This window comes from Somniosus microcephalus, chromosome 1, assembly GCF_052327205.1.
Source record: "Somniosus microcephalus isolate GS21.2 chromosome 1, FLI_Smic_1.0, whole genome shotgun sequence".
Classification (NCBI taxonomy): Eukaryota; Metazoa; Chordata; class Chondrichthyes; order Squaliformes; family Somniosidae; genus Somniosus; species Somniosus microcephalus.
The window spans coordinates 344,661,278-344,949,635 of NC_140987.1; the positions used below are offsets into that span (position 1 = coordinate 344,661,278).

General features: G+C 48.8%; 2 long non-coding RNA genes across 2 annotated transcripts; one reads left to right on the top strand and one right to left on the bottom strand.

Moving 5' to 3' along the window:
- Positions 1-31,658: 31,658 nt before the first annotated feature.
- On the bottom strand, positions 31,659-176,260 carry LOC147124947 (uncharacterized). The gene is made up of 6 exons (XR_015079288.1): positions 176,141-176,260; positions 91,589-91,682; positions 89,913-90,549; positions 38,229-38,322; positions 36,923-37,045; positions 31,659-32,320 (listed from the first exon to the last, which is right to left on the bottom strand). It is a non-coding gene; the product is annotated as an uncharacterized LOC147124947 (long non-coding RNA).
- A 35,733-nt stretch (positions 176,261-211,993) lies between these two features.
- Positions 211,994-216,939, top strand: LOC147124948 (uncharacterized). The gene is made up of 2 exons (XR_015080799.1): positions 211,994-212,234; positions 216,551-216,939. It is a non-coding gene; the product is annotated as an uncharacterized LOC147124948 (long non-coding RNA).
- The last annotated feature ends 71,419 nt before the right edge of the window (positions 216,940-288,358 follow it).

Consider the following 288,358-nt stretch of genomic DNA (forward strand, 5'->3'; position numbering starts at 1 on the left):
GTCCCGTCCTCGCCCCCGGGTCCCTTCCTCGCCCCCGGGTCCCTTCCTCGCCCCCGGGTCCCTTCCTAGCCCCCGGGTCCCTTCCTCGCCCCTTGGGTCCCGTCCTCGACCCTGGGACTCATTCTCGCCCCCGGGTCCCGACCTCACTCCTGGGCCTCGACCTCACTGCTGGGCTGCGTTCTCGCTCCTGAGTCCCGACCTCGCTCCCAGGTCCCGTCCTCGCCCCCGGGTCCCTTCCTCGCCCCCGGGTCCCTTCCTCGCCCCCGGGTCCCGTCCTCGCCCCCGGGTCCCTTCCTCGCCCCCGGGTCCCGTCCTCGCCCCCGGGTCCCGTCCTCGCCCCCGGATCCTGTCCTCGCCCCCGGGTCCCTTCCTCGCCCCCGGGTCCCGTCCTCGCCCCCGGGTCCCGTCCTCGCCCCCGGGTCCCGGCCTCGCCCCCGGGTCCCGTCCTCGCCCCCGGGTCCCGTCCTCGCACCCGGGTCCTGTCCTCGCCCCTGGGCCCCGTCCTCGCCCCCGGGTCCCGTCCTCGCCCCCGGGTCCCGTCCTCGCCCCCGGGTCCCTTCCTCGCCCCCGGGTCCCTTCCTCGCCCCCGAGTCCTCGCCCCCGGGTCCCGTCCTCGCCCCCGGGTCCCGTCCTCGCCCCCGGGTCCCTTCCTCGCCCCCGGGTCCCTTCCTCGCCCCGGGTCCCGTCCTCGCACCCGGTCCCGTCCTCGCCCCCGGGTCCCGTCCTCGCCCCCGGGTCCCTTCCTCGCCCCTGGGTCCTGTCCTCGCCCCTGGGCCCCGTCCTCGCCCCTGGGTCCCTTCCTCGCCCCTTGGGTCCCGTTCTCGCCCCCGGGTCCCGTCCTCGCCCCCGGGTCCAGTCCTCGCCCCCGCGTCCCTTCCTCGCCCCTGGGTCCTGTCCTCGCCCCTGGGCCCCGTCCTCGCCCCTGGGTCCCTTCCTCGCCCCTTGGGTCCCGTCCTCGCCCCCGGGTCCCTTCCTCGCCCCTGGGTCCCTTCCTCGCCCCTTGGGTCCCGTCCTCGCCCCCGGGTCCCGTCCTCGCCCCCGGGTCCCGTCCTCGCCCCCGGGTCCTGTCCTCGCCCCCAGGTCCCGTCCTCGCCCCCGGGTCCCATCCTCGCCCCCGGGTCCCGTCCTCGCCCCCGGGTCCCTTCCTCGCCCCTGGGTCCCGTCCTCGCCCCCGGGTCCCTTCCTCGCCCCTGGGTCCCGTTCTCGCCCCCGGGTCCCTTCCTCGCCCCCGGGTCCCTTCCTCGCCCCCGGGTCCCTTCCTAGCCCCCGGGTCCCTTCCTCGCCCCTTGGGTCCCGTCCTCCCCCCTGGGCCCCGTCCTCGCCCCTGGGTCCCGACCTCCCTCCTGGGCCTCGACCTCACTGCTGAGCTTCGTTCTCGCTCCCGAGTCCCGACCTCGCCCCCGGGTCCCTTCCTCGCCCCCGGGTCCCTTCCTCGCCCCCGGGTCCCTTCCTCGCCCCCGGGTCAGGTCCTCGCCCCCGGGTCCCTTCCTCGCCCCCGGGTCCCTTCCTCGCCCCCGGGTCCCTTCCTCGCCCCTTGGGTCCCGTCCTCGCCCCTTGGGTCCCTTTATCGCCCCTGGGTCCTGTCCTCGCCCCCGGGTCCCTTCCTCGCCCCCGGGTCCCTTCCTCACCCCCGGGTCCCTTCCTCGCCCCTTGGGTCCCGTCCTCGCCCCTTGGGTCCCTTCCTCGCCCCTGGGTTCCGTCCTCGCCCCTGGGCCTCATCCTCGACCCTGGGACTCATTCTCGCCCCTGTGTCCCGACCTCACTCCTGGGCCTCGACCTCACTGCTGGGCTGCGTTCTCGCTCCTGAGTCCCGACCTCGCTCCCAGGTTCCGTCCTCGCCCCCGGGTCCCTTCCTCGCCCCCGGGTCCCTTCCTCGCCCCCGGGTCCCGTCCTCGCCCCCGGGTCCCATCCTCGCCCCCGGATCCTGTCCTCGCCCCCGGGTCCCTTCCTCGCCCCCGGGTCCCGTCCTCGCCCCCGGGTCCCGTCCTCGCCCCCGGGTCCCGTCCTCGCCCCCGGGTCCCGTCCTCGCCCCCGGGTCCCGTCCTCGCCCCCGGGCCCCGTCCTCGCCCCCGGGTCCCGTCCTCGCCCCCGGGTCCCGTCCTCGCCCCCGGGTCCCTTCCTTGCCCCCGGGTCCTCGCCCCTGGGCCCCGTCCTCGCCCCCGGGTCCCGTCCTCGCCCCCGGGTCCCGTCCTCGCCCCCGGGTCCCTTCCTCGCCCCCGGGTCCCTTCCTCGCCCCCGGGTCCCGTCCTCGCCCCCGGGTCCCGTTCTCGCCCCCGGGTCCCGTCCTCGCCCCCGGGTCCCTACCTCGCTCCCAGGTCCCGTCCTCGCCCCCGGGTCCCTTCCTCGCCCCCGGGTCCCTTCCTCGCCCCCGGGTCCCGTCCTCGCCCCCGAGTCCCTTCCTCGCCCCCGGGTCCCGTCCTCGCCCCCGGGTCCCATCCTCGCCCCCGGATCCTGTCCTCGCCCCCGGGTCCCTTCCTCGCCCCCGGGTCCCGTCCTCGCCCCCGGGTCCCGTCCTCGCCCCCGGGTCCCGGCCTCGCCCCCGGGTCCCGTCCTCGCCCCCGGGTCCCATCCTCGCCCCCGGGTCCTGTCCTCGCCCCTGGGCCCCGTCCTCGCCCCCGGGTCCCGTCCTCGCCCCCGGGTCCCGTCCTCGCCCCCGGGTCCCGTCCTCGCCCCCGGGTCCCGTCCTCGCCTCCGGGTCCCGTCCTCCCCCCGGGTCCCTTCCTCGCCCCCGGGTCCCGTCCTCGCCCCCGGGTCCCTTCCTCGCCCCCGGGTCCCTTCCTCGCCCCCGGGTCCCTTCCTAGCCCCCGGGTCCCTTCCTCGCCCCTTGGGTCCCGTCCTCGACCCTGGGACTCATCCTCGCCCCCGGGTCCCGACCTCACTCCTGGGCCTCGACCTCACTGCTGGGCTGCGTTCTCGCTCCTGAGTCCCGACCTCGCTCCCAGGTCCCGTCCTCGCCCCCGGGTCCCTTCCTCGCCCCCGGGTCCCTTCCTCGCCCCCGGGTCCCGTCCTCGCCCCCGGGTCCCTTCCTCGCCCCCGGGTCCCGTCCTCGCCCCCGGGTCCCGTCCTCGCCCCCGGATCCTGTCCTCGCCCCCGGGTCCCTTCCTCGCCCCCGGGTCCCGTCCTCGCCCCCGGGTCCCGTCCTCGCCCCCGGGTCCCGGCCTCGCCCCCGGGTCCCGTCCTCGCCCCCGGGTCCCATCCTCGCCCCCGGGTCCCGTCCTCGCCCCTGGGCCCCGTCCTCGCCCCCGGGTCCCGTCCTCGCCCCCGGGTCCCGTCCTCGCCCCCGGGTCCCTTCCTCGCCCCCGGGTCCCTTCCTCGCCCCCGGGTCCTCGCCCCCGGGTCCCGTCCTCGCCCCCGGGTCCCGTCCTCGCCCCCGGGTCCCTTCCTCGCCCCCGGGTCCCTTCCTCGCCCCGGGTCCCGTCCTCGCACCCGGTCCCGTCCTCGCCCCCGGGTCCCGTCCTCGCCCCCGGGTCCCTTCCTCGCCCCTGGGTCCTGTCCTCGCCCCTGGGCCCCGTCCTCGCCCCTGGGTCCCTTCCTCGCCCCTTGGGTCCCGTTCTCGCCCCCGGGTCCCGTCCTCGCCCCCGGGTCCAGTCCTCGCCCCCGCGTCCCTTCCTCGCCCCTGGGTCCTGTCCTCGCCCCTGGGCCCCGTCCTCGCCCCTGGGTCCCTTCCTCGCCCCTTGGGTCCCGTCCTCGCCCCCGGGTCCCTTCCTCGCCCCTGGGTCCCTTCCTCGCCCCTTGGGTCCCGTCCTCGCCCCCGGGTCCCGTCCTCGCCCCCGGGTCCCGTCCTCGCCCCCGGGTCCTGTCCTCGCCCCCAGGTCCCGTCCTCGCCCCCGGGTCCCATCCTCGCCCCCGGGTCCCGTCCTCGCCCCCGGGTCCCTTCCTCGCCCCTGGGTCCCGTCCTCGCCCCCGGGTCCCTTCCTCGCCCCTGGGTCCCGTCCTCGCCCCCGGGTCCCTTCCTCGCCCCCGGGTCCCTTCCTCGCCCCCGGGTCCCTTCCTAGCCCCCGGGTCCCTTCCTCGCCCCTTGGGTCCCGTCCTCGCCCCTGGGCCCCGTCCTCGCCCCTGGGTCCCGACCTCCCTCCTGGGCCTCGACCTCACTGCTGAGCTTCGTTCTCGCTCCCGAGTCCCGACCTCGCCCCCGGGTCCCTTCCTCGCCCCCGGGTCCCTTCCTCGCCCCCGGGTCCCTTCCTCGCCCCCGGGTCAGGTCCTCGCCCCCGGGTCCCTTCCTCGCCCCCGGGTCCCTTCCTCGCCCCCGGGTCCCTTCCTCGCCCCTTGGGTCCCGTCCTCGCCCCTTGGGTCCCTTTATCGCCCCTGGGTCCTGTCCTCGCCCCCGGGTCCCTTCCTCGCCCCCGGGTCCCGTCCTCGACCCTGGGACTCATTCTCGCCCCTGTGTCCCGACCTCACTCCTGGGCCTCGACCTCACTGCTGGGCTGCGTTCTCGCCCCCGGGTCCCATCCTCGCCCCCGGGTCCCGTCCTCGCCCCCGGGTCCCTTCCTCGCCCCCGGGCCCCGTCCTCGCCCCCGGGTCCCGTCCTCGCCCCCGGGTCCCGTCCTCGCCCCCGGGTCCCTTCCTTGCCCCCGGGTCCTCGCCCCCGGGTCCCTTCCTCGCCCCCGGGTCCCTTCCTCGCCCCCGGGTCCCTTCCTCGCCCCCGGGTCAGGTCCTCGCCCCCGGGTCCCTTCCTCGCCCCCGGGTCCCTTCCTCGCCCCTTGGGTCCCGTCCTCGCCCCTTGGGTCCCTTTATCGCCCCTGGGTCCTGTCCTCGCCCCTGGGTCCTGTCCTCGCCCCCGGGTCCCTTCCTCGCCCCCGGGTCCCTTCCTCACCCCCGGGTCCCTTCCTCGCCCCTTGGGTCCCGTCCTCGCCCCTTGGGTCCCTTCCTCGCCCCTGGGTTCCGTCCTCGCCCCTGGGCCTCATCCTCGACCCTGGGACTCATTCTCGCCCCTGTGTCCCGACCTCACTCCTGGGCCTCGACCTCACTGCTGGGCTGCGTTCTCGCTCCTGAGTCCCGACCTCGCTCCCAGGTTCCGTCCTCGCCCCCGGGTCCCTTCCTCGCCCCCGGGTCCCTTCCTCGCCCCCGGGTCCCGTCCTCGCCCCCGGGTCCCATCCTCGCCCCCGGATCCTGTCCTCGCCCCCGGGTCCCTTCCTCGCCCCCGGGTCCCGTCCTCGCCCCCGGGTCCCGTCCTCGCCCCCGGGTCCCGTCCTCGCCCCCGGGTCCCGTCCTCGCCCCCGGGTCCCGTCCTCGCCCCCGGGCCCCGTCCTCGCCCCCGGGTCCCGTCCTCGCCCCCGGGTCCCGTCCTCGCCCCCGGGTCCCTTCCTTGCCCCCGGGTCCTCGCCCCTGGGCCCCGTCCTCGCCCCCGGGTCCCGTCCTCGCCCCCGGGTCCCGTCCTCGCCCCCGGGTCCCTTCCTCGCCCCCGGGTCCCTTCCTCGCCCCCGGGTCCCGTCCTCGCCCCCGGGTCCCGTTCTCGCCCCCGGGTCCCGTCCTCGCCCCCGGGTCCCTTCCTCGCCCCTGGGTCCCGTCCTTGCCCCTGGGCCCCGTCCTCGCCCCTGGGTCCCTTCCTCGGCCCTTGGGTCCCGTCCTCGCCCCCGGGTCCCGTCCTCGCCCCCGGGTCCCGTCCTCGCCCCCGGGTCCCGTCCTCGCCCCCGGGTCCCGTCCTCGCCCCCGGGTCCCTTCCTCGCCCCTGGGTCCTGTCCTCGCCCCCGGGCCCCGTCCTCGCCCCTGGGTCCCTTCCTGGCCCCTTGGGTCCCGTCCTCGCCCCCGGGTCCCGTTCTCGCCCCCGGGTCCCGTCCTCGCCCCCGGGTCCCGTCCTCGCCCCCGGGTACCGTCCTCGCCCCCGGGTCCCTTCCTCGCCCCTGGGTCCTGTCCTCGCCCCTGGTCCCCGTCCTCGCCCCTGGGTCCCTTCCTCGCCCCTTGGGTCCCGTCCTCGCCCCCGGGTCCCTTCCTCGCCCTGGGTCCCTTCCTCGCCCCCGGGTCCCTTCCTCGCCCCCGGGTCCCTTCCTCGCCCCTTGGGTCCCGTCCTCGCCCCTTGGGTCCCTTCCTCACCCCTGGGTCCTGTCCTCGCCCCCGGGTCCCTTCCTCGCCCCCGGGTCCCTTCCTCACCCCCGGGTCCCTTCCTCGCCCCTTGGGTCCCGTCCTCGCCCCTTGGGTCCCTTCCTCGCCCCTGGGTTCCGTTCTCGCCCCTGGGCCTCATCCTCGACCCTGGGACTCATCCTCGCCCCTGTGTCCCGACCTCACTCCTGGGCCTCGACCTCACTGCTGGGCTGCGTTCTCGCTCCTGAGTCCCGACCTCGCTCCCAGGTCCCGTCCTCGCCCCCGGGTCCCGTCCTCGCCCCCGGGTCCCTTCCTCGCCCCCGGGTCCCTTCCTCGCCCCCGGGTCCCGTCCTCGCCCCCGGGTCCCTTCCTCGCTCCCAGGTCCCGTCCTCGCCCCCGGGTCCCTTCCTCGCCCCCGGGTCCCATCCTCGCCCCCGGATCCTCTCCTCGCCCCCGGGTCCCTTCCTCGCCCCCGGGTCCCGTCCTCGCCCCCGGGTCCCATTCTCGCCCCCGGGTCCCGGACTCGCCCCCGGGTCCCGTCCTCGCCCCCGGGTCCCATCCTCGCCCCCGGGTCCTGTCCTCGCCCCTGGGCCCCGTCCTCGCCCCCGGGTCCCGTCCTCGCCCCCGGGTCCCGTCCTCGCCCCCGGGTCCCGTCCTCGCCCCCGGGTCCCTTCCTCGCCCCCGGGTCCTCGCCCCCGGGTCCCGTCCTCGCCCCCGGGTCCCGTCCTCGCCCCCGGGTCCCTTCCTCGCCCCCGGGTCCCTTCCTCGCCCCCGGGTCCCGTCCTCGCCCCCGGTCCCGTCCTCGCCCCCGGGTCCCGTCCTCGCCCCCGGGTCCCTTCCTCGCCCCTGGGTCCTGTCCTCGCCCCTGGGCCCCGTCCTCGCCCCTGGGTCCCTTCCTCGCCCCTTGGGTCCCGTTCTCGCCCCCGGGTCCCGTCCTCGCCCCCGTGTCCAGTCCTCGCCCCCGGGTCCCTTCCTCGCCCCTGGGTCCTGTCCTCGCCCCTGGGCCACGTCCTCGCCCCTGGGTCCCTTCCTCGCCCCTTGGGTCCCGTCCTCGCCCCCGGGTCCCTTCCTCGCCCCTGGGTCCCTTCCTCGCCCCTTGGGTCCCGTCCTCGCCCCCGGGTCCCGTCCTCGCCCCCGGGTCCCGTCCTCGCCCCCGGGTCCTGTCCTCGCCCCCAGGTCCCGTCCTCGCCCCCGGGTCCCATCCTCGCCCCCGGGTCCCGTCCTCGCCCCCGGGTCCCTTCCTCGCCCCTGGGTCCCGTCCTCGCCCCCGGGTCCCTTCCTCGCCCCCGGGTCCCGTCCTCGCCCCCGGGTCCCTTCCTCGCCCCCGGGTCCCTTCCTAGCCCCCGGGTCCCTTCCTCGCCCCTTGGGTCCCGTCCTCGCCCCTGGGCCCCGTCCTCGCCCCTGGGTCCCGACCTCCCTCCTGGGCCTCGACCTCACTGCTGAGCTTCGTTCTCGCTCCCGAGTCCCGACCTTGCCCCCGGGTCCCTTCCTCGCCCCCGGGTCCCTTCCTCGCCCCCGGGTCCCTTCCTCGCCCCCGGGTCCCGTCCTCGCCCCCGGGTCCCTTCCTCGCCCCCGGGTCCCTTCCTCGCCCCTTGGGTCCCGTCCTCGCCCCTTGGGTCCCTTCCTCGCCCCTGGGTCCTGTCCTCGCCCCCCGGGTCCCTTCCTCGCCCCCGGGTCCCTTCCTCACCCCCGGGTCCCTTCCTCGCCCCTTGGGTCCCGTCCTCGCCCCTTGGGTCCCTTCCTCGCCCCTGGGTTCCGTCCTCGCCCCTGGGCCTCATCCTCGACCCTGGGACTCATCCTCGCCCCTGTGTCCCGACCTCACTCCTGGGCCTCGACCTCACTGCTGGGCTGCGTTCTCGCTCCTGAGTCCCGACCTCGCTCCCAGGTCCCGTCCTCACCCCCCGGGTCCCTTCCTCGCCCCCGGGTCCCGTCCTCGCCCCCGGGTCCCATTCTCGCCCCCGGGTCCCGGACTCGCCCCCGGGTCCCGTCCTCGCCCCCGGGTCCCATCCTCGCCCCCGGGTCCTGTCCTCGCCCCTGGGCCCCGTCCTCGCCCCCGGGTCCCGTCCTCGCCCCCGGGTCCCGTCCTCGCCCCCGGGTCCCGTCCTCGCCCCCGGGTCCCTTCCTCGCCCCCGGGTCCTCGCCCCCGGGTCCCGTCCTCGCCCCCAGGGTCCCGTCCTCGCCCCCGGGTCCCTTCCTCGCCCCCGGGTCCCTTCCTCGCCCCCGGGTCCCGTCCTCGCCCCCGGGTCCCGTCCTCGCCCCCGGGTCCCTTCCTCGCCCCTGGGTCCTGTCCTCGCCCCTGGGCCCCGTCCTCGCCCCTGGGTCCCTTCCTCGCCCCTTGGGTCCCGTTCTCGCCCCCGGGTCCCGTCCTCGCCCCCGTGTCCAGTCCTCGCCCCCGGGTCCCTTCCTCGCCCCTGGGCCACGTCCTCGCCCCTGGGTCCCTTCCTCGCCCCTTGGGTCCCGTCCTCGCCCCCGGGTCCCTTCCTCGCCCCTGGGTCCCTTCCTCGCCCCTTGGGTCCCGTCCTCGCCCCCGGGTCCCGTCCTCGCCCCCGGGTCCCGTCCTCGCCCCCGGGTCCTGTCCTCGCCCCCGGGTCCCGTCCTCGCCCCCGGGTCCCGTCCTCGCCCCCGGGTCCCGTCCTCGCCCCCGGGTCCCTTCCTCGCCCCTGGGTCCCGTCCTCGCCCCCGGGTCCCTTCCTCGCCCCCGGGTCCCGTCCTCGCCCCCGGGTCCCTTCCTCGCCCCCGGGTCCCTTCCTCGCCCCCGGGTCCCTTCCTAGCCCCCGGGTCCCTTCCTCGCCCCTTGGGTCCCGTCCTCGCCCCTGGGCCCCGTCCTCGCCCCTGGGTCCCGACCTCCCTCCTGGGCCTCGACCTCACTGCTGAGCTTCGTTCTCGCTCCCGAGTCCCGACCTCGCCCCCGGGTCCCTTCCTCGCCCCCGGGTCCCTTCCTCGCCCCCGGGTCCCGTCCTCGCCCCCGGGTCCCTTCCTCGCCCCCGGGTCCCTTCCTCGCCCCTTGGGTCCCGTCCTCGCCCCTTGGGTCCCTTCCTCGCCCCTGGGTCCTGTCCTCGCCCCCGGGTCCCTTCCTCGCCCCCGGGTCCCTTCCTCACCCCCGGGTCCCTTCCTCGCCCCTTGGGTCCCGTCCTCGCCCCTTGGGTCCCTTCCTCGCCCCTGGGTTCCGTCCTCGCCCCTGGGCCTCATCCTCGACCCTGGGACTCATCCTCGCCCCTGTGTCCCGACCTCACTCCTGGGCCTCGACCTCACTGCTGGGCTGCGTTCTCGCTCCTGAGTCCCGACCTCGCGCCCAGGTCCCGTCCTCGCCCCCGGGTCCCTTCCTCGCCCCCGGGTCCCTTCCTCGCCCCCGGGTCCCGTCCTCGCCCCCGGGTCCCATCCTCGCCCCCGGATCCCGTCCTCGCCCCCGGGTCCCTTCCTCGCCCCCGGGTCCCGTCCTCGCCCCCGGGTCCCGTCCTCGCCCCCGGGTCCCGTCCTCGCCCCCGGGTCCCGTCCTCGCCCCCGGGCCCCGTCCTCGCGCCCGGGTCCCGTCCTCGCCCCCGGGTCCCTTCCTTGCCCCCGGGTCCTCGCCCCTGGGCCCCGTCCTCGCCCCCGGGTCCCGTCCTCGCCCCCGGGTCCCGTCCTCGCCCCCGGGACCCGTCCTCGCCCCCGGGTCCCTTCCTCGCCCCCGGGTCCCGTCCTCGCCCCCGGGTCCCGTCCTCGCCCCCGGGTCCCTTCCTCGCCCCCGGGTCCCGTCCTCGCCCCCGGGTCCCTTCCTCGCCCCCGGGTCCCTTCCTCGCCCCCGGGTCCCTTCCTAGCCCCCGGGTCCCTTCCTCGCCCCTTGGGTCCCGTCCTCGCCCCTGGGCCCCGTCCTCGCCCCTGGGTCCCGACCTCCCTCCTGGGCCTCGACCTCACTGCTGAGCTTCGTTCTCGCTCCCGAGTCCCGACCTCGCCCCCGGGTCCCTTCCTCGCCCCCGGGTCCCTTCCTCGCCCCCGGGTCCCGTCCTCGCCCCCGGGTCCCTTCCTCGCCCCCGGGTCCCTTCCTCGCCCCTTGGGTCCCGTCCTCGCCCCTTGGGTCCCTTCCTCGCCCCTGGGTCCTGTCCTCGCCCCCGGGTCCCTTCCTCGCCCCCGGGTCCCTTCCTCACCCCCGGGTCCCTTCCTCGCCCCTTGGGTCCCGTCCTCGCCCCTTGGGTCCCTTCCTCGCCCCTGGGTTCCGTCCTCGCCCCTGGGCCTCATCCTCGACCCTGGGACTCATCCTCGCCCCTGTGTCCCGACCTCACTCCTGGGCCTCGACCTCACTGCTGGGCTGCGTTCTCGCTCCTGAGTCCCGACCTCGCGCCCAGGTCCCGTCCTCGCCCCCGGGTCCCTTCCTCGCCCCCGGGTCCCTTCCTCGCCCCCGGGTCCCGTCCTCGCCCCCGGGTCCCATCCTCGCCCCCGGATCCCGTCCTCGCCCCCGGGTCCCTTCCTCGCCCCCGGGTCCCGTCCTCGCCCCCGGGTCCCGTCCTCGCCCCCGGGTCCCGTCCTCGCCCCCGGGCCCCGTCCTCGCGCCCGGGTCCCGTCCTCGCCCCCGGGTCCCTTCCTTGCCCCCGGGTCCTCGCCCCTGGGCCCCGTCCTCGCCCCCGGGTCCCGTCCTCGCCCCCGGGTCCCGTCCTCGCCCCCGGGACCCGTCCTCGCCCCCGGGTCCCTTCCTCGCCCCCGGGTCCCGTCCTCGCCCCCGGGTCCCGTCCTCGCCCCCGGGTCCCTTCCTCGCCCCTGGGTCCTGTCCTCGCCCCTGGGCCCCGTCCTCGCCCCTGGGTCCCTTCCTCGCCCCTTGGGTCCCGTCCTCGCCCCCGGGTCCCGTCCTCGCCCCCGGGTCCCGTCCTCGCCCCCGGGTCCCGTCCTCGCCCCCGGGTCCCTTCCTCGCCCCTGGGTCCTGTCCTCGCCCCTGGGCCCCGTCCTCGCCCCTGGGTCCCTTCCTCGCCCCTTGGGTCCCGTCCTCGCCCCCGGGTCCCGTTCTCGCCCCCGGGTCCCGTCCTCGCCCCCGGGTCCCGTCCTCGCCCCCGGGACCCGTCCTCGCCCCCGGGTCCCTTCCTCGCCCCTGGGTCCTGTCCTCGCCCCTGGTCCCCGTCCTCGCCCCTGGGTCCCTTCCTCGCCCCTTGGGTCCCGTCCTCGCCCCCGGGTCCCTTCCTCGCCCCTGGGTCCCTTCCTCGCCCCTTGGGTCCCGTCCTCGCCCCTTGGGTCCCGTCCTCGCCCCTGGGCCCCATCTTCGCCCCCGGGTCCCGTCCTCGCCCCCGGGTCCCGTCCTCTCCCCCGGGTCCCGTCCTCGCCCCCGGGTCCCGTCCTCGCCCCCGGATCCCGTCCTCGCCCCCGAGTCCCGTCCTCGCCCCCGGGTCCCGTCCTCGCCCCTGGGCCCCGTCCTCGCCCCTGGGTCCCGACCTCACTCCTGGGCCTCGACCTCACTGCTGAGCTTCGTTCTCGCTCCTGAGTCCCGACCTCGTTCCCGGGTCCTGTCCTCACCCCTGGGCCCCATCCTCGCCCCTGGGACCCGTCCTCGCCCCCGGATCCCGTCCTCGCCCCTGGGTCCCGTCCTCGCTCCTTGCCCTCATCCTCGCTCCTAGGCCTCGACCTCACTGCTGGCCTCGTCCTCGCCCCCGGGCTTCGTTCTCGCTCCCGAGTCCCGATCTCGTTCCCGGGCCTCGTCTTCGCCCCTAGGTCCCGACCTCGCCCCTGGGTCCCGACCTCGCCCCTGGGCCTCATCCTCGCCCCTGGGCCTCGTCCTTGCCTCTGGGCCTTGACCTCGCCCCTGGGTCCCGACCTTGCTCCTGGGCCTCGACCTCACTGCTGGGCTCGTTCTCACTCCTGTGTCCCAACCTCGTTCCCGGGCCTCGACGTCACTGCTGGGCTTGTCCTCGCTTCCGGGCCTCATCCTCGCTCCTGAGTCCGGACCTCGCTCCCGGGCCTCATTCTCGCTCCTGAGTCCCAACATTGCTCTGGGCCCCGTCCTCACCCCTGGGCGCCGTCCTCACCCCTGGGCCCCGTCCTCACCCCTGGGCCCCGTCCTCACCGCTGGGCTCGTTCTCGCTCCTGAGTCCTGACCTCGTTCCCGGGCCTTGTCCTCGCTCCCGGGCCCCGACCTCGCTCCCGGGCCCCGACCTCGCTCCCGGGCCCCGACCTCGTTCCCGGGCCCCGACCTCGTTCCCGGGCCCTGACCTCGCTCCCGGATCCCGACCTCGCTCCTGGACCTCGACCTCGCTCCTGGACCTCGTCCTCGCCCCTGGGCCTCAACCTCGCTCCTGGGTCCCGACCTCCTTATAATGTGTCTCCTTCCAGTGAGTGTGTCCCGTGGTGCCTCTTTCCAGTGAGTGTGTCCTGCGGTGTTTCCTTCCAGTGAGTGTGGGGATGCTGCAGAATTCAACAGCATTTACTTAGGCCAATATTTCAACCGTATACTACAGAATATCCCTTACAAAATTTACATTACAGCAAAAATCTGTTCTAATGTCATTTAACTTTTAATTCTTTTTACATTTTGAAGGGAAAATATTTCAAAAAATATGTTGTACACCTGTTTTGCCCTGAATTTAAAACCCCCCACAGTTTTCAGTTAATCAGCACATTGCAATTTGATCAAATTAATAACCTATCCAACAGAACCATTTGCTTAGTGTGAATATTGCGCACTTGTGCTATTACATGTTTATTGTGTGATTGATGTGCACTTGTGCTATTACATGTTTATTGTGTGATTGATGCGCACTTGTGCTATTACATGTTTATTGTGTGATTGATGTGCACTTGTGATATTACACTCTTTATCATGTGGATATTGTGCACTTGTGCTATTACACTGTTGTTTACACAGAATGTTGTTGCAGATATGTTCTAAAAGTGCCATTTAGCAGAAATACTCCCAGTGGTAATGGGACAACAGAAATGGTCCTGTCACAGTATCTGAATTTAACAATGGACAAGGAGTCAATTGTAACTGGTAATTTGTGTTTCTGGTAACAATAGCTGCTGTAAAGTTTGGCGACTACAATGGCCCACATTTTGCTGTAGCAGGGCATCTAACAGCCCGTTAGTTAGACTGGCCCTTGCACATTTAGGTTTTTAAATATTTTGCGTGGCAAGTTGCTGAAAGTGCGAGCTGATAATATCACAGCGAGGGATAATGGGCATCTTGGACCAGAGTGCACAGCGAAAGTAATAGGGTATCTCCATAACCAATTAGATTGAAGGATTGTGAAATAAACAGCGTAAGGACTGAGAAGGAGAGTGAATTAGAGTGGGTGAATTCAATGTCAAATCAGGAACAGAAAGAGAAATAAAGGGAGGGAAAGAAAGATTAGATTAAAAGAAAGAGAAAGAGACAAAGGAAAAGTTTTTTTTAAATATTGATTTAAAATTTTACATTTTTAAAATCTCCAACAATTAAAACCTGAAGGAATGAGACTCTACAGTTGTAATAGTTCATTTTCAGTGCCAGAAGGGTTGATTGGCTGTAATTAACACTTGGCTTAGAGTGGGTGAATTCAATGTCCACAAAGAGAAATAAAGAGAAGGAAAGAACGATTAGATTAAGAGACAAAGAAAACATAAAGATTTAATTTTAAAAACCTCCAACAACAATTGAAAGCTGAAGGAATGAGACTCCACACTTGTAATAGTTCATTTTCAGTGCCAGAGAGGTTGACTGGCAGTAATTAACACTTATCACATTGTTAAAAGGATACTTAGACTGAAATGGACAGGACTTCACTTTCTGTGGTGAGTTTAGTTCATATCTACCATGCAAATACAGCAACTTCACACCGTTCAATACCTGTCACTAGTGAGGCAGACAGTGAGGTACTGTTTTTGCGAAGCTAATGGTGGAGCAGCGCAAATTGGATAGCAACTTTTAGATATTGACATTTAACTGCGCATCTGCTCCTCGTCTGAAGTTGCTGTACAATTTACATATAAATAACGACGAGTGCTATTAGCCTCATCATTACTTTGACATCAAAATCTAGCCCAATATCTTAGTAGACTACTGACAGTCTCCAGCTTGTTTCAGTTACTTCTGGTGGTTGATCAAACGGGTGCATGCCACAGAATCTTAGAAGTTTACGGCACAAAAGGAGGCTTTTCCATCCTTTGTATCGGTGCCGGCTCTTAGCTAAAGCAATTCAAAACTAATCCCACTGTCCTGCTCTCTCCCCATAGGTCTGTACCTTCCTCTGATTCAAATGTTTTATCTACTCTTCCTTTAAAAGATGCCATGGTCTCCGCCTCAACTAGTCTTTGTGACAAAGCATTCCAAGCTCCAACAGCTCTGCATAAAGGCACTTGAAGGCTGGGACATGATTTTGTAATTGTTTAGAACCTATCATGTGTTGATGGTTCTCCTGCTGAGGTTTACCACCCAAGACATCAGCAATGAAGATGAGACCTCCGTAATTACTTGATGCCTTCCATTGGCAGCTGGGCCAAGCAAAGAAACCATTAATGGTGAGCTTCTAGCTAGTGCTCCAGCAAAATTAAAATGCCCACCAATTTGTTTTTTCCACTATCTATTTTAGGGATAATTTGCTGATTGTGATTGAGTAATAAATATTAATTTAGTTAGCTGTATTGATGCCAGGAGACAAAGTTAGCTACTAGTCTAGAAAGCTTTCTTAAATTAATTCAGATGAAGAAGGCCCTTCAACCCATTTGGTTTCATCGATTCTTAATACCGTCTGTTGTCTTATTATAGCTTTAACATCCACACAAACAGACGGATTGGACCACGGTTCAACATCTTATTTAAAGGACAACACCTGTAACAATGCAGCACTCTCTCAGTACTCCACTGCAGTGTCAACCTGGTTTATGTGCTCAGGTCCTAGGGAGAGGGGTTTAATCCCACAACCTTCTGACCCAGAGGCGAGAGTGCTGCCAACTGATCCAAGCTGACATCCGATTTAATAGCTATCCAGTAATTTCACAACGTACAGTCATTGAGGGGAATAATACTGTAGATACTGATGAGATGTAAATATATTCTCAAACTGAAGAACTACTAAAAATATATTTATTTTAAACGGGTTAATGTCTTCGGAGAAATAGCGAAGAGAGGAATTTCCAACAAATGCTTTAAGCGTTCACATGATGGTAACCCACAGTGCAATTTCAAGGTCAAGGAGCCATATTTTCCACTGTTTACTAATTTTAGTGTAAAAATGGATGTAAGAAAACATTGGTGAAATACCAGCAGAAAGCACTAACGGACTATTCATTTATGCTTGCTGCTGCTCTATTCTTGTTCCTTTGCTGTAAATGGGTTCATAAAAATGAACTGGGAGCGAGAGAAATAGCAAAATTTTACTTGTTAAGTCCTTTTAAAGACCAGTCTTGTAAAAAAACTGATGCAGTATTAATCAGAAGGGTGGGACTAAGGCGATAATTAAAAAGGGAGGATTTAATTTCACATCAGAGCTGATGTTCAAGACCAAAATCTCAAAAGATCACAGCAGTGAAAGTTGTGAATAATAGAGAAGGTTTCGGCCTCACATCTTGGATGCAGTAGTCATGCACTGCTGGTATCTCTTCATGTAGCAAGAGGAGAAGACAGCAGCCAAGGAAGACAGGGACATAGGAGATACACCTGACAGCTGGAAGGATTACAGATAGTGGGCTTAAAACAAGAGTTGACTACAGAGATATGATCAAGCAGTAGTGCATGAGTACAATTTAAACACGAGTGGTGCCAATTGAGTCAGGGTGATATTGCCCATGGATATTGCTTCTTGCAATCATGGCATGTATAACTTAATTTGTAAAACCTTACTTGCTAATTCCTTTCAATTGCCCGTATTTTCCGATACCTACGGGTGTGTACGTGCTGTGTACACACCTGTAGGGACATCAGAAATGCCGGTTTCAGGTATGCAAAGCACATGTGATGAAAACCAGCGGACACCTGCCCTGGAGACGGGCCTCTGCGGAGGAAGAGTTCCGCTTTCTGCAGAACCTCCGCCCGCTGAAAACCCTTAGAAATCTTACGCCTTGTAAGGCCTGCTTTTACCAGCATAAGAGTTGAAAAAAGTAAAAACAATTTTTTTTTCCACTCATTTATAATTTTAAAATACTTTTAAAAAAGGTAAGTTTATTTTAGCCCGTAAAAACTTTAATTATTTTTTTCAAAAAAGTAAATTTTTGTTTAAAATTTAATTTATTTTAGTTTTAACTCATTTTAAAAACGTGATTTTTTTAAATGTATTTAATGTTTTACAGTGTTTTTGGGGTGACCTCCATTCATATATTTGGCAGGTCTATCTGTCAAAAGTATGAAGGGAGATTCCCTTCTCCTATTGGCTGGCCTGGCCCCTGGGATACGTGGGCCCTGCGCATTTCAACTGTGGAGAGGCCCAGGAGCGGAGGTGTCCAGACCTCGGGAGCCCTCAGGTAAGTTCGTAGATTTTTTTCCCGATAGGAGGCCTCAGCACGCAGGAAGCCTCCTATCGGAAAATATGGGCCATTATCTCTGTGTCGATACAGTGCTTTTGCATACTTCTAATAGCTACCACTTTCCTCCATCTCCATGTACACCCCATGCTGCTACTTTACAGTAATAGTCTTTGCTTAACTTCAGGCAATTCTATTACGCCTCCTCCTGACAGGCGCTCACAGTAGTGAACGTGCTTAATATTGTCAGCCACATTTTGCCATAATTGTTGCTTCTGCATCATGTTTGAAGATCATACCCCTGTATCTGCTGTTCCTCCACAAAACAGTTCACAAGCACATGCTGGGCTTCAGCGGATTGTTTTTCACAGAATCACAGAATCACAGAAATCACACAGTGCAGATAGAGGCCATTTCGGCCCATCGAGCCTGCACCGACACATATCCCACCCGATCCCCGTAACCCCTACATCAACACATATCCCACCCTATCCCCGTAACCCCACGTATTTAATCCCCCTAACACTAAGGGTCAATTTATCATAGCCAATCAACCTAACCCGCACATCTTTGGACTGTGGGAGGAAACCGGAGCACCCGGAGAAAACCCACGCAAACACGGGGAGAATGTGCAAACTCCACACAGACAGTCACCCGAGGCCGGATTCGAACCCGGGTCCCTGGCGCTGTGAGGCAACAGTGCTAACCACTATGCCACCGTGCTGGCCCTCGGTCATTTTGCACAAATATTGTCCGCTCCACAGCTGATTACCAAACTTTTCATCACTTAAGTGCCTCATTAACTGTTTGAGAAGAGCTAAAGGATGATGAATCAAACTTCTCTCTTTTTCTGTGTCTTATTTGGAATTTTTTTTTTTATCCCGACAGAGTACAAAAGCATCGCAACTAGCATCAATGCTCTCCGCGTGGAATGAAGCTTTTTCTCCCCAAAGATTCCCCTGGGCTTTGCAGCTCTTTTTCCAAACTGGCACAACAGAAAACTTCCAATTACATTCACTACACATGGCAACCAGAGCAATGTTTCCCCCTTCTTGTGTCTTATTTAAGAAAGAAAGAAAGAACTCACATTTATATGGTGCCTTTCGCATCCTCAGAATGTCTCAAAGTGCTTCACAGCCAATGAATTACTTTTGAAGCTTAGTCACTGTTGTAATGTAGGCAAATACGGTAGAAAATTTGCGCACAGCAATATCCCGAGTGTAGCAAGAAAGGCATCAGCAAGTTGAGCCAACTTCTCCACAAAGACCTGTACAGACGCTGCCTAACCTAGCATGCTCCATACCATGACCAAATTAGACAATGCTTCCTGGGCGAAGTAAAAATCACCAGTTGCATTGCAAATGGACCTTCATTCGAACTACCCTCTTTCCACTCCTTGAGCAATCACTGTAAAAATATCTCCACTCCGTACATCTTATCCTCTTCCAAGTCTAAAGACAACAAATAAGTTTGAAGAGGGTCTGGGATTGAGATCTGACCCACCAAATAGTAAAAGAGGATTGGTGAGAGGTTGGAGACTGACCAACTCATGCAGCAAAACATATGAGGGCTGAGCCAGTTAATATCCTACACTGCCAAGCACCACACATCACTCAAATTCTATCCATTCTTGGGGAATGACATTTGGGGCCGTAGTTAGAAAAGCTCGTGACCTCAAATCCAGCAACTTGCCATTAATCCTGAAAGCCACAAAGACTGTTAATGACCTCCAAAGGCTTATGTATCATTGAATGTCTACTGTGTCTTTCCACTAGAAAGCATGACTTCCAATGCAACACACAGATTAGTGTAACCTCACAGTTACCTGCAAGAAGGTATATTCCCTCACGGTGGTGAAGTGAAATACTCCCTATAACATCAATCAGAATGGTTAAGATATGAGCTTCACCTGGCCTTTGGAAGCTATTTGTGGCTGTGCAGTACTTTCTAACAGTCTAGCCACTGGAAGCTCCTCCACAAACACTAAGACCACCCCCCAAAGAGGGGAAAAATAAACCACCGCAGAAAGGGTAGAGCAAATTACAGCAATTCCTCTCCCAAAGTCTACAAAGGGTGACGCAAGCCCACAAGGTGACCACACCACTTCGGCAAAATCCCAGATAACTCCCCCAGCCTCGGGGACCAAGAGCAAATTGTGTCACACCTAAATCAACATACCATCCCTTGCATATGCACACCAGGTTAGCAATGCTGCTGTACCATGAACTCTCCAAGTTTCAGCAAACCAAAGATACACTATAGATGCTTACAATGTTACCACACACAACAATGCTCAAAATATAGGTATGTATTTTTCTAAAGCAAAATGTTAAAAAAAATTTGGAATGATGAGATAATTAGCATATTGAGAATAGGGCCTTCTGATGTTACTTGTTGCAACATCCACAAGGCACATCAGTTTTTGGCCCCTTATCAATGGGAACAATTGGGGGGAAAAGTTAATACTGAGGAAGACATTAGCAAAGTTGCAGAATGGGCGTGTAAATTGAAAATTAATTTAAATATAGACAAGTGTGAGGTATAGCATTTTTGTAGAAGGAATAGGGAGGCCACCTTGGAAAAATTGGGTAGAGGAGCAAAGGAATGTAAGAGTTCAAATTCACAAAGCATTAAAAGTAGAAACACAGGCTAACAAAGTCATAAAAGTGCAACAAGCCACTGAGGTTCATCTCTAGTGGAATAGAATTGAAAAACAGAAGTTTTATTAAACTTGTATAGAACCTTGGTTAGACCACACTTAGAGTATGGTGTGCAGTTATGGGCCCAGAAATTCGGGTCCCAATGCATGAGTACGCACGGGGTACTTACGCGTGGACCCGATGGAAGTGCCGGTTTCTTGCATGCACTGTGCATGCGTGGGAAACCGGCACTTCCGATCCTCTGAACGAAGGGGTTCAGAGGTCGAACGCGTGCACGTGGGAGTCTGTGCGTGCGCTTTGAACTTACGTTTTTTTTACAGGTGGTGGAAAGGGTGGACAGCTTTAAGTTCCTCGGAGTCCACATCACGGAAGACCTCTCCTGGTCCCTCAATACCTCCTCTCTGGTGAAGAAGGCCCAGCAGCACCTATATTTCCTAAGGAGGCTGAAGGGATGTAACCTGTCACCCCTGATCCTCTCTAACTTTTACCGCTGCACAATAGAGAGCATCCTGACAAACTGTATCACAGTATGGTATGGCAGCTGTAGCTACTATGACCGGAAAGCCCTACAGCGGGTAGTCAAAACTGCCCAATGCATTACCGGCACCCGGCTACCGACCATAGAGCACATATACCAGAAACGTTGTTTACGGAGGTCACGGTCCATCATTAAAGACCCTACCCACCCCAGCCACAGTCTGTTCGCCCTCCTGCCATCTGGGAGACGCTACAGATGCATTCGCACCCGTACGACCAGATTTAGGAACAGCTTCTTTCCCAGGGCTGTCATCCTACTGAACTCCACAAATAAACTCTAAAGCCTGCACATCTGCCAATGCACTTTATTATGGTTAGGTTTATGTTAATGTATTACAAGCCAAATGTATGTTGAATGTTTAAATGTCTTAATCTAAATGTACACTCTCGGGAGCCGCAAGCCTACATTTCGTTGTACTGCACTTGTGCACTAACAATGACAATAAAAGTTGATTTGATTTGATTTGATGAGGGTAAGTCTTTAGATTTTAGAAATGTAAAAACCAGGCGTAAGGCTTGCATTTTAAAAGGTAAGTGGTCAATTAATTAAAATTAAAACATTTTTTCCACAGGTTTATTATTTTTAAATACTTTAAAGCAAGGTAAGTTTATTTTTAGCTCCGTTTTTTTATAAAATTATTTTTTTCAAAAATTTAAATTGTTTAAAAATAATTATTTAATGTAATTTATAGTTTATTTAAAAAGTGTGATTTAAAAAAAAAATTATTTGAAGGTTTACTGTTATTTTGGGGCCCGTATATTCATAAGTTTAGACAGGTCTTCCTGTCAATCTTATGAATGGGCTTTTTCCTCCTCTGATTGGCTGCCCATGGCTCACGTGATCCCAGGGGACGCATCGCACTAACTACGCCCCTGGGACACGCAAGCACAGCGCGCCGGGAGTTGGAGCAGGCCCCGGAGCGGAATTCCACGGGAGCCCAGAGCTCAACTGCCGGCGCGCAAGGTAAGTGCAGGTCGGGGGCTTACACCCGCGGGAAGCCCCCAACCCGAATTTCTGGGCCATGGTTTCCATATTTCAAAAAGGCTGCAGAGGCACTGGAGAAGATTCACTGGAGAAGGTTATAACTATCAGGAAAGACTGACCAGGATGGGGCTCCTTCTTCTAGAAAAGAGACGGCTGAGCGGTTACCTGATTGAGATTGTTTTAATTATCGAGGGATTCTATAGGGTAGGCATTGAGAAGATGTTTCCACTTTGGGAGGCGTCTAAAAGTAGGGGCTATAAATATAAGATAGTCACTAATAAATCCAGTAAGGAATGCAAGAGAAACTGCTTTACCCAGAGAGTGGTTAGAATGTGGAACTCACGACCACATTGAGGCGAATAGTATAGATGCATTTAAGGAGAAGTTAAGTACATGAGGGGGAAAGGATAGAAGGATATGTTCGGGTGAGATGAAGTAGGGTGGGAGGAGGCTCCTGCGGAGCATAAACACCAGCATGGGTGTTGAGCCGAATGGCCTGTTTCTGTGCTGTAAATTCTATGTAATTGGATTGAAGGGTCTATTTGCTCAGGGCTAATTTGAGCCAATACATTATTCAGCTGTTGCTTAATAGATACCACTGGATAAAGAGTTTGTTCATATTACAAGGTTTGTAAAACATTCGAGGCTTTAGTTTCACGGTGGACCCACATGGTTTTAAAGTTTACTTTCAGCAAATTACCTGCCTGTGGCACCATTAGGTTGATCTTGTTTCTGAATACCTGATTAGATCTATAACTAAGGCATTCATTTCTTCCCGTAACCGTATCAGGCTCCCGTGACATTGAGCTGCATTGTTCATTAGCTCTCCCACGGTTACTCCAGGGTTGTTGAATCTGTCCCAATATATGAGGGATACAAATTGAAACAGAAAGAACTTGCATTTATGTCACACTTTTCACAACCTGAGGATGTCCCAAAGCACTTTATAGCCAATGAAGTACTTCTGAAATGTAATCGCTCTTGTAATGTGGGAAACAGGATGGTTGATATTTTATGCGGCATATCATTAAAATAAAACGACAGCGCTTCTTTTAAGTTACAAGTGTCTAAATGCCGCTGACTGCTTTTTCATTCTGTCAGTGCTCTAGATTTGGTGAAAATGGTTTGGTGAGTGATGATTTGATAAGCAGCGGATGCCACAGACAACGCAAATCATAAAAGTCTAAGTGGACCCCTCAGATCAATATGGCCTCCTTTGCTTTCTCTCTCTCTCTCTCTCGGAAAACTGTGTCAGTCAGTCCCCATCTTATTATTAATCTGTGCAGTGTTACAAGACAGAAAATCTGTCACCACTTGTCTTTTCAGTGTGTGTGACACTGCGAGCTTGTCAAAACAGACAGCTGTTCAACTGAATTATCGTCTTGTCTGCAGAAATCCAGCCCTTGCCAGATGCAAAGGCCATCTGCAGCACAGAAGTGGTACAGGGTGGTTTTTAAACAGTGTGGGTATTCTGGTAATTGAATAGAATGTCTATGACATGCAACCTGACTCACACAGAGAACAGCCAGCCAGCTTCCAAAACAGCCCGGCCAAGAGTTACAGAGGACTGCCAACCTGGTACCGTGTCTAAGGCCAGCACACATCTGCACACAATTCAGATTTTATGTTTTATATTCCGAGCTTGTTTTCCCTTAGGTTCAAAGCCTGACTTCAATTCTTGCTGGTGTACATTGTCAATATTTGTTGTTTTGCGAAGCTGAATTGATTGCGAACATTTAATATTCGATACTCGCCATAATGAAGATGGTAAGACAGGAAGCATTTTTTACTTGCTGACACTTAGTTTAAAATTAGCTTGATTTTTTAAAATCAAATTTATAAAGGCTGAGCACTCCATTAAAGCGATGTTGGCACGAATCCTTTGAACAATTAAAAAGATGTGGTATTCTGTACAATGGGCAGTTATCACCGCCTAACTGAAGTGAATGGCCTTTACACCGCATTCAAATGGCCCCCAATTACACCTCGGAAGGTCTTGTCAGAATCTCTCAGTAATCACCCTATACCATGGAGACAATCCACGAAAAGTACGTTCAAAGTTTCAATGGCATTTAAATATTCAATACAAATCACATAAACTTCATAATATCTGCAATTAGCTTGCTGTTGGAATGGAATATTAAACGAAGGCGAAGAAGTGACAATGAATGGTGTTTTGAAGCTATCAGAAAGCTGCATTATATGAACGTGAGATCCTGCTGCATGTTTTGTGCCTCCTGATAGTCGTTGAATGCTACCGAAAGGTTCTTTAACATAATTAATCGGCAACTTCCTCAATCTTTTTTGAAAGCATCATCGTAGGCAGCAACATAATTCAGCAGTTGAAGAATAATACATTTATAATATTTTCATAATGCTGTACTTGAAAATGTGGAGGCTGCGGTTATTAGCTTTTGGCATGCTTGCAATTATTATTCCAAGAATTCTTGTAGGCTTGCTTTGAAAGGACAGCTTTCCAGGCAGTGGTGCTTGGACTCTATCAGCAGGCTTTACTTACATGAAGGTGAAATTGTGCTGAAGGTTTTACGATTTGTGCTTAGAGACACTGTTTATTATTAAATACTGCCGGGATCCACTTTTAAGATATCAAGGGTCGCGGTGTAATTCAGGAGTCAAGAACCATAAGTTTTTTCACACTTTTCGTACTTGAAAATGTAGAAGCTTTGATTGTTATTTTTTAAAGTGGATGCAATTACAATTATAGAAATTGCTCTGAAAATGCAATGTTTAAAAACCTCACGTGTCTGGGTTCCGCAGGCCACAAGGTAGAACGAGCTCTCTGTCTGATTCCACTCTACATCTGTCGCACTTTTAGTTAAAGTTACAGTAAATTCTAATGCTACATGTTATTCTATTGTTAGGAATGTATTTGTGTGATGATGTACACAGATGCTGCAGTCCTGCGTCTACATGTCAGGAATGAGTTCAAAGCATGGAGTTAAACACTCGGAGGTTTATCACGGGTTAAATGAACAGGCCTACTCATGGCCAACACCGAGATTGCATAGGATGCTACCACAGAAGAACACACACTACAGCCAGTTTAGCTCATCTCCCTCACTCTCTCATCTCTCTCTCTGTCAACCTCCCTCACTCTCCCACACTCTCCCTCACATCCTCCCTCTCCCTCACATCCTCCCTCTCTCTCACTCTCCCTCACATCCTCCCTCTCTCTCTCTCTCTCTCTCCCTTATCCTCCTGCTCTTCCTCTCACTCTCCTCCCTCGCCCTCTCTCATCCTCCCCTCCCTCTCTCTCTCTCTCATCCTCCCCTCCCTCTCTCTCTCATCCTCCCCTCTCTCTCTCTCTCTCATCCTCCCCTCCCTCTCTCTCATCCTCCCACTCCCTCTCACATCCTTCTCTTTCTCACATCCTCCCTCGCCCTCTCTCTCTCATCCTCCCCTCTCTCTCTCTCTCATCCTCCCCTCCCTCTCTCTCTCATCCTCCCACTCCCTCACATTCTTCTCTTTCTCACATCCTCCCTCCCTCTCCTTCTCGTCCTCCCTCTCCCTCACATCCTCCCTCTCTCTCTCTCTCTCCCTTATCCTCCCGCTCTCCCTCTCGCTCTCTTCCCTCGCCCTCTCTCTCTCATCCTCCCCCTCCCTCTCACATCCTTCTCTTTCTCACATCCTCCCTCCCTCTCCTTCTCGTCCTCCCTCCCTCTTATCATCCTCCCTCTCATCCTCCCTCCCTCTCTCATCCTCCCTCTCTCGCTCATCCTCCCTCTCTCTCTCCATCTCTCTCCTCCCTCCCCCTCTCTCCTCCCTCTCTCCATCTCTCTCCACCCTCCCCCTCTCTCCTCCCTCTCTCTCTCTCTCTCTCTCTCCTCCCTCTCTCATCCTCCCTCCCTCTCTCATCCTCCCTCCCTCTCTCTCCTCCCTCCCTCTCTCCTCCTGCTCTCTCTCTCTCTCTCTCCTCCCTCTCTCATCCTCCCTCTCTCCTCCCTCTCTCTCTCCTCCCTCTCTCTCTCTCTCTCCCCATCTCTCTCCTCCCTCCCTCTCCTCCCTCTCTCTCTCTCTCTCCTCCCTCTCTCCCTCTCCTCCCTCTCTCTCTATCTCTCATCCTCCCTCTCTCTCACCCTCCCTCCCACTCTCTCTCTCTCTCTCTCTCATCCATCCTCTCTCCCTCTCCTCCCTCTCTATCTCTCATCCTCCCTCTCTCTCATCCTCCCTCCCACTCTCTCTCTCTCTCATCCTCCCTCTCTCGCTCCATCTCTCTCCTCCCTCCCTCTCTCTCTCTTTATCCTCCCTCCCTCTCTCCTCCCGCTCTCTCTCCCTTTCTCATCCTCCCTCTCTCGCTCATCCTCCCTCTCCTCCCTCTCTCTCTCCATCTCTCTCCTCCCTCCCTCTCCTCCCTCTCTCTCTCTCCTCCCTCCCTCTCCTCCCTCCCTCTCTCATCCTCCCTCTCTCTCTCATCCTCCCTCTCTCTCTCCATCTCTCTCCTCCCTCCCTCTCTCTCCTCCCTCCCTCTCTCTCTCTCTCCTCCCTCTCTCATCCTCCCTCCCTCTCTCTCATCCTCCCTCCCTCTCATCCTCCCTCTCTCTCTCTCTCGCTCCTCCCTCTCTCACCCTCCCTCCCTCTCTCTCTCATCCTCCCTCTCTCTCATCCACCCTCCCACTCTCTCTCTCTCATCCTCCCTCTCTCATCCTCCCTCCCACTCTCTCTCTCTCTCTCTCTCTCATCCTCCCTCTCTCTCTCATCCTCCCTCTCTCTCATCCTCCCTCTCTCTCATCCTCCCTCTCTCTCTCTCCTCCCTCCCTCTCTCTCCTCCCTCTCTCATCCTCCCTCTCTCTCATCCTCCCTCCCACTCTCTCTCTCTCTCATCCTCCCTCTCTCTCATCCTCCCTCCCTCTCTCTCATCCTCCCTCTCAATTCAATTCAATTCAATTCAAATCGCTTTATTGGCATGACAAGTTACATCTTATGTTGCCAAAGCATCGGAAAACATTCATGTTTGTTCACAAAAATACAGATCTATCCATACAGTGTATAAACAGATATATCCCTGAGTGTATAAATATATTTCATATAATTTATATATACTCTTTTCTTATATTTAGTGGTTGTCCCTCTGTTTATGGCAAGCTGTAACATAGTGTGCCGCTAGTGTTACGCAATTTCTCTCTTCCCCTAGTAGGTATGGGAGTTTTTGGTCGTCATTCAAATTTCTGAATTCCGGGCATATTTTTGGGTAGAAATTCTCCCTTATGCCCTGATATTTTCTACAAGCTGTGAGGAAGTGCATCTCTGTCTCCACCACTCCCTGACTGCAGTGAGAGCATATCCTGTCCTCTCTTGGTAGCTGGGTCTGTCTGTGTCTACCTTTTTTGATCGCTAGGTTATGTTCACTAAGTCTGTACATTGTCAAAGTTTTTCTCAGTTTGCTATCCTTTACCATGGTCAGGTAATCAGCCATGTTGTATTGTCTGTTTAGGGCCAAGTAGCAATTGAGTTTGCTTTGGGTTTTTGTTGTTTCTGCCCAATATGACAGATATTTTTCCTTTTGCTTAGCGACGATTGTGTTGGGTCGAATTCTTTGTGTTACGCTGTCACTGTCCTGGGGCTGATTATTGTTAGTAGTGTTAGTAGTTACTTCACTGAGTCCCAGGACTAGTTGACTGAGGGTATTCTTCTTTATGGTCCTCTCTTGGCATTTCAGGGCTTCGTAATGATAGCATTGGGGGTTGCTCATTTCTAGGTGTTTCCAAAATTTGGTGGCTCTTTTTTGGATAGTGATTATTAATGGATATTGGCCTAGTTCTGCCCTGCATGCATTGTTTACGGTTTTCCTTTGAGTCCGGAGGATACTTTTACAGAATTCTGCATGTAGGATCTCAATTGGGTGTTTGTCCCATTTTGCAAATTCTTGTTGTGTTAGCGGTCCCCACACCTCACTGCCATAGAGTGCAATTGGTTCAATTACTGATTTGAACATTTTGAGCCAAATGCTAATTGGGATTTCTATTTGGATTGATTTTTTAATGGCATAGAAAGCCCTTCTTGCTTTCTCTTTCAGTTCATTCACAGCCAGTTTGAAATTTCCCATAGAACTGATTTTTAAGCCCAAGTAAGTGCAGTTAGTGGTTTGTTCAATTTTGGTTGTTCCTAGTGTGAAATTTATTTTGGGTCCCTGATGTCTGGATCTTTGCTGGAACACAAGGACTTTGGTTTTTTGGGGATTTATTGTCAGGGCCCAAGTCTGGCAGTACGACTCCAGCAGATCCAGGTTCTGCTGTAGACCCTCCTTAGTTGGTGACAGCAGAACCAGGTCATCTGCATAGAGGAGGAATTTAACCTTGGATTCATATAGGGTGAGGCCGGGTGCTGTAGATTGTTCAAGTAGTTTTGCCAATTCATTTATGTAAATATTAAAGAGTGTCGGTGAGATTGGCGAGCCCTGTGTCACCCCCTGCCCCTGTGGGAAGTATTTTGTTTGTTTGTCTCCAATTTTAACTGCACATTTGTTGTTTGTACACATTGATTTAATTACATCATATGTTTTCCCCCTACCCCGCTTTCGATAAGTTTCAGGAATAAACCGTCATGCCAGATGGAGTCGAAAGCCTTCTGGAAATCTATAAAGCATGCGTAGATTTTGCTTTTGTTTTGATGAACGTGTTTGTCAATTAGGGTCTGTAGGGTGAAGATATGATCTGATGTTCTATAGTTTGGCAGGAATCCAATTTGGCTTTTACTCAAGACATTGTGCTCCTCAAGGAAGTTTATAAGTCTTTTGTTTATGATGCTACAGAATACCTTCCCCAGGTTACTGTTTACACAGATGCCTCGATAGTTATTTGGGTCGACTTTGTCCCCACTTTTGTATATGGGCGTTATGAGTCCTTTGAGTCCTCTCTCTCATCCTCCCTCCCACTCTCTCTCTCTCTCTCTCTCTCTCTCTCATCCACCCTCTCTCCCTCTCCTCCCTTTCTCTCATCCTCCCTCTCTCTCATCCACCCTCCCATTCTCTCTCTCTCTCTCTCTCTCTCTCTCTCATCCTCCCTCTCTCACTCCATCTCTCTCCTCCCTCTCTCTCCTCCCTCTCTCGCTCATCCTCCCTCTCTCTCTCTCCATCTCGCTCCTCCCTCCCTCTCCTCCCTCCCTCTCCTCCCTCTCTCTCCATCTCTCTCCTCCCTCTCTCTCTCTCCTCCCTCTCTCTCCTCCCCTCTCTCTCTCTCTCCCCTCCCTCCTCCCTCCCTCTCTCCTCCCTCTCTCTCTCTCCTCCCTCCCTCTCTCCCCTCCCTCTCTCTTCCTCTCTCCTCCCTCTCTCCTCCCTCTCCTTCCTCTCTCTCTCTCTCTCATCTCTCTCTCCTCCCTCCCTCTCTCTCTCTCTCCTCCCTCTCTCTCCTCCCTCCCTCTCTCCTCCCTCTCTCTCCTCCCTCTCTCTCCTCCCTCTCTCTCCTCCCTCTCTCTCCTCCCTCTCTCTCTCTCCTCCCTCTCTCTCTCCCCTCCCTCTCTCTCTCCCCTCCCTCTCTCCCCTCCCTCTCTCTCTCTCCTCCCTCTCCTCCCTCCCTCTCCTCCCTCCCTCTCTCTCTCCTCCCTCCCTCTCTCTCTCCTCCCTCTCTCTCTCTCTCCTCCCTCTCTCATCCTCCCTCCCTCTCTCTCCATCTCTCTCCTCCCTCCCTCTCTCTCCTCCCTCTCTCTCTCTTTCCCTCCCTCCCTCTCATCCTCCCTCCCTCTCTCATCCTACCTCCCTCTCTCTCTCTCATCCACCCTCTCTCATCCCCCTCCCTCTCTCTCTCATCCTCCCTCCCACTCTCTCTCTCTCTCCCTCTCATCCTCCCTCTCTCTCCCACATCCTCCCTCTCTCTATCTCTCATCCTCTCCCTCTCATCCTCTCTCTCGTATCTTGTCTCTCTTTCATTCCACACTCTCTTTCCTCTTCTCTCTCATATCCTGTCTCTCTCTCTTTCCTCTTTCTCTCTTTCCTCTCTCATCCTGTTGCTCATTCCACACTCTCTTTCCTCTCTTTCATATCCTGTGTGTCTCTCTCATTTCTCACTCTCTCTCTTTCCTCTCTCTCTCTCTCTTTCCTCTCGTATCCTCTCTCTCTGTCCTCACTCTCTCTCTCTCCTTCTCTTGTATCCTGTCTTGAGCATGAAAGTGGAAATTCTCCCCTGGCCATTGGGTCCTGGGGGCTTCCTGCATGGTGAACGTGTGTGTGTGTGTGTGTGAATGAGAGCTGCACTCTGGGAGTTGTCATTTTAGCCCAGTCCCTGTGGAACTGTCATACCCAGAGAGCACTGTGATAACCTGGCAGCAAATTCACAACAACTGAAAAATAAAAGCGTGTCAGGAAGGGGCAGAAGGTATGGAGTAAAAAGTAAAGTAATAAAAAGGGCAAAAGCAGGAACGAAGTGTCACAAAACATATTTGAAAGTTCTCTATCTGAATGCACATAACATTCGTAACAAAATAGACGAGTTAATGGCACAGATAACTACATATGGGTATGATCTTGTGGCCATTACAGAGACATGGCTGCAGGGTGACAATGCCTGGGAATTAAACATACCAGGTTATTTAACGATCAGGAAGGACAGTCAGGAAGGAAGGGGAGGTGGGGTGGCGATGTTAATAAAGGAAGGAATCACTGTAATACAGAGAAATGATATTGGGTCAAAAGATCAGGATAATGAAACAGTTTGGGTGGAGGTAAGGAATAATAAAGGGAAAAAAACACTAGTGGGCGTAGTCTATAGGCCCCCAAACAGTTACAACTCTGTTGGACAGAGTATCAATCAGGAAATATTTGAGGCTTGTAATAAGGGAGCATCTATAATTATGGGGGATTTTAACTATCATATTAATTGGACAAATCAAATTGGGCAGGGCTGCCTTGAGGATGAGTTCATTGAGCGTATTAGGGATGGGTTTCTTGAGCAGTATGTAACTGAACCGACCAGGGGGCAAGCAACCTTAGATCTGGTCCTGTGTAATGAGACAGGATTAAATAAAAATGTCCTAGTAAAGGATCCCCTTGGAATGAGTGACCATAACATGGTTGAATTCCATATTCAATTAGAGGGTGAGAAGGTTGGATCTCAAACAAGCATGCTAAGCTTGAATAAAGGAGACTATGAAGGTATAAGAGCGGAATTGAGTAGAGTGGATTGGGAAAATAGATTAAAGGGTAAGATGATACATGATCAGTGGTGTACATTTAAGGAGTTATTTTACAGCTTCCAAAAAAAAATATTCCAGAGAAGAAAAGGGTGTAAAAGAAAAGACAGCCATCCGTGGCTAAGTAAAGAAATTAAGGATAGTATTTGACTAAAAACAAGGGCATATAAGGTAGCCAAATCTAGTGGGAGGATAGAGGATTGGGAAAACTTTAAAAGACAGCAAAAAATAACAAAAAGATTGATTAAGAAAGGGAAGATAGATTATGAAAGTAAATTAGCAAAAAATATAAAAACAGATAGTAAGAGTTTTTATAGTTATATAAAAAGAAAAAGGTTGGCTAAAGTAAATGTTGGTCCCTTAGAGGATGAGACCGGGAAATTAATGGTGGAAAATATGGAGATGGCAAAAACACTAAATGAATATTTTGTATCAGTCTTTACAGTAGAAGACACTAAGAATATCCCAACACTGGAAAAACAGGGGGCTATAGGGGGGGAGGAGCTAAACACGATCAAAATCACTAAGGAAGTGGTACTCGGAAAAATAATGGGACTCAAGGCGGATAAATAACCTGGACTGGATGGCTTACATCCTAGGGTCTTGAGGGAAGTGGCGGTAGGGATTGTGGATGCATTGGTAATAATTTTCCAAAACTCCCTGGACTCAGCAAAGGTCCCGGCAGACTGGAAAACTGCTAATGTAACGCCTTTATTTAAAAAGGGCAGTAGACAGAAGGCTGGAAACTATAGACCGGTTAGCCTAACATCTGTGGTAGGTAAAATATTGGAGTCCATTATTAAGGAGACAGTAACAGGACATTTGGATAATCATAATTTAATAGGACAAAGTCAGCATGGTTTTATGAAGGGGAAGTCATGTTTGACAAATTTGCTGGCGTTCTTTGAGGAAGTAACATATAGGGTGGATAAAGGGGAACCAGTGGACGTAGTGTATTTAGACTTCCAAAAGGCATTTGACAAGGTGCCGCACAAAAGATTATTGCTTAAGATAAAAAATCATGGGATTGGGGGTAATATTCTGGCATGGATAGAGGATTGGCTATCTAACAGAAGGCAGAGAGTTGGGATAAATGGTTCATTCTCAGACTGGCAATCAGTAACTAGTGGTGTTCCACAGGGGTCAGTGCTGGGTCCCCAGCTCTTTACAATCTATATTAACGATTTGGAGGAGGGGACCGAGTGTAACATATCAAAGTTTGCAGATGATACTAAGATGGGAGGGAAAGTAGTGAGTGAGGAGGACATAAAAAACCTGCAAGGGGACATAGACAGGCTAAGTAAGTGGGCAGAGATTTGGCAGATGGAATACAATACTGGAAAGTGTGAGGTTATGCACTTTGGCAGGAAAAATCGTAGAGCAAGTTATTATCTTAATGGCAAGAAACTGGAAAGTACAGAAGTACAAAGGGATCTGGGGGTCCTGGTGCACGAAACTCAAAAGGTTAGTATGCAGGTGCAGCAAGCGATTAAGAAGGCCAATGGAATGTTGGCTTTCATTGCTAGGGGGATAGAATATAAAAATAGAGAGGTATTGCTTCAGTTGTACAAGGTATTGGTGAGACCGCACCTGGAATACTGCATACAGTTTTGGTGTCCATACTTAAGAAAAGACATACTTGCTCTCTAGTCAGTACAAAGAAGGTTCACTCGGTTAATCCCGGGGATGAGGGGATGGACATATGAGGAGAGGTTGAGTAGATTGGGACTCTACTCATTGGAGTTCAGAAGAATGAGAGGCGATCTTATTGAAACATATAAGATTGTGAAAGGGTTGGATCGGGTGGATGCGGGGAGGATGTTCCCGATGATGGGTGAAACTAGAACTAGGGGGCATAGTCTTAGAATAAGGGGCTGCTCTTTCAAAACTGAGATGAGGAGGAACTACTTCACTCAGAGGGTGGTAGGTCCATGGAATATGCTGCCCCAAAAAGCTGTAGAAGCTACATCATTACATAAATTTAAAACAGAAATAGACAGTTTCCTAGAAGTAAAGGGAATAAAGGGTTACGGGGAGCGGGCAGGAATTTGGACATGAGTCTAGTTTCGGATCGGTCATGGCCCTGTGGGTAGCAGAGCGGGCCCAGGGGCCGTGTAGCCTGATCCTGCTCCTAGTTCGTGTGTCTAATTCTGTTAGATTCAGGAGATGGTTCTGTGATAGTAGATTGGCGGTTAGGATCAGATCAGCCATGATCTTATTGAATGGCGGAGCAGGCTCGAGGGGGCCGATTGGCCTACTCCTGCTCCTATTTCTTATGTTCTTATGTTCTTATGTAGTTAAACAATACATTTCTTTCAATGTTTCATATTAGAAGTAGTCAATAAAAATCCGGAGTTAAGTGTTGTTTAGGATGAAGATTGTTGTGCTGTTGTGAGGGGGACTGATTTTGCGGCTGGGACCCGAGAGGAACATATAAGAGGTCCTTTGATGCAGCCCTTGAATATTGTAGCTGGACTCCGTTGGTCAGTCAGCTAAGCCCAGACCCTGGAAAATGATCGTCTCTTCGGGTGCTGGTCATTGAAGACTCGATACTGGTGGGAAAATCATTGCTTCAGCAGGAACTATCAATCTACGGTTGGAGTTAAAGAAGAAGAAAATTAATAAAGTATTTGCAACATTAACAAATCCACCAGGGAAGGTAGAGCAAAGTGTTTACATTTATTAACTGCATGGTAATTTACCACGGTCTGGCCTTGGCTAACTTCTAGCCATAATATCCAAGGTCAGCATCAACACGGTTTTGGCAAGGGAAGAACAAGTCATTTGCCTCTTAAGCAAGTCTTGTGAAATGGTAGATAAGTTACTTTAAGAAAATACTTTATCTCTGAGGCTTGTACCTCTGTGTCAGTAAGGAGTGATTTTTTTTTACCTTGTATCAGCCATGTGATATTTCCCTGCTTTAAATTTGTCATTTTGTAGTGATGGGTGAACCGCTGCCATATTTGAGACACAGTGGAACTGCGGCAAACATCGGAAAGCGCTGTCCAAGTCTTGCACACGAGCAACGCCATGGGAGATTTAGATTTAGTTGGTCTAAGGTTATTAACACTCAAAAGAGCATCAGCCGTTGTGAAAGTGGGTTTAGCAAATCAGGTTCTTGGACCGAATGACTGTACATTTTCCACATCTTTATACGGATCATTTAGAATTGCCGCTGTTAAAAGACCTTTATTTGTTTTACAGTATGGATACTTGCGCAGCTCTAATTGTAGCAGACTTTGAGAATGCATCTTGTTTGTGACCATTAATAGACATGAAATGAGACCATTTTGCAAATGGAATGCAAGACTCAATAGGTAATGGGCTGCATGCCATTTTTAAGTTATATTTGCAGTCATTGTTAATTTTATTTTAGTTGGATTATTTGTTCAGTTGGCTGAGAACAACTTGGTCAACACAACAGCAACCATGTCAAGCAAGCATACAGGATAGATACAGAGTTAAACTCCCTTAGATTAGACAAATTATGTCCTTGAAAACACACTGTGGGATACCAGGGGACAGAAGCTTGCTGCGTTTCTGCAAAATGTCTTTCTTGATAATTTTAGCGAAGGTGGTAGAGAGGCATTCAGATGAACGTGTTAAGCACACATACACTGGTATCCCATGGCTTAATTTCAGTGCCCATGCACCTCAACCCCAATCTTAGAAGAACATTTTCTATTACTCCAGTCTGACCTTACCATGTCTTACATCAGTCAGTCTTGTGGTGTCTCAGAGTTGGATGCTCAGTTTCTGTCGAATTTTGAGTGGTAATGTCCTGCGGCTTCAAGTGGATACCACACAAACTTGTTTCACTTACAAACCTTAATAGACTTGCTTTTCACTGTCTTGGCTGATTGTAATCTTAGGTCTCAGAACTCAAAAAAACTCATTGCACTACCTTGTCCCCTTAACCTTACCCCACATCTTAACCTGTTCCCACAAAAACAAAAATGGCCCTCTTTTCAGTGACTGTACAGTGAGATGTTGAAAGTTTCTATTTCACTGACCCCAAAACTCACAAGCAAGTTACACATCAGCTTCATGACTGGAATATAAAATTTTATCCAACATCTCTTCGTACTGCATTTATTTATCAACACATATTTCCACTTTAAGGTAGAAGTATAAGTTGGTTTTAATTTTTTTAATTGTTTTGTCTTGTTTTTATTCGTTCATGGGATGTGGGCATCACTGGCAAGGCCAGCATTTATTGCCAATCCATAGGTGCCCTCGAGAAGGTGGTGGTGAGCTGTGTTCTTGAACCTCTACAGTCCGCGTGTTGAAGGTACTCCCACAGTGCTGTTAGGTAGGGAATTGCAGGATTTTGACCCAGCGACAATGAATGAACGGCGATATGCTTCCAAGTCAGGATGGTGTGTAACTTGGAGGGGAACTTGGAGGTGGTGGTGTTCCCATGTGCCTGCTGCCCTTGTCCTTCTAGGTGGTAGAGGTCGTGGGTTTGGGAGGTGCTGCCAAAGAAGCCTTGGAGAGTTGCTGCAGTGCATCTTGTAGATGGTACACACTGCAGCCACGGTACGCCAGTGGTGGAGGGAGTGAATGTTTAAGGTGGTGGATGGGGTGCCAAAAGCAAGCTGCTTTGTCCTGGATGGTGTCGAGCTTCTTGAGTGTTGTTGGAGCTGCACTCATTCAGGCAAGTGGAGAGTATTCCATCACACTCCTTACTTGTGCCTTGTAGATGGTGGAAAGGCTTTGGGGAGTCAGGAGGTGAGACCCTCGCCGCAGAATACCTAGCCTCTGACCTGCTCTTGTTGCCACATTATTTATGTGGCTGGTCCAGTTAAGTTTCTGGTCAATTGTTGATAGTGGGGGATTCGGTGATGGTAATGCTGTTGAATGTCAAGTGAAGGTGGTTTGACTCTCGCTTGTTGAAGATAGCCATTGCCTGGTACTTTTGTGGCGCAAATGTTACCTGCCACTTATCAGCCCAAGCCTGAACATCATCCAGGTCTTGTTGCATGCGGGCATTATTTGAGGAGTTGTGAATGGCACTGAACAGCCATAGTTTAATTTAAAGTGATACTCCAGTTAAACTTTAGTTAAATATTAAGCATTAATATTAAATTTCTCTACAGATAACCTCACAGCCACGTCCTTTCCAAGCTGAAAAGCCAGTCTCTGCAGTCTTTCATCAGAACGCGGATCATGTTCACTGGGTTCAGCACTGTGACTCTTGTCTGCACTGCTTCCGCATTAGAATGCCTCGCTTATTTCTTGACGACTAAAACGGGACACAGTACTCAAAAATGATCTGATTAGAGCACCATAATGTTTGATCATCACACCTCTGAATTATAGAATCATGCAGCACAGAAGGCGGCCATTCTGCCCATCATGCCTGTGCCGGGTCTTTGAAAGAGCTGTCCAATAAGTCACACTCCCCTGCTCTTTCCTCATAGCTGTGCACAGTGTTTCCTTTTCATGTATTTATCCACTTCACTTTTGAAAGTTATTACTGAATCTGCTTCCAACACCCTTTCAGGTATTCCAGATCACAACAACATGCTGCATTAAAAAAATCTCCTCGTCTCCCCTCTGGTTCTTTTCCCAATTACCTTAAATCTGTGTACTCTGGTTACTGACCCTCTTGCCAATGGAAGCAATTTCTATCAAATCCCCTCATAATTTTGAACACCTGTTAAATCTCCCCATACCCTTTTCTGCTCTAAAGAGAACAAACCCAGCTTCTTCAGTCTCTCCACATAACTGAAGTCTCTCATCCCTGGTACCATTCTGGTAAATCTCCTCTCCACCCTCTCCAGAGTATCTTCTACGTTTTTTGCTGTGTTGTTCAACATCTTAGTGGCTTTGTTGATTGTTGCTCTGCATTGGTTGGGCATGTTTAGCAAGTATTACATTTTATTGGTTTTCCACAGTGGCTGTTGGTTCTCGTATGTATTGTAAGGAGGATTTATATATATGGAGTTTGTGTTTGTGGGTTTGCTCGTGAAGAATATCAAAGGCAATCAAGGACCTATGTTTAGGTCTTTTTAAAAATATACAGCTTGTAGTGGTTCAGTGAGGGAATGAGACCGAGTGATGGTGGTTAGAGGAGGACCTATATATACATAGAATTATTGCAGTAAAAGATAAACGTTTAATTTATTTTGTTGAAGAATTTAGACTTGGTTTTTGATTCCTATTTCTTGTGCTTGTTGTGCTGCGGTTATATTTTTGAAATCAGTAATCCAACACTGAGCGCATGAATTTCCAGAGGGGGAGGGTTTCCCATGCTGTAATTTCAGTGCAATAGCTGAGGAAACTGGCATAAATTCCCTTTTTCAGATTTTCCTCAGCTGTTCTGGAGAAGTTACAGTGGGAGAACCCCAAGGGAAATTAACTGCGAAGTCCAGGTCTAAGATTAGACCTGAGGAGAGCATGGCGAGCAGAACTAACCCAATTAGCGAATAGGTAATATATACCGGGAATTAACCCCAAAATCGTTCAAACTAAAGAAACAGCTTGCATTTATATAGCACCTTTCATGACCTCAGGATACCCCAAACCGCTTTACAGCCAACTAATACTTTTTGAAGTTTAGTCACGGTTATAATTTGTTCACAGCAAACTCCCACAAACAGTAATGTAAGAATAACCAGATCATCTGTTTTATGCATTGATTGAGGGATAAATGTTGGCCAGGCCATCGGAAGAACTCCCCTGCACTTTTTCCAATAGTGCCATAAGATCTTTTTACATCTTTAACAACACATCGGAAAGATGGCACCCCTGACAATGCTACCTTCCCTCAGTACTGCACTGGAGTGGCAGCCTAGATTTTGTGCTGAGGTCTCTAGCGTGGGACTTGAACCCACAGAATTCTGTCTCAGAGGTCACAGCTGCTACCTAAACTGATCTGAATGTTGGTATCTAGTGCAGGAAGTGGGTGTTAATTGATATTTAGCCATAGCTAAATAGTAAGCACCAGTCAGTTGACCACTTTCAAAAGAGTGGGGATGCCGACCTGGTTTAATTCTTTCTGCTCTTAAAAAAAAACCTTGCATGGTTTAACAACGCACAATGACGATATACCACCCCTCCCCCCACACCCTGCTGCCCCCAATCAATGATGGCCAAGCACTCTTTGCAAGGATTAAATTCCTGTTCCTTTTGTTTTGGAAGAAAGGCAATTTCCCATTTTTAAAGGAACATTCAAAATTACATCTACCTGAGAGGGCAGGCAGGGCCTCGGTTTAACATCTCATCCGAAAGACGGCACCTTCGACAGTGCAGCACTCTCTCAGTGCTCAAGTCTCTGGAGTGGGCCTTGAACCCACAAGTACAAAGTCAACTATTATAGAAATTTCAAAAATAAATAATTAGTCAAAATCCAGCAGTGCCATTCTTACTGAGGGAGCCACTTCAAGTCTGATGTTAATTGGTCCAGATATCCCATAGGTACCATGCTGAAGCACTTCTGGTTTGTATATTCATGCAAATTACAAAGGCCCATTATTTAGTAATACATTAGACTGTTTCAAACTCTAGTGCCTTTGGTACAGATTTGTAAAATATGTTAGGAATGTATCGTTAGCGAAGTCCAGTTGACGTGTCCCTTGCATACATTTATAATAATGTGGGACCTAATGCTAATAAGGAGAGGTAAATCATGCTTTCAACTGTAAAACCAGTTTATTTCTGGCCCAATACGCAAGGCTTTGCTCTTGCAGATGTCCTGAGGTAAAAAGGTGGCAATTTATGAGTTGGAATGCAAGTTTTATTGACGGAGTCTGCAAAGTATCAACAAATGTTAACCATTTCAGTGAGCCTCTGAGCGAAACCTTCCCCTGATTAGCATAACTGCACATTAAATATTTGGCCCTGGTAAAATATTAGTGAGTTTTTACCAAGTAAGGGAAGTCCAACGGGAACATAGTTTATAGATCCAAAATGGTGGTGCGATTATCAGTGACTACAAGGAGAGAAAAAACTGAACGTAGATTGGGTTAATTGGCAATCATTGAACACTGCATCATACACTAATTAAGTACAGAAAGTCATTTCTGTCATAAATATGTTTTATCCTCTGTAATTTTGGTTTTATTTCTAGCCAGTAATGGAAACTGGCACCTTTGACTTTTTGTAATATGACAAGTTAAATGATTTAAATGAGCAATTATCTGAGAGTCTGTCCTAATGTCTGCTGTGATACATCCACAGTGTTAATGTGACCTGCCACTGTTAAAGGAATAAAAGGACTTTTTGCAGAATGTTGTCTCCTTAACATGCTTTTTTCAAGGACACCAACAGAGATCAAACGCTGATATAATTAAATAAATCATTAAGATTACAACAGGGCATCTATTAAACACAAAAAGTTGCAAATGGTTACAGTTATAAGAAATTAAGCTATTTATTCAATGATACTTATGGTTAACCCACAAGTATCAGTGAATGCATTAATTGCACTTAAAGCTTACAGGAACCAAGTGAGTTACCGCACTTAAATTCACTTGGGGGTCACTGCTGTTTACCTTGAGAGCTTTTAGTCCAAAATGACGGATGATTATTCTTTGGGTGGTGAAAGGCGAAAGCTTGTTTTTACTGCATACAATTCAAAACAGCCATCTACAAAAGGGGATAAAACGTTCCGTTAAACTGGTCCGTAATCTCTCTGATAAAGCAGCTACCTGAATGAATCCATAATGGCCACACCTTGCTGTTCATGTTGGCTCAGCTGAGCAGCTTTATAGCAATGCCACAAGTGGCTGCATTCTTCCCAATCCTGTATGAGCATGCTGATGGTTGATGTACTTAGATATGTTCTCCCATTACAACACCAAAAACTTGCATTTATATAAAGCCTTTAATGTAGTAAAAATGTCCCAAGGTGCTTCACAGGAGTGTTATTAGACAAAATTTGACACAGAGCCACACAGCGATATTGGGACAGATGGTCAAAGTGGTAGGTTTTAAAGAGCGTCTTAAAGGAGGAAAGAGAGGTAGAGAGGCGGAGAGGTTTAGGGAGGGAATTCCAGAGCTTAGGGCCTCGGCAGCTGAAGCCACAGCTGCCAATGGTGGAGGAGTGACATTGAAACCAGTGACACAAATAGACAAAGAGAGCACCACTGGAAATAAAGCAGCAAAGAGCTGGTAAAACACAGTTGACTCCCGTAGGGAGGAGACAGTTGACATTTTAGGCTTTAACCCCTCATTTTAGGCTTATATAACCTCATATTTACCAACTACCCGCATTTTGCATGAACGTAACATGTTATTGGCTTCTTTCCACGTGGCTCGTGCCAAGCCTCGAAGGTTCGTCGTCACCGAAAGCGGTGCCCCTCTCAATGCCGTATGGACTCCTCATTCCAAAGCTGCTTGAAACATGCAGGGGTGCCTGGAGTCCACATGCCAGGTGGCAGATGAGAAGCATCCCAATCTCATGTCGTTTGAACAGCTGCAGAAATGTCTGGGGCAGCAGCCACAGCTTCGACAGGCTGAGATGGGGAGGGTTAGGGGAGGGGACATGGTTAATACCGCCGGGAAACATCTATACAACAAATGGCCAGGCAGACTGAAGTGGGCCATGCCACAGAAGGCAAATGGAACTAGGAGGCCAAATGAGTGTCTACCAAACTGTAGAGAAACTGGTAGTGAAGAGAGCTTTGGAGAAGCTAGCCTTGCTTGCTACAAGTCTGTTTCTCAAGCAGGGCAGACCCACTTAAATGGGGGATGACCACAAAAGACCCTGTTAAATGAGAAAATCACACCACAAAAGGATCCTGCACAATGATGAAGTTGCACAAGAGGGGAACATCTTAAATGGTGAAGGCACACTACAAGGGACCCTATTAAATTGGGCACCAGTACAGGGGACCATTTTAACTGGGGCAACGTTTTAAGGACCTTTGTAAATGGGGAATTGCTCCAAAAGGGGTCTTCTTAAGTGGAAATCAAACCATAAGAAACTCTTAAACAGAGAAACCTTGCCAAAAGAGATGCTCTTTAATGGGGAATCCCTCCATCAACTCTCTCAAAATGGGGAATTGCACAGATTATTGAAGACTCCCTTGTACACAATATAAAGCACCTTCTGCAGTTCTGGTCACTTAATCACAAGGAGGTTACTGCTCCCTAGAGTGGACCAGAAAGAGAAGTCCAGTCTAAGGAATATCAGTTCTGAGGAAAGGTTCAGGAAGTCAGCCATGCTCTCTTTCTTAGTTAAGAGAATTCGAGTTGACCTAATTGAAGTTTTCTAGATTATCAAGGAGATTGATATAGATCGCCCAGGCAAGTTGTTCGCTGCAGTGAAAGGTTTGAATTCTAGGGACACAAGTTAAAATTAAGGAGCTGGGGATAAGAGGGGAAATCAGTCTCAGCCGTGCCTCAGTTGGTAGCACTCTCGCCTCTGAGTCAGGAGGTTGTGGGTTCAAACTCCACTCCAGAGACTTGAGCACAAAAATCTAGGCGGACACTCCCAGTGCAATATTGAGGAGAGTGCTGCACTGTCGGAGAGTGCTGCACTGTCAGAGGTGCCGTCTTTTGGATGAGATGTTAAACCAATGCCAAGTCTGTTCTCTCAGAGTGACGTAAAAGATCCTATGATACTCTTTTGAAGAAGAGCAGGGGAGTTATGCCCAGTGTACTGGCTCATTTTTATCCCTCAATCAAGGGGAAAGGGGGAGTGGGCATTGGCTCGACAGGCCGAATGGCCTCCTTCTGTGCTGTAACCATTCTATGATTCTATAATTCTAGCAACATCCCAATAAAACAGATTATCACGTTGCAGTTTATGGGAGCTTACTGTGCACAAATTGGTTGCCGCATTTCCTACATTACAACAGTGACTACACTTAAAAAGTACTTCATTGGCTGTAAAGCGCTTTGGGACATCCTGAGGTTGTGAAACATAGAAACATAGAAGATAGGAGCAAGAGTAGGCCATTCAGCCCCTCGAGTCTGCTCCGCCATTTAATAAGATCATGGCTGATCATCCAAATTCAGTACACTGTCCCTGCCTTCTCCCCATATACCTTGATCCCTTTAGCCTTAAGAAATGTATCTAACTCCTTCTTGAATATATTTAATGAATTGGCCTCAACTGCCCTTTGTGGTAGAGAATTCCACAGGTTCACTACTCTCTGGGTGATGAAATTCCTCCTCATCTCTGTCCTAAATAGATTACCCCTTTTCTTTAGATTGTGACCCCTGGTTCTGGACTCCCCCGTCATCGGGAACATCCTTCCTGCATCTAGTCCTTTTAGAATTTTATAAGTTTCAATATCCCCTCTCATTCTTCTAAATTCCAGCGAATATAAGCCAATCGACCCAATCTCTCCTCATACGTCATTCCTGCCATCCCAGCGAATCTTCGCTGCACTCCCTCCATGGCAAGAACATCCTTCCTCAGATAAGGCGACCAAAACTGCACACAATACTCAAGGTGTGGTCTCACCAAGGCCCTGTACAACTGCAGCAAGACATCCTTGCTCCTGTACTCGAATCCTCTTGCTATGAAGGCCAACATTTGCCTTAACCGCCTGCTGCACCTGCATGCTTACCTTCAGCGACAGGTGCACAAGGACACCCAGGTCTCATTGCACTTCCCCTTCTCTCAATCTATTGCTGTTCAGATAATAAGCTGCCTTCCTGTTTTTGCCACCAAAGTGGATAACCTCACATTTATCCACATTATACTGCATCTGCCATGCATCTGCCGAATCACCCAACCTGTCCAAATCATACTGGAGTTTGTCGGCATCCTCCTCACAGCACACATGGCCACCCAGCTTTGTGTCGTCTGCAAACTTGGAGATATTACATCTAGTTCCCTCGTCTAGATCATTAATATATATTGTGAATAGCTGGGGTCCTAGCACCGATCCCTGCGGTACCCCACTAGTCACTGCCTGCCACTCGGAAAAAGACCCGTTTATTCCAACTCTTTGCTTCCTGTCTGCCAACCAGTTCTCTATCCAAGACAGTACCTTACCCCCAATCCCATGGGCTTTAACTTTACACGCTAATCTCTTATGCGGGAACTTATCAAAAGCCTTCTGAAAGTCCAAATACACCACATCCACTGTTTCTCCCTTATCAATTCTACCAGTTAAATCCTCAAAAATTCCAGTAGATTAGTCAAGCATGATTTACCTTTTGTAAATCCATGTTGACTTTGTCCAATCCTGTCATTGTTTTCCAAGTGCTCTGCTATTACATCTTTTAAAATGGACTCTAGCATTTTCCCCACTACCGATGTCAGGCTTACTGGTCTATAATTCCCTGTTTTTTCTCTACCACCTTTTTTAAATAGTGGGGTTACATTAGCTACCTTCCAATCAATGGGAACTGTGCCAGACTCTATAGAATTTTGGAAGATGACCAGCAATGCATCTACTATTTCTAGGGCCACTTCCTTAAGTACCCTAGGATGTAGATTATCAGGCCCTGGGGATTTATTGGCCTTCAATCCCGTCAATTTCCCTAACACCATTTCCCTACAAATACTGATTTCATTCAGTTCCTCCCGCTCATTAGACCCTATGTTCCCCGACATCTCTGGGAGGTTATTTTTGTCCTCCTTTGTGAAGACAGAACCAAAGTATATTTAATTGGCAGCCATTTCTTTGTTCCCCATTATAAGTTCCCCTGATTCTGACTGCAAGGGACCTATGCTTGACTTCCCCAATCTTTTTCTCTTCGCATATCTATAGAAGCTTTTACAGTCAGTTTTTATGTTCCCTGCAAGCGTACTCTTATACTCTATTTTCCCCTCTTAATTAGTCCTTTTGTCCTCCTTTGCTGAATCCTAAACTGCTCCCAATCCTCAGGTTTGCTGCTTTTTCTGAAAATTTATATGTCCTCTCCTTGGATCTTGTGCTATCCCTAACCTCCCTTGTTAGCCACGGTTGCGCCAACTTTTTTGTTTTATTTTTATGCCAGGCAGGGATGAACAAATTCTGTAGTTCATCCATGCGATCTTTAAATGTTTGCCATTGCCTATCCACCGTCATCACTTTAAGTAACATTCCCCAATCCATCCTAGCCAACTCGCACCTCATACCTTCGTAGTTTCCTCTATTTAAATTCAGGACCCTAGTCTCTGAGCCAACTACTTCACTTTCCATCTTAATGAACAATTCTATCATATTATGATCGCTCCTCCCCAAGGAGCCTCGCACAACAATATTGCTAATCAATCCTTTCTCATTACATAATACCCAGTCTAAGATGGCCTGATCTCTAGTTGGTTCCTCAATATATTGGTCAAGGAAACCATCCTGTATACACTCCAGGAATTCCTCCTCCACAGTATTGTTACTAATTTGGTTAGCCCAATCTATATGTAGATTAAAGTCACCCATGATAACTGCTGTGCTCTTATTGCTCGCGTCTCTAATTTCCTGTTTAATGCCATCCCCAACCTTAGCATTACTGTTTGGGGGTCTGTATACAACTCCCACTAATGTTTTCTGCCCCTTGGTATTTCTCAGCTCTACCCATACAGATTCTACATTATCAGAGCTAATATCCATCCTTACTATTGTGTTAATCTCCTCTTTAACCAGCAATGCTACCCCACCTCCTTTTCCTTTTTGCGTGTCCTTCCTGAATATTGAATAGCCCTGGATGTTGAATTCCCAGCCTTGGTCACCCTGAAGCCATGTCTCCGTATTCCCAATTATATAATATCCGTTTACATCTATTTGCGCAGCTAATTCATCCACCTTATTATGAATGCTCCTCACATTAAGACACAAAGCCTTCAGGCTTGTTTTTTTAACACTCTTAGTCCTTTTAGAATTATTAGTTACTGTGGCCCTGTTTCATTTACACACTTGATTTCTCTGCCTTCCACTTTTGCTTTTCTCCTTCCTGTCTTTTGCTTCTATCCTTGCCTCCCTCTCCTCTGTCTCCCTGCACAGGTTCCCAACCCCCTGCCATTTTAGTTTAAACCCTCCCCAACAGCACTAGCAAACACTCCCCCTAGGACATCGGTCCCGGTCCTGCCCAGGTGCAAACCATCCAGTTTGTACTAGTCCCACCTCCCCCAGAACCGGTTCTAATATCCCAGGAATTTAAATTCCTCCCCCTTGCACCTTTCCTCTAGCCACGTATTCATCTGAAATATCCTTCTATTTCTACTCTGACTAGCACGTGGCACTGGTAGCAATCCTGAGATTACTACGTTTTGAGGTCCTATTTTTAAATTTACCTCCTAACTCCCTATATTCAGCTTTTAGGACCTCTTCCCCTTTTTTACCTATATCGTTGGTACCTATATGCACCACGACAGCTGGCTGTTCACACTCCTGCTCCAGAATGCCCTGCAGCCACTCTGAGACATCCTTGACCCTTGCACCAAAAGGCAACATACCATCCTGGAGTCTCATTTGTGGCCGCAGAAACGCCTATCTATTCCTCTTACAATAGAATCCCCTTTTACTATAGATCTCCTGCTCTTTATCCTCCCGTCCTGTGCAGCAGAACCACCCATGGTGCCAGGAAGTTGGCTACGGCTGCCTTCCCCGATAAGCCATCTCCCCCAACAATATCCAAAGTGGTATATCTGTTTGAGAGGGGGATGGCCACAGGGGACCCCTGCAAACCTGCCTGCACTTTGTACTCTGCCTGGCGATCACCCATTCCCTTCCTGCCTGTGCAGCCTTTACCTGCGGTGTGACCAACTCCCTAAACGTGCTATCCACGATGTCCTCCGCATCGCGAATGCTCCAGTATGTATCCATTCGCAGCTCCAGCGGCGCTATGCTGTCTGCCAGTAGCTGCAGCTGAATACACTTCCCACACACATGGTCGTCAGGGACACTGGAAGTGTCCCTGATTTCCCACATAGTGCAGGAGGAGCTTAAAAACATCAAAACATAGAAGATAGGAGCAGGAGTAGGCCATTCAGCCCTTTGAGCCTGCTCCGCCATTCAATGAGATCATGGCTGATCATCCAAATTCAGTACCCTGTCCCTGCCTTCTCCCCATATCCCTTGATCCCTTTAGCCTTAAGAAATATATCCAACTCTTTTTTGAATATATTTAATGAACTGGCCTCCACTGCCCTCTGTGGCAGAGAATTCCACAGGTTCACCACTCTCTGGGTGAAGAAATTCCTCCACATTTCAGTCCTAAATGGCTTACCCCTTATCCTTAGACTATGACCCCTGGTTCTGGACTCCCCGGCCATCATAAACATCCTTCCTGCATCTAGTCTGTCCAGGCCTGACAGAATTTTATAAGTTTCAATGAGATTCCCTCTCAATCTTCTAAACTCCAGTGAGTATAAGCCCAATCGACACAATCTCTCCTCATACGTCATTCCTGCCATCCCAGGTATCAGCCTGGTGAATCTTCGCTGCACTCCTTCCATGGCAAGTACGTCCTTCCTCAGGTAAGGTGACCAAAACTGCACACAATACTCAAGGTGCGGTCTCACCAAGGCCCTGTACAACTGTAGCAAGACATCCTTGTTCCTTTACTCGAACCCTCTTGCTATGAAGGCCAACATACCATTTGCCTTCTTAACCACCTGCTGCACCTGCATGCTTACCTTCAGCGACTGGTGCACAAGAACACCCAGGTCTCTTTGCACTTCCCCTTCTCCCAATCTATTGCCATTCAAATAATAATCTGCCTTCCTGTTTTTGCCACCAAAGTGGATAACCTCACATTTATCCACATTATAGTGCATTTGCCATGTTTCTGCCCAATCACCCAATCTGTCCAAATTACCCTCCATGGAACATTTGTCTGAGATTCTGTTACAAAATAATGGAATTGGAAGGGGATCAAGGTAGAATTCTATTTAAAGTCAAATTCCTTGCCACGGGGCCGAGCTGTGCTGCCATGACTACCCTTTAATTAATTCAAATTAAATTAAATCAAATCAATACTACTAATTACACTACAATTAAATGATATATTCAAGGGCACTTGTTTACTAGCACTCCCTGCTACACACCAGAGACCCTAGAAGCTATAAACCACAAAAATTATGTTTGGAAAAAAGCGAGAGAGAGAGAAATACTCACCAACCAATCACTTACCTGCTTTCTGGTGCCGTCACACTTCGATTACTTTTTACTTCTCTCTCCCCCAGCTCCTTAAAGCCTCGGTCTCTGCGCTCAGTCTCCACCCAGGGCCACTCTCGCTGCTGCCGCCGGTGAGTCTGGGCCGCTCTCTCTCCCCGCTCTTTAAATCCTCGGTCTCTGTGCTCAGTCTCCACCCAGGGCCGCTCTCGCTGGTGCTGCCAGTGAGTCTCAATGCAAGGCTTTTTCTTTTTCTTTCAATGCGGATGTCGTTTTTCCATACGGAAATCACTGGAAATTACCCTCCATGGAACATTTGTCTGAGATTCTGTTACAAAATAATGGAATTGGAAGGGGATCAAGGTAGAATTCTATTTAAAGTCAAAATTCCTATGTCTTGGTTTAGTTTTCATTACCTGACCAAACTACATTAATATTGAAACAAATTGCTACTTCCCCTGTGTAAAAGTCTTAACACAGTTAGGTGGGAAAGGGGACTGAGAGTAAAGTGCCCTATAATTTGTCTGGATCACAGCTCCTGTTACTAAGTGGGCAAACTCAAGCATGCACTAAAGCTGATCTTGAGTTGGATACCAGGAGACACCTGGCTTTGACGCTCTAGCTTTCCCTCTCACTCCCAGAGAAATCAGGATCCCAAGAGAATGGGGTCCGATTATCCATGGAATCTTAATGCTGTCTGAGGGTGATGCGCTTATCTGGATATGCATCTAAAACATTGCAGAAGCCTTTTGCTGCTCATGGATCAATGAAGTGAACATTAAGCACTTTGGCCTAGAAATTCAGTATAGCCACTTTTGGGGCGGTAAAGTCGGGCAGCCGCTAAAGTTTGCGCCCGGCGCAAAGTGGAGGCCACTTCGCCGATATTCAGTAGCTTTGGCCAAGGAGTTTGCTCGAGCGCTAAAACTGGCGATGCACGGCTATCTTTAGGCGCTAAGCCGGCGGTGCAGAGTGATACCGCCGAGGCCGGGCGCAGCGCAGGTGCGGTCATTTCTTGATTGACAGCAGACACCCTGGCGCCGGCCAGCTCTTAAAGGGGGAAGGGTCGACTTGGTCTGCTGCCACGCCCTGGATACTGCAGCCCTCCAGCTAGGCCTAAACACTGCTGCTGGAGAGAAATAGCGCCAGGAAGGATGCAGAGGGCCCGTGAGCGAGCGCAGCGCTTCTCTGCCCATGATTTAAAGGTGCTGGTTAGGGCTTTGGAGAGGAGACGCCATATCTTGTTCCCGGACAGTGGCAAGAAGCCTGCCACCAGGGTGTACAGGAAAGCCTGGAGGGATGTCGCCCAGAGGGTCACAGCCACCTGCGATGTCCCCAGGACTGGTGTCCAATGCCGGAAAAAGTTTAACGACCTCACTCGGATTGTCAGGGTGAGTACCCTTTCCAGTGTCCTCCTCATCCTTGCATGTGCACCTCACATTATGGGCAAAGGGACCTCAAAGCCCTAATGGCCAGCCCTCATCCAGCAGCTATGGCACTGGCATGAACATCAATTGCACTTTCTGCACTTTCCACACTGGCCAAGCTATTTTACCATGGGAGGCAGTGCATACAGCAACAGGGCACCACACTGGCCAAGCTATTCGACCATGGGAGGCAGTACACACAACAACAGGGCACCACACTGTACTTAGAGGCCGTCCTTTCTCTTGCAGGCCAAGCTGGCCCAGAATCTGAGGAGCCGGACTGACACCGGGGGAGGCCGTCCCCAGTTCCAGCAGCTCAGTGACCTGGAGGAGCGCGTGGGTCGACTCATGGGTGGCCGGCTGATTGGCCCCGTTGCATGTGGAGATGCCGACCCTGTGCTGGGCCCCAATGGTAAGGACATCACCTTTTGGACCTCTCTCGTTCCCCTTGCGCTTCAGATCTACATCCTTTGCCACTGTCCGACCAATGCGCTGAATGCCACCACTCATGCCTCCCTCGCTGACGCCCTGTCCTCACTCTAAAGCTACTCTTGTGCCTTCCTGCTTTCAGCTGGTGAGGAGGAGGTCCCTGAAGCTGCCAGTGACAGTCCCTCGGAAGAGGAGGACGAGGAGGAGCAAGAGGAAGGCGGCCCATCGGGGGAACCCTCATCCGCGCCAGGGGATGGCAATGGAGGGGACACGTCTTCCCTGGAGGAGAGCCAGGGGGAAGTGTTGCAGGGGAGTGTAGTTGCTGGGCCCAGTGGCGTCCAGCCACGCGGGAAGGGTCGGGCAGCTCGGCGGCCTTCTCCCCAGAGGGAGAGTCCGGCCTCCAGTCCGGAGACGGTCCTCGCCCAGGAGGTGCACCTCCTCGATCAAATGTCCGCGGACTCGGATCGCCGGCACACCGAGTTCATGGGGGTTGTGGCACGGTTGCCTGAGGCCATCGAGTCCCTGGCTCATAGTGTGTACAATTTCGGGGCCTCACAGGCCAGGGGTTTCGAGCAACTCGGGGCAGCACAGGCCAGGGGTTTCGAGCAATTCGGGGCAGCACAGGACGCGAGTCGGGCCGAATTCAGGGCAGCACAGGACGCGAGTCGGGATGACTTCAGGGCAGCACAGGCAGCGAGTGGCCAGTTGATCAGTGGTGCCGTGCAGTCACTGGCTGGTCTGATGCGGGCACAGACCAGGGCAGTATGGGCACTCACTGCTGCCACTCTCGCTGTGTCAGCCAGGCATCGCCAGGGCACCCACCGCGCTGCAGCAGCACAGCGGTCTGGCCTTCACCAGATTGCTGCGCTTGCTGCAGTGCCAGCCCGGCCGAGTGCCAGTGTCTCAGGCGAGCAGCGAGCGCCTGGCATCAGCCAGCTTGCCCCCATTGCTGCAGCCGCCACTGCCACTCCCCCAGTGAAGCTGCCACGAGCTGCTGGAGAGACTGATGCTGCCCAGCCACAGCTGCAGCAGTCAGCAGCCGGCCCCTAGAGGGCCAGAGCTCGTCTAGGCCGACCCCCAAGGGCATCTGCCGTCACGCCATGTGCCCCTCAGGAGCCTTCCCCCAGCCTTGCAGCACCCACAGGGCCCAGGTTGAGGCGGAGCAGCAGGTCGGCCAGGGGCCGGAAAAGGCTGGACAAGGACTCGCCCTCTCGGCACACAAAGTAGAGGGTGTTGCCAAATGTTTTTTTATATGGGGGTGGTTGTGTTGTCTATGGGGGTGGTTGTTTTGGTAAGGCCGAGGATGAAGGCCATTTGGATGGAAAAGTTTTGTTATTCCTCCCCAGGTTGTGGGAGTGAGTCATGTGTTTGACTGTTTTTTGGGGGTGTTGTCTGTTTTTGGGTTTCATGTGGGAAGGGCCCTGAGTTTGTTCAATAAAGCTTTTTCTTTATTCAGCTTGTCCATGTTTGATGTTTGAAGTGGTTGTTGCGTTAACCGGCTGAGGGCTTGCGGAGCAGCTGCATTCATGTCCCTTCATTGCCACAAGCCATTCCCTGACAGGGGGCCTAGAAGTGTCATTCAATAAGCCGCCGACGGACGGCCCTTGGACCTTGTGGCTCCCTCCTGGGCTGGTACTCCTCCTCCTCCTCCTCCTCATGGTCCTCCTGCTCATCCTCCTGAGGTGGTGGTCCAACGTGAGGTGGCAGTGCCTGAGTCCTGCGGATAGCCAGGTTGTGCAGCATGCAGCAAACGACGATGAACTGGGAGACTCTATCCGGCGAATACTGCAGAGATCCGCCGGAGCGATCCAGGCAGCAGAACCGTTGCTTGAGGACGCCAATCGTTTGCTCTATGATGTTCCTTGTGGCTTGATGGCTTTCGTTGTATGCCTCCTCAGCAGGGGTCCTGGGCGCACGGAGTGGGGTCATGAGCCATGTACACAAAGGATAGCCTTTGTCCCCGATAAGCCATCCTCTTGGGGGAGGCTGTGCCTGGAACATGTCAGCCACAGTAGTCTGGCGCAGGATAAATGCATCGTGGCTGCTGCCTGGAAAGCGGGCATTGACAGCTAGGATGCACTGCCTGTTGTCACACACCAGCTGTACATTGAGGGAATGGTAGCCCTTCCGGTTGCGGTAATCCTCGGCATTGTCGATAGGTGCCCGCAAAGCCACATGCGTGCAGTCAATGGCGCCCTGCACCGTGGGGAAGTCCGCGATCCTCGCAAATCCGACTGCACGCTGCTCCTGCCTCTCCAGGGTCATGGGGAAGGAGATGAATTGGTGTCTCCTTGTGAAAAGGGCATCGGTGACCTGCCGGATGCAGCGATGCACGGCGAAGTGGGATATGTTAGCTATGTCCCCAGCAGCGGCTTGGAAGGAGCCGCTTGCATAAAAGTTCAGAGCCACCGTGACCTTCACTTCCACCGACAGAGACGTCCTGCACATCAGCTGTGGACGCAGATCTCGGTGAAGCAGCTGGCAGATCTCTGCAACCACCTCCCTTCTGAAGCGCAGCCTCTTAACACACTGCGCGGCAGTCATGGCGAGATAGGACACCTGCTGGCGGTATTCCCTGAGTGGGTAAGGCCTACGTTGCCGACGCCTGATGCCCCCTCTGCGTCTAGGCATGGCTGCCCCTCTCACACAGCGTCTGCGAGCCCTTCGCACATAATGCTGGAACTGAGGGTTGGCACCCCATGCAGCCCCCATAATATACTGGCAAACAATGAAATCACAATGAGGCAAATTTCCAAGCTCTGGCCAGAAGCCAAAAATACCTCTCCTATGTTGGGCCAAATCAGTAAGGTCTCTTCCTTGGTCTCTGTCCAGAAATCCGTTGCACAAAAGTCATTGCAGCAAAATGGCTGGCCTTTATAGTTCAGTGTAAGTGCCCTTTAATTAGCGCTCCCCGAGGCCCGCAGGGCCTCTGCTGCGTTCCACTTCACAGTTCTTAGCACCGCCACGCCCACATTGGGTGGGCGCGACTGAAGTTCCGGTTTGGGGCGCACAAAGGGCGTTGCACGACGAAATGACATCATAAGCTGCGCACGCAGCTGAACGCGCGCAAACACTTTGCGCCGGCGCTAAATGTCTACTGAAGTTGGGCGTAGGCGCAGATCGCGCTGCGCCCGGCCGCTAAGTGCCTAGCGCTCGAAGTCTACTCCTCTTAAGGTGCTAACGGCTGGCGCACGCAACTGAATTTCTAGGCCTTTGAGTGGAATCATCCTGTCCGCAGTTGTTCTCGTTATTTGGGTGAAAGATATTGGGTAATTGCCCACAATCACCAACCGAGCACCAATGTGAAAACAATTGCTTTTTTCACATAATCAGCAGTAAGTTAAACCATTTAATAATTGGTTTTTACAAACATTAAACATTGAACCAGTCACAAATGATCTACTTAACCTTTAGAAAATTGTGCATTTTGATACCAGCTTTGTACAAAGTGGCAACCCAGCCAAGACCACGAGGAAGCCATACTTCTCTGTGAGACACAATGTGGTCCACCAGTTGGGGAGGTATTGAGGAGCTTCAGGCATAAGTCACACACCAACCAGTAGAGTGGCCAGTTGTGCGGTACCTCTCAAAACAAGAACACCTAACAAAAAAGAGCTGAGGAAAGAATCGCTTTTAACCATAAGGCAATTGTGAAGGGAAAGTGTTCAAATTTCTGAGTGCTTAGCATGCGGTTGAACTGTTTACCATGGAGGAAGTTAGGGGACCAACCAGATTGGTGATAAAACCATGGCCCAGAATTTGCTGTAACCGGTCAACGAACAGTGCCCGCCTGTAATTAGATTTGCCCTTGCCTGTTTAATCGCCATGATATTTTGGCATGGCAAGTTGCTGGAAGTGGGAAATGGAAATGGTGCAGCACCCTCTACAGGACATCTGGGATCTGGTTGTACAGGGCAAGCAACTGTGTATCTCCTTAACCAATCACATTGAAGGATTGTGAAATTACCAGCGCAAGGACTGAGAAGGAAGTGTAAATTAGAGTGGGTGAATTCAATGTCAAATCAGGTACAGAAAGAGAAATAAAGAGAGGGAAAGAAAAATTGGATTAAGAGAGAGGGAGAAAAACGAGACAAAGAAAAAGTAAAAAAAAAGTTAATTTTAAAAATCTCCAACAACAATTAAAACCTGAAGAAATGAGACTCCACACTTGTAATAGTTAATTTTCAGTGCCAGAGAGGTTGACTGGCAGCACTTAACATTCATCACATAGTTAAAAGGATATTTTGACTGAAATGGACAAGATGTGAATTACTGTGGTGAGTTCAGTTCATATCTACCACGCAAATACAGCAACTTCACACCATTCAATCCATTTCAATGGTGAGGCAGACAGCGAGATGCTGTTTTCACGAAGCTAACAGTGCAGCAGCACAACTCAGACAGCAACTTTTCGATTTCTACGTTTAATTTCACATCTGCCCTTGCCTGAATTGCTGCGGCATTTGTGCATAAATAACGGCAAGTACAACATCAGCTTCACTGTTAGTGTGACAGCAAATTTTGGGCCCATGTATTCCACTCGCATCACAAAAGGAATATTTAAGACAGGCAATGAAATTGACAGGAAAAACCGGGAGAGAAATTGAAACGTTCAATGTTCCTCCCTTTTCTGTACTACTTCCACAATGGGAGAATGGGATTGGTGACATTTTGTATGGAAAAATGTTTTGTTGCTCGTTAAGGCCTTTTGATACATTACAGAAAAAGACACAGCAGTTTTCCACTGAGGGAAACTAGAATGACCAGGTAGGAGTGAGCTTATATACTGAGTTGGTGTTAATTTTGGCGATGTAGCTGCTAAAGGCTTTGGCACAGTCCATAGTCGTCATGGGTTTTGCTGCAGCTGGGGCAGTTCTGGGCACCGCATCTCAGACAGGATATATTGGCCTTGGAGTGGGTGCAGCGCAGATTCACCAGAGTGATACCAGGGCTTAGAGGGTTAAATGATGATGACAGTTGCACAAGGCTTGTATTCCCTTGTGCATAGGAGATTGAGGGGTGATCTGATCAAGGAGTTTAAAATTATAAAAAGATTTGATAGGGTAGATACAGAGATACTATTTCCTCTGGTGGGGGAATCCAGAATAAAGGGGAAATAATCGTAAAATTAGAGCAAAGCCATTTAGGAGCAAAATCAGTGAGCACTTCGCACAAAAGATAGTAGTGTGGCAAAGCCACCAAGGGACTCCTGTATAACTGCCTTTAACAGAGTGCTACAGCACCTAGGTTGGTTTACTGTATGTAAATAGCCCGTTCTGGGTAAGTCCCAGAACCGGCGCGATGACGTCATCACGTTGGACCCGTGATGTCCCGAATGACGGGAAACGTCATGACGTCAGACTGGGAGGTTCCCAGTTCAGAGCTCGTGAAGCCAGCATTAAGAAAAGACCTGTTGATTGTTTCTCCTGCATGTCATTGTTTGTTCTCTAGTTTACATTAAACTTTGTTTTATTATCGGACTGACTCGACCTCAGTACTTCAGTTAGGGATCTGTCGATTCCTACATTGGTGACCCCGAAGCTTCGCGGACGATATTCGCGGAGGACGCGCAGAACAAAACAATGTATGTTAACGCAGCGACCTTGAAGCTCCCTCACTTTTGGGAACAACAGGCGGCCTCCTGGTTCGTCCAAGCGGAGGCTCAGTTCCAGCTTCAGAACATCGTGCTGGATCAGACCCGTTATCTTTACGTGGTCTCCGCACTGGACAGCTCGACGGCTTCGAGGATCATCAGTCTGCTGGAGACCCCGCCCGTAGATAACAAATATGATATGCTTAAGGCGCGACTAATGCAGGTTTTTGGCCTCACGAAAGTGGAGCGCGCGCGACGTTTACTCACACTGCCCGGGTTAGGTGACGCCAAGCCGTCTGAGCTGATGAGCCAGATGCTCACGCTCCTCAGTTCCGAGCCGCAGTGTTTTCTGTTTCGGCAACTGTTCCTGAGCCAGCTCCCCGAGCAGGTGCAAACAGCCCTCGCCAGGTTGGAGGCTACGGACGGTGTAGCGCTCGTGGCCGAAGCCGACACCATTTATGTGGTGATGCAGCAGTATTGCGCCACCTCGAAGCGTCGTGCCCCGAAGAACCCCGCCTTGGCGCCTCCACCTCTCTGTTACTATCATGCCCGTTTCGGCCCAAAAGCCAGATGCTGCCGTCCTCCCTGTAGTTTCGTGTCTAATGCAACGAGAAAGCAACAGCACCGACTGCGTGAGCGGAAGGACGACCCCGAGGTCGGTTTCGCAACTATGATGGCGGTTGGAGATTCCGGGAAGTTACTTTATATCACCGACTCCATTTCGGGCCGGCGGTTTTTGTGTGACACAGGCGCCCAGTGCATCATCCTTCCCGCTTCGTTCCTCGACGTCAGGGCCGGGAGGTGCGGTTCTCCACTCTGGGCCGCCAACGGCAGTGCTATTTGTACGTTCGGGACGCGGTGGATCCAGGTGTGTTTCGGCGGGCAACGTTTCCTATGGGAGTTTATCACCGCCCAAATCGAACAGGCAATCCTCGGCGCTGACTTCTTCTCTTTCAATGACCTATTCGTTGATTTATGAAATCGCCGTCTGATTCACGCCGCCACGTTTGCCTCCATCCTGTGCTTTCGGGGTTTCGGCACGACTCACACGGTTTCCTGCACCGCGCCGCCGCCCGCCTTCTCGGGGAATTTCCGGATTTAACTCGGCCCATCTTCTCGGCACCGACCACTAAACATGGTGTGGAGCACCACATCGCGACGACCGGCCCTCCGGTCTTTGCCCGGGCTCGGCGGCTGGGACCCAGTAAACTCGAGGCCGCGAAGGCGGAATTCGCCACCATGGAGTGGCTGGGGATTGTTCGCTGGTCGGATAGGCCCTGGTCTTCACCACTTCATATCGTCCCTAAGCCCGGCGGTGGTTGGCAGCCCTGTGGCGATTATCGGTGCCTCAATGAGGTCACGACGCCCGACCGGTACCCAATACCGTACATCCAAGATTTCTCCGCACACTTGGTGGGCAATTTGTTTTTTTCCAAAATCGACCTCGTCCGGGGGTACCATCAAGTGCCCATCCACCCCCAGGACATCCAGAAGACGGCGGTCATTACCCCGTTCGGACTGTTTGAATTCTTCCAAATGCCGTTCGGGCTCAAGAATGCGGCGCAGGCGTTCCAGCGCCTTATGGATTCAGTGCTGCAGGACCTTAAGTTCCTGTTTGTGTATCTCGATGACATCCTGGTCACCAGTACTTCGAAAGAGGAACATCTCAGCCACCTGCGCCTCCTTTTTCGCCGCCTCCATCAGCATGGCCTCATAGTTAACCCGGCCAAATGCCAATTCGGGCTGCGACAGATCCACTTTTTGGGCCACCGCAGTGCAGTGCCACTTCGGTCGAAGGTGGAGGCGATTGCTGCTTTTCCACGCCCGCAATCTGTTAAAGCGCTCCAGGAGTTCCTCGGTATGGTGAATTTTTACCATCAGTTTGTTCCATGGGCCGCGCAGCTTATGCGGCCACTCTACGAGGCACTCAGAGGGAAACCGGGGAAAGAACTTGTGGTATGGACACCAGAGATGGATTGCGCTTTTGTGGACACGAAAGATGCTCTCGCAAACGCAACGATGTTGCGCACCCGCTGCCTGGCGCCACCATCGCGCTTACGACTGACGCTTCGGACTACGCTGTAGGTGGCGTGCAGGAGCAATGGGTCGACGGGACGTGGCAACCGCTGGCGTTTTTTAGTCGCCAATTGTGTTGTAACGAACGCAGCTACAGCACGTTCGACAGGGAGTTGTTGGCGTTGTTTCTGGCCATCTGCCATTTTCATTTTCTGTTGGAGGGACGCCAATTCACCGCGTTTGTGGATCACAAACCCCTGACGTTTGCCATGGCCAAGACGGCTGAGCCGTGGTCAGCTCGACAGCAATGACAGCTCACCTTTATTTCCGAGTTCACCACCGACATCCAGCACGTGGCCGGCAAGGACAACGTGGTCACCGATTGCCTCTCGTGTGCGACTGTCCAGACCGTCCAGCTGGGACTCGATTATTCACTCATGGCTGCTGACCAAGCAGCCGATCCGGAAACGCAAGCTTTCTGCACTGACTCCTCCTGCTTTCAGCCATAAAAGATGTAATAGCAGAGCATTTGGAAGGCACTGACAGGATCGGACAAAGTCAACATGGATTTACAAAAGGTAAATCACGCTTGACTAATCTACTGGAATTTTTTGAGGATGTAACTGGTAAAATAGATAAGGGAGAACCAGTGGATGTGGTGTATTTGGACTTTCAGAAGGCTTTCGATAAGGTCCCGCATAAGAGATTAGCGTGCCAAATTAAGGCACATGGGATTGGGGGCAAGGTATTGACTTGGATAGAGAACTGGTTGGCGGACAGAAAGCAAAGAGTTGGAATAAACGGATCGTTTTCCGAGTGGCAGGCAGTGACTAGTGGGGTACCGCAAGGATCGGTCCTAGGACCCCAGCTGTTCACAATATATACTAATGATCTGGACAAGGAAATTGGATGTAATATCTCCAAATTTGCAGACGACACAAAGCTGGGTGGGAGGGTATGCTGTGAGGAGGATGTCGTGAAACTCCAGTACGATTTTGGCAGGTTAGGTGATTGGGCAGAAACATGGCAAATGCACTATAATGTGGATAAATGTGAGGTTATCCACTTTGGTGGCAAAAACAGGAAGGCAGATTATTATTTGAATGGCAATAGATTGGGAGAAGGGGAAGTGCAAAGAGACCTGGGTGTTCTTGTGCACCAGTCGCTGAAGGTAAGCATGCAGGTGCAGCAGGCGGTTAAGAAGGCAAATGGTATGTTGGCCTTCGTAGCAAGAGGGTTCGAGTACAGGAACAAGGATGTCTTGCTACAGTTGTACAGGGCCTTGGTGAGACTGCACCTTGAGTATTGTGTGCAGCTTTGGTCGCCTTATCTGAGGAAGGACGTACTTGCCATGGAAGGGGTGCAACGAAGATTCACCAGGCTGATACCTGGGATGGCAGGAATGACGTATGAGGAGAGATTGTGTCGATTGGGTTTATACTCACTGGGAGTTTAGAAGATTGAGAGGGGATCTCATCGAAGCCTATAAAATTCTGTCAGGCCTGGACAGACTAGATGCAGGAAGGATGTTCCCGATGGTCAGGGAGTCCAGACCCAGGGGTCATAGTCTAAAGATAAGGGGTAGGACATTTAGGACTGAAATGAGGAGGAATTTCTTCGCCCAGAGAGTGGTGAACCTGTGGAATTCTCTGCCACAGAGGGCGGTAGAGGCCAGTTCATTAAATATATTCAAGAAAGAGTTGGATATATTTCTTAAGGCTAAAGGGATCAGGGGATATGGTGAGAAGGCAGGGACAGGGTACTGAATTTGGATGATCAGCCATGATCTCATTGAATGGCGGAGCAGGATCGAAGGGCCAAATGGCCTACTCCTGCTCCTATCTTCTATGTTTCTATGTGCTTTTCCACTCGGCTGGCACCTCCCTGCTCTGCGACGTCTCCTTGGGGGACCCCCGCCCGATCGTTCCACTGTCCTGGCGTAGGAACGTTTTCGATGCCATTCACAGGCTTGCGCACACTGGCGTGAGGGCTTCACAAAAATAACTGGCGTCCAGGTTCGTCTGGAGAGGAATGCGAAAAGATGTCCGTGAGTGGGCCAACACCTGCGTCGTGTGCCAGCGGACTAAGGTACAGCGACACGTCAAAGCTCCCGTCGCCGTTTTCGAAGTACCGGAGCGGCGTTTCGATCACGTCCATGTCAACCTCATTAGCCCACTACTGCCGTCACAAGGTTTCACACATCTTTTGACTATAGTCGACCGTACCACCAGATGGCCGGAGGCCATTCCTTTGACGTCCACCACCTCCGCGGATGTCACCCGGGCTTTTCTCTCATCCTGGGTTGCACGTTTCGGCGTTCCGTCTGAATTTTTGTCGGATTGCGGGCCGCAGTTCTCGTCTGCTTTGTGGAACGCCATCGCCTTGGGTTTGGGCACCAAGCTCCATCAGACCACGGCTTACCATCCGCAGGCCAATGGATTATGTGAGCGTTTTCATCGGTCCTTGAAGGCGTCGCTGCGGGCCAGCCTCCAGGGGACCGCATGGATGGACAAGCTGCCTTGGGTGATGCTCAGGTTACGCACAGCGCCTAAAGAGGACCTGCAGGCATCAGCAGCCGAACTGGTTTATGGCCAACCGCTCTGGGTGCCCGGCGAGTTTCTTCCGTCACCAACGCGTCCTTGGTCGGCGGCTGAACAACTGCAGGATCACCGGGACGCAGCTCAATCTTTTCGGCCCATTCCGACGTCACATCACGGGTTGCCGCGTCACACGTTCCGCCGGAGCTTATGCGGGCTAAATTCATTTTTGTCAGGCATGACGCCCACCGTAGTCCTCTCACACCTCCATATACAGGCCCGTTCCAGGTACTGCTGGCGGGCGCCAAGAGTTTTTTTAGTGGACGTCGGGGGCAAGCCTGACCACATTTCCGTGGACCGCCTCAAGGCCGCACACCTGGACCTCGAGCGACCGGTCGAGGCAGCGCAGCCACCGCATCGTGGGCAGCCGCCCGTGGCCGCCACGCCTGACCAGACTGTTCCGCAGACCAGCTCATCGTCTACCCAACCCATTCCTCTCCGGGAATATCGGAGTCGTTCGAACAGGCTCGTCCGACCTCCTCTGCGATTGACTTTTGAGGTTAAAGACACTTCTGGGGGGGCGCATGTGGCAAAGCCACCAAGGGACTCCTGTATAACTGCCTTTAACAGAGTGCTACAGCACCTAGGTTGGTTTACTGTATGCAAATAGCCAGTTCTGGGTAAGTCCCAGAACCGGCGCGATGATGTCATCACGTTGGTCATGTGACGTCCCGAACGGCGGGAAACGTAATGATGTCATGACGTCAGACTGGGAGGTTCCCAGTTCAGAGCTCGTGAAGCCAGCATTAAGAAAGGACCTGTTGATTGTTTCTCCTGCATGCCATTGTTTGTTCTCTAGTTTACATTAAACTTCGTTTTATTATCGGACTGACTCGACCTCAGTACATCAGTTAGGGATCTGTCGATTCCTACAGTAGAAATTTGGAACGCTCGGCCCCAAAAGGCTGTGAATGCTGGGGGATAATTGGAGCTTTCAGGGTTAAGATCGATAGATTTTTGTGAGGTTAGGGTATTAATAAGGTGGGACATTGGAGCGGAGGTGCAGGTGAGCCATGATTTAATTGAATGGCAGAACAGGCTCAAGGGGTGAATGGCCTACTCCTGTTCCTAATGTTAATATGTTGAATGAATGTAAATGGTGCTGTACTGGAGACTATGCACCTTCACAACTTACTACCACTTGGCTCTTAAACAGTTCATTGCACTTGCACTCGTCATCTCTTCAACCAGCTGAGCAGCAGTCAGCTCAGGGAATCATAAACAGATGAGTTGAAAACAGTTTAAAAACAAATGCCGATGCACCGCTTAGCCATATATTTCATTCTCCCTCATGGGAAATCAAAATCAAAGAGGCTTTGGATGGTTAACTAAATCACTCCAAATACAAAGATACCAAAATTGATCAAGAAATGTGTTACTTTCAATTAAAATTACACATGCAGCTGATGAACTCAGTTTTAAAGCGGAGTTGTAGGTTATACTTTGTTTTAGATTGCAAATATCCCAGCTTGATCACATGTATAAAACCAAACACTTCAACTCTATAATTCAACCTTTCAAAATCTGGAAGTGGCCGTGTTAGTGAATCAGACTTTCCCACTCTCCAAAGCTGGAGTAGCATCCCTGGCCACGATTCGACTAGTTAAGTGGCTGTTAAACCACTTGAGAGGCACAGAAATTAGTATCACTGCAGGTGAATCCTGATTGACCAGGTTTCTGCCAGTTTGGCTAATGACATCCTATAGAAGAAACTCTGGGGAACACAGAAGTAATCTACATTACTATTGGTTGCCATTAAGAAAAAAAAATGGTGGTTATTATTCCAGTATCTGAAAGGAGAAAATATCAACTTAAATATATCTATTTATACATGAATTATAAAGAACTTTGTTCAAGTAATAGGTTATAACATACAATGTTCAACATAAGCTGACAATTTTTAATGTTGAGACTGTGCACACACACAAACACCTCTGAAGTCATATATGTTTACAAAAATGACATGCATGCAGAAACTTATTGAATTCTTATTGGCTTCACTTTCTGCCCCTACTATAAACACCTGCAATTGCAGAACACAGTGCAGCTGCAGGAACTGCATGATTTAACACCAACGCAAGGGAATACAGACCACCATCAATACAATATAATCCTAAACACCTTCATCACTGGAGCATTTACCAGTGCCTGAGGTGTGGGAGTCCAGTGGGGAAATTGGATGCATACCCACTCTTACATCTGAAGGCAACAAGGAATGTTGGCACAGATATATGAAGCATCACCAGAGTGCCACTTGTTCCAGCTCTTGTGGGACAGAGTTCTATAATGTAAGCATAAGGCTAGAGCAACGTATGGAGACCTACGACCAGTGCTGTAGGACAGCATGAGCAGTCTGCTGTCCATCTTGCATAGGGACATGGTCATGGTTTTTTTATTCGTTCCTGGGATGTGGGCGTCACTGGCAAGGCCAGCATTTATTGCCCATCCCTAGTTGACCTTGAGAAGGTGATGGTGAGTCATCTTCTTGAACCGCTGCAGTCCGTGTGGTGAAGGTACTCCCACAGTCCTGTTAGGGAGGGAGTTCCAAGATTTTGACCCAGCAACGATGAAGGATCGGCGATATATTTTTTCTAAGTCAGGATGATGTGTGACTTGGAGGGGAACTTGGAGGTGGTGGTGTTCCCATGTGCCTGCTGCCCTTGTCCTTCTAGGTGGAAGAGGTCGCGGGTTTGGGAGATGCTGCCGAAGAAGCTTTGGCAAGTTATGGTGCAACGTATGGTGTAGTCAGGTAAGTGATTCAAGATAGCACAGCTGTGTTTTATTCTTTTTTGGAATCCTTACTTTGCATGGCTTCAGCTTGTTCTGCACATTGGCTTGTTTGACACGGGGGGTGGGGGGGAGTGCGGCTGTAGTCTGTCCTATGTGATAGATTAGCAGGCATTTCGATGTTATCCATACTGTTGTCAGACAGACAGCTAGTCGGTAGGAGATTGTTCAAAGACCAACACAGGTAGGAGCAACTTCAGCAAGAGGTACACTCTACATGACTGAGTTCATGTCTGCTCAAAGTAAAGCATGGATTGAACCAGGGCAGAACGCAGTGAGCTTTCTGCAAGATAATAGAAAGTAAAAGAAAGGAGAAAGAACTTGTATTTATACAGCACCTTTCATGTCCTTGGGACATTTGGAAGCAATTTAAGCCAATTAAATACTTTGGAAATGTAGTCACTGTTGTTTTGTAGGCAAATGTGACTCAGTTGGTAGCACTCTCACCTTTGAGTCAGATGGCTGTGGGTTCAAGACTTGCACACATAATCTAGGCTGACCCTTCAGTGCAGTACTGAGGGAGTGCTGCACTGTCTGAGGTTCCGTCTTTCAGATGAGATGTTTATCCAAAGCCCTCTCTGCCTCTTGGGAATGTAAAAGATCCCATGGCTCTATTCAAAGAAAAGCAGAGAAGTTCTCCATGTTGTTCTGGCCAATATTTATCCCTCAATCAACATCACTAAAAAAAAAGATTGTCTGGTCATTATCACATTGTTGTTTGTGGGACCTTGCTGTGCACAAATTGGCTGCCACATTTCCTACATTACAACAGTGACAACCCTTCAAAAGGTACTTCATTGGCTGTAAAGTGCTTTGGGACATTCAGTTATTGGCAATATTCGTGAGTCTGCTTCCTCCGCTAATTGTGCCAACACTGGTAATGGGTGATATAAGCAGGGGAGCACAGCCACCAGAAGGGTAAGAACATCAAATACAGAATATAGGCTGCATTTGCACCAAAGCAGAGCATCCATCTTTCCTTGTTGAATAAAACTACATAACGTTTACCTTGTCTTTTGTTTGTCTTCATTGCTGCACCATATGTGTAGCACCAGAACTTGGGACCTCTTGATTACCTGTTATTCACCAAGAGGTCACCTTAATTGTGGCAGAAAATGATCCTTCCGCTAGATGTAATTTTAGGAAAAGTGGAGCTGATTAAGGTTCACCCTTCTCTTCCCGAGCACTCCCCTCGATGCTGAAGCTTTGTATTTTCCAAGAAAAGAGTGAACAATTTCCTCTCAGGTAGACCCATACCGGTACTGTACCATACACTAGAATTTGGAGCAAACAGCACCTGACAACAATTTGACTCACCTTTTGTCTACCGTGCTGAAGAATATCCTCAGAGCCCATCTGGAGAATGGAACCATAGTGTCAATGTTCAAAAAGACATTCAACAAAGAACTGTGGTTTTGTGCGTCTCATTATAGCTAATGTTTGACAAATTGGGGATTGTCCTATGAGGAGAGATTGAGCAGACTAGGCCTATATTCTCCAGCGTTTAGAAGAATGAGAGGTGATCTCATTGAAACATACAAAATTCTTACAGGGCTTGACAGGGTAGATGCAGAGAGGATGCTTCCCCTAGCTGGGAAGTCTAGAACCAGGGGTCACAGTCTCAGAATAAGGGGTCGGCCATTTAGGACTGAGATGAGGAGAAATTCTTCACTCAGAGGGTGGTGAATCTTTGGAATTCTCTACCCCAGAGGGCTGTGGAGGCTCAGTCGTTGAGTATATTCAAGACAGAGATAGATAGATTTTTGAATATTAAGGGAATCATGGGATATGGGGATAGTGCAGGAAAGTGGAGATGAGGTAGAAGATCGGCCATGATCTTATTAATGGAGGAGCAGGCTTGAAGGGCCGAATGGGCTACTCCTGCTCCTATTTCTTAGGTTTACTTATGTAAATATTTTTGAATTAGGAAATGTAATCATCAACTATTACCTAATATAAATTATTTTGTAATAACTTACACTTGGTATCTGTAAATCAATTAACAGCAATAAACATTCAGTGTTCATTCCAGATCAGCTTCAGGTTTTGACCAAGTGAATAGGGAAAAACTATTTACTTTGCTTGAGGAGTCAGTGGAGTCATTAATTTAAAAATTGTTACTAAGACGGTTGGGAGAAACTTTCTTTATGGAGAAGTTTGTAGGAGCATGGAATGCATTGCCACAGGGAATGGTTGAGGTAGTGAGTACTGCACCTTTTCAGAGAAAATTGGATAAATATTTGAAGAAGATAATAGACTGTGGGGAGAAAGTGAAGTTATGGATTGGCCACCCATTATTGAAACCATCCAAAAGGCTTCTATAACATGCGGCCACTTCACAATGCTAGTTTTACTTCCGGGCAGCAAGTTGAAAATCTACCCCAATGGGCCGAAACGCCTCATTCTGTGTTGTAAACTTCTATGGCCCTATAGGAAACAGCCAATCTCAGGACTATAACCTTTCAAGTTAGTATTTTGCACAATTTCATGTCAAAATTCATGATCACTTATAACCTTAAATACTTGATCCATATGGTTTCAGTCTGTGAGCCGCACTCCCCCCACCCCCCACAAGGATCTCTAACAGTAAAATATTGATGCCGTACCATCTCAGGGTCCGACTGATCTCTAACACGGCAATGTTACTGAAATTTGTGGTGCTGAGCTTGACTGTCTACTGTAACTGAACTTGTTTTTCTCGTTTCATCAATCTGTTAGTCTGTAATACTTAATCCATTATCGTCTGATACAAAGAAGTGTTGTCATTATAAAAGAATTCCATTGATGAATGATTTTTGCTTTGTTTAAAAAAAAGCACAGCCTTGTTGCTTGTTATGCTGAAATGAGAGCTTTGAGCGACCGGGATTGGAAAGAGTTAAGCTATCTTTGCACATCCTAGAACATTATAACCGCTTGACCAGTAAGTATCTACATAATCCCTGTGTTTTTTTGCAAACAAAGAGAGATACGTGACAGGAGTGACAATATCAGCCAACATTTATTTGACATGTACAAACAATGGTTGTGGTTTATAAATTTTACCACAATTACACTCTTCCTATTAACATTTCAGCCGTTTTGAATATGAATTCTGAAATAAAATGCTGATGAAACAGTCTATACTTAACATGGAATATTTTAGCATAGCAAAGAGGAGCACAGCTTGACTTGTGCCTAGAACGTATATTTAGAAACTGGAAAATGCGGAAGGGCATGTCTGATGGCGAATTCCTCCACTTGTTTACTGCTGCGATACTGCAACACTTCTTTTCATAAGGCTGTAACGCTATGGCCAATTTCACCAGTGTCCCACAATTAAAATTAAATGCCTGTTATCATCGGACTGATCAGTCCTAGCATTACATCATCTTTGGATTTTGCCAGTAGGAAGCCTCTTTTCAAATGTGTTTAGTGATACCCTGACCTTCCATTAAAAGTTTATCTAAGTTCTACAGATTTCACATAATCTCTTCCACTCTGTTACCTTAACACTAAAACCATAAAACTGGATGACTCAAAGGAACTGTACCAGGACGGCTTAATTGCTGCTGAAATTGAAATATATAAATTTTGCTTGACTATCACATACTGTTACAGTTTAAGAGCTCAGTAAATGTTGATGTTCCATTCCTGGAGCAGTTCGTGAGATAATACACCTTCTGTGTTTTACTGCTAGAGTCTTTAGAAGTAGAGGATAAATGCTGCGGCGGAATAAAGCTTTGGATGAATTAATACATGGTCTTAAGCCAAGGCCTTTGACTTGGTCACTGTTCCCCCAGGAGATATTTAGGCAATCTCTGAAGAAGAACACATTAATGAAGATCAGCTGGGTCCTGTACAGCTATGCTGTGGTGTTGGTGTACTGAAATGCTGCACAAATAACGATGTGGTAATAGCAGAAAGAAAAAGATGCAATTTGTATACAGTGCCCAAATTGAGGAATTCGCTTCCATTATCAGCCTTGGCTCAGTGGTAGCGTTCTTGCCTCTGAATCAGAAGGTCATGGGTTCACGTCCCACTCCAGAAACATTTGAGTATAAAATCTAGGCTGACACTTCAATCCAGTCCTTTTGGAAGTGTCCAATTTTGGGTGAGATGTTAAACTGAGACAGCACCTGCTCTCTCAGGGTATGCACAAGATCCCATGGCACTAATCAAAGAAGAGCTGGAGAGTTCTCATGTTGTCCTGGCCAATATTTATCCCTCAACCAATACCACTAAAAAACAAATTATCTGGTCATTATCTCATTTGTGGGATCTTGCTGTGTGCAAATTGGCTGCTCCGTTTCCTACATTATTACAGTGATTTCATTTCAAAAGTAATTTATTGGCTGTAAAGCACTTTGGAATGTCCGGAGGTCATGAAAGGTGCTATATAAATGGGAGTTCTTTCTTTCTATTGTGCCATTGGATACTAAACAAATGATTATGGCACAATAGAAGAGAATTCTTTAAGATGCATTTATTCATACCTTTGAGGTAAATTCCCAAGGTGTTTCACAGAGGCAGAAGAAAAAACGGCAAGGAGGAAAGGTTTGGTCGAAGAGTTAAGTTGTGTGGAGGGTCTTGAAGGATGAGATGAAAGTAGAGGGGCTTAGAGAGGGAATTTCAGAGTATGCGGCCTGGATGGCGGAAGGCATGGCTATCTATGGTGGGGCAAAAATAGGCAGCATGCAGAAGAGGCCAAGGCCAAAGGAATGAGAGTTCAGGGAGGAGGTTGTAGGGTTGGAGGAAGTAACAGAGCTAGCGAGGGGTGAGGTCCTGGAGGGATTTAAACACAGGAATGAGAATTTTACATTTGAACTGTGGTATGACTGGGAGCAAATCTAGGTCACCAAGGATGGGGGTGATAGACAAATGCAACTTGGTATGGAATAGGATACATGCAGTAGAGCTTCGGATGAGCTGAAGTTTGTGCAGGATTGAAAGGCAGCTAGGAAATCATAGTTGAGTCTGGAGGTGACAAAGACATGAATGAGAGTTTCAGGCTGAGGTACAGGTGGAGGCAGGCAATGTTATGGAGGTGGAAGATCTTTGTTGTAGAGAGGATGTGGGGTTGGAAACTCATCTCCGGGTTGAACAGGAAACTGAGGTTGCAAACAGTCTCGTTTAGCCGATGGAAGGGAATGGAGTCGGTGGTAATGGTATGGACTTTGTAGTGGGGGACTGAAGACCTTGGCCAGAATTTTCTGGAGTCCATGCAGGTGCGAGTGGAGGCTGGTCAGGTGGGAAATTTGAAAAATTTTGCAGCGGGTCGGGAAGCCACCGTCATCCTGCCCCCACGTGCCTTTCCCTCGGGTGCATTTGTTGGCGCAGCAACAACCTGAACAGCGGAAGCGGGCAAGCGAGCTAATTTCAATCATTATTAGGTACTTGTCAGACCCTTAAGAGTCTTGTTAACCCTACCTTTCAAATTTCACTGGATGACCACAGCAATCACGCAGCACCGGAACCAAGTCTGTCAACCTGAGGCAGAAGTTGAGTGACCATTGATCCAGCTGATTAGTGCAAAGCATGGAAAGCACAATAAAAACTCTGAGCTCCCAGCTGATCGCTTTCCTCAGGTAGAAGCTGTTGCTGACTGCATTCCCAGCACAGATCTAGCTTTCTACAGGCTGCAAGTGTTTCCACAAAAGTCACCGCCAGTGTCATCTCATTGTTAGAATCTATCACATCACTGACAGATTGCTTTTGTCACCTCTACTTGACCTGCCATCTACTCCAGCAGCATGGGTGCCATCTATACTGTCTCACTTTGGTCCTCAGAATCGGAGCACGATGAGCCCCAACACCAGCAGCACCAGCAGACCCAAACAACAACACCACCAACCTTCTCCTCAACTATCTGATGCTGCACAGGACAGAGGGCATCAGCACAGGGCTGCACCCCGCCAGAGGCAATACCCCTAACATAGGGTATACAGGCAGAGGATGAGCTTCCTTAACTTGACTGAGCAGCAGTGCTTTAGGCTCAGGCTATCACGCCAGATCGTCGCAGACATTTGCACATTGCTGGAGCAAGACTTGCAGCCCAGAGGAGCTGGCGGACACACCTTACCAGTGGCTGTCAAAGTCACCATCGCCCTCAAATTCTTTGCCTCAGGCTCCTTCCAGGGATCTGCAGCAGACATTTGCGGTATCTCGCAGTTGGCCGCCCACAGATGCGTCACACAGGTCACCAATGCCCTCTTTGACAAGCCAGCCAATTATATCAACTTTGCCACTTATTAAACCAGTGTTACTGAGCATGCACTCGGCTTTGCTGCTCTGGCTGGCTTCCCACAGGTGCAGGGCATCATCGACTGCACACATGTGGCCATCAGGGCATCCCATCATCACCCAGGAGTCTTTGTCAACCACAAGGGCTTTCATTTCCACAATGTGCAGCTTGTCTGCAACCATAGGAAGATCATCATGCATATGTGTGCCAAATTCCCTGGCAGCTGCCATGGCTCTTTTCATACTGCACCAGTCTAGTCTCCCTCTGCTCTTCGTTCCTCCAAACTTACTTTCTGGCTGGCTGCTTGGAGACAAGGGCTATCCACTGAAGACGTAGCTCATGACACACTCGAGGAGGCCAAGTACTGAGGCCCAGGAGAGATACAATGAAAGCCACATCTCCACCAGATGTGTCATAGAGCAGACAAGAGGCATGCTGAAAATGCACTTCAGACACCTTGACAGATCTGGAGGAGCCCTTCAGTACACTCCAGCCAGGGTCTCCAGAATCATTGTGGTCTGCTGTGCCCTGCATAACATAGTGCAGCTGTGAGGATTAGCACTACATGAGGAGCAAGGCAAGAGCGCACAGCTGCGGTCCAGATCCCACCAGCACCCGAGCACATTGTTGCCCGGGAGGCCAGGGGTGGCCTCATCATTGCCAGATTTACTTAACTTTACGCATTACACCCATATAGCTGCCACATGCTGCGCCAGGTTGGCACCAACCCACAGCAACACCATACAAAGCATCCTTACAATGACCAAGCCATTTCTTGCACACTGACCATCTTTGCTGGAGGTAATGTTATGTCTCACCATTCACTCCAACTCACTAAGCCACTTCTAAAGGTGCACACAAATTTGTCCAGGACCGGAAATTGATGAAAATAATGAGTTTTTATGTCTGACATTACAGTAACGGAAACTTTACAGAATCATTTAACAAAATACCCAAGTGGCTACCCTTGTGAATCTACTTGTGTGTCATCTTTCTCTTACGCATGCTTCTATGATGTGCTACCCCTATGGCTTCAGCAGCGGTAGAGGCAGCCTCCTCACTTACCTGCTGTGACTGCTTAGACACTTTTGGTGGACGTCCTCTGCGTTTTGGAGCCTCTGATGTCCCTGCCAAAGTCTGCTCCTCCTGTGATTGTGCAGGGGCAGAATCAGCCATCGCAATCAGAGGAGGCATCTGGGGCTCTGACTGGGGGTGACAATGGGGGAGAAGTGTGAGCACTTTGAGAGGAGCCCCCACTTCCATGTCCCCTCTCAACATCATCCCTTCCATGGGCCACCCGAACTTCCCTGCTAGCAAGGAGCTGGAGAGCACCTTGCTGCACATCAGTGGGGCCATGAGGATCCACGTCTACGTTGGCATCCCTCCTAGAGAGGAGGCCTATGAGCCTCTGCCATCTATTCTCCATAGATACCATGTGCTCCTGTGAGTGGCGCATTAGCTGCTTCATACAGCTGGCCAGCCGATCCATGGAAGAGCACATTATTGCCATCGCCTGCGACACGGTGGTGCTCATGTTGGACATGGACTCCTCCATTCTCTGGACATTTGCAAATCGCTCACAAAACCTGTCAAAGCCTCCTGCACCTCCAGAATCACCCTCTTTCTGGATCACTCCCGAGGCTCAGCATCTGCATGCAGCTGAGCAGAGCTGGGAGCAACCTGCGCCCTCCGGCGATGAGTCTCCACTGCTGTCCCTGTCTCCACCATCTCCTCTTGCTCACTTGTGTGTTGTGAGACACCAGGTGACAACAATACTCTATCTCATGTGGGACCCACTTAGGTGTGTGTCTCTGAGCTGGTGCTGGGTGCGCTTATGTCTGGTGATGCTGCACCCTCAGAGGCTGGAGGTTCCTCTGAGGAGTCATCTTCCTCTTCCTCCTGGACAGTGGTGCGGGGGGGGGCTCTTGATGGACCTGTGGGAGAGTAAAGAGATGAGTTAGATATGTCATATGAAGAATTATGCACATGATGCCCATTATGCACATGATGACCATTCACTGGCTGCTGACATCAGTCCCCATATGAGTGACTGCTGTACACTATGTGGCTGTATGATATGTAATTCTTTCGCCAGGTTGCTGAGATGTCCCCCTTGCTCCGTCTTCCACCTGCAGCTGCTCAGTGATGCCAGAAACTTCCAAGACAGCCTCCTCTGCTGATGTTAGGGTGGCAAATGATGGTGTTCTACCTCCGGTTCTCTCCCTCTCACTCTTATTGTGGGCTCTCTTTTCCTGCAAGGAGGGAAAGAAGAGAATGTTGAGTGAGAGTGATGGAATGAGTGTGAGGAATGGATAGGTTACATCTTTTAAGGGAGACTATGATGGAGTGGGGTGCCAAAGCCAAGTGGCCTCCTTGTGCATTGTTGGTATGATTGCATTAGGATGAGGGTGAGTGTGAGGGGTGGCTAGTGAGATGGGGATGTGATAATGTAGATAGAGAGAGAGGGATGGGTGGAGGTGCAAGGTATGTTGGTGTGAGTAAGGATGTGCCGGAGTAGGGTTGGGAAGGCAGAGTGATGGGGATGTGATGAGAAGCACAGCAGGATGAAGCTGAGTGTGGCTTTGTACTCCCCTTTCCTGATCTAATGAGATCATTGAAATGTTTGTGGCACTGCACCCAGGTCCTTTTGACCACATCCCTGCTGTTCACCTCCGCTGCTATTTGGAGCCAGGCTCCTTTGGTCCACTGGGGAGGCCTCTTCCACCCATTAGAAGGGAAGAGGACCTCACTGCATGCTCTGACTCCCTCCACAAGCATATGAAGGGAGTCATCGAAGAATCTGTCTCCGTGCAGTCATCTTTGGCACACTTTCCAGCAGTTCAATTATGCAGTGTGCTGCCTGCCCCCTCCTAGATGAACCTTCAAATGCAATGTGGCCTTGGCTCCTTTAAATATCCAGGCTTTAAACACGTCATTGGTGACATCATCAGACCTGCACCATTTAATAGGGCCGGGTAAAACTCAGGTCGGCCTTAATTGGCCCCATTAACTCAAAGTCGATCTGAGGAGTGGCATGGAATCGGGAACAGGGTCGTGACCCGCCACAGCGACCGCCCACACCCGACCCGCCCAGGTATGGAAAATTCTGGCCAATGGGTTTGGTCTTCCCAATGTTCAGCTGGAATAACGTCCAGAGGCAACAGAGCGGTCAAGAAAGGTGGTGAGGTAGCTGGGTGTCATCAGCATACAAGTGAAAGTTGACTCCATGTCTGCAGGATGTTGTTACTAAGAGGAAGCATGTAGATGAGGAAGGTGTCAAGGATGGATGCTTGAGGGACTCTTGAGGAGATGATGTAGGGGTGGGAAGAGAAGCTATTGCTAGAGATGCTCTGGTGGCGACTGAATTGGTAAGGGTGGAACCAAGTGATGCAGTCCTACCGAGCTCGACAATGGAAGAGAGACATTGGAGGAGGACAGTGCGATAGGCAATGTCAGTGCAGGGAGATTGAAGAGGACTGATGCACCATGGTCAGGTCATGGGAATGTCATTCATGACCTTTTGTAGGCCATATTTGGTGCTGTGGGAGCAATGGAAACCTCACTGGATTCAAAAACGGAGTTGCGGGAGAGATGGACACACATCTGGAAGACACGGACACATTCAAGGGCCTTGGAGAGGAAAAGGAGGTTGGAGATGGGGTAGTTGTTAGCAAAGATTTTTTGAGGAATGGAGTGATGATGACTATTTTGAAAGGGAGAGGAATAGCGCCTCATGAGAAGGAACCATTATCCACTTGGCTGGTAAAAATTCTACTGCTATGAACAATGATGTGCTTTGTCAAGGAAGCCACAGTGATACTGAAGCACCATCATCTGAATTTGTTACGAAAGTAGAATCGGTGCTGAGTCCAGAGAATGGTGTTACAAAGGAGGCTGTATAAGATTCAAAAGCATAGGAGAAGCCTAGAGAATTATTGTTACTTATTAACTATCACTGTAGATCAACTACTTCATGGCACACAGTGGTGCTCGGAGCCAGGGAGAAGGGAATGTTGTTTTTGGACGGTAGCCAGACAAGATTGAATAGTCGAGCTGTGAGGATGAATGAATTCATGTCCAGGCATTTTGCTTCATCACCTTTGGGCGTCAAGAGTTTTTTTTCGATAGAATTATCCCTCAGGAGCTGATATTGGTGAGGCGGTGGGATGGATTGTAAATGGACTGTGGATGGAGCAGTTTGATGAGCTGATTGGCTTTTTTTTTTTTAAGGCTGAACCTTCCTTTTATTGGGAAGATGATTGTGCCATGTTTCTCAGCGGTTTGCCATGGACATTTCATACTTCTGAAATCATTATTGCTTCGTCAGGAGTGATCTAATGATATAAATACCCCAAAACGCAACAATATTACATCAGTGGAGAGAGAGACAGAGTTGACGTTTCATGTCGATGACCTTTCGTCATCGACATGAAATGCCATAAAATTTTACAATTGCTGAGGAGAGTTTTGGCTGTTTGACAGTATTGGTTTGAAACCATTTCCTTTACTATAGATCACCTGAAGGGTGGGCCCCATTTTGAACATTTATCTGTGAACAAACAGTTGACAGTGTTGAGGCTGAACTTTCCCTTTATTTACAAGGCGATTCTGACACGTCTCGGTGCATGAGACGGACAGCTTACACCACTAAAAGCAGGAGTTTGGAATCACCTAATGGCTCAAAACACCTCAAAAAAGAAACAAAATTGCAACATTCTTTACTTTAAGTTAAAAGTGGTGCATTTATAGTTGATTGTAAACCGTCAATCTAAAAAATAAATTGCAGAAAAAAAGTGATTTTTGGGTTTATTCATATTCAACATATCTACCAAACCATCACTTCCCCAGAATCAACCTCAACAATCACTCGCCCCTTCACAGAGGCACTCCATATCCCTTCAGAAAGACACTGGCTGTCTAACCTCCTCTCCTGAATCAGAGAAACTCTGCCTCTCCACCTCTCCTGCAATTTACACAGGCATTCTCTCCCTCTAACCCCCCTCTTAGCTCAGGGAGGCACTCATCCCCTTCTGATCCCCCTACTGCCAGTTCACAGAATCACTTTCCTGTAATGTATGTACCTTTAAGAGAGGAACTATCTTTTACAGCCCCTGTATACTGCAGTACCAGTAGTGACCACACCTGTATATAACACCGTGTAGTAATTTGTACAGTTAGTTCCAGCATACCCTCTGTTCAGTAAACACCTGTTATTACCGTTCTCCTGCAGTCCGTGTGTTATTTATACGCGGACACTACAGTGGCGATGAGCAGGTTCGAACTCACCTGCAGTACTGCATCACCTCACGGGGATCCATCCCTGAAAAGAAGCTTCTTGGAGGTCGAAGCCAGAGCAACGGGCGTCAACAGCGGGCAACCGCCCAGTGATCCATCAGAGTTCAGAGAATCACAGGGGAGGCTGTGGAGATCTGGGCTTGGTTCTCCAGTCAAGGTGTTCCAGCAAATCAGGCTGGTAGCAGGTAGTGCGCTGACCCTTCCTGGACTGCGGCGGGCTAGAGCTCGATCGAGCAGCTCTGCAAGCGGGCCGAGCAGCGTCGTCGGGAAGAAAAAGAGAGAGAGGGTGGAGCGCACGGGGTGTGGCCGGTGCTCAAGAGCCGGGCAGCGTTAAAGAAAATTAAAAAGGGGGAAGGAAAAGAGACGCGCAGTGGACAGCGTCGAAGAAGAATAAAACTAAGAAAATTAATTAACAAAAGAGAGACACGCAGAAAGCCGCCGCCATTACTATTTAGAACGCTAGGAGCAGCGTTGGCAGCAACGGGGAATGAAGGAAAAGCGTGGGAGGCACCATTTTAATCCATTGGGGAAGAAGGAAAAGCGCGGGTGGCGCCATTTTAAACCACCCAAGATGCCGAAGAGTGGCAGCATCACTGCTTTCGACAATGAAATAGAAGACTGGACCACGTAGAAGACTGGACCACATATGTGGAAAGAATTGAAGTGTACTGCAAGGCAAATGAGGTGGCCGATGAAAAGAAGGTGTCGGTATTATTGAATTTGATGGGCGCAAGAACATACGGCCTATTGCGGAATTTAATTACCCCAGCTAAACCAATGGAGAAAAGCTTTGAAGAGATTGTCAATATCTTACAGGAACATCTAAACCCTACACCGTTGCTGGTAGCAGAAAGATTCAAGTTCCATAAAAGAAACCAGCACAAAGACGAAAGTAATGCTGACTATCTTACGGAACTACGCAAGTTATCGAAACGCTGCCAGTTCGGAGCAGGACTGGCAGATACCTTAAGGGATAAGTTTGTCTGCGGGCTCCAGAGTGAAGGAACCCAGAAACGGCTACTTTCGGAAAAGGACCTTACGCTAGAAAAGGCTTTCAGCGTTGCAGTATCCTACGAAGCAGTAGCACGAGGAACTGCGGAAATACAACAGAAACCGCAAGAATATAGCACCAATGAAATGGCATATGGAGCAGAAAAGTGCTATCGCTGCAGCAGAACAACCCATGACCAGAAGGATTGCTGGTTTAAGGACAAAGTATGCAGGCAATGTGGAAATGTGGGACACATAGCACAAGTCTGCAGGTCGGGAAAGAAAACCAACACTAAAAGAACTAAGGAAAAGTACAAGAAAGTACAAAAGATGACGGACAGTAGTTCAGAAGAGCAGAAGAGTGATAATGACTCTGGGAGCAGGAGACTAAGTTGTCTAAAGTTACACAACATGATCGCAAAGGAGGATCACCGAACCATTTGGATCACCCTCATGATAGCAGGGTCCCAAGTAAAGATGGATTTGGACACAGGATCAGCCCTAGCAGTCATGAATCGACGCGACTACGAGCGGCTATTCTCACACATACCCTTGAAGGACACGTCCATTGTCTTGAAGACATATACGGGGCAAAAAGTCTACCCCAGAGGAAAAATAAGGGTGCCAGTTAAATACAACGGCAAGGAAACACTGAAACTGTATCTATATATACACAAGATGGAGGACCACCATTATTGGGACGTGAATGGATCCGAAAAATACAACTGGATTGGCATTCCATTCAGGCGCTAACTGTGGCTGACAAAAAGGATGACGACGTCACACCTGGTCGACTGTCAAAAATTCAAACTGATGCTGTAAAGTCCGCGCCTCAATAATACACAGACTTTGGGAGAACAGTTTAACAGGTACTTTACTGAACAAGAGGCAGCTTGAAACTGAAATTACAGAAGCCTGCTAGGGCCTTTTATACAGGGGTGGTCACTGCTGGTACTGCAGTCTAAGACCAGTTATTCCCTTAAAAAGGTACATGCACAACAATTCCTCCCCTTTTAGATAAACAGTATGTAACATTCATTTAACAACTAAATAATAACTAATTATAATTACAATTTTCTCAGTAATATATACATCAACTGAAATGGTCATTTATAAGTTCAGTCTTTGAGGAGGCTTCCTGATCCGGACTGGATAGCGCCTTTCTTGAGTATCCTGTTCTGGCGATGGAGTCAATTCTGGCTCATTGTCATTGGTTGGTTCGTCAGCTTCCAATACCCCTGCTTCTGAGGTAGATGCAATCTGTACTTCGGGCTCATTACCAGGTGCACATGTTTGTGGTACAGGTTTGGCTTGTTCCTGTGACTCTAGAATCTGGTCAGGATGGCGTCTCACGATGCTCTCTCCAACGTCCAGTGTGTACATTAGTGGTCCCTGCTGTGTGCATATCGTGCCTGGCTGCCATTTTTCTGTTTGGTAGTCGCGGGCCAAGACTGGTTGCCCTATCTTGAAACTCCTGGTTGGCTTCTCATTTATGTGCTGGAACTGCTTATCCTCAACATCTCGTCTTATGTTTGGTTTGAGCAAATCCAAGCGACATCTTAGTCTCCGGTTGAAAAACAGTACGGCTGGAGTTTGGTTGGTTACTGCATGTGTCGCATTCCGGTAAGCAAACAGGAAGTTATCCACCTTGTGTTGCAGTGGTATGTCGTCATTATACATTGCCTTTATGGCCTTTTTAAAGGTCTGAACAAACCTCTCAGCCAATCCATTTGTGGCTGGATGATATGGGGCAGATGTGTAATGTTTCACCCCATTATTCTTCAGGAACCTCCGGAAATCCTCAGACACAAACTGTGGGCCACTGTCAGAACAGATCTGTTCTGGCAACCCATTCCTGGCGAAGATGGTCCTTAGGACTGCAATAGTTTTCTCCATGGTGCTGGAGGACATTTCAATGACCTCTGGCCATTTCGAATGGGCGTCCACAGCGATTAGAAACATTGAGTCCATAAATGGACCAGCGAAATCAATGTGTACCCGTTGCCATGGAGATGAGGGCCACTCCATGGATGTAGCGGGGCCTGTGGTGGAGCGTTTTGGACCTTCTGGCATCCTGTGCATCTCTTGGTCATATCCTCGATTTCTTTATCGATTCCCGGCCACCACACAAACGCCCAGGCTAGGCTCTTCATTTTTACCCCTCCCAGATGACCTTCGTGAAGCTCATTGAGCACTCTATCTCTCAACTTGGGTGGAATTACCACTCGGGATCCACACATCAAGGTTCCCCGGCACACTGACAGCTGTTCCCTCCTTGGCGAGAATGCTGGCAACAGTGAGTCACCATATGCTGGCCATCCCTTCACCGTCAAATCATAGACCCGAGAGTGTGTCGGGTCATTTCGGGTTTCCTTCTCAATACTTGCATTTGTAACAGGCAAACATTCGACTATGGTCGGATGGAATATCTCCACAGGGTCCACTGCAGGTGCTTCTTCCGCCGTAGGCAACGGTAGGCACGACAGCCCATCAGCGTTTCCATGTTGTTTCATACCTTTGTACTCTATGTCATACTGATGTGCCCCAAGAAACAGTGACCATCTTTGCAGCCGTTGCGCCATCACCGGAACGCCCTTCTTTGGGTTAAAAATTGAGACCAGGGGTTGATGATCAGTCAGTAGGGTGAATTTCTGCCCGTGCAGATAGTGATTGAACTTCTTCACCCCCCACACCAGGCTGAGGGCCTCCCTGTCAATCTGGGCGTAGTTACGCTCGGCTGAGGTTAGCGAGCACGATGCAAAGGCTATTGGCCTCTCTGAACCGTCACGGAATTTGTGTGACAGCACCGCTCCAATGCTGTAAGGTGACGCATCACATGCCAACCGAATCGGTAGTGTTGGGTTGTAGTGGGCCAATACTTCTTTTGAAGTGATTTGGCATTTACATTCCTGAAAGGCACGCTTACACTCATCACTCCATTTCCATGTTACACCAATTTGAAGGAGGGCGTTCAGTGGGTGCAGAATTGTAGATAAATTCGGCAAGAACTTATGGTAGTAGTTCACCAACCCGAGGAACGACCTCAGTTGCGACACATTTTCTGGTGCTGGAGCCTTGACTACAGCCTCAATCTTGTCCGGCGACTTATGCAACCCTTCCTCATCAATCATGTGGCCACAATACGAGATTTGTCTCCTGAAGAACACGCATTTGGGATGGTTGGCTCGTAGCCCATATTCCTGCAATTTCATGAGCACCTGTTCCAGGTTGGCAAGGTGTTCATTGTCATTTTTGCCCGTAACCAGGATGTCGTCCAAATAACACTGGGTCCCCGGGATCCCTTGCAGGTCTTGTTCCATTGCCCTCTGCCACATAGCCGGGGCCGATGCTACCCCAAATACCAGTCGATTGTACTGGTAAAGGCCTTTGTGAGTGTTTATCGTGAGGTATTTCCTAGATGCTTCGTCCACCTCCATTTGTAGATACGCTTGAGCCAGGTCAATCTTTGTAAAACGTTTCCCTCCAGATAGTGAGGCAAAAATATCTTCTATCCGCAGAAGCAGATACTGTACTGTGTGCAGGACTGGGTTCACAGTCACCTTGAAGTCCCCACAGATGTGAACCTTCCTTGGCTCCCCAGGCGTGCTGCTCAATGCTTTTTTCATTACAGGAACGATGGGTGTGGCCCACTCGCTCCAGTCCATCTTAGACAGCATCCCCGAATGCTCCAGACTCTCCAGTTCAGCTTCCACAGCTGGGTGGATCGCGTATGGCACCGGTCTGGCCTTGAAAAATTTTGGGTTTGCGTTATCCTCAATCTTTATGGTTGCCTTTACTCCTTTTAGAGTCCCAAGTCTTTGTTGGAACACCTCTTCCGCGTCAGATAGAATTTGTGACAGACGTCCAGGTGCGACGTCATCATCTTTTTTGTCAGTCACAGTTAGTGCCAGAATGGAATGCCAATCCAATGTAGTCTTCGGATCCATTCACGTCCCAATAATGGTGGTCCTCCATCTCGTAGTATATACATGTATAGTTTCTGTGTTTCCTTTCCGTTATATTCAACTGGCACCCTTATTTTTCCTCTGGGGTAGACCTTTTGCCCCATATATGTCTTCAATACAATGGACGTGTCCTTTAAGGGTATGTGTAAGAATAGCCGCTCATAGTCTCGTCGATTCATGACAGTTAGGGCTGATCCTGTGTCCAATTCCATCTTCACTGGGGACCCTGCTATCATGAGGGTGACCCAAATGGTTCAGTGATCTTCTTTTGCGATAACGTTGTATAACTTTAAACAACTTAGTCGCCTGCTCCCGGAGTCCTTATCACTCCCCTGATCTTCTGAACTACTATCTGTCAGTTTCTTTACTTTCCTATACTGTTCCTTAGTAGTTCTTGTTGTGTTGGTCTTCCTTCCCGACCTGCAGACTCTTGCTATATGTCCCATTTTCCCGCATTGCCTGCATATTTTGTCTTTAAACCAGCGGTCCTTCTGCTCATGGGTTTTTCTGCCGCAGCGATAGCACTTTTCGGCTCCATATGCCATTTCGTTAGCACTGTATTCTTGTGGTTTCTGTTGTATTTCCGCAGCTCCCCGTGCTGCTGCTTCGTAGGATACTGCCACGCTGAAAGCCTGTTCTAACGTCAGGTCCTTTTTTGAAAGTAGTCGTTTCTGGGTTCCTTCACTCTGGAGCCTGCAGACAAACTTATCCCTTAAGGTATCTGCCAGTCCTGCTCCGAGCTGGCAGTGCTTCGATAACTTGCGTAGTTCGGTAAGATAGTCAGCATTGCTCTCATCTTTGTGCTGGTTTCTTTTATGCAACTTGAATCTTTCTGCTTTCAGCAGTGGTGTAGGGCTTAGGTGTTCCTGTAAGATATGAACAATCTCCTCACAACTTTTCTCCATTGGTTTAGCTGGGGTAATTAAATTCCGCAATAGGCCGTACGTACTCGCACCCATCAGATTTAATAATACCGACGCCCTCTTTCCATCAGCCACCTCATTTGCCTTGCAGTACACTTCAATTCTTTCCACATACGTAGTCCAGTCTTCTACCTCGTTGTCGAAAGCAGTGATACTGCCACTTTTCGGCATCTTGGGCGATTTAAAATGGCGCCTCCCGTGCATTTGCTTCTTCCCCAATGGGATAAAATGGTGCCTCCCGCGCTTTTGCTTCTTCCCCTTACTGCCACGCTGCTCCTAGCATTCTACGGGGTAATGGCAGCGACCTGCAGCTTCAGCGTGTCTCGCTTTCCTCCCCCCCATTTAGTTTCTCTCCGCTGTCCTGTTCTCGAGCACCGACCGCGCCCTGTGCGCTCCACCCTCTCTCTCGTTTTCTTTTCCCGGCAACGCTGCACGGCCCGATTTGTAGAGCCGCTCGATCGAGCTTGAGCCTGCTGCAGTCCGGAAGGGTCAGCGCGCTACCTGCTACCAGCACGATTCGCTGGAACCACAGTCTCTCCCGCAATTCTCCAAACACCGATGGATTCCTTGGGCGGTTGCCCTCGGTCGACGCCCGTTGCTCAGACTACGACCTTCCAGGACCTTCCTTTCAGGCAAGATCCCCGTGAGATGATGCCACACTGCAGGCGAGTTCGAACTTACTCGTTGCCACTGTAATGTCCGCGCCTCAATAATACATGGACTTCGGGAGAACAGCTTAACAGGTACTTTACTGAACAAGAGGCAGCTTGAAACTGAAACTACAGAAGCCTGCTAGGGTCTTTTATACAGGGGTGGTCACTGCCGGTACTGCAGTCTAAGACCAGTTATTCCCTTAAAGGTACATACACAACGGACGCGAAAGAGGTGTTCCAGCAAGGAATTGGGACTCTAAAAGGTGTAACAGCAACGATAAAAATTGAAGATAACGCAAACCCAAAATTTTTTAAGGCCAGACCGGTACCGTATGCGATCCGCCCAGCCGTCGAAGCAGAGCTGAAGAGTCTGGAGCGTTCGGGTGTTCTGTCCAAGGTGGACTGGAGCGAGTGGGTCACACCCATCATTCCTGTAATGAAGAAATCATTGAGCAGCACGCCTGGGGAGCCGAAGAAGGTTCGCCTCTGTGGGGACTTTAAGGTAACTGTGAACCCAGTCCTTCACACAGTACAATATCCACTTCCGCGGATAGAAGATATTTTCACCTCACTATCTGGAGGGAAACGCTTTACGAAGATTGATCTGGCCCAAGCGTATCTACAAATGGAGGTAGAAGAAGCATCTAGAAAATATCTCACAATAAACACTCACAAAGGTCTTTACCAGTACAACCGACTGGTATTCGGGGTAGCATCAGCTCCGGCTATTTGGCAGAGGGCGATGGAACAAGTCCTGCAAGGGATCCCGGGGACCCAGTGTTATTTGGACGACATCCTGGTTACGGGCGAAAATGACAGTGAACACCTTGCCAACCTGGAGCAGGTGCTTACTAGATTACAAGAATATGGGCTACGAGCCAACTGCGAGTTTTTCAGGAAACAAATCTCATATTGTGGCCACGTGATTGATGAAGAGGGGTTACATAAGTCCCCAGACAAGATTGAGGCAGTAGTCAAGGCTCCAGCACCGGAAAATGTGTTGCAACTGAGGTCGTTCCTCGGGTTGGTGAACTACTACTATAAGTTCTTGCCAAATTTGTCTACAATTCTGCACCCACTGAACGCCCTGATGCAAACTGGAGTAGCATGGAAATGGAGTGATGAATGTAAGCGTGCCTTTCAGAAATGTAAATGCCTAATCACTTCTAAAGAAGTATTAGCCCACTACAATCCAACACTACCGATTCGGTTGGCATGTGATGCATCTCCCTACGGCATTGGAGTGGTGCTGTCGCACAAATTCCTTGACGGTTCAGAGAGGCCAATAGCCTTTGCGTCACGCTCGCTAACCTCAGCCGAGCGTAACTATACCCAGATTGACAGGGAGGCCCTCAGCCTGGTGTGGGGGGTGAAGAAGTTCAATCACTATCTGTACTGGCAGAAATTCACCTTACTGACTGATCACCAGCCTCTTGTCTCCATTTTTAACCCAAAGAAGGGCGTTCTGGTGATGACGGCGCAACGGCTGCAAAAATGGTCCCTTTTTCTAGGGGCACATCAATACGAAAGAGTATAAGGGCACGAAACAGCATGGAAACGCTGATGGGCTGTCGCGCCTGCCGCTGCCTACGGTGGAGGAAGCACCTGCAGTGGAACCTGTTGAGATATTCCATTCGACCATAGTCGAACGTCTACCTGTTACAAACTCAAGCATAGAGAAGGAAACCCGAAATGACCCGACACTCTCTCTGGTCTATGATTTGACGGTGAAGGGATGGCCAGCACATGGTGACTCACTGTTGCCAGCATTCTCACCAAGGAGAGAACAGCTGTCAGTGTGCCGGGGGACCTTGATGTGTGGATCCCGAGTGGTAATTCCACCCAAGTTGAGAGATAGAGTGCTCAATGAGCTTCATGAGGGTCATCTGGGAGGGGTAAAAATGAAGAGCCTAGCCAGGGCGTTTGTGTGGTGGCCGGGAATCGATAAAGAAATCGAGGAAATGACCAAGAGCTACACAGGATGCCAGAAAGTCCAAAACGCTCCACCACAGGCCCCGCTACACCCATGGGAGTGGCCCTCATCTCCATGGCAACGGGTACACATTCATTTTGCTGGTCCATTTATGGACTCAATGTTTTTAATCGCCGTGGATGCACATTCAAAATGGCCAGAGGTCATCAAAATGTCCTCCACCACCACGGAGAAAACTATTGCAGTCCTACGGACCATCTTTGCCAGGAATGGCTTGCCAGAGCAGATTTGCTCCGACAATGGACCACAGTTTGTGTCCGAGGATTTCCGGAGGTTTTTGAGGAATAATGGGGTAAAGCATTACACATCCGCCCCATATCATCCAGCCACAAATAGATTGGCTGAGAGGTTTGTTCAAACCTTTAAAAAAGCAATAAAGGCGATGTATAACGACAACATACCACTGCAACACAAGGTGGATAATTTCTTGTTTGCTTACTGGAATGCGAAACATGCAGTCACCAACCAAGCTCCAGCCATGATGTTCTTTAACCGAAGGTTAAGATGTCGCCTGGATTTGCTCAAACCAAACATAAGACGAGATGTTGAGAATAAGCAATTCCAGCACATCAATGAGAAGCCAACCAGAAGCTTCAAGATAGGGCAACCAGTCTTGGCCCGCGACTACCGAACAGAAAAATGGCAGCCAGGAACGATATGCACACGGCAGGGACCACTAATGTACACAGTGGACGTTGGAGAGAGCATCGTGAGACGACATGCTGACCAGATTCTAGAGTCACAGGAACAAGTCAAACCCATGCCACGATCATACGCACCTGGTGATGAACCTGAAGTACAGATTGCGTCTACCTCAGAATCAGTGGTATTGGAAGCTGACGAACCAACCAATGACAATGAGGCAGAATCGACTCCGCCGCAAGAACAGGATACTCGAGAAAGGCACTATCCAGACAGGATCAGGAAGCCTCCTCAAAGACTGAATTTATAAATGTAAGAAGTCACACAACACCAGGTTATAGTCCAACAGCTTTATTTGAAATCACAAGCTTTCGGAGCGCTGCTCCTTCATCAGGTGATGAAGGAGCAGCGCTCCGAAAGCTTGTGACTTCAAATAAAGCTGTTGGACTATAACCTGGTGTTGTGTGATTTCTTACATTTGTCCACCCCAGTCCAACTCCGGCATCTCCACACCATGGAATTTATAAATGATTACTTTCAGCTGATGTATATAGTACAAAGATAATTGTAATTGTAATTAGTTATTATTTAATTGTTAAATGAATGTTATGTACTGTTTATCTAAAAGGGGAGGAATTGTAATGTATGTACCTTTAAGAGAGGAACTATCTTTTACAGCCCCTGTATACTGCAGTACCAGTAGTGACCACACCTGTATATAACACCATGTAGTAATTTGTAGTTAGTTCCAGCATACCCTCTGTTCAGTTAAACACCTGTTATTACCATTCTCCTGCAGTCCGTGTGTTATTTATACGCGGACGCTACATCTCCCACACCTTCTCCCTCTCTCAGTTCACAGAGACGCTCTCCCTTTTCATCTCTCCTATAGTCCTCAAAGGCATTCTCTCCCTCCAACCCAATCTTTTTCCTGTTCACAGAGACCCTCTCCTCCTCCAACTCAGAAACCTTTTGTCTAATGAAGATACACTGACATTTCATAAATTTAGCTTGAAGTTTCAGATGTCGCCTTGGCTCAGTGGAGCCACTCTTGCATCTGAGTCAGGAGGTCATGGGTTTAAGCCTCACTCCAGAAATTTGAACATATAATCTAGACTGACACTTCAGTAAGGAGGGCTGCACTATTGGAGATACTGTATTTCAGATGAGACGTTAAACGAGGCCTTGGCTGCCCTTTCAGGTAGACGTAAAAGATCCCATAGCACTATTTCGAAGAGGAGCAGGGGAGTTCTCCATGGTGTACTGGCCAATATTTATCCCTTAACCAACATTACTAAAACAGATTATCTGGTCATTATCTCCTTGTTGTTTGTTGGTCAACTTGTCTGCCACATGACAACAGTGACTACACTTTAAAAGAGCCCTCAACCGTGTCCATCCAATTTCCTCAAACCTCCCCCTCCCTCCTAGAACCACGATAGGATTCTCCTTGTCCTCACCTTCCACCCCACCAGCCTCCACATTCAACAGATCATCCTCTGTCATTTCCGCCACCTCCAACGCGATGCTACCACCAAATACATCTTCCCCTGCCCTTTCAGCTTTCTGAAGGGGCTGTTCCCTTTGCGACACCCTGGTCCTCTCTTCAATCACCTCCAATAGCTGCTCCCATTCCCAAGACACCTTCCCGTGCAAGTGGAGGAGATGCAACACCTGTCCTTTTACCTCCTCCCTTCTCACCCCCCAGAGCCCCAAACACTCTTTCCAGGTGAAACAGCGATTTACTTTTACTTCTTGCGATTTAGTATACTGTATTCGCTGCTCATGAGGTTGTCTCCTCTACATTGGGGAAACCAAACGTAGATTGGGTGATCACTTTGCTGAACATCTCCATTCAGTCCACATGCATGACCATGAGCTTCCAGCCACTTGCCATTTTAATTTTCCATCCCACTCCGACTCTGACCCTGGCCTGCTACACTGTTCTAATGAAACTCAATAAAAACTTGAGGAACAGCAATTCATCCTTCGATTAGGCACTTTAAAATCTTAGTGTAGGAACGGAGGTTCCTATCGAAAAGACTGAGTTCGGCTCAGGCAATTAAAACAATGAACTTTAATGGAACAAAACAGGTTTTAACTAGAAACTGCTGGAATACATCAACTACAGGTCTGCTCTCCTTGAGGGCTCCACGAGGACTGATCCCCTGGGCAGAAGACGGACGTCATGACGTCATCACATTCTTCCCGCCATTGGGGAATCACGTGACTAACGGTATGACGTCATCATGTTGAAACCGCGCTGTAAAGGTAACTAGACATTGCAGTCAAACAGTGTAATTAAAGGTACAGGCACAGACAGTAACTACATTGCTGTTAAAGGAATTATGTACAACCGCTCTGAGTCCTTTGGTGGCTCCGCCACACCAGACTCAATATCTAGTTCAACAATTTAAGATCATAACCACCGCTCCCACTTTTTCGGACAGCGGGTGCTGGCAATGGTTCTGCTGTTGCCATTTACAGCTCCTCTAAACCCAACTTTTGCTTCTTTACTTGTCCCATTACCCTCCCCTTTTCTGCCTCGCACCATCATCCCTTTTGCCATTTAATCACTCCTGCCTTCCACCCTATCACAGACCTTCCCTTTTATTCTTTCACCCCCCCTCTCCTTTCCCTGCCACTGCATTTGGTTAAAACCTATTACAACTCTAGCTTCTTCCAGTTCTGATGAAAGGCCATCGACCTGAAGCGTCAACTCTGTTTCTCTCTCTCTCTCAACAGATGCTCCCTGACCTGCTGAGTATTTCCAGCAATTTCTGTTTTCAGTTCAAAAGTACTTTCTTGGCTGTGAAGTATTTTGGGATGTCCTGAGGTTGTGAAAGGCTCTATATAAATACTAGTTCTTTCTTTCCGTCTGACTATTGCATTAATTAGTCCAAAGTGTGCTCTGCCACTGAGTTACAGTACTCTGCTTTTATAACTGGAGTTCTAATGTTACTTCATTAGTTAAGGGCTTTGCACTGGGGCCATGGATGTCTGATTTATTGAAAAAAAACAGGAATTGCCACATGCAGCAGAGTCCAGTCTCAGAACAAAGCAGCAATGGGCTGCAGCCAAGAGTCAATGAATGAGGTGGCATGACTTCTTTGCCAGGGTTCTTGGGGCACTGGCTACCCTAATTCATAAAAGTTGAAAGTACTTGCCCACGCTTGGCTATGCCATTGTCTACTGGCATCTGCCGCCTTGCCCTATGTTGAAAAGGTCCAACCTAACTTGTCCAGGATTTGTATCATTTCTCTGCTCTTGTGGGCCACCACTTACGATCTCGATGAACTGAAAGCAAGCATTGGGGAAATATTGCCCAGCTCTTTGCTGGTTCTTTGGGTGCTGTACATGCCATTCAGCCAGTGAGATTTCTTGCTTCAGGCTTGTTTTCCAGCACACGGAGTGGAAGGAGGAGGAGAGAGAAAGGGTTCGTTGAAAATAGCCGCCTTTCTAGCCAGTAATTCTTCCACAAAGAAGGACAGTGCAGTCAGTCAAATGCACCTTTTCTTTTGGTTTGTTTTCTGAGCCATTGTTCTCCCATTTATGACCAGCACAGTTAGATTATCAGACGGTATCTTTCTTGAGACATTTTTCAATTGGTCTTTTAAGTTGGATTCTGGTAGGCTAGTGTCTGAGCTAGTACCGCCACTTATAGCACCCTAGGTTCTGTAGTTTAGCAGCAGACTCCTAGATTCAGGTAAAGTGGGATCTGCAAGATAGCCACTCATCTATATAAACCAGATTTAACAGCAGCAGCTTGTTCTCAAACACTAGGCTCCTGAAATGCCGACTTAAAAGACGAGTATAAAAAGTCTGATCACAGTGCACAGTCTACATTTCAATAACAGCTTGCAATTTTATAGCACCTTTAACCGAGTAAAAACATCCCAAGGTGCTTCACAGGAGCGTTATCAGAAAACATTTGAAACCAAGTCACCGAGATATTAGGACAGGTGACCTAAAGCTTGGTCAAAGAGAGGTTTGAAGGAGTGATTTGAAGGGGGGGAAAGAGGAAGAGACGCAGAGAGGTTTAGGGAGGGCCTCGGCAGCTGAAGGCACGACTGCCAATGGCGGAGTGATAAAAATTGGGGACGCGCAAGAGGCCAGCATTGGAGGAGCGCAGAGATCTCGGTAGGTGGACATGGGTGGGGGGTTGTAGGAAGTTACAGACATACGGAAGGGCGATTTCCTGATTGCCAAGGTGCTAAAGTGTCACAAACACAATTGAACTCTGTGTGGTTTAAGTTCAAAAACAATAGTTACTAAAGGGCCAATGACACATAAATTGAGAGGCTTCAACAAAGAATTCCTCCATTATGCGCCTTAATGAACAATACTGAGAAACTTGACTGGTTGGTAAATAAGTTAATGGCATATTTAGATACATTAACCACAATTCAAATCACATTACTTCTATAATAATTATTACTTGTTTTACAATTACAGGATGCTGACATCACATTAAAAAGGCCCTGGCTCATTCTCATTCAGATTGCATTTCCCAGCTAATACCCATGTCAGGTTCAGCTACTAACCGTGCATTTCACTGTTATGTTATTGAAATCATGTAATTGGTTTTCTTAAAGTCCAAATGAGGTATAAGCAGTATTGCATCCCCCAAACTGTTAACAAGCTGATTAGTCAATTGTTTAATTTTTTTGTCGATTACAATTTGCAAGCAGGGGCATCATATTTAATGAAATAGCACAACTCCTGTAAACATGTCTCCAGAATTGTGTGTAAGTATTCAGCCTCTCTAGTAATTTGTGACCATTAAATGCTACTACCTTAAAGATAAGACCATGCATTAATGATCCAAGCACCTGAATATAATTGTGAAGTCAAACTTTAATTAGGGGGAAAAATTCAGTACCAGCCATTTTGGGGCGTTAATATCGGCTGGGCGCAAAGCTTAGCTAATTATCGCCTCCAACTGCAAAATTCACCTCTATTGCCCCTAGAGGTGATTCGAGCGTTAAATCAGGCGCTACATATCTCTCTTAAGGTGCAAATGTCAGGGAGCGAGGCACAACCTCGGAATGCTACCGAAGCTCAGGCGATGCCAATTACCATGGAAGCGAGACAGACTGGCGCCGTCCAGTTCTTAAAAGGAGGGGCCATCTTGCTGGCCAGCCACACCCTGCTCTTTGCAGTCTTGAATCTCGGCCTGGAGAGACCTCAAAAGCAATTGTGTTAGAAGCACTAATCGATAGGCCCAGGGAAAGAGCACGGCGCTTAGGAACTTCAAAAGTGGCGCTGAGGGCCAAAACTCCTTAGGAGAGCGTTAAAACCAAAAATTTTGCTGACAAGAAAAGGCAGGAAGCGACGCCTTTAAATAGTGCTCCCCCAGCCCCTTCCCGACTTGAAAACGTTCCCCTCTACCTGTCGTTCCTAGCTGCAGGCGCTAAGGCAGGAGGCGCGACTCAATATCCGGTCTGGGGTGCTGCACGCTTGACTGATGTCACGATCTGCGGGCGCAGGAGAGCGTGGCAGTAGTGTTCAGTGCTGCTGCAAAACGACTGGTCAATTTCACGAGCGGCGCTAAAATCGCCGTGCTCGGGCGCTAAGTTCCTAGCGTCCCGGCGAGGTGCTAACCAACCGAATTTTTCCCCCTAAGAGTTATACCCCAAAACCTAGTCATGTTCCTTTTCATAAGAATATCGGGGTAGACTTTACATCATGGAGCTTTGTGCAATGAAAGAACATATCGGGAATTCATGAGAGACTTCACTTATGTACGGAGACCAGGGAAACTGGGATTGTTCTCCTTGGAGCAAAGAAGGTTAAGGGGAGATTTAATAGAGGCATTTAAAGTTATGAAGAGTTTTGATCGAGATTTACTCTTCTTTTGCCAATTATCTTAAATCTGTGTCCTGTGGTTACCGACTCTCCTGACAGTTTTCTCCTTATTTAGTTTCCACTGGCAGGAGGGGTGGTAACCAGAGGACACAGATTTAAGATAATTGGCAAAAGAACCCACAAGGGAGATGAGAAGAAATTTTTTTACGCAGCGAGTTGTTATGATCTGAAATGTGCTGCCTGAAAAGATGGTGGAATCAGATTCAATAGTAACTTTCAAAAGGGAATTGGAGAGCTCTGGGGAAAGAACAGGGGAGTGGGACTAATTGGATAGCTCTTTCAAAGAGCTGGTACAGATATGATGGGCAGAATGGCCTCCTTCTCTACTGTAAGATTCTATGAATTCCGTTGTCAAGCTTGGCGCACGATTAATGGACAGAAATCAGGCAGGGTGTGCTGACCTCCATGTTTGAATTCCAAATACGCATCCCTGTCACATGAAGCTCTACAATGGCAGCACTAATTTGTCAAATCTGCCCCATTGTACCCAAACTATCAGAAATGGAGGCTAAACTATAATAAAAGTGCAATATATAGCTAATATATATATAATTTATAATTGTGTCAATTCCACATTTCTCTTATCTGGAAGGAGGAGAGCATGCCAGGGGATCTCAGAGATGCCGTAATTGTGAACATCTTCAAGAAAGGTGACAAGTCCAATTGCAGTAATTACAGAGGAGTTTCCCTGCCACAGGGAAAGTCATCGCAAAAATCCTCCTCAATCGCCTTCTCCCAGTGGCCGAAGAGCACCTCCCAGAGTCGCAATGTGGATTCTGCCCACTAAGGGGCACAATGGACATGGTCTTCACTGCACGTCAATTACAAGAGAAATGCAGGGAACAGCACCAACCACTGTACAGGGCCTTCTTTGATCTCACAAAGGTCTTCGACACTGTCAACCATAAGGGATTATGGAGTGTCCTCCTCAAATTCGGCTGCCCTCAAAAGTTTGTCACCATCCTCCGCCTGCTTCATGACGACATGCAAGCCGTGATCCTGACAAACGGTTCCACCACAGACCCAATTTATGTACGAACCGGGGTCAAGCAAGGCTGTATCATCGCACCAACGCTCTTCTCTATCTTCCTTGCTGCAATGCTCCATCTCACCCTCAGTAAGCTCCCCGCTGGAGTGGAGCTAATTTACAGAACAAACATGAAACTGTTCAACCTCCGTCGCCTCCAGTCCATATCCAAGGTCGTCCCGTCCTCTGTCATCGAATTACAGTATGCAGACGATGCTTGCATCTGCGCTCACTCGGAGGTCAAACTCCAAACATCGTCAACACCTTCACCGAAGCGTATGAGAGCATGGGCCTTACACTAAACATCCGTAAGACAAAGGTCATCTACCAACCTGCCCCCGCCACACAGTACTGCCCCCCCGATTATCAAAATCCATGACAAGGCCTTGGACAATGTGGACCACTTTCCATACCTCGGGAACCTACTGTCAACAAGAGCAGACATCGACGACGAAGTCCAATACCGCCTTCAGTGTGCCAATGCAGCCTTCGGTCACCTGAGGAAGAGAGTGTTTGTAGACCAGGACCTCAAACCCGGCACTAAGCTCATGGTCTACAGAGCAGCAGTGATACCCACCCTGCTGTATGCCTCAGAGACATGGACCATACACAGCAGGCACCTCAAAGCACTGGAGAAGTACCACCAATGCTGCCTCCGCAAGATCCTGCAAATCCATTGGCAGGATAGGCGCACCAACGTCAGTGTTCTTGCTCAGGCCAACGTCCCCAGCATCAAAGCTTTGACCACGCTCAATCAGCTCTGATGGACGGGTCACATTATCCGCATGCCCGATACGAGACTCCCAAAACAAGCGCTCTACTCGGAGCTCCGGCATGGCAAGAGAGCCCCAGGTGGGCAGAGGAACTGCTTCAAGGACACCCTCAAAGCCTCCTTGAAAAAGTGTAACATCCCCACCGACACCTGGGAATCCCTGGCCCAAAACCGCACAAAGTGAAGGAGAAGCATCTGGGAAGGCGCCGAACACCTCGAGTCTCTTCACCGGGAGCAAGCAGAAGCCAAGCGCAGGCAGCGCACGTCAACCCAAGCACCCCACCCACCCACCCGCCCCTTCAACCACCGTCTGCCCCACCTGTGACAGAGACTGTAGGTCCCGCATTGGACTCAGTCACCTGAGAACTCATTTTTAATGTGGAAGCAAGTCATCCTCAGTTCCGAGGGACTGCCTAAGAAGTGATAATCTCATTTATAATTGTGTCGATTCCACATTGTTAAACAAATTAAAATGCTTGTTTCCCATTCCAAATAACAGTCCAATCTTAAAATACATGAAACAGGAAACTTTGTACAAATTGAAATTAAACAGCACAAGAACTAAGTGCACTGATTTGTTCATTTCCATTCATCACAAATAGTGAGTTCTTTTAGTGGCCTTTGATGCCCTGTCACCTCTAAATAGTTTCTTTCTCTTGTTCTGCATAGTTCAGCTTTCATTCCACACAGTTTATGGATCATTTGAGCCGGACAATGATTCTGCAACAGTTTCCAGCCACACACAGCCTCTCACAGTGGTCGGGAACATGAGACTGGCGTGCTGTTTGGGTCAGTGTCGGTGTCATTTTTACTGACTCCAATGGGCAAGGGTGGGAGCTGGAATAGAAGATCGGGCACTTTCCCATGCTCTGACATCAGAGCTCTGAAAGGGAAGCCACTGACAAAATTTGTTGTACTTTGGGAAACGTAAAGATTCTGCATAAATCAAAAAAGTACTGCAATAAAGTAACAAAAAAAACACCTCACCCGTTAATTGCCTTCATAGCTCAGCAGTTAAAGTGCCTGCTTCATGCGACTGAGTTTGAGCACAAGTACTGACTGGCTCTCTTTAAACCGCTCGTGATTCATCGGCTTGAAATTGTTATGCAAAAGACTAAATCGTCCATCCTGGGGCCACTAACTGTGACTCTCCAGAAAGTGTACTTGTGCTTTCCGTTGTTCCTGGAATGAATAGCATTGCTGTCCGAAGTTACAAATGGAGTCTGCGATCTGACTGGGACCTGCTTCTCTATTTCCCATTGGTTACAAATGGAGAGGTACAAATAGAAAAAAATAAAGCTGCCAGCTCTCTCAAAGATCTGTGAAAGCAAAATCAGCGTTGGAAATAAATTGTTAGACTAATCCTTTGGAATTGCTTGCAATAGGAATTCACCATTAAACAATGCCGCATTTATTAAAATATACTTCCAAGAATTGTAAAAGAGGTGTGACTAATTATAGTTTTAATTACAGCTTAGTAAATTGAATTTGGAATGCATTGACATCGAGCTAGGTCTTCGATTTTCAATTGTCGGCAGCTGAATTCCCTCAAGTACAGGTTAATGCCACTGTGTGTTTCCACATAGTCATCCAGGTGGAGGCAGTTAAACTTCCAATTCATCTTCTGTGGAAGAGGAGAATTCTGGATTATGATACTTTATTAATGACATAGAATTTACAGCACAGAAACTAGCCGTTCGGCCCAACTGTTTTATGCTCCACACGAGCCACATAAGGACCGCATCCACCTGTGGTTTGGCTTCAGTCTGAATTTTGAATTAAACAAGAGTTCTGAATCCTGGTTGCTAGATGCGAGTTTCTCTCGACCTCTGGGCGCGGGGGGTCCATAAACAGGCGGGAGAGGGTCGGCTGCCCGTTATACACCCTGCCTGAATTTCCTTTCTATTGACTTCAATGGAAAGGAGGATCAGGCGGGTATGTATAACGTGCGCTCGATTCACTACTGCCTGCTTTTCACCCCTGCCCAAGTTGCATTTCATCCCCTGACGTCCAAATTCATGTGTTTTTGCCAGTGATCTATATAAAAGGCATTAAGGAAATATAATATCTTGGCATCAGTATACTGCTGTAATTAGATTTCCTTTTGGCCAATTACTTACTGTTATAGTTTTATTCTTGCTAACTACTTCTTCCCTCTCCTAAAAGGTATTGACTCTTTGCTTATACCCTACCCAAGTGGCCATTGCTCATGTACGAGACTTTACAGCTAGTGTCGGCAGGCTATTTGACCGCAGAAGGGCTCGCACCCTATCCTAATCTCTACACATAGGATAGTGATCAGCTAAGACCCCGACTGATTTCCACCTGCTCCTAATCCAGAGAGGCCGAGTCCAATTGTAGCTGCCCCCACACAAGCACCCTACCTGAGATCAGCTAATGCAGCAGCGACCGAGATTGAATTGGGAACTCCCTGGTTTCTATGGCTCAGCCACTGATTGAATAAACCTGCCAAGCCATTGGGGAAGACCATAAATAAATAAATGTGTATAGAAATTACTGTTTGTGATACTAATATGAACCCATAGGAACAGGAGGAGGCCATTCAGCCCCTCGCGCCTGTTCCACCATTCAATTAGATCACGGCTGCTCTGTACCTCAACCCCATTTACTCACCTTAGCTCCATATCCCCTGATACCCTTACCTAACAAAAATCTGTTGGTCTCTGTCTGGAAAGCTCCAATTGTCCCCCAGTATCCATAGCCTTTTGGGGGAGAGTTTTCCAGATTTCCACTAACCTGTGTGTGAAAAAGACAAATAAAATCCCAACATAGTTGTGTGACCTTCTTATTTTAACAGATGCTAAACTGCTGAAAACTAATTGGTTAACAGCTGTATTCAAATAGCAGACTATAAGACTACTATATGAACGCATTAAGCATCTGTATGCTAATATCACTGTCATTTCAATGCTTAACGCTCACATTACAACAACCACTACTTGCATTTATATAGCGCCTTTAACGCAGTATCACATCCTGGCTGGCTTGTCACGTGCCGCCTCTATTGGCAATCCAAAGCTCAACACGTGAAGGCAGCCATGAGTTTTTTCTGGCTGCCAGTGGACTGCAACTTAGGAGCTCCGTCAGGGCAAGTGGTTTGCCATTTTAGAATCTAACCTCAGTAGATTGAAATCTTTTGTAAGTTAAAGGCATGGATTTCCTCCCTGTACTAAAATATTCCATTATTCTATCTACAACTACTCATGCATATGCTGCAAACAAAATTCTTCTCAGGAATGAACTTGCATGTAAATAGTGTCTTTCCTGACCTCAGGGTGTCCCAAAGTGCTTTACAGCCAATGAAATACTTTAGAAGTGTATTAACTGTTACAATGTAGGAATGCAGCTGTCAATTTGTGCACAGCAAGGTCCCTCAAATTTAGTGATGTTGGTTGGAGGATAAATATTGGCCAGCACACAGGGGAGAACTTCCTTGCTCTTCTTCGAAATAAAGCCATGGAATCTTTTACGTCCATCTGAGAGAGCAGACGGAGCCTCGGTTTAATGTCTCATCCAAAAGACGGCACCTCCGACAGAGCAGCGCTCCCTCAGTACTGCACTGGAGTGTCAACCTAGATTTTGTGCTCAAGTCGCTTGGAGTGGAGCTTGAACTCGCAACCCTCTCAGTCAGAGGCGAGAGTGCTACCAACTGAGCCACAGCAGAAAATTAGGGCTACATACACTGAATGCACGGTTAAAAGTAGCAGGATGGAGAACTCCCACCCTCCACCATCTGTAAACCTTGACTCATCCCAAACTATGCTGCCTGAATCCTATCCTGCACCAATTCCCTGTCTTTGCTGATCTACATTAGATTGTGCTCCCCAATGGTTCAAATTTAAAATTCTCAATCTCCTGTTTAAATCTTTTAATGGTTTTGCCCACCCCCCAATCTCTGTAACCTTCTGCAGCTCTATAACTCCCCACTCTTCTGACTTTGGCCTCTTTGCAACCCCATTTCCTTTGGCCCAATGTTGCAGTCATGGTTCCAGTCGCCTGGGCCTCATGCTCTGGAATTCCCTCCTTAAACTCCTTCACCTCTCCAGCTCTTTCTCCTCCTTTAACGCCCTTCATAAAGCCCATCCCTGACCAACCTTTTGATCACCAATCCTTATATCTCTTTCTTTGGCACAACGGCCAACTTTTTTTGATTACACCTCTGTAAAGTGCCTTGAGGCATTTTTCTGGTACAGGTGCTATATAAATGCATGTAGTTTTTATACTTTATGAGAACAAATCATTATTGGCCCATAGCAAAAACCAGACAAATTTGCAATAAACTATTTAACTGCAAAAAATGCATCAGGACAAAAAAATCACGTGAGTTTTAATAATTTGGGTCAAAAACATCTAATATAAGAAGTTGGATACCTTATTCTATGTCATAATTGTTTCTTATTGATTTAATTACTTGAATGATTCCTGCAGAGATCTGTGCTGGGGCCACTACTGTTCACCACATAAGTAAATGATTTGGACTCAGGAATTGGAAGTATAGTGTTGAAATTTGCAGATGATAACAAATTGGGGGCTATAGCTAATAATGGCCCGTATTTTCCGATGCCTACGGGTGTGTACGTGCTGTGTACACACCCGTAGGGACATCGGAAATGCCGGTTTCAGGCATGCAAAGCGCATGCGCTGAAAACCGGCATTTCCGAAAACAGTGACAGGATCAGACAAAGTCAACATGGATTTACAAAAGGTAAATCGTTCTTGACTAATCTACTGGAATTTTTTGAGGATGTAACTGGTAGAATAGATAAGGGAGAACCAGTGGATGTGGTGTATTTGGACTTTCAGAAGGCTTTCGATAAGGTCCCGCATAAGAGATTAGTGTGTAAAGTTAAGGCATATGGGATTGGGAGCAAGGTACTGACTTGGATAAAGAACTGGTTGCAGACAGGAAGCAAAGAGTTGGAATAAACGGCTTTTTCCAAGTGGCAAGTAGTGACAAGTGGGGTACCGCACGGATTGGTCCTAGGACCTCAGCTATTCACAATATATATAAATGATCTAGACAAGGGAACTAGATGTAATATCTCCAAGTTTGCAGACGACACAAAGCTGGGTGGGCATGTGTGCTGTGAGGAGGATGCCAAGAAACTCCAGTATGATTTGGACAGGTTGGGTGATTGGGCAGAAGCATGGCAGATGCAGTATAATGTGGATAAATGCGAGGTTATCCGCTTTGGTGTCAAAAACAGGAAGGCAGATTATTATCTGAATGGCAATAGATTGGGAGAAGGGGAAGTGCAACGAGACCTGGGTGTCCTTGTGCACCAGTCGCTGAAGGTAAGCATGCACGTGCAGCAGGCGGTTAAGAAGGCAAATGGTATGTTGGTCTTCGTAGCGAGAGGATTCGAGTACAGGAGCAAGGATGTCTTGCTGCAGTTGTACAGGGCCTTGGTGAGACCACACCTTGAGTATTGTGTGCAGTTTTGGTTGCCTTATCTGAGGAAGGATGTTCTTGCCATGGAGGGACTGCCGCGAAGATTCACCAGGCTGATACCTGGGATGGCAGGCATGACGTATGAGGAGAGATTGGGTCGATTGGGTTTATACTCACTGGAGCTTAGAAGAATGAGAGGGGATCTCATTGAAACATAAAATTCTAACAGGACTAGACAAACTGGATGCAGGAAGGATGTTCCCGATGGCTGGGGAGTCCAGAACCAGGAGTCACAGTCTAAGGATAAGGGGTAAGCCATTTAGGACAGAGATGAGGAGGAATTTCTTCACCCAGAGAGTGGTGAACCTGTGGAACTCTATCACACAAGGCAGTGGAGGCCAATTCATTAAATATATTCAAGAAGGAGTTGGATATATTTCTTAAGGCTAAAGGGATAAAGGGATGTGGGGAGAAGGCAGGGACAGGGTACTGAATTTGAATGATCAGCCTATGTTAATAAAGGATGGAATCACTGCAATAGTGAGAAATGATATTGGGTCAAAGGATCAGGATAGTGAAACAGTTTGGGTGGAGATAAGCAATAATAAGGGGAAAAAGTCACTAGTGGGCGTAGTCTATAGGCCTCCTAACAGTTGCAACTCTCTTGGTCGGAGTATAAATCAGGAAATAGTTGGGGCTTGTAATAAGGGAACAGCTATAATCATGGGAGATTTTAACTTTCATATTGACTGGACAAAGCAAATTGGGCAGGGCAGCCTTGAGGAAGAGTTCATAGAGTGCATTAGGGACGGGTTCCTTGAGCAGTATGTTACTGAACCAACCAGGGGGCAGGTAATCTTAGATCTGGTCCTGTGTAATGAGACAGGATTAATAAAAAATGTCCTAGTAAAGGATCCCCTTGGAATGAGTGACCATAATATGGTTGAATTCAAAATTCAGTTGGAGGGTGAAAGAGTTGGATCTCAAACCAGCGTACTAAGCTTAAACAAAGGAGACTATGAAGGTATGAGAGCAGAGTTGACTAAAGTGGACTGGGAAAATAGATTAAGGTGTAAGACGGTACATGAGCAGTGGTGTACATTCAAGGAGATATTTCACAACTTTCAAGAAAAATATATTCCACTGAGGAAAAAGGGGCGTAAAAGAAAAGACAGCCATCCGTGGCTAAGTAAAGTAATAAAGGATAGTATCTGACTGAAAACAAGGGCATATAAAGTAGCCAAATCTAGTGGGAGGATAGAAGATTGGGAAGCATTTAAAAGCCAGCAAAGAATAACTAAAAGATTAATTAAGAAAGTAGATTATGAAAGTAAACTAGCAAAAAATATAAGAACAGATAGCAAGAGTTTCAACAGTTACATAAAAAGAAAAAGGATGGCTAAAGTGAACGTTGGTCCCTTAGAGGACGAGACCGGGAAATTAGTAGTGGGGAACATGGAGATGGCAAAAATGCTGAACAAATATTTTGTATCAGTCTTTACAGTAGAGGACACTAAAAATATCCCAACACTGGACAAACAGGGGGCTATAGGGGGGGAGGAGCTAAACACGATTAAAATCACTAAGGAGATGGTACTCGGTAAGATAATGGGACTTAAGGCGGATAAATCCCCTGGACCTGATGGCTTACACCCTAGGGTCTTGAGAGAAGTAGCGGTAGGGATTGCGGATACATTGCTGGTAATTTTCCCAAACTCCTTGGATTTAGGAAAGGTCCCAGCAGATTGGAAAACTGCTAATGTAATGCCCTTATTTAAAAAGGGAGGTAGACAAAAGGCTGGAAGCTATAGACCAGTTAGCCTAACATCTGTGGTTGGTAAAATGTTGGAGTCCATTATTAAGGAAGCAGTAACAGGACATTTGGATAAGCATAATTTAATCGGACAGAGACAGCATGGTTTTATGAAGGGGAAGTCATGTTTGACAAATTTGCTCGAATTCTTTGAGGACATAACAAACAGGGTGGATAAAGGGGAACCAGTGGATGTGGTGTATTTGGACTTCCAAAAGGCATTTGACAAGGTGCCACACAAAAGATTACTGCACAAGATAAAAAATCACGGGATTGGGGGTAATATACTGGCATGGGTGGAAGATTGGCTATCTAACAGAAAACAAAGAGTTGGGATAAATGGTTCATGCTCGGGTTGGCAGTCAGTAACTAGTGGTGTTCCGGAGGGGTCAGTGCTGGGACCCCAACTCTTTACAATCTATATTAATGATTTGGAGGAGGGGACCAAGTGCAACATATCCAAGTTTGCTGATGATACAAAGATGGGAGGGAAAGCAGTGAGTGAGGAGGACATAAAAAACCTGCAAAAGGACATAGGCAGGCTAAGTGAGTGGGTAGAAATTTAGCAGACGGAATATAATGTTGGAAAGTGTGAGGTTATGCACTTTGGCAGAAAAAATCAAAGAGCAAATTATTATCTAAATGGAGACAAACTGCAAAGTGCTACAGTACAAAGGGATCTGGGGGTCCTGGTGCATGAAACACAGAAGGTTAGTATGCAGGTACAGCAGGTGATCAGGAAGGCCAATGGAATCTTGGCTTTTATTGCAAGGGGGATGGAGTATAAAAGCAGGGAAGTCTTGCTTCAGTTATACAGGGTACTGGTGAGGCCACACCTGGAATACTGCGTACAGTTTTGGTTTTCATATTTAAGAAAAGATATACTTGCTCTCGAGGCAGTTCAGAGAAGGTTCACTCAGTTGATTCCAGAGATGAGGGGGTTGACTTATGAGGAAAGGTTGAGTAGGTTGGGCCTCTACTCATTGGAATTCAGAAGAATGAGAGGCGATCTTATCGAAACATATAAGATTGTGAGGGGCCTTGATCGGGTGGATGCGGGGAGGATGTTTCCACTGATGAGTGAGACTAGAACTAGGGGGCATAATCTTAGAATAAGGGGCTGCCCTTTCAAAACTGAGATGAGGAGAAACTTCTTCACTCAGAGGGTAGTAAATCTATGGAATTTGCTACATGAGAGAGCTGTGGAAGCTGCGACATTAAATAAATTTAAAATGGAGATAGACAGTTTCCTAGCTGATGAAGGAATTAGGGGTTACGGGGAGCGGGCAGAGAAGTGGACGTGAGTCTACGTTTGGATCAGCCATGATCCTATTGAATGGCAGAGCAAGCCCGAGGGACGTATGGCCTACTCCTGCTCCTACTTCTTATGTTCTTATTATCTCATTGAATGGCGGAGCAGGCTTGAGGTGCCGAATGGCCTACTCCTGCTCCTATCTTCTTCTATGTTTCCAATAAGAGGCATCCGCACGCAGGAAGCCTCCTATCGGAAATTACCGGCCATTGTGGAGGACTGTACCCAAATACTGAAATACATAAACAGACTGAAGATTGGGCAGATAAATGGGGAATTAAATTCAATATAGTGATGTGTGAGGTGATTCATTTTGGAAGGAGGAATAAGGAGGTCACTTATACCTTGGAAGGTAAAAAATTAAATGGGGAAGAGGAGCAAAGAGATCTGGGAATACAGATACATAGTTCACTAAAAGTAGCAATACAAGTTGATAAGGCCAAAAAGAGTGCAAACAAAGTACAGGCATTTCATTTGTAGAGGCATATAATGCAAAAGCAGGGAGGAAATGTTACATTTATATAGAACCTTGGTTAGACCACATTTGGAGTACTGTGTGCAGTTTTGGTCTCCATACTACAAAAAGGATATTGAAGCAAAGGAGAAAGTGCAGGAAAGATTTACAAGGCTGTTACCAGAATTGAGAGGATGCAACTGTCAGGGAAGATTGAACAGGCTGAAGCTGTTTTCCCTGGAAAAGACAAGACTAAGGGGAGACCTGATAGAGATCTTTAAAATTATGAAGGGGTTCTATAGGGTGAATGTGGAGAAATTGTTTCCACTTGTGGGCAAGTCCAGAACAGAGGGGCATAAATATAAGAACAGTTCAAATAAAGAATTTGTGAACGTTTCTTTACACAGAGAGTGGTGAGAATGTGGAACTCGCTGCCACGTAGAGTGGTTGAAACAGATAGCAGTGACACAGTTAAGGAAAGCTTGATGCATACATGAGGGGGAAAGGAATAGAGGGATGTGGGGACAGGGTGGAAAGAGGTACTTAGAGTGGGAGGAGGCTTGTCTATAAACACCAGCACAGACCAGATGGGCTGAATGGCCTGTTTCTCTGCTGTAGATTCTATAAAGGACAAACACTTTAAAGAGTATTGTGTACAGTTTTGGTCTCCTTACCTAAGGAAGAATATACTTGCCATAGAGGGAGTGCAACGAAGGTTCACCAGACTGGTTCCTGGGATGGGGGGATTGTCCTATAAGGAGAGATTGAGTAGACTAGGCCTATATTCTCTGGAGTTTAGAAGAATGAGAGGTGATCTCATTGAAACATGAAAAACTCTTACAGGGCTTGACAGGGTAGATGCAGGGAGGATGTTTCCCCTGGCTGGGGAATCTAGAATCAGGGGTCACAGACACAGAATAAGAGGTCGGCCATTTAGGACTGAGATGAGGAGAAATTTCTTCACTGAGAGGGTGGTGAATCTGTGGAGGCTCAGTCGTTGAGTATATTCAAGACAGAGATCGATAGATTTTGAATATTAATGGAATCAAGGGATATGGAGACAGTGCAGGAAAGTGGAGATAAGGTAGAAGATTAGCCATGATCTTATTGAATGGCAGAGCAGGCTCGAGCGGCCAAATGATCTACTCCTGCTCCTATTTCTTATGTTCTTATGTAAAATTTCTACCTCTGTTCTCTATTGTTGATTGTGCACTCATCCCTATATTTTGCCAATGGATTAGAAATTGTGTAATTTTTATTATCATCCTGGATTGTATTACAACTCAAAGAACAGGAGCCAGTTGGCAATCGGATGAAGTTCAAAATAATTTTAATAACAACACAATCTTGAGCTCACATCATGGACAGTAATATAAGGATCTTCAGTGAAGCGGCTATTCTAAGTAAATACTGTTTGCTTCAGTTCAATCATCATTATAATCAGTGTGATCTCATTTGGAGAGAAATCTACGCTTTCACACAGCAAAAGGAGTTTTTAGGCCGTGGACTGTATGTCACAAATTAACATCACCCATTTGTATGCTAATGTCATTTGTTTTTTTAGTCGAAGCCATTCAAACCAAATCAGTTTTTTTTAACAGTATACTGTAAATCTTCTTTCCTAAATTAACATTGTTTAAATCAGGAGAAACAAACAGAATGAATGTAAAAGATTTTTATGTAGCTTTCAAGACTTTACAATGTTTTCGTGTGTGGGTAACATTTTATCAAAGAAGCAAAAATGTGCAACATATTTAGTTAGGTCTGGAAACCAAAGTATGTCCTTTTTGCAGCTCGAACTTGGAAGTAATAGAAACGGATCCTTGTAGATGTTCCTATAATTCTTGAAAGTAAAAGCCACTTCCTACTGAACATTTGATTGAGGTAGAGCTGAGATAAAGATCACTGCTAACCTACATTCGCGTCCCCCCGGGGAACACTTGCCATGGTCCAGTTAAGTGCCTGTGGTGACACTTGACCCATGAAATTCAGTGGAAGTAACACAATTTTCTTTCTTGTAAGCTGAGAATTAAGTGGTAAGAATATAAAGTACAGCTGCAGTGAAACCTGACCTGAAATTTGCCATTACCTGAGAGGCAACAGCTTTAGCTATTGAACATGGTAGGTGGGTTGCAAAGAATCACAGATAACATAAAGTCAACACAGTACAGAGGTTACAGAAGCTGCCAGAACCCTTTCCAACAACACCTGCGAGTTTCGAGGCAATATCACAATTCTCCGATCAATGGAGCAATTCCACTTAAGCCTTTTTTTCTCCCCCCACAAGAAAATAATATGTACAGTGATGTAAGAAAAAGGAGGCTTACCATCAAGTAACTTTAAAGTAAGCTTTAAGTAACTTATAAACACACTATACACAAGAGAGGTCTTTACCATGCCTCTGGTAGAAGCCTCTTACAATACTGAACAGACCAGTATTTATACCAGTCCAACAGGAAGTGACACATGACAGGAAGTGAGGTATGTACACAGTTCATAGTTCATAGTTCACAGTTCACAGGAAGTGATGACATAACTTCCCGGAAGTTATTATTTTTATCACATTCTTCCCTCCTGCAGGTTTAGGAGGCTGTGGTCTACCTTTTGGTCCGCAGCCGCCGAACAAGGAAGAGTCGCACCCGTTTGGATTCCTGTCGTAGAGGGTCGCTGGTCCGCTTACATGCGGTTGGCCATTGGCCAGAGTCCGTGTGGCCTGGATTGCCCTGTGAAGGGTCGGGGAGATCATGGCTTTGAGTACGAGCCCCAATAGGTTCAAAGTCAGACTGCCTCTGTTCAGAGGGAGGTGCAGAGCTGGTCTGTGGCGGACCAGTACTTTCATGCGTGGTACTGGGAGGGTCGCAACCTTGAGCACGGGGTTCTACCGGCACCAAGCTAGTTGGTGTCCGATCAGGATCCTGGAGAGGGGTACCCGATAGGTCCCAAGAGTTTCCTGGTGAAATGCCATCACCCGATGTCCCACTAGGTCCTGGTGGGCAGGGAGCCAGATCCCGTAATGATACGGTAGATTCTCGGCCGTCGGAATATCGTATGTTTGCATAGGTGGGGTTGGCATCGGTTAGTTCGACCTCGTCTACAAGAGGGTCATTTTTAGACGTCCGAACGTATCTTCGGAGTAATACAGGTCCAGGAGTAGTTAGCCATGACGGGAGTGATGTCCCATGAGATGAGCGACGCTGGAATCCAAAGAACCGCTCATGAGGTGTAGTATTTGTGGCTGTAGAAAGCAGGGACCGTATAGAGTGCAATGCATCCGGAAGCACTGTTTCCCATTGCTGGTCTGGTAGGCCCCGAGATCTTAAAGCGAGACGTACGGAATTCCAGATGATACCGTTATACCTCTCTACCTGCCCATTTCCGATGGGATGGTATGGTGTTGTTTTGCTTGTAGCAATTCCCCGTTCTGAGAGGTAGTCCTTGAGTTCCCTCGACATAAAGGATGGACCCCGATCTGAGTGAATATAAGCCGGCATGCCACAGAGAGAAAATACCTGCTCAAGGCAGCAGATTACTGTGGACGCCAGCATATTGGAGCAGGGGAAGGCAAATGGAAAACGTGAATATTCGTCGATCATGGTGAGCAAATATGTGTTCCGAGTTGAAGAGGGCACTGGGCCCTTAAAATCGATGCTAAGTCGTTGCATCGGTTGGGTTGCATGTATGAGTATACCATCTGAGGGGCGGAAGAACTGAGGTTTTAATTCCGCACAAAGCCGGCATTCTGAGCATATTTTCTTTACATCTCCAGTGGAAAAAGGGAGATTCCGTGATCGTACGAAATGTAGCATGCGCGTAACGCCAGGATGGCACAAACCATTGTGGACATCCATGAGGGTGGAGGATGACATAGTGGAGCAGAATGCCCGTGTGAGGGTGTCCGGGGCCACATTCTCCTTGCCAGGCCGATAGAGAATGGTATAACCAAAAGAGGCCAGTTCCATCCTCCAAAGTTGTATTTTATTATTCTTAATTTTGGTTCGTTTTCGATTATCAAGCATGAAGGCGACTGATCGTTGGTCCGTGATCAATGTAAAGTGCTGGCGAGCTAGAAAATGGTTCCACTTCCGTACTGCCTCTATGATGGCTGTGGCTTCTTTCTCAACCGGAGGATAATATAGCTCGGCACCTTGTAAGGTCCTGGACATAAATGCTACAGGACGACCTTCCTGATTCAGAGTAGCTGAGATCGCCACCTCCGAGGCATCACATTCAACCACGAAAGGGAGATTCTCATCAATGGAGTGAAGAGCCGCTTTCTCCAACTGTTTTTTGAGAAGGTTAAAGGCTGCAACAGCCGCTGTTCCCAGTGGAAATGATCTAGCATGCAGCAAGGGTTGGATTTTGTCCGAAAAATGAGGAATCCATTTAGCGTAGTATGCAAACAGACCGAGAGCCCGACGTAAAGAAGCCGGATTCTTAGGTGACGGGAGCTCTTGGAGCGGGCGAAGTCTTTCTGGGTCTGGCTTAATGATACCATTGCCTACGCAGTAGCCAAGGATGTTGATGGTCGGTTGCGACTCAACAGATTTGGATTCATTCAGGGTCAAATTACGGCGATGGAGGGCATCCCGAAATTTTTGGAGGTTGGAGTCGTGTTCCTGTTCATCGTGACCTGCAATGGTAATGTTATCAAGATAGGGAAAAGTGTCCCTTAGGTTTTCCTGCTTAACCAGGCCATCCATTGCCCGTTGAAAGACAGCCACTCCATTAGTAACCCCGAATGGGAGGCGACGAAATTGGTACAGCCGTCCATTAGCCTCAAAGGCTGTGTACTGCTTATCTGAGACCTTCAAGGGTAACTGATGATAGGCACTTTTTAAATCGTAAGTTGAGAACACTTTGTATTTGGCCAGTTTATTAACCATATCATCAATGCGTGGCAATGGGTAGGCGTCCAAGTCGGTATATTGATTGATGGTTTGCGAATAATCGATGCATAGTCGCTGTTTGTGAGGTTTTAGAGGGTTCTTGACAATGACGACTTGAGCCCGCCAGGGCGACGAACATGGTTCAATGATATCCTCTGCTAGAAGTCGAGAGATTTCAGCTGCAATAAAAGATTGGTCTTCCTGATTAAAGCGCCGCAATTTCGTTATTATCGGTTGGCATTGAGGCGGAATACTGGCAAATAATGAGGGTTCATCAAGTGAAGCTGCTGATAATGCACAAAATGGTAATTTAGACGGTATATTAGAAATAGTAAGTCCGGGTTTGGATCCACCAAACTCAATGGTGAGTTTCTTATGCTGTTTTTGGAAGTCCAGTCCTAAGAGGAGATCACTACATAAGTCCTTGAGCACTGAAAGTCGGGTGGAGGGATACATACGACCATGAAGTGTCATATCAACAACACAAAAGCCGGAGATTCTGGTATTAAGTGATGACTGGGCCATCGCAATTGCCTGGTCCGATGGGAAGACATGTAGTTTCAATTTCGCAACAATCTGTTCCTTAATGAAACTATCAGTACTTCCTGAGTCAATTAAGGCATCTAAGGTATGCCCTTTAATTGAAATTTTTGTGGCTGCCTGAGACAGGTTCTGTGGGCAAGCAGCTGTAATTGCTGTCGTTGCACAGAGAGTGGCTAAAACTCTCGGTGTGCTTCTTCGGGAGAGAGCTCGAGAGGAAGCTTGATAGGTCCTAGCTGGAGCATCTTGATAGGCCCTAATTGGGGCAGTTCGGTAGGCCTTAGCTGGATTGGCCCTCGTAGAGGCCCTTGATAGGCAAACTTTAGCAAAGTGTCCTTTTTTCCCGCAATAACTGCAGATTGCATTGCGAGCAGGGCAGGTTTTCCTAGGGTGAAAAGCATCTCCACAAAAGAAGCATTCCTTCCTAGATTGCCAAGAGGCTGCTAAAGTGGGGTCGTCCTCCTCTTCTTCATCAGAATTATCTGAATTAGATTCCCCCATGATAGGGTTCACCTGAGACCGCTTGAATTGTCTGGTTGCAGCTACAGCAGCAGATCGAGATCTGGGCAGCTGATAGAGGTCTGCATTTCTCTTTGCCAAATCCAGTGAACAAGCTAGGTCAAAAGCTTTTTGTAGCTCAAGTGTTTTACTTTCTAGTAGACGCTGGCGTGTAAATGGAGAGGCAATCCCGCAGATGAAAGCATCACGAATCATTTCTTGGCGGTACAGCTCAGCTGAGGCTGCCTGAAAGTTACAATCTACGCTGAGCCTGCGAAGTTCTTGCAGGAATTCGTCAATTGATTCCCCTGGCCCTTGTCGGGCTGTGGCCAGTTGATGTCTAGCATAGACCTCATTTGGGGTCTTGGCATACAGTTTCTTAAGTGCCCGAATCACCTCATCGTAATTATCCCATTCATCAACATATTCGAACACTTTTGGGGTCACATAATTGATAAGTATCTTCAATCTAGCAGGAGCATCCGCTTCACATTCATCCAGAAAATTCTCAAAAGTACGGTACCAATGCTTCCATACCCTGCCAGCTGCTGGTGCATTCGGGTCCAAGTCCAGACGAATAGGTCTAAGGATTTTCTCCATGATGGGTGGTTCCCTGGATCCTTAATTCCGAGTTTGTCCGAAGGTCTAGTATTCGTGAGTGTAAATATTAAGTTACTTAAATTGATGTAAGAAAAAGGAGGCTTACCATCAAGTAACTTTAAAGTAAGCTTTAAGTAACTTATAAACACACTATACACAAGAGAGGTCTTCACCATGCCTCTGGTAGAAGCCTCTTACAATACTGAACAGACCAGTATTTATACCAGTCCAACAGGAAGTGACACATGACAGGAAGTGAGGTATGTACACAGTTCATAGTTCATAGTTCACAGTTCACAGGAAGTGATGACATAACTTCCCGGAAGTTATTATTTTTATCACATACAGCATAAAAAAAACCCACACAATATACAACAGGATGTCCGTGCATGATGAACTGCAGGTGCCTGTTGAGTGAACAGTGGTACAATTTCTATTTGAATGGCCAGTACAGTTTGTTTTGCTCTGCTAGGCCAGATTAATGCATGATTTTCAGTTTGTGCAGCAGTACTTTTCAGTGGTGTAGGTGTGTGGTGAAAATATACTTAATATAAATCAGCTGCACACAGGTATTAGTTAGTAAAGCTCTGTATTCTTTTTCCAACAATGTGAGTCCATTTCTGATACTCTTGTGATAACCAAGAAAGTGACACTTTTATTCGTTCTCTTATTTCGTTGACCACAATTAATAATGTTAATAAAGACACGCTGACCGAGGTTAACTTGAACTGAATAAAAAAGGCTGGCTCTCCATTGTAGTATCTGCTTGATTGACAAGGCTCCCTGTGGTAGGGTTGCCTCTCAGCAGGTTAGTTAATCCCATCTGATCTAGGTTGAAACAGCAACAAAGTACCAGCCCCCTCCCCTCCAGGATGCTAACTTATGTACCTAAGAAATCTCCAGGCCAAATGGAAGCGCAGCTTCAGAAAAGTTTAGATTTCTCTCTCCCTCTCCCTTTCCTCTCTCCCCCTCTCATCTTCCCCTCTCTCTCCCTCTCTCCCCCTCCCTCCCCTTCCTCCATCCCCCTCTCTCCCCCTCTCTCATCCCTCCCCCTTCCTGAATGTCTGCCATTCTCCCTCTCTTGCCCCTCTCCTCCCTCTATCTCTTTCCCTCTCCTCCCTCTCTCTTTTCTCTCTTTCCCCTTCCTTCTGTCTCTTTTCCCACCCTGCCTCTCTTTCCCCTCTCCTCCCTCTCTCTAGATAAGGGAGAACCAGTGGATGTGGTGTATTTGGACTTTCAGAAGGCTTTCGATAAGGTCCCGCATAAGAGATTAGCGTGCAAAATTAAGGCACATGGGATTGGGGGCAAGGTATTGACTTGGATAGAGAACTGGTTGGCGGACAGAAAGCAAAGAGTTGGAATAAACGGGTCGTTTTCCGAATGGCAGGCAGTGACTAGTGGGGTACCGCAAGGATCGGTCCTAGGACCCCAGCTATTCACAATATATATTAATGATCTGGACGAGGGAATTGGATGTAATATCTCCAAATTTGCAGACAACACAAAGCTGGGTGGGAGGGCATGCTGTGAGGAGGATGTCGTGAAACTCCAGTACGATTTAGACAGGTTGGGTGATTGGGCAGAAACATGGCAAATGCACTATAATGTGGATAAATGTGAGGTTATCCACTTTGGTGGCAAAAACAGGAAGGCAGATTATATTTTGAATGGCAATAGATTGGGTGAAGGGGAACTGCAAAGAGACCTGGGTGTTCTTGTGCACCAGTCGCTGAAGGTAAGCATGCAGGTGCAGCAGGCGGTTAACAAGGCAAATCGTATGTTGGCCTTCGTAGCAAGAGGGTTCGAGTACAGGAACAAGGATGTCCTACTGCAGTTGTACAGGGCCTTGGTGAGACCGCACCTTGAGTATTGTGTGCAGTTTTGGTCGCCTTATCTGAGGAAGGATGTTCTTGCCATGGAAGGAGTGCAGCGAAGATTCACCAGGCTGATACCTGGGATGGCAGGAATGACGTATGAGGAGAGATTGTGTCGATTGGGCTTATACTCACTGGAGTTTAGAAGATTGAGAGGGGATCTCATCGAAATCTATAAAGTTCTGTCAGGCCTGGACAGACTAGATGCAGGAAGAATGTTTCTGATGGCCGGGGAGTCCAGAACCAGGGGTCATAGTCTAAGGATAAGGGGTAAGCCATTTAGGACTGAAATGAGGAGGAATTTCTTCACCCAGAGAGTGGTGAACCTGTGGAATTCTCTGTCACAGAGGGCGGTGGAGGTCAGTTCATTAAATGTATTCAAGAAAGAGTTGGATATATTTCTTAAGGCTAAAGGGATCAAGGGATATGTGGAGAAGGCAGGGACAGGGTACTGAATTTGGATGATCAGCCATGATCTCATTGAATGGCGGAGCAGGCTTGAAGGGCCGAATGGCCTACTCCTGCTCCTATCTTCTATGTTTCTATGTTCTCCTGGAGTCATAGGGGGAGAAATTCGGTGGGCTGCCCCACCAGTTAGTGCCTAAAGAGGGCACTCAGTGGCTTTAGCGCCACTGGCGACGCCTCCCACGATATTTAGCTGGGGCGCTAATGGTGACGTTAGGCTGTTGCGCTGCGCCACCACTGATGATGTCATCGGTGTGCGCAGCGCCCCGCTACCGCCCGATCGTGATATTTGGCAGCGACTGCCTCTGTAGCGCCGCTTGCTAATCGCGCCCGGTTCACGGGGCCTACCTGTGGCGGCAGTGGCGCAAATTAAGGTGGAGGTGCGGGGCGACCGTTTTTTTCGGCGGCCGCCTGCCAGCACCTCCGTCCCCGGCCTCCTGTTCTCCCCCCGCGGCATTGCCGGCTGTTTTCCGAGAGCCCGGCACTTCTCCTCGGTGCTGGGCTCTTTTGCCGGCACTCGCGATCGCTCATCGCGCTGGTGCAGGCCCCGCCCCCTTAAGAATGGGAGGAAGGCCTGCAGTACCGCAGTGCGCTGTGCTGCAGCGTGTGGCGCTGTGGCACATTGCGCTGCGATATTCAGTTTCAGCACCCTAAGAGGGACGCAGAGCGCCTCGAGCCTCGCCCCGTGTCCCTCTTGGGGCACTCAAGCTGAATTTCCGGCGATCGCTGCTGCTCCGATCGCAGCGCAAAATCAGGCGCCCAGGCGAGCTTGGTGCCCCGTTTGCGGCTCCACCCAATTTCTCCCCCATAGAGTTATACAGCACAGAAAGAGGCCCTTCGGCCCATCGTGTCCGCGCCGGCCATCAAGCCCTGTCTATTCTAACCCCATTTTCCAGCACTTGGTCCATAGCCTTGTATGCTATGGTGTTTCAAGTGCTCATCTAAATGCTTCTTGAATGTTGTGAGGGTTCCTGCCTCTACCACCCTTTCAGGCAGTGACTTCCAGATTCCAACCACCCTCTGGGTGAAAAAGTTTTTCCTCAAATTCCCTCTAAACCTGCTGCCCCTTACCTTGAAACTATGCCCCCTGGTTATTGACCCCTCTACTAAGGGGAAATGTTCCTTTCTATCTACCCTATCTATGTCCCTCATAATTTTGTACACCTCAATCAGGTCCCCCCTCAGCCTTCTCTGCTCTAAGGAAAACAACCCCAGCCTGTCCAGTCTCTCTTCATAGCTGAAGCGCTCCAGCCCAGGTAACACCCTGGTGAATCTCCTCTGCATCCTCTCCAATGCAATCACATCCTTCATAAAGTGTGGCGACCAGAACTGCACACAGTATTCCAGCTGCGGCCTAACTAGCATTTTGTACAGCTCCATCATAACCTCCCTGCTCTTATATTCTATGCCTCGGCTAATGAAGGCAAGTATCCCATATGCCTTTTTAACCATCTTATCTACCTGTCCTGCTGCCTTCAGGGATCTATGTACGTGCACACTAAGGTCCCTCTGATCCTCTGTACTTTCCTAGGGTCCTACCATTCATTATGTATTCCCTTGCCTTGTTAGTCCTCCCAAAATGCATCACCTCACACTTTTCAGGGTTAAATTCCATTTGCCACTGTTCTGCCCATCTATCCAACTCATCCATCTCTGGGGATAGGTTATCAACCAATATTCACTACAAGCCCACTGACTCCCACAGCTACCTGGACTACACTTCCTCCCACCCCGCCTCCTGTAAGGACTCGATTCCATTCTCCCAGTTTCTCCGTCTCCGCCGTATCTGCTCCGATGATGCCATCTTCCACACCAGTGCTTCTGACATGTCTTCCTTTTTCCTCAACCGAGGATTTCCCTCTACCGTGGTTGACACGGCCCTCGACCGTGTCCGTTCTATCTCCTGCACTTCTGCCCTCACCCCTGCCCCTCCCTCCCGGAACCACGATAGGGTTCCTCTTGTCCTCACCTTTCACCCCACCAGCCTCCACATTCAACGTATCATCCTCCGCCATTTCCGCTACCTCCAAAGTGATCCCACCACCAAACGCATCTTCCCCTCCCCTCCCCTTTCAGCATTCCGTAGGGACCACTCCCTCCGAGACACCCTAGTCCACTCCTCTATAACCCCCAACAGCCCTTCCCCTTCGCCTGGCACCTTCCCTTGCAAGCACAGGGGATGTAACAGCTGCACCTATACCTCCCCCCTTCCCACTGTCCAGGGCCCCAAACACCCCTTCCAGGTGAAACAGCGATTTACTTGTACTTCTTGCAATCTAGTATACAGTATTCGCTGCTCACGATGCGGTCTCCTCTACATTGGGGAGACCAAACGCAGATTGGGTGACCGCTTTGCGGAACACCTCCGTTCAGTCCGTAAGGGTGACCCCGAGCTTCCGGTCGCCTGTCATTTTAATTCACCGCTCCATTCCCACTCGGACCTCACCGTCCTTGGCCTCTTGCATTGTTCCACGGAAGCTCAATGTAAACTCGAGGAACAGCACCTCATCTTCCGATTAAGCACTTTGCAGCCTTCCGGACTCAATATCGAGTTCAACAATTTCAGATCATAACCTCGGCCCCTATTACATTTTTGCTTTTTTTTCCCCACCCCTTTGTTTTGGGTTTTCCCTCCCCCCCCACCCCCCCTTTCCTTTTTTTTCTCTCTCTCATTCTGCCAGTACACTTCACACCTAATCTGAGCCATCTTTTGTCCTCACTTGTCCTATTACCATCTCATCTGGTTTCGAATACCTCTTAATGCCTCTTTACTTCTTTTGTTCTATCGCAGCCCTGCCTTCGATCTATTTCATTTCCTTTCCAGTTTTGAAAAAGGGTTCACCCGAAACGTCGACTCTAATTTCTCTCCACGGATGTTGCCTGGCCTGCTGAGTTTTTCCAGCATTTTCTGTTGTTATTTCGGATTTCCAGCATCTGCAGTATTTTGCTATCGTACCATCTATATTGTCCTGTAGCCTGAGGCGTCCCTCCTTGCTATTTACCACTCCACCAATTTTTGTGTCATCTGCAAACTTACTGATCATACCTCCTACATTCATATCTAAATCATTAATGTACACTACAAACAGCAAAGGACCCAGCACCGATCCCTACGGTACACCACTGGACACAGGCTTCCAGTCACAAAAGCAACCTTCGACCATCACCCTCTGCCCCCTGCCACTAAGCCAATTTTGGATCCAATGTGCCAAATTGCCCTGGATCCCATGGGTTCTTACCTTCTTGACCAGTCTCCCATGTGGGACTTTGTCAAAAGCCTTACTGAAGTCAATGTAGACTACATCAACTGCACTACCCTCATCCACACACCTAGTCACCCCCTCGAAAAATTCAATCAAATTGGTTAGACATGATCTCCCCCTGACAAAGCCATGCTGACTATTCTTGATTAACCCTTGCCTCTCCAAGTGGAGACTAATTCTGTCCCTCAGAATTTTTTCCAATAATTTCCCTTCCACTGATGTTAGGCTCACTGGCCTGTAATTCCCTGGTTTATCCCTACTCCCCTTCTTGAATAATGATACAACGTTAGCTGTTCTCCAGTCCTCTGGCACCTCCCCTGTGGCAAGAGAGGTTCTGAAAATTTATGTCAGAGCCCCTGCAATCTCCTCCCCCTCTCTTTCTCCTCTCCTCCCCCTCTCTTTCTCCTCTCCTCCCCCTCTCTTTCTCCTCTCCTCCCCCTCTCTTTCTCCTCTCCTCCCTCTCTCTTTCCCCTCTCCTCTCCTCCCTCTCTCTTTCTCCTCTCAACCCTCTCTCTTTCTCCTCTCCTCCCTCTCTCTTTCTCCTCTCCTCACTCTCTCTTTCTCCTCTCCTCCCTCTCTCTTTCTCCTCTCCTCCCTCTCTCTTTCTCCTCTCCTCCCTCTCTCTTTCTCCTCTCCTCCCTCTCCCTTTCTCCTCTCCTCCCTCTCTCTTTCTCCTCTCCTCACTCTCTCTTTCTCCTCTCCTCACTTTCTCTTTCTCCTCTCCTCCCTCTCTCTTTCTCCTCTCCTCACCCTCTCTTTCTCCTCTCCTCGCTCTTTCTTTCCCCTATCCTCTCCTCCCTCTCTCTTTCTCTTCTCCTCACTCTCTCTTTCTCCTCTTCTCCCTCTTTTTCCCCTCTCCCCTCCTCCCTCTCTCTTCCCCCCTCTCCTCCTCTCTTTCCCCTCTCCTCTCCTCACTCTCTCTTTCTCCTCTCCTCCCTCTTTCTTTCCCCTCTCCTCTCCTCCCTCTCTCTTTCTCCTCTCCTCCCCCTCTCTTTCACCTCTCCTCTCTCTTTCTTTCCCCTATCCTCTCCTCCCTCTCTCTTTCTCTTCTCCTCCTCTCTTTCACCTCTCCTCCCTCTTTCTTTCCCCTCTCCTCTCCTCACTCTCTTTTTCTCCTCTCCTCCCTCTTTTCCCCCTCTCCTCTCCTCCCTCTCTCTTTCCCCTCTCTTGCAAAGTTTTCCCTTTCCCCCCTCTTTCTCCATCCTTCTCTCCGATTTTGTTTATTTCTTGTTGGAATTATGGTAATACATTGTCTAAACCATTATAAGCTATCATTCATTTCAATGCAAATCAAAAACAATTCAAGATCTGTACCGAAATCCTTATCAGCAAGTAAATATATAGGTTTCCAAGCCCACGCAAGTCAGTAATAATATTCTATAGAAACTCAGCCTATCAAAATTCAGGGGTTACATATAAATCTGAAAATTTGCCCCCTAATAAACTTCACAATTCACAGTCATCCATTTATAACAAAAATCTATTTAACTCCACACAAAGCTTTCTATTTACTGTATGTAACAAAGCACATTTTTCAAATTTTTGTAACCTGTAGTAATCAAGATATTTAACATACCTTATCCCCATCACAAATGTATACCTTTCAACTTAACTTAACCTATAAAATAAATTCAAAAATCCTAGCCCATACAGACCAGGGTCATGCCGTGTGATACTGACGTATCAATGCTTAATACATCCATCCACAATTCCTGCCTCTGCTATTTTAGCAGAGATGTTAAATCATTTAAAATGAATGTTCATGTCCCATCCAGGGGCACACTGGGTCCTGACCAATGGCTTAGAAAAGACTTTACCAAGAGATCCTTAAATTGTTCAGCAGAGAGCTCTTCAACCTTGAGCAATTAAAAAAATTTGTCAGTTGAAAACTCTATTGGGACATTTCCCCATTTCCCAGTTGATCACGACCATATACAACTGGATGTTGAATAACTTGTTGAAAAAAAATTGATTTAATATCAGTACCTCACCACAGCCTGGTAAAGGATGATGGGAGAGACTTCCAGCCATTAGAAGAACATTTACTGAAGGCTCTCACCATGCGGGGTTCATTTTATATTTTGTACCAACTGTGGAAGAACAAGCTATGTTGTGACTGGAAAATGTACAAAACGCATTGAGTATCTGAAATAAAAACAGAAAATGCTGGAAATACTCTGCAAGTCAGGCAGCAACTGTAGAGAGAAACAGAGTTAATGTTTCAGGTTGATGACCTTTCATACAGTTTGCGATGAAGTTAATATTTTAAATACTCGTTTGAAATAGAATTTTAATATAATTTATTACAATATTTATGTTAGAGAAAATAAAACAAACACAAGCCTCAGGTTCTTTCTTACACTCTTCCATCTGGCATGACACAACGTGTCATATATGGAACAACAGAAATCAACATATAAAGGTTGCTACTGATGCTGGACTGTTCCACCACATTTTTTTAACTGACATATGGACTGCGCTGAATGTTTTAGGCATATACATCTGCAATATTACGCTTTGGAATGTTGAAAAATTGAGTCCATGTTCCACAAAATGTATTCTTAGAACTGAATCCTGTGTACAACAAATCAATTTAATTCTGCCCTCTCCGGTGGACATAAAAGATCCCATGGCACTATTTCCAAGGAGAGCAAGGGAGTTATCCCAGGTGTCCTGGCCAATCAACATCACTAAAATAGATTATCTGGTCATCACATACTCTGATGACACCCATCTCTACCTCACTACCACTTCTCTCGACCACTCCACAGTCTCTAAATTGTCAGACTGCTTGCCCGACATCCAGGGCAGGATTTTCCCTGTGGAGGCAGGATGCCAGCGGGAGAGCTGGTTTGCGGGTTCTGGTCCCGCTCACGTCTGCAGCCTCTCTCTGAAAATGATTTTCCATAGATTGGCCTTGCGGGGTTCCTGGCCAATTAATAGGAAGCGGGTCTGATGACGTCATTTGATGACACGTCATCAGCCGGTTTCCTTAAAGGGACCATGGCCACATTGATTTTGACAATTGTGCTGTCAGTGTTCTGCAGCATTGAGGTGCTGCAAACACTGACGAGCACTGCACAAAGGTGCACGTCTGGACCCAGGCTCACGCACGATTTCCTCTATATGCTTATGGAGGGTGTCTAGCAGGCAGAGAGATTCTCTTCCCTTCCCATGGCGGAAGAGACCTCCATTGGAGATCAACACAGTCTGGTTGCACATTGCACAGAAGAACACAAGCAGGGATGTCATTGAGAGTCCCTGGCTGCAGTGGCGCAAACCTTTCAATGGTCTCAGTAGATCACGAAACGTTACTGCAAAGCCACGCTCAACCTCACCCTACTGTGCCACTCATCACATCCCCATCACTCTGCCTCCCCTACCCTATTCCTGCACATCCTTACTCACACCAACTTACCTTGCACCTCCACCCATCCCTCTCTATCTACATTATCTTCCCCATCTCATTGCCACCCCTCACACTCACCCTCATCCTGCTGCAAGCATACCAACTAACAACACACGAGGGTAGGCACTTGAGTGGTTTAGCCAATGTTCATGTGAAGTTTCTGTTAATGCGTAGTCAAACTTTGAAATCTGTAGTTTCAACACTTCACCTTATTGGACAGATCTTTGCTAACCTTGAGAAGTGTATTTCTGAGTTCCAGTGAATGTTGAAACTTAACTTCCCCCCCCCCCACCTGCTATTGTGATGAGTGTGCATGGAATGGCTTGGACATTATAGGGATGTTTTATGGTGCTGGTGTGGGATGGTGTCAACCTGGCGCATCATGCGGCAGCCATGGTGTACAGTGTCAAATGAAGTAAATCTGGCCATGGTGTTGCCATCGCTGGCCTCCCGGGCAGCAATGTTGTCAGGGGCTGATGCCCTGTGTCCTGTGCAGCATCAGGTGATGGCAAAGAATGTTGGTGATATTGTTGGTGATGTTGGTGTGCCTGGTGACGTTGGTGTTGGGGCTGGTCATGGAAGGATTCAGAGGATGATTTTTTTCAAGGGCACCAATGTTGCTGCAATAGATGGCAGCTGCAGGTGAGAAGCGATCTGGCACTGGTGAGAGAGGTTCTCCCAATGACGTGCCACTGGATAGACAGTTGGCTCTAAACACTTGCAAGCACAGAAATCTCTAAATGTCTTACAAATGCAGTAACCAATAGTTTCTGAGCTCTAAAACTGAACAGCTGCAACATGGCATCCTTTATACCACTTCTGCAGTTCTCAGCTTATCAGATAAATCAAAGTAGACTCAACACATGACAGGGTGAGCTGGCCTGTTCCCTGAGCAGTGGGTAACCCATGAGGGAGCACATAAAATTATAAGGTAGGCTCAAAATAGCATTAAATTGGCTGTTAACAAGCCATTTAATTGTCTCCCCCGCCGCTTGGTGTCGGGTCAGTTCTCCACTGACATACCCGACATCTGGGAGACTCGCATGGAGGCAGGATGACAGTGGGTTTCCTACCTGCTGTCAATATTTGCTATTTTGACAGCAGACCCGCCTCCAAACCTGCATGCTGAGCACTGACAAAATTTGCACCCAGTTCTGGATGAGCAGAAATTTTCTCCAGTTAAATATTGGGAAGAATGAAGCCATTGTTTTCGGTCCCCACCACAAACTCCGTTCCCATTGACTTCATCCCTCTCCCTAATCTGACTGAGGCTGAGCCACACTGTGCGCAACCTTGGTGTCATATTTGACTCTGAAATGAGCTTCCAACCACATACCCGCAGCATAACTATGCCCATCTCAGCCCTTGCCTTACCTCATCCACTGCTGAAACCCTCATCCATGCCTTTGTTACCTCTAGACTTGACTAATCCAATGCACTCCTGGCTGGACTTCCACATTCTACCCCACGTATATTTGAGGTCATCCAAAACTCGGCTGCCTGTATCCTAACTAGCACCAAGTTCCATTCACCTCAGTGCTCGCTGACCTACATTGGCTCCCAGTTAAGCAACGCCTCGATTTCAAAATTCTCATCCTTGTTTTCAAATCCCTCCTTGACCTTGCCCCTCCCTACCTCTGTAATCTCCTTCAGCCCCACAACCCCCCGAGATATCTGCGCTCCTCTAATTCTACCCTCTTGAGCATCCCTGATTATAATCGCTCAACTATTGGCATCCGTGCCTTCTGTTGCCTAGGCCCTAAACTCTGGAATTCCCTGCCTAAACCTCTCCGCCTCGCTACCTCTCTTTCCTCCTTTGAGACACTCCTTAAAACCTACCTCTTTGACCAAGCTTTTGGTCACCTGCCCTAATTTCGACTTATGTGGCTGAGTGTCAAATTTTTTGTCTTTTAACACTCCTGTGAAGAGCCTTGGGACGCTTTACTACATTAAAGGCGCTATATAAATACAAGTTGCTGTTATTGTTGTTATCACATTGTTGTTTGTAGGACCTTGCTGTGTACAAATTGGTTGCCATGTTTCCTATATTACAACAGTAATAAAGCAAAAGTACTTCATTGGCTGTAAAGAGTCATGAAGTCGTGAAAGGCGCTATATAAATGCAAGTTGTTTCTTAAAGATTGCCAATATGCAAAATAAAGTTTAGCAGTTTAAAATGTAACACGTTAAAGTGTAATGGATGTGTGCTTGATGGTAGATTTTACACATTGTAGCAGTAATACTTGTCCACTAATCCTCTGTCAATTACATAAGAACATATGACGTAGGAGCAGGGGTAGGTCATTTAGTCCCTCGAGCCTGCTCCGCCATTCAATAAGATCATGGCTGATCTGATCTTGGCCTCAACTCCACTTCCCTGCCCACTCCCCATAACCATTGTCTCCCTTATCATTCAAAAATCTGTTTATCTCCACCTTAAATATATTCAATGACCCAGCCTCCACAGCTCTCTGGGGAAGAGAATTCCAAAGATTCACTGAGAGAAGAAATTCCTCCTCATTTCCAATTTAAAAGGGTGCCCCCTTATTCTGAAATTATGGCCCCTAGTTCTAGGTTCCCCCACGAGGGGAAACATCCTCTCTGCATCTACCCTGTCAAGCCCCTTCAGAATCTTATATGTTTCAATAAGATCATGTGGGCAGAAGATTTCCTCCATGTGCTACGTGTAACAAAATCGAACACCTTACAATTTCAGTACAGATATAACCCCGTGGAAGAAACCATTCCCCTCTCGCTGCCTATATTCTAGATATGACTAGCAACTGCAGCTCGATTCCAATTAATTAACTTATTAAAAATCTCAATCTCTAGGAAAACTCCCTTTCAGGCAGCTCAGATACATTCAAATCAAACACTTCTGATGTGTTTAAACAATTACTTGAACAGTTCTGTCCATATCTGCAGGATCAATTCACACTTTTTGAAGAACATAAGTTGTCAGAAATTGATTGTTTAAGATTTGTTTCCCTGTCTTCCTTGACATATCATATCCATTTCTTAATCAGATACTGTGTGAATAAAATCTTCATGGCTTTAAATCAAGTCGAACACTTTGATCAAATAACATTAGCATAACATAAACATTGTCAACTAGTTTGGTTTGCTAATGCTGAGATTAGTTGAGGTGTTAAAGGTAACACGTTGATCTGATAAAGAAGTTTAATTATTGCTAGACTTCTTTCACACACTTTTGAAATGATCTATAGCACAGTAAAGTCTGCAACATAGAATTTGTTACATAAGAGCATAAGAAATAGGAGCAGGAGTAGGCCATTCAGCCCCTCGAGCCTACTCCACCATTCAATAAGATCATGGCTGATCTGATCTTGACCTCAACTCCACTTTTCTGCCTGTTCCCCATAACCCTTGACTCCCCTGTAGTTCAATAATCTGTCTATCTCAGCCTTGAATATATTCAATGACTCAGTCTCCACAGCTCTCTGGGATAGAGAATTCCAAAGATTCATGACCTTTTGAGAGAAGAAGTTCCCCCTCATCTCCGTCTTAAATGGGTGACCCCTTATTCTGAAACTATGCCCCCTAGTTCTAGATTCCCTTACAAGGGGAAATATCCTCTCAGCATCTACCCTGTCAAGCCCCCTCAGAATCTTATATGTTTCAATAAGATCACCTCTCATTCTCCTAGCCTCCAATGAGTATAGGTCCAACCTGCTCAACCTTTCCTCATAAGACAACCCCTTCATCTCAGGAATCAGCCGAGTGAACCTTCTCTGAACTGCCTCCAATGCAAGTATATCTCTCCTTAAATAAGGAGACCAAAAACTGTACACAGTACTCCAGGTGTGGTTTCACCAACACCCTGTACAGTTGTAGCAAGACTTCCCTACTTTTATATTCCATCCCCCTAGCAATAAAGGCCAACATTCCATTTGCCTTCCGAATTACTTGCTGTACCTGCATGCTAACTTCTTGTGTTTCATGTACGAGGATACCCAGATCCCTCTGTATCGCAGCATTCTGTAGTCTCTCTCCATTTAAATAATATTTTGCTTTTCTATTCTTCCTACCAAAGTGGATAACCTCACATTTTCCCACATTATACTCCATCCGCCAAATTTTTGCCCGTTCACTTAACCTACCTATATCCCTTTGCAGACTCTTTGGCCGCGATTTTGCCAGCGCTCAGAGGACAGGTTTGGAGGCGGGTCAGAAGTGAAAATCGAAATGATTGATGGTGGGTAGCAAACCCGCCGCCATCCCACCTCCACATAACTTTGCAAAGTGTTGGGTTTGCGAGTCCCAATCAGATCCGACACCAAGCGGCGGGAGAGGCACTTAAGGCAGTTAACAGCTTGTTAACTGCCTACATAATCCCATTTTACCAAGCTCTTCCCACTTTACGACATTTTCAGCGTGTTCCACGTTGTTCGCCAAACACACCAGCTGATTGTGCCGGGTTCAGCAATGAGCTGAATTCTTGACAGCTGCACCTGCAGCATAAAAGCGGACCTGTAACATGGCTGACTTTCAGATGGCAGTGTTTTGAGGTGTTGGAACACATTTTGCAGGTCTATTGAGCTTGTAAGTGTTTAAGCTGAGATCCATATGCACTGTGACCTCCTTGGAAAACCCTCTCCCCACATTGACTGAGTGCTTATAACATCTATTCCTCAACTGAGATATATACCAGCAGAATGGGAACCATTTATACCCTCTCATCCTGGTCCTCAGAATTGGAGGAAGAGCAGCCGTGGCAGCAGCAGAACCAGGCACAACAGCAACAGCAACAACAGGAGCGCCACCTCAGCCACCTGATACTGCACAGGGCAGAAGGCATCAGTGCAAGCCTGCACGTTGCCACAGGAGATATCCCCAACACAGGTTTTACAGGCAGAGGATGAGCATTCTCAACATGAGTGAACAGCAGTGCCAAAGGAGGCTGAGACTTTTGTGAGAGGTAGTCGCTGACATCTGCACAATGCTGCACCAACACCTGGAGCCCAGAGGAGCGGGTGGACACTCCTTACCAGTGGCTGTCAAAGTCACCACCACCCTCAACTTTTTTGCTTCAGGGTCCTTCCAGAGATCATTAGCAGACATCAGCGGCATCTCACAGTCAGCCGCATACACTTGCATCATGCAGGGTACCGATGCCCTCTTTGCAAAGTCGCACAATTACATCCACTTCTCCACGGCTGGAGCAAGTGTAACCGCGCGTGTGGTTAGCTTTGCAAATATGGCAGGTTTCCCAAGGGTGCAGGACATCGTAGACTGCACACATGTGGTCATTAGGGCACTCCATCACAACCCAGCTGTATTTGTCAACCGCAACTGCCATGATTTGTTCATCCTGCGGCAGTCTACTGTGCCTCAGCTCTTCAATCCGCCAACCCAACTTTCCGGATGGCTACTTGGAGACAAGGGCTATCCCCTGAAGACGTGGCTAATGACACCAATGAGGAAGCCATCAAACAAAGCTGAGGAGTGCTACAATGCCAGCCACATTTCCACCAGAGGCATCATCGAGCAAACCATCGGCACGCTCAAAATACGATTCAGATGCCTCAACAGATCAGGTGGAGCCCGACAGTATGGACCAGCCGGGGTCTCCAGAATCATCGTGGTCTGCTGTGCACTGCACAACATCGCACTGTAGTGTGGCTTATCGCTACCTGAGGAACAAGTGGCTCAGTGCACAGCCTCCTCCTTCTCCTCCTCCTCAGAGGAGGAAGACCTTGCAGAGGTGGATGTGCCAGTTCCACCACCACATGAGCACATTGTTGGCCGTAAGGCAAGGGATGCAATAATCCATGCCAGATTAGCTTAAGTTTATGAAGCAAACACATGTGGCTGCCATATGGAAATGAGTGTCTGGCCGACCTTCTTAACACATCATATACCATCTGTACAATAAACTGTGGGTTCCTATCACTCTCATCACCATCATTACAGAAGAAAGGCACCCTGACACCTCACTGTGACACTTCCATTTCTGGGTACACATAGGCCAACTCTTTGAATCTTTGCCATCGCATTTCTTTATTACAATTGAAATAACGATGATAATCTTCACTTTGTATTACATCAAAACAGCCAAGTGACTACCTTTGTGACTATTTGTGTGTTAAGTTTCTCTTACGCGTGCTTCTACGGGGTGCTTCCCCTGTGGCTTCAGCGGATGTTGAGGCACCGTGCTCACTTTCATGCTGCTCCTGCTTCGTCACCTATGGCGGGTGTCCTCTGGGTTTGGGAGCCTGGGAGGGCTCGGCAACAGTCTGCTCCTCCTGAGGCTGTGCAGGGGCTGAGATGGCCACCTCAGTTGGGTGAGGAATCTGGGGCTCTGACCGAGGGCTCCGCAGTGACATGGGAGTGTAAGCGCTTGGAGAGGAGTCCACATTTCCTTGTTGTCGACCACCAACATCCCTCTCATGGGTCACCCGCACTTCACTGCTAGCAAGTAGCTGGAGAGCACCTTGTTGCACATCAGTGGGGCCATGAAGACCCATCTCTGTAATGACAGTCCTCATAATGGGGACATCCATGTAACTCTGGTGTCTCTCCTCAATAGCTGCCCATCTATCCTCCATAGCAGACCATCTATTTAGAAGAGTCACCATGCTCTGTTGAGTCCGCCGAGTTATGCCCTCCAAGGAGGTAGCCATCCTCTCCATGGTGGCACGTTCATGTGCCATTGTTTCCACCATGGCATTGCTCATGTTTGACATGGACTCCTCCATTCTCTGCACACTTGCAGTTACAGTGATTGCAAAACCTGTCAGAGACTCCTGCACTTGTTGCTGAAGTTTCAGCACCGCTCCCTTTCTGGATGGCCCCAGAGGCACAGGGTCCACATGCAGCTGAGCAGAGCTAGGAGCATCCTGTGGCCTCCGACAAGGACTCTCCACTGCTGTCCCTGTCTCCACCATCTGCTGATGCTCACTTGTGAGCTGTGATACACCAGGTGACAACACTACACTATCTCGCAAATGACCCACTGAGGTGCGCATCTCTGTGCTGGTGCTGGGTGCGCTTAATTCTGCTGACACTGCGCCCTCAAAGGTTGCAGCTTCCTCTGAGGAGTCTTCCGGCTCTTCATCCTGCACAGTGGGGAGGGGGGCTCGCGATGGTCCTGTGAGTTAGATATGTGATATTAATGTAGCAGGCACAGCGAATTGTGCAGATGATCAGAATTCAATCTGTATGAATATCAGATGCCATATCAGTCACTCATGCAATCTAAAATGAGAGGGTTGCAAATCTATTCTGTCACCAGCTTGCTCTATTGCGCCCGTCTCTCTGTCCCCTACTTCCAGCTGCTCAGCACCTCCGACGATGTCGAGAGCAGCCTCCTCAGCAGTGGTCAAGTGCGCAATGGAAGTTGGCCCTCCTCCTGTCCTGTCCCTCTCCCTCTTATTGTGGGCTCTCTTTTCCTGCAATGAGGGACACAAGTGGAGTGAGTGTAGAGAATCCATAACATAGATGCTTAGACGGAGACAAAGATGCAGTGAGGTGCCAATACCAAGGGCCCTCCCTGTGCGTTGTTAGTTGTTGTCATTGCATAACAGTGATAACGAGTGTGAGGGGTGCATAGTGAATGGTGAAGTGATTCTGTACATAGAGAGAGAGGGAAGGTTAATGGTGCAAGGGATGTGAGGGTAAAGTGGGATGTGCAGGAGTAGTTTGACAAAGCAGAGTGCTGGCTGTAAGATTCTCAAAATTAACAGATCCCCAAAACGGGAAGAAAACCCTTAAAGAAAATGACTTTGGACCCTTGCTAAAAACTTCAGGAGGATAAAAAGCAAGTTGGGCCTAACAGGGAGATTGAAGGTCAAAAACCGACTTGGCATTTAAAAAAAAAAGGCATGTTTGGGCTTGTAAAGGAAAAGGCTGCATCAGGAGATGGGATCAACCACTGCAGTTAGACAATTTGAGTATTGGAGACAAGCAAACTGTCTGGGGGAACTGTAAAGGTCACTCAGCCCCTATCAGACAATTATACATGCTAACAACAGACCCACGGAAGAACAGCCTCACCCAGAATACAGGACCCATCCAAAAACATGCATAAAACAAATCACTTCTCCAACCTACATAGAATCTCAGGCCCCACAGGAAACTCAAAGCCTGAGGACAATTCACTACAATCAAGTAAGAGTTCAACAGCTCATGAAACCATCCCAAAACCACTTCACACATTCTTAAAACTTCAACAGCGCATGGAACCATCCCGAAACCACTTTAAACAACTTAATATTAACGAGCCCACCAAAATCTAACAATAAACCAGGACTGATTTGGCATGCAGATTAGCAGGCTCCAATTAGTGTAACTAAAGACCTGTTTTCACAGAAGTGGGAGTTCTAAGTTCAGGTTCAGTACAGTTCCAACATCGAAACTCGGCGGTTTCAGAGCAACATCAAGATCAAGGAGTTTCAAGCATCTCGAAGCAGTTCACGCGAAGAAGAAGAAGTAACACACAGGAAGAAACCAGAGCAACAGTTTCAGTGACCATTGGACACCTCGCGGCAACAAGGTCCTTAGGAAACAACCAACCGAACATTACCATCAGCCAACCGAGTAATATTGGGCCACCGCGACCAAAGAAAACCAACTCGGAAGAAAACCGAAGATTTGCAAGTTTTTCCACTCTACACACTATTCCTGACTTACCCCTGGGTAAGATTTTACTCAGAGACTCTAAGCCCTATTTCTAACAGAAGAAAATTGGGTACTCACCTGATAAATCCAATACGCATCCTACCGCATCAGCGGACTCGCAAAGACTGACCAGATATGCAGGTGAAGTCCTCTACCGCATCCGGGGTATGGCAGGCCCCAACCAACATATCCTGTGAACCCCAAAACCGCGAACCAGCCCAGCTGTCAAGGATTCGTTTGGTGAGCATTATCCCTGGTCCTTTCGAGTCCAACTTAGCTAGTAAGGTGGAATTGGGAGGGGTGAGGTATTTTTCTACTGTAATTTCCTCATGTATATCGAAGTGTTTCCCATTTTATTAGAGTGTTAAGATTGTTGTGTTATATTTTCTCACTTGAATAAAGATCAAAGTTTTCTTGCACAAAAACCAGTTGTCTGCTGCACTTTTGTCACAACCCCCAAATAAGTCCAAGGTCTAGAACCAAGGGAGTGGGAGTGATTCAAACCGCTCATAAGTCAGAGGTGAAGCTGACACACACCACCACCCCCTACATAATGGCGACCGCGGCAGGACCTTGGCAAAAGGGATGTGATGCAGTAGATGCTGTTTTTGAGGAGAGGACGAAGATGGAAGAGAGGATTTCCTCTTACGTGTTCAAGAAAGTAAATATAACAAAGAATGGGTGCTCAGTCTGTTGCATGCTGAGTGTCCAATGGACGCTGCAACCAAATGGACTGAGAGCAAGGATCATAAAAAGTCTGTGGAGAAAGCCATCTGGTTGGTCTGCTCCTAGCGACAGATCCAGCTTTCAGATAAACGCATCGAGGCTCTCACAGAGGAGCTGCAGGAATCGGCTCAACTGTCTCAAGCAAGGGCTCTAGCAGGGGAAAGGTTGTTAGCAGAACTAAACGCACAAAACCAGGAAAAAATGCAGATAGTAGAGGAACATAGGAACAGACAGGAATACTTTTGGTGTCAGGTCACTGAAGCAAAAAGTAATGAACTAGTGTTACGGGAAGAGAACGCCCGCCTTGCCAGGCAAGTAAAAGAACAGGAGGAGAGGTTGAGAGACGTACAGGCCGCTTACAAGATAGCAAGCACTAGGGGGTTTGAAGCAGGAGATCACGGCCCCTGTCAGAAGCAGATCGATAGTTTGAACCTTGCTCTGTCCAGGGCAAAAGGCATGGTGTGTCTAATAAGCCCAGGTGCAGCCCGGGTGGACCTGGAAGTAGAAGGGGAAACTGTTCGGATGCCCCTGTGGCACCGGGGAACAACCCGCTTAGGCAGCAGGAGGGACAAACGATTTGTGAGGCTGGCAGGGAGTGCACACCACCACCACCAGTGGCACCGGGTTTTAACTCGGTTTGGCAGCAGGGAGGGGTGGGTGAACCAATGCAGGAAAGGTCGGAGCCAGGGCCGATGTGCCCGGTCAGGCAGCAAAAGTTTGGCCCGCCCAGCGGTGGTGGGGGTCAAGGACCCCTTGAAAGCCAATTCGTGGCTCCCCATGGCACCCAACAGCTTAGGGCTATGATAAGCCACCTGAGTAAGCTCACCCAAAAGGGGGACCACTCGGTCCACTTCATGGAAGTGGAACAGGCAGCGGGCATTAACGAGTACGATGACTCCGAGATGGCAAAAATGCTCCTCTTCTCCCTGGATGGCTAATTGTACCAGTCCCTCTCTGCGGAGAGCAAGAAAGGGCAGGGTGGGTACGCTGCTATCCAGGAGGAAGTTCTGGAGGCCATGGGTATGAACGATGGTAGTCCTTTCTCCCGGGTGGAGAGGACAACCCAGCTAGCAGGGGAGACCCCACAGGCTTTCGCAGACCGACTGTGGCCTGTGTACAAGAGTGCCTGTAATGGGGTTCTCGACCGGGCTCTCCTGAATCAGGACGAGCTGACCCACTAGCTCTGAAGCCTGGAGGCAAACAGCTTGCCACGGATCAGAGCCAAGGCTGAGCTGTGGTTTGACCCGAAAGAACCCTGGGTCACCGAGGAGACAGTGGTCAGACAACTGACCCTGGCTCACTGGAACGGTAGAGGAACAGAAGAGCACCCACCAAAAGGAAAAGTACATGAAATGAAACCTAGTAATAAGAAAGAGTGGCATCAGGAAGGGGGTAACCCTTCCGACACGAAGCGTAACTGCTTCGGGTGTGGGAAGAATGGGCATTGGAGAGGGACTGTAGGAACCCGTGGAAGGATAACATAGGTAAGAACTCCCCAGCTCCTGCCCCAAGAACCGAAACACTGACCTCTTCCCCCCACGTTAGACTCAGTCGTAGTTGCGATCCGAGCGTTATTAAATGGCCCAGGGAAGGTAGCCACCGCCACTGGTGCTTTAACCCCATCTGCCCCACACAACCCAGACCTATGACTGGAACCAGCGCAGCCTGTCTACCTGTGTCCCCTTGAATACGATGCATGGAAGAGACCGCTTGTTAAGATGGAGGTGGAAAAGGTGAAAGGGACTTATCTGTTAGACACTGGAGCATCAAGCACGATCGTCTATTCAGCTAACCCCGCCGCCTCCCCTCTGTCTAATGGTCCCGTACAGCTTAGTGGGGTTTACAGGTAACGAGCAGGCTGGCTCGTTCTCCATCCCGCTGTCCATTCATTTAGGAGCACTCCACACCAAGTGGACCAGTGTTTTAATGAAATGGGAGCAGGAAGGGAAGGGGTTCCTGGGGGCTGATTTTATCATAGGCCACAGGATTCTAGTGGATCTTAGGAACCAGTCTGTGGGGTGCATGCACCGGCAAAGAAAGTGAAGTGGCAGTCATCCCAGAGAAACAGGGCTGTGATGAAATATTCCATTCATCACTCATTGGTATTCTCTGCCTGTGACTGTGGTTGGTTTCAGTTTCATTTCCCTTACCTCAGTTCCGTTTCCTCACCATTGTATTGTACTGTGTGTAGGGCTCTGCCCATACCTGGCCCCTATGTAAGCTGGCCCAGCCTGCATCACATCCAGTACGGCAGACCCCTGGATGGAAGATACCTCTCCTCTGTGTGTTACCTTCTAAGTCAATAAAAGCCTTGTTTTGTTTCGCTAACATCGCGTCTCGGATTTATTGAGGCACATCAATTTTATTGACTTAATTTTCAACACAATGGATCAACTCTTGAAACCCGAACGTTTGGATTTGGACCAGCATGCTTCGGACGCATCGGCACGCTTCGGACACTGGTTTATGTGTATGGAATTCTTCCTGGACAATTCCGCAGCCGTCAAAGACGCTACGGACGCTGCGAGTATGAAACTCGGAATTCTGCGGAATTGGGTAAGCCACCGGGTTTACCCCCTCATCCAAGATGCCGACACGTACCCGGCCGCCTGCGACATCTTAAAGGCGCATTACCAGCAGCCTACAAATGAGGTGTATGCTAGGCATCTGCTTGCTACTCGCGCACAGCGACCTGGGGAATCGGTGGAGGAGTTCCTAGGCACCCTGAAAACGTTTGGCAAAGACTGCAAGTGCCAAGATGTAAAAGCCGCAGTGTACACTGACGAGCTTGTTCGCGATGCCTTTATCACAGGCCTCAGCTCCACTTACATCCGGCAGAGACTGCTGGAAAAAATGGGATTGGACCTGAAACAGGCTGCGGACACAGCGCGATCCCTGGATGTGGCCCAGAGAAACTCGGACGCCTACTCTTCAGCCCGCGCCGTCCACGCCGCCACGTGTGCACCAAGGGCGCCGCCATCTTGGAAGGCATCTTCCCCGCCCGGCAGCCCGACACCGTCGGGGCCACGCTCTCCCCCCAGAAGCCCTGCGACAGCCGCAACGCATCGGGGACCCAACTGCTACTTCTGCGGGCAGCCGAAGCACACCAGAAGCCTGTGCCCGGCGAAAGGCACCACCTGCTTTAAGTGCGGTAAGATGGGGCACTTCGGGAAGGTGTGCAGAGGGAACCCCGCCGGAAAACCCGCCACCGCCGCGTGTGCGCCGTGGGAGCAGCCATCTTGGACGCCATCTTGCCCGACCTCGTGGGGTCCGCCATCTTGTGAGCAGGCAGCGTGGATGCCATCTTGTCTCGATCAGGGCCCTACAGTGGCATCGGTCACAGTGGACCAGACCAGGCCGCACCCACTATCCAAATCAATGGTGGACATCGAGGTAAACGGGCGCGGGGTTAAATGTTTAATTGACAGTGGAAGCACGGAGAGTTTTATCCACCCTGAACTGGCACAACAACTCTCCCTAAAGGTGGTCCCTACTCGGGGTACCATCTCTATGGCTGATAAAACCCAGACATCGACCATTATGGGTTACTGCACGGTACAATTGTCTGTTAACGGAACTGTATACGATAACTTTAAAGTACTAATCATGAAGAATCTATGTGCGAGCGTGATCTGTGGCCTGGATGTCCAGTGCTACCACCAAAGCATCACGCTCAATTACGGTGGGTCCCAGCCGCCCCTCACAGTGTGCGGTCTGGCTACCCTGAAGGTAAAGCCGCCTTCGCTATTCGCGAACCTTACCCCTAACTGCCGGCTAATAGCGACCAAAAGCAGAAGGTACAGCTGGGAGGACAGGCGGTTTATCGCGACCGAGGTAGACAGGCTCCTGAAAGAGCGCATTATTGAACACAGCAACAGCCCGTGGCGCGCCCAAGTGGTAGTGGTAAGGGGTAGCGAGAAGAAACGGATGGTGATCGACTATAGCCAAACGATCAACAGGTACACCCAACTAGACGCCTACCCGTTACCCCGCATATCAGAAATGGTGAACCAAATCGCCCAATACCGGGTGTTCTCCACCATCGACCTCAAGTCAGCGTACCACCAGCTCCCTATCAGACCAGAGGACCGCCCGTACACCGCCTTCGAGGCGAACGGACGCCTCTACCAATTCCTCAGAGTCCCCTTTGGGGTGACGAATGGGGTCTCGGTCTTCCAGAGGGAGATGGACCGCATGGTCGATGACCACCACTTGCAGGCAACCTTCCCCTACCTCGACAACGTCACCATCTGTGGTCACAACCAGCAGGATCACGACTCGAACCTCGAGAGGTTCCTGAAAACCGCACAAAAACTCAACCTCACCTACAACGAGGACAAGTGCGTTTACAACACCACGCGCCTCTGCATACTAGGCAGCGTGGTAGAGAATGGGGAAATCGGACCAGACCCCGACCGATTGCGCCCCCTACGGGAGCTGCCCCTGCCCAACACTCCCAAAGCCCTGAAAAGGTGCCTGGGGTTATTTTCTTATTATTCCCAATGGGTCCCCAACTACTCCGACAAAGCCCGCCCCCTCTTGAAAGCATCCTCTTTTCCGCTCCCTGCTGAGGCCCACGCCGCCTTCAAAAGCATTAAGCGGGATATTGAGCGGGCCACGCTACAGGCAGTGGACGAGAACACTCCCTTTCAAGTGGAAAGTGATGCGTCTGACTTTGCCTTGGCGGCCACCCTCAACCAGGCGGGGCGGCCCGTAGCTTTCTTCTCGAGGACCCTCCAAGTGCCCGAGATCAGACACTCCTCCGTGGAAAAGGAGGCCCAAGCCATCGTGGAGGCAGTGCGCCACTGGCGCCACTACCTAGCCGGCAAACGCTTCACCCTACTTACCGACCAGCGGTCGGTAGCGTTTATGTTCAATAATAAACAGAGGGGGAAGATTAAAAATGATAAGATTCTCAGGTGGCGGATCGAGCTCTCCACCTTCGATTATGACGTCATTTACCGGCCAGGGGCCCTTAACGAATCCCCCGACGCCCTCTCACGAGGGATGTGTGCCAGCGCCACCGGGGATCGGCTACAGACCCTCCACAATGACCTCTGCCACCCAGGGGTCACGCGGCTGTTCCACTTCATAAAGTCCCGCAACTTACCCTACTCGATTGAGGAAGTTCGGTCTCTGACCAGGAACTGCCGCACTTGCGCTGAGTGCAAGCCTCGGTTCTACCGCCCAGATAGAGCCCACTTAATCAAAGCTACACGGCCCTTTGAGCGGCTCAGCTTAGATTTCAAGGGCCCCCTCCCGTCCGTCGACCGCAATGTTTACTTCCTGAACATTGTGGACGAATACTCCCGTTTCCCATTCGCCCTCCCCTGCCCAGACATGACCAGCGCCACAGTCATTAAATGCCTCAACAGCCTGTTCTGCCTGTTCGGTATGCCGAGCTACATCCATACGGATAGGGGGGCGTCCTTCATGAGTGAAGAGCTACGCCAGTACATGCTGTCCAGGGGGATCGCCACAAGCTGTACCACCAGCTACAACCCCCGGGGTAACGGTCAAGTGGAGCGAGAGAACGGGACAGTATGGAAAGCAGTCACTCTAGCTCTAAGGACCAAGGGCCTCCCTATCTCCCGCTGGCAGGAAGTCCTCCCAGATGTGCTCCATTCGATACGGTCGCTATTGTGTACTGCCACTAATGCCACGCCTCATGAGCGAATGTTTGTCTTTCCCCGGAAATCCACCTCGGGCGTATCCATGCCAGGGCTCTCCACCCCGGGTCCGGTATTCGTGCGACGGCATGTGAGGGGCCACAAGACGGACCCTCTCGTGGAGTCAGTGCACCTACTCCACGCCAACCCCCAATACGCGTATGTCCGGCATGCCGACGGAAGGGAGGACACCGTGTCCATAAAAGACGTCGCCCCAGCCGGTAACGACAACAACCACGACAACAGCAGCAACAACGATCACAGCAACTCTTACCCACCCACTACTCTTTCATCACCCCCGGAAGAACATCGACCAACGGCACCCCCACCAACTACCCCTTCAACAACCCTGGCGGCACCCCCGGCAGAGACCCAGGAGGCCACCGGGGACACCCAGCCGACACCCGCGGCACCACAACAGCCACGTCGGTCGCAGAGGACTATCAAACCCCCGAACAGACGAAATCTATAGAAGGGGTGAATGTGATGAAATATTCCATTCATCACTCATTGGTATTCTCTGCCTGTGACTGTGGTTGGTTTCAGTTTCATTTCCCTTACCTCAGTTCCGTTTCCTCACCATTGTATTGTACTGTGTGTAGGGCTCCGCCCATACCTAGCCCCTATGTAAGCTGGCCCAGCCTGCATCACATCCAGTACGGCAGACCCCTGGATGGAAGATACCTCTCCTCTGTGTGTTACCTTCTAAGTCAATAAAAGCCTTGTTTTGTTTCGCTAACATCGAGTCTCAGATTTATTGAGGCACATCAAGGGCAAAGAGACCTTGTACACCCTGAAACCAAAGGAGGGTTACGACCTCGAACTAATGGTCAGTACAGTCCGATGGAGCACCAGGCATTTGTGCGAGCACACCTCGCCACATTTGCCACTCATAAACATGATTGTGGGAGGGTAAACGGGGTCGAGGTTAGTGTGAACGGGGACCCCATGACCCGACCACAAAAGCAATGCAATTTCCCCAAGGAGGCGGAGGCAGACATGGAAACGGCCATGGCTTCTCCGGTCAAACAGGGGGTATTGAGACCGATAGCCACCCACGTAAACTCTCCACTGTGGCCGGTTAGAAAACCGGACAACTCCTGGAGGGCCACAGTGGACTATCGGGTACGCAACTGAAACATCCCCGCCTGTGCACCCATGGTCGCAGCTGTCGTGGACCTCATTGGAAGTATCCCAGCCTCCGCAACCACCTTCACGGTGCTGGATATTTCCAACGGGTTTTGGTCCATCCCTTTACGGAGAGAGGACCAGTACAAGTTTGCCTTCACTTTTAAAGGCCAACAATACACCTGGAACTGCCTACCTCAGGGTTTTCACAACAGCCCTAACATTTTTCACCAATGCATGGCTAATTGTTTGAAGGGCTTCAGCCAGCCCCGGCAGTTGGTACAGTACGTGGATGACCTGCTCCTATTCACCGATGAGGGAGAGGAACACGGTCCACTACTGGCTGAACTGCTGGAGCTGCTTAGGCAGGAAGGCTTTAAAGTAAACCTGAAGAAGGTACAGATCGGCCAACAGTAAGTAAAATTCCTAGGGCTGACTGTGTGCGCTGGGGAAAGGGCCATCGATAAACTAGAAGGGAAGCAGTGCAGGAGCTACCAGCCCCCAACACAGTCACAGTAGTGAGATCTTTTCTAGGGCTAACCAGATACTGCAGAGATTTCATTGAGGATTACGCAGCCACAGCAGCCCCTCTGCTCCGACTCCTACACAAGGGAGTGGAGTGGGTTTGGGATGAGGGTTGCGAGGCAGCATTTGTAAAACTCAAGCAAGATTTGCAGACCGCGATGGCTCTAGGGGCTATTGATGAGGGAAAAGAGTTTTTCCTGGAGGTGGCAGCCAGCGGGGACAGCCTGAGTGCCGTGCTGCTTCAGGAGCGGCACGGCCGGTTGAGACCGGTGGTTTACTCCTCCAGGATACTCACCGACGTGGAGAAGGGCTATTCCAACTGTGTGAGGCACCTCCTTGCCACTCACTGGGCTGTGAAAAGATCATTGGTCTTCACAGGTACATCTCCCATCACCCTCCTCACCCATCACACGCCCACCCAGATGCTCCTAGATGGGAGAATTAAAGATGGGACAGTGAACAGTGCCCGCATTGCTCGCTGGACCCTGCTTCTCTCCCAGATGGACCTAAAGGTGAAAGGTCTCTGCGAGCCGAAGCTTGCGGCCAATATGATTTACCCAGGGACTGCCCACCGGTGTTCCATTGAAGGGGTATGGGAAGTCAACATAGGTTTTCGGGCCGGGATACACCCCACAGGCCGCGAAATCTATGTGGACGGTTCGAGCACAGTATCTGCTGGCGAGCAACTTACAGGGTGTGGCGTTTATGACCCAGGGGCAGACATTGCCCTGGCAATTAAACTCCCCAGCACCATGAGTGCCCAGCAGGCTGAACTGTCCATGGTAGTGTACGTGGGTACACACCCCGAGAAATTCCCTACCCCGTACACGATTTGCTTGGACAGCATGTTCACATGCAATTCGTGTATGGAATACCTGGCCATCTGGTCCCGTCGCGGATACACCTCCGTTGACGGGAGACCCCTGACAATCAAGCCCCTGCTGGAGAAAATCATGGCGGCCGTGGGGGAGGAAGGGAAGGACTATATCCATAAAGTTAAAGCCCATTCAAGGACAGAGCCCATGCGGGAGGGCAACCAAAAGGCAGACGATTTGGCCAAGCAGGGGGCCAGGGAAGGAGAGTTCTGGGATCCCTACCAAACAGGTTCGGTAGCCGCAATCCGGGACAAAGGAGGCACACAGGGGGTAGCTTTGGTCCTGGACTTAAAGCAGGCCCAAGCCCAGGATCCCATCCTCAGAATCGTCCTGAACGTGCTCACGAAAGGGGAAAATGTAGAGGGCCGGTACGGCACAGCAGCCATCACCGTTAAGGAAGGCCTGCTGTTCAGGGGGGAGCAATGGGTTGTGCCGCAGCAACACCAAAGGGAATTCCTCCAGCTGGCCCATGAGGGTCCAGGAGCGGGGCATCCCAGGCCTGAGACCACCTGGCAACGGGTGGAACAGGCAGGATGGTGGCCAGGACTGAGGGAACATGTCTGCGAGTTCTGTGCCGGCTGTCTGGTGTGTGCTGCCAATAACCCTGACCCCCAGAAAAGGAAGGTATCTTTGAGACACATCAGGAGGGTAGAGGGACCATGGCAGTCGATCCAGATCGATTACATCGGGCCCCTACCCACCGCCCAGGGAGGCGACAAGTACTGCCTAGTCCTGGTGGATGTGTTTTCAAAGTGGGTGGAAGCTTTTCGCTGCTGAACTGCTACCGCATTGAGTACAGCTAAGATCCTGTTCAGGGAAGTGTTCTCACGATGGGGTCTACCGCAGTATGTGGAGTCCGACCAAGGGAGTCATTTTACCAGGCAGGTCATGCAAGAGACCCTCATGGTACTCGGCATCAAGGGGAAATTGCACGTCGCCTACGACCCGCAGTCATCGGGTCCTGTGGAGCGTTTAAACCGTACCATTAAAGAAAGGCTGCACAAGGAGAAGGGAGACTCACCCAAGAAGTAGAAGTCTTAACGTTGGTCCTCATGGGGATCCGAGCCAGCCAGTCAAAAACCACAGGGTATTTCCCACACGAGCTCATGACTGGTAGGGTTATGCAGACCCCACCCATGTGCTAGCCCAGTTGCTCACGGAAGGTCAGCTTAGAGAGGTGAACCGGGACAGCTTTGTCAGGAATCTGTTTGAACACTTTAAACAGGTTCACTGGCAGGCTGCTAGCAACATGGGAAAACAGCACCGACAGCACGGAGTAACCGACTGCTGCTGGAACCCCGCAAGCACCACGAGTGGGAGATAGGAGATCAGGTCATGGTTAGGAATTTTGCCCGGGTAGGGAGTCTTGAACCACTGTACATGGGGCCATACAACATTGTCGACAAGGCAAGCCCCATGGTCTATGCCATAAAGATGCCCCGCCGCACAACCATTGTAAACTGTACAAACCCGAGAAAGGGGAACGGCCAGCAAGGGTGAACCGCCCTAAAGATAGAGATCCTCAGCCAGCAACTGTGGCAGACTCACAGACTGCACCGGTGGGGGCAGTGGCTTGTGTCACTGGAGGGGCCATCCCACCAATTATTTGGGACTCGGACACACACCCGGTAGCCGGAGCCTTAAGAAGGTCTCCTCGCATGCCACAGCCTAAACTACCGTGGTCACCAGTGTATCAGTTTAAATGGCTCGGCCCCGGAAGGGTCGCAACCCGAAAAAGAATGCCCAAGGTCAGGGATCAGTCTAGAGATAGGGATCCCTAGCCTGCAGCCTCCAATGGTGAGGGACTCACAGGAAAGGTAGCGGTGGGCAAAGAGAATGAGAGGGGACCCCAGCCTGCGGCCTCAGACTGCGCGGTACCCACAGGACAGGACAGGGACCCAGCAGCCCCACAGAAGGGGGTAGTGTGCTGCAGTACAGGAGGGCACACTCCCCGATCATCTGGGATTCAGGGAAACTCACAGTTGTTTTAAGAAGGACTCTTCGGGTCCGGCAGCACAGACAACCTTACGCCCAGGCGTACCAGCTGCCCAGAGGCCGCACAAGACAGAGGCCGAACAGGAATTAGCCTGGCCGCCCGGAGACGGGCGGCGGATGTACATACAGTTTTTTGATGAATGTTAGTTTTTTTTTACAGTTTTGGTAGTTTTAGGTTTATTATTATTTAATTATTTTACAATAAGTAAGTTTAAATTTCGAGACTTGATCACTTGTCAAGCCAGAGCACCTTCTTGGGACATGGCTATCTGTTTTGTGTGTCCCTACAGAGAGGAAATCGGCATGAGGAGGGTTCTGCTCCTGCTCGCTCTGGTAGGGCTGAGCATCGGTGACCGAGGTGACGTGGAGTACTCCCACATTTATGGGTGCTCGGGGGAGAGAGCGCAGATCAATGTCGTTGGGGGTGGCAAACCGGGTGTGGAGGAGCTCGCTATTTACTTCCATGAGGGAAGGTGGCCAGGGTGGCTGGGGTCTAACTCTACATAATACTCCAGCCAGACCGGGTTCACCTACGGGGAGGCCTCCATCCCGTGCCCCAGGGTACAGGTCGTTGCTACAAGGGTCAGTGTCACTGAGGGGAAACGTGTGTGTCTTACATGCAAGAGACGGATTCCCCTGGATAGGTGGTGGTGGCTCAGGAAGCTGAGCAGGGACATAGGGGACCGTACAGCCGACTGGGAACGACTGGGGAACGACACCCACCGGATGCTCACAGGGACCCGAGGGGAGTGAGTGTGTGTTGGGATAAGTGGTGGGAGTCGGAACAGAGAATCTATATCTGCATGTGGGGATCAGAGAGAGCCTGCCCCAAAGGCATATCCATCATCTTCTCCAGACAATGGCAAGATACCGGGAAGGGGATGGGGTGGGATTCTAGCCTGCATGCGTGTGCGCTCCCACACTCCTCGATCCCAGTCAACACCACCGAACTCGTAGTGCGCACCCGAAAGCCCCTGCCCACGACCCCAACATCACGGACAGTAATAGAGAGGTGTCCTACCACCACCAAGGGACCAGGGAATGGGTTAGTGCTAATGCCGACCAAAAAGGTACTATACCAGGGGGTACACTATGCAGTAGCTTCAGCTATCCTAAACCTTACCGAAGTACACTTACCTGAATGGTACCCTAAGGAGACAGAACAGCTATACCAGGCCCTACTAAATGAAATGTTTAGGAAATTCTACGAATTCGACTTTGCCAACATAGATCACAAAAACATTTCTGCACACTAGAACAAAAGACAGTCGAGATAGGGGCCAACCACCTAGCCTCTGAAGCCTACCCTGTCCCAGTAGATTGCGGGCGTTTCAATCACACTATCATGGGGATAGTAGTGAGGATGCCGGTCATGGGTGGGACAGCCTGACCCGCACCGGTATACAGGGTGAAGAACATTGGGATCATTCAAGGGGGTGCACACGTCCGTTTCACAGCAGTCCCACCTTATGTCATAAAGTGGGAGCACGCTATGACAGGTACAAACCTCTCCGGGTGCTGGAGCCGGGGTGCACACATAATACTGTGTCCCCAGCACTTGAACGCCTATTCTAGACCAAAGTGCGGGTTTAAAGCTGCTGGCGCACAACCTATAAACTGTACCAATAAGATAATGGCACAAGGCCATGTTCCCCCACAGGTAGCATTCATAGGGGGTGGGACATATTGTGTCACCACAAGCGCGCCCCACTACCAGCATGGACAACACATCTGGTATCCGGTGAGTAACAGCAGTTTCTGCTTTAAACCCGAGGCAGAAGTTCAAGTGTCCCCATTCCTGAACCCTCCACTGTTCACCTCACTGTCAGGGAAAACATAACTAACCTGCAAGACTATGTCACATTCTTCGGCTATAAAATTCCCCCTCTACCCGAACATCTTACCACCCTACTCAAAGCCGCAGAAGTATCACAAAAACATTTCTATACTCTAGAACAAAAGACAGTCAAGATAGGGGCCGAGATTTTGGATATCATAGTTCCACCCTGGTGGGGTATTTTCGAAAATATAGAGGTCCCTTCCTGGATCAGAATGGCTTCCCATATTTTAGTGGTCTGTCAGCTCGGTATAGTCTTCTACTTACTGTGCACAAAGTGCAAGGGGAGGGACAAAATGCTCCGATCCCAACATAAGAGAGCATGGGACGAGCGTTACAATAAAGTCTATGACCAAGTATGGGACGAGCCTTAATCGTTATTAAAATAAAGTTTTGTGACCGTGTATTATTTTTCTATGTATGTACTATATTTTTCCAAGTGGTGCAAGGGTGTTGGACCCCCTCCATGCTTGGATATGAATGTAACTGAATTCTTACCTGTGTATGCATCTGAACACTACATCTAAAGGGGAATGTATGTTTTGGGTCTTAGATAGGTAAACTACAGGGGAAGGTTGGCTCTCAAGGATCAAGAATTTTGCTCACCCACTATGATACTCTAGCGAGTAAAGTATCACAGGGGGGACTGTAAGATTCTCAAAATTAACAGATCCCCAAAATGGGAAGAAAACCCTTAAAGAAAATGACTTTGGACCCTTGCTAAAAACTTCAGGAGGATAAAAAGCATGTTGGGCCTAATAGGGAGATTCAAGGTCAAAAACAGACTTGACATTTTTTTTAAAAGGCATGTTTGGGCTTGTAAAGGAAATGGCTGCATCAGGAGATGTGATCAACCTCTGCAGTTAGACAATTTGAGTATTGGAGACAATCAAATTGTCTGGGGAAACTGTAAACATCACTCAGCCCCTATCAGACAATTTTACATGCTAACAATAGACCCACGGAAGAACAGCCTCACCCAAAATATAGGACCCATCCAAAAACATGCATAAAACAAATCACTTCGCCAACCTACAAAGAATCTCAGGCCCCACAGGAAACTCAAAGCCTGAGGACAATTCACTACAATCAAGTAAGAGTTCAACAGCTCATGAAACCATCCCAAAACCACTTTACACATTCTTAAAACTTCAACAATTCATGAAACCATCCTGAAACCACTTTAAACAACTTAATATTAATGAGCGCACCAAAATCTAACAATAAACCAGGACTGATTTGGCACGCAGATTAGCAGGCCCCGATTAGTATAACTAAAGGCCTGTTTTCACAGCAGTGGGAATTCCAAGTTCGGTTTCAGTACAGTTCCAATATCGAAACTCGGCGGTTTCAGAGCAACATCAAGATCAAGGAGTTTTAAGCATCTCGAAGCAGTTCTCTCGAAGAAGAAGAAGCAACACACAAGAAGAAACCAGAGCAACAGTTTCAGTGACCATTGGACACCTCGTGGCAACAAGGGCCTTGCGAAACAACCAACTGAACATTATCATCAGCCAACCGGGTAATATTGGGCCACCGCGACCAAAGAAAACCAACTCGGAAGAAAACCGAAGCTTCACAAGTTTTTCCACACTACAAACTATTCCTGACATACCCCTGGGTAAGATTTTACTCAAAGAGACTCTAAGCTCTATTTCTAACAGAAGAAAATTGGGTACTCACCTGGTAAATCCAATACGCATCCTACCGCATCAGCGGACTCATGAAGACTGACCAGCTACGCAGTCCTCTACCGCGTCCGGGGTACGGCAGGCTCCAACCAACATATCCAGCGAACCCCGAAACCGCGAACCAGCCCAGCTGTCAAGGAGTCATTTGGTAAGCATTATCCCTGGTCCTTTCGAGTCCAACTTAGCTCGTAAGGTGGGATTGGGAGGGGTGAGGTATTTTTCTACTGTAACTCCCTCATGTGTACCGAAGTGTTCCCCATTTTATTAGAGTGTTAAGATTGTTGTGTTATATTTTCTCTCTTGAATAAAGATCAAAATTTTCTTGCACCAAAACCAGTCGTCTGCTGCACTTTTGTCACAACCCCCAAACAAGTCCAAGGTCTAGAACCAAGGGAGTTGGAGCGATTCGAACCACTCATAAGTCAGAGGTGAAGCTGACACACACCACCACCCCCTACATGGTAATGAGAGGAGATGGGGAGCAGATTGAAGGTAAGTGTGATGTTATACTCACTTTTACAGTGCTGAGCAGATCTCTGAACCCTTTCCTGCACTGAACCCAGGTGCGTGAACACAAAAACCTGGCGCTCACCTCCTCAACAATTTGCAGCCAGGCTGCCTTTGTCTGCTGAGGAGGCTTCCTCCATCCATTTGAGGGGAACAGTGCCTCTTGGCACCCTCTCACTCCCTCCACAAGAGCATGGAGTGAGTCATCATCAAATCTTGGAGAGGCCTTCGATCTTGAAGCAGTCATTTCGCTATGTGCCACACTGAGAAGCATCAGAATAGGAATGAAAAACAACAAGGCTGCATAGGCCACTTAAATGCAACTGGATGGAAGACATCAGCAGAGGCGAGCAGCAGACCCGAACCCACTGATTGGGTCGGGTAGTGCGCACGACGGGCTTAATCAGCCCAGTTAAGTTAAAATCGTTATTTCAGAGCGGATTAAACTGGCAGTGGGGCTGGAGCCCACCGAACAGCCAACCTGACTCCAACCCGCCGCCGATGGTAAAATTGGTTTCCCACCTACCTTTATATCATCAGCAAACTTGACTACATTACACTTGGTCCCTTCATCTAAGTCATTAATTTAGATTGTAAATAGTTGAGGCCCCAGCACTGATCCCTGTGGCACCCCACTAGTTACAGTTTGCCAACCTGAAAATGACCCATTTATCCCGATTCTCTGGCCCCGATTTTCTGCCAGCCGTCGGGCGGCTTTTCAGGCGGCCTGGGGCCGAAAATCACCGAAATAGGGGGTCGCGACCCCGCCCCCCCCCCCGCCTGATTCCCCGCCCCGTCTGACCTTCGGACCGCCGTTTCTCCACGACCCGACTCAGTCCCGCCCGCCGCTGGCGGGACTGGCCGTCGGGACCCTAATCACCAATTATTGGCATGTTTAATGCCATTTTAGGGTGCCCTTGCAATTTTCAGGGGTTCCCCATGCTAAACACGCCTGCGGGGAACCCCGCTAATGAAACCTGGCGTGAAGCTTGCCGGCTTGCTTGCGGTCAGCTGCAGGTCATTCGGGAAAGCTGCGATTTAAAGGGACAGCATTTGTATGGTGAAGGACCTTGTTGCTGCAGGCTTGGGGCTACTTCTTCAAGGCTTAGGCACAGCTGTGGAAGGTTGGAGCCTCACACACTTCTCCAATGTGATCTCCTGGGAAGCCCCTCTCGCCACCCTCACTCAGCACTTCCTCAGCGGAGGCATCTACGAGAAGCATGGGACACCTTCTTTTCCTTCCCTTCTTGCCATTAGAGGATCCCCAGCAGCAGAGGTGGCAGCAGCAGAACCAGGAACAGCAGGATGAGCACCAGGAGCACCAGGCTACTGCTCACTTACCTGAAGCTGCACAGGCCAGAAGGGGCCAGCGCTTGGAAGTGACTTGAGAGCACCTTGCTGTGCTTTAGGGGGCCATGGGGACCCGTTTCTGCACTGGCAGTCCTACTCATAAGGCCTTCCAAGAAGGTCTGGTTTCTCTGTTCAATAGATGGCCAACGCTCCTCAAGAGATGTCATTCTCTTATGAGCACTCACCATGTTTTCCGTACCCTGGCGAGTTATCTCCTCCATGGAGGTTGCCAACCTTTCCATGGTGATGTGTTCATGCACCAATGACTCCAGAAAGGCTCTGCTCATGGTCGCTATGGACTCCTCCATTCACTCCACACTCGCAGCGACCCTGGAGACAAAACTTGCCAGAGACTCCTGCATCTGTGCATGGGGATCCATCACCTCTTCTCTTGCGGATGGACCCAGAGGCAGAGGGTCGACATGCAGCGCAGCTGAGCTGAGCTGAGCTGGCAGAGTCCTGCGCCCTCCAACGAGGACTCTCCACTGCTGTCCCTGTCTCCAGAATCTGCTGAGGCTCACTTGTGAGCTGTGAAACACCAGGTGACAACACTACTCTATGTCCCGAAGGTCCCCCCGAGGTGTGAGTGTCTGCGCTGGTGCTGGGTGCGCTTACTTCTGCTGACACTGCGCCCTCAGAGGTTGGAGCGTCCTCTGAGGAGTCTGGCTGCACAGCCTCTTCATCCTCCACAGTGGGGACGGGGGCTCTGGATGGTCCTGTGGGGGAGTAGAGGAAGGAGTTAGAGATGTGATGCCAAGGTTACATGCACATTCGAGTTGACATCTGCTGACACCTGCATCCATGCAGCCTTGGTCTCAGTGGGAGGCCTCTTCCTGCCTGACCTAGGGAAGAGGACATCCCTGTGGGCCCTAACCTCATCCAGTAATGCCTGCAGTGAAGCTTCGTTGAATTTGGAGGCAGCTCGGGGTCTGGCACTGGCCACAGCTGCTGTAGGCTCCTCTGCCATCCTGTATGGTTCGTTTGGAAGCCTTCAGAGGATGCAGTGCTTGCTATGGACCTTGAAAGCACCACGAATGATGACATCATACTGTGGGGATTTCTGACTGGAACTGGACAATTAGCAAGGCTGCCCACACGCTGGAAATTAATTGGCCACTTGAGGGAAAATTGTGTGCAGCTGGCTGACACATTTTTTTGTGTGTCAGAACCCCACATTCGTGGAATCCGACCATTTCCCACACAATCCACAAAATTGGGCCCTCTGTTTTCTGTTAGTTAGCCAATCCTCTATCCATGCTAATATATTACCCCCAACCCCGTGAGCTCTTATCTTGTGCCGTAACCTTTCATTTGGCACCTTATCGAATGCCTTTTGGAAATCCAAATACACTGCATCTAATGGTTCCCCTTTATCCACCCTGCTCGTTACATCCTCAAAGAAGTCTAATAAATTTGTCAAACACGATTTCTCTTTCATAAAACCATGTTGATTCTGCTTGATTGTATCATGATTCTCTAAATGTCCTGCTACTTCTTCCTTAATAATGGATTCCAGCATTTTCCCAATAACAGATGTTAGGCTAACTGGCCTATAGTTTCCTGCTTTCTGTCTCCCTCCTTTTTTGAATAGGGGCATTACATTTGGGGTTTTCCAATCCGCTGAGACCTTTCCAGAATCCAGGGAATTTTGGAAGACTACAACCAATGCATCCACTGTCTCTTCAACCGCTTCTTTTAAGACCCTACGATGTAGTCCATCAGGTCCAGGGGTCTTGTCAGCCTTTAGTTCCATTAATTTGCCTAGTACTTTTTCTCTAGTGATAGTGATTGTTTTAAGTTCCTCCCTCCCTTTTGCCCCTTGATTTTATACTATTATTGGAATGCTTTTTGTGTCTTCTACCATGAAGACAGATACAAAATATTTGTTCAAAGTCTCTGCCATTTCATTGTTTCCCATTATTAATTCCCCAGTCTCATCCTCTAAGGGAACAATTTTTACTTTAGCTACTCTCTTCCTATTTATATTCTTGTAGAAGCCATTACTGTATGTTTTTATATTTCTTGCTAATTTACTCTCATAATCTATTTTCTCCCTCTATTATTTTTTTAGTCATCCTTTGCAAGTTTCTAAAAAATTCCAAATCTTCTGGCCTACAACTAATCTTTGCAACATTTTATGCTTTTTCTTTCAATTTGATACCCTCTTTAACTTCCTTAGTTAGCCATGGATGGTTCATCCTTCTTATAGAGTCTTTCTTTCTCACTGGAATATATATTTGTTGCGAGTTATGAAATATCTCCTTAAAAGTTTGCCACTGCTTATCTACCATCTTACCTTTTAATCTATTTTCCTAGTCCACTTTAGCCAACTCTGTCTTCATACCCTTATAATTGCCTTTATTGACCATGACAACTGGATCCTTCCCCTCCCACTCCAAGTTCCTCTCCAGCCCCGAGGGGATATACTTAACCCTGGCACTGGGCAGGCAACACAGCCTTCGGGACTCATGCTCTTGGCTGCAGAGAACAGTGTCTATCCCCCTAACTATACTGTCCCCTACCACTACTACATTCCTTTTTACTCCCCCAACTTGAATGGCCCCCTGTACCATGGTACTGTGGTCAATTTGCTCATCCTCCCTGCAGTCCCTGCTCTCGCCTGTGCAGGCTGCAAGAACCTTGTACCTGTTGGACAAGTGCAAGAGCTGAGGCTCCTCCAATGCTACCTTCTGGATCCCCATACCTGCCTCACTTGGAGTCACACCCTCCTGTCCCTGACCACAGACCAAACCTGAAGTATTTAACCTAAGAGGTGTGACTGCCTCCTGGAACAAAGTGTCCAGGTAACTCTCCCCCTCCCTGATATATCGCAGTGTTCGAAGCTCGGACTCCAGCTCATCAACCCTGAGCCGAAGTTCCTCAAGCTGTAGACATTTACTGCAGATGTGGTTGCTGTGGATCACACTGGGGTCCACCAGCTCCCACATGCTACAGCTGCAACACATCACCTGACTTGCCATCTCTATTGTATTTTATTTAACTAATAATGTTTACAAGTTTTGAAATACTCAATTGTCTATTAAGCTTTTAATCTAGGTAATAACCTTGTTTAATTTATTAAAATTAGTTATGTGCTTTAGTTCTTTACTGTAACTTAGCCCACAGTCCTAATTTAACCCTAGTTGTTTATATTTTTTTATGTATCAAGCAGCACCTATTACCCCCACCTCACCGAATTCCCTCACTCACCAAATTCCCGAGTTTAGTGCTCTGTAGAAGTAGTACTCCGTAGAATTGGACTCCGTGCTACTTACAGCTCTTGGCATTTAATAGTGGAAAGTATGCTCTGCCCCAACCTTTCTTACTCTCATCATTATACAGGAAACTTTCGATTTACCGGCACCTAAATAACCGGAAATCTCTGTTAACCGGCAAAATTCAGGAGTAGGTTCAGGTAAGTTTTACTTCATATTAGTGACCGTTCCTGGACCTGTGGCTATGTAACGGGGTTCCCGCATCTGTTGCTAAGCAACAGGGATGCTTGGATCTTGTTGCCGGGGTTCCTGCAACTGTTGCTAAGCAACAGGGAAGCTTGGCTCTGTTGCTGTGTACGGGGCTCTCGTACCTTTTACTATACCTCTCTGTAATCCGGACTTTTTAATAAACCAGCACCACGCCGGTCCCGTCGGTGCCGGATAAAAAAGAGGTTTCTGTAGTTCAAAGCAGGAAGGAGAGTTACATTCTAATCTTGCTTAAGGATATCTTTCTTTCTTACAAGAATTTACATGTACACAAACAAATGCAACATATACCCATTTACACCTCTTCTAGACTCATCTTTTATTTCTTTACTTGTCCCATCATCATCATCTACTTTTGCTTTGTGCTATCATACCTTTTGTCGTTTAATCACTCCTGCCTTCCACCCTATCACAGGCCTTCCCTTTTGTTCTTTCCTGCCCTCCCCCTTTTCCTGTCCCTGTACTTGCTTAAAACGTGTTACATCTCTAACTTTTTTCAGTTCTGACGAAGGGTCATCGACCTGACACGTTAACTTTGTTTCTCTCTCCACAGATGCTGCCTGGCCTGCTTAGTATTTCCAGCATTTTCTGTTTCTATTTCAGATTTCCAGCATCTGCAGTATTTTGATTTTGTACAACATTTATAAATGTTGATACATGCCCATCACACACACTATTCAGTATCATACTTTAAAAATAAAGTATATAAAAATAGAACTAGCATGACTACCTGACTTGGGGATTTCTTGTGCAGCCTCTACTTCCTTTGTCCCACCATTGGTGGCTGTGCCTTCAGCTGTGTAGGCTTTAAATTCTGGTATTTCCTTCCTAAACCTTTCTACCTCTCTTTAGGATGTTTTCCTACGGTAAACAACAACAACAACTTGTACTTATATACCGTCTTTAACGTAGTAAAAACGTTCCAAGGCGCTTCACAGGAGTATTAAAAGACAAAGGGGGAGAAATTCAGTATCGCCCCATTTGGGGCACTATTATTGGCAGTGCGCAAAGTTTAGTGCCTGGCGCTAATTATCGCCTCTGACAGCAAACTTGGCTTTTATCGCCCCTGGAGGTGAGTGGAGCGCTAAGTCAGGCGCTACACACCTCTCTTAAGGCGCTAAGGCCAAGGAGCGAGGCGCTACCTCACAGCGCTGGCGAAGCTCATGTGATGTCAGTCAGCAATGGATCACAGACACACTGGCGCCAGCCAGTTCTTAAAGGGGAGTTCTGACGAATGATCATCGACCTGAAATGTTAAATCTGTTTCTCTCCTCACAGATGCTGCTTGACCTGCTGAGTTTCTCCTGCATTTTCTGTTTTTATCTTAAAGGGGAGGGTTGATCTTGCTCTCCATCCACATCCTACTCATTGCAGCCTTGAATCTCGGCCTGAATCTCAGCCTGGAGAGACCTGTACATCAAATCTGCTGGAAAGAACAATGGAGAGAACCAGGGGAAGAGCTCAGAGTGCAGACCCCATAGTCTCTTCTAAATCGATACAAGGAAGGGCAAATCAAAATGACCCTGCAAAGTGCTGCTCAGTACCCAAAACTCCTTCACACAGCGTTGAATCTCTCCAGAAGTCTCTCTCTCTCTCTCTCTCTCAGAATGTGTGGTGCAAAAATGTCACCGACAAAAAAAGGCAGGAAGTGGTCGCCTTTAAAAAGCGCTCCCCTAGTCCCTGTCTGACAGCATAACGCGCCCCTTAACCTGTCGTTGCTAGCGGCAGGCAGTAAGGCAGGGGGCGCCACTCAATTTCCGGTCTGGGGTGCTAACGGGGCGTTGCACACTCGACTGACGTCACGATCTGCCGGCGCAGGAGATCGTGGCGGTATTGTTTAGCCCCGCCGCAAAATGTCCGGTCAATTTTGCAAGAGGCGCAGATATCGCCATGCCCGGGCGCTAGTTGGTTAGCGCCCTCTTAAGGCACTAACGGGTGGCGCTACCAACTGAATTTTCCCCCAAAAAAATTTGACACCAAGCCACATAAGGATAAATTAAGGCAGGTGACCAAAAGCTTGTTCAAAAAGGTAGGTTTTAATGAGTGTCTTAAAGGAGGATAAGAGAGGTAGCAAGGCGGACAGGTTTAGGCAGGGAATTCCAGAGCTTAGGACCTAGGCAACAGAAGGCACAGCCACCAATGGTTGATCAATTATAATCAGGGATGCTCCAGAGGGCAGAATTAGAGAAGCACAGATATCTCGGCGGGGGGGGGGGGGGGGAGGGGGGGGGTGGGTTTGGCTGAAGGTGATTACAGAGATAGAGAGGGGCAAGGCTGAGAATTTTGAAATTGAGGCGTTGCTTAACCAGGAGGCAATGTAGGTCAATGAGCACAGGGGTGATGGGTGAACGGGACTTGGTGCGAGTTAGGACACGGGCAGCTGAGTTTTGGATCACTTCAAGTTTACATAAAGGTGCTATAGAATTTCCGCCCCCCCCCCCACCCCCGGGGATTCTCTTGATCTCACCCGCCCCCCCACACCCCCTCCAGGGATTCTCTCGATCTCAACCTCACCCCCTTCAGGGTTTCTCTCGATCTCCCCCCGCAACCCCCCTCCGGGGATTCTCTCAATCTCACCACCCCCACCCCCCCTCCAGGGATTCTCTTGATCTCCCCCCCACCCCTCCTCCAGGAATTCTCTCGATCACCCCCCCCCGCAACCCTCCCCCCCGGGGATTCTCTCAATCTCCCCCCCACCCACCCTCTGGGGGTTCTCTCGATCTGCCCCCCCCCCACCCTCCGGTGATTCTCTCGATCTCCACCCCCCCCAGCCCCCTCCGGTGATTCTCTCAATCTCCCCACTCCCCCTCCGGGGTTTCTCTCAATCTCGCCCCCCACCCCCCCTCCGGGGATTCTCTCAATCTCCCCCCTCCCCCACACCCCCCACCCCACTCTCCGGGGATTCTCTCAATCTCCCACCCTCCCCACACACCCCACCCCACTCTCCGGGGATTCTCTCAATCTTCCCCCCTCACCCCCCCTCCAGGGATTCTCTCAATCTCCCCCCCCCCCCCGCCACCCCCCCTCCAGGGATTCTCTCAATCTCACCCTCCCACCCCCCCTCCGGGAATTGAATTCTCTGCCACAAAAGGCAGTTGAGGCCAATTCATTAAATATATTTAAGAAGGAGTTGGTTATATTTCTTAAGGCTAAAGGGGTTAAGGGACATGGGGAGAAAGCAGGGACAGGGTACTGAATTTAGTTGATCATCCATGATCGCATTGAATGGTGGAGCAGGCTCGCGGGGCCGAATGGCCTACTCCTGCTCCTATCTTCTATGTTTCTATGATTCTCTCAATCTCCCCCGCGCCTCCTCCCGGGGATTCTCGTAATCTTCCCCCCCACCCTCCAGGGATTCTCTCAATCTCCCTCCCCACCCCCTCCGGGATTCTCTCGATCTCCCCCCTCCCCCGGGGTCTCTCCGATCTCCCCCCCGACCCAACACAGCGTTTCTCCTGCTGTAACTTGGGCGGGAGATTGGCGGGAACTGGCAGGAGATTCGTGAACCCTGCCACAGAAATTCTAGTCCACCCTGTGTTATTCGGTAGAGTGCTTCTGTCCTTATAAAACATATATCCTCCATCCTACCATGGGCAACGGCATGATGGTTCTGAAAAAAAGAAATTAATTTGCATTTATATAGCGCCTTTCACGACCACCGAAAGTCTCAAAGTGCTTTACAGCCAATGAATTACTTTTGAAGTGGAGTTGCTGTTGTAATGTAGGAAATTTGGCAGCTAATTTGCGCACAGTAAGGAAATAGTAACCAGATAATCTGTTTTGGTGATAATGGTTGAGCGATAATAGATCTGGTATTATGTTGGTGCACAGCAGAGTGAAATAATGCCATTCTTGACCAAAGTATCTCTTGTCTGAATGTTGAAATGATGGAGTTCAGTCTTCTTGTGGTAAGTCATTCACATCATTGTTGTCATGATGCTGAAGAGCTTTAACTCCTGTATTGGATCATCATTTATGAAATTGTTGAAGATGTTCCAGCCCTGCCTCTTAGCGCCATAGCTACAAATTGTATGTAAAAAAAACTTCTACATCAGAATTATCCTTTAGAACTGTCAGAAATCAAATCAAGATCTTAACTGATAGCTGGGAATAACTGGAACCACATTTAAAGTTTGGCACATCTTATAGACAATGAATCAGGCAGTCTCCAGTGCGCTGGAGTAATTGGTGAAATATTATGTTCACTGTGGGGGAGGCCTGAAATTGATTTTGGATGTTTAAATGTATCAAAAATGTAATCACTTTTGCTTTGTGTAAATGTTACTTCTCTTTAATCCTTTAAACTACTCTGCTATTTCAGTTTGCATAAATTTAACAGCATCATTGAAAAGATGTTCTTTTTTTTTTATCTCAGACAGCACAGAAGGAGTCCATCCTGCCCATCATACCTGTGCCGGCTCTTTCAAAGAACTATCCAATTAGTCCCACTCCTCTGCTCTTTCCCAACAGCCCTGCAATTTTTTCCTTTTCAAGTATTTATGCTATTCCCTTTTGAAAGTTACTATTGAATCTGTTTCCACCACCCTTTCAGGCAGTGCATTCCAGATCATAACCACTCGCTGTGTAACCTCCCTACTCCTCCACCAACGACCCCCCCCCCCGCCCCAACCACCGCCGATTCTCTTGCCAATGATCTTAAATTTGTATCCACCAGTTACTGACCATCATAGTTTAAAGATGATAACAGTTCTGAAATTACACAATGCAACACTAAAACTTAACCGGGTTGTCTGAATTTCCTCTCCCTGCTATCTTAGTGGGGACATTGATCCATTTTGCAGATAAAGGAATTTCTGGCAAACTGTTTGTGCACGACTAACCCATACGTTTTACTGTGTGTGTGTATTGATTTAAATTGGCCTGTTTCTATAATGAAAGCTGATCTGCAGGATCAATTTTACACCCAGGCAGCAAACTGAAAATCTACCCCTGTGTTTTGTCTGACTGCCCTGTTGTAAACACAATGGTGGTTTAAGAAGAAGTGAAAATTTCAGTTAGTTGAGATTTCAGGCATTGATTTGGTTTTGAGAATTCTTAAATTCAGATCTGCCCCAGAAGTTTAAATTGTAAAAACTCGTTTACGCCACAAAATGGCCCTCACTCTTGGTATTCACTACAGGGCGACCTATTATATACGGTTACATTGGAGCTTTATCTCCAACAAATATCAAAAATGATGCATGCACACTAACCACCAGGAATTAGATTAATGCACCAAAGACTTGAGTCGGTACCTTCCACTAAATATCACAGACTGGGCCCACGTACCATTTCCACAGGGTAAACTCTCACCATCCCCACTGGCCTACAAGGCACAAACAAAACTCACTCGCACAAAGCCACATTATATCAACCCCACCCCTCCCCCCTTATAGGTATCAGAAGCCATGAAGTTCTACACCTAAGTGGTGATTTTTCACATGTCAGACAAGATTGTAAAAACGCAGCCAGATATTTGACCATGGGCGACATACACCTGACGCCCACACATAGGTAGTTTCCTCCATCAGAACTGAACAGTCTCGGGAGTGGGATCCCTGGCTAATCTGTTTTTTTCTCTCTTCCCCTCTCTCCCATCGTCCCCACCAAGACCAATTGTAATGTAACCCAACCTGCCATCCTGACTGTGATCTGCGAACACAGCACAGATCAGGGGACAAGCTGACCATCCTAGCCTCAGTATCATAACAAGGCCGTGCATTTATTCAGCCAGTGGGGGACACCCATTCTCTACTGTTTTAAACAAAACTGGAAACCAAAAAACAGAATTGTAAAAATGCCAAAAAAAAATTACAGACGTGTTATTTTGCAGAACGCTGTCAATTATTTCAAATATTCTGGTTATTTTTAAAGCATAGTATCAAACCCCATCAATGGACATGTAATGCTTCACGTTCAGTTTTAATTGTCTGTACAATAAATGAACAATGACAGGGAACCACTTGTCACATAGGAAGCCCTTCAGTGAATGATATTTTTGGGTTGGCGACAATAAAAAGGATTCACAGAAAAATAGCTATGTGAAGCTTCTTTGACTGAAGTGGGTCTGTTAATACATGTGTTTCCACTTGCTTCTGCCTTCTCCAACATAAAGGCATTCCATATGTTTATGTAGTGGGAACTTTTTTTTAGATCTGCTTTCCAGATCATGAATATATGCTATAAATAGTAAAAAGTGCAAGCTGAAATATTTACATGCTGGACTATGATGCAACACTGAGTATCAACACACCATGCAATAATTGCGTCATAGTTAAAAATGGCCACTTCTTATATATTATCCAGATGAGGTGGCCTGTAATTTTTTTTTGAAAAGGCCAAAGATAACAGGAAAACAGTGAAATAATTCATTTAGAGATCAGAAAAGTTCTGCATTTTACCGTAGATTTGCAAAGGTTAAAATTCAAAAAACGGACAAATCACAAAATTGAAGTGAATGCTACCCAGTCATGTATGATATTACACAGACATAAAATGCCCAACTCATAAAAATACACAGATTTAGCATGATTGGGGTTTGATGAAACCTATTGTTTGGGTTGAGTGTTTTGGTGATTGGTGTTTATTTGAGTAAATGGATAGATATAGCCAACATTACAGGCTCTGAGGTTAGTTTATATGTGTTTCAATAGATGAAGGGAGTTTCATGTTAAACATTCCAGATAGCATTTAACCCATTCAATGTTATAGCTGAGTTCCAACTTGCTTGTGAATAAAAATTATCCTTGGATCAGGATTTCTATAAACTTCACATCAATTGACAATTTGCAAACCTTTGTAAGAAAGTGCATTTATCTTTTGTTTTTCAACTCAATCAAATCAGGAAGTATTTAACAGGGAGGGAAAACCCCATAATTGTAAAGGGGCAAAATGTGCTCCTGTCTTTGAGTGAAGTTTAGATGTGAATTGACTACACTTTATTAAGTATTATAAAGGAATAATTGGCAAGCGTTTTATGCATGGATCAGCATCGTTTGTTTAAGATGATACTTTGATGAGGACTCCCCATAATGAGATTGTACAGAAAATAATTTTGTGCATTGGAATCTATCCCTGGATCAGAATGATGTTTCACTCTGTTATATGTAATTCATTGGACTCAGCTCAATAAATCTGTGTTTAGGTTTTTCCCAGTATTGGTATGTTTAAAGGTAGATGCTTTGAACAAGCCGGACAAACAAAAGACAGTACTGAGTTCAATGCCGTCAACATCAGATAAAGGCTAGATGTGACATTTTAGGTTGGCCAGAATCGCCCAGATTACAAAGAAAGGGAGAACTTGCATTTTTATCGTACCTTTTATGACCTCAGGATGTCTCAAAGAGCTTTACAGCCAATTAATTGCATTTGAATTGTAGTCACTATTGCAATGTAAGAAACGTGGCAGTCAATTTGTGCGCAGTAGGTCCCACAAGCAGCAATGCAATAAATGATCAATTAAACTATTTTTAAAGGTGGTAGTTGAGGGATTAATGTTGGCCAGTACACCAGGAGAACTCCCCTGCTCCTCTTCCTTTGAATAGTGCCATGGGACCTTTTAGCTTGCCTGGATTATGTGTTCAAGTCCGTGGAGTGGAGTTTGAACCCACAGCCTTCTGACTCCGAGACGAGAGTGCTACCACTGAGCCATGGCTGATATATGAGCAATGTAAACATACGAGTTGGGTTTATTTGTAAGAATGTCATATGTTAAAATTCTTAAACCAAAAATGAGTGATGGTCACCACAATCAGTTACAGTGGTGGGGTGGGGTGAGAATGCTGTGGTTTTCAGTCTGATGGTGATACAGACCATCCATTGTTCATATGCAAAGTTTGCTTGTTTAAGGCTATAGTGCTAGATTCATGGGATGGTAGGAAAACACTTGTGAAAAAAATTTTGATTCAACATTTTACATGGTTCAGGTAAATTATATTGAGGTGATCAGGTGACAGTCATTGCCATGTGAGTGGATCATGTGGCACAACACTGTTGATGTCCATTTTCAAAATTTGAACTAAACTTTAGGAGATCAGTTGTACACTACTTATGGGGAGAGTTTGATATTAACTATGGGGTCAGTTTGGCGCCTACTCGTGGTTCAGTTAGACACTATGGGAACAGTCTGATGTGAACTATGGGGGCAGTTTGACTCTGAGGACAGTTAGAAACTAACTATGGGACAGTTTGTCACTTGCTATAAGGGCAGTTTGTCACTAGCTATAAGGGCAGTTTGCCACTTGCTATAAGGACAGTTTGCCACTTGCTATAAGGGCAGTTTGCTACTTGCTATAAGGGCAGTTTGCCACTAGCTATAAGGACAGTTTGTCACTAGCTATAAGGACAGTTTGCCACTAGCTATAAAGGCAGTTTACTACTTGCTATAAGGGCAGTTTGTCACCTGCTATAAGGACAGTTTGCCACTTGCTACAAGGACAGTTTGCCACTAGCTAGAAGGGCAGTTTGCTACTTGCTATAATGGCAGTTTGTCACTTGCTATAAGGACAGTTTGCCACTTGCTATAAGGACAGTTTGCCACTAGCTATAAGGACAGTTTGCTACTTGCTATAAGGGCAGTTTGTCACTTGCTATTAGGACAGTTTGTCACTAGCTATAAGGGCAGTTTGCTACTTGCTATAAGGGCAGTTTGCTACTTGCTATAAGGGCAGTTTGTCACAAGCTATAAGGGCAGTTTGTCACTAGCTATAAGGGCAGTTTGCTACTTGCTATAAGGGCAGTTTGTCACTTGCTATAAGGACAGTTTGTCACCAGCTATAAGGGCAGTTTGTCACTTGCTATAAGGGCAGTTTGTCACTTGCTATAATGGCAGTTTCTCACTTGCTATAAGGGCAGTTTGCCACTTGCTATAAGGCAGTTTGCCACTTGCTATAAGGGCAGTTTGCCACTTGCTATAAGGGCAGTTTGCTACATGCTATAAGGGCAGTTTGCTACTTGCTATAAGGGCAGTTTGTCACTTGCTATAAGGACAGTTTGTCACTAGCTATAAGGACAGTTTGTCACTAGCTATAAGGGCAGTTTGTCACTAGCTATAAGTGTAAGAAGTCACACAACACCAGGTTATAGTCCAACAGTTTTATTTGAAATCACAAGCTTTCGGAGCGCTGCTCCTTCATCAGGTGAAGTGGAGAGATGCATAAAGACACAACTTATATAGTCAGAGTATAATGCCAGATGATTACAGGTAATCTTTCTAACTGCCATTTATCACACCTCAGCAGAGAGATAATCACAGCAATCAAAGTTGTGAATGGTGTCCAAACAGGTTAGTCAGGAAAACATTACATCAAAGAACAATGAAGTGGGGTCACAAGGGGTCAAATGTTGCAGATGCTGGGGTCTGTATGAAAAACAAAAAACAGACAAAAAACATTTTTTTTGCTGGAAGTCACAGCAGGTCCAGCCGCATCTGTGTAGAGAGAACAAGTCAATGACAACTCAAGTCTGGGTGACCCTACATCAGTTGGGGTTACATGTAGTGTGACATGAACCCAAGATCCCGGTTGAGGCCGTCCTCATGAGTGCGGAACTTGGCTATCAGTTTCTGCTCTACGATTTTGCATTGTCGTGTGTCTCGAAGGCCGCCTTGGAGAATGCTTACCCGAAGATCGGAGGCTGAATGTCCTTGACTGCTGAAGTGTTCCCCGACTGGGAGGGAACACTCCTGCCTAGCGATTGTTGCGCGGTGTCCGTTCATCCGTTGTCGCAGTGTCTGCATGGTCTCGCCGATGTACCATGCTCTGGGGCATCCTTTCCTGCAACGTATGAGGTAGACAACGTTGGCCGAGTCACATGAGTATGTACCATTTAACTGGTGGGTGGTGTCCTCACGTGTGATGATGGTATCTGTGTTGATGATCTGGCATGTCTTGCAGAGGTTGCTGTGGCAGGGTTGTGTAGTGTCGTGGTCGCTATTCTCCTGAAAGCTGGGTAATTTGCTGTGAACGATGGTCTGTTTGAGGTTAGGCGGCTGTTTGAAGGCGAGTAGTGGAGGCGTGGGGATGGCCTTAGCGAGGTGTTCATCGTCATCGATGACATGTTGAAGGCTGCGAAGAACATGGCATAGTTTCTCCGCTCCGGGGAAGTACTGGACGACGAAGGGTACTCTGTTGGTTGTGTCCCATGTTTGTCTTCTGAGGAGGGCTATGCGATTTTTTGCTGTGGCCCGTCGGAACTGTCGATCGACGAGTCGAGCGTCATATCCCGTTCTTACGAGGGCGTCTTTCAGCGTCTGTAGGTGTCCATCGCATTCCTCCTTGTCTGAGCAGATCATGTGTAGTCGCAGGGCTTGTCCATAGGGGATGTCTTCTTTAACGTGGTTAGGGTGGAAGCTGGAGAAGTGGAGCACCCTGAGGTTGTCCGTGGGCTTGCGGTAGAGTGAAGTGCTGAGGTGTCCGTCTTTGATGGAGATTCGTGTGTCCAAGAATGAAACCGATTCTGAGGAGTAGTCCATGGTGAGTTTGATGGTGGGATGGAACTTGTTGATGTTATCGTGTAGTCGTTTCAGTGATTCTTCGCCGTGGGTCCATAGGAAGAAAATGTCGTCGATGTATCTGGTGTATAGCGTTGGTTGGAGGTCCTGTGCAGCGAAGAAGTCTTGCTCGAACTTGTGCATGAAGATGTTGGCGTATTGGGGTGTGAATTTGGTCCCCATGGCTGTTCCATGTGTTTGGGTAAAGAACTGGTTGTCAAAGGTGAAGACATTGTGGTCAAGGATGAAGCGGATGAGTTGTAGGATGGCGTCTGGAGATTGGCTGTTGTTGGTGTTGAGTACTGAGGCTGTCGCAGCGATGTCGTCATCGTGGGGGATACTGGTGTAGAGTGCCGAGACGTCCATCGTGGCGAGGAGTGTTCCTGGTTCAACTGGTCCGTGGGTGCTGTGTTTCTGTAAGAAGTCTGTAGTGTCACGACAGAAGCTGGGGGTTCCCTGTATGATGGGTTTCAGGATGCCCTCGACGTATCCAGAGAGGTTCTCACACAGGGTTCCATTGCCTGATACGATAGGACGTCCGGGTGTGTTGGCTTTGTGTATCTTTGGGAGGCAGTAGAAGTCTCCCACGCGGGGAGTACGTGGGATGAGAGCGTGTAGGATGCTTTGAAGGTCTGGATCGAAGGTCTTGATCAGTCTGTTGAGTTGGCGGGTGTGTTCTTTGGTTGGATCTGCGGGTAACCGTCTGTAGTGTTCCTGGTTGTCCAGTTGTCGGTATGCTTCTTTGCAATAGTCCGTTCTGTTCTGTATGATGATGGCTCCTCCATTGTCTGTTGGTTTGATGACGATGTTGCGGTTGGTCTTGAGAGTGTGGATGGCGTTGCGTTGTGCTCGGGTGACATTCTGGACTCTCTTGTGAGTGCGGCTGATGAATCTGGTGTTGATGCATCTCCTGACAGCTTGAGCATACATGTCAAGCTTAGGGCAGTGACCCTCTGAGGGTTCAATTTGACTCTTTCTTCTTCGGTTGCTGCACTGCGGATCCCTCTGTCTGCTGTTCCGGATCATTGGTTGTCTCATTGGGTTCGCTGCTGACATCTTGGGATTTGTTGAAGAATTCCCAGAGCCTCATTCTCCTGATGAATTCCTCTGTGTCTGCCGCGAGACCGATGGGATCCATTTTGGTGGTGGGGCAGAAATTGAGCCCTCGGCTGAGAACTTCAATTTCGTCTGGTTGAAGGGTGTGGTCGGACAAGTTGACAATGGACTTCCCTGTGGTTTCAACCATGGTACCGGGGGAGGCTTGGTTGCTGCTGGTGATGATGCCGAGTTTCTCAAGCTTCCTGTTCTTGGTGTGTATGTAGACAGCGTAGTTCCATTGCCTTGTCTGTTTGGCGGTGTCTCGTAGCTGGTCTGCTGTGTCCTGAGTACAGGCTGAGAACATGGACTCTATCTCGGTTTTGAGGTTGCGGCGTCTGCTGTAGAGCTGGTGTATGAGATGGTTGAGGCAGAGTCTCTCAGCATAGTCTGTGTTGTAGGTCGACTTGAGTGGGTTCGTGATCTGTAGTCCTTTCGGGATCTTATCTACTTTCTTGCATCTCTGTAGAAACTTGATGTCTGTGTCGATATGCGCGATCTTCTTGGAGATCCTCTCCACTTTGAGCCGGCAGTTTGTGGTGTCGATAGTAGCCATGGTGTGGAGATGCCGGTGTTGGACTGGGGTGGACAAATGTAAGAAGTCACACAACACCAGGTTATAGTCCAACAGTTTTATTTGAAATCACAAGCTTTCGGAGCGCTGCTCCTTCATCAGGTGAAGTGGAGAGATGCATAAAGACACAACTTATATAGCCAGAGAATAATGCCAGATGATTACTGACGCCTTTGATTGCTGTGATTATCTCTCTGCCGAGGTGTGATAAATGGCAGTTAGAAAGATTACCTGTAATCATCTGGCATTATTCTCTGACTATATAAGCTGTGTCTTTATGCATCTCTCCACTTCACCTGATGAAGGAGAAGCACTCCGAAAGCTTGTGATTTCAAATAAAACTGTTGGACTATAACCTGGTGTTGTGTGACTTCTTACATTTGTCCACCCCAGTCCAACATCGGCATCTCCACACCATGACTAGCTATAAGGGCAGTGCGACTCTATCCCGGCTGTTTCACACTAATTGTGGAGTCAGTTTCATCATCTGCAAGTTTCGCAGTTCAGCTGCAGCTGGTAAAGTTAACTGAACCACGATGATGTGAGAGTTTGAACACAAGGACGAGAATTTTAAAAAGGAGGTGTTGGTGGACCGAGAACCAGGGTAGGTCAGTGAGCACAGGGGTGATGGGTGAACGGGACTTGATGCGAGTTAGGATACGGGCAGCAGAGTTTTGGATGAACTCAACTTTCTGGAGTGTGGAAGATGGGAGGTCGGCCAGGAGAGCATTTGAATAGTCAAATCTAGAGGTAACAAAAGCATGGATGTCATGCAGCACTAGGAAAAAAATGTCACACTGAAAGAAATGAAGCCTGCACCACATGGAACAATGGTTTATTAATTTACTTATTTAACAGTAGTCTAATTTTTTTTTAAATACCCTCTAATTATTCTTACAGTACAAAATCTTATCAGGCAAAGGATACAGAATGGATTCAGTTAGTCGTGGAAGTGATCTGAGATTTTATGATGAATGAGTATGTTTTAATTATCTGCAGTACATACTTACAGAATTGGAATGCTGTGTCTCATTAATTCATCGTTCAGCCCTTCCACTGGTAAAGGACATCAACAGCTTTCTAAATGCAGTATTAAGCTCCCTTAATCTACCCCCAACATCCAATACTCTGGGCTTTGTTTTCCAGTCTCACTGACCTGGGCCTATATACACAAAATGATATACGTCAAACAAATATTTCGCAGGTCCTTGAATCAAAAAGAGTGCAAACCGCTGGAGGCAATTTCTACATTTTTTCTCTCAAAGTTCATATGATAAGAATCTATTAATAAAACGCGAAGCACCCTAGCCCGGCCATGAAATGTACATGGCCAAGATGAATGCAGCTTCATTTGTTCCATTTCTATATCTGCTCTATGTTAAAATTATTGATTTATTATTTCTAAGTGTCCAGTGTTGAGCTGATCTACATACAATCAAGTCCATACATTCCAAAGGGAAGTTATTTCACTCCCATTGGTTTGCCGGTTAAGTACTGGATTTATTTTGCATTTCTATAATATAAAATCGCAAACATTATTTCTATAAATGTTTAAAGGCAATTAGAGTAGAACGCTTTAAAGCACAGTCTTTATTTACATTGGTGGCACATGGATTCCATTTAAAATACTTCAATTCAGCACACAACCTTTCATAACAAAAAAAACTTGCAGAAGCTCTTTGTTCATTTTACATAATTGAGCAATGTACAAGGGCACACTGGAGATATGGGCCTAGAAATTCGATCTGGCCCTAATACGGGGTGTGCAGGGGACGGGGCAGCGTGCGCCTGTCCACCTGGCTGCAGGGATTGGTACTGTGTGCTCATTATTGGGAGTCAGGCGTGCAGCCAGTGCTACCCACCCTCTTCATCGGCTGTGAGCCAGTTTATGTGAGGACAGGGGAAATTGGGCAAAGGAGGAGGGAAGAACTTCCATTTTTGTGGTGCCTTTTACATCCTCAGGACATCCCAAAGTGATTTCCAACCAAGGAAAAGGGGAGACACATTCTGGCTGCAGGCAACAGGGAAACCTCGCAAGTGGAGAAATGGCTGAAACAGGTTCAGAGAGGGCACCCATGTTCTTCAATGCAGCACTGGAGACCCTGGTCGAGGTGGTGACACTCACACTGCTGTTATGGAAGCTCAGAAGGCTGCCCGCTTGGATCTGGTGATCGGTGTTGACCGGGGCTTCCAGAGCGTCGCATCACTCCTGCACTCTGTTCTCATGCAGAGCCGTAGGTGTGCTGAGGCACAGACCCAGGAGAGTGGCCTTGGCTCCATGGGAGAGGAGCCTGCTGCCTTCTCTCAGGATGATGGCATGCCTGTTCCCCCACCAGCCATTCTGCTAGTGCCCTTGTTAGCCAACGAGCTGGGCCAGCCTGACCCAGCCCACACCAAGATGCTGCAGTCGGCAGCCGGGCTCTCAACTCTCAAAGTTGCTCGAGGTCGGCCACTACGGCCATCTGAAGTGTCCTCAATGGAAGCTCAGCAATCTTCCACCTGGCAAGCTGTAGCCATTGGGGATACACTTTGTAGCAGCAGTAAGATATGTGAGTGAGCACAAAAAACAGGCACTGCTGTGAGGAGGATGCTGAGAAACTCCAGGATGATTTGGACAGGTTGGGTGATTGGGCAGAAGCATGACAGATGCAATATAACGTGGATAAATGCGAGGTTATCCACTTTGGTGGCAACAACAGGAAGGCAGATTATTATCTGAATGGCAATAGATTGGGAGAAGGGGAAGTGCAACGAGACTTGGGTGTCCTTGTGCACCAGTCGCTGAAGGTAAGCATGCAGGTGCAGCAGGCAGTTAAGAAGGCAAATGGTATGTTGGCCTTCGTAGCGAGAGGGTTTGAGTACAGGAACAAGGATGTCTTGCTGCAGTTGTACAGGGCCTTGGTGAGACCACATCTTGAGTATTGTGTGCAGTTTTGGTTGCCTTATCTGAGGAAGGATGTTCTTGCCATGGAAGGAGTTCAGTGAAGCTTCACCAGGCTGATACCTGGGATGGCAGGAGTGACGTATGAGGAGAGATTGGGTCGATTGGGCTTATACTCACTGGAGTTTAGAAGAATGAGAGGGGATCTCATTGAAACTTATAAAATTCTGACAGGACTGGACAGACTAGATGCAGGAAGGATGTTTCCGATGGTCAGGGAGTCCAGATCCAGGGGTCACAGTCTAAGGATAAGCGGTAAGCCATTTACAACAGTATAATGAGGAGGAATTTCTTCACCCAGAGTGGTGAACCTGTTGAATTCTCTACCACAGAAGGCAGTAGAGGCCAATTCATTAAATATATTCAAGAAGGAGCTGGCTATATTTCTTAAGGCTAAAGGGATCAAGGGGTATGGGGAGAAAGCAGGGACAGGGTACTGAATTTGGATGATCAGCCATGATTGCATTGAATGGCGGAGCAGGCTCGAGGGGCCGAATGGCCTACTCCTGCTCCTATCTTCTATGTTTCTATGTTTCTAAGGGGTTGCACAAGGGTCATTCTTATTTATTCCTATTAAATATTGGACAAAGATGGACTTGAGTTGTCAGTTAATTTTTGTTGTTGATGTTCATATTTATAGTGAAGTGAGGGCAAGGCACATGAGGCTGGACTGAAGGAAAGAAATTGGATGGTGGTAGTAAGGATGGTGGTGATGAGGAGTGCGGTACTGTTGGTGTATTGGGGATGGGTGGGATGGAGCAGGTGAAATGGTCTTGGTAGCAAGGTGCACTGGTGGTTGATGCTGCTCAACCTGTTCCTCCATTTCATGCTGCTCTTCCTCCAGCACTTCTTGCTGCCCAGGTGCTGGTGAGGGCTACTCCTTCATTCGAAAAAGTTATGCAGCACAATGGCTCAAAACTGGATATCCTCTCAAAGCTGTACTGCAAGGATTCTCCCACATGGTCCAGGCAGTGGCAGCGTTGCTTGAACACAGCAACTGCTTGATGATGTTTCTGGCGGCGGTGTGGCTCTCATTATAGGCCAGCTCTGCAACTATGTGTGGGTTCCAGAAAGGGAAGATTGTGGCTGTTATGTTCATTAATAACTAGACATTCTTATTATGAACAGCTAGCTTCTAGCTAGTCATTTATTCAGTACATGTTCTCTAGGTACAGCATCTGTAGAGATTCAGCATGTGTACTTCTGTGTGCAGGCAGCCATCTTGACTACTGCCTTGTGGGTAGCCTAGTGCATCATGGGTAGTGTAGTCTTAAACACATACAACTAAATATACAGCTCTACGGCTCCATCTAGTGTACCACTCTAGAATGACATGTTATTGATCATTACATCCCCCTTTCTTTGAGGTTAACAAAATCAATATCAATCAACTTTCAAGAAAAACGATAAAGATGATATCAGTAACACTTTTGTTAGTGCTCTGTAAACATAAATATTTTCACAACAGTCAATTCATTTTCAATATAGTTTTTCTTTGTACTCAAAGATTAAGTCTATCAGGCTTTTTTACTACACGTGTGGGTCTTCTCAGCACGGGTAAGTCTGATGTGTTTTCATGAGATTGTTCTGGTGGTGAGTGAAAGATTCAGTTGCGGCATTGTCATCAATCTGCTCTTGGATAGTTTCTTGTGTTTTCAGGAGGGAACGGTGGTTCCTCCTGAGAATCTGTCCTTCCTCAGTTCTAACAGTGTATGACCCATACTTCCTCAAGAACTGTAGCTTTCCTGTTCCATGCATCTGGATCCTCAATCCTGACAACATCATCCCTTGTCAATGGTTTTAGAGTTTTGGATGACTTGTCATAGTATGATTTCTGTTTCAGCTTTAATAGTTGAAGTCTCTGTCTCAGTTCCTTACTTTGCTGTTCTTTTGCACAGCAGGGTAGCATGGTGCGCAACTTGTGACCCATTAGTAGTTCAGCAGGTGAAGAACCAGAGTCTAAAGGTGAGGCTCGGTAGCTCAGCAGGGCGAGATAAGGATCAGACTTGCTTTCTGTCACTTTCTTCAGTAGCTGCTTGAGAACTTGAACACCTTTCTCTGCCTTACCATTTGACTGAGCATACAAAGGACTGGATGTGATGTGCTGAAAGTCATAATGTGCTGCAAACTGTTGCCACTCCTTACAGATGAAGCACGGACCATTGTCGCTAACGGCAATCCTGGGAATTCCATGACTGACGAAGATGGATTTCACATGCATTATGACACTGCTTGCTGTGGTGCTTGAGAGCAGCACCATCTCAGGATAGTTAGAATAGTAGTCAATCACTATTAGATAGTCTTTACCATTCAAATGAAAAAGGTCCATACCAACCTTTTGCCATGGTGCTGTTGGTATGTCAGCTACTATCATTGGTTCCTTTGTTTGTTTGTTTTGGTGTTTCTGACATGTCTCACATTTGCCTATCATGTTCTCAATGTCCTTATTTATGCCAGGCCAATAAACAGTGTCTCTTGCTCTCCTTTTGCATTTTTCAATTCCGAGGTGTCCCTCATGAATCCTTTTGAACATGTCTTGACGTAAAGCCTGTGGAATGACTATTCTGTTCTGTTTTAGTAATAGTCCACTTGCGACACTCAATTCTGACCTTATGTGAAAGTATTTTGGACAGGAACCTTTTGGCCAACCATGATGAATGTTCTCTATTACTGTTTGTAACACTGTATCTTTTACTGTTTCTTCTGCTATTTGCTTTGATTTTGTGTCTGACACGGGCAGCGCAGCAGTGACCATACTCACATGAACATCCACGTCTTCTTCAGTAGAGCTCACATGACTCATTGTGGGTGCTCGGGATAGTGCATCTGCTAACATTATGTATTTGCCTGGTGTGTAGATCAGTTCAAAGTCATATCTTTGCAGCTTCATCATGAGTCGTTGAATCCTTGGAGACATCTCATTCAGATTTTTTTTAATGATGGCAACCAGTGGGCTGTGGTCTGCCTCAACTGTGAAGGTGGGAAGTCCATATATGTAGCCATGAAACTTTTCTAGTCCAACTACCAAGCCTAGACATTCCTTTTCAATCTGGGTGTATCGACACTCAGTATCAGTCATAGACCTGGAGGCATAGGCAACAGGCTTCCAATCTTCACCCTCTGCTTGTAGCAAGACCGCGCCTAGGCCATCTTTTGATGCATCCATTGACACTTTGATTCTCTTTGTTGGGTCAAAGAAAGTGAGTACAGGTGTGGTTGTCAGCACTGTTTTGAGGTTCATCCACTCTTGTTCATGTCTTTCTGTCCATGCGAACTCATTTGTTTTATGTAGCAGGTCTCGCAGACAGGTTGTCTTGGCTGACAAGTTAGGAATGAACTTTCCAATGAAGTTTATCATCCCCTTGATGCGTAGTACTCCTTTTTTGTCAGTGGGTCGGGGCATTTTGAGTATGGCGTTTACTTTTTCCATATCTGGCTCTATTCCTTTACCAGATAGAATATCTCCTAGGAAAGTGACTTCCTGGACGCCAAACTGACACTTGGCTTTGTTGAGCTTCAGTCCATTCCGGCGTATGCTCTGTAGCACTTTAGTCAGTCGCTCATTGTGTTCTTTCAGTGTGGAGCCCCAGATGATGATGTCATCAACATAGACCCGGACTCCTTCCAGACCTTCAATTATGTGTTCCATCGCTCTATGAAAGATTTCAGATGCAGATATTATCCCGAAAGGCATTCTGAGGAAACAATACCTGCCAAATGGTGTGTTGAACGTACAGTATTTGGTGCTCTCTTCATCCAGTTTTAGTTGCCAAAATCCTTGTGAGGCATCAAGCTTTGTAAAGTATCTGGCACCTGACATTTCACTGGTGATTTCTTCTCGCTTGGGAATCTGGTAGTGTTCATGTTTTATGTTTGCATTTAAGTCCTTTGGATCCATGCGTATTCTTAGATCATTGTTCTTTTTCTTTACACATACCATGGAGTTAACCCAGTCTGTTGGCTCTTCGACTTTCCTGATGACTCCTAGTATGGTCATTCTGTCCAGTTCTTTCTTGAGCCGGTCACGCAGGGGTGCTGGAACTCTTCGTGGAGCATGTACCACTGGCTGAGCATTCTCCTTTAGCTGGATCTTGTAAGTGAATGGTAGAACTCCAAATCCTTTGAACACATCCTGGAAATTACTCACTACAGAATCCACTGAGTCATCTGGTCTGCTAATGGCACAGTTTATACGGTAGACTCTCTTGACCAGTTCTCAGTCCTTACAAGCTTTGTCACCCAGTAGTGAATCAAGTCCTTCAGCCACAACAGAAAATATGAGATGATGCACTTTGTCTTTGATTGTCACTTTAAGTCTGCATATACCTAAGCTATCTATTTTCTGTCCATTATAGCTCTTCAGTAGTACTGACTTTTTCTGTATTTTGGGCTTTTCTTTCATGTTTTTAATGTCGCTCATACTGATTAAGTTTGCTTTTGCCCCAGTGTCTAGTTTCAATGTAACTAATGCTCCATTTACCTGCAGTGGGATCATCCATTTGTCCTCTTTTACTGCATTAACTTTATGTTCAGCATTGTTTATTCCTGAGGGCTGCACATTTTCTGTATCCTTTTCTATATTGTCACATGACACCATTCCTACAAAAATTGTCTCACGTAAATCAGTGTCCTCAATCACATTGACTTGGACTTGTTGCACTTTCTTTGTTTTTACTTTTGAAAAGCATTGTTTGGCAAAGTGATTCTTTCCATGACATTTTGTGCACATTTTTCCAAATGCTGGGCATTGTCTTAACTGGTGTTTGCAACCACAGCATTTACAATTAAAAATTCCTTCCTCCGATTGCTTTTCATTTCTGTTCTGCCCATGTTTCACCGACAGCAGCACTTACTACAATCGCATCATTAGTGATTTCACTGAAAGTCTTCGCATGTTTTTGAGCTAGCTCGCTGGCTTGGCATATTGTCACAGCATTTTCCAATGTTAGTTCGGTTTCTCTCAACAGACGTTCCCTGACCATTTTATCATGAATACCAAACACAATTTGGGCACGAATCATGGATGCTTTCAGCTCAGAGAAATTACATGTCTGTGCTTTCAGTTTCAGATCGGTCACAAAGCTATCAAAAGTCTCATTTTGCCGCTGTGTCCTTGAACGGAACACGTATCTTTCATAGGTCTCATTCTTTTTGGGAGAACAATGTGTATCAAATTTCTTTAGCACATCATCTAAATTTTCTCTGTTCTCCTCTGGATTAAATACAAATGTATTAAATACCTCTATTGCCTGTGGGCCTGCAACCGTGAGCAGCAATGCTACCTTCCTTGCGTCTGTCTTCGTACCGAACCTGATGGCAGCAATGTAGAGTTCGAATTGTTGTTTGAAAGCCCGCCAATTGTAGTCGACATTTCCCATGAGATTCAAACCTCCTGGTGGCTTCAAAGACTCCATGTCGTGTTTCACAATGTTTAGCAGATTTTCAAAACTCCTGGTACCATGTTATGTTCATTAATAACTAGACATTCTTATTATGAACAGCCAGCTTCTAGCTAGTCATTTATTCAGTACACATTCTCGAGGTACAGCATCTGTAGAGATTCAGCATGTGTACTTCTGTGTGCAGGCAGCCATCTTGACTACTGCCTTGTGGGTAGCCTAGTGCATCGTGGGTAGTGTAGTCTTAAACACATAAAACGAAATATACAGCTCTATACAGCTCTACGGCTCCATCTAGTGTACCACTCTAGAATGACATGTTATTGATCATTACAGTGGCTGGCCAGTCACTGGTGGATCGGTGGGGGGGCGGGGGGAGGAGAGAGGAATGAGGCTGGCCTCAGCATCATTAGTGGGGGTGGGGGAGGTGCGGCGGTCCGGGGAGGCAATCAGAGGCACCGTGAGGGGGTCTGCGATTGCGGGGGGCGGGCTAGGCAGGGATCCTGAATCCAGGAGGTAGGTATAAAGGCACTTAACTCCTGGATGAGTCCTCGCCTTGCTGTAACTGTCGGGCTTTATGAGGTGTTCAAAACCCGACCAGCTACAGTTAAACACAAAATGGCGGTTAAAGAAGAGGCATCCAGCCTCAATATAATGTTTAAATAGATGTCCTGCCCTCTGGAAGTGGGATGGCTGCCCATCATCCGTCTTGCCGCCATTAAAACCAGAAGTGGGCAGGTTGGTGGCGGGTTCAAGTAGGGATTCCAATTTTAAAAACTTTAACCACCCCCACACTCCAAATCTACCTGTTTTTCTTTTAGGTTAAAATTCCCCCCATAATTTCTGTTTGTTTTATGTAACTGAATTCCCCCAAAGTTTGGAGAATGTTACAATGCAGAAATAAGCCATTCAGCCCTTGAAGTCTGAAAAGGTGCTATTCTCCACTTGCATCACCCAGTCTAATCCCACTCTACTGCTCACTCTCCATACCCTGTAATGTCCTGCTCAATCTAATCCCACTCTCCTGCTCACTCTCCATACCCTTCTAAGTCCCACTCAGTCTAATCCCACTCTCCTGCTCACTCTCCATACCCTTCAATGTCCCGCTCAGTCTAATCCCACTCTCCTGCTCACTCTCCATACCCTACAATGTCCCGCACTGTCTGATCCCACTCTCCTGCTTACTCTGCATACCCTTCAATGTCCCGCTCAGTCTAATCCCACTCTCTTGCTCAATCTCCATATCCTTCAATGTCCCGCTCAGTCTAATCCCACTCTCTTGCTCAATCTCCATATCCTTCAATGTCCCACTCAGTCTAATCCCACTCTCCTGCTCACTCTCCATACCCTTCAATGTCCCACTCTGTCTAATCTCACTCTCCTGCTCACTCTCCATATCCTTCAATGTCCCACTCAGTCTAATCCCACTCTCCTGCTCACTCTCCATACCCTTCAATGTCCCACTCAATCTAATCCCACTCTCCTGCTCACTCTCCATACTCTTCAATGTCCCACTCAGTCTAATCCCACTCTCCTGCTCACTCTCCATACCCTTCTAAGTCCCACTCAGTCTAATCCCACTCTCCTGCTCACTCTCCATACCCTTCAATGTCCCGCTCAGTCTAATCCCATTCTCCTACTCACTCTCCATACCCTTCAATGTCCCACTCTGTCTGATCCCACTGTCCTGCTTACTCTCCATACCCTTCAATGTCCCGCTCAGTCTAATCCCACTCTCCTGCTCAATCTCCATATCCTTCAATGTCCCACTCAGTCTAATCCCACTGTCCTGCTCACTCTCCATACCCTTTAATGTCCCGCTCAGTCTAATCTCACTCTCCTGCTCACTCTCCATACCCTTCAATGTCCCACTCTGTCTAATCTCACTCTCCTGCTCACTCTCCATACCCTTCAATGTCCCACTCAATCTAATCTCACTCTCCTGCTCACTCTCCATACCCTTCAATGTCCCACTCAGTCTAATCCCACTGTCCTGCTCACTCTCCATACCCTTCAATGTCCCGCTCAGTCTAATCCCACTCTCCTGCTCACTCTCCATACCCTTCAATGTCCCGCTCAGTCTAATCCCACTGTCCTGCTCACTCTCCATACCCTTCAATGTCCCGCTCAGTCTAATCTCACTCTCCTGCTCACTCTCCATACCCTTCAATGTCCCACTCTGTCTAATCTCACTCTCCTGCTCACTCTCCATACCCTTCAATGTCCCACTCAATCTAATCTCACTCTCCTGCTCACTCTCCATACCCTTCAATGTCCCACTCAGTCTAATCCCACTGTCCTGCTCACTCTCCATACCCTTCAATGTCCCGCTCAGTCTAATCCCACTCTCCTGCTCACTCTCCATACCCTTCAATGTCCCACTCAGTCTAATCCCACTCTCCTGCTCACTCTCCATATCCTTCAATGTCCCACTCTGTCTAATCCCACTCTCCTGCTCACTCTCCATACCCTTCAATGTCCCACTCTGCCTAATCTCACTCTCCTGCTCACTCTCCATACCCTTCAATGTCCCACTCTGTCTAATCTCACTCTCCTGCTCACTCTCCATACCCTTCAATGTCCCACTCAATCTAATCTCACTCTCCTGCTCACTCTCCATACCCTTCAATGTCCCACTCAGTCTAATCCCACTCTCCTGCTCACTCTCCATACCCTTCAATGTCCCACTCAATCTAATCCCACTCTCCTGCTCACTCTCCATACCCTTCAATGTCCCATTCAGTCGAATCCCAGTCTACTGCTCACTCTCCATATCCTTCAATGTCCCACTCAGTCTAATCCCACTGTCCTGCTCACTCTCCATACCCTTCAATGTCCCACTCTGTCTAATCCCACTCTCCTGCTCACTCTCCATACCCTTCAATGTCCCACTCAATCTAATCCCACTCTCCTGCTCACTCTCCATACCCTTCAATGTCCCACTCAGTCTAATCCCACTCTCCTGCTCACTCTCCATACCCTTCAATGTCCCGCTCAGTCTAATCCCACTGTCCTGCTCACTCTCCATACCCTTCAATGTCCCACTCAATCTAATCCCACTCTCCTGCTCACTCTCCATACCCTTCAATGTCCCACTCAGTCTAATCCCACTCTCCTGCTCACTCTCCATACCCTTCAATGTCCTACTCAGTCTAATCCCACTGTCCTGCTCACTCTCCATACCCTTCAATGTCCCACTCAATCTAATCCCACTCTCCTGCTCACTCTCCATACCCTTCAATGTCCCACTCAATCTAATCCCACTCTCCTGCTCACTCTCCATACCCTTCAATGTCCCACTCAGTCTAATCCCACTCTCCTGCTCACTCTCCATACCCTTCAATGTCCCACTCAATCTAATCCCACTCTCCTGCTCACTCTCCATACCCTTCAATGTCCCACTCAGTCTGATCCCACTCTCCTGCTCACTCTCCATACCCTTCAATGTCCCGCTCAGTCTAATCCCACTGTCCTGCTCACTCTCCATACCCTTCAATGTCCCACTCAGTCTAATCCCACTCTCCTGCTCACTCTCCATACCCTTCAATGTCCTACTCAGTCTAATCCCACTCTCCTGCTCACTCTCCATACCCTTCAATGTCCCACTCAATCTAATCCCACTCTCCTGCTCACTCTCCATACCCTTCAATGTCCCACTCAGTCTAATCCCACTCTCCTGCTCACTCTCCATACCCTTCAATGTCCCACTCAATCTAATCCCACTCTCCTGCTCACTCTCCATACCCTTCAATGTCCCACTCAGTCTAATCCCAGTCTACTGCTCACTCTCCATACCCTTCAATGTCCCACTCAGTCTAATCCCACTCTCCTGCTCACTCTCCACCCTTCAATGTCCCACTCAGTCTAATCCCACTCTCCTGCTCACTCTCCATACCCTTCAATGTCCCACTCTGTCTAATCCCACTGTCCTGCTCACTCTCCATACCCTTCAATGTCCCACTCTGTCTAATCCCACTTTCCTGCTCCCTCTCCATACCCTTCAATGTCCCACTCAATCTAATCCCACTCTCCTGCTCACTCTCCATACTCTTCAATGTCCCACTCAGTCTAATCCCACTCTCCTGCTCACTCTCCATACCCTTCAATGTCCCACTCAGTCTAATCCCACTCTCTTGCTCAATCTCCATATCCTTCAATGTCCCACTCAGTCTAATCACACTCTCCTGCTCACTCTCCATACTCTTCAATGTCCCACTCAATCTAATCCCACTCTCCTGCTCACTCTCCATACTCTTCAATGTCCCACTCAGTCTAATCCCACTCTCCTGCTCACTCTCCATACCCTTCAATGTCCCACTCAGTCTAATCCCACTCTCTTGCTCAATCTCCATATCCTTCAATGTCCCACTCAGTCTAATCACACTCTCCTGCTCACTCTCCATACCCTTCTAAGTCCCACTCAGTCTAATCCCACTCTCCTGCTCACTCTCCATACCCCTCAATGTCCCACTCAGTCTAATCCCACTCTCCTGCTCACTCTCCATACCCTTCAATGTCCCACTCTGTCTAATCCCACTCTCCTGCTCACTCTCCATACCCTTCTAAGTCCCACTCAGTCTAATCCCACTCTCCTGCTCACTCTCCATACCCTTCAATGTCCCACTCAGTCTAATCCCACTCTCCTGCTCACTCTCCATACACTTCAATGTCCCGCTCAGTCTAATCCCATTCTCCTACTCACTCTCCATACCCTTCAATGTCCCACTCAGTCTAATCCCACTCTCCTGCTCACTCTCCATACCCTTCAATGTCCCGCTCAGTCTAATCCCACTCTCCTGCTCAATCTCCATATCCTTCAATGTCCCACTCAGTCTAATCTCACTCTCCTGCTCACTCTCCATACCCTTCAATGTCCCACTCAATCTAATCCCACTCTCCTGCTCACTCTCCATACCCTTCAATGTCCCACTCTGTCTAATCCCACTCTCCTGCTCACTCTCCATACTCTTCAATGTCCCACTCAATCTAATCCCACTCTCCTGCTCACTCTCCATACCCTTCAATGTCTCATCCAGTCTAATCCCACTCTCCTGCTCACTCTCCATACCCTTCAATGTCCCACTCTGTCTAATCCCACTCTCCTGCTCACTCTCCATATCCTTCAATGTCCCACTCAGTCTAATCTCACTCTCCTGCTCACTCTCCATACCCTTCAATGTCCCACTCAATCTAATCCCACTCTCCTGCTCACTCTCCATACCCTTCAATGTCCCACTCTGTCTAATCCCACTCTCCTGCTCACTCTCCATACTCTTCAATGTCCCACTCAGTCTAATCCCACTCTCCTGCTCACTCCCCATACCCTTCAATGTCCCACTCTGTCTAATCCCACTGTCCTGCTGATGCTCCATACCCTTCAATGTCCCACTCTGTCTAATCCCATTCTCCTACTCACGCTCCATACCCTTCAACGTCCCGCTCAGTCTAATCCCACTCTCCTGCTCAATCTCCATATCCGTCCATGTCCCACTCAGTCTAATCCCACTCTCCTGCTCACTCTCCATACCCTTCAATGTCCCACTCAGTCTAATCCCACTCTCCTGCTCATGCTCCATACCCTTCAATGTCCCACTCAGTCTAATCCCACTCTCCTGCTCACTCTCCATACCCTTCAATGTCCCACTCAGTCTAATCCCACTCTCCTGCTCACTCTACATAACCTTCAATGTCCCACTCAGTCTAATCCCACTCTCCTGCTCACTCTCCATACCCTTCAATGTCCCACTCAGTCTAATCCCACTCTCCTGCTCACTCTCCATACCCTTCAATGTCCCACTCAGTCTAATCCCACTCTCCTGCTCACTCTCCATACCCTTCAATGTCCCACTCAGTCTAATCCCACTCTCCTGCTCACTCTCCATACCCTTCAATGTCCCACTCTGTCTAATCCCACTCTCCTGCTCACTCTCCATACCCTTCAATGTCCCACTCAGTCGAATCCCACTCTCCTGCTCACTCTCCATACCCTTCAATGTCCCACTCAGTCTAATCCCACTCTCCTGCTCACTCTCCATACCCTTCAATGTCCCACTCAGTCTAATCCCACTCTCCTGCTCACTCTCCATACCCTTCAATGTCCCACTCAGTCTAATCCCACTCTCCTGCTCACTCTCCATATCCTTCAATGTCCCACTCAGTCTAATCCCACTCTCCTGCTCACTCTCCATACCCTTCAATGTCCCACTCAGTCTAATCCCACTCTCCTGCTCACTCTCCATACCTTTAAATGTCCCACTCAGTCTAATCCCACTCTCCTGCTGACTCTCCATACCCTTCAAAGTCCCACTCAGTCTAATCCCACTCTCCTGCTGACTCTCCATACCCTTCAAAGTCCCACTCAGTCTAATCCCACTCTCCTGCTCACTCTCCATACCTTTAAATGTCCCACTCAGTCTAATCCCACTCTCCTGCTCACTCTCCATACCCTTCAAAGTCCCACTCAGTCTAATCCCACTCTCCTGCTGACTCTCCATACCCTTCAATGTCCCACTCAGTCTAATCCCACTCTCCTGCTCACTCTCCATACCCTTCAAAGTCCCACTCAGTCTAATCCCACTCTCCTGCTCACTCTCCATACCCTTCAATGTCCGGCTCAGTCTAATCCCACTCTCCTGCTCACTCTCCATACCCTTCAATGTCCCACTCAGTCTAATCCCACTCTCCTGCTCACTCTCCATACCCTTCAATGTCCCACTCAGTCTAATCCCACTCTCCTGCTCACTCTCCATACCCTTCAATGTCCCACTCAGTCTAATCTCACTCTCCTGCTCACTCTCCTTACCCTTCAATGTCCCACTCAATCTAATCCCACTCTCCTGCTCACTCTCCATACCCTTCAATGTCCCACTCAATCTAATCCCACTCTCCTGCTCACTCTCCTTACCCTTCAAAGTCCCACTCAGTCTAATCCCACTCTCCTGCTCACTCTCCTTACCCTTCAATGTCCCACTCAGTCCAATCCCACTGTCCTGCTCACTCTCCATATCCTTCAATGTCCCACTCAGTCTACTCCCACTCTCCTGCTCACTCTCCATACCCTTCAATGTCCCACTCAGTCCAATCCCACTGTCCTGCTCACTCTCCATACCCTTCAATGTCCCACTCAGTCTACTCCCACTCTCCTGCTCACTCTCCATACCCTTCAATGTCCCGCTCAGTCGAATCCCACTCTCCTGCTCATCTCCATAGCCTTCCATGTCCCACTCAGTCTAATCCCACTCTCCTGCTCACGCTCCATACACTTCAGTATCCTGCTCAGTCATAGAAACATAGAAGATAGGAGCAGGAGTAGGCCATTCGGGCCCTTGAGCCTGCTCCGCCGTTCAATGAGATCATAGCTGATCGTCCAATATCAGTACCCTGTCCCTGCCTTCTCTCCATATCCCTTTATCCCTTTAGCCTTAAGAAATATATCTAACTCCTTCTTGAATATATTTAATGAATTGGCCTCTACTGCCTCCTGTGGTAGAGAATTCCACAGGTTCACCACTCTCTGGGTGAAGAAATTCCTCCTCATCTCTGTCCTAAATGGCTTACCCCTTATCCTTAGACTGTGACCCCTGGTTCTGGACTCCCCAGCCATCGGGAACATCCTTCCTGCATCTAGTCTGTCTTGTCCTATTAGAATTTTATAAGTTTCAATGAGATCCCCTCTCATTCTTCTAAACTCCTGCGAGTATAAGCCCAATTGACCCAATCTCTCCTCGTACGTCATTCCTGCCATCCCAGGTATCAGCCTGGTGAATCTTCGCTGCACTCCCTCCATGGCAAGAACATCCTTCCTCAGATAAGGCGACCAAAACTGCACACAATACTCAAGATGTGGTCTCACCAAGTCCCTGTACAACTGCAGCAAGACATCCTTGTTCCTGTACTCGAACCCTCTCGCTATGAAGGCCAGCATACCATTTGTCTTCTTAACCGCCTGCTGCACCTGCATGCTTACCTTCAGCGACTGGTGCACAAGGACACCCAGGTCTCGTTGCACTTCCCCTTCTCCCAATCTATTGCCATTCAGATAATAATCTGCCTTCCTGTTTTTGACATCAAATTGGATAACCTCGCATTTATCCACGTTATATTGCATCTGCCATGCTTTTGCCCAATCACCCAACCTGTCCAAATCATACTGGAGTTTCTCGGCATCCTCCTCATAGCACACACGCCCACCCAGCTTTGTGTCGCCTGCAAACTTGGAGATATTACATTTAGTTCCCTCATCTAGATCATTAATATATATTGTGAATAGCTGGGGTCCTAGGACCGATCCCTGCGGTACCCCACTAATCACTGCCTGATAATCGGAAAAAGACCCGTTTATTCCAACTCTTTGCTCTCTGTCTGCCAACCAGTTCTCTATCCAAGTCAATACCTTGCCCCCAATCCCATGTGCATTAACTTTACACGCTAATCTCTTATGCTGGACCTTATCGAAAGCCTTCTGAAAATCCAAAATACACCACATCCACTGGTTCTCCCTTATCTATTTTACCAGTTACATCTTCAAAAAATTCCAGTAGATTAGTCAAGCACGATTTCCCTTTTGTAAATCCATGTTGACTTTGTCCGATCCTGTCATTCTTTTCCATGTGCTCTGCTATTACATCTTTTATAATGGACTCTAGCATTTTCCCCACTACCGATGTCTGGTTTACCGGTCTATAATTCCCCGTTTCCTCTCTACCACCTTTTTTGAATAGTGGGGTAACATTAGCTACCCTCCAATTCATGGGAACTGTTCCAGAGTCAATCGAGTTCTGGAAGATGTCTAAAGCCACTCTCCTGCTCACACTCCATACCCTTCAATATCCTGCTCAGTCTAATCCCACTCTCCTGCTCACTCTCCATACCCTTCAATGTCCCACTCAGTCTAATCCCACTCTCCTGCTCACTCTCCATACCCTTCAATGTCCCACTCAGTCTAATCCCACTCTCCTGCTCACTCTCCATACCCTTCAATGTCCCACTCAGTCTAATCTCACTCTCCTGCTCACTCTCCATACCCCTCAATGTCCCACTCAGTCTAATCCCACTCTCCTGCTCACTCTCCATACCCTTCAATGTCCCGCTCAGTCTAATCCCACTCTCCTGCTCACTCTCCATACCCTTCAATGTCCCACTCAGTCTAATCCCACTCTCCTGCTCATTCTCCATACCCTTCAATGTCCCACTCAGTCTAATCCCAGTCTACTGCTCACTCTCCATACCCTTCAATGTCTCACTCAGTCTAATCCCACTCTCCTGCTCATGCTCCATACCCTTCAATGTCCCACTCAATCTAACCCCACTCTCCTGCTCACTCTCCATACCCTTCAATGTCCCGCTCAGTCTAATCCCACTCTCCTGCTCATTCTCCATACCCTTCAATGTCCCACTCAGTCTAATCCCACTCTCCTGCTCACTCTCCATACCCTTCAATGTCCCACTCTGTCTAATCCCACTGTCCTGCTGATGCTCCATACCCTTCAATGTCCCGCTCAGTCTACTCCCACTCTCCTGCTCACTCTCCATACCCTTCAATGTCCCACTCAGTCTAATCCCACTCTCCTGCTTACTCTCCATACCCTTCAATGTCCCACTCAGTCTAATCCCACTCTCCTGCTCACTTCCCCATAATGTTTCTCATTTACGAGCAACTATCTCAATCTCATGTAAAAGGATTTATGGGTCTGTCTCAATGGTGGTTTGCAGCAGTGAATTACACATTCTAACCAATCTCTTTGTAAAGTTAGTTTTCTAAGATCCCTTTAATTCTTTTTGAGGTTATCTTAAATTGATGATCTGTTGCTACCCTGTAACTGACCAGTGGAATCTATCAATCACTTCTCATAACCTTTCAGAATCTTAAAGACCTCTAACAAGTCACCCTTTAATCTACTCTGTTCCAGTGAAAATGCCCTAACTTCTCAAATCTCTCCATAATTGTAACCCTTCACCCCTGGTAACAACCTAGTGAATCTACATTGCACCTTTTCCATTGCTTTAATATTCTTTCTGTATGGGGTGCCCAAAATGGTACACAGTACTCCAGTTGTGCCTTAACTGAAGGTCTGGTATAAATATGACATTATCTCCTTGCTGTTGAATTCTGTGCCTCTCAGTCCAAACCCAAGAGCTGCATTGGTTGATTTTATGTCCTTATCTATTTGTGCTGCCATTTAACTAACCTGCACAGCTGTACACCATGCTCCCTCTGCTCCATTTAACACCTTACCATTTAAAGTGTATTTCTGTTCCTTATTACTTCCAAAATGTATTTCTTCACACTTTTCTACACTAAACCACTTTTGCCATTTCTTGGCCCAGCCAGCTAGCCTATCTAAGTCCTTCTGTAGTCTTTCACAATCTTTGTTACAATTTGCCTTACTTGCCCATTTGGTGTCACTAGCAAATGTTGATATTGTTCCCTCAAGTCATAAGCCCAGTTTATATAATAAATAAGAGCGGCCCCAACACAAACCCCTCTCGCCACACCTTATCCTTCCAAGAAGGTACCTCCTAAACATAACCTTTGCTTTTTGCACTCTAACCATTTCTCTATTCATGTGGGCACCTTCCCCTTAATACCATGCGCCATTACCTTTGCCATGTCTCTTATGTGGTACCTTATCAACTGTCTTTTTGAAAATCCATAGAAAGCACAGCTGCTGCATTTCCTTTATCGCCCTCTCTGTTATTTCTTCAAATAATTCTATAAAGTTGGCCAAGCATGACCTGCCATTAAGAAATCACTGCTAACTGGTCTGGATTAGTTCCAAATGCTTAGTAATTTTGTCCAGTATTATGGACTCTAGTAGTTTCTCAACAATTGAAGTGAGATTAACTGGCCCATAATTTACTATCTTACCCTGTCTCTGTTTTTGAAGAGGGGTGCCACATTTGCTACCCTCCAGCCCTATGACACAATAGTCCTTCCCAAAGAATTTTGGACATTTAGAATTAGAGCCATTGCTGCTTCTTCCCTATATTGCCTCTTTCTTCTCTCCAAATGGTGTTCTGCATCCTTCACCCTTTTAGTGAGCACAGTTGAACAGTTCAGTCACGAGGTGGCCATTAGACAACTGAGGCGAGTGGGTTTGAACCCTCACTGATGGGTAGCAAGTACCAGATCCTTTTCACAAGCAGCATGATGAATAGCAGGGCTCACCGTAAAACGTGCGAGTGAACTGCCATGTTCCTGCTGACCACAGCATGGAAGTACACCATACTCCATCAAATATTGAATCTACCAGTTAGAGGTGAGGAGCTTTAAACAGGAGATGCTTGCCTCTTTCCAATCAAATCACATTAGGCACTAAACCCTGGAAATATGAGCGCACAGTCTCATAAGCACCATTATGGACGTGTCCCCTAGCAGCTGTTGTCTCAGGTCTCTGAGTTTCCTCTCCACCAAACATGACAGGCACTTGAAGGAACATACACAGAGCAGCTTGCCCCATGCCAGTTGCCTTGACACTCCAGAAGTCCAAGTCCAGTGGCATGTATCAGGCTTGATTGAAGTTCTTATTGAGGGCTTTTGGCAAAGCGGCATGCCTGCTACGACATTTGACTCCCCCTTCAGTGTAGTATAGTGATAGCTCGGTGTAGATTGGAACTCTTCCTCACTACAATTCATCCACCTTTTTTTTTTACCTCTAATCCACCTCATAGCTTGGCCCTGGATCTTGCCCATCGGCTGGAGGAATCTCCTCTATTGTATTCCTAGGGGTTCTCAAGCACTAAGAACACTTTGGGCACATGTCTCGCACTCAAATTTAGCTCTTCTGCTAAAGTGTCTGCCACTAAAATGACTGCTGCTGAGCCAGCTTTCCTGGTTAATATATCTAGTCCAGTGATCATGTTGGTCCAGATGTGCATTCACAAATTCCACCAGCATATTCATCAGGAAAGAGATGGTCAGCAGCATTTAAAGGAGTTCTTTGTTCATCCGATTCCATTAGTATGCTGCTAAGCTAGTGAAGGAAAATTAAGGGAATACTTATCCCTTTAAGACATTTGAGGCAGAGCTGAAAGGCTCACTCACTCCTGAATTGGAACACAATGTCCTGAGCTAGTTATTGACACTTCTTTCTCTCCTCCTAGTGTGTTGTTTACAATACAGGAGAAAGCCTCATTACTACAACCTACTTCATCCACGTTGGTTAGAAATGCTGTAGATTACTTCAAGTAATGTGTAAATACTTACACAAATATTTCTATAGCTAATATTTAGTGGAATTTGTTTTTAATTTGTATTTATACAAGTGCAGAAAACTCTTGTGCTTATTAGACAGTCATGTTGCTTCTGGTGTTTTGGTCTCCTTACCTAAGAAAGGATATACTTGCCATAGAGTGAGTGCAGCAAAGGTTCACCAGTCTGATTCCTGGGATGGCAGGACTGTCGTATGAGGAAAGATTGGGTCGACTAGGCCTGTATTCACTAGAGTTTAGAAGAATGAGAGGGGATCTCATTGAAACGTATAAAATTCTGACAGGGCTGGACAGACTGGATGCAGGGAGGATGTTTCCCTTGGCTGGGGGGTCTAGAACGAGGGGTCACAGTCTCAGATGCTGGCTAGGACATTTAGGACTGAGATGAGGAGAAATTTCTTCACTCAGAGGGTGGTGAACCTGTGGAATTCTTTACCACAGAAGGCTGTGGAGGCCAAGTCACTTAATATATTTTAGAAGGAGATAGATAGATTTCTAGACACAAAAGGCATCAAGGGGTATGGGGAGAGAGCGGGAATATGGTATTGAGATAGAGGATCAGCCATGATCATATTGAATGGCAGAGCAGGCTCGAAGGGCCGAATGGCCTACTCCTATTTTTCTATGTTTCTATGTTTTCTCTCACGTATAATTTTACCAAGTAAGGCGATGGTAAAGGTAAAACAGAGACTTCAGAGTCGATCTATCTCCTCTGATGTTGACATGAAGAATTTGTTGAAAGGATCAAGACTGAAGCATAAGTTCTCCTTCTCTATCACTTCTGAGAAGAAGACCAATCTTTGCTGAGCCTTACCAAATCTACCATGAGAGCTTCCAACATAGCAGGCCATTAACACACCTGAAAAATGCACTCCCTTTCCTTCCTGTCCAATGTACCCATAGCTGACACTCGACAAGATAAGAATACGTGAAACAGTGCTGCCACACCCCCCACTCCACGTGTCAGGACAGTGGCAGGAGTTGCACTGTAGGCCAATGCATCAATTGGGGTTGAAGTGCACACTTGAGAATGGGTGATTCCAAGGCAATTGGCCAAATTATGAAACATATCAGCAGTTTGGATTTGAAAGTGATATTGCTGGGAATGAGATTCTTTTAGCTTCTGCCCCAGGATCAGCCAGTCCGAACATAGACAAACAACTCTAGTGTGATCAGTCAATAAGCATTTCATTACAAGGTCCACAGATCAGTGCAAATGTACACTGGGGATAGGATGCTGGTGCAGGAGAGGCAATTCAGTGACTATCAGTATCTCACTGATGGCAGACTTGCTCCCCAGAAACACGAGTCAGCTTTGGAAATGGACTGCATGAAGCAATTATCTTGAAACTTTTACAAACATGGGGACTTGTATAACTGGCTAAAGATTGGCAGGTTTCCATCATGGTCTATTTTACTGATACCAGTTTTTTTTCTCCAAATATTTTTAATAAATCCCAAACTGCCGTGTTGGGATTTAAACTCACATTCTGTGAATTACAAGTCCAGGCCGCTGGATTACTAGTACAGCAACATAATCACTACACTACCTTACCCGGCCATTACAGAAGACACTTTCCCGCGGACGGGAGGAAAGATCATGCAGCTCCACTGCAAACGCCTCTTGGAACGACTCATGCGTTTCCCAATTAGCGAGCTGAACCATTCACGATCTGTGCCTAAAAAAAGCAATGTCTGATTAAAAAACAAACTGAGCTGGAACTATGTGATGCATTGGGTTAGCCAGACAAACCTGATGGGGTGAGAGACGTCTCTCTGTTAACTGTAAGGGCCCCAAATGAAATAAGCTTGGGAAATATTTAACAGTTTTCCTAGCAGGGGTGTGAAGTCACACCAAAAAAACTGAGAATAATTTGGCACAAATTGGCACTTAATTAGCAATATCTCTTGGAGCTGTTAGTGTGGGAAGTGAAAAAATCCACACTGGTAAGATGCACTTCTGAGGTTGAGGTAACGGCATATTGGTGGGGCAGAGTCGGGGAGGGGAGGGGCTTTATTCTGCTTTGCTGAAACCTGAACTGGGAATGGGTATTGCTGGTGCCTTGTGTCTGAAGAGAGAAGGTATCCCACTCTCCAACACCGAAATCTCTTGCCTCCGTAAGCATCAGAAATTATTAATTGGGAAAAAAACCTCAGCATATTGATAGTCAGATCTTCATAAAGTAACTCTATTCCCCACAAACTCCTTCGTGATTAATTAACTGTACGAGGATTGCACCTGCTTTGGAGTGTTCAACTTACAGATATTGAGCTGCATAGATTAATGTTGTTACATTTACGGTGATGACTGCATATCGTAAACGCGGAAATGTGAAACATACATTTCTCATTTGTCCACACTGGGTATGGACTAAACTGAACTCGCGTTCTTGTGTGAAATGGGCGGCGATTTAGTGCTACAATCTCCAAAAGGTTGAATAATTTAATTTACCAAACTAAAGTTAAATTACGAAGCAGAAATCAGAGCAGCTATTTAATGGCGGGAATTAGTATGCAATTGAAAAACAATTTTGTACACAGCAAATGAAACATTTTAATAGACTTAATCGTCCCCTTTGTGTACCTTTGATCAGATGCTGTTTGCATATTATTCTGCAGAGTGTAAACCTTGCAGGAGACAGCATCTTAATGTTAAAAATGTAAAGAAGGATAAAATGGCAATGGAGGGCAGCACATCCTTTCACATTTGAATGGTGAGAAATTAGTTATAAAGCATAACTGAATTAGGATGTAAGCATGTAAGAGCAAAATTAATAAACAGTAGGTGCATTGAGCGCACTAAAGATTTGACCTGGCTCCGTGCCCATCGCCACTCAGCAATTGCTGCATGTTGACCATTCTGTGCACTGTCCCAACGTTCCCTCAAATGCATTCTTTCAACGTCAACCGTCTTCTATATTTTTTCCAAGTGGTTTTAAAGTGTAGCTGCTGCCTAACGGCAGCACGTGGCTCGGCTATAGATACTTTGTCTAATTATGGGGGACCTGCAACTATCCAATTAAGAAACCGAAAGCATGCAATTCAATTTCTTTCGGGTTTCTATGCTGGCATAATCCTCCCCTCTAGTGGCTGCAGACTGAAAGCTACAAATCAGCAAACACACAGTCCGACACAAAGGGCTGTGCTGAAGTGATTTGAAATACTATTTATATATTAGGATATAAGACAGCCACTGAGAGAGAAATTAAAGCTAAGCCGAATTCAGTCCGTTTAACAGGACTGACTCGATGTTGGGCTTTTCTTGGTTCTATTTGTGTTTTTATTTTTCTTTTGCACCATAATTTGTGCCATTCCAGCCAGAGAGGAAACAGTCCTGCCAAAAAGCTGGTACCAAGAGCGAAAATGGATACGTCCTTCAGTCACACTGGATCAGTTTGGGTTGTGTAACCAACTCAAAGTCGTTTGAAAATGTTAACATTTTGACATGAATCCAGGGAAAGGAAACAACAAATGTATTTGGTGCATTCTGCAGTTCCAACAGCAATCTGACCGCTTTGTAACACTACAGCAGTGTGAACGACAATATACACGGTTTCACAGAGCTTAACCCAATCTTATTCTGTGTGTGCCTGAGTAGGGATATTTTGGAGGGAGGGGGAGGGGGTTGGAGACAGTTTAGCCTGTGTTTGAAGCAGAACATGGTGGCCTTTGCGAACCACAGAGTTTAAAGCCTAGGGCCTAGAAATTCACTAGCCTTAGCGCCGCTTTTGAGGCGCTAGAGGGACTAGCGCCAGAGTTATGGCCAGTTGAAAAATTCCCTGGGGCCCTAAAGCGGCGTTGCACCGGTAGCGCTGCGCCGGCACCGATGACGTCATCGGTGTGCGCAGCGTCCCGGTTGCCATGCCGACGGGCCCCAGTGCCGAAATTCAGTTGCGGCCGCCTCGCCCGTGGCAGCCGCAACTAAGACTCTGGCAACCGAGTCTTACACAAGTTAGCGCCGGCGCATTAAGGTCGCGTGGCGGCCGGCCGCTTTCCCGCCGGCCGCCTGCCCGCACCTCCCTCCCCGGACTCCTCCACCCCCCCCCCCCGCGGAACAGATGCGTCTGGCCTGCAAGCCCGGCACTTGTCCGAGGTGCCGGGCTCATTTTTGAAAAAATCAAACGGCCAGCGATCGGGTGAAGGCAGCGCCTCCTTAACGGGAGGAGGAGGCCTGCACTTCCCCAGCCTGCCGCACCGCATCGGGTGCCGCAGCGCCGGATTAGCACCGCAATTCGGCACTCAGCGCCCATTGGGAGGCACTCACGCCCGCCAGTAGCGCCGGCAGCCGTCTGGGCGCGGCACTACTGAATTTTTGGCGCGCGCAAGGGAATTAGCGCTGGCGCTAAATTTCCGGCGCTAAAGCCCTGGCGCGGCGTCAACTCAATTTCTAGGCCTAGAAGTTCCTGTTGGTGATATTAGTGGAAGGACATATAACACGACCAGTTCAAATTCCTCTATCTGTCATTTTAACCGAGGCCTTCTCCTGTTTATTTTTTAATGCTTCCATTAAAATAGCGACCAGAGATGCCCGTAGGCTAATAGCACAAATGGTAGGCCTAAATGATTTAATTAAAGTAGAAAGAATTACTCTGTTTTGGGCATATCACAGAAATACAGGAACAGAATCAATTCACAATCCAAAGCTGACGTATTACTAGTTAACAACGAAATGACATTTGCTCCCATGAGCGGAATTGCTGGGACCCTGGTCATGTAGTGAGATCAGAGTCCTTTAGCCCCCAACTCCAACATTACAAAACGCTGCTGTGTTAGTTTCACATCTTATTCCTTGACGTCGATTAAAAGTAAAAAGAACCCGTCCCTTAATACGACCACTTCAAATATCTTATCAACATCAACTACAGTCACAGCCTAGACCTGTGCCTTCCACTTATCATGATTTAAAGACTAGGGAACAAATCCAAAATGAAAGTTCTCTGTTATGTCTCTTTCTGCTGCTGGCACCGCCTCTCCAACAAGGAACATTTCCCCCTTGTACTGTTCTTAATGAAATTGTAAACAAACTTATATGGAACCAGCTTACTATGTCATTACAAATAGCAAACAGAGGAAATCTCATTATCTAACACTGGCTACCTATTTCCTGAAAATACCACTCCTTCTAAATTTTGCCACCACTTCCACTGATGTTAGTATTGCTTGAAGTACTGCCCCAAAACATTCAGGCCCAGAAATTCGGTGGGGTTAGTGCCCAATTAGAGGCGTTAGAGGGCCTTGCGCCGGAATTATAGCCGCGATCGAAATTGCGTTGGGCCCTACCATCGGCGTTAGCCGGTAGCGCTGCGCCGGCACCGATGACGTCATCGGTGTGCGCAGCATCCCGGTTGCCGTGGTAACGCGGCCGGACGCCCAAATTCAGTTGCGGCCGCCTCGCCCGTGGCAGCCGCAACCAACGATTGTTCAACGGGATGTTGCAGCATGTAGCGCCGGCGCATTAAGGTGGAGCGGCGGCCGGCCGCTTTCCCGGCGGCCGCCTGCCCGCACCTCCCTCCCCGGACTCCTCCACCACCCCCCCGCGGCACTGATGTGTGTGGCCCGCGAGCCCGGCACTTCTCCGAGGTGCCGGGCTCATTTGTCGGGCGAATCGACCGGTCAGCGGTCGGCTGCAGGCAGCTCCTCCTTAACAGAAGGAGGAGGCCTGCAGTACCCCAGCCTGCCGCACCGCATCGGGTGCCGCAGCGGGGGATTAGCGCTGCAAACCTGCATTCAGCGCCCATAGCGAGGCGCTGAAACCCTCCATTAGCGCCCGCAGCCGTCTGGGCGCGGGGCAGCTGAATTTTTGGCGGGCGCAGCGGCAAATATCGCGGGCGCAAAATTTGGGGCGCAAAAGCCCTGGTGGAGGCAAACCTAATTTCTAGGCCTCAATCTTTACAAACCATCAACGTTTTATCTCCAATACTGGCTATGTGTAATTTTTTATTCATTTATGGGATGTGGGCGTCGCTGGCAAGGCCAGCATTTATTGCCCGTCCCTAATTGCTCTCGAGAAGGTGGTGGTGAGCCACCACAGTCTCTGTTTACATTACAACAATGACTACACTTCATAAGTACTTCATTGGCTGTGAAGCACTTTGGGACGTCCTGTGCTTGTGCAAGGTGCTATATAAATGCACGTTCTTTTTCATGGCTGGTTTCAACCATGTGGCTGAGCATTACCATAACCGCAACCTCATGACCAATTTTGGGTTGAAATGTAAAACACAGTGGTGACAAACAAAAGTGCATCATTTAAACATTACAAAAATAGGTATTTTGTCTGGTTTACTGCTTAAACTACATATTGGCCCAGAAATTCGGGTAGGGGGCTTCCCGCGGGTGCAAGCCCCCGACCTACATTTACATATCGCGCTGACATTTGAAGACTGGGCCTGCGTCAATTTCCGGTCTGGATCCAGCGGCGTACTTAGTGCGATGAGCCAGCTGGGATCACGTGAGCACTGGGCAACCAATGGGAGTTTACAAAAGCCCATTCATGAGTTAGACATAAGACCCGTCAAACTCATGAAAACTCCAGGCGCCCAAAACACTACTTAAACTTTAAATAAAAGTTTTAAAAAATCCCACTAATTAAATTAACTATTAATAACTGTAAAAAACTATTTTAAACAATTATTCAAATTTCTGCCAAAAAAATGTTTTCAAGAAATCGGGCCCAAAAATACACTTACTTTACTGTAAATTCTTTAAAAATAATAAACCTGTGGAAAAACATTTCTAACTTTAATTATTAGACCCCTTACCTTTTAAAACTAAGTCCTTACGTCTACTTTTTTCATTCGTAAAAAGTGGAGGCCTTCACGCACGGACAAACCTGTCAAAAAAAACGAAGTTCAACGCGTACGCGCTGCCTGAAATGTCGCACGGGAACCGCCTCTTAACCCCTTGGTTCAGAGGAGTGGAAATGCCGGTTTTCCGCGCATGCGCTGTGCATGCTGAAATCCGGCACTTCCAACGGGCCCACGCGTGAGTACCCCGTCCGTACTCACGCGTTGGGACCCAAATTACTGGGCCATTGTATTTCAGACCTCTCCAATCGGCATGTGCTGCATCTGTTAACATCATGGATTCTTCAGCTGCTTGCATCTGGCTGCATCACCAGCTATGAGTATAATTTGTTTTTAGGTCCACTGTCTATATAGCTACATATGGCTTGACCTCATGTTAGCACAAATGGTCAACTTTGATTCATGAGGTGGAGGTACATGGGATGAGGTGTATTATAAATACAAACCTTAGTACTGGGCATTAATGCAACACATGCTTCAAACTCCTCTTTGTAGGTGGCTATTTATAATCTAACATTGCATCATCATGAGTATATAAGCACAATACATGACTTAATCTTCCTTTATCACAACAGTGACTACACTTCAGAAAGTACTTTATTGGCTGTAAAGCGTCCTGAAGTCATGAAAAGCGCTATATAAATGCAAGTCTTTCTTGCTTTTCTCTTTTCTCACAGCTACTCATAGTTATAGCCGATAAAAGGGGAATGAAATTCCAAATTAATTAAATTAAAGGCCTTGGAATGTAATAAATACCACCATTGAAAGATGTGAAGGCCTCCTGTCATTAAGGCTCAATACATCTACAAGAGGGGATCAATCAAGTCCAATATGAGCCAACTATACTAGGCTTGATGAGGGTGAATCCATTTTTTAAAAATATTCGTTCATGGGATGTGGGCATCGCTGGCAAGGCCAGCATTTATTGCCCATCCCTAGTTGCCCTTGAGAAGGTGGTGATGCGCTACCTTCTTGAACTGCTGCAGTCCGTATGGTGAAGGTATTCCCACAGTGCTGTTAGGGAGGGAGTGCCAGGATTTTGATCCAGCGACAATGAAGGAACAGCGATATGTTTCTAAGTCAGGATGGTGTGTGACTTGGATGGGAACTTGCAGGCGATGGTGTTCCCTGCTGCCCTTGTCCTTCTAGGTGGTTGAGGTCGTGGGTTTGTGAGGTGCTGCCAAAGAAGCCTCGGCGAGTTCCTGCAATGCATCTTGTAGATGGTACACACTGCAGCCACGGTGCGCCGGTGGTGCAGGGAGTGAATGTTTAAGGTGGTGGATGGGGTGCCAATCTAGCAGGCTGCTTTGTCCTGGATGGTGTCGAGCTTCTTGAGTGTTGTTGGAGCTGCACTCATCCAGACAAGTGGAGAGTACTCCATCATACTCCTGACTTGTGCTTTGTAGATGGTGGAAAAGCTTTGGGGAGTCATGAGGTGAGACACTCACCGCAGAATACCCAGCCTCTGACCTGCTCTTGTAGCCACAGTATTTATGTGGCTGGTCCAGTTAAGTTTCTGGTCAATGGTGACCCCCAGGATGTTGATGGTGGGGGATTCGGCGATGGTAATGCCATTGAATGTCAAGGGGCGGTGGTTCGATGCTCGCTTGTAGGAGATGGACATTGCCTGGCACTTGTGTGGTGCGAATGTTACCTGCTACTTATCAGCCCAGCCTGAATGTCATCCAGGTCTTGCTGCATGCGGGCATGGACTGGCTTCATTATCTGAGGGGTTGCACTGAACACTGTGCAGTCATCAGCGAACATCCCCATTTTTGGCCATGTGATGGAGGGAAGGTCATTGATGAAGCAGCTGAAGATGGTTGGGACTAGGACACTGCCCTGAGGAACTCCTGCAGTGATGTCCTGGGGCTGTGATGATTGACCTCCAACTACCACAACCATCTTCCATTGTGCTAGGTATGACTCCAGCCAGTGGAGAGTTTTATCCCCGATTCCCATTGACTTCAGTGTTACTAGGGCTCCTTGATGTCACATTTGGTCAAATGCTGCCTTGATGTCAAGGGCAGTCACTCTCACCTCACCTCTGGAATTCAGCTCTTTTCCATGTTAACAATGGAATTAGGTATAAGTGATTCAGTAGCTACAGTCGATGTCGGCATTTAAGGCTGGATTTTCCCGGGTCCCACCCAAACAGTGCAGGGGGACCCGGGAAACAGTGGGAAACCTGGAAGTTCGGGTTTCCCAACTCCACAGCGTGTGTGTGATTTGACGGGCAGGTTCCCCTCCCAGAAGCCAGCCTGACTGACAGGCTGACATCTAGTCGTGCGGGGAACACGGACCAGGACACCTCAGGACCAGGTAAACGCTGGGCCCAGGATGGTCAAATCCTGGGGCGGGGGGGGGGGAGGTGCGGTGTCAGATTCCCCTGGCGGGGGGGCAGGGGAGTCTGATCCCCGGCCCTGGGGCTGAGTCGCGATCCCCGGGAGGGGTCTAATCCCTGATCCCAGGGTGGGGGGGAAATTGCGATCCCCAGGGGTGGGGACGGTGTTCCAGGACTGGGGGGGGAGGGCGTCTGATCCCGGGGGATGGGGGGTGGTAGTCCAATTCCTGACCTCGGTGGGGTGCAGGCTGCTGGTGGGGGAGCTTGGGCAGCTGAGAGGAAGCACTCCTGCTCCTCCCGGCCCACAAGGATTGCTTCCCGAGGCTGAGGCCACCTCGTTGCAGCCACTGGGAATTCTGAGTCCCGGGATCCCCGGCCGTCTGCAGTAAAGCAGGTTAAAGTGGAGGCTTCGGGCCTTATATTATAATATTTAAATTGCCAACCCGCCTCCTGGCAGCAGGTTGGTAGCCCGCCCCCCCCGTCCCGCCTGAGTGAAAGGTGAAAGTGGGCGGGTTGGAGTCGGGTTATACATTTTTACAACTTTCACTTTCCATCACCTCCAACCCACCCATTCTTACCTGTGAAAATTCCAGCCTTAGAGTCAGCTTGTTCAAATTAAGGTGAAGATTTGCAACCAGTAAGGCCAATAAATTGGTAATTTCTTATCTCAGAATAGCTTTGAGAGGAGCAAAGGGCTGATCCTGGTCTCTGCTGTAAGTCTAGCAGGCCAATATAATTGGCATTCATTTATGGACTATCCTCCATTTGCTGCAATATCAGAAAGGACTTTTAGTCTTGTGATACTGTACCTCTTCATTTAGCCAAGATTGGACCTAAAGCATATTAAGGTGCTCTCATTTCTCAAATGTAATTTCTGGAGATATAATGAGGGAGAAATTCAACTCACGACCATCCGCTTTTCTGGCGTAGTTTTGTTGTTAGATCTCCAATTCTTGCTTTGTAGACATGACATGCTGGCCGGCTTAGAGTGTGAAGGAATAAGCCATATTTCAGAAAAATACACCATCATATGAACAGAATTCTGATTTTATTAATACATGATATACTGAGTTTAAAAATCTAAAGTCTCAACGACACAAGCTGTGCAAACAGGCTTCTGAGATGGGATGGTTTGATAACACAAAAGTTGTAAACACCACAAGCTTTTGAAATGGGAATTGGTTAAAAATACTAAAACAATGGCCCTATTGAAATAGCAGTTTGGCGCTTCCAGAAGGTCTGGAGTTTGGGAGAAACACAATGGAATGACCGAAGTAAAGTGTTAAAAACACTTCGAACAGGAACACAGAAAATTAAAAAACCATGTGCCTTTGTAAAAGTAACATCAAATGAAACAGGAAACATGATTATAATATAACCAACTAAGATGGCTAGGAAAACAAACACCCATGTCTTTAATTTACGTGTTGTAAATATGATACCAACAGAACATTTTGAATATATGACTTCAGTAGATGCACCAAGCACTCACATGGTTTTTGTATTGAACTTGGAACACCATGGAGACAGGAGTCTGTGGTTGTAAGGTGCTTTTAGAATTGAATGGAAGTCCTTCGGTAAGAATGGCATCAAAGGGATAAATCAGTAATAACAATTTAATATGATAAGTTTTTGGAACACCTAAAGGTAGAGATATAATTATGCATGCAGCAGCTAAATTGACAGTAAGTATACAGAAAAGTCAACAGGAAGATGACTAGCGATAATTAGCTTACATCAGCAGAAAACTTCAAAGGATAAACCACTAAAAAAGGTATAAAAATAGAGCTTTTCAGATAGACAGTCAGAAGTTGCTGGAAAGGGGCAAAGAGATTCTCTCAACTTCAGAGGTGTAGTGTATGTACTTTGCAGAAGGAACTATATTCTGCAGCCCCTGTATACTGCAGTACCAGTAGTGACCACCCCTGTATATAAGCCTGTGTAGTAACTTTGCATAGTAGTTCCAGTTTTGTCTCCACTCAGTAAACACCTGTTGTAACCAACTCCTGCAGTCCATGTCTCAATTACACACGGCCATAATACTGGCGACGAGCAGATCCGAACTTACCTACAGTTCTGCACCACCTCATGGGGATCCATCCCTGAAGTGAAGTTGTTAGAGGTTGAGGCCAGAAGGAAGAAAGAAAAAAAAACAAACAAACAGAAGAAACGGGCGTCGACCGTGGGCAACCGCCTCTGATTCATCGGAGTTGAAGAATTGCAGGAGAGGCTGTCGAGAGCGGGGCTTGGTTATCCTGTCTATGGTGTTCCAGCTAATTGGGCTGGTGGCAGGTAGTACACTGATCCTTCCTGGGCTGCGGCGGGCTAGAGCTCGATCGGGTGACTTTTCAACGGGGCCGAGCAGCGTTGTCGGGAAGAGGAGAGAGAGAGAGAGGGTGGAGCACACAGGGCGTGGCCGGTGCTATGAAGCCGGGCAGCGTACAGACCCGAGAAGAGGGAGGAAAGTGTCCCGTAGGGTTTGCTCTGACGGGAAAATAAAAGAAATTAGAAGCGCAGGAAGCCGCGAGGAGCTGCAGTTTGCCACGGGGACCGCGGAGAGCAGCGTTAGCAGCAGCGCGGGGGGGAAGTGCGCGAAGACCATAGGGCGTCGCCATCAAGGCATAAAAACGCCAGCAACAGCACTAGCAGCAGCGGAGAAGACAGAAAGCGCGGGAGGCGCCATCTTAATCCAGCGGGGAAGAAGGCAAAGCGCGGGAGGCGCCATTTTGTTCAATCGGGGAAGAAGGCAAAGATTTCCAAGATGCCGAAGACTGGCAATATCACTGCCTTCGATAATGCAATAGAAGACTGGACCACGTATGTGGAAAGAGTCAAAGTATATTGCAAGGCAGACGAAGTAGCCGATGAGGAAAAGGCATCGGTACTACTAAACTTAATGGGCACAAGAACGTACGGCCTATTGCGGAATCTGATCACTCCAGCCAAACCGATGGCGAAGAGTTTTAACGAAATTGTTGATATCCTACAGGAACACCTAAATCCTACATCGCTGCTGATAGCAGAAACATTTAAATTCCACAAGAGAAATCAGCATAAAGATGAGAGCAATGCAGATTACCTTACGGAACTACACAAGCTATCAAAGCACTGCCAGTTCGGAGCAGGACTGGCAGATACCCTATGGGACAAATTTGTCTGTGGACTCCTGAGTGAAGGAACCCAGAAGAGGTTACTCTCAGAGAAAGAGCTGACGCTAGATAAGGCTTTCAGCGTGGCAGTATCGTACGAAGCAGCAGCAAGGGGAGCTGCGGAAAGACAGCAAAAGCCACAGGAATACGGCACCTATGAAATGACATGGGGATTTGAAAAATATTATCGCTGTGGCAGAACAACCCATGACCAGAAGGACTGCTGGTCCAAGGACAAAATATGCAGGCAATGCGGAAAGATGGGACACATTGCATGAGTTTGCAGGTCTGGGAAGAAGACTAACGACAACAAAAAGGCTACTAAGGAACAGTACAGGAAAGTACAAAAGATGACGGACAGTAGTTCCGAAGACCAGAAGAGCGATAGTGAATCCGGGAACAAGAGACTAAGCTGTCTCAAACTTCACAACGAAATCGCAAAAGAGGATCACCGAACCATTTGGGTCACCCTCACGATAGCAGGGTCCCAAGTCAAAATGGAATTGGATACAGGATCAGCCCTGACCGTCATGAATCGACGAGACTACGAGCGGCTATTCTCACACATACCCTTGAAAGAAACATCCATTGTCTTGAAGACGTATACGGGGCAGAAAGTATACCCCAGAGGGAAAATAAGGGTGCCTGTCGAATACAACGGCAAGGAAATACAGAAATTGTACCTGTACATACTGCAAGATGGTGGACCACCGTTATTGGGACGTGAATGGATCAGAAAGATAAGTTTAGACTGGCACTCCATTCAGGCACTGACTGTGGCTGGTAAAAAGGATGACGACGTCACACCTGGACGATTGTCAAAAATCTTAGCTAACGCTAAAGAGGTATTTCAACAAGAACTGGGAACTCTTAAAGGCGTAACCGCCTCAATAAAAATAGAAGAGAATGCAATTCCCAAGTTTTTCAAAGCAAGACCGGTACCGTATGCAATTCGCCCAGCCGTCGAGGCAGAGCTGGAGAATCTGGAGAATGCAGGCGTGTTATCTAAGGTAGACTGGAACGAGTCGGCGACACCCATCGTTCCTGTCATGAAAAAAACGTTAAACAATAAGTCTGAGGAGCCAAGGAAGGTTCGCATCTGTGGGGCTTCAAGGTGACGGTGAACCCAGTCCTTCACACAGTACAGTATCCCCTCCCAAGAATAGAAGATATTTTCGCCTCACTATCTGGAGGGAAGCGTTTTACAAAAATTGACTTAGCACAAGCATATTTGCAGATGGAGGTTGAAGAATCCTCTAGGAAGTATCTCACGATAAACACTCACAAAAGTCTTTACCAGTATAATCGACTGGTATTCGGAGTAGCATCAGCTCCGGTGATAGGGCAAAGAGCGATGGAACAAGTCCTGCAAGGGATTCCGGGGACTCAGTGTTACTTGGATGACATCCTAGTGACAGGTGAAAATGACAGTGAACACCTTGCCAACCTAGAGCAGGTGCTCACTAGACTAAGAGAACATGGGCTACGAGCCAATTGCCCCAAGTGCGTGTTTTTTAAGAAACAGATATCGTATTGTGGCCACATGATTGATGAAGAAGGGTTACATAAGTCCCCTGACAAAATTGAAGCGGTAGTTAAGGCTCCAGCGCCTGAAAATGTGTCGCAACTGAGGTCATTCCTCGGATTGGTGAATTACTACCATAAGTTTTTGCCGAATTTGTCCACAATTCTGCACCCACTGAACGCCCTACTACAAACTGGAGTAGCATGGAAATGGAGCGATGAATGTAAGCGGGCCTTTCAGAAGAGTAAAGACCTAATCACTTCAAGAGAAGTATTGGCTCACTACAACCCAACACTACCGATAAGACTGGCGTGTGATGCGTCTCCCTACGGCATTGGAGCGGTACTGTCACATAAATCCCTTGATGGTTCAGAGAGGCCGATAGCTTTTGTGTCACGCTCGTTAACTTCAGCCGAGTGTAACTACGCCCAGATTGACAGAGGCCCTCAGCCTGGTGTGGGGGGTGAAGAAGTTCAATCACTACCTGCATGGTCAGAAATTTACTCCACTAACTGATCATCAACCTCTTGTCTCCATTTTCAACCCTCAGAAGGGCGTCCCAGTAATGACAGCACAACGGCTACAGAGGTGGTCCCTTTTCCTAGGGGCCCACCAATATGACATTGAGTACAAAGGAACTAAACAGCATGGGAATGCTGATGGATTGTCGCGCCTACCGTTGCCGATGGTGGAAGAAGCACCTGCAGTGGATCCTGTGGAGATATTCCACTCGACCATAGTCGAATGTCTACCTGTGACGAATGCAAACATAGAAAAGCAAACACGAAATGACCCGACACTCTCCAGGGTCTATGATTTAATGGTGAAGGGATGACCAGCACATGGCGAACCACTGTTGCCAGCATTCTCGCCGAGAAGAGAACAGCTGTCAGTGTGCAGAGGAACCTTGATGTGTGGATCCAGAGTAGTAATTCCACCCAAATTGAAGGATAGAGTGTTCAATGAGCTTCATGAGGGTCATCTGGGAGGGGTAAAAATGAAGAACTTAGCCAGAGCGTTTGTGTGGTGGCCGGGAATCGATAGAGAAATCGAAGAGATGACCAAGAGCTGTACAGGATGCCAGAAGGTCCAAAACGCCCCACCACAAGCCCCTCTACATCCATAGGAGTGGCCCTCATCTCCATGGCAAAGGGTACACATTGATTTTGCTGGTCCATTTATGGACTCGATGTTTTTAATTGCGGTGGATGCACATTCAAAGTGGCCAGAGGTAATAAAACTGTCCTCAACCACCACAGAAAAACCTATCACAGTCTTACGAACCATATTCGCCAGAAATGGGCTGCCTGAACAGATTTGCTCCGACAATGGACCACAGTTTGGCCTAGAAATTCAGTTGGGCGCGCCAGCCGTTAGCGCCTTAGGAGGAGTAGATCTCGAGCGCTAGGCACTTATCGCCCGGGCGTAGCGTGATCTGCGCCTCTCCCCAACTTCAGGACACATTTAGCGCCGGTGCAAAGTCTTAGCGCGCGCCCTGCTGCGCGCGCAGATCATGACGTCATTTAATAGTGCAACGCCCTTTGTGCGCCCCAAACCGGAACTTCACTCGCGCCGGCCCATTGTGCGCCGGGTGGCCCGAGCGACTGTGAAGTGGAACGGTACACAGGCCAGCCGGGCCGCGGGGAGCGCAAATTAAAGTGCACTTACCGAGCAGTATAAAGGCCAGCCATTTTGCAGCATTCACTCTTGTGCAACGGTTTTTTGGACAGAGACCAAGGAGGAGAGTTTACTGGTTTGGACCAACACTTGGACAGGTATTTTTGGCTCAGGCCAGAGCTTACCAATTATCTTTGCCTTCATTCAGAGCTCAGTGTTTGCCAGCATATAATGGGGGCTGCATTGGGTGGCAATGCTGAATTTCAGCCTTATGCCAGAAGGGCTTACAGACGCCGTGAGAGAGTGGCAGCCCTGGCTAGACGCAGAGGGGGCAACAGGCGTCGCCAACTGAGGCCTTACCCACGCAGGGTATACCGCCAGCAGACCTCCTATCTGACCATGTCTGCCGCGATGTGTGTTAGGAGGCTGCGATTCCGAAGGGAGGTGGTTGCAGACATCTGCCGGCTGCTTCAGAGAGATCTGCAGCCACAGCTGATGCGCAGGACGTCTCTGTCGGTGGCAGTGAAGGTGACGGTGGCTCTCAACTTCTATGCCTCCGGCTCCTTCCAATCCGCTACTGGGGACATCGCTAACATCTCCCAGTTCGCCGTGCATTGCTGCATCCGCCAGGTGACCGAAGCCATTTTCAGAAAGAGACATCAATTCATCTCCTTCCCCATGACCCTGGACAAGCAGCAGCAGCGTGCAGTGGGGTTTGCAAGAATAGCGGGCTTTCCCATGGTGCAGGGCGCCATTGGCTGCACGCATGTGGCTTTGCGGGCACCTCTTGAGCATGCCGAGGAGTACCGCAACCGGAACGGCTACCATTCCCTCAATGTACAGCTGGTGTGTGACCACAGGCAGCGCATCCTAGCTGTCAATGCCCGCTTTCCAGGCAGCAGCCACGATGCCTTTATCCTGCGACAGACAACTGTGGCTGACATGTTCCAGGCACAGCCTCCCCCAAGAGGATGGCTTATCGGGGACAAAGGCTATCCTTTGTGTACCTGGCTCATGATCCCGCTCCGCGCGCCCACGACCCCTGCTGAAGAGGCATACAACGAGAGCCATCAAGCGACGAGGAACCTCATAGAACAAACAATCGGCGTGCTCAAGCAACGGTTCCGCTGTCTCGATCGCTCCGGGGGAGCCCTCCAGTATTCGCAGGATCGAGTCTCCCAATTCGTCGTCGTTTGCTGCATGCTGCACAACCTGGCTATCCGCAGGACTCAGGCACTGCCACCTCACGTTGGACCACCACCTCAGGAGGAGGAGCATGAGGACGACGAGGACGAGGAGTACCAGCCCAGGAGGGACGCACAAGGTCCAAGGGCCGCCCGTCGGCGGCTTATTGAACGTCACTTCTAGGCCCCCTGTCAGGGAATGGCTTGTGCCAATGATAGAACATGATTGCAGCCGCTCCGCAAGCCCTCAGCCGGTTAAGGCAACAAACACTTCAAAGATCAAACATGGACAATGTGAATAAATAAAATGCTTTATTGTACAAACTCTGGGCCCTTCCCACATGAAAACCAAAAACAGACGAAACCCCCAAAAAACACTCAAACACATTACTCGCTCCCACAACCTGGAGAGGATTAACAAAATAGGGCAACTAAAATGGCCGTCATTCTCGGCCTTCGTCGAAAACAAACATCACATCATCGGCCTTCAAAAAACAAACATCCAATTCTCGGCCTCAAGAAACAAACACAAATGGCCACACATTCGACTATTTGGCCCGCTAGGGCGATGCCTTGGCCATCTTTGGGTGGCCCCTGCCCGCCCTGCTGCTCCGCCTCAAAGTAAGGCCATTGGCTGCTGCAAGGCTGGGGGCAGGCTCCTGAGGGGCACATGTCGTGACGGCAGATGCCCTTGGGGGTCGGCCTAGTCGAGGTCTGGCCGTTGAGCGGGCGGCTGTTGATTGCTGCAGCTGTGGCTGGCCAGCATCAGTCGCTGCAGCAGCTCCTGGCAGCTCCACTGGGGGAGTGGCAGTGGCGGCTGGAGGAATGGCGGCAAGCTGGCGGATGGCAGGCGCTCGCTGGTCGCCTGAGACACTGGCACTCGCCCGGGCCAGCACTGCAGCATGCGCACCAATCTGCCGAGGGACAGACCGCTGTGCTGCTGCAGCGCGCCGGGTGCCCTGGCGATGCCTGGCTGACACAGCGAGTGTGGCAGCAGTGAGTGCCCGTGTTGACCTGTTCACTGACCGCAGCAGAGCAGCCAGTGACTGGACAGCACCACTGATCACCTGGCCAGTCGCTGACAGATCTGCCCGGTATTCCGCCCGACTGGTGGCCTCTAAGGGCCCGAACTCGGCCACACTCCGAGAGAGGGAATCGATGGACTCAGGCAACCGTGCCACTGCCGCCATGAGCTCCGTGTGCCGGCGCTCCGAGTCCACGGACAAGTCTTCGAGGTGTTCCATCTCCTTGGCGAAGAGCATCTCCTGACTGGAGGCCGGACTCTCCCTCTGGGGAGAAGGCAGCCGAGCTGGCCGACCCTTCCTGCGTTGCTGGAGGCCGCTGGGCCCAGCAATTGGACTCCCCTCCGACGCATACCCCCTCTGGGGAGAAGGCCGCCGAGCTTCCACCCCCCTCCCGCCTTTCTGCAGCACGCAGGTCCCAGGAGCTCCCCTCCCCTTCGACACTTCCGCCACGCTGCCCTCCAGGGAAGACGTGTCCCCTACATTGGCCTGGGTGGCCGCGGCTGAGGGTTCCCCTGATGGGCCGCCTTCCTCTTGCTCCTCCTCCTGCCCCTCCTCGGAGGGTCTGTCACTGGCAAGTTGAGGGACCTCCTCTTGACCATCTGAAAGCAGGAAGGCACAAGAGTAGCTTTAGAGTGAGGAGAGGGCATCAGTGCGGGATGCATGAGTGGTGGCATTCAGCGCATTGGTCGGACAGTGGCAAAGGATGTAGATCTGATGCGCAAGTGGGACGAGAGAGGTGCAAAAGGTGATGTCCTTACCATTGCTGCCCAGAACAGGGTCGGCATCTCCACATGCAACGGGCCCAATCACCCGGCCACCCATGAGGCGCTCCACGCGATATTGCAGGTCGGTGAGTGGCTGGATATGGGGTCGGCCTCCCCCGGTCGCAGTCCGGCTCTTGCGATTATTCGCCAGCTTGGCCTGCAAGAGAAAGGACGGCCTCTAAGTACAGTGTGTCGCCGTGATCTTGTGTGCACTGCCTCCCATGGTGGAATAGCCTGGCCAGTGTGTCGCCATGATCTGGTGTGCACTGCCTCCCATGGTGGAATAGCCTGGCCAGTGTGTCGCCATGATCTGGTGTGCACTGCCTCCCATGGTGGAATAGCCTGGCCAGTGTGTCGCCATGATCTGGTGTGCACTGCCTCCCATGGTGGAATAGCCTGGCCAGTGTGTTAAGTGCAGAATGTGCAATTGATGCTCATGCCTGTGCCATAGCTGCTGGATGAAGGCTGGCCATTAGAGCTTTCAGGTCCCTTTGCCCATAATGTGAGGTGCCCATGCAAGGATGAGGAGGTCATTGGAAAGGGTACTCACCCTGACAATGCGTGTGAGGTCATTTAACTTTTTGCGGCATTGGGCACCAGTCCTGGGGACGTCGCTGTTGGCTGACAGCTTGCTGGCGACATGCCTCCAGGCTCTCCTGTAGACGCGGACCGTCGCCTTCTTGCCATTGTCCGGGTACAAAACATGGCGCCTCTTCTCCACAGCAGCAAGCAGCACACTCAGATCACGCTCTGAGAAGCGCTGCGCACGTTCACGGGCCTTCTCCATGTCTTCAGGCGCTATTTGGGTCCAGCAGCAGTGTTCAGGCCTAGCTGGAGGGCTCCACTATCCAGGGCGTGGCAGCAGACACAGTCGACCCTTCCCCCTTAAGAGCTGGCCGGCACCAGGGTGTCTGCTGTCAATCACGAGATGGCCGCACCTGCGCTGCGCCCGGCCTCGGCGCTATCGATCACCACCTCCGGCTTAGCGCCCAAAGAGAGGCGTCCAGCAGCAGTTTTAGCGCTCGCCCGAACTAGTAGGGCGAAGCTAATGAATATCGGAGAAGTGGCATAGATTTGGCGGCGGCCGCAAACTTTAGCGGACGCCCCACTTTAGCGCCCCAAAAGTGGCGTCAATGAATTTCTAGGCCTTTGTGTCTGAAGAATTCCGGAGGTTCTTAAAGAACAATGGTGTTAAGCATTACACATCCGCCCCATATCATCCAGCCACCAATGGATTGGCTGAGAGGTTCGTTCAAACATTCAAGAGGGCTATCAAGGCAATATGTAATGAAGACATACCCCTACAACACAAGGTGGATAACTTCTTGTTTGCCTACCGGAATGCGACACATGCGGTTACCAACCAAACTCCAGCCATGATGTTCTTCAATCGAAAACTACGATGCCGCTTGGATTTGGTTAAGCCAAACATCAGAAGAGATGTGGAGAACAGGCAGTTTCAGAATATAAATGAAAGGCCGACTAGGAGTTTTAAGATAGGTCAACCAGTTTTGGCCCAGGACTACCGCACAGAGAAATGGCAGCCAGGAACGATCTGCACACGGCAAGGACCTCTAATGTATACCGTGGACGTTGGAGAGAGCATTGTAAGACGCCATGCTGACCAGATTCTAGAGTCACTGGGAAACGTCAAATCCACACCACGATCCGATACACCTGGCGATGAAACCGAAGTACCAATTGCATCTACCTCAGAATCGGTGATATTGGAAGCAGACGAACCAAACAACGACGTTGATCCCGAATCAACTTTACCAGAAGAACCTGATACCCCAAAGAGGCGTTATCCAGACAGAATCAGGAAGCCTCCTCAAAGACTGAACTTATAATTGCTTAACTTCAGCTAATGTATATAGCAACTGTAATTGTAAATATGTTACTTGATTATTAATCGAATGTTATGTACTGTTTAGCTAAAAGGGGAGGAATTGTAGTGTATGTACTTTGCAGAAGGAACTATATTCTGCAGCCCCTGTATACTGCAGTACCAGTAGTGACCACCCCTGTATATAAGCCTGTGTAGTAACTTTGCATTGTAGTTCCAGTTTTGTCTCCACTCAGTAAACACCTGTTGTAACCAACTCCTGCAGTCCGTGTCTCAATTACACACGGACATAATAAGAGGCACACTCTAAGTTTTTAACTCTGAGTCTCAGGGATCAAGGTAATTTTAATTTGATTTTCGTGGATATTCTGGATTACAATTAAGAATAAGAAATGTAGAAATGTACGAAGTTAAGATTTGAGAATAAGAATCTCTGAGGATAAGAAATGTAAGCTATTTGTTTTTGAGCTGTTAAAGTTGCGATTGACTCACAAGCTGTTAACTGTATGTTGGCTCTTAAATAAATCTATATATTTTTAGAATTGTCTCAAGCAGTATTTCTGTATCAAACTCGCAAACTCAATTTCTGTACACACTTTTGTGAGGAGTTGCAGAATTCTGGGGGATATTTCAGACCCTCATAATATCCAGAAGGCTACAGTCTAGTTAAACTTATTAAAAGTGCTATCCGGAGGACGGTAACATCTTCACGTCATTCCTTTCCTTTAGGGAGAGATAGTCTGAACCTTTAGACCCAATTAAGCGTCTTATAGAATTCGGCTATCTTTAACTATAGTTGAAGGTGAACGTCTGGGGAACACGCCTGATCTGGGGTAGCCCAAAAAGGGCTAGGACTAGTAATTATCCCTTCAAGAGTAGGGGCCGAGCAATTTCCACCCCCCCCACCCACCCTGCCCCCCCCGACTAGTGAGTCATAGAGTCATACAGCACAGAAAGAGGCCCTTCGGCCCATCGCGTCCGCGCCGGCCATCAAGCCCTGTCTCATCTAATCCCATTTTCCAGCATTTGGTCCGTAGCCTTGTATGCTATAGCATTTCAAGTGCTCATCCAAATGCTTCTTGAATATTGCGAGGATTCCTGCCTCTACCACCCTTTCAGGCAGTGAGTTCCAGATTCCAACCACCCTCTGGGTGAAAAAGTTTTTCCTCAAATCCCCTCTAAACCTCCTGCCCCTTACCTTGAATCTATGCCCCCTTGTTATTGACCCCTCTACTAAGGGGAAAAGTTCCTTTCTATCCACCCTATCCATGCCCCTCATAATTTTGTATACCTCAATCAGGTCCCCCCTCAGCCTTCTCTGCTCCAAGGAAAACAACCCCAGCCTGTCCAGTCTCTCTTCATAGCTGAAGCGCTCCAGCCCAGGTAACATCCTGGTAAATCTCCTCTGCACCCTCTCCAAAGCAATCACATCCTTCCTATAGTGTGGCGACCAGAACTGCACACAGTACTCCAGCTGTGGCCTTACCAGCGTTTTGTACAGCTCCATCATAACCTCCCTGCTCTTACATTCTATGCCTCGGCTAATGAAGGCAAGTATCCCATATGCCTTTTTAACCACCTTATCCACCTGTTCTGCTGCCTTCAGGGATCTATGTACATGCACACCAAGGTCCCTCTGATCCTCTGTCTTTCCTAGGGTTTTACGATTCATTGTGTATTCCCTTGCCTTGTTAGTCCGTCCAAAATGCATCACCTCACACTTTTCAGGGTTAAATTCCATTTGCCACTGTTCCGCCCATCTGACCAACCCATCTATATCGTCCTGTAGCCTGAGGCTTCCCGCCTCGCTATTTACCACCCCACCAATTTTCATGTCATCTGCGAACTTACTGATCATACCTTTTACATTCACATCCAAATCATTAATGTAGACCACAAACAGCAAGGGACCCAGCACCGATCCCTGCGGTACCCCACTGGACACAGGCTTCCAGTCACAAAAACAACCTTCCACCATCACTGAGCTGCAGCCAGAAGCCCATTTGGTTCCCAGAGCTCACTGAAGGTATTCAACTGAGGCCCAAAGCCAAATTTAACCTGGGTCTCAGGCTGGCATGGAACGCTGCTCCAAGCTGTCACTCCGCCTTTGGGAGTGAGTCGAATTTCTCAGAAAATAACATTTATTGTTAAACGGTCGATTCAGAGTCTTTGATAACCGGCATTTTTGTAGAAAGTCAGGCTTTGCGCTAACTTGAACCTGTATCACTAACAAATGACAACCTTTGAGACAAGGTAACCCAATAAGCATGAGCTGAATCAGTCATATTTAACATTAAACCACAACTGTCCCTGGCAAGTGCGATGTTGGTCTTGGCAGCCCAAAAGGAAATAAAGTGAGGCAAAAGGCAGGAAGGAACTGTTGGAAACATGCTGGGAGAGGCACCATGAGAGAAATGGTATTTTAAAAAATACGTTCCTCATTGAATTCTTCATATGAAGCATCAGTTGAAGTAGTTAAATTCAAATTCATGTTTGGTTTCACAACCTAAACATAAATAAAGTTGTACCATTTATAAGAAAATAATCCTTGGGATGTAGGCATTGCTGGCAAGGCTGGCATTTATTGCCCATCTTCAGTTATAAACATTGGGGTAGAAATTGGTAAACCTTGTGCCTACTTTTCAGGATTGAAATGAGCACAATGTGTACCAATTTAGCAGTGGGATGGTCTATGCCCAATCTGTGCAGGCATTAGACCCACTGCTATGTAAATATGTAAATTTGGGGGCTTCAGCTGGTTGAAAGGTCCCATCAACACTTGGACATGGCCAGCTCAGGATTCGTCAGAGGCCCCTGTGGCCGCTAAGAGATGAAACCTTTTCCAGAGGATCCAGGAGGAGCAGGAATGCTCCCTCTACTCTATAGGACTCGCAATCGCCTCTCCCCCCTCCCCACCCCGGAACTTATCCGAGGGGCACTGCTGGCGAAGTAGGCAGCCCAACATTAATCTCATCTCTCGGGCGAGCTGCCTGTGGAGCTGGAACCAGCGGGTATTTCCATCCATCCTTGTGCCTCTCGGTCTGGGTGTGTGCCGATAGGCCCAGAAAACAAAAACTACCCCAATTGAGTTTCCTTGGCAGCCACATCAAAGGTGCACCGGGACAAAGGTGGTGGAAAAAGCCTCAAGAAGCTTTGTCTAACTTAGCACTATCTGCAAGGTCAATGTTGGAAACCTATATTTTCCAATATGGTACAGTTTGACTAGAAGCTCGTGCTGCACTGACCCGTATGGAAGTGTGCTATTTGCAATCACTTTTCTGAGGTCAGCTCCTCATCATAATTATGCATTACTCCAGCTGCAGATTTGGGTGTGTGAGGAATCACACTGCTGGTGAGAACAGAAAATTACATGCAGCTGAGTGTCAGAATAGGTAGACAAACATTCTGAAAGTCTTTGAAAATACTTAAAAGTCATCTCAAACCATTGAAGGGCAAGGGAACTAAGAAGTGCCAGGGAAAAAAGTGAAGGGGAAGGAATCCCAATATGCAGGGCATGAGTCTGCAGGCTAGTGCTACAACAGCCCAACACCCAATCCTCTGCTTGATGGCTGTTGACGTGGAGAGGTGCTGAATGAGGTCGTTGTAAGGAGGGTTGCCACATGTGCTACTCATGCCTGATCCCCACAGGTCAACATTGCAGAATGCTTGCAGGGAGGCCAAGATGACCATTGTGGTGAAATAAGTCTTATAAGTATATACCTTATTCTACCTGTGTATAGTTTCCTATTGTAATCTATTGTAACCCTGCTGTTTTCTTGGTTGGCCAGGAATGCTGATGTACTGTATACCACTCTGCTGTGCCATTGATTGTCCTGATCTGTTACTTCGCCCCTGGCTCCTCCTCCTAGTTCACTTCTGAGAAGCTGATCAGAAGGCTAACATGTGTGTTCTGTTCTGTCCAGTTCTAATGTAGGGGGTTTCTCTTGCTCGTTCTGGTCTCCTGCCAGGCTTTGTGCAATAATTACCCTTGAGTGGTTCGACCCACTCTCCCCTACGGTTCTAGACCTTGGACTTAGATGCAGAGAACTGTAGTGCAGAGAAAGGACTCAATAGACCAGGTTGAATAGCACGAAATGGATGCTTTTATTTTTAAACAGTTTGAAGCATTACAAAATACATGTCATAGGCACAGATTAAAGTAACTACGATCATGCACAAATTTATGAGCTTGACTCTATGGAAATGGGGAACACACGGCACATCGTAAAAGGGAAAACACATTACGATTACCCTTAACTCCCTCCCCTATACCTAAACTAAGTTTCGACCTGAGGAACTCGGGATCATGCTCACCACTCTCAAAATCGCGAAAAAGGGGTTCGCAGCCTTTTGGCTCAGCTTTCCGTCGTCACGTGGGTCTGGAAACTTCTGTCGCAGTCGATATTCTCTCTCTCTCTCTCTCTCTCTCTCTCTCTCGAGGCGGCGGGGTAGACACAGCCTCGATGAGCACTCGTCAAGGTTGAGATCCACTAGGTCTGTTGTCGATTTGGGTTCATGGAACAGAACAACAACCCGATGGGATGTTGAGGCACGGAAGTGTCAGGCCCGGAATGTCCTTTCTCTCCGGCCTGGATCGTCAGTTTTCCTGAGGGTGTCTTCTCCTTCGGCCTGGGTCGTCGATGATCTCCCGACAACAGCACCCGGGCCACCCTCGTCGTCTTCCCGTCGTGGCCGAGCCTTGTCTGGCTGAACACCGACCACGTTGTCTTTTCACCGAAATTGTCCGTCCGAAGCGTCTTTAAAAAGAAGCGTCTTGATCGATTCCGAAGTTACCGAGGTAGAAGAGGCGCGCCGATGGACTTTTCAAAATCCATATTTATACCCTTTTGGGACAGTCTTATCTCCCGCCAAATCATAGTCCTGTCTTTGTATTAATTTTGGCGGGCAGAAATCTCTGCAGGGGCGCTTTGTCTTGTAATGGGAGCCGGTGATAACTTAACTGGCCTTCCTGGCCGATAATGTCTTTTAATGTCTTTTACATTGTCACCGTGACTCGGTTCGCATATTGATCGGTCTGGAGATTTCCCTTGATGGCTGTTAAACGTTTTCTCCTTTGTACATTAAATGGGTATAAGTGTTCATGCATTGTCCGCCCATATCTTGATGGGCCCCATCCTGTACTTAGAATCCATTGAATATGTATGCTGTTTCCCTGAGTTTCGGTTTCCCGATACTGGCTTTCGCGGGCTTACTGTCTTCAATCCACAAGCCTGTCTGGCTTGCAGTAACAGAAATCAAATGGTCCAGAAAACTGATCACGAGGCCCGGCACCATTTTGTATGCCCTTTTATCAAAGGTTTTTCTGTGCAAGCTTACTTTGGTCAATAAACTGTCTTATTTTATCCTGTTTTCTTGCGTGATTATTGCTGAAAATTTCGAATCTTACACTAAGCTATTAAAAGCCAACTGTTTGAGTTATAACTACCAGTCTCTGTAGCTATTTAAGGTATATCAATTTTAATAGCTTATTACTTCCAGGGATGAACAGACTCCTGAAGCCGGAGCGTCTAGACAGTGATCCACATTCGGCGGACGCATCGAAGAAATTCGCACATTGGCTCCAGTGTTTCGAACATTTTATTGCATCGCTCGATGATGGGGCCAACAAACTGGGCCTACTGACTAACCTAGTAAGTCATCAGACTTACTCGCTAATCGAGGACGCTTCTACATACGAGGATGCACTCGCGACTTTCAAGGCCCAATACCTGAAGCCTGTTAACGAGGTGTATGCCAGACATCTCTTGGCTACCCGCAGGCAACTACCGGAGGAATCGCTGGATGATTTTCTACAGAATCTAAAGGCCCTGGCGAAGGACTGCAACTACAAGGCCGTGACGGCCATTTTGTACCAGGAAGAAGCGGTTCGCAATTCGTTTATATCGGGCCTTCGATCGAATTACATTAGGCAGAGGTTGCTTGAAAGGGACACTCTGGATCTAAAGACGGCCGTGGCTACAGCTTGATCGCTGGATGTGGCGCAGAAGAACTCCGAGACCTATGCGTCAGGCCATGCGGCCCTCTCAGCCTCGTGCGCGCCGAGCGAGGAGGCGCCATCCTCTCCGCCTGGGCCTCGGACCAGCCCTACACCACGGGAGTCTCCACCCAGCCCCACCACTGCAGCGATGTCCCGCGGACCAAGATGCTACATCTGCGGCCAGCTCAAGCACCCCAGACACCGATGTCCTGCGAGAGACGCCACATGTTTCAAGTGCAAGAAACGGGGACATTTCAGCAAGGTATGTAAGGGGAATCCCATACCTGATACAGTCTCCGCAGCCCTACACGTGGTCCCAGAATTTGATACCGTCTCAGCGGCCGCCTACGGATCTACGATAGCCTCAGTCACGGTTGACCAGTCCAGACCGCATCCACTATCAAAGTCTATGATGGACGTTAAGGTAAACGGACACCCGACGAAGTGTTTAATCGATTGCGGGAGTACTGAGAGTTTTATTCACCCTAGCCTCATCAAACCGTACTCACTAAAGGTGTACCCTACCCGGAGCAAAATCGCGATGGCATCTAAGTCCCTCACTTCGGAGGTAATCGGTTTCTGTAAAGTAACACTGACTGTTAAGGGCACAGAGTATAAAGATTTTAAACTCCTTGTGTTGCCGCAGCTCTGCGTGAAACTAATTCTAGGCCTAGATTTCCAGTGCCACCACGAGAGCGTCACACTTGCATATGGCGGATCCCAGCCCCCGCTCACAGTTTGCGGCCTCTCCACTTTAAAGATAAGCCCGCCATCCCTGTTTGCGAACCTCGCCCCAAACTGTAGACCTATCGCGACCAAAAGTCGACGGTACAGTTCGGAAGATAATAAAAAATGTATAAAAGAAGAAGTAGGAAGGCTACAGCGGGAGGGTATCATCGAAAATAGTAATAGCCCGTGGCGTGCTCAGGTAGTGGTGGTTAAAACTAACGAAAAGAAACAGCTCGTGGTCGACTACAGCCAGACCATCAACATATATATGCAACTAGACGCTTATCCCTTGCCTCGCATCTCCGAGATGGTGAACCAGATTGCCCAGTATCATGTGTTTTCCACTATTGACTTAAAGTCTGCCTATCACCAGCTCCCCATAAAAGTAGATGACCGTCCTTATACGGCTTTTGAAGCAAATGGGCGCCTGTACCAATTCCTTAGGGTACCCTTCGGGGTCACGAATGGAGTTTCCGTTTTCCAACGGGAAATGGACCGTATGGTAGATGAGAATGCGTTGGAGGCAACATTTCTGTACCTGGACAAAGTTACTATTTGTGGACGCGACCAACAGGAACATGACCGGAATCTTGCTAAATTTCTAGAGACTGCCCAAAAGCTAAACCTGACCTATAACGAGCACAAATGTACTTTCAACACTACTCGTCTGTGTATTCTCGGCTGTGTGGTAGAGAATGGGGTAATCGGGTCAGACCCTGAACGATTACGCCCGCTTAAAGAACTACCACTGCCACATAACCCTAAGGCCTTAAGAAGGTGTCTGGGATTCTTCTCTTATTATGCTCAGTGGGTGGCCAACTATTCGGACAAAGCCCGAGCCCTTATCAAGTCGACGTCCTTCCCTCTATCAGTAGAAGCGCAGGAGGCATTCACCAACATCAAACGGGACATTGAAAAGGCCGTGGTATGTGCTGTAGATGAGAGGATACCCTTCCAGGTAGAGAGCGATGCTTCTGATTTCGCGTTGGCTGCAACCCTCAACCAGGCCGGGAGACCGGTAGCCTTCTTTTCCCGTACACTACAGGGTCCTGAAGTCAGGCATTCTTCCGTTGAGAAGGAAGCACAAGCAATTATCGAGGCGGTCAGACATTGGAGACATTATCTTGCCGGCAAACGTTTCACACTCCTCACTGACCAGCGGTCTGTGGCCTTCATGTTTAACACGAAGCAGAGAGGCAAGATAAAAAATGACAAGATCCTAAGATGGCGGATAGAACTGTCCACTTACGACTACGATATTATGTACAGGCCAGGAGCACTCAACGAGCCACCCGATGCCCTATCTCGAGGGGTATGTGCCAGCCTTAGTACTGACAAGCTCCAAAGTCTCCACGACGCACTCTGCCACCCAGGAATCACCCGATTGAATCACTTCATCAAGTCTCGCAACTTACCCTACTCCATTGAGGAGGTCCGAACGATGACCAGAGCCTGCCGCGTTTGTGCGGAATGCAAACCCCGCTTCTACAGGCCCGAACAAGCTCACCTCATCAAGGCAACTTGGCCATTCGAGCTCCTAAGCCTTGATTTCAAAGGTCCTCTCCCATCGGTTGATCGTAATGTCTATTTCCTCAACGTTATAGACGAATACTCTCGTTTCCCCTTTGCCATTCCCTGCCCAGACATGACCAGTGCTTTGGTAATCAAAAGCCTCTGCAACTTATTCTGTCTGTTCGGTATGCCCAACTATATCCATAGCGACAGAGGGACGTCGTTTATGAGTGATGAGTTACGCCGGTTCTTACTATCAAAAGGGATTGCTACTAGTAGAACCACTAGCTACAACCCCCGGGGCAATGGGCAGGTTGAGAGGGAGAATGCGACAGTGTGGAAGGCAGTCGTTCTGTCTTTAAAATCGAAAGGCCTACCGACCTCTCGCTGGCAGGAAGTTCTTCCCGATGTACTGCATTCCATAAGGTCTCTGCTGTGCACCGCAACAAATGCTACTCCTCATGAGAGGATGTTCGGTTTCCCCAGGAAATCTTCCTCAGGTATTTCACTACCCGGGTGGTTGATGTCCTCGGGCACTGTACTGCTACGAAAACATGTGAGAGGTCATAAGACTGATCCCCTAGTGGAGGAAGTACAGCTCCTCCACGCCAATCCTCAGTACGCATATATTCAATACCCTGATGGACGTGAGGATACTGTTTCAATAAAGGACCTGGCTCCGGCAGGAGAAGAGAGAGAGAGCGATGCTGCTAGCGAAGATGCGGGTGTGGAGCACCGTGGTGCCCCGCCTGTGGGGGTGGGATGCCCGGAGGTACAAGACGTACAAAACATCGTTTTGAAAAACCCAGCAGACGCCGGGACGGCGGAGGAACCTGAGCAAGTCCCCCAAGAGGTTCCTCGGCCGACGCTACGCCGCTCGCTACGAACTGTAAAACCCCCGGTCAGACTTAACTTATAGGAGGGTGAATGTGGTGAAATAAGTCTTATAAGTATATACCTTATTCTACCTGTGTATAGTTTCCTATTGTAATCTATTGTAACCCTGCTGTTTTCTTGGTTGGCCAGGAATGCTGATGTACTGTATACCACTCTGCTGTGCCATTGATTGTCCTGATCTGTTACTTCGCCCCTGGCTCCTCCTCCTAGTTCACTTCTGAGAAGCTGATCAGAAGGCTAACATGTGTGTTCTGTTCTGTCCAGTTCTAATGTAGGGGGTTTCTCTTGCTCGTTCTGGTCTCCTGCCAGGCTTTGTGCAATAATTACCCTTGAGTGGTTCGACCCACTCTCCCCTACGGTTCTAGACCTTGGACTTAGATGCAGAGAACTGTAGTGCAGAGAAAGGACTCAATAGACCAGGTTGAATAGCACAAAATGGATGCTTTTATTTTTAAACAGTTTGAAGCATTACAAAATACATGTCATAGGCACAGATTAAAGTAACTACGATCATGCACAAATTTATGAACTTGACTCTATGGAAATGGGGAACACACGGCACATCGTAAAAGGGAAAACACATTACGATTACCCTTAACTCCCGCCCCTATACCTAAACTAAGTTTCGACCTGAGGAACTCGGGATCATGCTCACCACTCTCAAAATCGCGAAAAAGGGGTTCGCAGCCTTTTGGCTCAGCTTTCCGTCGTCACGTGGGTCTGGAAACTTCTGTCGCAGTCGATATTCTCTCTCTCGAGGCGGCGGGGTAGACACAGCCTCGATGAGCGCTCGTCAAGGTTGAGATCCACTAGGTCTGTTGTCGATTTGGGTTCATGGAACAGAACAACAACCCGATGGGATGTTGAGGCACGGAAGTGTCAGGCCCGGAATGTCCTTTCTCTCCGGCCTGGATCGTCAGTTTTCCTGAGGGTGTCTTCTCCTTCGGCCTGGGTCGTCGATGATCTCCCGACAACAGCACCCGGGCCACCCTCGTCGTCTTCCCGTCGTGGCCGAGCCTTGTCTGGCTGAACACCGACCACGTTGTCTTTTCACCGAAATTGTCCGTCCGAAGCGTCTTTAAAAAGAAGCGTCTTGATCGATTCCGAAGTTACCGAGGTAGAAGAGGCGCGCCGATGGACTTTTCAAAATCCATATTTATACCCTTTTGGGACAGTCTTATCTCCCGCCAAATCATAGTCCTGTCTTTGTATTAATTTTGGCGGGCAGAAATCTCTGCAGGGGCGCTTTGTCTTGTAACGGGAGCCGGTGATAACTTAACTGGCCTTCCTGGCCGATAATGTCTTTTAATGTCTTTTACATTGTCACCGTGACTCGGTTCGCATATTGATCGGTCTGGAGATTTCCCTTGATGGCTGTTAAACGGTTTCTCCTTTGTACATTAAATGGGTATAAGTGTTCATTCATTGTCCGCCCATATCTTGATGGGCCCCATCCTGTACTTAGAATCCATTGAATATGTATGCTGTTTCCCTGAGTTTCGGTTTCCCGATACTGGCTTTCGCGGGCTTACTGTCTTCAATCCACAAGCCTGTCTGGCTTGCAGTAACAGAAATCAAATGGTCCAGAAAACTGATCACGAGGCCCGGCACCATTTTGTATGCCCTTTTATCAAAGGTTTTTCTGTGCAAGCTTACTTTGGTCAATAAACTGTCTTATTTTATCCTGTTTTCTTGCGTGATTATTGCTGAAAATTTCGAATCTTACACTAAGCTATTAAAAGCCAACTGTTTGAGTTATAACTACCAGTCTCTGTAGCTATTTAAGGTATATCAATTTTAATAGCTTATTACTTCCAGGGATGAACAGACTCCTGAAGCCGGAGCGTCTAGACAGTGATCCACATTCGGCGGACGCATCGAAGAAATTCGCACATTGGCTCCAGTGTTTCGAACATTTCATTGCATCGCTCGATGATGGGGCCAACAAACTGGGCCTACTGACTAACCTAGTAAGTCATCGGACTTACTCGCTAATCGAGGACGCTTCTACATACGAGGATGCACTCGCGACTCTCAAGGCCCAATACCTGAAGCCTGTTAACGAGATGTATGCCAGGCATCTCTTGGCTACCCGCAGGCAACTACCGGAGGAATCGCTGGATGATTTTCTACAGAATCTAAAGGCCCTGGCGAAGGACTGCAACTACAAGGCCGTGACGGCCATTTTGTACCAGGAAGAAGCGGTTCGCGATTCGTTTATATCGGGCCTTCGATCGAATTACATTAGGCAGAGGTTGCTTGAAAGGGACACTCTGGATCTAAAGACGGCCGTGGCTACAGCTTGATCGCTGGATGTGGCGCAGAAGAACTCCGAGACCTATGCGTCAGGCCATGCGGCCCTCTCAGCCTCGTGCCCGCCGAGCGAGGAGGCGCCATCCTCTCCGCCTGGGCCTCGGACCAGCCCTACACCACGGGAGTCTCCACCCAGCCCCACCACTGCAGCGATGTCCCGCGGACCAAGATGCTACATCTGCGGCCAGCTCAAGCACCCCAGACACCGATGTCCTGCGAGAGACGCCACATGTTTCAAGTGCAAGAAACGGGGACATTTCAGCAAGGTATGTAAGGGGAATCCCATACCTGATACAGTCTCCGCAGCCCTACACGTGGTCCCAGAATTTGATACCGTCTCAGCGGCCGCCTACGGATCTACGATAGCCTCAGTCACGGTTGACCAGTCCAGACCGCATCCACTATCAAAGTCTATGATGGACGTTAAGGTAAACGGACACCCGACGAAGTGTTTAATCGATTGCGGGAGTACTGAGAGTTTTATCCACCCTAGCCTCATCAAACCGTACTCACTAAAGGTGTACCCTACCCGGAGCAAAATCGCGATGGCATCTAAGTCACTCACTTCGGAGGTAATCGGTTTCTGTAAAGTAACACTGACTGTTAAGGGCACAGAGTATAAAGATTTTAAACTCCTTGTGTTGCCGCAGCTCTGCGTGAAACTAATTCTAGGCCTAGATTTCCAGTGCCACCACGAGAGCGTCACACTTGCATATGGCGGATCCCAGCCCCCGCTCACAGTTTGCGGCCTCTCCACTTTAAAGATAAGCCCGCCATCCCTGTTTGCGAACCTCGCCCCAAACTGTAGACCTATCGCGACCAAAAGTCGACGGTACAGTTCGGAAGATAATAAAAAATGTATAAAAGAAGAAATAGGAAGGCTACAGCGGGAGGGTATCATCGAAAATAGTAATAGCCCGTGGCGTGCTCAGGTAGTGGTGGTTAAAACTAATGAAAAGAAACAGCTCGTGGTCGACTACAGCCAGACCATCAACATATATATGCAACTAGACGCTTATCCCTTGCCTCGCATCTCCGAGATGGTGAACCAGATTGCCCAGTATCATGTGTTTTCCACTATTGACTTAAAGTCTGCCTATCACCAGCTCCCCATAAAAGTAGATGACCGTCCTTATACGGCTTTTGAAGCAAATGGGCGCCTGTACCAATTCCTTAGGGTACCCTTCGGGGTCACGAATGGAGTTTCCGTTTTCCAACGGGAAATGGACCGTATGGTAGATGAGAATGCGTTGGAGGCAACATTTCTGTACCTGGACAACGTTACTATCTGTGGACGCGGCCAACAGGAACATGACCGGAATCTCGCTAAATTTCTAGAGACTGCCCAAAAGCTAAACCTGACCTATAACGAGCACAAATGTACTTTCAACACTACTCGTCTGTGTATTCTCGGCTGTGTGGTAGAGAATGGGGTAATCGGGTCAGACCCTGAACGATTACGCCCGCTTAAAGAACTACCACTGCCACATAACCCTAAGGCCTTAAGAAGGTGTCTGGGATTCTTCTCTTATTATGCTCAGTGGGTGGCCAACTATTCGGACAAAGCCCGAGCCCTTATCAAGTCGACGTCCTTCCCTCTATCAGTAGAAGCGCAGGAGGCATTCACCAACATCAAACGGGACATTGAAAAGGCCGTGGTATGTGCTGTAGATGAGAGGATACCCTTCCAGGTAGAGAGCGATGCTTCTGATTTCGCGTTGGCTGCAACCCTCAACCAGGCCGGGAGACCGGTAGCCTTCTTTTCCCGTACACTACAGGGTCCTGAAGTCAGGCATTCTTCCGTTGAGAAGGAAGCACAAGCAATTATCGAGGCGGTCAGACATTGGAGACATTATCTTGCCGGCAAACGTTTCACACTCCTCACTGGCCAGCGGTCTGTGGCCTTCATGTTTAACACGAAGCAGAGAGGCACGATAAAAAATGACAAGATCCTAAGATGGCGGATAGAACTGTCCACTTACGACTACGATATTATGTACAGGCCAGGAGCACTCAACGAGCCACCCGATGCCCTATCTCGAGGGGTATGTGCCAGCCTTAGTACTGACAAGCTCCAAAGTCTCCACGACGCACTCTGCCACCCAGGAATCACCCGATTGAATCACTTCATCAAGTCTCGCAACTTACCCTACTCCATTGAGGAGGTCCGAACGATGACCAGAGCCTGCCGCGTTTGTGCGGAATGCAAACCCCGCTTCTACAGGCCCGAACAAGCTCACCTCATCAAGGCAACTTGGCCATTCGAGCTCCTAAGCCTTGATTTCAAAGGTCCTCTCCCATCGGTTGATCGTAATGTCTATTTCCTCAACGTTATAGACGAATACTCTCGTTTCCCCTTTGCCATTCCCTGCCCAGACATGACCAGTGCTTTGGTAATCAAAAGCCTCTGCAACTTATTCTGTCTGTTCGGTATGCCCAACTATATCCATAGCGACAGAGGGACGTCGTTTATGAGTGATGAGTTACGCCGGTTCTTACTATCAAAAGGGATTGCTACTAGTAGAACCACTAGCTACAACCCCCGGGGCAATGGGCAGGTTGAGAGGGAGAATGCGACAGTGTGGAAGGCAGTCGTTCTGTCTTTAAAATCGAAAGGCCTACCGACCTCTCGCTGGCAGGAAGTTCTTCCCGATGTACTGCATTCCATAAGGTCTCTGCTGTGCACCGCAACAAATGCTACTCCTCATGAGAGGATGTTCGGTTTCCCCAGGAAATCTTCCTCAGGTATTTCACTACCCGGGTGGTTGATGTCCTCGGGCACTGTACTGCTACGAAAACATGTGAGAGGTCATAAGACTGATCCCCTAGTGGAGGAAGTACAGCTCCTCCACGCCAATCCTCAGTACCCATATATTCAATACCCTGATGGACGTGAGGATACTGTTTCAATAAAGGACCTGGCTCCGGCAGGAGAAGAGAGAGAGAGCGATGCTGCTAGCGAAGATGCGGGTGTGGAGCACCATGGTGCGCCGCCTGTGGGGGTGGGATGCCCGGAGGTACAAGACGTACAAAACATCGTTTTGGAAAACCCAGCAGACGCCGGGACGGCGGAGGAACCTGAGCAAGTCCCCCAAGAGGTTCCTCGGCCGACGCTACGCCGCTCACTACGAACTGTAAAACCCCCGGTCAGACTTAACTTATAGGAGGGTGAATGTGGTGAAATAAGTCTTATAAGTATATACCTTATTCTACCTGTGTATAGTTTCCTATTGTAATCTATTGTAACCCTGCTGTTTTCTTGGTTGGCCAGGAATGCTGATGTACTGTATACCACTCTGCTGTGCCATTGATTGTCCTGATCTGTTACTTCGCCCCTGGCTCCGCCTCCTAGTTCACTTCTGAGAAGCTGATCAGAAGGCTAACATGTGTGTTCTGTTCTGTCCAGTTCTAAGCTATTAAAAGCCAACTGTTTGAGTTATAACTACCAGTCTCTGTAGCTATTTAAGGTATATCAACCATTATTGTTGATGGCTGCACTAACCCAATGGCAGAAAGTTGCTGCAGCCAGTATAGGTACACTAGCTGCTGGCACACCTCCTGGTGTGCAGTACCACTGAATGCATGACACTGTGGTTTGGGTTCTTCCAATGAAGTGTCCAACATTATGATTAGTCAGGCATACTCATATCATAATGGTATCATGAGGTCTTCTGTCCCAGCTTCCTTTGGGGACAGAAGCTTCTGCATGCACTAATCATCTGCCAAAGGAAGTCATGTTCAACTGTGTTTGAAGATGCAGGAGGGTGCATACAGGTGTCAGCTGTGGCTTAATTAGTAGCACTCTCGCCTCGGAGTCAGAAGGTTGTGGGTTCAACTTCCACTCCAGGGACTTGAACACAAAATCTCGGTTGACACTCCCATGCAGTACTGAGCGAGTGCTGCACTGTCTTTCAGATGAGATATTAAACCAAGGTCCAGTCTGCCCTCTCAGGTGGACATAAAAGATCCCATGGCACTATTTGAAGAAGTGCAGGGAGTTCTTCCCGGTGTCCTGGCCAATATTCATCCCTTAACCAACATCACTAAGAAGCAAATTAACTGATCATAATCACATTGCTGTTTGTAGGACCTTGCTGTGCATAAATTGGCTGCCATATTTCCTACATTACAACAGTGACTACACTTCAAAAGTACTTTGTTGGCTGTGAAGTGCTTTGAGATGGTCCTGAGGTCGTGAAAGGTGCTATATAAATGCAAGTTCTTTCTCTCTGATTGGTAGATGAACACATTGATCCCATTGCCTGCAGTCTGAGCTCTCCCTGTGGAGCTGTCTCTTTTTCTTTCAAACACCTCAGATAGATGTATTCCAATTGGAAAGCCCATTGTTGCCAGTAATACTATTGGGGACAAAAAAATTACAACGATTGACATAAAAGGGTGATGAGAATCCAAGTGCTAGCAGGAAAAGAAAAGTGGCTAATAAATGACTGAATTACACTTAGGTCAGCACTACTGTGTCCTTGCCATGACCTTTTGTATACTTACCATTACCTAGCAACCTCAGACATCCATTTTACACGGGAATGGTTACAAATGGACATCCTACATTCTCAACTGTTGGGCATCCCGGTCCCCAAATTAATATTTAAATTAAGCTCCCCCTTCACCCCCCCCCCCACCCTGTTTGAGGTGAGTGCTTCCTGCGGCCACAGAAAACAATGGTGGAAAATGGGACAGGCCAAAAAGTGGCTGGAGATACAGCATGATGGAACTCCACCCGATTTGCAGAAAATCCAGCCTCGTATCTGCCCAGGGATGAAATACTGTAGCTCTGTCCGGCAGCTTGTTAGAGAGTAAAAAGTTGCTTGCTTCTGGATATAGTGGTGGCCAAATGGCAGTCAAACCAGCTGAACTTGATAAGGGATGGGCTACTCGTGACACAGTCTATCCTCTACAGCATGAGCGATGGGAGCAGGTTGCCAGTACTGTACAAGGTTATGACTGGAGCAGTACCACAAGAGCAGACAGTACTCAGATCTCCATGTTGATGCTAGAAACGCATAACCTGTTGTTGCTTGCATATTCTGTATCAATCCAGAAGGTTTGTATAGCAGCGATGATTCACAATGCTAATTCCCCAGATGTTATCATCTGAAACACTGCACTTGGATGTAGAAGAGGAAGCACCATGCCAACAATAACTTGGTGAACAGCAGTTGCTGATTCAGACATTAGACTATGGGAAATTTCTAACTTATTCATTCACCCCAGAGTACAGTTTTTCCCAAGTCTTTCCTGTGCTCTCATATCCACTGGCATCAAATTCCTAAAGCATCTGACCTTGTTATAGCTCCCACTGGTTGTACTTTGTTATTTTGCTACATACTGTACCAAACAGTGATGGAAGATTCTTGGGCACTAAGCAAATCAAGGGATATGGGGATCGGTTGGGAAACTGAAGTTGATGTAGAAGTTCAGCATGATCTTATTGAATGGTGGAGTGGGCTCGAGGGGCTGTATGGCCTACTGCTGCTCCTATTTCTTATGTTCTTATGTATATGCATTGGTCTGGCAGGGTATAAATTTGCATCCATAATTTCTCACAAATTGAGTGCTTGATCTATACCATGCTATGAGGGGCTGGGACAACAGGAAGAACTGAGACATCTAAATACATACGGAGTAAAATCTGCGAGTAAGCTTGCGTCAGCCATTTTCATGCTGCTGTGAACATTTGGTTACAATACTGCATTGGTAAAGGGAGTATTTTGCTTCACATATGGGAAGTGGTGACATCTATGGGTGACAGTGAGCCTAACATGGTTTGGGGGTAGGCAATGCCCAAGCAGACAACTTTGAAGGGCCAACATCAAGGGACTGGGAGAAGCCTTCGAGAAATGTACTGGATATAGAGCTGAAGAAAACCTCAGTTAAGGAAAAATAGAACACCTTTTAAAAGCATTCTCCTGACTATGTAAGGTAACTATGGGCTGTATTTTAATGGTGAAAGTGGGTTGGGGGGCAGTGGGAGGGAGGGTTCGGTGGGGGGGTGGGCCCTTTGGAGGATTGGGGGGTCGGGCAGAAGATCGGGGGTCGGCCAGGCCGGGCGTTAAGAGGATTGGGGGGGGGGGGGGAGAGAGGATAAGGGCTCGATGATCAGGGAGGGGGGAGGGAAGAGAAGATCGCGTCTGGTCACTGGAGGATCGTGGTCGGCCTCCGGCTGATCAGGGGTGGGGGGGGGGGAGGGAAGAGAAGATTGTGGCCGGCCACTGGACGATCGGGGTGGTGGGGGGCAGCGGAGAGAGGAACGGGGTCGGCCTCAGCATCATCGGGGGGGGGGGGGGGGTTAGGCAGGGATCCTGAATCCAGGAAGTATGTGTAAAGGCATTTACCTCCGGGATGCAGCAGTCCTCGCCTTGTTGTAATGAAGTGTGTAAAACCTGACCAGCTACAGTTAAAAACAAAATGGAGGCTAAAGAACAGGCTCCCAGCCTTATTAAAATATTTAAATTGATGCCCCCACGTCCTGCCTCCCCGCCCCGCCTCCATTAAAACCAGAAGTGGGCGGGTTGGAGGCGGGTTCAGGTTGGGATTCTGATTTTTAACAATTTGACTAGCCCCACGCTCCAAACCCACCTTTTTTTTGGTTAAAATTCCACCCATGTGTCAAGGACTAATGAAGATAGACGAATGAAATGTGACCCTAACTAGATTAACAAGTCAATGTGAAGTGAATCATGAGGAAAAACAAACTCTACAAAACCTATAGGGAGAAAGGTGAATGAAACCATTGGGAATCTCCAAAACTTTAAGAACCGGAGGTCCGGCAGGCTAAGAGGGAACTAGAAAGGAGCATAGCTATAGATGCCAAATATACAGTAAGACATTTTCTAGTTTTGTAAAAGCATTGAGGTTGTAATTGGGTTTGAAAACCTAGGTTTCTACCAAAGAATGGGTTACATGGAGTGAACTGTCTCGTGTGTACTTATCTTTGGGCTAAAGAAAGCTGAGGACAGAGTGGGATAAGGAACATAAGAAATAGGAGCAGGAGTAGGGCATTTGGCCCTTCGAGTCTGCTCTGCCATTCAATAAGATCATGGCTGATCTTCCACCTCAACTCCACCTTCCTGCACTATCAGAGATGTCGGGGAACATGGGGTCTAATGAGAGGAAGAAACTGAAAGAAATCAGTATTTTTAGGGAAATGGTGTTAGAGAAATTGATGGGATTGAAGGCCGATAAATCCCCAGGGCCTGATAATCTACATCCTAGGGTACTTAAGGAAGTGTCCCTCGAAATAGTAGATGCATTGCTAGTCATCCTCCAAAATTCTATAGACTCTGGAACAGTTCCCATGGATTGGAGGGTAGCTAATGTTACCCCACTATTCAAAAAAGGTGGTAGAGAAAAAATGGGGAATTATAGACCGGTAAGCCTGACATCGGTAGTGGGGAAAATGCTAGAGTTCATGATAAAAGATGTAATAGCAGAGCACTTGGAAAACAGTGACAGGATCGGTCAAAGTCAACATGGATTTACGAAAGGTAAATCGTGATTGACTAATCTACTGGAATTTTTTGTGGATGTAACTGGTAAATTAGATAAGGGAGAACCAGTGATCTGGTGTATTTGGACTTTCAGAAGGCTTTCGATAAGGTCCCGCATTAGAGATTAGCATGTAAAGTTAAGGCACATGGGATTGGGGGCAAGGTGCTGACTTGGATAGAGAACTGGTTGGCAGACAGGAAGCAAAGAGTTGGAATAAATGGATGTTTTTCCCAGTGACAGGCAGTGACTAGTGGGGTACCGCAGGGATCGGTCCTAGGACCCCAGCTATTCACAATATATATTAATGATCTAGACGAGGGAACTAGATGTAATATCTCCAAGTTTGCAGACGACACAAAGTTGGGTGGGTGTGTGTGCTGTGAGGAGGATGCCGAGAAACGCCAGTATGATTTGGACAGGTTGGGTGATTGGGCAGATGCATGGCAGATGCAGTATAATGTGGATAAATGCGAGGTTATCCACTTTGGTGGCAAAAACAGGAAGGCAAATTATTATCTGAATGGCAATAGATTGGGAGAAGGGGAAGTGCAACGAGACCTGGGTGTCCTTGTGCACCAGCCGCTGAAGGTAAGCATGCAGGTGCAGCAGGCGGTTACGAAGGGAAATGGTATGTTGGCCTTCGTAGCGAGAGGGTTCGAGTACAGGAACAAGGATGTCTTGCTGCAGTTGTACAGGGCCTTGGTGAGACCACATCTTAAGTATTGTGTGCAGTTTTGGTCGCCTTATCTGAGGAAGGATGTTCTTGCCATGGAGGGAGTGCAGCGAAGATTCACCAGGCTGATACCTGGGATGGCAGGAATTACGTATGAGGAGAGATTGGGTCAATTGGGCTTATACTCGCCGGAGTTTAGAAGAATGAGTGGGGATCTCATTGAAACTTATAAAATTCTAACAGGACCAGACAGACTAAATGCAGGAAGGATGTTCCCGTTGGCCGGGGAGTCCAGAACCAGGGGTCACAGTCTAAGGATAAGGGGTAAGCCATTTAGGACAGAGATAAGGAGGAATTTCTTCACCCAGAGATTTGTGAACCTGTGGAATTCTCTACCACAGAAGGCAGTTGAGGCCAATTCATTAAATATATTCAAGAAGGAGTTAGCTATATTTCTTAAGGCTAAAGGGATCAAGGGATATGGGGAGAGGCAGGGACAGGGTACTGAATTTGGATGATCAGCCATGATCTCATTGAATGGCGGAGCAGGCTCGAGGGGCCGAATGGCCTACTCCTATCTTCTATGTTTCTATGTTTCTATCCCTATATCTCTTGATTCCCTTAATATCCAAAAATCTATCGATCTCTGTCTTGAATATACTCAACGATTGAGCCTCCACAGTCCTCTGGGGTAGAGAATTCCAAAGATTCACCACCCTCTGAGTGAAGAAATTTCTCCTCATCTCAGTCCTAAAGGGCTGACCCCTTATTCTGAGACTGTGACCCCTGGTTCTAGACTCTCCAGCCAGGAAAAATATCCTCCCTGCATCTACCCCGTCAAGCCCTATAAGAATTTTGTATGTTTCAATGAGATCACCTCTCATTCTTCTAAACTCCAGAGAATATAGGCCTAGTCTACTCAATCTCTCCTCATAGGACAATCCCCCCCATCCCAGGAATCAGTCTGGCGAACCTTTGTTGCACTCCCTCTAAGGCAAGTATATCCTTCCTTAGGTGAGGAGACCAAAACTGTACACAATACTCCAGGTGTGGTCTCACCAGGGCCCTTTGTAATTGCAGTAAGACGTCTTTACTCTTATACTCAAATCCTCTTGTAATAAAGGCCAACATACCATTTGGTTTCCTAATTGCTTGCTGTACCTGCATGTTAACTTTCAGTGATTCATGTACAAGGACACCCAGGTCCCTCTGAACACCAACATTTCCCAATCTCTCACCATTTAAAAAATATTCTGCTTTTCCATTTCTATATAGAAGCAAAGGAAAATCAAATGGCAGAAAAATACAAAAAGCGATCAGTGAAAAAGAGAAAGATCTAGACTTCACTGTGTATTTCTGATCCAGATCATTAATCAGAAAATCAATTCAAATCGAATAATAATCAAATGTTATCAATGGTTTGGTTACAGTTGAATGGTAGGTCATAAGGAATTGGTGAAAGCTCTCTACAAGCCAAATAACTAAATTTCATTCTCATACTTTGTATGAAAGAAAATATTTAAATTCTTTGTTGCAGTTTAGAAGTCTGAAGGAGTAGAAAGGGGATAATTTGTAAACAGAGCCGATACAATGGGGTAGACTTTCAGCTTACTGCCCAAACTTAAACCTGATGCAGTAGATTGGTAGTCCGTTATAGAAACCGCCCAATTTACATTTCTGTCAAATCAATGGAAATAAAAAATGGGCGGTTTCTATATTGGTTGGCTTATCTGCATCACCAGTTTTATGCCCGAGCTATTTCTCAGACTATCTTCTTGTCCTTGGTGTGGCTCCCCATTGTGAACTGTGCCGATGTGCCACTACCTCTTCATAGACCAACACACTGATCATTCTGAATAATGTAAGGCGATGATCCAGTTGGTGAGGATTGTAAGATTGTAATGTCAAAGTTGTAAGATTGCAATGTTCAAATTGGCGAGGGTTGAAAATGTAGATTTTAATATATATATAGTTTGGTGGGGGGATCAAGTAAATTGGGTATAATCCATGATAATGTGAAATTTTTGTTCTTCAGTTCTTCCTGACTGACTTTCTTGTTCCCTTTTCCTCTCAGCCCTTGTCTCTTGGTCTGGGAATCTTGCTGAATACTCTCCTAAACTGTTGCGATGAACCTTCTATCCAATATAGTGTTGCACAGCCACTTCAGCTCTATCCATTTCCACACTTTCTGAACAAAACAGCACAAGTAAATATCTATTTATCAGTTCTGTGCAGAGACCTCCTCAGTCAGCATTAACCAACTGTAGTCTGCCATCAATCAACGCAATCAGCTCTTATAGTTGCTAACTGTGAAGTCTGAAATCAGTGTCTAATTTCTATTAAACCACTGTAAAAAATTGTTGTAATTTGTGCACAAGAAAAGTTAGAAACTGTAATCTTTCATAATGAAATATTAGCTTTAAGGACCACAATTATTAAGAATAAAACCAAAACCTTACACTCCTGCTGTTTTTTTTCTGTTATGCACAATTTTCATGAAAAATAACCAAAAGGATCGCTGCTAGATAGGAAACATTGATAATAAAAGATAAATATTCCAATCAATGGTTTTAGAGTACTAAAGAATGAGTTTTTACTGTACTTTTAGTTAACTTTAATTGGATTAAATCTCTTTTCTGGGCTTCTAAGTTAAAAGGACACAGATACATGTTAGTAGCAAGTTGTGGTAATTTGCAGCAAATATATAGGCCTAGAAATTGGGTTGGTAGCGCCGGCGCTGAGTGCCTAAAGAGACCTAGAATTGGGCGAAGCCCTATGTTGGGGCGAGCGCTATGAAGATAGCGCCAACTCAGATATTGACGATACATTTAGCGCCTGCGCTAAGTGTTTGCGCGCGCCCGCGAGCGCAAGCAGCTCATGACGTCATTTCAGTGTGCAACGCCTTTTAGGAGCGCCTGAGCGCATATTGGGTGGCGCCCGGAGCCTTAGCGCCCAGCGCTATTAGTGACAGTTCAAGGGAGGGCTAACAGGCCCTTCTCGGAGTAGGGTGGCGCTATTTAAAGGGGACAGCTCTAGTGCAGAATCTTCTGCCACTTGGCCTGCTCATTGCGATCGCTGCTAGAGAGAGTTGGCGAGCTAATGTGGAGCGGAGTTCTGGGAATTTAGCTTTACAGTACTTGGGACCTTCAACCCTGTCCGAACCACTTGCACCACTACATCTAAAAGCCTTTTGACCAATTGGCATCAGATTGGGAGCTTGTTTGGAGGGCGACGGCCTCATCGCCCAACACTGTGAAGGGGCAGAGAGACGGCGGGAGAGAGGGCCGGGATTGGCCAGAATGAGGAGGGGCAATGGAGGTCGCCCAATCTGACGGGACGCTGCGAGGGTCTTTAGGCAGCAGGTGACAAGCCTTGACATGTCGGAGGAGCAGTGTTTGCGAAGGCTCCGAAACTGGAGGGACATTGTTACTGATCTGTGCCACCTGCTTGGTCAGCATCTGCAGCCGCGTGAACGCTGCAGAACCTCTCTGTCTGTTATGGCTAAACTGACTGATGCCCTCCATTTTTATGGCAACGGATCCTTTCAGTCAGCCATTGGGGACAATGCGACTGTCGCTCAGGCTGCAGTCCGCTGTTGCATCCGGCAAGTGACAGATGCCCTTTATAGGTGAACGCGTCAATTCATTACCTTCCCTCGGACCCTGCACAAGCAGGCGGAGGAGGAGGAGTATGAGGAGGAGGAGGAGGAGGAGGAGGAAGATCGAAGGGCTGCTGAAAGTGGAAGGTCCATTCGTCAGAGGCTCCTCTGGACTCGTGTCGACACCCCTGTGGCAGAATGATGAGAGTCTTAACTCATGCGCACTTTGGATGTTTCAGGGCCTCTAAATGCCAGCATCACTGAAAGTAGTCACATGCACCATGCCACATTGAAACTTCTGTTTATTGACACAAAAGTCTTTCATTACAGCTAAACAACGTAATGTGAGCACAAACCATAACTTTCAAAACAACTGTTAACTGTTCGGCCAAGCCGCAAAACTCAACAACCCTCAGCAAATATAACAGCAGGTGAGGGTGTCCTTGAATTTGGACAAACAAACATCTCACCACCTCCCTGTACAACTGACCCCTTCAGGGAGAACGACTTCTCTTCTGCGCCCGGCCCCTTCCCTCCCTGCTGCTCCTACGTAATTGGACCCCAGTGGCGGGCTCAAGGCTGGGGGACGCCTCCTGACTGTCTGGAAGCGCGGAAGCCCCTGAGGGACGGCCTGGCCGATCTCTGGGCTTGGAGGGTGCGGACGCAGGATGCTTGCTGTGACCATGGCTGGGAGCAGTGTGGCCTGCAGGTGGTGGCAGCTGCAATGCAGGCGTCCCAGCGCTGGCATGTGCAATGCTCTCCTGCCGAGAGAGGACACCTGCACCATGGTCGGACGACACACTGGCTATCAGAGGGGAGCGGCTCGGCTCATCCGCCACAATCGCATGCTCCACTGATTCCTGGCCTTGTACGGGAGTGGAAGGGCCCGGGGTGATCCTATCTGATGCAGAGAGGGTGGCTGCAGTGAGAGATCGCGTTGCGTCAATCTGGCTGTGGAGGAGCCCAACAAGTGACTGCGTGGCAACAGTGAGGACCTGTGTGCCAGGTGCCAGTGCTTCGGAGAAGGCCTGGACAGTTCTTCCCATGGTTTCAGACAAGGCAGGTGCCGACCGCTCCACTGCCTCGGACAAGCCCTGCACAGACCTTTCCAGGGATTGTCCGAAGCCCTGAACAGTCCTTTCCATTGCCGACTCAAAGCCGTGGACAGTCCTCTCCATTGTTGGGCCGAAGCCCTGGATAGTCCTGTCCATTGTGGCCCCGAAGCCCTGGATAGAGCTGTCCATAGTTTCCCCGAACACCTGGAGAGTCCTCTCCATTGTGGCCCCAAAGCCCTGCAGAGTCCTCTCCATTGTTGCCCCGAAGTCCAACATACTCCTAGCCAATGAATCTATTGACTCGAGCATCTTCTCCACTGCAGCCATCAGCTCCATGTGTCTGACCCGGGCCTGTTTGCTCATCTCAGCCAGGCGACGGACCTCATCTGCACTCTGTGCAGCAGTCATGACGACCTGCCTTGCCCTCCGGGGAGACGGTGGCCGAACTTGCCTATCCCCCATGCGCTGCTGCATGCCGCTTGGTCCGGCAACTGGTTCATCCTCAGAGCCACCCCCCCTCCCCTCCAGGGGACTACTATCCCCAGTCTGCAGATGTCTCAGCTACCCGGATTCTGCAGCGGCTGGTCCAGATTCCTCCTGGTCCTCGCCCCCGGTGGCACTGGCACTGGCAGCTTCAGTGCGTTGAGCCCAAGTTGGTGCTGCTTCACCTGAAAGTGGGAGGTGGAAGAGTGGCTTTAGCAAAAGGACAGCTTTGCTGAAAGGCGTGCCAGATTGCGGCAAGGCTCTGACATGGCTGCACACTGAGGATGCATGCTGGCGGGGGGACCAAGTGGAAGGCAACAGGTGAAAAAGCTGAGAGCCTTACCCTCGCTGTCGGTAATGGGGTCGGCAGATGCAGTGGTCACAGGACCAGACAGATGTCCTCCAAGTATCTGGTGCACTCTCTTCTCCAGATCCATGAGAGTGACCACTTGTGCAGGTCCGCCACCGGTTCGACGCTGCTCCTTTCGAATCATCGCCAGCTTGGCCTGCAGGGAAAAGAAGGGGAGGTTCTGTTAGACGATGCCTTGAGACCTCATCGCATGCCCCCCATGGTGCAAGAGCCCTTATATCAGGCCTTGAGACCTCATCGCATGCCCCCCATGGTGCAAGAGCCCTTACATCAGGCCTTGAGACATCAGTTCATGTGTGTGCCCAGAAAGGGCCATGGGTGCATACTGACAGATGGTCATTGGCGCATCATTGCAGCAGGGTGCCCGAAGTCAGCTGCAGATGGAGGGAAGCACAAGTTTGGTAAAGCATCACTTACCCTAACGATCCGTGTGAGGTCGTTGAATTTCTTCCTGCACTGAACAGGGGTCCTGGTCACCATGCTGCTGGAGTTGACCCTCACAGCAACCTCCCTCCAAGATCGTCGATAAGCCTTCTGATTCGGCCTCTTGCCATTATCCGGATACAGGACCTCTCGACGGTGTTCAACTGCAGCCACCAAGTGGTCCAGAGCCTCAGTGCTGAAGCGCTCTGCTCTCTGCCTAACCTTCTCCATGATGAACAAGTTTCTACCGCCAGACAAGGGCGAGCGCCGAATCTGAGGTGTTGAAGCTCAGGCTGACTGACCCACCCCTTTAAGAGCCGGCCGGCGCCTGGAGGTCTCGTGCTTTCCCGTAATTGAGTTCACCTGCGCTGCGCCCGTCCGCGGTGATATTGAGTAGCGCCTGACCTTTTGCGCCTTAAGAGCACCGTGCAACGACTGATTTAGCGCCTCTATCCCCTTTGGGGGCGATGCAACCCAATATCGCGCCAGGCGGTGATAAGTTTCGTCTGGCTATAAACTTTGCGCATCGCCAGTTCTAATGCCTCAAGTGGGGCTATACCCAATTTCTAGGCCATAGGGTGAAAAATTGAGTCGTGCCCCCTTTGTGGCCCTAACTTCGCCAGGGCGCTACTTTTAGTGTCCCGGAAAAATTAGCACCCCCGTGACCAAAACTGAGTGGTAACACCCCAAGAGGGAAGCGGGGTGCTACAGGAAGTGCCCCGCCTCCCTCTTAGGGCGCTGCGAGGGAATATCGCGGTGCGATGTGGCGCTGTGGCACGTCGCGCCGCGGTATTGCAGGCCTTCCTCCCCTTCTTAAAGGGGAGGGGCCTTGCGCAGCGCGACCCGGGGCCCAGCTGGGCCCCTGGGGATCAGGAGTGCTGGCAAAAGAGCCCGGCACTCAAGAGAAGTGCCAGGCTCATGGAGCGCAGCTGGCACTCTGAGGAGGGGCGGGTAAGGAGGCCGGGGACAGGAGCGGAGGCAGGTGCTGGCAGGTGGCCAGCAACAAAATAGGCCGCCCGGCACCTCGCCTTTAAATAGCGCTGCCCTGACCACAGGTAGGCCCCCCTGACCCCGTCGGACATAGCGCCCAGTGGTAAGTCAGGGGGTGCTACCGAAGATTGAGGCCGGGGCGCGAGCAGGGCGCTACTGGTTACCGCCGCCGCTAACCTCCCGCTGAATTTTGCGGGAGGCGTTGGCAGTGCTGCGCCCGGGGCACTAGTTGCTTTGCGCCCCGTTAGCACCCTCTTACGGCACTAACGGGAGGCACAAAGCAACTGACTTTTTCCCCCATAACTAAAATGGCAGGGGGTTGGGAACCTGAGCAGGGAGAGAGAGGAAAGGAAAACAGGGATAAAAGCAAAAGATAGGAAGGAGAAAAACAAAAGTGGCAGTCAGAGAAATCAATGGTTTAACTCAAACGTGGCCACAGTAAATAATAATTCTAATAGGTCTAAGAGCGTTAAAAAAACAAGCCTGAAGGCTTTGTGTCTTAATGCGAGGAGCATTTGTAATAAGGTGGATGAATTGGCTGCGCAAATAGAGGTAAACGAATATGATTTGGTTGGGATTACGGAAACGTGGCTCAAGGATGGCCAAGACTGGGAACTCTACATTCAGGGGTATTCGATATTCAGGAAAGATAGGCAAAAAGGAAAGGGAGGTGGTGTAGCATTACTGGTTAAAGAAGGGATTAATACAATTGTAATGAAGGATATTAGCTCTGATGATGTGGAATCTGTATGGGTAGAATTGAGAAATACTAACGGGAAAAAAACATTAGTGGGAGTGGTATATAGACCTCCAAACAGTAAGGTGGAGGTTGGGGATGACATTAAAAGGGAAATTAAAGAAGCGTGCAATAAGGGCACAGCAGTGGGTGACTTTAATCTACATATAGATTGGGCCAACCAAATTAGTAACAATACTGTGGAGGAGGAATTCCTGGAGTGTTTACGGGATGGTTTACTGGACCAATATGTCGAGGAACCCACCAGAGATCAGGCCATCTTAGACTGGGTATTGTGTAACGAGAAAGGATTAATTAGCAATCTTGTTGTACGAGGCCCCTTGGGTCGGAGCGATCATAATATGATTGAATTCTTCATTAAGATGGAGAATGAAGTAGTTGACTCAGAGACTAGGGTCCTCAATTTAAATAAAGGAAACTACGATGGTCTGAGGAGCGAGTTGGGTAGGATTGATTGGGGAATGGCACTCAAAGGGTTGACAGTGGATAGGCAATGGCAAACATTCAAAGACCGAATGGATGAACTACAGAATTTGTTCATCCCAGTTTGGCATAAAAATAAAACAAAAAAGGTGACCCAACCGTGGCTAACAAGGGAAATTAGGGATAGCATAAGGTCCAAGGAGAGGGCATATAAATTGGCCAGAAAAAGTAATAATCCTGAGGATTGGAAGCAGTTTAGGATTCAACAAAGGAGGACAAAGGGATTAATTAAGAAAGGGAAAATAGAATATGAGAGTAAGCTTGCATGGGAACATAAAAACTGACTGTAAAAGCTTTTATAGATATGTGAAGAGAAAAAGATTGGTGAAGTCAAGCATAGGTCCCTTGCAGTCAGAATCGGGGGAATTTAAAATGAGGAACAAAGAAATGGCAGACCAACTAAATACATATTTTGGTTCTGTCTTCACAACGGAGGACACAAATAACCTCCCAGAGATGCCAGGGAACATAGGGTCTGATGAAAGGGTGGAACTGAAAGAAATCAGTATTTGCAGGGAAATGGTGTTAGGAAAATTGATGGGACTGAAGGCCGATAAATCCCCAGGGCCTGATAATCTACATCCCAGGGTACTTAAGGAAGTGGCCCTAGAAATAGTAGATGCATTGCTGGTCATCTTCCAGAACTTGACCGACTCTGGAACGGTACCCATGGATTGGCGGGTAGCTAATGTTACCCCACTATTCAAAAAAGGTGGTAGAGAAAAGGCGGGGAATTATAGACTGGTAAGCTTGACATTGGTAGTGGGGAAAATGCTAGAGTCCATTATAAAAGATGTAATAGCAGAGCACTTGGAAAGCAGTGACTGGATCGGACAAAGTCAACATGGATTTACAAAAGGTAAATCATGCTTGACTAATCTACTGGAATTTTTTGAGGATGTAACTGGTAAAATAGATAAGGGAGAACCAGTGGATGTGGTGTATTTGGACTTTCAGAAGGCTTTCGATAAGGTCCCGCATAAGAGATTAGTGTGCAAAATTAAGGCACATGGGATTGGGGGCAAGGTATTGACTTGGATAGAGAACTGGTTGGCGGACAGAAAACAAAGAGTTGGAATAAACGGTTTGTTTTCCGAGTGGCAGGCAGTGACTAGTGGGGTACCGCAAGGATCAGTCCTAGGACCCCAGCTGTTCACAATATATATTAATGATCTGGATGAGGGAATTGGATGTAATATCTCTGTAATGAAATCTGTTTGTCTTGATCCTGTATTCGTTTTGCACTCATGTATATTACCCTCCCCCACTGTGTATAGTTTCACTTCCTCTTTCCCGACTAACCTGGGAGGTTCCAGGTGTTGGCTCTTGGCTCCGCCCCTGACTTCTCTTACATAAAGATCCCAGGATCTGTATGACTCATTCCTGTGAACCAGTCGGCGTGTTGAGATGTTAGCTCTGATCTTAGTGATTAAAAGCCAACTTGTTTAAGTCTATAACTTCTAGTTTTGTGGTTATTGAAGGCCCATCAATTTTAATCACTAAAGAATACTAGGATGGATCAACTCCTAAAACCAGAGCGTCTGGACTTGGATCCACATTCTGCTGAAGCATCAAATCAATTTGGACACTGGCTCAAATGCTTCGAACTCTTCGCGGGGGCCTCATCCGCTAGCGAGGTAGATAAACTGAGTCTACTGACTACTCGCGTAAGTCATCGGATTTATTCGTTCATCCGGGATGCCACCTCTTACACGAAGGCTATCACTATCCTGAAGGCCCAATACCAGAGGCGGGTAAACGAAGTGTATGCCAGACATCTGCTGGCTACACACAGGCAGCGACCAGAGGAATCAATGGACGATTTCTTACAGGGCCTAAAGGACCTGGTCCGGGACTGTAACTGCAAGGCCGTGACGGCCAACGTGTACTCTGACGAATTGGTCCGCGATTCCTTCATCACGGGCCTCAAATGGAATTATATCCGGCAGAGAGTGCTGGAGGAGGTGGTCCTGGACTTAAAAAAGGCAGTGGCCACTGCGCGATCGCTGGACGTGGCCCAGAGAAACTCTGACTCTTATTCTTCCGGCCATGCGGCCCTCACCGCCTCATGCGCGCCGAGGGGGCCGCCATCTTGGAATCAGCCATCTTCCCCCTCCAGGTCTCAGACCAGCTCTACGCCACCGGAGTCCCCACATAGAAGTTCACCCAGGAGTCCTACTACAGCGGCAATGTCTCGAGGCCCGAAATGCTACTTCTGCGGCCAGGCCAAGCACCCCAGACAACGATGCCCAGCGAAGGACGCTACAAGCTTCAAATGTAAGAAAAAGGGGCATTTTAGCAAAGTCTGCAGGGGGAATCCGATTTCCAATTCCGTCACAGCCTCGTGCGTGCTGTGCGGGCCGCCATCTTGGGATCCGCCATCTTTTCCCGACTCAACGGCCGCCCAGGGCCCAACAGTGGCTTCGATCACGGTGGATCAATCCAGGCCACACCCGTTGACAAAATCCATGATGGACATACAGGTAAACGGGAATTTAACGAAATGTTTAATTAACTGTGGGAGTACCGAGAGTTTTATCCACCCTAGCCTGGTACGGCGGCACTCATTAACGGTAACCCCTACACGGAGCAGAATTGCTATGGCTGCTAAGCCCCACACTTCGGACATTTTGGGCTACTGTGTGGTAACACTGACTATAAAAGGCACGGACTACAAGGATTTTAAACTCCTCGTGATGCCAGAACTCTGTGTTAATGTAATCTTGGGCCTGGACTTCCAGTGCCACCACGAAAGTGTCACGCTAGCATATGGCGGGTCCCAGCCGCCACTCACAGTCTGTGGCCTATCAACCTTAAAAATCAGCCCGCCCTCTTTATTCGCTAATCTCGCTCCGAACTGTAGGCCCATAGCGACCAAAAGTAGATGGTACAGTCTGGAAGACAGACACTTTATCAAGGCGGAAGTGGACAGACTCCTGCGGGAAGGCATTATTGAATGCAGTACCAGCCCGTGGCGTGCCCAAGTAGTCATAGTTAAAAATAGCGAAAAGAAACGGATGGTAATTGACTACAGCCAGACTGTTAATATTTATACCCAGCTGGACGCCTACCCTTTACCCCGCATATCAGAAATGGTCAACCAGATTGCGCAATACCGAATCTTCTCGACTATCGACCTCAAATCCGCATATCACCAGCTCCCCATTAGAACGGAGGACCGCCCATACACCGCCTTCGAGGCGAACGGGCGCCTCTACCATTTTCTCAGTGTGCCCTTCGTGGTAACAAATGGAGTCTCGGTCTTCCAACATGGTTGACGAGAATAAACTACAAGCTACCTACCCCTATCTGGACAATGTCACTATCTGCGGGCACAACCAGCAAGACCACGATCTAAATCTTGTGAGATTTTAAAAAACTGCCCTAAAGCTGAATCTAACCTACAACGAAGACAAATGTGTCTTCAACACAACCCGTCTCTGTATCCTCGGCTGTGTGGTGGAAGATGGGGTAATTGGATCGGACCCTGACCGATTACGCCCCCTAAAGGAACTGCCCCTGCCACACAATCCCAAAGCTTTAAAAAGGTGCCTGGGATTTTTTTCATATTATGCCCAATGGGTGCCCAATTGCTCTGATAAGGCCCGACCCCTCATTAAATCGACGCCCTTCCCACTATCAGCTGAAGCTCGGGAGGCTTTCACCAGTATTAAACAGGACATTGAAAGGGCTGCAGTGTGTGCAGTGGACGAATGCATTCCCTTTCAAGTCGAAAGCGATGCGTCAGACTTTGCCTTAGCTGTGACCCTCAATCAGGCTGGGAGACCTGTGGCCTTCTTCTCCCGAACCCTTCAGGGACCTGAAATCAGGCACTCTTCTGTCGAGAAGGAGGCACAGGCTATAGTGGAGGCAGTGCGGCACTGGAGACACTACCTAGCCGGCAAACATTTCACCCTGCTTACTGACCAGCGGTCGGTGGCTTTCATGTTTAATAACAAACAAAGGGGGAAAATCAAGAATGACAAAATACTCAGGTGGAGGATCGAACTATCCACGTTCGACTATGATATTATGTACAGGCCGGGAGCCCTTAATGAACCCCCAGATGCCCTATCGCGGGGAATGTGTGCCAGCATTCCTACGGACAAATTACAGGGTCTCCACAACGACCTCTGTCACCCAGGGGTCACCCGACTATACCATTTAATAAAGTCCCGCAATCTGCCCCACTCCATCGAGGAGGTCAGGGCAATGACCAGAGCCTGCCACATCTGTGCGGAATGCAAGCCTCGTTTCTACAGGCCTGACCGTGCACACCTTATCAAAGCCACACGGCCATTCGAGCGCCTAAGTCTGGACTTCAAGGGACCCCTTCCCTCTGCCGACCATAACGTATACTTCCTCAATATCATTGATGAATATTCCCGCTTCCCCTTCGCCATTCCCTGCCCAGACATGACCAGTGCCACGGTCATCAAGTGTCTCTGTAATCTATTCTGCATGTTTGGCATGCTGAACTACATACACAGCGATAGGGGGACGTCATTCATGAGTGATGAGCTGCGCCAGTTCTTTCTCTCGAAGGGGATAGCCACTAGCAGAACCATTAGCTACAACCCCCGGGGTAATGGGCAAATGGAAAGGGAGAATGCTACTGTTTGGAAGGCTGTCACGTTAGCCTTAAAGTGTAAAGGCCTTCCGACCTCCCGCTGGCAGGAAGTGCTCCCAGATGTGCTCCACTCCATAAGGTCTCTGTTATGTACTGCCACTAACGCTACCCCTCACGAAAAGATGTTCGTTTTCCCCCGGAAATCCACCTCGGGCATATCTCTACCCGCGTGGCTGACGTCTCCGGGGGCAGTACTATTGCGGAAGCACGTGAGAGGCCATAAAACGGAACCCCTTGTGGAAAAGGTACAGCTCCTCCATGCAAACCCTCAGTACGCCTATATCAAATACTCTGACGGGCGAGAGGACACTGTTTCCATAAAAGACCTCGCTCCCTCGGGGAGCGGAGAGAACGATGGGAGACTACCCGATGAAGACCTACACTACAAATAGACAGGACGCCCAGAGGTATCAATACCCAACTTTAACCTGGAGGACACTGCAGATAACCTGGAAGACACTGCGGAGGCCCGGACAGCGGAGGAACTAGAATCCACTCCCCTAGAGGCACCCCAACCGGCTTTGCGCCGATCACTGAGAACTGCAAAACCTCCTGACAGACTCACTTATACCAACTTTTAAGAAACATCACCCCGATGGACTAAATCTATAGAAGGGGTGAATGTAATGAAATCTGTTTGTCTAGATCCTGTATTCGTTTTGCACTCATATATATTACCCTCCCCCACTGTGTATAGTTTCACTTCCTCTTTTCCGACTAACCTGGGAGGTTCCAGGTGTTGGCTCTTGGCTCCGCCCCTGACTTCTCTTACATAAAGATCCCAGGATCTGTATGACTCATTCCTGTGAACCAGTCGGCGTGTTGAGATGTATGCTCTGATCTTCGTGATTAAAAGCCAACTTGTTTAAGTCTATAGCTTCTAGTTTTGTGGTTATTGAAGGCCCATCAATCTCCAAATTTGCAGACGACACAAAGCTGGGTGGGAGGGTATGCTGTGAGGAGGATGTCGTGAAACTCCAGTACGATTTGGACAGGTTGGGTGATTGGGCAGAAACATGGCAAATGCACTATAATGTGGATAAATGTGAGGTTATCCACTTTGGTGGCAAAAACAGGAAGGCAGATTATTATTTGAATGGCAATAGATTGGGAGAAGGGGAAGTGCAAAGAGACCTGGGTGTTCTTGTGCACCAGTCGCTGAAGGTAAGCATGCAGGTGCAGCAGGCGGTTAAGAAGGCAAATGGTGTGTTGGCCTTTGTAGCAAGAGGGTTCGAGTACAAGAACAAGGATGTCTTGCTGCAGTTGTACAGGGCCTTGGTGAGACCACACCTTGAGTATTGTGTGCAGTCTTGGTCGCCTTACCTGAGGAAGGACGTTCTTGCCATGGAAGGAGTGCAGCGAAGATTCACCAGGCTGATACCTGGGATGGCAGGAATGACGTATGAGGAGAGATTGTGTCAATTGGGCTTATACTCACTGGAGTTTAGAAGATTGAGAGGGGATCTCATCGAAACCTATAAAATTTTGTCAGGCCTGGACAGACTAGATGCAGGAAGGATGTTTCTGATGGCTGGGGAGCCCAGAACCAGGGGTCATAGTCTAAGGATAAGGGGTAAGCCATTTAGGACTGAAATGAGGAGGAATTTCTTCACCCAGAGAGTGGTGAACCTGTGGAATTCTCTGCCACAGAGGGTGGTGGAGGCCAGTTCATTAAGTATATTCAAGAAAGAGTTGGATATATTTCTTAAGGCTAAAGGGATCAAGGGACATGGGGAGAAGGCAGGGACAGGGTACTGAATTTGGATGATCAGCCATGATCTCATTGAATGGCGGAGCAGGCTCGAAGGGCCGAATGGCCTACTCCTGCTCCTATCTTCTATGTTTCTATGTTTCCTTACTTTTTATTAAAATACTACAATATTATTTCTTGTCTTACCCAAAGTCAAGTTTGGTACCACACCTGTATCGAACTTTGGTTAGACCACACTTAGAGTACTGCATACAGTTCTGGTCGCCATATTATTAAAAGGATATAGAGGCACTGGAGAGGGTGCAGAGAAGATTTGCAAGGATGACACCAGAAATGTGAGGGTATACATATCAGGAAAGGATGAACAGGCTGGGTCTCTTTTCTCTTGAAAAAAGAAGGCTGAGGGGTGACCTAATAGAGGTCTTTAAAATTATGAATGATTTTGAGAGTGGACACAGAGAGAATGTTTCCACTTGTGGGGAAGAGCATAACTAGAGGCCATCAATAAAAGATAGTCACCAAGAAATCTAATAGGGAATTCAGAAGAAACTTCTTTACCCAGAGAGTGGTGAGAATGTGGAACTCGCTGCCACAGGGAGTCGTTGAGGCCAATAGTATAGATGCATTTAAGGGGAGGCTAGACAAGCATATGAGGGAGAAGGGAATAGAGGGTTAAGCTGATAGAGTTAGATGAAGAAAGACGGGAGGAGGCTCTTGTGGAGCATAAACACCGGCATGGACTGGTTGGGCCGAATGGCCTGTTTCTGTGCCGTATATCCTATGTAATCCTACGTAATATGTAAAACAATTGGCCTTCATTTAAATTCAAGGATATTTAATTTATTTTAAGGGCGCTGTTATGGGAAAGCATTACATTTATAAATATTTAAACAGAACCTAACTGTTAATGTTGGTGCATTTTAGTGTATCCACAATCATCCTGAAGTAAATGGCAAAATTTGTCATGAGGCCATAGATTTGCTGTATGTGTTTGCATCAACTCTGAAGATAAACAATTTGGAGCATGTTCTGTTTCTATGTACAAATTAAAATGTGCACAGAGTAGAGTCAGAGAATCAGACCTGGCCACACTTTACTCAGTTTGTAGAATCGCATCAGAAGGGTCATTAGGACTCGGGTGGACTAATAAATCACCAACAACAGTTGGTGTTCCTCTGTGAGAGAAACCGATATTTACTTGCTTCTGTAGACACTAATCGTTTCAGATCTGCATGGGCACAAAAACTCATCAAAACACATTCAAATCATTTCTGTTCTATTCTCTATAATTGCAGTGAATTGACATACCCTGGATAATTAACCTTTGACAAAAGAACTTAAACTCGTGTGATGACAGAAAATGCATTTACCATCTTTTATAGGGATGTAGCCTTCTCCAACTAGTTACAGAGAGACAGAGATTGTAAAATAATTGCTGTTAATTAAAACAAACTGCATTTCTGACAAAATGCCTCAAAGATTAGTTCAAAAATTTGACACTGTAATTTTTCTATAATTTTGTTCTCTTTGAGCATCATTATAGCAATTAAACTTGACATAGTTGTTTCTCTTTATGATGTTCATTAGTGTTTCTTTTTCATCAGGTTTCAAATATATCGAGTTTAGGACAGATCCCCAGAGAGTCAGCAAAGTTCCACTTGCTTTAAAGTAAACACACACATTTCCTGCAGCCAAAGAGCCGTGTACAGAATAAATACAGCAGTAAAGTGTCTGGTTCATTATTTTTGTTGTTTTTCGTATGGTTAACATAGTAATTAGCATGGTGTTTCTCATCAATAAAACTCTAAATTGGCCATCTTCTTCTTTAAAACCCTGAAATCAAAGAATTGAAGAATGTTCCAGAAGTTTCAATAGATTTATCTAGGTTACACTCTTAAGATCGTATGACGTATTCAGCACCAGTGCCATTTGGCAGGCTCAAAAAACTTTTTCTTTTCAATTTCACGATTTCGCTAGCAAACTGCAAAATCAGTAACCTGAAAATTAATTTCAAAAATTGACGTTTAGATTACATAAGGATGCTAGAAGAGAAGCAGTCAGTATGCCACACCATTATGCTATAATATCTGGTCAACTATGGAGCACTGTTTAGACATACAATGAATGGATTAGTATTTGGAAAGGTGAGAATGGTCATCATTAATTTGCTCCCTGTGTGTTCATGTATGTATGTAGTGTAAATTATTGAATTGGATTAGAAATCTGCTCTATATTTACATGCTTAATGGGAGTCTGTTCTGGAAATTAATGGAGTTTATTTTCAACAAATAAATGAAACATTAAAGCAGGGTGTACTATTTAAGGTAAATTGTTAAGAGGGTATATAGCATTTGGAAATCTAGTTGCTGATGTGGCAGATAGGTATGTTAACTTGTAGAATATGAAAATGGGTATAAATATAACAGTCTGCTTAACGCTATTGTAACTCAGTAATATGTAGCATAGGAGAAGTTAACTTTTTGGGCTGCAATCTGCAGCCTTAAAGCCATTAAGACCATTACGCGGCAATCTAAAAGAAAATGAACAGATTCCTACGTTAAGAAAGTGCGTAGGACGCTTTCTGCTGGTGATGTGCTAATTCCCCAATGTGCCATCAGTAAGTAATTAGAATGTGTGGGGGCAAACTGAACATCAGCATGGGCTTGTTTATTCTCATTATTTTATAATTTTAAAAACCCTCTAGGTGATATGACAGAGCAGTATAGAACATAATTCAGATTATTAGCATACTAATTGGACACAAATATAGGCCCACTACAAGGGATCCAACTGAATAATTTCACATCAACCTAATTCCACGATGAACAGTTCAATATTAATTGGGAAGAATCAAATTCATTATTAAATGTCACACTCTTTAAAAAAAAATTCTGCTACCTTATAATCTTTTATCACTTCACATTTTACAGGGGTTCAGTGATTCAATTCAATTTTCCAGGGATATAACTCATTACTATATTTACAAATATATTGAATTTATATATAAATATATATATTATATAAATTGATGCTGCAAGTACTTTTATGTTTTATTCGCAAGTGTCTTAAGAAAAGCATAAAACATTAAAAAAAATATTGCATATTTTATAACTCCATGCTCTCAATGCAGGGAAAAGCACACTGCTTAAAATATTCAGAGAGTTGTGTCACAAGCACAAATACTTAAAAACTTCTTGTACATAAATGTTTTAGCACGTTAATTATATGTACATATTATCGAGAAAATATTTATAGTTGCAGTTTACCTTAGCCAATGACCATAGCTTAAGGTACAACTGAATGGTTCATTTTCTGTCTCTATATCAATGTGAGAATTGTATACCTTTGTCTAGAGTCACAGAGAGAGGCCCTTCAGCCCATCACACCTGTGCTGGCTCTCTGAAAAATCTATCCACTTCGTCCCAATTCCCATCCCTTTTAGTTATTTTTATTTTTTCAAATGTTTCTCCACTTCTCTTTTAAAAGGCTATCACAGATTCTGCTTCCAGCACTGTTTCTGGTGGGACATCCTATATCCTAACGATCCTCTGTGTTTAAAAAATAAATCGGCTTGATACTTTTGGTGAGGATCATTTATTTGTTAATTTAGACACAAATGTAAAGTGAAATGAGCAAAAAAACCTTTCCTTTAAAAGGTACTGTTGCAGTGAACTCTGTTAAGTCGAAGAGATTGTTATCCTCTTGGATCATTCATAGAAGTGGTTTTGACCAGTCATTTTTCATATTGCAACAGATCAGTTGTGAATGAAGTTGATTGTTTCTCAAGCACTGCCAATTAAAAATGTTATATGGTATGTTCATTTAGGCTTTTGGCTATGACATTTATTAAAGACAGATTTTCCTTGTACTGACCCACTGCTATTAATTGAAGTAGATGATTGCCTGGCTCATTTTAACAAATGACCTTTTTATTGTTGATGAGGAAGTTTTTTCTGACATGTAAGAATTTAACTACTCTTTGATTTTTACATAATGTTGTTCCAACTTTGATGTCCATTCGCCCAGACTTGCAGTCCGTGGCTGATTCTGCCAGTGTCACATAAAGTGAATTTAATCATTAAAACGCAATTCCACTGGTTTCACAATCAGTTCATTTATCAGTTGACTAATTTTTGACTAATATCTTTTATTTTCCTATTACAACTTCCAGTTTTGAAATTATCGTTATCCTTTGTTGGAATTAATAATCTCGATAACCTTTGTTGGTCCAACTGCTACTAGAAGCAATTATTCTTTTAATTTGGCCTTTATGGAAAATGAAACTATTTTTGTCATTGCTTTCTTGATGTCTAAGTTTCGCCTTCACTGTAAAAAATATAATATTCTAATTTGCAGTAACTCTCTATAAACGGTCCTACATTTGTCTTTATTTGCAAGCATTGATACGTGTACCACTGAGTGAAATGGCTTTTGTTTGAAGGTAAGCCAGGAAAAAAATGATTCTGAATCCAGCTTCCCTTTGTACCACTTCACAGAGCAGATCTCCTACACTGACAGGATGTCCACTTTGTATTGTTTGGCTCAGTTCCAGTGTCCTCCATATAAAAGGAATCTCCTGATTTACATATCAAAGAGAGAAAGAATAAAATGGTTCTAATGGTCTCAGAGGAGAGCCAAAAAATATGAGAGTGCAGAAATAATGCCAGCCCTTTAAAACAAAAAAAACATTGTAGGGAATTGTATGAATATATAAGCATTTGTAAATAAAGAAACACAATTAATTGTTTTAAAAAATGAACTAAATGGCATGTAATTATGAACTGCAGAATGCGGGAAAAAAGGTCTAATCTTCCTTAAATGTATTTCAGTATAATCCCTTTGATGAGAAATGAAACATACATAAAATAGACTGGATTCCTTGGAGAATAGATTTCTCTGATACGTGCTTTGAACTATGAGCTGCTCAGAAATGTTTGACTTGTGATGAAGGCTATCCATTATTAAAGCTCAGCCATATTGAGAGAAAGCCAATCTATTTCCTACAGAACCCAAGTACAGGCTCAACTTTACTGCCATGATCAAGGGCCCGGGGTGGAGTTGGGTTTAGTCTGTAAAGAGTTTATTTTTATAAACAGACTTGAGGGAGAGGATTTGTTCTGGTCACTAATGTGGCAAAGCCACCAACGGACTCCTGTATAAATGTATAACTGCCTTTAACAGAGTGCTACAGCACCTATGTTTGTTTACTGTATGTAAATAGCCATTCTGGATAAGCCCCAGAATCAGCGCGATGGCGTCATCACGTTGGTCACGTGACGCCCTGAACGGCGGGTAACGTGATGACATCATGACGTCAGAGAGTGGGAGGTTCCCAACTCAGACCTCGTGAAACCAGCACCAGAAAAGACTTGTTGATTATTTCTCCTGCATGCAATTGTTTGTTCTCTAGTTTCTATTAAACTTCGTTTTATTATCGGACTGACTCGACCTCAGTGCTTCAGTTAGGGATCTGACGATTCCTACACTAATATGAATACATTCCAAAAGAATATGTTTATGATCATTGGTACGCATAGCAACCAGAATATTCCCTCTTGCTCCATTCCATTTCGAAGAATCAATTGTTATTAGTTATTTTAATCACGAACTTCTCATCAACCAACACATTTACAATGAGAAGGTGATTCATCCTTACTTGTTTCAAATAAGTATGTGCTTTATGTTCGTGTGAATAGGTCCAATTTTTATCTTCAACCAGTGTAGTCATCATCTTAAGCTCTTGACTGTCCTTATCAGTTAAAACCATAACAAGAAAAGGCAAAATTCTACAACAGAATATGCACAATTGGTTCTTTAATGAACGCTACACAACCCACTTGATCAGCTGAGGAACTAGTCAACCACAGGCAGGAATAGAAAGCTTTGAGAAATGGCTTCAGGCTCCCCTTGATACTCAAGAAAATTTCCAAGACCTTAGTACAGTATTCTAGCTCACATTATTCAACCAGTTCACTGCAAATGACTCATCCATGATAAGAGCAGAACAGAAAGCACCCTGTGCTGTAGGGAGTTCAGTTATAATCATATATTTGAAAGATTACTTATGCAACTCTTTTTAAAAGAGCTGATAGATTTGTTTCCTTGCATCTACCAGACCCATATCTCTCAGTTCTTTAAAGACCTGGATCATGTCCCCTTTGCAACTTTTCTTTCTCCATTGAAAACAAATGAAGCTCTGCGATTCTCTTACCATAACTTGGAGCTCTAACTCCCAGAAATATGCCTGTCACTTTTTTCTGAATGTTCTCCAACATATTAATATTTTTAAGAAATGAAAGTGCCCAGAACCACAAATATTCTAATGTCTTGACTTATGATCAAATGTACTTAAAACGGAGCTCCCTGTTTGTTCAGTAAATTTATCCAGTGAATATCTCTACAATCCATCCTGAGTTACTAGATATTGCCTTGGACAACAGTAGAGCTCCTATAATTGGCTTTAGCATACCGGGGCTAGGAGCTGAAAATCGGTTTCCCATTCCTGATTGCTATCCACCATCCCTTGCTCAAAATGTGAACGTGTGTAGATTTCGGGTAAGCACAAGGTTGGGTTCGGCTATAATCTCCTCGCCCATCATGGTCAACTTGTCTGAAGATCACTCAGGCAAGGTACAGGATGGCAACTTTACTGAGCAAAGAGTCAGGAGACAAAGGGAAAGAGAAAGTAGGTGAGGAAAAATTGCACTTGGGATAGCTGACTAAGCCTTGTTGATAATAGCATCACATTGACTGGAACCTTCAGTCACCAGCTGTATTTCAAATCAGGATCTACTCCCTCCCTGTGTCTCCTTTACCAAATCTTAAACAACTGCTCACAATCCCCTGTTCTGTTGTGCCCTAGCTGGAGAAGAACCTTTCCCAGCTTTTCCTGTGTGGAGATTGGCTTGATAGGATGTCACTTAAACCGGTTACCAACTTCCTTAGTGGGATCTCTAGAAATTATCTACTGCTGTTCTCTAATGAATAGGACCCTCTTGACTTCATGAATGGAAAGCACATAGGAAGACTTAAATTACTTCCATTGTCTCAAGGTGAAGTGGTATGTGAGGAACACCATTCCACAAACTGATTCATCCAGCTTTAATACAAATCCTCCAGAACGTCTGTCCCATGAATTTAACCCCTTGCAAGCTGAAGCTAACTTAATAGTAACACTTTGATATAAATCATGCCAAAATCCTTCCATGTTGAAACAGCCACTGTTGTAGTCCTACCTCTGACCTGTACTTCATTTTAGTGTGTCTCCCTACTGAATTTACCCTGTAACGTGCATTCAGTGGAACTTCATGCAACTCCTCTATATAGCATAGAGTGTAATGTTACAATAAAGCACTATATACTCAGACCAATCATTTCCCTAACATTAGGAAATGGAGTAAAATATACCCCATAATTTGTTCTAATGGGAATCGGAATTGACTGGATGTTGCCAGTGCCGATGCTTTTGAGTCTATTATTATGTTTATACATGCATCATTTGACTAGTAAATATATTTGCTTTGGAATGTTCAGTTTATCAAAAGAAATTTTCTACAAAATGAATAATTCATAACTAGTCGAGTAGTTTGAACTTTGGTAGTCTTGAACATATAACAGATGGGAATTGTTTCTCTCTGGGTTATCAATTCAAGCTACTCTTACAGTAGCTGAAAACTTTAGACATTAATCAAAGAGATGTGTTTTCATGCAGTCTTCATTTACTGATTTCACTATTTTATCTTTCATAACCTCAAGTAGCCATTGTGGGACTTCAAATAACTATTAGCTAATCAGACACCCTAATCTGTAATAGTGCCGAATAACCAATGAATGATCTGGTTCACTTATTTCTGCTCGAAATTCCTGGATCATCAGTACCAAATAATGCAATAAATCATTCTTAATATTCCGTATCACGATCAGTATATATTACTGCTGATATAATGGACCTGTCAGAATTTGAACATTTTATGTTGCTAATATTTACTGGTTGAGATGTTGTATCCAAATTTTCATATTAAGTGCAGAGATTATTTATTTCTCTGAGCATTTTCACTTTTTTGCGTGGAGAACAAATATTTATTTTATTTCTGTTATTGCAACAAATTCTTCACATGCATTACTATCTCAGTGAAGAACTTGCAAAAGATAAAACTAATTCTAGAGGTTAACTAGTTCTCTTGGAAGTTAAGCTGTAGGAATGTCTCAGGACTGTGCCACGTGGTTATTAAGCTCATTTAAGTCACTTAATGCAAGAGGAAAGATTAAGTTAGCTCATTTGCCTTAAGCAAGTATGTTCACTTATGGGCTATCAATTCATGCTGTCAGTTTGATATAGCTTTAAGACATGAGGGAGCCAAAGATGATCTGAAGAAAAAGAATGAGGAGATGCTCGACAAAAACCCTAAAATATAAGTTTCCAAACTAGTGCCTCCAGGTGCTGGCGGGCCCCCAAGACAATCTCAAGGGATCCCTGAGGTCATTATATTTCTGTCCATTTGTCTTCAGATGGCTGTATTTGTTGATATACTAACATGTTATTTCTGTTCTTCAGTACTAACAAAAGATGCTTTCTGTAATGAGAGCACTGTTTTCCTTTTGGTAGCTGACACCATCTTTCAGGAGCTAGGAGAGAAGGACCCGGAGAGTATGTCAGAAGTTGCAGGGAATCCTCTGCAGTGCATCAGTGTTTGTAGTGGGTACTCGGGATGTGTCAGTATTTGCAGTGGGTACTCAGGAGGTGTCTGTATTTGCAGGGGGTACTCAGGATGGGTCAGTATTTGCAGGGGGTACTCGGGAGTGTGTCTGTATTTGCAGGGGGTACTCGGGATTTGTCAGTATTTGCAGTGTAATGATATCAGCAAATAGTGATGATATTTGTCTGTGTTTGATTACTTATGCCGTACAGCATGTTTGTCTGTGTTTGATTGCTTGTGCCTGAGCAGCAGAGGTCATGTGACACAGACAAGCAGGCTGAGCTTTTTAGTTTCACTTTAGCTGCAGCTCAAGCATGGTGTGTCCTGAAAAGCTGTATGAATTCTTGAACAAACCTTAGATTAAAAGTCATTCTCTTTTAGAAATGTCTCATCATTGAACCCACAAGGAAATCAATACATGGTGTCAGAAGTGGCTGAAAGAGAGGGACTGAAAGAGATGAAGAAAAAAGATCTGAAGTTCAAACAGCTCTCCACATACTAGCAAGCCAAAAGAGAAAATCGTTGCTTACCATTAGAGAATAGCTAACGAAGTGAAAAATGGAAGGTTTACTCCCACCAGCGACGCTTCAGTTGTCAGGTAATGTGGCTGAAAATTGGAGAAGGTTCAAACAGCGTTTGGAGTTGTACTTAGCAGCAACCGGAGCTGACGAGAAAAGTGATAAACAGAAATCGTCCGTGTTCTTACATGTAGTGGGTGATGAAGCGCTGGAGGTATATAATAATTTCATATTTGCTGTTGATGGAGACAAAATGAAGCTAGATAAAATAATGGAACAGTTTGAGGCCTACTGCATACCTAAACGCAACGTGACCTTTGAGAGGCACAAATTTTTCACATGTGTACAGAAAACGGGCGAGACTATTGATCAGTATGTGACTGAACTGAGAAACCAAAGCAAATCATGTGAATTTGGGGGACTGACAGCCTCGCTGATAAAAGACAGACTGGTGTGTGGTATTCCAGATAATGGTCTAAGGGAAAGACTGCTAAGAGAGCAAGATCTAGACCTGGGAAAAGCCATAGCACTGTGTAGGGCTACAGAGACTGTGAAGTTGCAGGCAAAGGAGCTGTTCAGTGACAGTAGCTGCAACGTGGATGCAGTGAGAAAGAATGGATACAAACCGTTTAACAAAGAGAGCGCCAATGTGAAAAAAGAGGCGTGGCCAGCAAACGAAAATGAAAGGGTCAATCGGAAGTCATGTAGTCGATGCGGTACACAGCATCCACCAAGAAAGTGTCCAGCATATGGTAAAACATGCAATAGATGCAACAAAAACAACCATTATGCCCGTTGCTGTAAGAACCAAGCGCAACAAAGCAAGGTCCATACAGTAGATGAAAGCGAGATAGAGGAATTCTATGTAGATGTTGTGTCTGAAAACAAAAAAGAAGAAAGAGACTGGATGTTGACACTAAAAGTGAATGACATACACATTCCATTTAAATTGGATACTGGAGCACAAGTTAATGTGATATCAGAGACCGATTTTAAGAGAATTAGACCCAGACCAAAGTTACATGGAATACAAGTGAAAGTGACCAGATACTCAGGTACTGATATACCAGTGAAAGGAAAATGCATTGTCAAAGTAACACACAAGGACAGAGAGCACACGCTAGCATTAATCGTGGTGCCAAAGGATGTGCAAGCCATACTAGGTTTAAAAGCCCGTGAGAGACTGAACCTGGTAAAGAGAGTCCTCGTGGTGGAAAGCGAAGGAGAGACAGTCTATGATGAACTCATGAAAGAGTACAAAGACCTATTTAAGGGTCTAGGCTGCATTCCAGGAGAACACACGATCAGAGTAGATAAAAGTATGACACCGGTCATACATCCATGCAGAAAAGTTCCGTTTGCTCTTCAAAAGCAACTGAAGGCAGAGTTGGACAGGATGGAAAGCCTGAACGTGATTCAGAAGATAGATGAGCCAACTGAGTGGGTGAGTTCCCTCGTCGTAGTGGACAAAAAGAATGGAAAGCTCAGAATTTGCCTGGATCCAAGAGATCTAAACAGAGCAATAAAGAGAGAGCACTTCAAGCTTCCTACACGTGAGGAAATCATGGCACAGTTTGCAAATGCAAAATATTCCAGCAAGTTAGATGCATCCTCAGGATTTTGGCAGATGAAATTGGACGAAGCAAGTTCAAGACTGTGCACGTTCAACAGTCCATTTTGGCAGATACAGATTCCTAAGGTTACCATTTGGCATTGCCTCAGCTCCTGAAGTGTATCACAAAACAATTCATATGATCTATGAGCACCTGGAGGGAGTTGATACATCAATGGATGACATCATAGTATGGGGAACCACGAGAACTGAGCATGACGAGAGACTGAAAAAAGTGCTGGAAGCAACAAGGAAAACAAACCTGAAGCTGAATAGAGAGAAATGCCAGCTCGGGGTGACAGAACTGACATTCGTGGGAGATATCCTTAGCAGTGAGGGCATCAGACCAGATCCCAGAAAGGTGTCCGCCATTGAGAATATGCCAAAGCCACAATGCAAAAAGGACGTGCAGAGGTTTAATGGAATGATCAATTACACGGGTAAATTCATATCCAACCTCTCAGAAAAGATGGCGCCGCTGAGAAGACTAACTGAAAAGAACATAGAATGGGAATGGAATCATGAGCATGAGAAGTCATGGAGCGATCTAAAGAAACTGCTCACAGAGGAACCAGTTCTGAGGTTTTATGACCCAGCGAGACCCATCAAGATATCATCAGATGCATCACAGAGTGGGCTCGGTGCCGTTCTTCTGCATAAGTATGATGACTGGCAACCTATTGCATATGCATCGCGCTCAATGACAGACGCGGAGACGCGATATGCTCAAATAGAAAAGGAGCTGCTCAGCATCACATACGCCTGTGAAAGATTTCACCAGTTTGTGGCAGGACAAGCAATCAGTGTAGAGACTGACCATAAGCCCTTGATTGCATTGTTCCAAAAGCCACTAAATAACTGTCCGCTTAGAATACAAAGAATGATGATCAGGCTGCAACGCTATACACTGAATGTTGCGTACACACCGGGTAAGCTGATGTATACAGCAGACACGTTGTCCAGAGCTGTAGACCCAAGTGAGCCTGCAAACACCACAATGGATGAAAAAGTGAACGCCTACGTGGACATGATCACAAGTGCACTGCCCATAGCTGATGCAAAAATGGAGCTCATAAAGACTGAGACAAACACAGATGAAACAATGAGACGACTGAGGAAAAGCACCTTGGATGGATGGCCCAACATAAAGCAAGACTGCTCACCTGACATAGCAGAGTACTGGAACTGCAGGGAGGAACTATCAGTGGTCGAAGACATCATCTACAAAGGAAGTAAAATAATTATCCCAAAGAGTCTGAGAAAAGAGATGTTAAAAAAGATCCATGGAGGACATCTGGGAATCGAAAAGTGTAAGAAAAGAGCACGAGAGGTGATGTACTGGCCACGAATGAACCAAGATGTGACAAATGAGGTGTCAAACTGCACAATATGCCTGAAATATAGAGCAAGCAATCCGGTAGAACCACTAAAGCCACACCCAGCACCAGACAGACCTTACCAAAAGGTAGGCGCTGACCTATTCGTATGTCAAGGGAAGGACTATCTTGTCGTCACAGACTATTACTCCCTGTATCCAGAGGTTTGTAGACTGTACACCACCACCGCAGAAGCTGTGATAAGAAGTATGAAAGCCATATTCTCCAGACATGGCGTGGCAAGCGAGCTCTTCACAGGCAACGGACCCCAGTTTAACAATGCAAATTTCCGACACTTTGCCAAAGAGTGGGACTTTGTCCACACAACGTCAAGTCCTCACTATCCACAGTCCAATGGACTAGTGGAAAAATCGGTCCAGACAGTGAAAAGACTGATGTACAAGGCAAAAGACAGTGGAACTGACTTCTACCAAAGCATGCTTGTATACCGCACAACGCTGCTCGAGTGTGGTATGTCACCAGCCCAACTCCTGATGGGACGTCGGCTAAGGTCAAACCTACACATCCCGGAGAACCTCCTGAAAACAAAAGAGGGGGAGAAAGTGAGGAAGTTCAAAGAACAACAGAAAGAAAAGCAAAAGTACTATTATGACAGAGGAACACAAAACCTACCTGAACTCCACACTGGTGACCAAGTAAGGTTCAAAGACAAAACAAACACATGGACGGAGAAGGGAACTGTCCTGAGTGAAGTTCAATCAAGATCATACACCATTCAGACAGATGAGGGTGCTGTTCTGAGAAGAAATCGTCGAGATCTTCTCATGGAACCAGCCACAGCAGGTCAAGAGACTGATACAGTTGAACAACCTGATCACACAGCTGAGAACCAATCATCTGAGGCAACAACTCAGATTCAAGGACAATCAATCAGAAAATCCTCAAGACACGTGAAGCCTCCTGAGAGACTCATTGAGCAAATTTAAGGACTATTGTTATAGAAGGAAGTAATGTTATCTTATTCTTTCTTCAAGGTCTAGTGTATTGACATATTTCATGTGAACACACAAAGCAAGGGTAAAAAACTTTGATCATGATAATGATAATGTAAGTTCATTAAATGTTACAGTTAAAATGCAGATTAATACAAAGAAAACATGTTGTTAGTTAAAAGTAAAATATTTTTGTTTTAAGAAAGGGAGATGTAATGATATCAGCAAATAGTGATGATATTTGTCTGTGTTTGATTACTTATGCCTTACAGCATGTTTGTTTGTGTTTGATTGCTTGTGCCTGAGCAGCAGAGGTCATGTGACACAGACAAGCAGGCTGAGCTTTTTAGTTTCACTTTAGCTGCAGCTCAAGCATGGTGTGTCCTGAAAAGCTGTATGAATTCTTGAACAAACCTCAGATTAAAAGTCATTCTCTTTTAGAAATGTCTCATCATTGAACCCACAAGGAAATCAATACATGCAGGGGGTACTTGGGATGTGTCAGAATTTGCAGGGGGTACTCGGGATGTGTCAGTATTTGCAGGGGGCCCTCGGGATGTGTCAGTATTTGCAGGAGGCCCTCGGGATGTGTCAGTATTTGCAGGAGGTACTCAGGATATGTCAGTATTTGCAGGGGGTACTCGGGATATGTCTGTATTTGCAGGGGTTACACGGGATGTGTCAGTATTTGCAGGGGGTACTCGGGAGTGTGTTAGTACTTGCAGGGTGTACTCGGGATGTGTCAGTATTTGAAGGGGGTACTCGGGATGTGTCTGTATTTGCAGCGGTACTCGGGATGTGTCAGTGTTGGCAGGGGATACTCGGGATGTGTCAGTATTTCCAGGGGGTCCTCGGGGTTAGTCAGTATTTGCAGGGGACCCTCGGGATGTGTCAGTATTTGCAGGGGGCCCTCGGGATGTGTCAGTATTTGCAGGGTGTCCTCAGGAGTGTGTCAGTATTTGCAGCGGGTACTCGGGAGTGTGTCATTATTTGCAGGGGGTCCTCGGGATGTGTCAGTATTTGCAGGGGGTATTCGGGATTTGTCTGTATTTGCAGGGGGCCCTCGGGATGTGTCAGTATTTGCAGGGGGCCCTAGGGATTTGTAAGTATTTGCAGGGGGTACTCGGGATGTGCCAGTATTTGCAGGGGGTACTCGGGATGTGTCAGTATTTGCAGGGGGTACTCGGGAGTGTGTCTTTATTTGGAGGGGGTCCTCGGGATATGTCAGTATTTGCAGGGGGTCCTCAGGAGTGTGTCAGTATTTGCAGGGTGTACCCGGGTTGTGTCAGTATTGGCAGAGGGTACTCGGGATTTGTCAGTATTTACAGGGGCTCCTCGGGAGTGTGTCAGTATTTGCAGGGGGTACTCGGGATGTGTCAGTATTTGCAGGGGGTACTCGGGATTTGTCTGTATTTGCAGGGGTTACTCGGGATTTGTCTGTATTTGCAGGGGGTACTCGGGATGTGTCTGTATTTGCAGGGGGTACTCGGGATGTGTCGGTATTTGCAGGGGGTATTCGGGATTTGTCAGTATTTGCAGGGGGTATTCGGGATGTGTCAGTATTTACAGGGGGTCCTCGGGAGTGTGTCAGTATTTGCAGGGGGTACTCGGGATGTGTCAGTATTTGCAGGGGGAACTCGGGATTTGTCTGTATTTGCAAGGGGTCCTCGGGATGTGTCAGTATTTGCAGGGGGTACTCGGGATGTGTCAGTATTTGTAGTGGGCCCTCGGGATGTGTCAGTATTTGGAGGGGGTACTCGGGATTTGTCAGTATTTGCAGGGGGTACTCGGGATTTGTCAGTATTTGCATGGTGCCCTCGAGATCTGTCAGTATTTGCAGGGATACTCGAGATGTGTCAGTATTTGCAGGGGGTCCTCGGGATCAGTCAGTATTTGCAGGGGGTACTCGGGATGTGTCAGTATTTGCAGGGGTTACTCGGGAGTGTGTCTGCATTTGCAGGGGGCACTCGGGATGTGTTAGCATTTGCAGGGGCTTTTCGTAATGTGTCAATATTTGCAGGGGGTACTCGGGATTTGTCATTATTTGCAGGGGGTCCTCAGGTGTGTGTCAGTATTTGCAGGGGGTAACCGGGATTGTCAGTATTTGCAGGGGTTACTCGGGATGTGTCAGTATTTGCAGGGGTACTCGGGATGTGTCAGTATTTGCAGGGGGTCCTCAGGTGTGTGTCAGTATTTGCAGGGGGTACTAGGGAGTGTGTCAGTATTTGCAGGGGGGACTCGGGGATTTGTCTGTATTTGCAGGGGGTACTTGGGATGTATCAGTATTTGCAGGGGGTACTCGGGATGTATTAGTATTTGCAGGGGCTCCTCGGGATGTGTAAGTATTTGCAGGGAGCCCTCGGGATGTGTCTGTATTTGAAGAGGGTACTCGGGATGTGTCAGTATTTGCAGGGTGTACTCGAGATATGTCAGTATTTGCAGGGGGCCCTCGGGATGTGTCAGTATTTGGAGGGGGTACTCGGGATTTGTCAGTATTCGCAGGGGTTACTCGGAATTTGTCTTTATTTGCAGAGGGTATTCGGGATTTGTCAGTATTTGCAGGGGGCCCTCGGGATGTGTCAGTATTTGCAGGGGCTACTCGGGATTTGCCTGTATTTGCAGGGGGCCCTCGGGATGTGTCAGTATTTGCAGGGGGCCCTTGGGATTTGTCAGTATTTGCAGGGGGTACTCGGGATGTGTCAGTATTTGAAGGGGGTACTCGGGATGTGTCAGTATTTGTAGGGGGCCCTTGGGATGTGTCAGTATTTGGAGGGGGTACTCGGGATTTGTCAGTGGTTGCAGGGGGTCCTCGGGATCTGTCAGTATTTGCAGGGGGCCCTTGGGATGTGTCAGTATTTGCATGGGGTCCTCGGGATCTGTCAGTATTTGCAGGGGGTACTCGGGATGTATCAATATTTGCAGGGGGTACTCGGGATCGGTCAGAATTTGCAGGGGCTACTCGGGATGTGTCAGTATTTGCAGTGGGTACTCGGGATGTGTCAGTATTTGCAGGGGTACTTGGGATGTGTCAGTATTTGCAGGGGGTACTCGGGATGTGTCAGTATTTGCAGGGGGTACCCAGGATTGTCAATATTTCCAGGGGGTATTCGGGATGTGTCAGTATTTGCAGGGGGTACTCGGGATGTGTCAGTATTTGCAGGGGGTACTCGGGATATGTCAGTAATTCCAGTGGGCCCTCGGGATGTGTCAGTACTTGCAAGAGGTACTCGGGATATGTCAGTATTTGCAGGAGGTACTCGGGATGTGTCTGCATTTGCAGGGGGTACACGGGAGTGTGTTAGTATTTGCAGGGGGTATTCGGGATGTGTCAGTATTTGCAGGGGGTGCTCGGGAGTGTGTTAGTATTTGCAGGGTGTACTCGGGATGTGTCAGTATTTGCAGGGGGTACTCGGGATGTGTCTGTATTTGCAGGGATATTCGGGATGTGTCAGTATTGGCAGGGGATACTCGGGATGTGTCAGTATTTGCAGGGGGCTCTTGGGATGTGTCAGTATTTGCATGGGGTCCTCGGGATCTGTCAGTATTTGCAGGGGGTACTCGGGATGTATCAATATTTGCAGGGGGTACTCGGGATCTGTCAGAATTTGCAGGGGGTACTCGGGATGTGTCAGTATTTGCAGGGGGTACTCGGGATTTGTCTGTATTTGCATGGGGTACTTGGGATGTATCAGTATTTGCAGGGGGTACTCGGGATGTGTTAGTATTTGCAGGGGCTCCTTGGGATGTGTAAGTATTTGCAGCGGGCCCTCGGGATGTGTCTGTATTTGCAGGGGGTACTCGGGATGTGTCACTTTGTGCAGGGGGTACTCGGGATCTGTCAGTATTTGCAGGGGGTCCTCGGGATGTGTAAGTGTTTGCAGGGGGCCGTCGGGATGTGTCTGTATTTGCAGGGGCTACTCGGGATTTGCCTGTATTTGCAGGGGGCCCTCGGGATGTGTCAGTATTTGCAGGGGGCCCTTGGGATTTGTCAGTATTTGCAGGGGGTACTCGGGATGTGTCAGTATTTGAAGGGGGTACTCGGGATGTGTCAGTATTTGTAGGGGGCCCTTGGGATGTGTCAGTATTTGGAGGGGGTACTCGGGATTTGTCAGTGGTTGCAGGGGGTCCTCGGGATCTGTCAGTATTTGCAGGGGGCCCTTGGGATGTGTCAGTATTTGCATGGGGTCCTCGGGATCTGTCAGTATTTGCAGGGGGTACTCGGGATGTATCAATATTTGCAGGGGGTACTCGGGATCGGTCAGAATTTGCAGGGGCTACTCGGGATGTGTCAGTATTTGCAGTGGGTACTCGGGATGTGTCAGTATTTGCAGGGGTACTTGGGATGTGTCAGTATTTGCAGGGGGTACTCGGGATGTGTCAGTATTTGCAGGGGGTACCCAGGATTGTCAATATTTCCAGGGGGTATTCGGGATGTGTCAGTATTTGCAGGGGGTACTCGGGATGTGTCAGTATTTGCAGGGGGTACTCGGGATATGTCAGTAATTCCAGTGGGCCCTCGGGATGTGTCAGTACTTGCAAGAGGTACTCGGGATATGTCAGTATTTGCAGGAGGTACTCGGGATGTGTCTGCATTTGCAGGGGGTACACGGGAGTGTGTTAGTATTTGCAGGGGGTATTCGGGATGTGTCAGTATTTGCAGGGGGTGCTCGGGAGTGTGTTAGTATTTGCAGGGTGTACTCGGGATGTGTCAGTATTTGCAGGGGGTACCCAGGATTGTCAATATTTCCAGGGGGTATTCGGGATGTGTCAGTATTTGCAGGGGGTACTCGGGATGTGTCAGTATTTGCAGGGGGTACTCGGGATATGTCAGTAATTCCAGTGGGCCCTCGGGATGTGTCAGTACTTGCAAGAGGTACTCGGGATATGTCAGTATTTGCAGGAGGTACTCGGGATGTGTCTGCATTTGCAGGGGGTACACGGGAGTGTGTTAGTATTTGCAGGGGGTATTCGGGATGTGTCAGTATTTGCAGGGGGTGCTCGGGAGTGTGTTAGTATTTGCAGGGTGTACTCGGGATGTGTCAGTATTTGCAGGGGGTACTCGGGATGTGTCTGTATTTGCAGGGATATTCGGGATGTGTCAGTATTGGCAGGGGATACTCGGGATGTGTCAGTATTTGCAGGGGGCTCTTGGGATGTGTCAGTATTTGCATGGGGTCCTCGGGATCTGTCAGTATTTGCAGGGGGTACTCGGGATGTATCAATATTTGCAGGGGGTACTCGGGATCTGTCAGAATTTGCAGGGGGTACTCGGGATGTGTCAGTATTTGCAGGGGGTACTCGGGATTTGTCTGTATTTGCATGGGGTACTTGGGATGTATCAGTATTTGCAGGGGGTACTCGGGATGTGTTAGTATTTGCAGGGGCTCCTTGGGATGTGTAAGTATTTGCAGCGGGCCCTCGGGATGTGTCTGTATTTGCAGGGGGTACTCGGGATGTGTCACTTTGTGCAGGGGGTACTCGGGATCTGTCAGTATTTGCAGGGGGTCCTCGGGATGTGTAAGTGTTTGCAGGGGGCCGTCGGGATGTGTCTGTATTTGCAGGGGGTATTCTGGGTTGTCAGTATTTGCAGGGGGTACTCGGTATTTGTCAGTATTTGCAGGGGGCCCTCGGGGTGTGTCAGTATTTGCAGGGGTACTCGGGATGTGTCAGTATTTGCAGGGGTTAATCGGGAGTGTGTCTGCATTTACAGGGGGTACTCGGATTGTGTCAGTATTTGCAGGAGGTATTCGGGATATGTCAGTAGTTGCAGAGGGTACTCGGGATGTGTCAGTATTTTCAGGGGGTCCTCAGGCGTGTGTCAGAATTTGCAGGGCGTACTCGGGATGTGTCAGTATTTGTAGGGGGTCCTCAGGTTTGTGCCAGCATTTGCAGGGGGTACTCGGGATTTGTCAGTATTTGCAGGGGTTCCTCGGGAGTGTGTCAATATTTGCAGGGGGTACTCGGGATGTGTCAGTATTTGCAGGGGATACTCGGGATATGTCAGTATTTGCAGGGGGTACTCGGGATGTGTCATTATTGGTAGGGGGCCCTCGGGATGTGTCAGTATTTGGAGGGGGTACTCGGGATGTGTCTGTATTTGCAGGGGTTCTCGGGATCTGTCAGTTTTTGCAGGAGGTACTCGGGGTGTGTCAGTATTTGCGGGGGTTACTCGGGAGTGTGTCTGCATTTGCAGGGGGTACTCGGGATGTGTCAGCATTTGCAGGGGTTATTCGGGATGTCTCAGTATTTGCAGGGGTACTCGTGATGTGTCAGTATTTGCAAGGGGTACCCGGGATTGTAAGTACTTGTAGGGGGTACTCGGGATGTCTCAGTATTTGCAGGGGGTCCTCAGGTCTGTGTCAGTATTTGCAGGAGGTACTAGGGAGAGTGTCAGTATTTGCAGGGGGTATTCGGGATTTGTCTGTATTTGCAGGGGGTACTTGGGAAGTATCAGTATTTGCAGGGGGTACTTGGGATGTGTTAGTATTTGCAGGGGCTCCTCGGGATGTGTATGTACTTGCAGGGGGCCCTCGGGATGTGTCTGTATTTGCAGGGTGTACTCGGGATGTGTCACTTTGTGCAGGGTGTACTCGGGATGTGTCAGTATTTGCAGGGGGTCCTCGGGATGTGTTAGTATTTGTAGGGGACCCTCGGGATGTGTCAGTATTTGGAGGGGGTACTCGGGATGTGTCAGTATTTGCAGGGGGTACTCGGCATGTGTCAGTATTTGTAGGGGGCCCTGGGATGTGTCAGTATTTGCAGGGGGTCCTCTGGATCTGTCAGTATTTGCAGGGGGTACTCAGGATTTGTCAGTATTTGCAGGGGGCCCTCGGGATGTGTCAGTATTTGCAGGGGTACTTGGGATGTGTCAGTGTTTGTCGGGGTTACTCGGGAGTTTGTCTGCATTTACAGGGGGTACTCGGGATGTGTCAGTATTTGCAGGGGGTCCTCAGGTATGTGTCAGTATTTGCAGGGTGTACCCGGGATTGTCAGTTTTTGCAGGGGGTATTCGGGATGTGTCAGTATTTGCAGGGCTACTCGGGATGTGTCAGTATTTGCAGAGGTTACGCGGCATGTGTCAGTATTTTCAGCGGATACTCGGGATGTGTCAGTATTTGCAGGTGGTCCTCGGAATGTGTCAGTATTTGCAGGTGGTACTCGGGATGTGTCAGTATTTGCAGGGGGTCCTCGGGATGTGTCAGTATTTGCAGGGCGTACTCGGGATATGTCAGTATTTGCAGGGGATACTCGGGATGTGTCTGTATTTGAAGGGGTTCTCGGGATGTGTCAGTATTTGCAGGGGGTCCTCGGGATTTGTCAGTATTTGCAAGGGTTACTCGGGATGTCTCAGCATTTGCAGGGGGTACTCGGGATTTGTCAGTATTTGCAGGGGGTACTCCGGATGTGTCAGTATTTGTAGGGGGACTTCAGGATGTGTCAATATTTGCAGGGGGTACTCGGGATGTGTCAGTATTTGCAGGAGGTACTCAGGATGTGTCAGTATTTGCAGGGGGTCCTCAGGTGTGTGTCAGTATTTGCAGTGGGTACTCGGGAGTGTATCATTATTTGCAGGGGGTACTCGGGATGTGTCAGTATTTGCAGGGGGCCCTCGGGATGTGTCAGTATTTGCAGGGTGTCCTCAGGAGTGTATCAGTATTTGCAGCGGGTACTCGGGAGTGTGGTATTATTTGCAGGGCGTACTCGGGATGTGTCAGTATTTGCAGGGTGTCCTCAGGAGTGTATCAGTATTTGCAGCGGGTACTCGGGAGTGTGGTATTATTTGCAGGGCGTACTCGGGATGTGTCAGTATTTGCAGGGGGTACTCGGTATGTGTCAGTATTTGCAGGGGGTACTCGGGATCACAGAATCACAGAATCACAGAAACCCCACAGTGCAGATAGAGGCCATTTCGGCCCATCGAGCCTGCACCGACACATATCCCACCCTATCCCTGTAACCCCACGTATTTAATCCCCCTAACACTAAGGGTCAATTTATCATAGCCAATCAACCTAACCTGCACATCTCTGGACTGTGGGAGGAAACCGGAGCACCCGGAGTAAACCCACGCAAGCACGGGGAGAATGTGCAAACTCCACACAGACAGTCGCCCGAGGCCGGATTCGAACCCGGGTCCCTGGAGCTGTGAGGCAACAGTGCTAACCACTATGCCACCGTGCTGCCGATGTGTCAGTATTTGCAGGGGGTCCTCAGGTGTGTGTCAGAATTTGCAGGGGGTACTCGGGATGTGTCAGTATTTGCAGGGGGTCCTCAGGTGTGTGCCAGCATTTGCAGGGGGTACTCGGGATTTGTCAGTATTTGCAGGGGGTACTCTGGCTTTGTCAGTATTTGCAGGGGGTACTCGGGATTTGTCAGTAATTGCAGGGGGTCCTCGGGAGTGTGTCAATATTTGCAGGGGGTACTCGGGATTTGTCTGTATTTGCAGGGGGTCCTCGGGATGTGTCAGTATTTGCAGGAGGTACACGGGATGTATCAGTATTTGCAGAGGGTCCTCGGGATGTGTAAGTATTTGCAGGGGGCCCTCGAGATGTGTCTGTATTTGCAGGGGGTACTCGGGATGTGTCAGTATTTGCAGGGGGTACTCGGGATGTGTCGTTATTTGTAGGGGGCCCTCGGGATGTGTCAGTATTTGGAGGGGGTACTCGGGATTTGTCAGTATTTGCAGGGGGTACTAGGGATTTGTCAGTATTTGCAGGGGTTCTCGGGATCCGTCAGTATTTGCAGGAGGTACTCGGGATGTGTCAGCATTTGCAGGAGGTACTCAGGAGTGTGTCAGTATTTGTAGGGGGTACTCGGGATGTGTCAGTATTTCCAGCGGGTACTCGGGATGTGTCAGTATTTGCAGGGGGTACTCGGGATGTGTCAGTATTTGCAGGGGGTACTCGGGGTGTGTCAGTATTTGCAGGGGCTACTCGGGGTGTGTCAGTATTTGCAGGGGGTACTCGGGATGTGTCAGTATATGCAGGGGGTACTCGGGATGTGTCAGTATTTGCAGGGGGTACTCGGGATTTGTCAGTATTTGCAGGGGGTCCTCGGGATGTGTCAGTATTTGCCGGGTGTCCTCGGGATGTGTCAGTATTTACAGGGGGTACTCGGGATGTGTCTGTATTTGCAGGGGTAGTCGGGATGTGTCAGTATTTGCAGGGGATACTCGGGATTTGTCAGTATTTGCAGGGGTACTCAGGATTTGTCAGTATTTACAGGGGGTACTCGGGAGTGTGTCATTATTTGCAGGGGGTACTCGGGATGTGTCAGTATTTGCATGGTGTCCTCAGGAGTGTGTCAGTATTTGCAGCGGGTACTCGGGAGTGTGTCATTATTTGCAGGGGGTCCTCGGGATCTGTCAGTATTTGCAGGGGGTACTCGGGATGTGTCAGTATTTGCAGGGGGCCCTCGGGATGTGTCAGTATTTGCATGGTGTCCTCAGGAGTGTGTCAGTATTTGCAGCGGATACTCGGGAGTGTGTCATTATTTGCAGGGGGTCCTCGGGATCTGTCAGTATTTGCAGGGGGTACTCGGGATGTGTCAGTATTTGCAGGGGGCCCTCGGGATGTGTCAGTATTTGCATGGTGTCCTCAGGAGTGTGTCAGTATTTGCAGCGGATACTCGGGAGTGTGTCAGTATTTGCAGAGGGTCCTCGGGATGTGTAAGTATTTGCAGGGGGCCCTCGGGATGTGTCTGTATTTGCAGGGGGCACTCGGGATGTGTCAGTATTTGCAGGGGGTACTCGGGATGTGTCATTATTTGTTGGAGGCCCTCGGGATGTGTCTGCATTTGCAGGGGGTACTCGGGATGTGTCAGCATTTGCAGGGGGTACTCGGGATGTGGCAATATTTGCGGGGGGTCCTCAGGTGTGTGTCAGTATTTGCAGGGGCTGCTCGGGATGTGTCAGTATTTGCAGGGGGTACTCGGGATGTGTCAGTGTATGCAGGGGGTCCTTGGGATGTGTCAGTATTTGCAGAGGGTACTCTGGATGTGTCAGTGTTTGCAGGGGATACTCGGGATGTGTCAGTATTTGCAGGGGGTCCTCGGGATGTGTCAGTATTTGTAGGGGGTACTCGGGATGTGTCAGTATTTGCAGGGGATACTCGGGATGTGTCAGTATTTGTAGGGGGACTTCAGGATATGTCAATATTTGCAGGGGGTACTCGGGATGTGTCAGTATTTGCAGGAGGTACTCAGGATGTGTCAGTATTTGCAGGGGGTCCTCAGGTGTGTGTCAGAATTTGCAGGGTGTCCTCAGGAGTGTATCAGTATTTGCAGCGGGTACTCGGGGGTGTGTCATTATTTGCAGGGGGTACTCGGGATGTGTCAGTATTTGCAGGGGGCCCTCGGGATGTGTCAGTATTTGCAGGGTGTCCTCAGGAGTGTATCAGTATTTGCAGCGGGTACTCGGGAGTGTGGTATTATTTGCAGGGCATACTCGGGATGTGTCAGTATTTGCAGGGGGCCCTCGGGATGTGTCAGTATTTGCAGGGTGTCCTCAGGAGTGTATCAGTATTTGCAGGGCGTACTCGGGATGTGTCAGTATTTGCAGGGGGTACTCGGTATGTGTCAGTATTTGCAGGGGGTACTCGGGATCACAGATTCACAGAATCACAGAAACCCCACAGTGCAGATAGAGGCCATTTCGGCCCATCGAGCCTGCACCGACACATATCCCACCCTATCCCTGTAACCCCACGTATTTAATCCCCCTAACACTAAGGTTCAATTTATCATAGCCAATCAACCTAACCTGCACATCTTTGGACTGTGGGAGGAAACCGGAGCACCCGGAGTAAACCCACGCAAGCACGGGGAGAATGTGCAAACTCCACACAGACAGTCGCCCGAGGCCGGATTCGAACCCGGGTCCCTGGCGCTGTGAGGCAACAGTGCTAACCACTATGCCACCGTGCTGCCGATGTGTCAGTATTTGCAGGGGGTCCTCAGGTGTGTGTCAGAATTTGCAGGGGGTACTCGGGATGTGTCAGTATTTGCAGGGGGTCCTCAGGTGTGTGCCAGCATTTGCAGGGGGTACTCGGGATTTGTCAGTATTTGCAGGGGGTACTCTGGCTTTGTCAGTATTTGCAGGGGGTACTCGGGATTTGTCAGTAATTGCAGGGGGTCCTCGGGAGTGTGTCAATATTTGCAGGGGGTACTCGGGATTTGTCTGTATTTGCAGGGGGTCCTCGGGATGTGTCAGTATTTGCAGGAGGTACACGGGATGTATCAGTATTTGCAGAGGGTCCTCGGGATGTGTAGGTATTTGCAGGGGGCCCTCGAGATGTGCCTGTATTTGCAGGGGGTACTCGGGATGTGTCAGTATTTGCAGGGGGTACTCGGGATGTGTCGTTATTTGTAGGGGGCCCTCGGGATGTGTCAGTATTTGGAGGGGGTACTCGGGATTTGTCAGTATTTGCAGGGGGTACTCGGGATTTGTCAGTATTTGCAGGGGTTCTCGGGATGCGTCAGTATTTGCAGCGGGTACTCGGGAGTGTCTCATTATTTGCAGGGGGTCCTCGGGATCTGTCAGTATTTGCAGAGGGTCCTCGGGATGTGTAAGTATTTGCAGGGGGCCCTCGGGATGTGTCTGTATTTGCAGGGGGCACTCGGGATGTGTCAGTATTTGTAGGGGGCCCTCGGGATGTGTCAGTATTTGGAGGGGGTACTCGGGATTTGTCAGTATTTGCAGGGGGTACTCGGGATTTGTCAGTATTTGCAGGGGTTCTCGGGATCCGTCAGTATTTGCAGCGGGTACTCGGGAGTGTGTCATTATTTGCAGGGGGTCCTCGGGATCTGTCAGTATTTGCAGAGGGTCCTCGGGATGTGTAAGTATTTGCAGGGGGCCCTCGGGATGTGTCAGTATTTGCAGGGGGCCCTCGGGATGTGTCAGTATTTGCATGGTGTCCTCAGGAGTGTGTCAGTATTTGCAGCGGGTACTCGGGAGTGTGTCATTATTTGCAGGGGGTCCTCGGGATCTGTCAGTATTTGCAGAGGGTCCTCGGGATGTGTAAGTATTTGCAGGGGGCCCTCGGGATGTGTCTGTATTTGCAGGGGGCACTCGGGAGTGTGTCATTATTTGCAGGGGGTACTCGGGATGTGTCATTATTTGTTGGGGGCCCTCGGGATGTGTCTGCATTTGCAGGGGGTACTCGGGATGTGTCAGCATTTGCAGGGGGTACTCGGGATGTGTCAATATTTGCGGGGGGTCCTCAGGTGTGTGTCAGTATTTGCAGGGGCTGCTCGGGATGTGTCAGTATTTGCAGGTGGTACTTGGGATGTGTCAGTATATGCAGGGGGTCCTTGGGATGTGTCAGTATTTGCAGAGGGTACTCTGGATGTGTCAGTGTTTGCAGGGGATACTCGGGATGTGTCAGTATTTGCAGGGGGTCCTCGGGATGTGTCAGTATTTGTAGGGGGTACTCGGGATGTGTCAGTATTTGCAGGGGATACTCGGGATGTGTCAGTATTTATAGGGGGACTTCAGGATATGTCAATATTTGCAGGGGGTACTCGGGATGTGTCAGTATTTGCAGGAGGTACTCAGGATGTGTCAGTATTTGCAGGGGGTCCTCAGGTGTGTGTCAGAATTTGCAGGGTGTCCTCAGGAGTGTATCAGTATTTGCAGCGGGTACTCGGGGGTGTGTCATTATTTGCAGGGGGTACTCGGGATGTGTCAGTATTTGCAGGGGGCCCTCGGGATGTGTCAGTATTTGCAGGGTGTCCTCAGGAGTGTATCAGTATTTGCAGCGGGTACTCGGGAGTGTGGTATTATTTGCAGGGCATACTCGGGATGTGTCAGTATTTGCAGGGGGCCCTCGGGATGTGTCAGTATTTGCAGGGTGTCCTCAGGAGTGTATCAGTATTTGCAGGGCGTACTCGGGATGTGTCAGTATTTGCAGGGGGTACTCGGTATGTGTCAGTATTTGCAGGGGGTACTCGGGATCACAGATTCACAGAATCACAGAAACCCCACAGTGCAGATAGAGGCCATTTCGGCCCATCGAGCCTGCACCGACACATATCCCACCCTATCCCTGTAACCCCACGTATTTAATCCCCCTAACACTAAGGTTCAATTTATCATAGCCAATCAACCTAACCTGCACATCTTTGGACTGTGGGAGGAAACCGGAGCACCCGGAGTAAACCCACGCAAGCACGGGGAGAATGTGCAAACTCCACACAGACAGTCGCCCGAGGCCGGATTCGAACCCGGGTCCCTGGCGCTGTGAGGCAACAGTGCTAACCACTATGCCACCGTGCTGCCGATGTGTCAGTATTTGCAGGGGGTCCTCAGGTGTGTGTCAGAATTTGCAGGGGGTACTCGGGATGTGTCAGTATTTGCAGGGGGTCCTCAGGTGTGTGCCAGCATTTGCAGGGGTTACTCGGGATTTGTCAGTATTTGCAGGGGGTACTCTGGCTTTGTCAGTATTTGCAGGGGGTACTCGGGATTTGTCAGTAATTGCAGGGGGTCCTCGGGAGTGTGTCAATATTTGCAGGGGGTACTCGGGATTTGTCTGTATTTGCAGGGGGTCCTCGGGATGTGTCAGTATTTGCAGGAGGTACACGGGATGTATCAGTATTTGCAGAGGGTCCTCGGGATGTGTAGGTATTTGCAGGGGGCCCTCGAGATGTGCCTGTATTTGCAGGGGGTACTCGGGATGTGTCAGTATTTGCAGGGGGTACTCGGGATGTGTCGTTATTTGTAGGGGGCCCTCGGGATGTGTCAGTATTTGGAGGGGGTACTCGGGATTTGTCAGTATTTGCAGGGGGTACTCGGGATTTGTCAGTATTTGCAGGGGTACTCGGGATGCGTCAGTATTTGCAGCGGGTACTCGGGAGTGTCTCATTATTTGCAGGGGGTCCTCGGGATCTGTCAGTATTTGCAGAGGGTCCTCGGGATGTGTAAGTATTTGCAGGGGGCCCTCGGGATGTGTCTGTATTTGCAGGGGGCACTCGGGATGTGTCAGTATTTGTAGGGGGCCCTCGGGATGTGTCAGTATTTGGAGAGGGTACTCGGGATTTGTCAGTATTTGCAGGGGGTACTCGGGATTTGTCAGTATTTGCAGGGGTTCTCGGGATCCGTCAGTATTTGCAGCGGGTACTCGGGAGTGTGTCATTATTTGCAGGGGGTCCTCGGGATCTGTCAGTATTTGCAGAGGGTCCTCGGGATGTGTAAGTATTTGCAGGGGGCCCTCGGGATGTGTCAGTATTTGCAGGGGGCCCTCGGGATGTGTCAGTATTTGCATGGTGTCCTCAGGAGTGTGTCAGTATTTGCAGCGGGTACTCGGGAGTGTGTCATTATTTGCAGGGGGTCCTCGGGATCTGTCAGTATTTGCAGAGGGTCCTCGGGATGTGTAAGTATTTGCAGGGGGCCCTCGGGATGTGTCTGTATTTGCAGGGGGCACTCGGGAGTGTGTCATTATTTGCAGGGGGTACTCGGGATGTGTCATTATTTGTTGGGGGCCCTCGGGATGTGTCTGCATTTGCAGGGGGTACTCGGGATGTGTCAGCATTTGCAGGGGGTACTCGGGATGTGTCAATATTTGCGGGGGGTCCTCAGGTGTGTGTCAGTATTTGCAGGGGCTGCTCGGGATGTGTCAGTATTTGCAGGGGGTACTTGGGATGTGTCAGTATATGCAGGGGGTCCTTGGGATGTGTCAGTATTTGCAGAGGGTACTCTGGATGTGTCAGTGTTTGCAGGGGATACTCGGGATGTGTCAGTATTTGCAGGGGGTCCTCGGGATGTGTCAGTATTTGTAGGGGGTACTCGGGATGTGTCAGTATTTGCAGGGGATACTCGGGATGTGTCAGTATTTATAGGGGGACTTCAGGATATGTCAATATTTGCAGGGGGTACTCGGGATGTGTCAGTATTTGCAGGAGGTACTCAGGATGTGTCAGTATTTGCAGGGGGTCCTCAGGTGTGTGTCAGAATTTGCAGGGTGTCCTCAGGAGTGTATCAGTATTTGCAGCGGGTACTCGGGGGTGTGTCATTATTTGCAGGGGGTACTCGGGATGTGTCAGTATTTGCAGGGGGCCCTCGGGATGTGTCAGTATTTGCAGGGTGTCCTCAGGAGTGTATCAGTATTTGCAGCGGGTACTCGGGAGTGTGGTATTATTTGCAGGGCATACTCGGGATGTGTCAGTATTTGCAGGGGGCCCTCGGGATGTGTCAGTATTTGCAGGGTGTCCTCAGGAGTGTATCAGTATTTGCAGGGCGTACTCGGGATGTGTCAGTATTTGCAGGGGGTACTCGGTATGTGTCAGTATTTGCAGGGGGTACTCGGGATCACAGATTCACAGAATCACAGAAACCCCACAGTGCAGATAGAGGCCATTTCGGCCCATCGAGCCTGCACCGACACATATCCCACCCTATCCCTGTAACCCCACGTATTTAATCCCCCTAACACTAAGGGTCAATTTATCATAGCCAATCAACCTAACCTGCACATCTTTGGACTGTGGGAGGAAACCGGAGCACCCGGAGTAAACCCACGCAAGCACGGGGAGAATGTGCAAACTCCACACAGACAGTCGCCCGAGGCCGGATTCGAACCCGGGTCCCTGGCGCTGTGAGGCAACAGTGCTAACCACTATGCCACCGTGCTGCCGATGTGTCAGTATTTGCAGGGGGTCCTCAGGTGTGTGTCAGAATTTGCAGGGGGTACTCGGGATGTGTCAGTATTTGCAGGGGGTCCTCAGGTGTGTGCCAGCATTTGCAGGGGGTACTCGGGATTTGTCAGTATTTGCAGGGGGTACTCTGGCTTTGTCAGTATTTGCAGGGGGTACTCGGGATTTGTCAGTAATTGCAGGGGGTCCTCGGGAGTGTGTCAATATTTGCAGGGGGTACTCGGGATTTGTCTGTATTTGCAGGGGGTCCTCGGGATGTGTCAGTATTTGCAGGAGGTACACGGGATGTATCAGTATTTGCAGAGGGTCCTCGGGATGTGTAGGTATTTGCAGGGGGCCCTCGAGATGTGTCTGTATTTGCAGGGGGTACTCGGGATGTGTCAGTATTTGCAGGGGGTACTCGGGATGTGTCGTTATTTGTAGGGGGCCCTCGGGATGTGTCAGTATTTGGAGGGGGTACTCGGGATTTGTCAGTATTTGCAGGGGGTACTCGGGATTTGTCAGTATTTGCAGGGGTTCTCGGGATCCGTCAGTATTTGCAGGAGGTACTCGGGATGTGTCAGTATTTGCAGGAGGTACTCAGGAGTGTGTCAGTATTTGTAGGGGGTACTCGGGATGTGTCAGTATTTCCAGCGGGTACTCGGGATGTGTCAGTATTTGCAGGGGGTACTCGGGATGTGTCAGTATTTGCAGGGGGTACTCGGGGTGTGTCAGTATTTGCAGGGGCTACTCGGGGTGTGTCAGTATTTGCAGGGGGTACTCGGGATGTGTCAGTATATGCAGGGGGTACTCGGGATGTGTCAGTATTTGCAGGGGGTACTCGGGGTGTGTCAGTATTTGCAGGGGGTACTCGGGATGTGTCAGTATATGCAGGGGGTACTCGGGATGTGTCAGTATATGCAGGGGGTACTCGGGATTTGTCAGTATTTGCAGGGGGTCCTCGGGATGTGTCAGTATTTGCCGGGGGTCCTCGGGATGTGTCAGTATTTACAGGGGTACTCGGGATGTGTCTGTATTTGCAGGGGTAGTCGGGATGTGTCAGTATTTGCAGGGGATATTCGGGATTTGTCAGTATTTGCAGGGGTACTCAGGATTTGTCAGTATTTACAGGGGGTACTCAGGATTTGTCAGTATTTGCAGGGGGTACTCGGAATGTGTCAGTATTTGCAGCGGGTACTCGGGAGTGTGTCATTATTTGCAGGGGGTACTCGGGATGTGTCAGTATTTGCAGGGGGCCCTCGGGATGTGTCAGTATTTGCAGGGTGTCCTCAGGAGTGTGTCAGTATTTGCAGCGGGTACTCGGGAGTGTGTCATTATTTGCAGGGGGTCCTCGGGATCTGTCAGTATTTGCAGGGGGTACTCGAGATGTGTCAGTATTTGCAGGGGGTACTCGGGATGTGTCAGTATTTGCAGGGGGTCCTCAGGTGTGTGTCAGAATTTGCAGGGTGTCCTCAGGAGTGTGTCAGTATTTGCAGTGGGTACTCGGGAGTGTGTCATTATTTGCAGGGGGTACTCGGGATGTGTCATTATTTGCAGGGGGCCCTCGGGATGTGTCAGTATTTGCAGGGTGTCCTCAGGAGTGTGTCAGTATTTGCAGCGGGTACTCGGGAGTGTGGTATTATTTGCAGGGCGTACTCGGGATGTGTCAGTATTTGCAGGGGGTACTCGGTATGTGTCAGTATTTGCAGGAGGTACTCGGGATCACAGAATCACAGAATCACAGAAACCCCACAGTGCAGATAGAGGCCATTTCGACCCATCGAGCCTGCACTGACACATATCCCACCCTATCCCTGTAACCCCACGTATTAATCCCCCTAACACTAAGGGTCAATTTATCATAGCCAATCAACCTAACCTGCACATCTTTGGACTGTGGGAGGAAACCGGAGCACCCGGAGTAAACCCACGCAAACACGGGGAGAATGTGCAAACTCCACACAGGCAGTCGCCCGAGGCCGGATTCGAACCCGGGTCCCTGGCGCTGTGAGGCAACAGTGCTAACCACTATGCCACCGTGCTGCCGATGTGTCAGTATTTGCAGGGGGTCCTCAGGTGTGTGTCAGAATTTGCAGGGGGTACTCGGGATGTGTCAGTATTTGCAGGGGGTCCTCAAGTGTGTGCCAGCATTTGCAGTGGGTACTCGGGATTTGTCAGTATTTGCAGGGGGTACTCTGGATTTGTCACTATTTGCAGGGGGTACTCGGGATTTGTCAGTAATTGCAGGGGGTCCTCGGGAGTGTGTCAATATTTGCAGGGGGTACTCGGGATTTGTCTGTATTTGCAGGGGGTCCTCGGGATGTGTCAGTATTTGCAGGAGATACACGGGATGTATCAGTATTTGCAGAGGGTCCTCGGGATGTGTAAGTATTTGCAGGGGGCCCTCGGGATGTGTCTGTATTTGCAGGGGGTACTCGGGATGTGTCAGTATTTGCAGGGGGTACTCGGGATGTGTCATTATTTGTAGGGGGCCCTCGGGATGTGTCAGTATTTGGAGGGGGTACTCGGGATTTGTCAGTATTTGCAGGGGGTACTCGGGATTTGTCAGTATTTGCAGGGGTTTTCGGGATCTGTCAGTATTTGCAGGAGGTACTCGGGATGTGTCAGTTTTTGCAGGGGTTACTCGGGAGTGTGTCTGCATTTGCAGGGGGTACTCGGGATGTGTCAGCATTTGCAGGGGTTATTCGGGATGTGTCAGTATTTGCAGGGGGTACTCGGGATGTGTCAATATTTGCGGGGGGTCCTCAGGTGTGTGTCAGTATTTGCAGGGGCTGCTCGGGATGTGTCAGTATTTGCAGGGGTACTCGGGATGTTTCAGTTTTGGCAGGGGGTATTCGGGATGTGTCAGTATTTGCAGGGGTTCTCAGGTGTGTGTCAGTATTTGCAGGGGCTACAAGGGAATGTGTCTGTATTTCCAGGGGGTACTCGGGATTTGTCTGTATTTGCAGGGGGTACTTGGGATGTATCAATATTTGCAGGGGGTACTCGGGATGTGTTTGTATTTGCAGGGGCTCCTCGGGATGTGTAAGTATTTGCAGGGGGCCCTTGGGATGTGTCTATATTTGCAGGGGGTACTCGGGATGTGTCACTTTGTGCAGGGGGTACTCGGGATGTGTCAGTATTTGCAGGGGGCCCTCGGGATGTGTCAGTATTTGCAGGGTGTCCTCAGGAGTGTGTCAGTATTTGCAGCGGGTACTCGGGAGTGTGTCATTATTTGCAGGGGGTCCTTGGGATCTGTCAGTATTTTCAGGGGGTACTCGGGATGTGTCAGTATTTGCAGGGGGTACTCAGGATGTGTCAGTATTTGCAGGGGGTCCTCGGGATGTGTAAGTATTTGCAGGGGGCCCTCGGGATGTGTCTATATTTGCAGGGGGTACTTGGGATGTGTCAGTATTTGCAGGGGGTCCTCGGGATGTGTAAGTGTTTGCAGGGGGCCGTCGGGATGTGTCTGTATTTGCAGGGGTTATTCTGGATGTGTCAGTATTTGCAGGGGGTACACGGGATGTGTCAGTATTTGCAGGGGGTACGCGGGATGTGTCAGTATTTGCAGGGGGTACTCGGGATGTGTCAGTATTTGCGCGGGGCACACGGGATGTGTCCGTATTTGCATGGGCTACTCGGAATGTGTCAGTATTTGCAGAGGTTACTCGGGATGTGTTAGTTTTTTCAGGGGATGTGTCAGTATTTGCAGGGGGTACGCGGGATGTGTCAGTATTTGCAGGGGGTACTCGGGATGTGTCAGTATTTGCAGGGGGTACTCGGGACGTGTCAGTATTTGTAGGGGACCCTCGGGATGTGTCAGTATTTGGAGGGTGTACTCGGGATGTATCAGTATTTGCAGGGGGCCCTTGGGATGTGTCAGTATTTGTAGGAGGTACTCACGATTTGTCAGTATTTGCAGGGGGCCCTCGGGGTGTGTCAGTATTTGCAGGGGTACTCGGGATGTGTCAGTATTTGCATGGGGTCCTCAGGTGTGTGTCAGGATTTGCAGGGGGTACCCGGGATTGTCATTATTTGCAGAGGGTATTTGGGATGTGCCAGTATTTTCAGGGGGTTCTCGGGATGTGTCAGTATTTGCAGGGGGTCCTCGGGATGTGTCAGTATTTGCAGGGGGTACCCGGGATTGTCTGTATTTGCAGGGGGTACTCGGGATGTGTCAGTATTTGCAGGGGGCCCTCGGGATGCATCAGTATTTGTAGGGGGTACCCGGGATTGTCAGTATTTGCAGGGGGCATTCGGGATGTGTCAGTATTTGCAGGGGGTACTCGGGATGTGTCAGTATTTGCAGGGGGTCCTCGGGATGTGCCAGTATTTGCAGGGGGTACCCGGGATTGTCTGTATTTGCAGGGGGTACTCGGGATGTGTCAGTATTTGCAGGGGGCCCTCGGAATGCGTCAGTATTTGCAGGGGGTACGCGGGATGTGTCAGTATTTGCAGGGGGTACTCGGGATGTGTCAGTATTTGCACGGGGTACACGGGATGTGTCCGTATTTGCATGGGCTACTCGGAATGTGTCAGTATTTGCAGGCGGTCCTCGGAATGTGTCAGTATTTGCAGGGGGTACTCGAGATGTGTCAGTATTTGCAGGGGGTCCTCGGGATGTGTCAGAATTTGCAGGGCGTTCTCGGGATGTGTCAGTATTTGCAGGGGGTACTCGGGATCTGTCAGTATTTGCAGGGGGTCCTCGGGATGTGTCTGTATTTGAAGGGGTTCTCGGGATGTGTCAGTATTTGCAGGGGGTCCTCGGGATTTGTCAGTATTTGCAGGGGGTACGCGGGATGTGTCAGTATTTGCAGGGGGTACGCGGGATGTGTCAGTATTTGCAGGGGGTACTCGGAATGTGTCAGTATTTGCAGAGGTTACTCTGGATGTGTTAGTTTTTTCAGGGGATACTCGGGATGTGTCAGTATTTGCAGGCGGTCCTCGGAATGTGTCAGTATTTGCAGGGGGTACTCGGGATGTGTCAGTATTTGCAGGGGGTACTCGGGATCTGTCAGTATTTGCAGGGGGTCCTCGGGATGTGTCAGAATTTGCAGGGCGTTCTCGGGATGTGTCAGTATTTGCAGGGGATACTCGGGATGTGTCAGTATTTGCAGGAGGTCCTCGGGATTTGTCAGTATTTGCAAGGGGTACTCGGGATGTGTCAGTATTTGCAGTGGGTACTCGGGATGTGTCAGTATTTGCAGGGGATACTCGGGATGTGTCAGTATTTGCAGGGGGTCCTCGGGATGTGTCAGTATTTGCAGGGGGTACTCGGGATGTGTCAGTGTTTGCAGGGGATACTCGGGATGTGTCAGTATTTGCAGGGGGTCCTCGGGTGTGTCAGTATTTGTAGGGGGTACTCGGGATGTGCCAGTATTTGCAGGGGGTACTCGGGATGTGTATGTATTTGCAGGGGATCCTCGGGATGTGTCAGTATTTGCAGAGGGTACCCGGGATTGTCTGTATTTGCAGGGGGTACTCGGGATGTGTCAGTATTTGCAGGGGGCCCTCGGGATGCGTCAGTATTTGCAGGGGGTACCCGGGATTGTCAGTATTTGCAGGGGGTATTCGGGATGTGTCAGTATTTGCAGCGGGTACTCGGGATGTGTCAGTATTTGCAGGGGGTCCTCGGGATGTGTCAGTATTTGCAGGGGGTACCCGGGATTGTCTGTATTTGCAGGGGGTAGTCGGGATGTGTCAGTATTTGCAGGGGGCCCTCGGGATGCGTCAGTATTTGCAGGGGGTACTCGGGATGTGTCAGTATTTGCAGGGGGTTCTCGGGATGTGTCAGTATTTGCACGGGGTACACGGGATGTGTTCGTATTTGCATGGGCTACTCGGGATGTGTCAGTATTTGCAGGGGGTACTCGGGATGTGTCAGTATTTGGAGGGGGCCCTTGGGATGTGTCAGTATATGCAGGGGGTACTCGGGATTTGTCAGTATTTGCAGGGGGCCCTCGGGATGTGTCAGTATTTGCAGGGGAACTCGGGATGTGTCTGTATTTGCAGGGGGTCCTCAGGTGTGTGTCAGTATTTGCAGGGGGTACCCGGGATGTGCCAGTATTTGCAGGGGGTACTCGGGATGTGTAAGTATTTGCAGGGGATCCTCGGGATGTGTCAGTATTTGCAGAGGGTACCCGGGATTGTCTGTATTTGCAGGGGGTACTCGGGATGTGTCAGTATTTGCAGGGGGCCCTCGGAATGCATCAGTGTTTGCAGGGGGTACGCGGGATGTGTCAGTATTTGCAGGGGGTACTCGGGATGTGTCAGTATTTGCACGGGGTACACGGGATGTGTCCGTATTTGCATGGGCTACTCGGAATGTGTCAGTATTTGCAGAGGTTACTCGGGATGTGTCAGTTATTTCAGGGGATACTCGGGATGTGTCAGTATTTGCAGGCGGTCCTCGGAATGTGTCAGTATTTGCAGGGGGTACTCGGGATGTGTCAGTATTTGCAGGGTGTACTCGGGATCTGTTAGTATTTGCAGGGGGTCCTCGGGATGTGTCAGAATTTGCAGGGCGTTATCGGGATGTGTCAATATTTGCAGGGGATATTCAGGATGTGTCTGTATTTGAAGGGGTTCTCGGGATGTGTCAGTATTTGCAGTGGGTCCTCGGGACTTGTCAGTATTTGCAAGGGGTACTCGGGATGTGTCAGTATTTGCAGTGAGTACTCGGGATGTGTCAGTATTTCTAGGTGGTCCTCGGGATTTGTCAGTATTTGCAGGGGGTACTCCGGATGTGTCAGTATTTGCAGGGGATATTCGGGATGTGTCAGTATTTGCAGGGGGTCCTCGGGATTAATCAGTATATGCCGGGGGTCCTCGGGATGTGTCAGTATTTGCAGGGGGTACTCGGGATGTGTCAGTATTTGCAGGGGGTCCTCGGGTGTGTCAGTATTTGTAGGGGGTACTCGGGATGTGTCAGTATTTGCAGGGGATACTCGGGATGTGTCGGTATTTGCAGGGGGACTTCAGGATGTGTCAGTATTTGCAGGTGGTACTCGGGATGTGTCAGTATTTGCAGGAGGTACTCAGGAGTGTGTCAGTATTTGAAGGGGGTACTTGGGATGTGTCAGTATTTCCAGGGGGTACTCGGGATGTGTCATTATTTGCAGGGGGGACTCGGAATGTGTCAGTATTTGCAGGGGGTACTCGGGGTGTGTCAGTATTTGCAGGGGGTACTTGGGATGTGTCAGTATTTGCAGGGGTTACTCGGGATGTGTCAGTATATGCAGGGGGTACTCAGGATGCGTCAGTATTTGCAGGGGGTACTCGGGATTTGTCAGTATTTGCAGGGGGTACTCGGGATGTGTCATTATTTGCAGGGGGTACTCGGGATGTGTCAGTATTTGCAGGGGGTCCTCAGGTGTGTGTCAGAATTTGCAAGGTGTCCTCAGGAGTGTGTCAGTATTTGCAGCGGGTACTCGGGAGTGTGTCATTATTTGCAGGGGGTACTCGGGATGTGCAGTATTTGCAGGGGGCCCTCGGGATGTGTCAGTATTTGCAGGGTGTCCTCAGGAGTGTGTCAGTATTTGCAGCGGGTACTCGGGAGTGTGTCATTATTTGCAGGGCGTACTCGGGATGTGTCAGTATTTGCAGGGGGTCCTCAGGTGTGTGTCAGTATTTGCAGTGAGTACTCGGGATGTGTCAGTATTTCTAGGTGGTCCTCGGGATTTGTCAGTATTTGCAGGGGGTACTCCGGATGTGTCAGTATTTGCAGGGGATACTCGGGATGTGTCAGTATTTGCAGGGGGTCCTCGGGATTAATCAGTATATGCCGGGGGTCCTCGGGATGTGTCAGTATTTGCAGGGGGTACTCGGGATGTGTCAGTATTTGCAGGGGGTCCTCGGGTGTGTCAGTATTTGTAGGGGGTACTCGGGATGTGTCAGTATTTGCAGGGGATACTCGGGATGTGTCGGTATTTGCAGGGGGACTTCAGGATGTGTCAGTATTTGCAGGTGGTACTCGGGATGTGTCAGTATTTGCAGGAGGTACTCAGGAGTGTGTCAGTATTTGAAGGGGGTACTTGGGATGTGTCAGTATTTCCAGGGGGTACTCGGGATGTGTCATTATTTGCAGGGGGGACTCGGAATGTGTCAGTATTTGCAGGGGGTACTCGGGGTGTGTCAGTATTTGCAGGGGGTACTTGGGATGTGTCAGTATTTGCAGGGGTTACTCGGGATGTGTCAGTATATGCAGGGGGTACTCAGGATGCATCAGTATTTGCAGGGGGTACTCGGGATTTGTCAGTATTTGCAGGGGGTACTCGGGATGTGTCAGTATTTGCAGGGGGTCCTCAGGTGTGTGTCAGAATTTGCAGGGTGTCCTCAGGAGTGTGTCAGTATTTGCAGCGGGTACTCGGGAGTGTGTCATTATTTGCAGGGGGTACTCGGGATGTGCAGTATTTGCAGGGGGCCCTCGGGATGTGTCAGTATTTGCAGGGTGTCCTCAGGAGTGTGTCAGTATTTGCAGCGGGTACTCGGGAGTGTGTCATTATTTGCAGGGCGTACTCGGGATGTGTCAGTATTTGCATGGGGGTCCTCAGGTGTGTGTCAGAATTTGCAGGGGGTACTCGGGATGTGTCAGTATTTGCAGGGGGTCCACAGGTGTGTGCCAGCATTTGCAGGGGGTACTCGGGATTTGTCAGTATTTGCAGGGGGTACTCGGGATTTGTCTGTATCTGCAGGGGGTCCTCGGGATGTGTCAGTATTTGCAGGGGCTACTCGGGATGTATCAGTATTTGCAGAGGGTCCTCGGGATGTGTAAGTATTTGCAGGGGGCCCTCGGGATGTGTCTCTATTTGCAGGGGGTACTCGGGATGGGTCAGTATTTGCAGGGCTTACTCGGGATATGTCAGTATTTGCAGGGGGTACTCGGGATGTGTCATTATTTGTAGGGAGCCCTCGGGATGTGTCAGTATTTGGAGGGGGTACTCGGGATTTGTCAGTATTTGCAGGGGGTACTCGGGATTTGTCAGTATTTGCAGGGGTTCTCGGGATCTGTCAGTATTTGCAGGAGGTACTCGGGATGTGTCAGTATTTGCAGGGGTTACTCGGGAGTGTGTCTGCATTTGCAGGGGGTGCTCGGGATGTGTCAGCATTTGCAGGGGTTATTCGGGATGTGTCAGTGTTTGCAGGGGCTACTCGGGATGTGTCAGTATTTGCAGGGGTACTCGGGATGTGTCAGTATTTGCAGGGGGTACCCGGGATTGTAAGTACTTGCAGGGGGTATTCGGGATGTGTCAGTATTTGCAGGGGTTCTCAGGTGTGTGTCAGTATTTGCAGGGGGTACTCGGGAGTGTGTCAGTTTTTCCAGGGGGTACTCGGGATTTGTCTGTATTTGCAGGGGGTACTTGGGACGTATCAGTATTTGCAGGGGGTACTCGAGATGTGTTAGTATTTGCAGGGGCTACTCGGGATGTGTAAGTATTTGCAGGGGGCCCTCAGGATGTGTCTATATTTGCAGGGGGTACTCATGATGTGTCACTTTGTACATGGGGTACTCGTGATGTGTCAGTATTTTCAGGGGGTCCTCGTGATGTGTTAGTGTTTGCAGGGGGCCGTCGGGATGTGTCTTTATTTGCAGGGGGTATTCTGGATGTGTCTGTATTTGCAGGGATTACTCGGGATGTGTTAGTATTTGCAGGGTGTACTCGGGATGTGTCAGTATTTGTAGGGGGCCCTCGGGATGTGTCAGTATTTGGAGGGGGTACTCGGGATGTGTCAGTATTTGCAGGGGGTACTCGGGATGTGTCAGTATTTGTAGGGGGCCCTTGGGATGTGTCAGTATATGGAGGGGGTACTCGGGATTTGTCAGTATTTGCAGGGGCCCTCGGGATGTGTCAGTATTTGCAGGGGTACCCGGGATGTACCAGTATTTGCAGGGGGTACTCGGGATGTGTAAGTATTTGCAGGGGATCCTCGGGATGTGTCAGTATTTGCAGAGGGTACCCGGGATTGTCTGTATTTGCAGGGGGTACTCGGGATGTGTCAGTATTTGCAGGGGGCCCTCGGGATGCGTCAGTATTTGCAGGGGGTACCCGGGATTGTCAGTATTTGCAGGGGGTATTCGGGATGTGTCAGTATTTGCAGCGGGTACACGGGATGTGTCAGTATTTGCAGGGGGTACTCGGGATGTGTCAGTATTTGCACAGGGTACACGGGATGTGTTCGTATTTGCATGGGCTACTCGGAATGTGTCAGTATTTGCAGAGGTTACTCGGGATGTGTCAGTTTTTTCAGGGGATACTCGGGATGTGTCAGTATTTGCAGGCGGTCCTCGGAATGTGTCAGTATTTGCAGGGGGTACTCGGGATGTGTCAGTATTTGCAGGGGGTACTCGGGATCTGTCAGTATTTGCAGGGGGTCCTCGGGATGTGTCAGAATTTGCAGGGCGTTCTCGGGATGTGTCAGTATTTGCAGGGGATATTCGGGATGTGTCTGTATTTGAAGGGGTTCTCCGGATGTGTCAGTATTTGCAGGGGGTCCTCGGGATTTGTCAGTATTTGCAAGGGGTACTCGGGATGTGTCAGTATTTGCAGTGGGTACTCGGGATGTGTCAGTATTTGTAGGGGGTCCTCGGGATTTGTCAGTATTTGCAGGGGGTACTCCGGATGTGTCAGTATTTGCAGGGGATACTCGGGATGTGTCAGTATTTGCAGGGGGTCCTCGGGATGTATCAGTATATGCCGGGGGTCCTCGGGATGTGTCAGTATTTGCAGGGGGTACTCGGGATGTGTCAGTGTTTGCAGCGGATACTCGGGATGTGTCAGTATTTGCAGGGGGTCCTCGGGTGCGTCAGTATTTGTAGTGGGTACTCGGGATGTGTCAGTATTTGCAGGGGATACTCGGGATGTGTCAGTATTTGCAGGGGGACTTCAGGATGTGTCAGTATTTGCAGGTGGTACTCGGGATGTGTCAGTATTTGCAGGAGGTGCTCAGGAGTGTGTCAGTATTTGAAGGGGGTACTTGGGATGTGGCAGTATTTCCAGGGCGTACTCGGGATGTGTCAGTATTTGCAGGCGGTCCTCGGAATGTGTCAGTATTTGCAGGGGGTACTCGGGATGTGTCAGTATTTGCAGGGGGTACTCGGGATCTGTTAGTATTTGCAGGGGGTCCTCGGGATGTGTCAGAATTTGCAGGGCGTTATCGGGATGTGTCAATATTTGCAGGGGATATTCAGGATGTGTCTGTATTTGAAGGGGTTCTCGGGATGTGTCAGTATTTGCAGGGGGTCCTCGGGACTTGTCAGTATTTGCAAGGGGTACTCGGGATGTGTCAGTATTTGCAGTGAGTACTCGGGATGTGTCAGTATTTCTAGGTGGTCCTCGGGATTTGTCAGTATTTGCAGGGGGTACTCCGGATGTGTCAGTATTTGCAGGGGATATTCGGGATGTGTCAGTATTTGCAGGGGGTCCTCGGGATTAATCAGTATATGCCGGGGGTCCTCGGGATGTGTCAGTATTTGCAGGGGGTACTCGGGATGTGTCAGTATTTGCAGGGGGTCCTCGGGTGTGTCAGTATTTGTAGGGGGTACTCGGGATGTGTCGGTATTTGCAGGGGATACTCGGGATGTGTCGGTATTTGCAGGGGGACTTCAGGATGTGTCAGTATTTGCAGGTGGTACTCGGGATGTGTCAGTATTTGCAGGAGGTACTCAGGAGTGTGTCAGTATTTGAAGGGGGTACTTGGGATGTGTCAGTATTTCCAGGGGGTACTCGGGATGTGTCATTATTTGCAGGGGGGACTCGGAATGTGTCAGTATTTGCAGGGGGTACTCGGGGTGTGTCAGTATTTGCAGGGGGTACTTGGGATGTGTCAGTATTTGCAGGGGTTACTCGGGATGTGTCAGTATATGCAGGGGGTACTCAGGATGCGTCAGTATTTGCAGGGGGTACTCGGGATTTGTCAGTATTTGCAGGGGGTACTCGGGATGTGTCATTATTTGCAGGGGGTACTCGGGATGTGTCAGTATTTGCAGGGGGTCCTCAGGTGTGTGTCAGAATTTGCAAGGTGTCCTCAGGAGTGTGTCAGTATTTGCAGCGGGTACTCGGGAGTGTGTCATTATTTGCAGGGGGTACTCGGGATGTGCAGTATTTGCAGGGGGCCCTCGCGATGTGTCAGTATTTGCAGGGTGTCCTCAGGAGTGTGTCAGTATTTGCAGCGGGTACTCGGGAGTGTGTCATTATTTGCAGGGCGTACTCGGGATGTGTCAGTATTTGCAGGGTGCCCTCAGGTGTGTGTCAGTATTTGCAGTGAGTACTCGGGATGTGTCAGTATTTCTAGGTGGTCCTCGGGATTTGTCAGTATTTGCAGGGGGTACTCCGGATGTGTCAGTATTTGCAGGGGATACTCGGGATGTGTCAGTATTTGCAGGGGGTCCTCGGGATTAATCAGTATATGCCGGGGGTCCTCGGGATGTGTCAGTATTTGCAGGGGGTACTCGGGATGTGTCAGTATTTGCAGGGGGTCCTCGGGTGTGTCAGTATTTGTAGGGGGTACTCGGGATGTGTCAGTATTTGCAGGGGATACTCGGGATGTGTCGGTATTTGCAGGGGGACTTCAGGATGTGTCAGTATTTGCAGGTGGTACTCGGGATGTGTCAGTATTTGCAGGAGGTACTCAGGAGTGTGTCAGTATTTGAAGGGGGTACTTGGGATGTGTCAGTATTTCCAGGGGGTACTCGGGATGTGTCATTATTTGCAGGGGGCCTCGGAATGTGTCAGTATTTGCAGGGGGTACTCGGGGTGTGTCAGTATTTGCAGGGGGTACTTGGGATGTGTCAGTATTTGCAGGGGTTACTCGGGATGTGTCAGTATATGCAGGGGGTACTCAGGATGCATCAGTATTTGCAGGGGGTACTCGGGATTTGTCAGTATTTGCAGGGGGTACTCGGGATGTGTCAGTATTTGCAGGGGGTCCTCAGGTGTGTGTCAGAATTTGCAGGGTGTCCTCAGGAGTGTGTCAGTATTTGCAGCGGGTACTCGGGAGTGTGTCATTATTTGCAGGGGGTACTCGGGATGTGCAGTATTTGCAGGGGGCCCTCGGGATGTGTCAGTATTTGCAGGGTGTCCTCAGGAGTGTGTCAGTATTTGCAGCGGGTACTCGGGAGTGTGTCATTATTTGCAGGGCGTACTCGGGATGTGTCAGTATTTGCATGGGGGTCCTCAGGTGTGTGTCAGAATTTGCAGGGGGTACTCGGGATGTGTCAGTATTTGCAGGGGGTCCACAGGTGTGTGCCAGCATTTGCAGGGGGTACTCGGGATTTGTCAGTATTTGCAGGGGGTACTCGGGATTTGTCTGTATCTGCAGGGGGTCCTCGGGATGTGTCAGTATTTGCAGGGGCTACTCGGGATGTATCAGTATTTGCAGAGGGTCCTCGGGATGTGTAAGTATTTGCAGGGGGCCCTCGGGATGTGTCTCTATTTGCAGGGGGTACTCGGGATGGGTCAGTATTTGCAGGGCTTACTCGGGATATGTCAGTATTTGCAGGGGGTACTCGGGATGTGTCATTATTTGTAGGGAGCCCTCGGGATGTGTCAGTATTTGGAGGGGGTACTCGGGATTTGTCAGTATTTGCAGGGGGTACTCGGGATTTGTCAGTATTTGCAGGGGTTCTCGGGATCTGTCAGTATTTGCAGGAGGTACTCGGGATGTGTCAGTATTTGCAGGGGTTACTCGGGAGTGTGTCTGCATTTGCAGGGGGTGCTCGGGATGTGTCAGCATTTGCAGGGGTTATTCGGGATGTGTCAGTGTTTGCAGGGGCTACTCGGGATGTGTCAGTATTTGCAGGGGTACTCGGGATGTGTCAGTATTTGCAGGGGGTACCCGGGATTGTAAGTACTTGCAGGGGGTATTCGGGATGTGTCAGTATTTGCAGGGGTTCTCAGGTGTGTGTCAGTATTTGCAGGGGGTACTCGGGAGTGTGTCAGTTTTTCCAGGGGGTACTCGGGATTTGTTTGTATTTGCAGGGGGTACTTGGGACGTATCAGTATTTGCAGGGGGTACTCGAGATGTGTTAGTATTTGCAGGGGCTACTCGGGATGTGTAAGTATTTGCAGGGGGCCCTCAGGATGTGTCTATATTTGCAGGGGGTACTCATGATGTGTCACTTTGTACATGGGGTACTCGTGATGTGTCAGTATTTTCAGGGGGTCCTCGTGATGTGTTAGTGTTTGCAGGGGGCCGTCGGGATGTGTCTTTATTTGCAGGGGGTATTCTGGATGTGTCTGTATTTGCAGGGAGTACTCGGGATGTGTTAGTATTTGCAGGGTGTACTCGGGATGTGTCAGTATTTGTAGGGGGCCCTCGGGATGTGTCAGTATTTGGAGGGGGTACTCGGGATGTGTCAGTATTTGCAGGGGGTACTCGGGATGTGTCAGTATTTGTAGGGGGCCCTTGGGATGTGTCAGTATATGGAGGGGGTACTCGGGATTTGTCAGTATTTGCAGGGGCCCTCGGGATGTGTCAGTATTTGCAGGGGTACCCGGGATGTACCAGTATTTGCAGGGGGTACTCGGGATGTGTAAGTATTTGCAGGGGATCCTCGGGATGTGTCAGTATTTGCAGAGGGTACCCGGGATTGTCTGTATTTGCAGGGGGTACTCGGGATGTGTCAGTATTTGCAGGGGGCCCTCGGGATGCGTCAGTATTTGCAGGGGGTACCCGGGATTGTCAGTATTTGCAGGGGGTATTCGGGATGTGTCAGTATTTGCAGCGGGTACACGGGATGTGTCAGTATTTGCAGGGGGTACTCGGGATGTGTCAGTATTTGCACAGGGTACACGGGATGTGTTCGTATTTGCATGGGCTACTCGGAATGTGTCAGTATTTGCAGAGGTTACTCGGGATGTGTCAGTTTTTTCAGGGGATACTCGGGATGTGTCAGTATTTGCAGGCGGTCCTCGGAATGTGTCAGTATTTGCAGGGGGTCCTCGGGATGTGTCAGAATTTGCAGGGCGTTCTCGGGATGTGTCAGTATTTGCAGGGGATATTCGGGATGTGTCTGTATTTGAAGGGGTTCTCCGGATGTGTCAGTATTTGCAGGGGGTCCTCGGGATTTGTCAGTATTTGCAAGGGGTACTCGGGATGTGTCAGTATTTGCAGTGGGTACTCGGGATGTGTCAGTATTTGTAGGGGGTCCTCGGGATTTGTCAGTATTTGCAGGGGGTACTCCGGATGTGTCAGTATTTGCAGGGGATACTCGGGATGTGTCAGTATTTGCAGGGGGTCCTCGGGATGTATCAGTATATGCCGGGGGTCCTCGGGATGTGTCAGTATTTGCAGGGGGTACTCGGGATGTGTCAGTGTTTGCAGCGGATACTCGGGATGTGTCAGTATTTGCAGGGGGTCCTCGGGTGCGTCAGTATTTGTAGTGGGTACTCGGGATGTGTCAGTATTTGCAGGGGATACTCGGGAAGTGTCAGTATTTGCAGGGGGACTTCAGGATGTGTCAGTATTTGCAGGTGGTACTCGGGATGTGTCAGTATTTGCAGGAGGTGCTCAGGAGTGTGTCAGTATTTGAAGGGGGTACTTGGGATGTGGCAGTATTTCCAGGGGGTACTCGGGATGTGTCAGTATTTGCAGGGGGTACTTGGGATGTGTCAGTATTTGCAGGGGGTACTCGGGGTGTGTCAGTATTTGCAGGGGGTACTTGGGATGTGTCAGTATTTGCAGGGGTTACTCGGGATGTGTCAGTATATGCAGGGGGTACTCGGGATGCGTCAGTATTTGCAGGGGGTACTCGGGATTTGTCAGTATTTGCAGGGGGTACTCGGGATGTGTCAGTATTTGCAGGGGGTCCTCAGGTGTGTGTCAGAATTTGCAGGGTGTCCTCTGGCGTGTGTCAGTATTTGCAGCGGGTACTCGGGAGTGTGTCATTATTTGCAGGGGGTACTCGGGATGTGCAGTATTTGCAGGGGGCCCTCGGGATGTGTCAGTATTTGCAGGTTGTCCTCAGGAGTGTGTCAGTATTTGCAGCGGGTACTCAGGAGTGTGTCATTATTTGCAGGGCGTACTCGGGATGTGTCAGTATTTGCAGGGGGTCCTCAGGTGTGTGTCAGAATTTGCAGGGGCTACTCGGGATGTGTCAGTATTTGCAGGGGGTCCACAGGTGTGTGCCAGCATTTGCAGGGGGTACTCGGGATTTGTCAGTATTTGCAGGGGGTACTCTGGATTTGTCAGTATTTGCAGGGGGTACTCGGGATTTGTCAGTAATTGCAGGGGATCCTCGGGAGTGTGTCAATATTTGCAGGGGGTACTTGGGATTTGTCTGTATCTGCAGGGGGTCCTTGGGATGTGTCAGTATTTGCAGGGGGTACTCGGGATGTATCAGTATTTGCAGAGGATCCTCGGGATGTGTAAGTATTTGCAGGGGGCCCTCGGGATGTGTCTGTATTTGCAGGGGGTACTCGGGATGGGTCAGTATTTGCAGGGCTTACTCGGGATATGTCAGTATTTGCAGGGGGTACTCGGGATGTGTCATTATTTGTAGGGGGCCCTCGGGATGTGTCAGTATTTGGAGGGGGTACTCGGGATTTGTCAGTATTTGCAGGGGGTACTCGGGATTTGTCAGTATTTGCAGGGGTTCTCGGGATCTGTCAGTATTTGCAGGAGGTACTCGGGATGTGTCAGTATTTGCAGGGGTTACTCGGGAGTGTGTCTGCATTTGCAGTGGGTGCTCGGGATGTGTCAGCATTTGCAGGGGTTATTCGGGATTGTGTTGTATGTGCCTTTAAGAGCAATGGTGGTGTATGTGCCTTTAAGAGCCCCAGGTGTGCATAATGCCAGTAATTGCCACTTGGGCTATATAAGCCTGTGTGTTGTGTATATCCTTTAGACCCCCCCCAGACTTGCTTCGTAAATACCTATGAACCAACTCCTGTCTTCAGTGTCTTTATCTACACACGCACACTACAGTGGCGACGAAGTTGAAACGGACTTACCTGCAATTCGGCAGCACTCAAGGACATCGATTCCTCCAGCGTCCAGAAGACTCAAGGAAGTTATAGAAACTGTGGTTTCACCAGCTGGCCAAGCTGGTGACAGGTACTGCGCTAATCCTTCCTGGGCGTCAGGCTGGGGCTCCAGCGGCGGGCTCTACAGCTGAGACAAGCAGCGAAATCGGAGGCAAGCAATAACGGACTGGGAGGGTGCACTCGGGAGACGGCCGGCGCGGCAAGCAGGTCAGCATTTAGACCTCCGTCGGGAACGAGTCTCCAACAGTGAATAAACGGAAACCACAGTAAAACAGCGTTGTTATCGGTAGCAGCGGCGGGGAAGCGCGGGAAGCGCCATATCGTTGCTGTAGAGAGAAAAAAAGCACGGGAAGCGCCATATCTTTTTTTTGAAATGCCTAAGTCTGGCAATATTGATGCTTTTGATAATGAAACAGAGCCTAACTTTGGCAATATTGATGTTTTTGATAACAAGATAGAGGATTGGACCACATATGTAGAAAGAGTGGAGGTGTTTTGCACCGCAAATGGAATAGAAGATGAACAAAAAGCTTCAGTTCTTCTGGATCTAATGGGCGCAGAAACATACAAGCTGTTACGCAACTTAATCACTCCAGCCGAACCGATGGACAAGAATTTTGAAGAGATTGTTGATACCCTGCACTGCCAATTCGAGGCAGGACTGGCAGATTCTCTACAAGACAAATTCATCTGCGATCCCCTAAGTGTAGAAACACAAAAGAAGGTATCTTCTCGAAAAGATTTAACACTGGACAAGGCTTTCAGTGCAATAGGAGTGGCAAAGATAAAGCAAAGGCCACAGGACTTCGGCACCCATGAAATGACACGGGGTTTCAAGAAATGTTATCGATGCGGCAGATCCAACCATGACCAGAGGGATTGCTGGTTCAAAGAAAAAGCATGCAAGCGATGCGGAAAGATAGGACACATTCCACGTGTATGCCGATATGAAAATAAAAAATCTACTAACGGGAAAAGAATCAATAAGGAAAAGCACAGAAAGGTACAAATGATGACGGACAGTAGCTCCAAAGACCAGAAGAGCGATAGCGACTCTGGGAACAAGAGACTAAGCTCTCTCAAATTACACAATGTAATTGCCAATGAAGATTACCAAACCATTTGGGTTACCCTCACAATAGCAGGGTCCCCAGTTAAAATGGAGCTAGATACAGGATCAGCTCTAACCGTGATAAATCGACGAGATTACGAGAGGCTATTTTCGCATATACCTCTAAAAGACACATCTATTATCTTAAAAACATATACGGGGCAGAAAGTCTACCCCAAAGGAAAAATAAGGGTGCCTGTGGTATACAACGGCAAAGAAATACAAAAGTTGTATTTATACGGTGGCATAGTGGTTAGCACTGTTGCCTCACAGCACCAGGGACCCGGGTTCGAATCCGGCCTCGGGTGACTGTCTGTGTGGAGTTTGCACATTCTCCCCGTGTTTGCGTGGGTTTCCTCCGGGTGCTCCGGTTTCCTCCCACAGTCCAAAAGATGTGCGGGGTAGGTTGATTGGCTATGATAAATTGACCCTTAGTGTTAGGGGGATTAAATACGTGGGGTTACGGGTATCGGGTGGGATATGTGTTGGTGCAGGCTCGATGGGCCGAAATGGCCTCTATCTGCACTGTGTGATTCTGTGATTCTGTGATTAAGATGGTGGTCCACCGTTGTTGGGACGTGAATGGATAAGGAAGATACGTTTAGACTGGCACTCCATTCAGGCACTGACGGTGACCAGTAAGGAAAAAAACAATGATGACATCATACCTGAACGATTAAAAGACATCTTGGCCAACGCCAAAGAAGTGTTTCAAGAGAAACTAGGAACCTTGAAAGGCATCACCGCCTCAATAAAAGTGGAAGATACAGCAATTCCAAAAATTTTTAAGGCAAGACCGGTGCCATACGCAATACGTCCGGCAGTCGAGGCAGAGCTGGAGAATTTGGAAAAGGCAGGCGTATTATCCAAAGTAGATTGGAGCGAATGGGCAACACCCATCGTTCCAGTCATGAAAAAAGCATTGAAAAATAACTCTGAGGAACAGAGAAAAATTCGCATCTCTGGGGACTTTAAGGTGACTGTAAACCCGGTCCTTCACACGGTACAGTATCCTCTTCTGAGGATAGAAGATATTTTCGCCTCACTATCCGGAGGGAAACGTTTCACAAAAATTGACTTGGCACAGGCATATCTACAGATGGAGGTTGAGGAGACCTCTAAAAAGTATCTCACAATAAACACACACAAAAGCCTGTACCAGTACAATCGACTGGTTTTTGGAGTAGCATCAGCTCCAGCTATCTGGCAAAGAGCTGTGGAGCAAGTCCTGCAAGGGATTCCGGGGACTCAATGCTACCTAGACGACATCCTTATAACAGGAGAAAACGACAACGAGCACCTTGCCAATTTGGAGCAGGTGCTCACTAGGCTGAAAGAACAGGGCCTACGAGCAAATCGCCCCAAGTGCGAATTTTTCCAAAATCAGATATCATATTGTGGCCACATAATTAATAAGGAAGGGTTGCATAAGTCACCTGAAAAAATTGAAGCAGTTATAAAAGCCCCAGCACCTGAAAATGTTTCACAATTAAGGTCATTCCTGGGATTAATAAATTACTACAGGTAGACTACCCTTTATCCGGACTTCCGAAAACCGAAACCCTCTAAAAACCGAAGGTTTTTTCGTTCAGCGTAAGTCGTGCGTACGACTTACGCTGAACGAAAAAACCTTCGGTTTTTAGAGGGTTCCGGTTGCGGAAGTTCGGATAAAGGGTAAGTCGTGCGCACGACCCCCCGCCGACCCCCCCGACAACCGCCGACCCCGCCAGCCCCGACAACCGCCGACCCCGCCAGCCCCGACAACCGCCGACCCCCCCGCGGACCCCGCCAGCCCCGACAACCGCCGACCCCGCCAGCCGCCGACCCCCCCGCGGACCCCGCCGGCCCCGACAACCGCCGACCCCCCCGCGGACCCCGCCAGCCCCGACAACCGCCGACCCCGCCAGCCCCGACAACCGCCGACCCCCCCCCGCGGACCCCGCCAGCCCCGACAACCGCCGACCCCGCCAGCCCCGACAACCGCCGACCCCCCCGCGGACCCCGCCAGCCCCGACAACCGCCGACCCCCCCCCGCGTACCCCGCCGGCCCCGACCCCCGCCGACCCCGACTGACTTACGCTGAGCGTCAGCGTAAGTCGTGCGCGCGACCCCCCGCCGACCCCCCCGCGGACCCCCGCCGACCCACCTTCCGAAATCCGAAATTCTCCTTTATCCGAAACTCGGCTGGTCCCGAGGTTTTCGGATAAAGGATAGTCTACCTGTATCATAAATTTTTACCGAACTTATCAACTATTCTACACCCTCTTAATGATCTTCTACAGACAGGAGTGATTTGGAAATGGAACGAAGACTGTAAACGTGCCTTCCATAAATGTAAAGACTTAATCACATCCGAGAAAGTTTTGGCTCATTACAACCCATCACTACCAATCAGACTGGCGTGCGATGCATCCCCTTACGGCATAGGAGCGGTATTGTCCCATAAATTCCCTGATGGCTCAGAACGGCCGATAGCTTTTGCGTCACTCTCATTAAACTCAGCTGAGCGTAACTATGCCCAAATAGACAGGGAAGCACTCAGCCTGGTATGGGGAGTGAAGAAATTCAACCATTACCTACACGGACAAAAATTTACCTTGCTGACTGACCATCAACCCCTCATCTCCATATTCAACCCTAAAAAAGGTGTCCCCATTATGACGGCACAAAGACTACAGAGGTGGTCCCTTTTTCTAGGGGCACACCAATACAACATAAATACAAAGGGTCAAAACAGCATGGGAATGCTGACGGTTTATCGCGCCTACCGTTGCCAACGATAGGAGAGGCACCTACAGTAGACCCAGTAGAGATATTCCACTCTACCATAGTGGAATGTCTACCGGTGACAAATTCTGCCATTGAAAGGGAGACAAGAAATGACCCTACTCTCTCACGGGTCTACGATTTAACAGTGAAGGGATGGCCAGCACATGGCGAGCCACGGTTGCCAGCATTCTCGCAAAGAAGAGAACAGCTGTCAGTGTGCCGAGGAACCTTGATGTGTGGATCCAGAGTGGTGATTCCACCCAAACTCCAGGATAAAGTGCTAAAGGAGCTTCACGAGGGGCATCTGGGTGGAGTGAAAATGAAGAACCTAGCTAGGGCGTTTGTATGGTGGCCAGGTATCGATGGAGACATCGAAGAAATGACCAAGAGCTGCCTAGGATGCCAGAAGGTCCAAAACGCTCCACCACAAGCCCCTCTACATCCATGGGAGTGGCCCTCATCTCCCTGGCAAAGGGTGCACATCGACTTTGCTGGTCCATTTATGGACTCAATGTTTCTAATTGCAGTTGATGCACACTCCAAGTGGCCGGAGGTAATAAAGATGTCCTCCACCACCACGGAAAAAACCATCACAGTATTAAGGACCATATTTGCCAGGAATGGGCTGCCGGAACAGATATGTTCTGATAATGGACCGCAATTTGTGTCCGAAGAATTCAGAAAGTTCTTAAAGAACAATGGGGTAAAGCACTACACGTCCGCCCCATACCATCCCGCCACCAATGGATTGGCTGAAAGGTTTGTCCAGACCTTCAAGAAGGCCATAAAGGCCATGAGTAATGAAGACATAAAACTTCAGCACAAGGTGGATAACTTCTTATTTGCATATAGGAATGCAACACATATGGTTACTAACCAAACTCCCGCCATGATGTTCTAGAATAGAAACCTAAGATGCCGGCTGGATTTGGTCAAGCCCAACATCCGAAGAGACGTGGATAACCGACAGTTTCAGGGCATGAATGAAAAGCCAACTTGGACCTTCCAGATAGGCCAACCGGTTTTGGCCCGGGACTACCGTACCGAGAAATGGCAGCCTGGAACTATCTGCACACGACTAGGACCACTGATGTATACCGTGGACATCGGAGAAAGCATAATAAGACGCCATGCTGACCAAATCATCAAGTCATCCGAAAAGGGACAACCTACACCACCACTCTATACATCTAACGATTAAGTAGATATACCCATATCTACCTCCGATCCGGTGAGACTGGAAACCGAATAACCCGACACTGGCATTCAAGCCGAATCAGCCTTGCCAGAAGAACCTACTACACCACCAGAAACTACTACACCCCCGAGGCGTTATCCGGACCGAGTCAGGAAGCCACCTGAGAGACTAACTTATAATTAATTAATACAGCAATGTATCTTATTTTGCATATAACGTTTAATTAATAATTACTTAAAATATGATGTACTAGTTAGCTAGAAGGGGAGGAATTGTGGTGTATGTGCCTTTAAGAGCAATGGTGGTGTATGAGCCTTTAAAAACCCCAGGTGTGCGTAATGCCAGTAATTGCCACTTGGGATATATAAGCCTGTGTATTGTGTATATCCTTTAGACCCCCACCAGACTTGCTTAGTAAATACCTATGAACCAACTCCTGTCTTCAGTGTCTTTATCTACACACGGACACTACAGGGATGTGTCAGTATTTGCAGGGGCTACTCGGGATGTGTCAGTATTTGCAGGGGTACTCGGGATGTGTCAGTATTTGCAGGGGGTACCCGGGATTGTAAGTACTTGCAGGGGGTATTCGGGATGTGTCAGTATTTGCAGGGGTTCTCAGGTGTGTGTCAGTATTTGCAGTGGGTTCTAGGGAGTGTGTCAGTATTTCCAGGGGGTACTCGGGATTTGTCTGTATTTGCAGGGGGTACTTGGGACGTATCAGTATTTGCAGGGGGTACTCGGGATGTGTTAGTATTGGCAGGGGCTCCTCGGTATGTGCAAGTATTTGCAGGGGGCCCTCAGGATGTGTCTATATTTGCAGGGGGTACTCATGATGTGTCACTTTGTACAGGGGGTACTCGGGATGTGTCAGTATTTTCAGGGGTTCCTCGGGATGTGTAAGTGTTTGCAGGGGGCCGTCGGGATGTGTCTGTATTTGCAGGGGGTATTCTGGATGTGTCTGTATTTGCAGGGGGTACTCGGGATGTGTCAGTATTTGCAGGGGGTACTCGGGATGTGTCAGTATTTGTAGGGGACCCTCGGGATGTGTCAGTATTTGGAGGGGGTATTCGGGATGTGTCAGTATTTGCAGGGGGTACTCGGGATGCGTCAGTATTTGTAGGGGGCCCTTGGGATGTGTCAGTATATGGAGGGGGTACTCGGGATTTGTCAGTATTTGCAGGGGGCCCTCGGGATGTGTCAGTATTTGCAGGGGTACTTGGGATGTGTCAGTATTTGCAGGGGGTACCCGGGATGTGCCAGTATTTGCAGGGGGAACTCGGGATGTGTAAGTATTTGCAGGGGATCCTCGGGATGTGTCAGTATTTGCAGAGGGTACCCGGGATTGTCTGTATTTGCAGGGGGCACTCGGGATGTGTCAGTATTTGCAGGGGGCCCTCGGGATGCGTCAGTATTTGCAGGGGGCACCCGGGATTGTCAGTATTTGCAGGGGGTATTCGGGATGTGTCAGTATTTGCAGCGGGTACTCGGGATGTGTCAGTATTTGCAGGGGGTCCTCAGGATGTGTCAGTATTTGCAGGGGGACTCGGGATGCGTCAGTATTTGCAGGGGGTACTCGGGATGTGTCAGTATTTGCAGGGGGTACTCGGGATGTGTCAGTATTTGCACGGGGTACACGGGATGTGTCCGTATTTGCATGGGCTACTCGGAATGTGTCAGTATTTGCAGGGGTTACTTGGGATGTGTCAGTATTTTCAGGGGATACTCGGGATGTGTTAGTATTTGCAGGCGGTCCTCGGAATATGTCAGTATTTGCAGGGGGTACTCGGGATGTGTCAGTATTTGCAGGGGTTACTCGGGATCTGTCAGTATTTGCAGGGCGTCCTCGGGATGTGTCAGTATTTGCAGGGGGTACTCGGGATGTGTCAGTATTTGTAGGGAGTCCTCGGGATTTGTAAGTATTTGCAGGGGGTGCTCCGGATGTGTCAGTATTTGCAGGTGGTACTTGGGATGTGTCATTATTTGCAGGGGTTTCTCGGGATGTGTCAGTATTTGCAGGGGGTACTCGGGATGTGTCAGTGTTTGCAGTGGGTACTCGGGATGTGTCAGTATTTGCAGGGCTTACTCGGGATGTGTCAGTATTTGAAGGGGATACTCGGGATGTGTCACTACTTGCAGGGGGATTCCAGGATGTGTCAGTATTTGCAGGGGGTACTCGGGATGTGTCAGTATTTGCAGGATGTACTCGGGAGGGTGTCAGTATTTGTAGGGGTTACTCGGGATGTGTCATTATTTCCAGGGGGTACTCGGGATGTGTCAGTATTTGCAGGGGGTACTCGGGATGTGTCAGTATTTGCAGGGGGTACTCGGGGTGTGTCAGTATCTGCAGGGGGTACTTGGGATGTGTCAGTATTTGAAGGGGTTACTCGGGATGTGTCAGTATATGCAGGGGGTACTCGTGATGCACCAGTATTTGCAGGGGGTACTCGGGATTTGTCAGTTTTTGCAGGGGGTACTCGGGATGTGTCAGTATTTGCAGGGGATCCTCAGGTGTGTGTCAGAATATGCAGGGTGTCCTCAGGAGTGTGTCAGTATTTGCAGCGGGTACTCGGGAGTGTGTCATTATTTGCAGGGGGTACTCTGGATGTGTCAGTATTTGCAGGGGGCCCTCGGGATGTGTCAGCATTTGCAGGGTGTCCTCAGGAGTGTGTCAGTATTTGCAGCGGGTACTCGGGAGTGTGTCATTATTTGCAGGGCGTACTCGGGATGTGTCAGTATTTGCAGGGGGTACTCGGTATGTGTCAGTATTTTCAGGGGTACTCGGGATGTGTCAGTATTTGCAGGGGGTACTCGGGATGTGTCAGTATTTGTAGGGGGCGCTTCGGATGTGTCAGTATTTGGAGGGGGTACTCAGGATTTGTCAGTATTTGCAGGGGGCCCTCGGGATGTGTCAATATTTGCAGGGGTACTCGGGATGTGTCAGTATTTGCAGGGGGTCCTCAGTTGTGTGTCAGGATTTGCAGGGGTTACCCGGGATTGTCAGGATTTGCAGTGGGTATTCGGGATGTGTCAGTATTTTCAGGGGGTTCTCGGGATGTGTCAGTATTTGCAGGGGGTCCTCGCGATGTGTCAGTATTTGCAGGGGGTACCCGGGATTGTCTGTATTTGCAGGGGGTACTCGGAATGTGTCAGTATTTGCAGGGGGTACTCGGGATGTGTCAGTATTTGCAGGGGGTGCTCGGGATGTGTCAGTATTTGCAGGGGGCCCTCGGGATGCGTCAGTATTTGCAGGGGGTACCTGGGATTGTCAGTATTTGCAGGGGGTATTCGGGATGTGTCAGTATTTGCAGGGGGTACTCGGGATGTGTCAGTATTTGCAGGGGGTCCTCGGGATGTGTCAGTATTTGCAGGGGGTACCCGGGATTGTCTGTATTTGCAGGGGGAACTCGGGATGTGTCAGTATTTGCAGGGGGCCCTCGGAATGCGTCAGTATTTGCAGGGGGTACGCTGGATGTGTCAGTATTTGCAGGGGGTACTCGGGATGTGTCAGTATTTGCATGGGCTACTCGGAATGTGTCAGTATTTGCAGAGGTTACTCGGGATGTGTCAGTATTTTCAGGGGATACTCGGGATGTGTCAGTATTTGCAGGCGGTCCTCGGAATATGTCTGTATTTGCAGGGGGTACTCGGGATGTGTCAGTATTTGCAGGGGGTACTCGGGATCTGTCAATATTTGCAGGGGGTCCTCGGGATGTGTCAGAATTTGCAGGGCGTTCTCGGGATGTGTCAGTATTTGCAGGGGATACTCGGGATGTGTCTGTATTTGAAGGGGTTCTCGGGATGCGTCAGTATTTGCAGGTGGTCCTCGGGATTTGTCAGTATTTGCAAGGGGTACTCGGGATGTGTCAGTATTTGCAGTGGGTACTCGGGATGTGTCAGTATTTGTAGGGGGTCCTCGGGATTTGTCAGTATTTGCAGGGTGTACTCCGGATGTGTCAGTATTTGCAGGGTATACTCGGGATGTGTCAGTATTTGCAGGGGGTCCTCGGGATGTGTCAGTGTTTGCAGGGGATACTCGGGATGTGTCAGTATTTGCAGGGGGTCCTCGGGATGTGTCAGTATTTGCAGTGGGTACTCGGGATGTGTCAGTATTTGTAGGGGGTCCTCGGGATTTGTCAGTATTTGCAGGGTGTACTCCGGATGTGTCAGTATTTGCAGGGTATACTCGGGATGTGTCAGTATTTGCAGGGGGTCCTCGGGATGTGTCAGTGTTTGCAGGGGATGCTCGGGATGTGTCAGTATTTGCAGGGGGACTTCAGGATGTGTCAGTATTTCCAGGGGGTAATCGGGATGTGTCAGTATTTGCAGGGGGTACTCGGGGTGTGTCAGTATTTGCAGGGGGTACTCGGGGTGTGTCAGTATTTGCAGGGGGTACTTGGGATGTGTCAGTATTTGCAGGGGTTACTCGGGATGTGTCAGTATATGCAGGGGGTACTCGGGATGCGTCAGTATTTGCAGGGGGTACTCGGGATTTGTCAGTATTTGCAGGGGGTACTCGGGATGTGTCAGAATTTGCAGGGGTTACTCGGGATGTGTCAGTATATGCAGGGGGTACTCGGGATGCGTCAGTATTTGCAGGGGGTACTCGGGATTTGTCAGTATTTGCAGCGGGTACTCGGGAGTGTGTCATTATTTGCAGGGGGTACTCGGGAAGTGCAGTATTTGCAGGGGGCCCTCGGGATGTGTCAGTATTTGCAGGGTGTCCTCAGGAGTGTGTCAGTATTTGCAGCGGGTACTCGGGAGTGTGCCATTATTTGCAGGGGGTACTCGGGATGTGTCAGTATTTGCAGGGGGTCCACAGGTGTGTGCCAGCATTTGCAGGGGTTACTCGGGATTTGTCAGTATTTGCAGGGGGTACTCTGGATTTGTCAGTATTTGCAGGGGGTACTCGGGATTTGTCAGTAATTGCAGGGGGTCCTCGGGAGTGTGTCAATATTTGCAGGGGGGACTCGGGATTTGTCTGTATCTGCAGGGCGTCCTCGGGATGTGTCAGTATTTGCAGGGGGTACTCGGGATGTATCAGTATTTGCAGGGGGCCCTCGGGATGTGTCTGTATTTGCAGGGGGTACTCGGGATGGGTCAGTATTTGCAGGGGTTACTCGGGATATGTCAGTATTTGCAGGGGGTACTCGGGATGTGTCATTATTTGTAGGGGGCCCTCGGGATGTGTCAGTATTTCGAGGGGGTACTCGGGATTTGTCAGTATTTGCAGGGGGTATTCGGGATTTGTCAGTATTTGCAGGGGTTCTCGGGATCTGTCAGTATTTGCAGGAGGTACTCGGGATGTGTCAGTGTTTGCAGGGGTGACTCGGGAGTATGTCTGCATTTGCAGGGGGTGCTCGGGATGTGTCAGCATTTGCAGGGGTTATTCGGGATGTGTCAGTATTTGCAGGGGTACTCGGGATGTGTCAGTATTTGCAGGGGGTACCCGGGATTGTAATACTTGCAGCGGGTATTCTGGATGTGTCAGTATTTGCAGGGGTACTCAGGTGTGTGTCTGTATTTGCAGGGGATACTAGGGAGTGTGTCAGTATTTCCAGGGGGTACTCGGGATTTGTCTGTATTTGCAGGGGGTACTTGGGATGTATCAGTATTTGCAGGGGGTACTCGGGATGTGTAAGTATTTGCAGGGGGCCCTCAGGATGTGTCTATATTTGCAGGGGGTACTCATGATGTGTCACTTTGTACAGGGGACCCTCGGGATGTGTCAGTATTTGGAGGGGGTACTCGGGATGTATCAGTATTTGCAGGGGGTACTCGGGATGTGTCAGTATTTGTAGGGGGCCTTTGGGATGTGTCAGTATTTGGAGGGGGTACTCGGGATTTGTCAGTATTTGTAGGGGGCCCTCGGGATGTGTCAGTATTTGCAGGGGGTACTCGGGATGTGTCAGTATTTGCAGGGGGCCCTCGGGATGCGTCAGTATTTGCAGGGGGTACCCGGGATTGTCTGTATTTGCAGGGGGTATTCGGGATGTGTCAGTATTTGCAGCGGGTACTCGGGATGTGTCAGCATTTACAGGGGGTCCTCGGGATGTGTCAGTATTTGCAGGGGGTACCCGGGATTGTCTGTATTTGCAGTGGGTACTCGGGATATGTCAGTATTTGCAGGGGGCCCTCGGGATGCGTCAGTATTTGCAGGGGGTACTCGGGATGTGTCAGTATTTGCAGGGGATACTCGGGATGTGTCAGTATTTGCAGGCGGTCCTCGGAATATGTCAGTATTTGCAGGGGGTACTCGGGATGTGTCAGTATTTGCAGGGGTTACTCGGGATCTGTCAGTATTTGCAGGGCGTCCTCGGGATGTGTCAGAATTTGCAGGGCGTACTCGGGATGTGTCAGTATTTGCAGGGGGTCCTCGGGATTTGTCAGTATTTGCAAGGGGTACTCGTGATGTGTCAGTATTTGCAGTGGGTACTCGGGATGTGTCAGTATTTGTAGGGTGTCCTCGGGATTTGTAATTATTTGCAGGGGGTACTCCGGATGTGTCAGTATTTGCAGGTGGTACTCGGGATGTGTCATTATTTGCAGGGGGTCCTCGGGATGTGTCAGTATTTGTAGGGGGTACTCGGGATGTGTCAGTATTTGAAGGGGATACTCGGGATGTGTCAGTATTTGCAGGGGGACTTCAGGATGTGTCAGTATTTGCAGGGGGTACTCGGGATGTGTCAGTATTTGCAGGTGGTACTCGGGATGTGTCATTATTTGCAGGGGGTCCTCGGGATGTGTCAGTATTTGTAGGGGGTACTCAGGATGTGTCATTATTTCCAGGGGGTACTCGGGATGTGTCAGTATTTGCAGGGGGTACTCTGGATGTGTCAGTATTTGCAGGGGATATTCGGGGTGTGTCAGTATTTGCAGGGGGTACTTGGGATGTGTCAGTGTTTGCAGGGGTTACTCGGGATGTGTCAGTATATGCAGGGGGTACTCGTGATGCGTCAGTATTAGCAGGGGGTACTCGGGATTTGTCAGTTTTTGCAGGGGGTACTCGGGATGTGTCAGTATTTGCAGGGGATCCTCAGGTGTGTGTCAGAATATGCAGGGTGTCCTCAGGAGTGTGTCAGTATTTGCAGCGGGTACTCGGGAGTGTGTCATTATTTGCAGGGGGTACTCGGGATGTGTCAGTATTTGCAGAGGGTACTCGGGATTTGTCAGTATCTGCAGGGGGTACTCTGGATTTGTCAGTATTTGCAGGGGGTACTCGGGATTTGTCAGTAATTGCAGGGGGTCCTCGGGAGTGTGTCAATATTTGCAGGGGGTACTCGGGATTTGTCAGTATTTGCAGGGGTTCTCGGGATCTGTCAGTATTTGCAGGAGGGACTCGGGATGTGTCAGTATTTGCAGGGGGTACTCGGGATGTGTCAGTATTTGCAGGGGGTACTCGGGATTTGTCAGTATTTGCAGGGGTTCTCGGGATCTGTCAGTATTTGCAGGAGGGACTCGGGATGTGTCAGTATTTGCAGGGGTTACTCGGCAGTGTGTCTGCATTTGCAGGGGGTACTCCGGATGTGTCAGCATTTGCAGGGGTTATTCGGGATGTGTCAGTATTTGCAGGGGGTACTCGGGATGTGTCAGTATTTGCAGGGTGTCCTCCGGAGTGTGTCAGTATTTGCAGCGGGCACTCGGGATGGGTCAGTATTTGCAGGGGTTACTGGGGTTATGTCAGTATTTGCAGGGGGTACTCGGGATGTGTCATTATTTGTAGGGGGCCCTCGGGATGTGTCAGTATTTCGAGGGGGTCCTCGGGATTTGTCAGTACTTGCAGGGGGTATTCGGGATTTGTCAGTATTTGCATGGGTTCTCGGGATCTGTCAGTATTTGCAGGAGGTACTCGGGATGTGTCAGTATTTGCAGGGGTTACTCGGGAGTATGTCTGCATTTGCAGGGGGTGCTCAGGATGTGTCAGCATTTGCAGGGGTTATTCGGGATGTGTCAGTATTTGCAGGGGCTACTCGGGATGTGTCAGTATTTGCAGGGGTACTCGGGATGTGTCAGTATTTGCAGGGGGTACCCGGGATTGTAATACTTGCAGCGGGTATTCTGGATGTGTCAGTATTTGCAGGGGTTCTCAGGTGTGTGTCTGTATTTGCAGGGGGTACTAGGGAGTGTGTCAGTATTTCCAGGGGGTACTCGGGATTTGTCTGTATATGCAGGGGGTCCTTGGGACGTATCAGTATTTGCAGGGGGTACTCGGGATGTGTTAGTATTTGCAGGGGGCCCTCAGGATGTGTCTATATTTGCAGGGGGTACTCATGATGTGTCACTTTGTACAGGGGGTGCTCAGGATGTGTCAGTATTTTCAGGGGGTCCTCGGGATGTGTAAGTGTTTGCAGGGGGTATTCTGGATGTGTCAGTATTTGTAGGGGACCCTCGGGATGTGTCAGTATTTGCAGGGGGTACTCGGGATGTATCAGTATTTGCAGGGGGTACTCGGGATGTGTCAGTATTTGTAGGGGGCCCTTGGGATGTGTCAGTATTTGGAGGGGGTACTCGGAATTTGTCAGTATTTGCAGGGGGCCCTCGGA